The following is a 288358-nucleotide window of genomic DNA, read 5'->3' as shown; positions in this document are numbered from 1 at the left end:
ATCATGAGTCTAACTGATGGTAGTTTCAAGCTACTAAGTTTAGCAGTGGTGTGTTGCACAGCATTATAGCTGATACAAGCCTTTTTGAGTTTTGTTTCCTAAAGTGTCAGGTAAATGTAAAATCATAATATTCTTATCACGCTTCCAAATTCACTATTATTGACCATATTAGATGTACTCAAAAGGAAAATCAGTTCTATTCATAATAACAAGTAAAAGTTATTGCCACCTATTTTCATTCTCTGAAGACTTTATTTTAATACCTTATCTTAAAGGTTGCAAGTGTTGAATCTATAATTTTATTCTGAAATGACTTATGAAAAGTACTTAGCATAATGACAGGAACATGTGAGGCTCTCAGGCAACATGTTTTAAGATATGGATATATGATACAAATATATGAATAAGGACAGTAAAATTTGGAAAATTCAAAAATTGGCCATCAAATCTACCTCTAAGGAACGACTTTCAAATGTAAAATTTCATACTAAAGAAAACATTTCACAATCTTTCTATCTCTCAATTATATGCAGTCCATGAGGAATAAACTTAAGAAATGATTTTTAAAAATCTAAGAGAAAAAGTCTGAGGAAGGAATGGTTTAACACCACACCTTCAACTTACTCTGTACCTAGCAGGTGAATGAATGACTTGAATCAGATCTCCTTGTAAACATGAAAATGGTATTTATTAAAGACTTTAAAAGTAAGCAAACCTGGAATTTGTATATTTACAAACTATGGTTTCCTAGAGATGAGGGATAATTAAATTAACTATGTAATTAATGGGATAAAAAGTGTTCCAAACCCAGCTAGTTTCTTTTCATGGGCAGTGTTTCCACATACATTTCTCAACACATATCTGTTAATCCAGAATCAAAACGTGGCTAATGAGGGAGGAAAGGACATGTTCAGAGGCTACAATTGATTGCTTTGGTATCTTCCAGGCACAGAAGTTTTCATCTGTGTCTGACACTTACTTGCACCTTGTGAATTATTCAGTTTGGTGCTGGATAATAATGATTTTATAGTTTGCATTATAATGAGCACATTTTTACATTTTTGAAAGATTTCCTCATACACTGATTAATAATTGTTATTGTGACTATAGGTAATTAGCGTGTTGCATTCTTAAAATTCCTATGATTTTAAATATTCTCACCAGAAAAATGTTAAATATGTGAGTTTATATGTTATTTAGCTTAATTTAGCCATTTCATAATGTATCCATATTTCAAAACTTCATGTTATACACAATAAATTATCTTTCTGTCAATCGAAACAATTAAAAATAAATATTTGCATTGACCAAACAACCCTTTCAAATATCCAGCAAGGTCTACTCCAGTTTTTATATTCCTATATCAGTCCTAGCACAGATCTATCATGTTCCTATAGTGATGATTTACATTCCCCATAAAAATCAATTTCTCAAGACTAGGAACTTTAATCATTTCACTACCCCCCTCAAGATACCTGGTATCTAGTAGGTATTTAATAAATGTCTGTTGGATTCAATTAACTAACAGAAAACCCCTCTTCATGTTGAAACTTTAGCAGAAGTAAGTTGAAACTGACCACAAACATTTTTAAACATATTTTACAGTAGTCACATGTGCACTTTTATATGACATTAAGGATTAGGAAAGAACACTTATCAGAATGAGCCTCCAAAGTAGAAATCAGAGAAAAATATTCAGATAGGATTACCTAAAAATTTAGAATGCTTGATAAAAATACAAAGTAAAGCTAAAGAGCAAATAATGAGCTGGAGAAAATACATGAAGTGTACAAAAGAGACCATGGAAAATTATTTTCACAAATATAACTCCTTCAGATTAATTTTTTAAATGAACACTTCAGTAGAATGAACATAGAAACTAAACAATACTTAATAAAAGAAATATAAAATGAGCCTAAAATATATGGGAGAAAAGGTTCGAAAACACTGCAATAAAACAGGGAAATACGGAGAAACTTTTGTCCAACAAGATTAGCAAAAATAACAGAAAGATAAATGTTAAGAGAAATCCAGTTAACGAAGTTGATGTGATACAATGATAGAGGAGATATGAAAATATCAGAAACCCAAAAACAGGAAAAGACAACCTTGCTTCACTATTCTTCACTTAAGTTGTTTAAGTATAATTCCTGTCCATTTAGGAAAGTTAGATTTGGACAAGGTGCTTTTTCAAAGGTGGAAAAGAGGCAGCACACTTTCCTTTCATAAAATTGTAGTATATCTATAGGGTGAAAGACAAACATGATTCCCAGCTCACATTTGCCAGCTTTTGGCCCAAAAGACTAACATTGGTCCTGATGGAACCTCAAAGTGGCATCAGCTTCTCCCGAAGATCACCAGTAGCCCCCTTATCTATGTTGCCATTCATGGCTTCCTGGATTTCACCGTATATTTCCTTTTTTAAAGAAATTATTTATTTATCTATTTGAAAGGCATAGGGGAAGGAGAGTGGAGGGGGGAAAGAGGAAGGGAAGGAGGGAGGGAAGGAGGGAGGGAGAGATCTTCTGTCTGCTGTTTCACTCCACAAACGGTTTTAACAGCCAGGGCTGAGCCAGGCCACATTCAGGAACCAGGGACTCCATCGGGAACTCCATCGGGTCTCCCATGTGGGTGGCAGGGGCCTGAGTGCTTGGGCCATCCTCCACTGCTTTTCCAGACACATTAGCAGAGAGCTGGATTAAAAGTGGAGCAGCAGGGTTTTGAACCAGTGCCCATATGGGATGCTGGTGCTGCAGGAATCAGCTTTACCCACTACACTACAGCAAGGCCCCCCATCACAAATTTCAAGATTTCCATGACTGCACTTCAGGCTGTCATTGTTATGGAATTTCTCTAGTCCTCTGATTTTCCTCTCACAGAGCTTCACTTCCTCCAGTTCCTCCCAATGTTTATAAGTTATATTTATTTTGGTTAAATCCTCAATCTCTCTTTCTCTCTCTCCCTCTCTCTAAAAACACATACACACACATGCATGTACATACAGACATAAATACTGAATGGATAGATTTAACTGCAGGATAAGGGAGAATTATGAACTATAAGATCAGGAAAATAAAGCCATTGAACACTCACATACAAGCATATAAACACACTCTGGAAAACTGTGTTTGTAGTTTATTACAAATGTGAATGTGAACCTACCTTATGACTCTGCAATTCCACATCTAGCTATGTACCTAAGAGAATGAATGCATATGTTCACAAAAATATATGTATAAGAATGCTCATAAAACCTTACTGTAACAGCCTCAAACTAGAAACAATATAAATGTCATCAAAACATACAAGGGTAATTAGATATTTATATAATGGAATCTTACCTAGCAATGTAAAGGAATGAATTATCAATTCACACAACAACACATGAATTTCAAAAATACTGCTTTGACCAAAAAAAGCCGGAAACCAAAGAATATATGTTACATAATTTCATTTATAGGAAGTTCAAAATCAAGCAAAACTAACCCAAGGGGACAGGAATCAAAAGAATAGTTGCTTCAGGGGAAGAGAAATTAGGGAGAAAGGGTAAGGAATACTTAGTAGAATGATAAAAAAAAGTGCTACCAATTAATTGAGGTAATGGCTAGAGAGCCATGCATACTTGTCAAGGCTAACTAAATTCTATACTTACAATATGTACATATGGGGCATGTGTTTGGTACAGAAGTGAAGATGGTGCTTGGGATGCCTGCATTGGATATCAGAGGGTGTGGATTCAAGTCCTGGCTTCACTCTTGATGCCAAAATCCTGCTAATGCACACCCTGAGAGGTTCAATACTTGGATCCCTGCCACTCACATGGAAGACTGAATTCCCAGCTCCCAGCTTCATCTTGGCCCAACTGGCTGTTGCGGGAATTTAAGGAATAAGCCAGTGGATGGAAGATTTGTCTGTCTGTCTCTTTCACTCTCTCTCTGGCATAGCAGGTAAGGCTGCTGCCTGCAGTGCCAGCATCTCATGTGGGCGGCAATGAGAGACCCAGATGCTCCACTTCCCATCCAGCTCTCTGCTATGGCCTGGGATAGCGGTGGAGGATGGCCCAAGAGCTTGTGCCCCTGAACCTGCATGGGAGACCTGGATGAAGCTCCTGGCTCCTGGCTTTGGATTGGCACAGCTTTGGCCATTGTGACCATCTGGGTGAACCAGCGGACGGAAGACCCCCCCACCCGTTTCTCTCTGTGTGTGACTGAGACTTTCAATTAAAATAAATAAATCTTAAAAAAAGAAAAACTGAGAGGCATACAGTTAGATTAATACTTTCATTATCAAATAGGAAGACACTAGAAAATAATTTTACATGATTTTTGTTCCTTAAAAACCAAAAAAATGCTAAAGATTAGTGTCTGCTAATACTGATAGAATTAAAAAGGAGAGAACAATCCAACATGGGAAGCGGGGTACACAGTAGACTCAGAATGGCAGATGTCCTAAACAGCACTCTGGCCTTAGAATCAGACCTTAAGGCATTCGGATATGGCTGAAGAGCCCATGAGAGTATTTTAGGCATGGAAAGCCAAGATGCTCTGGCAAAAAAAAAAAAAAAAAAAAAAAAAAAGCCTAAATGAAAGATCTCTGCAAGTGAGATGTGAGTGAGATCCCAGTGGAAAGAACGGGCCATCAAAGAAGGAGGTACCTTTCTCTGAAGGGAGGAGAGAACTTCCACTTTGACTATGATCTTGTCTAGTAAGATCGGAGTTGGTGAACTCAAGAGGCTTCCATAGCCTTGCCAACTCATGACAAGATCCTCGGGTGATTACTGACGCCATAAACAAGAGTGTCAATTGTTAAATCAACAACAGGAGTCACTGTGCACTTACTCCCCATGTAGGATCTCTGTCCTTAATGTATTGTACTATATGAATTAACGGTATAAGTAGTACTCAAACAGTTCTTTATACTTTGTGTTTCTGTGTGGGTGCAAACTGTTGAAAGCTTTACTTAGTATATATTAAATTGATCTTCCATATATAAAGATAATTGAAAATGAATCTTGATGTGAATGGGATGGGAGAGGGAGCAGGAGATGGGAGGGTTGCAAGTGGGAGGGAGGTTTATGAGGGGAAAAAGCCACTGTAATCCAAAAACTGTACTTTGAAAATTTATATTTATTAAATAAAAGTTTAAAAAAAGAGAAATAGCTACTAGAAAATATAAAATGACATATGGCTCACATTTGTGGCTGTATTATGTTTTACAGGACTGAGCAGCCTAGACCGACAAGAATACCATTTTTAAAAACTTATCTTTGGAGGCCGGCATTGTGCTGTAGTAGGCTAAGTCTCTGCTTGTGGTGCTGCATCCCATATGGGTGCCAGTTCACAGCCTGGCTGCTCCACTCCCCATCCAGCTCCCTGCTAATTCACCTGGGCAAGAAGTGGAAGATGGCCCAAGTACTTGGGCCCCTCCATCCACATGGGAGATCCAGAAGAAGCTCTTGGCTTCAGATCAGCCCAATTCCAGCCAATGTGGCCATTTGGGGAGTGAACCAGCAGATGAAGACTTTTCTGTCTCTCCGTCTGTCTGTAACTCTACCTCTCAAACAAAATAAATTTAAAAAAAAAATCTTTTATCTTTATTACATGAAAGGAAAAATGAACAATATAAAATGTTATAAATAATTATAAATGGATCATCTGTAATTAACACCTAGGTCAAGAAATAAAATATTTCAGGGCCCTTGCTGTGGTGTAGTGATAAAGCTGCCTCTTGCAGTGCCTGCATACCATATGGGCGCCGGTTTGAGTTCCGGAAGCTCCAGTTCCAATCCAGCTCTCTGCTGTGGCCTGGTAAAGCAGTAGAAGATGGCCCAAGTCCTTTGGCCCCTGCACCCACATGGGAGACCAGAAGAAACTCCTGGCTCCTGGCTTCGGACCTGTCCAGCTCCAGCTGTTGCAGCCATTTGGGAAATGAACCAGCGAATGGAAGACCTCTCTCTTTCTACCTCTGCCTCTCGGTAACTCTGTCTGCCTTTCAAATAAATAAATATATCTTTAAAAAAAGAAATAAAATATTTCTAGGATTATAGAAATCTACCATGCGTTCCTTATTCAAAATATTTTTTTCCTTTTCCTGTAAAGGTAGTAACCTTTTATTGAAGCCATAGTGTCATTTTTATTTATAGTTTTATCATCTATATATGTAACCCTACACCATATGGTTTAGTTTTGTCTATTTTATATCTTTATGTAATTTAAACTGTATACAATCCTTTTGGTCTTACTTCTCTTAAATATGTTTTTAAGATTGATTCAAAATATTCCATGCATCTCTAAATTTCTGTGGTGACATAGTATGCTACTATACCACATATTCCATACTCATTTTCCTGTTGTTAGACATGAGTTCCTTCCAGGAATATTATTATTCTTAAACTTTGCCATTACAAATAATGCCATGATGAATATTTTTGTATATATACCCTGAAGAATATTTGCATGTATTTCTAAGTATACACATGAGCGAATTTACTGACTCATAGTCTATGCATATCTTCAGTTAAATACAAAATTTTCCAAGGCAGTTACATGCAAACTATATTACCACCAGCAAAATATGAGTGTTCCCATTGTTCGTCTTTCTCAACAGTGCTGTTTTACCTTCTCCATTTTATGAGTGTACACTAGTATCTCTGTGGTTTTGTTTTTGCTTATCACCAATAAAGTGTAACTGGTTATATGTTTACTGTTTAAATTTTCTTTTTCTCAAGTATCTGCTCAACATTTTGCTCACTTTTATCAACTATTGGCATCTATTTTGATACTCTTTCACGAGTATCAAAACTGAACTCAATTTCACATTTTTACTTTGACTACTACTTTCAATACAAAAGCATACTGATGTTCAAGTTTTCACTTTCTTTCATCTTATCCTGGTTGATTCCTCATTATCTGGTTACTTCTTCAATGTTTTTAAGAAGTTTCCTTTTTCATTTATCATTATTATTTATATTATTATTTATATTTGTCCTTAGAAAAAAGGCCCAATTTACTAACCCATGATTCTAAAAATCAGAAATTCAAGCAATTTCATGGTTTAGTTGCACTGATTTATTATATACAACTTATTTGTTTGGGGTTTTAAGGTGTATACTGATCTTCCATTTAAAACTCACTAAATGTATTTCTTTCTGCCTATGAAGTTATGACTGCTGTGAGAATTACCCTTTCACCATGAAAATTAGAAAAACACATGGAATAACTGCTTTAAGATATGAGAAAGGCAGTATAACACACTGGTCACTGACACAAGGATAACAGATGTGATGACTTCTGTATCGGACTCAGCTCTCTGCCAGGAGGAAATTTCTGACCATGGCAAAGGAAGAGAGAACCAAACAGTGCTTGGCAGTTTCAGTTAATTGAGGAACAAAAGTGAAATTCAAGGAAGCCAGATGGCTAGAATTTTGGAGACAGGCTACCACAGAATAGAGAGCTACCCAGAAAATCTCCTCCTGAAGTTATTTTTGTCTGTCCTCTTGAATATTTGTCTGAATACCAATTTGAATATACACAGGATGAAACTCTTTAAGGCCAGGCAAAAAACAATTACTAAGGAGCCCACACAGGCAGACAATCATACAATCACACATCAGCTTGTGAAACAAAACTTTATTTCAGTACATGAAGTATTTGGTCTAAACCCCAAAGGAGTGTGCCTCACTAGCACTAGTCTGTCTAAATCAGTCCAAGATGAAAGAGTACTATAGGTCTGCCCAAGGAAAATATGTAAAAGGAAAATTTCTCTGGAGAGTATTAACAGGAAATTAGAAACTGTAGAATGAAAGAGCAGTAAAAATACAGATACCAGGCAAGAGAAACTATATAAAATCAAGTACAAAATGAAAAAAAAAAAAACCTGAAAAATAAGCCTAGCCTATGCTAGTGCTCTGGGAAATGACGTCAAGCATAGAATGACATCAGTAATTATGCCTTAGAAAGAATGAGAGGGGAATAGAAACAATATCCAAGGTAACATCTGTCAACAATTTTCCAATTGATGAAAGCTACAAACACACAGGCTCAGGAAGCTTAACAAACCTAATGAAAAACACTAGGAAAATTACACTGGGGCATTTCATAAACTGGTGGAAACATTAATGAGGACATAAAAAGAGCTAGAGAATAAAGACACATTACATACAAAGGTACAAATATAAAACAATCATATTTTGCATATGAAATTATGCAAGGCTGAAGAAAATGGAACTTCATTTTTAAATACTGCAAGACAGAACATCTAACTTTAATTCCAGATGCTATGAAAATACCCTTCAAAATTGAAGATGAAATAATCATTTTTTTTTTTTTTTGCCAAGCAAATGTTGAAAGTCTTTAGCATTGAAAGAGCTGTATAATAGGAAATGTTACAGCAAAATCTCCAGGCAGAAGGAAATTATTTGCAAATGAACCTGGACCTGCACAAAGGAGTGAAAACTACTGGAAATGGTAAATATATAAATAAAAAGTAATTTACTCATTTTTTTTGAATGAGAAAATGAGTATTTAGAGAAACAATGATGTATATATATAAATAATGTATATAATGTATAAATATATATAAATAATGTATTTATTGGCTGGCGCCGCGGCTCACTAGGCTAATCCTCCGCCTTGCGGCACCAGCACACCAGGTTCTAGTCCCGGTCGGGGCGCCAGATTCTGTCCTGGTTGCCCCTCTTCCAGGCCAGCTCTCTGCTGTGGCCAGGGGGTGCAGTGGAGGATGGCCCAAGTACTTGGGCCCTGCACCCCACGGGAGACCAGGATAAGTACCTGGCTGCTGCCATTGGATCAGCGCGATGCGCCGGCCGCAGCGCGCCAGCCGCTGCAGCCATTGGAGGGTGAACCAACAGCAAAAGGAAGACCTTTCTCTCTGTCTCTCTCTCACTGTCCACTCGGCCTGTCAAAAAAAAAAAAAGTAGATTGTGGTAAATTGATAAATTAAAATGTATACTATATACCCTAGGTCAGCCTCAGAGAAAATGAACTGAAAAGTTATAGCTAATAACTCATCATAGGAAATAAAAACAAAAACACACTCATTACATAATAATATACACTTCTTTCTTAATTTTATGGTACTTGTCATTAATCCCATGTTATGTGATATTAATATCACCATTTCTAAGAAAAATAGAAGGTATGGGTATGTATAAAATATTTACATATGAAGGGAATACAGAAAAATGTTAAAATTGTTAAACCTAGGCCGGTGCCATGGCTCACTAGGCTAATGCTCCGCCTTGCGGCGCCGGCACACCGGGTTCTAGTCCCAGTTGGAGCGCCGGATTCTGTCCCGGTTGCTCCTCTTCCAGGCCAGCTCTCTGCTGTGGCCCGGGAGTGCAGTGGAGGATGGCCCAGGTCCTTGGGCCCTGTACCCCATGGGAGACCAGGAGAAGCACCTGGCTCCTGCCTTCGGATCAGCACAGTGCACTGGCACAGTGCGCCGGCTGCAGCGACCATTGAGGGGTGAGCTAACGGAAAACGAAGAGCTTTCTCTCTGTCTCTCTCTCTCTCACTGTCCACTGTGCCTGCCAAAAAAAATTGTTAAACCTAAAAAATAAATATTAAAAAACATGCTCAATTTATCTAAAGGAAAATGTGAAAAATGATCAAAACATGGAAAAAGAACAGATGGGACAAATAAAAATAAATACAAATAGTAACATGATGGATTAAAACCCAGAAAACCTGTGACTAAATTTCTAAAAATGATTGGAGTATTCCTATTAAAAGACATGGATTGTTTGACTTGTATTTAAAAATACAAGCTCTAACTATGTAGTATTTATAAAGAACCTACTTCAAAGATAATTTCAAAGGATTAAAAATGATTTTAAGCATAACTAGGGATTTACCCAAGAGAAATGTAAACATAAATCTACCCAAAGATTGTAAACCAAATGTTAAAATAAGCTTTATAATGATCAAAACTGGAGAGAATTCTAATTTCTATCAGCAATTAAATGTATAAGTAGTTTGTAGCTGATATATAGTATAACATTCTCTTCCATAATAAAAATAATGGAATGCTGATACAACATGAATGCAATTCATTATACTGAGCAAACCAAGCCACATAAGGAAGAGTACATACCACACCATATGATGACATTTATATGAAATTCAAGAAAAAGTAAAAACATATGTACATATATACATACATACATAGACAGACAGATGATGGATATTCAGGGGCCAGGCTTGGGGTGTCAGTATGGATTGCAAAGATGACCAAGGGAACTTTTTTGAATAATAGAAAATATTCTACATCTTGATTGTTACAACTGTTACACACTCACCATACTCTACTTTTAGAATTGAAGCATTTTATCTTTTGTTATTTTTCATCCAAAAATCTATTTTTTTAATTGAAAAACTTTCTAAGTTGTGAAAACTTACAAACAAAGCATAAAGCTTCATCTCCCTATTCGTCTTCATTCACTCTTGACCCCACCATCCTGAGCTCCTGGTAATGCCAAAAAGATCACAGCTCTTTCATTTCCTTGAGTGTTGACCTGGAATGTCCTTCATTCTTTGTGTACTTGGGAAACTCTTATTTATCTTTCATGACATTGCTCAAATGAAACAGCATCATTTCATAGAAACAGATCTGTAGAAAATGAATTCTGCCATTTTTGTTCTATACTATTGAAAAAGTCAGTTGATCATCTTCAAGCTAAAACTGCCATCTGTGGCCATAGGATATAAATTCCTTCTTCACAATTCTTTTTGTGAGGTTTAAATAAAATAAGATACATAAGAAGTGCTTGGAACAAGGCAGACATATGATGAAGGCTCATTTTTATTCCTCTATCTGAACTTTATCACACTGATATAACTCTCTACCAGCTATCAGACTATTTGACAAATAACAAACACTATATTTGTTAATAATGTTAACATGAATGAACATGGGTAAACAAAGATCCATGGTGGCTAGATTTGAATGCTAATTCTTACTATTTTTATCTCTTTTCTTATTATTATGGAACCTTTAGCTCCTTTATTCCTTTTTTTGCCCTCAGCACATTTTCCATGCAGAAGATTTGGCAAAATTTATACACTACAGATGACCTAAACAGATAGAAAATTATTATCTTCCTAGATGTATCTCTATTGCATGAGATTTTCATAAAATTCTATGACTTTACCATGAGTATATTACTATAGCACAATAAAAATTAGTAAAAAAAGGTTATTTTAATTGATTTATTCAAAAAAGAGATTGGTTTTGATATTTGTCACCTTCCCTTTAGGACTAAAATGAGTGACATATTGTAGGTATAAGGCACTAATGCTTAAAAATATTAGATCTCTTAATCTTTGCACAATAGAAAATGTTCATGTTTTTCTATCATCTGAAGAATGGCTGAAGCCAGTAGATAGATATTTCTAGCACCTCTATACTACTGTCAACAACCTTGTCATTTCATTCCTTCATTTTCCCTAAAATCAGCCTATTTTGGTTTTGATAAAACCCAAGATTTCTGTATTCAAGGCTGACACCATAAAACGGGGGCTAAAACATCTGGTGGGTGTGGAATGCAGTAGTCATTTCGTGCAGGGCGAAGGCAGTTGTAAGAGAGAAGCAAAACGACAGCTGTGAGGAGGTTCTGAGCTGTTCCTATTTTCAGGATGTGCTGAACTCATAATTCAGGCCTAATGAATGTGTCTTTGAGATGTAACAGCCTGTTTAGATTCCTGCTTCCGCCACCACAGAAGCACTGAATACAAAAATGGTAATGATTTCATGTAAAATTCATAAATAAAATGCAAAGACAAGGGGAATGGTGTGCCCCGGTGCTATACAATGGATGGTCACACGATACGAAGGCTAAGTCAATGGAGCTGTTTTTAAAGCCTTCACTTCAGTTTATTTCAGTCGGAATATATGTAGAGCCAAAATATTTATAAAGGTCCCTGACACCATGCTGAAAAATAAACAGATATGTTCTGTTCTTTGTACAAAGCTGCTTGACTGATGTCGTCATCAGCATAAGAACCTGGTTAAGCTATGGGGGCATAGGCCAGGGATCACTTTGCGATTGACAGCTGGATAGAGAATACACTATATAAGTCTTTATTTATGCATTTTTACTTATGGGTTCAGTCCAACATCAAATATATATAAATGATATTTTCTATGTTATCTCTAAAAGGTTTCCAAGAAAATAGTACTCTGGAATATTGGTTGATAAGTGCTAGCAAACAATGAAAAGGAAGCATAGTGAAAATCTCATCAAATTCTTAGTAATTTAACTAATTAGATATAGGTAAAAGCAGACATAATGTAGATACTAATAAAGACAATCTAATACTAGAAAAGCTTACCATATACATTTCTGTTTATTCTAATATTCTTCACAAACAATAAAAAACTAAGAAAAAGTCACATAGGCAAAGAATTAACCAATTATGGATTGTGACTGGGTTCACAGAACAAGACAAAGTTTCTCATCTGAATTTTAATTCACAGAATGCAGTAATCTTTGACCTCTTTCATTTCTTGAAAATAAGAAAGTAGACAGATTGAGGCAATATACAGCACCTGCCTGAATACTGTCACAAGATTGCTAAGTTATATAGTGTCTTCTGCATTGCAGCTGGCATCATCATTGAGTGAAAGGTCATTTTCAAATGCAAATAACAGAATAAACACCGTTATGCAAAGTGGAGTATAACTATATTCAAGGTAATGAAATAGAGATGTCTAGCTAGTTGCATACAAAAATTGTTACTTTATAGTCTTCACATTCACACTGTTGTCTAGCCTAATAAAAATTTTTATAATCACAGCAGATTTAGTCCTGGAACATGGCTTTTTCTCCCAATTTCCAGTGAGCAAATATGACAGGAAAGAAAGTGTGACACCATTGAAAGGGAAATTGGTGACTTGACATAAACAAAATTTTGATACATTGTTAAAAGCTCTCCTCCTTATATTGCTAACAATAGTTCAGCCCTACTGCAGGTTTGCTGTGTTTATATCATAGTGAATTACTGCCTAAAAGAATTCCTTGAGTGAATTTGTTATTGCAGAATACTCCCACCCTTTCCTACTATAAACTGACTAGTAAATTGTTACAGGAATTCAAGATAGCCATTTTAGGACTTGGGACTGATAAACTACTACCCCTGAACCAGTTTTTTTAATTGAGTCTTAACAATAGATTATGAGGTGATTATAATCATAAGTTTTCTTCGAAGGTTTTGTGGTGCTTTAGGATTAGAAGTTTACAAACAACACAACATTCAAAATCATGTACTCATATGTTGCCATTGTTTCTAAAATATGACCTCTAAATTCTATCCTGCATTAAAAGACTCCAAGGATTCCTTGGAAAAATAGTTGAATGCAGGATCAGGACAGGAAATGGACAAAATGAACATAGACCATTACTGTGCCAGAAAGCAAGAAAACTATTAAAGACTAATAGATTATTGTCTAGGGAAAGGAACTTCCCACAGACTAAGACAATGTGATTATCAAAAAGAATAATGACTTCAGTTGATCTAAACATATCAAGTATACACAAATCCATAAGTTCATAATGATGCTTGAAATAATCATTTGTCAAAATAAGAAGTTGCCAGCGTACTAACTTATTGCCCTAAAAATTGATCAATAAAGGTAAGAATCAAATATCTGTCCTGTGTTCAATATGTTAAATATATTTCAGGATAACCAAAGATTACTGAAGCAAAGTCTGTATATAAACCTTCTGGTTAATCAATATAAAATAAATTCTAGAATCAAAATGGCATCACTGTACAGCTCTTAAGAAAATAATGAACAAACAGAAAGCACATCAGTGCCATTAGAGAAAACATTGATGAGGAACTTTAATGGGTGGATAAAGCTGAAAACTCCTGAATGCACTGATGAAACATAGTGCTTTGTAAACTAGACCAACCAAACATTAAGCTCCTTGATGTAATGTTTAGAAAGTAGCCTGCAGGCTGGCGCCGTGGCTCACTAGGCTAATCCTCCACCTAGTGGCGCCGGCACACCGGGTTCTAGTCCCGGTCGGGGCGCTGGATCCTGTCCCGGTTGCCCCTCTTCCAGGCCAGCTCTCTGCTGTGGCCCGGGAGTACAGTGGAGGATGGCCCAAGTGTTGGGCCCTGCACCCCATGGGAGACCAGGTTAAGCACCTGGCTCCTGCCATCAGATCAGCACGGTGCGCTGGCCGCAGCGGCCATTGGAGGGTGAACCAACGGCAAAAGGAAGACCTTTCTCTCTGTCTCTCTCTCTCTCAGTGTCCACTCTGCCTGTAGGAAAAAAAAAAAAAAAAAGAAGCCTGAAAAGTTGCAGTGTGAAACACTACTGGACAAATGGCCTGGTTTAATACGCCATGAAAACAGGTGGGAGGATGTCTTATAGAAATCTTAAGAGACAAAGATCCAGATTCAGCATACCCAACTTTTTGTCTGTCCAAACAGGACAGAGATAATTTTCAACAATTTGGAAAATTTTGATAAAGAATGGATAGTAAATTTCACCTACAGAACATCAAAATTTGACCTCTACCTCTTATGTTAAAATCAATAGAAAATGGATCAAAGATCTAAATATAAGACTTGAAACTATGATACTGCTAGAAGAAAACACAGGGCAAATACATAAAGAAAATGGCATAAGGCACTGATTTTTCTGGATATGACCCCAACAGCACAGGAAATAAAAGCAAAAATAGACATATGGGATACTTTCAAACTGAGTATCTTCTGCACAGCGAAGGAAGCAATCAACAGAGAGAACAACCAACCAACAGAATGGAAGAAAATATTGGTAAACAATTCATCTAACAAAGGATTAATATCCAGAATATGAAAGGAACTCAAAAAAAAAATAATAAAATAAAAGGGCAAGCAATCCAGTTTAAAAATAGGCAAAGGACATAAATAGAAATTTCTCAGAAGGAAAAATGTAAATGACCAACAAATACATGAAAAAAATACTCAATATCACTAGCCATCAGGCAAATGTAAATCAAAACTACAATCAGATATCTTACTCCAGTCAGAAAAAATATTATAAAAAAGATGTTAATAAGAAATGTTGACAGGGATGTGGAGAAAATGGAACCTTTGTTGTGAAAATCCAAATTAGTAAACCTTTATTGAGAACAGTGTGGAGATTCTTTTATAAATTTAAAACAGATCTCCTGTATGACCCAGCTACCCCACTTCTGGATATATATCTAATGGAAATTAAATCAGCTTAAGAAAGAAATACCTGCACTCCCATATTCTTTCTTAAAGACATGTATCTTAAAGATAAATCAGTGATTTCCAGGATTTAGGAGTGACCAGAGGGTTTGATATCAAATGGGTAGCACAAGGGAATTTTTGGTGATGAGATAAATATTCTACATACTTCCAGTGGTGACTTAGAGAATGCCATGCATTTAACAGAACAGATAGAAATATACACACAAATATATCCTGAGGAGCCTGGAAACAAGATTCCAGGACTTTATCTGCATAGCAGCTATTCAAATGGCCAAAGGATATGTGAAGATGTGTTCACTATCACAATTCATCAGGGAAATGGAGATAAAAAACACAATGAGTTACCACTTCACACTTCTTAATGATTTTTCTTACAAGTCATCAGGTGCTGGAGAGAATTTAGAGGCCCTTGTACAGTGTTGGCAAGAATTTAAAATGATGCAGCCATTCTAGAAAACAGCACAGATTCCTCAAGAAATTAAAAAGAACTAACATATAATCAACAATTCTGGGTATATACCCAAAGGATATGAAATCAGTTTCTCAAAGAAATATATGCATTCCTATTTTCATTGCAGCATTATTCATAACAATCAAGATGCAGAAACAATCTGTGCCCATCAACAGATGAATGGATAAAGAAAATGTGATTTTATATATATATATATAAAATCTACTATTGTTCAAACTTAAAAAAAGAAAGAAACCTTGTCATTTCTGACAACACTGAGGGACTTGGAGAACATTATGCTAAATGAAATAAGCCAGGCACAGAAAGACAAATACTTCATGATTTCAGTTTTGTGTAGAATCTAAAAGAGTCAAATTCATAGGAACAGAGAATATAATGGTGACTTTCATGGGCTAGGGAAAAGGAAAATGAGAAGATGATGGTTAAAGGGTACAAAGTTTTAGTTATGGAAGATAAATAAATTCTGAAGATCTAGTATACAGTATAGTCCCTATGTCTAGCAATATTGTATTATATAGCACTCTGGCCTCAGAATCAGCCCTAAAGGCATTCCGATCTGGCTGAAAAGCCCATGAGAGTATTTCAGGCATGGAAAGCCAAGACACTCTGGCAAAAGATCTCTGTGAGTGAGATCCCAGTGGAAAGAACAGGTCATCAAAGAAGGAGGTACCTTTCTCTGAAGGGAGGAGAGAACCTCCACTTTGACTATGACCTTGTCTAAACAAGATAAGAGTCGGAGAACTCAGAGGGCTTCCATAGCCTTGGAAACTCATGACTGGAGCATAGGGAGATTACTGATGCCATAGACAGGAGTGTCAATTTGTAAAATCAACAACAGGAGTCACTGTGCACTTACTCCTCATGTAGGATCTCTGTCCTTAATGTGCTGTACATTGAGATTTAATGCTATAACGAGTACTCAAACAATATATTTCACTTTGTGTTTCTATGGGGGTGCAAACTGTTGAAATCCTTACTTAATGCATACTAAATTGATCTGTAAAAAAAAAAAAAAAGAAATTATCAATTCCCAACTTGACTCTCACTGGGATTAAACATGACAATAGGTCTGCTCTGATTTCATCATCATTTAAAAAAATCATCTATTATTTTTCACTTTATGTTTCTGTGTGGGAGCAAACTGTTGAAATCCATACTTAATGTATACTAAGCTGATCTTCTGTATATTAAGATAATCGAAAATGAATCTTGATGTGAATGGAAGGGGAGAGGGAGTGGGAAAGGGGAGGGTTGTGGGTGGGAGGGACGGTATGGGGGGGAAGCCATTGTAATCCATATGTCGTACTTTGGAAATTTATATTCATTAAATAAAAGTTTAAAAAGAAAAAGAAAAGAAAATACATATTTTGAAAAAAATATAAAAAAAAGTTGAATTACTTTGGTGTAAAAATATTGAAGACATTTTGTATGCATGAATTTCAATTTTTTTGCTCTAGAATAAATTAACTTTTAATTCAATTTTTATGAATGATTAAAAGTTCCTTAATATAGAAAAAAAATATTGTATTATAGACTCAAAATATGCTAAGAGCATACAGCGTTCTCACAAACACAAAAATTAGTAGCAAGACAGGAAGTAGAAGGAAACTTTGAGAGGTAATGGCCTTTAGTTTTGTGATAGTTTCAGACCTGCATATTATTCACAAACTGATCGAATTATATACATTAAATATGTACAGCTTTTTACATGTCAAGCATACCTCAATAATGTAGTTTCAACATAAACTTATTTTTAAAGTAGAAGATAAAATAGAAGTATACAAACACAAAATTATTATATATAAATATAAATAAATATCAATTTTGGAGGAAATACTGCTAAATTTGTTAACTCTATTAGTAGCATGGTGATATTAAAAACTCAAATAAGAGATGTGCTTGTAAAAATGGCAACTGCAATTACTCTGGTCATATGCTTCTCTCTGTGTAATGGGACTTTGCCTTTCTTCTTACATACTGTTAGTCTATTTCCCTCCCCTTGGATCTGGGTTGGTCTGTGACTTGCTGCAAGTAATAGAATATAGCAAGAAGTGGTACTGCGTGATTTCCAAGGCCTCTTTTCTCTCTCTAGATCCATGATATCAACTGGTTGCAAAAGAGCTAGGTGCAGTTTATTGGAGAATGAGAGGGCATGTGGAGAAAAAACAAAGTCTCCAGTCTACAGCCAACAATAAACGCCAGGCCCCACCCTCTCAGCATATCACAGGCTCCAAGGCTCAAACTGCCAAGGTGGAGCACCCACAGGCAGCTGGCTCTGGGAAAGTCTTTGCTCTCTCTGTGGAAGGAACAAGCTAGTGGGGTGGAGTGGATCCTCTGCACCCCATGAATATGTGAGCCTTGCATGCTGTGACTATGAGAACTCTTTGATTGGATGATAGGGCACAGGATATAGAAAGATCTCTGGGGACTCACTATGCCCTGTGCCAGAGGCTCAGAGGTCCCCAGTTACCAGGGGTGGATCATTGCAGAGGGGTCCATGAACACACTGAGGACTGCACAGATCCTTGGTGCGGTTTATGCGGCAGCATGGGTACATTGTGTACCCACTGTGGGCTAACCGTGGGCATTATCACCTTGGAGGAGAGGAGGTGAGGGTTGGTGATCATACCCTCCACTCTGGTACCAATAGAGGAGATCTACCATGCCCAATTTGGGTGTCACCCTGGATACTGGCACCACCCTGGGGCACTGATCAGAACTCCTTGACCACACCCAGAACATGCCTTTGAGAGATGACTAAAAGAACAGACACTCCATTAAGCCACAGAAGCACAGTTCAAAGATAAAAACCCTAAGAGGAGAAAATCAACAAGTATTTTCAAAAAGCCTAATAATAAATGCAGAAATTATTCAAGAAACAAAAATAAGGTTTCCTCCGAAGGAAACCAACAATACTTCAACATTAGAATGTGAAGATGAGAGATTTATGTAATATCTGAGAAGGAATTCAAAAGAATGATCATAGGATTACTTAGATGCAATGAGAAGCCAATTCATACTTAAATAAATCTATACATTGCATGGATGAATATTTTTCTCATGAGAATGAGATTTTTAAGAGAAATCAAACTGAAGTATTAGAAAAAAATAATTCAATGTCAAATAAAAATAGAACAGAAAGCCATAACAACAAACTTGGTGAGTCATAAGTAAGAATATCCAAGTTAGAAGACAAATCTTTGGAAAATCTTAACCTGAATAAAAGAAGAAATCAGAAAACTTAAAAGGAATGTTCAAGATTTATGGGATTCTCTCAAATGACCCAACATACAAGTCTTAGGAGTTCCTGAAGGTATGGAAATAGAGAATGGATTAGAAGGCCTAGTGAGTGAAATAATTACAGAAAAACTTCCTTAATACGGAGAAAGAAAGGGATGCACAAGTACACAAGTCACATACGTCTCCTAATAGACATGACCACAAAGGATTTTCACCACAACACACTGCAAACTTTTAACAGTAAAACATTAAAGAAGATTCTAAAATGTGTACAACAGAGATATCAGATTACTTTCAGAGGATCTCCAATTAGTCAAAGCTAATTTCTCATCAGAAACACTACAGGCTAGGAAAGAATGGACTTCAAAAAAAAAAAAAAAAAAAAAAACTAGGTCTTTAAAGAAAAAAAAAGTCAACCCAGAATAATGAATGAAGGTGAATTAAAGACCTTCCTTAACAGAAATTCAAAGAATTTGTCACCACCTGTCCATCCTTAAAAGTGATGCTTAAAGATACCCTACACATGGAAACACATAGAAAGATAGCCATCATAATGAAAGAATGTAAAGGAGGAAAATCTTGTATAAGTACAGAGAAAATCCAAAGCAAAAAACAGAAATATTTATGGAAAAATTGCTGGGCCATGTCATTACTTACCAAAAGTAACCTTGAATGCAAATGGCCTAAATTCTCCTATTAAAAGATATAGACTGGGAGAGCGGCAAGATGGCAGAATAGGAAGGGAGCACATTGATAGTCCGGGGAGAGACAGTTTAATAAAAGTGGAGATACTGCAGGTTCAAGGAAGAGTAGGGGAAGAAACAGCAGAAGAAACTCTTCTGGAACTAGTGATTCACAGTGGACCTGCGTGGAGAGCGTGGGAGCCCACAGTTCGGGACACCAGCGGCAGACTCAACACACCAGCGCTGGAACGCGAGGTGAGCCGAACCTCAATAGCCCGAGACACCAGCAGGCAAGCGGAGAGAGGAGACTAGAGGGAACAACCCCTGGGGGGGGGGGGAAGTTCACCAGGCTAACTGGAAGAGAGAGAGAGAGAGAAAAAAAAAGGTGACTGGTACGGACACGGGTTTCTCTCTCTCCGCTCACCTCTCAAAGGCAAGCAAGACAAAGAGCAGGCACCATCTTGGACATACGTCATAAGCAGAGCGACCTCAGGTCTGCAACGGCCCTCAGCCTAGCAGAAAAACCTGACTCTGGGCGGGGTGAATTAACAGGAGATTAGGACCTAGTGAATATGTGGTGCTACTGAACTGAGACAGTGAAAAAAGAGATGGTGGGGGAGAGAACTCACAGAATTCACTTGAGTACTCTCCAGAGACACTACAATTCCATAACTTTGGCAACCCAATGGGAGACTGAAGGAGAATTTGAGCTCACACTGAGGGCAGAACAGATTCCCTGTGTGGTCCTTGGGAAAGAGCATCCAATCTCTGGCTCCTGTGGGTATATTATTTGCCTGCTAACTACCTCCAACTTCGTTCAGCTGTGCGGAATTACTTCCCTTTTGAATCAAAAAAAGAAAGAGAGAGAGATCTACCACGCCTAACCTAGGAGTGTCACCTTCGGCACACCAAACAGAGCTCTCAGGCCACACCCAACTCAAGCCTCTAAGGCTCCATCAAAAACAGACAGTCCACTTAATCTAGAGTCATAGCATAACAAGAAAAAGCACCACAGTGAAGAAACCAAATATCTCCAATATGCCAAACAGCAAACACAAATACCGAGGTAATAAGAACAAGGAAGTCACTGTGATGCCCTCAAATGAAAAAGACACCCCAATTCAAGATTATGAAGATGATGACATAGAAGAAATGCAAGAAGCAGATCTCAAAAAATGGATAAGAACATTAAGAAGTTCTCAAAAATTCTTGAACTACAGAAATCCTTAATGGACAAGATAGAAAATCTCTCTCTTGAAAATGAAATATTAAGGAGGAATCAAATGGAATGAAACAACTAGTAGAACAGGAAACTGTGATAGTGACGAGAAATCATAATGTAGTGAAGAATTCAATAGATCAAATGAAAAACACAATAGAGAGCCTTACAAACAGAATGGGTGAAGCAGAAGAGAGAATATTGGACTTAGAAGACAGAGAACAGGAAAGGATACAGTCAGACCAAAGAAAAGAAGAGGAAATTAGAAATCTAAAACATATTGTCGGGAATCTTCAGGATACTATTAAAAAAAACGACATTTGGGTTCTAGGAGTTCCTGAAGGCATGGAGAGGGAGAAAGGATTAGAAGGCCTTTTTAGTGAGATATTAGCAGAAAATTTCCCAGGTTTGGAGAAGGACAGAGAAATCCTAGTACAGGAAGCTCACAGAACCCCTAATAAACACGACCAAAAGAGATCCTCACCAAGACACGTTGTAATTAAACTCACCACAGTGAAACATAAAGATCCTAAAATGTGAAGAGAGAAATGTCAGATTACTCTCAGAGGATCTCCAATCAGACTCACAGCTGACTTCTCATCAGAAACTCTACAAGCTAGGAGAGAATGGCGAGATATAGCCCAGGTACTAAGAGAGAACAACTGCCAGCCCAGAATATTATATCCTGCAAAGCTATCATTTGTGAATGAAGGTGAAATAAAGACCTTTCACAGCAAACAGAAATTGAAAGAATTTGTCACCACTTGTCCAGCCCTGCAAAAGATGATTAAAGATGTGTTGCACACAGAAACACAGAAACATGGTCATCAATATGAAAGAAGGTAAAGGAAGGAAAGCTCACAGCAAAAGATCACAGGGAATTCAAAGCATATATTAGAACTTATCTTTGGCAAATGGCAGGGCAAAGTTACCACTTATCATTGGTCACATTGAACGTTAATGGCCTGAACTGTCCAGTTAAAAGACACCGATTGGCTGATTGGGTTAAGGAACAAAACCCATCTATTTGCTGCTTACAAGAAACGCATCTTTCCAACAAAGATCCATACAGACTGAAAGTGAAAAGCTGGAAAAAGATATACCATGCCAACAGAAATGAAAAAAAGAGCGGGCGTAGCCATCTTAATATCGGACAACATAAACTTTACCACAAAAACTGTTAAGAGAGACAAAGAGGGACATTATATAATGATTAAGGGATCAATTCAACAGGAAGATATAACAATTATCAATGTATATGCACCTAACTACAGGGCACCGGATTATATCTGTAATTAATAAACAGTTACTCTTAAGTGTTGAAATTTAACTGAAATGTGATCCCTGTTAAACATAAGAGTAGGAATAAGAGAGGGAAGAGATGTACAATTTGAGACATGCTCAAGCTGACTTGCCCCAAATGGTAGAGTTAGAAACATACTAGGGGACTCCAATTTAATCCCATCAAGGTGGCATGTACCAATGCCATCTCACCAGTCCAAGTGATCAATTTCAGTTCACAATTGATCATAATGAAAGGACTAAGAGTCAAAGGGAGCACATAAACAAGTCTAGTACCTGCTAATACTAACCGATAGAATAAATAAAGGGGAGAGTGATCCAACATGGGAAGCGAGATACTCAGCAGACTCATAGAATGGCGGATGTCCTAAACAGCACTCTGGCCTCAGAATCAGCCCTAAAGGCATTCTGATCTGGCTGAAAAGCCCATGAGAGTATTTCAGGCATGGAAAGCCAAGACACTCTAGCAAAAAAAAAAAAAAAAAAAAAAAACCCTAAATGAAAGATCTCTGTGAGTGAGATCCCTGCGGAAAGAACAGGTCTTCAAAAAGGAGGTACCTTTCTCTGAAGGGAGGAGAGAACCTCCACTTTGAATATGACCTTGTCTAAACAAGATAAGAGTCGGTGAACTCAAAATGCTTCCACAGCCTTGGAAACTCATGACTGGTGCATAGGGAGATTACTGATGCCATAAACAGGAGTGTCAATTTGTAAAGTCAACAACAGGAGTCACTGTGCACTTACTCCTCATGTAGGATCTCTGTCATTAATGTGCTGTACATTGAGACTTAATGCTATAATGAGTACTCAAACAGTATATTTCGCTTTGTGTTTCTATGGGGGTGCAAACTGTTGAAATCTTTACTTAATGTATACTAAACTGATCTTCTGTTAAAAAAAGAAGAAATTATTAATTCCCAACTTGACTCTCACTGGGATTAAACATCACAATAGGTCTGCTCTGATTTCATCATCATTTAAAAAATCATCTATTATTTTTCACTTTATGTTTGTGTGGGAGCTAACTGTTGAAATCTTTACTTAATGTATGCTAAACTGATCTTCTGTACATAAAGAGAATCGAAAATGAATCCTCATGTGAATGGAAGGGGAGAGGGAGTGGGAAAGGGGAGGGATGCGGGTGGGAGACATGTTATGGGGGGGAAGCCATTGTAATCCATAAATCGTACTTTGGAAATTTATATTCATTAAATAAAAGTTAAAAATGTAAAAAAAAAAAAAGAATTGTTAAGGTACTTAAAGGGAGACTTAGACCGCAATACAATTGTACTGGGGGACTTCAATACTCCACTCTCAGAAATAGACAGATCAACAGGACAGAAGATCAACAAGGAGACAGATTTAAATGACATTATAGCCCAAATGGATCTAACAGATATCTACAGAACTTTCAACCATACAGCTAAAGATTTTACATTCTCAGCAGTACATGGAACCTTCTCTAGGATTGACCACATACTAGGCCATAAAGCAAGTCTCAGCAAATTCAAAAGAAATAGAATCATACCATGCAGCTTCTCAGACCATAAAGGAATGAAGTTGGAAATTAGCAACTCAGGAATCCCTAGAGCATACGCAAACACATGGAGATTGAACAACATGCTCCTGAATGAAAAAGGGTTAATAGAAGAAATTAAAAGAGAAATCAAAAATTTTATGGAAGTAAATGAGGATAACAGCACAACATACCAAAACTTATGGGATGTCGCTCCCCCATTCGCAGAGGAACGACACTGGACCCTGCGTTGTTCTTTCGTCTGCTCAGCCCTTCCCGGGTTAGCTGCTGGTCCTTCCTGGGTTGGCTGCCGACCCCTCCACCTCCGTGGAGGGGCGGTACCCCCTGCCACTTTCCCCACTTCCATGGAGGAGCGGCACACCGCCGGCCGGCTCTCTTGGGGGCTGCTCAGGTGTTCCTTCAGATGTTCCCTGGTGCATGTTGTCTCTCTCCTCCTTTATAGTCCTCTTCCACCAATCCCAACTCTGCTGCCCACACACCGAGCATGCTGCTCTCCTCCAATCAGGAGCAGGATCAGCTCCTGCAGCTCATCAGTCAAATTGGCGAGAGGCAGCTGCGTAGAAGTTTACTCCTCCCGAGCGCCATATTGTGGGAGAGCAGATGCATAGAATAAGTCTTAATTCCAGTAACTTAGTCTAGTCTCAGTTTTTCCCCACAATGGGACGCAGCAAAAGCAGTGTTAAGAGGAAAGTTTATATCAATAGGTGCCTATATCAAGAAATTGGAAAGGCACCAAATAGATGAGCTTTCAATTCACCTCAAGGCTCTAGAAAACCTACAGCAAACCAGACCCAAATCTAGTAGGAGAAGAGAAATAATTAAAATCAGAGAAGAAATTAACAGGATTGAATGCAAAAAAAAAAAAAATTACAAAAAATCAGCCTAACGAGGAGCTGGTTTTTTGAAAAAATAAACAAAATTGACACCCCATTGGCCCAATTAACTAAAAAAAGAAGAGAAAAACACCCAAATCAATAAAATCAGAGATGAAAAAGGAAACGTAACAACAGACACCACAGAAATAAAAAGAATCATCAGAAATTACTACAAGGACTTGTATGCCAGCAAACAAGGAAACCTATCAGAAATGGATAGATTCCTGGACACATGCAATCTACCTAAATTGAACCAGGAAGACATCGAAAACCTAAACAGACCCATAACTGAGACAGAAATTGAAACAGTAATAAAGGCCCTCCCAACAAAGAAAAGCCCAGGACCACATGGATTCACTGCTGAATTCTACCAGACATTTAAAGAAGAACTGACTCCAATTCTTCTCAAACTATTCAGAGCAATCGAAAAAGAGGGAGTCCTCCCAAATTCTTTCTATGAAGCCAGCATCACCTTAATCCCTAAGCCAGAAAAAGATGCAGCACTGAAAGAGAATTACAGACCAATATCCCTGATGAACATAGATGCAAAAATCCTCAATAAAATACTGGCCAATAGAATGCAACAACACATCAGAAAGATCAGCCACCCAGACCAAGTGGGATTTATCCCTGGTATGCAGGGATGGTTCAATGTTCGCATAACAATCAATGTGTTACACCACATTAACAGACTGCAGAAGAAAAACAATATGATTATCTCAATAGATGCAGAAAAGGCATTTGATAAAATACAACACCCTTTCATGATGAAAACCCTAAGCAAACTGGGTATGGAAGGAACATTCCTCAATACAATCAAAGCAATCTATGAAAAACCCACAGCCAACATCCTATTGAATGGGGGAAAGTTGGAAGCATTTCCACTGAGATCTGGTACCAGACAGGGATGCCCACTCTCACCACTGCTATTCAATATAGTTCTGGAAGTTAGAGCCACAGCTATTAGGTAAGAAAAAGAAATTAAAGGGATACAAATTGGGAAGGAAGAACTCAAACTATCCCTCTTTGCAGATGATAGGATTCTTTACTTAGGGGACCCAAAGAACTCTACTAAGAGACTACTGGAACTCATAGAAGAGTTTGGCAAAGTAGCAGGATATAAAATCAATGCACAAAAATCAACAGCCTTTGTATACACAGGCAATGCCACGGCTGAGGAACAAATTCTAAGATCAATCCCACTCACAATAGCTACAAAAACAATCAAATAACTTGGAATAAACTTAACCAAGGACGTTAAGGATCTCTACGATGAAAATTACAAAACCTTAAAGAAAGAAATAGAAGAGAATACCAAGAAATGCAAAAATCTTCCATGCTCATGGATTGGAAGAATCCATATCATCAAAATGTCCATTCTCCCAAAAGCAATTTACAGATTCAATGCAATACCAATCAAGATACTGAAGACCTTCTTCTCAGATCAAGAAAAAATGATGTTGAAATTCATATGGAGATACAGGAGACCTCGAAGAGCTAAAGCAATCTTGTACAACATAAACAAAGCTGGAGGCATCACAATACCAGATTTCAGGACATACTGCAGGGCAGCTGTAATCAAAACAGCATGGTACTGGTACAGAAACAGATGGATAGACCAATGGAACAGAATAGAAACACCAGAAATCAACCCAAACATCTACAACAAACTTATATTTGATCAAGGATCCAAAAATGATCCCTGGAGTAAGGACAGTGTATTCAATAAATGCTGCTGGGAAAATCGGATTTCCACCTGCAGAATCATGAAGCAAGACCCCTATCTTTCACCTTACACAAAAATTCACTGGACATGGATTAAAGACTTAAATCTACGACCTGACACCATCAAATTATTAGAGAGCATTGGAGAAACTCTGCAAGACATAGGTACCGGCAAAGACTTTGTGGAAAACACCCCGGAAGCACAGGCAGTCAAAGCCCAAATTGACATTTGGGATTGCATCAAATTGAGAAGTTTCTGTACTGCAAAAGAAACAGTCAGGAAAGTGAAGAGGCAACTGACAGAATGGGAAAATATATTTGCAAACTATGCAACAGATAAAGGGTTAATAACCAGAATCTACAAAGAAATCAAGAAACTCCACAACATCAAAACAAACAACCCACGTAAGAGATGGGACAAGGACCTCAATAGACATTTTGGCTGGCGCCGCGGCTCACTAGGCTAATCCTCCGTCTAGCGGCACCGGCACACCGGGTTCTAGTCCCGGTTGGGGCGCCGGATTCTGTCACGGTTGCCCCTCTTCCAGGCCAGACCTCTGCTGTGGCCAGGGAGTGCAGTGGAGGATGGCCCAAGTGCTTGGGCCCTGCACCCCATGGGAGACCAGGAAAAGCACCTGGCTCCTGGCTCCTGCCATCGGATCAGCGCAGTGCGCCGACCACAGCGCGGCTGCCGCGGCGGCCATTGGAGGGTGAACAAACGGCAAAGGAAAACCTTTCTCTCTGTCTCTCTCTCTCACTGTCCACTCTGCCTGTCAAAAAAAATAAAAATAATAAAAATAAATAGACATTTTTCAAAACAGGAAATCCAAATGGCCAACAGGCATATGAAAAAATGTTCAAGGTCACTAGCAATTAGGGAAATGCAAATCAAAACCATAACGAGGTTTCACCTCACCCCAGTTAGAATGGCTCACATTCAGAAATCTACCAATAATAGATGCTGGAGAGGATGGGGGGGGAAAAGGGACACTAACCCACTGTTGGTGGGAATGCAAACTGGTTAAGCCACTATGGAAGTCAGTCTGGAGATTCCTCAGAAACCTGACGATAACCCTACCATTCAACCCAGCCATCCCACGCCTTGGAATTTACCCAAAGGAAATTAAACTGGCAAACAAAAAAGCTGATTCACATTAATGTTTATTGCAGCTCAATTCACAATAGCTAAGACCTGGAACCAACCCACATGTCCATCAACAGTAGACTGGATAAAGAAATTATGGGACATGTACTCTATAGAATACTAGACAGCAGTCAAAAGCAACGAAACCCGGTCATTTGCAACAAGATGGGGGAATTTGGAAAACATCATGTTGAGTGAATTAAGCCAGTCCCAAAGGGACAAATATCATATGTTCTCCCTGATTGGCGACAACTAACTGAGCACCAAAGGGGAAACTTGTTGAAGTGAAATGGACACCATGAGAAACGGTGACTTGATCAGCTCTTGTCCTGACTGTTGATGTACAATGTAATACTTTATCCATTTTAGTATTTTTTTGGTTCTAGTACCATTGGTTGAACCCTGTAATTAACACAAATTATTCTTAGGTGTTTAAATTTTAATTGAAAAGTGATCCCTGTTAGGAATTTGGAAAACATTATGCTGAGTGAATTAAGCCAATCCCAAAGGGACAAATACCACTTTTTCTCCCTGATAGGTGACAACTAACTGAGCACCAAAAAGGAAACCTCTTAAAGTGAAATGAACACTATGAGAAATAGTGACTTGATGAGCCCTCACCCTGACTGTTGATGAGCAACTTAATATGTTATCCCTCTTAGTATTTTTTGTTTGTTCTACTTAATACTTTTGGTTGAATACTGTAATCAATACACAATTCTTCTTAAGTGCTGAAACTTAACTGAAAAGTGATCGCTTTAAAATATAAGAGTGGGAATAAGAGAGGGAAGAGATGTGCAATTCGGGACATGCTCAAGCTGACTTACCCCAAACAGTAGAGTTAGAAACATACCAGGGGATTCCAATTCAAGCCCATCAAGCTGGCATGTACCAATGCCATCTCACTAGTCCCAGTGATCAATTTCTGTTCACAATTGATCATAAGGATAGGACTAAGAACCAAAGGGAGCACATAAACAAGACTAGTGTCTGCAAATACTAGCTGATAGAATCAAAAAGGGAGAGAATGATCCAACATGGGAAGTGAGATACACAGCAGACCCATAGAATGGCAGATGTCCTAAACAGCACTCTGGCCTCAGAATCAGCCCTTAAGGCATTTGGATCTGGCTGAAGAGCCCATGAGAGTATTTCAGGCATGGAAAGGCAAAAAACTCTGGAAAAAAAAGCCTAAATGAAAAATCTCCACGAGTGAGATCCCAGTGGAAAGAACGGGTCATCAAAGAAGGAGGTACCTTTCTCTGAATAGAGGAGAGAACTTCCACTTTGACTATGACCTTGTCTAAATACGATCAGAGTTGGTGAACTCAGGGGGCTTCCATAGCCTTGGAAACTCATGACAAGAGCCTATGGTGATTACTGACGCCATAAGCAAGGGTGTCAATTTGTTAAGTCAACAACAGGAGTCACTGTGCACTTACTCCTCATGTAGGATCTCTGTCCTTAATGTGCTGTACATTGTGATTTAATGCTATAACTAGTACTCAAACAGTATTTTTCACTTTGTGTTTCTATGTGGGTGCAAACTGTTGAAATCTTTACTTAATATATGCTAAACTGATCTTCTGTATATAAAGAGAATTGAAAATGAATCTTGATGTGAATGGAAGCGGGGAGGGAGAGGGAAAGGGGAGGGTTGCGGGTGGGAGGGAAGTTATGTGGGAGAAGCCATTGCAATCCATAAGTTTTACTTTGGAAATTTATATTCATTAAATAATAGTTAAAAAAAATCCACCACCCATTGCTCTTCCAGAAAAAAAAAAGATATAGACTGGCTGAATGTATTCAAAAAAAGACTCATCTATTTGCTGCCTATAAGAAACACACCGCAGCAACAAAGATACACACAGAATGAAAGTGAAAGTCCGGAAAAAAATGTTCCATGCTAATGGAAAGTAATAATGAGAAGATATAGTCATCAAACTATCAGACAAAATAGTCTTTAACACAAAAATTATTAAAAAGAGACAAAGAAGGGCATTATATCATGATTAAGGGATCAATCCAACAGGAAGATGTGACTATAATAAATGCATACGCATCAAATGTCAGGGCACTTGGTTATATAAAAGAAATGTGAATGGATCTAAACGGAGACATACACTACGATACACTAATGGGGGACTTCAACACTCCATTTTCATCAATGGACAGATGAACAAGACAGAAAATCAAAAGAGAAACTAAAGAGCTAATCTACACTATGGACCAAATGTACCTAACTGATATCCACAGAACCTTTCATTCCCACAGGTGCATAAAACACATCACTACATGGAAATTTCTCTGGGATATACCATATGCTTGGCCATAAGCAAGTCTCAGCAAATCCAAAAAACTTGTAATCATACAACACATTCTTTCTGACCACAATGGACTGAAGAAGGAAATTAACACCCTAAAATCTCTAGAAAATATGCAAACACAGGAGACTTAAAAACATATTACTGAATGAACAGTGTGGGTCATAGGGGAAATCAAAAAAATCTCTGGAAACGAATGAAGATGACAATGCACCATAACAAAAAATGGGATAAAGCCAAATCAGTGTTAAGAGATAAATTTGGCCGGCACCACGGCTCACTAGGCTAATCCTCCGCCTAAGGTGCCAGCACACCGGGTTCTAGTCCCGGTTGGGGCGCTGGATTCTGTCCCGGTTGCCCCTCTTCCAGGCCAGCTCTCTGCTGTGGCCCGGGAGTGCAGTGGAGGATGGCCCAAGTGCTTGGGCCCTGCACCCCATGGGAGACCAGGAGAAGCACCTGGCTCCTGCCCTCAGATCAGCGTGGTGCGCCGCCTGCAGCCTGCCAGCCGCGGCGGCCATTGAAGGGTGAACCAACAGCAAAGGAAGACCTTTCTCTCTGTCTCTCTCTCTCTCACTGTCCACTCTGCCTGTCAAAAAATAAAAAAAGAGAGATAAATTTATGGGGCTGGCAATGTTTTGTGCAGATAAAGCTGGCACCTGTGGCATGGGTTCAATTCCCAGCTACTCCACTTCTGATCCAGCTTCTTTCCAATGTGCCTGGGAAAGCAATGGAGGATGGCCCAAATCCATGGGCTCCAACATCCACATGGGTGATCCAGAAGAAGCTCCTTTCTTCTGGCTTTGGACCAGCACAGCTCTAGCCATTAGGGCCATTTAGGGGCTGCAACAGCGGATGGAAGATCAATCAAATGATCTCTCTCCCTCCCTCCTCCTCATCTCTCTATCTCTCTCTCTCTCTCTCCCCCTATAACTCTGCATTTCAAACAAATAAATCTTTAAAAAGAGAGAATGTAAGAGCAATTTCTGCCTTCATCAAGCTATTGGAAAGGTATCAAATAAATGAGCTATAAATGTATATCAAGGACCTAGAAAAATAACAAATAAAATTACTAGAAGGAAAGAAATAATTAAAATTTAAAAATAAACAAAATTGAAACAAGAAAATACAAAAGTCAATTAAATGAAAAGCTATTTTTTGAAACAACAAAACTGATACACCATTGGCCAAATTCATCAAATAGACAGAAAGAAAACCCAAGCTTAAAAAAACAGATGAAAAATGAGATGTAACAACAGATACCACAGATATAAAAAAAATCATCAGGAATTACTACAAATAGTGGTATGGCAAAAAACTGGAAAATGTAGAAGGAATGGCCAGATTCCTGGACACATAAAACTTACCAAAACTAAGTCATGAAGATATAGAAAATTTGAACAGACCAGGAACTATGATAGAAATTGAATCAGTAATAAAGACCCTCCTTTACAAATAAAAGCCCCAGACCAGATGGCTTCACTCCAAAATTCTACCAGACTTTTAAAGAACTAATTCTAATTTTTCTCAAATTATTCAAAAACATTAAAAGGGAGGGAACCCTGCCAAACTCCTTCTGTGAAGCCAGCATCACCTTAATTCCAAAACAAGAAAGAAGCTCAACGAAGAAAGAGAACTATAGATGAATATCACTGATGAACAGAGATGCAAAAATCCTCAACAAAATACTAATCAAATGCAACAACACATCAGAAAGATCATTCACCTGGACCAAGTGGGATTTATCTCTAGTATGCAGGGATGATTTAACACATGAAAATCAGTAAATGTCATCTATCACATTAATAAATTGAAGAATGAAAACCATACGACAATCTCAATAGATTCAGAGAAAGTATTTAATGAAACACAACATTCTTTTATGATGAAAACCTTAAGCAAATTGGTTATAGAAGGAACATTCCTCAACAGGATCAAGGCACTATAGAAGGAACATTCCTAAACACAATCAAGGCAATTTATGACAAAGCCACAGCCAGTATCTCATTGAATGGGAGAAAAGTTGGAAGCATTCCCATTTATATCTGGAACCAGACAGACTATTGATGTTCAATATAGTCTGGAAGTTTTAACCAGAGCCATTAGGCAAGAAAAAGAAATCAAAGTGATACAAATTGGAAATGAAATGAAATTATTCCCATCTGCAGATGACATACTTTTATATACAGGGGAACCAAAAGACTCCACTGAGAGACTATTGGAACTCATAGAACACTATGTATAGTGGCATGATATAAAATTAACACACAAAAAGCAATAGCCTTTGTATACCCAGACAATGCCATGGCAGAGTAAGAACTTCTAAGACCATTCTCAATCACAATAGCTACAAATAATTTAAATAAATTGGAACAAATTTAACCAAAGAGGTGAAAGACCTCTATGATGAAAATTACAAAACATTAAAGAAAGAAATGAAAGATGACACACACACACACACAAAAAAAAAAAAAAACTGGAAAAACCTTTATGTTTGCAGATTGGAAGAAATGATATAATCAAAATGTCCATGCTACCAAAAGCAATTACAGATTCAATGTAATCCCAGTCAAAATATCAATGACATTCTTCTCAGATCCAGAAAAAACATTGCTAAAATTCATATGGAGAGGCCGGCACCGTCGCCTAGTGGGTAAAGCTGCCACCTGCAGTGCCAGTATTCCATACAGGTGCTGGTTCAAATCCTAGCTGCTCCACTTCTGATCCAGCTGTCTGCTGTGGCCTGGGAAAGCAGAAGATGGCCCAAGTACTTGGGTCCCTGCACCTGCATGGGAGACCCGGAAGAAGCTTCTGGCTCCTGGCTTTACAATGACCCAGCTCTGGCTATTGTGGCCATTTGGGGAGTGAAACAGTGGATGGAAAACCTCTCTCTGCCTCTGCTTCTCTGTAACTCTGCCTTTCAAGTGAATAAATCCATTTAAAAAAAATTTTTTTTCATATGGAAACACAAGAAACCCGAATAGCTGAAGAAATGTTAAACAACAAAAACAAAGCCAGAAGTACCACAATACTAGCTTCCAAAACATACTACAAGGCATTTACAATCAACAAAGCCTGGTACTCGCACGAAAATAGACATATAGACCAATGGAACAGAACAGAAACTCCAGAAACCAATCTACACATCTATAACCAACTAATCTTTCACAAAGAAGCTAAAATTGATCCCCGTATAAAGGACAATCTCTTCAACAAATGGTGCTGGGAAAATCAGATCTCTGCATGCAGAAAAATGAAACAAGATGCATACTTTACAACTTATACAAAAATCCACTCAAAATGGATCAATCTATGACCTGATACCATTAACTACTAGTAGAGATCAAGGGGGGAACTGTGCAAGATATGCCATAGGCAAACATTTTTTGAAAAAAAAAAACAAAAACAAAAACAGAAGTATAAGCAATGAAAGCCAAAATATACAAATGGAATTATAATCAAGATAAAGTAGCTTCTGTGCTACAAAGGAAACACTCAACAAAGAGACAACTGACAGAATGTGAGAAAATAATTGCAAGTTATGCAACTGATAAAAGATGAGTATCTAGAATCTACAAAGACTTCAAGAAATTGCAACAAAATGGAGGAACCTGGAACACATCATGCTGAGTGAAATAAGCCAGTCCCAAAGGGACAAATACCATATGTTCGCCCTGATAGGTGACAACTGACTGAACACCAAAAAGGAAACCTGTTAAAGTGAAATGGACACTATGAGAAATGGTGACTTGATCAGCATAGCCCTGACTGTTAATGAACAACTTAATACATATCCCTCTTAGTAGTTTTTTTTTGTCTGTTCTGCTTAATATGACTGGTTTAATTCTGAAATTAATACACAGTTATTCTTAAGTGTTGAAATTTAACTGAAATGTGATCCCTGTTAAACATAAGAGTGGGGATAAGAGAGGGAAGAGATGTACAATTTGGGACATGCTCAAGCTGACTTGCCCCAAATGGTAGAGTTAGACATACCAGGGGACTCCAATTCAATCCCATCAAGGTAGCATGTACCAATGCCATCTCACCAGTCCAAGTGATCAATTTCAGTTCACAATTGATCATAATGAAAGGACTAAGAGTCAAAGGGAGCACATAAACAAGTCTAGTACCTGCTAATACTAACCGATAGAATAAATAAAGGGGAGAGTGATCCAACATGGGAAGCGAGATACTCAGCAGACTCATGGAATGGCGGATGTCCTAAACAGCACTCTGGCCTCAGAATCAGCCCTAAAGGCATTCCGATCTGGCTGAAAAGCCCATGAGAGTATTTCAGGCATGGAAAGCCAAGACACTCTGGCAAAAAAAAAAAAAAAAACCTAAATAAAAGATCTCTGTGAGTGAGATCCCAGTGGAAAGAACAGGTCTTCAAAGAAGGAGGTACCTTTCTCTGAAAGGAGGAGAGAACCTCCACTTTGAATATGACCTTGTCTAAACAAGATAAGAGTCGGAGAACTCAAGGGGCTTCCATAGCCTTGGCAACTCATGACTAGAGCCTAGGGAGATTACTGATGCCATAAACAGGAGTGTCAATTTGAAAAGTCAACAACAGGAGTCACTGTGCACTTACTCCTCATGTAGGATCTCTGTCCTTAATGTGCTGTACATTGAGGCTTAATGCTATAACGAGTACTCAAACAGTATATTTCACTTTGTGTTTCTGTGGGGGTGCAAACTGTTGAAATCTTTACTTAATGTATACTAAACTGATCTTCTGTTAAAAAAAAAAAAAGAAGAAATTAGCAATTCCCAACTTGACTCTCACTGGGATTAAACATCACAATAGGTCTGCTCTGATTTCATCATCATTTAAAAAATCATCTATTATTTTTCACTTTATGTTTCTGTGTGGGAGCAAACTGTTGAAATCTTTACTTAATGTATGCTAAACTGATCTTCTGTATATAAAGAGAATCGAAAATGAATCTTGATGTGAATGGAAGGGGAGATGGAGTGGGAGAGGGGAAGGTTGCGGGTGGGAGGGACATTATGGGGGGGAAGTCATTGTACTCCATAAGCCGTACTTTGGAAATTTATATTTATTAAATAAAAGTTAAAAAAAATTTACAGGAAATGGAAAAAAAAATTCAACAGCAAAATAAACAATCCAGTTAAGAAATGGCCAAAGGACTTCAACAGGCACGTTTCAAAAAAAGAAATTCAAATAGCCAAAAGACACATGAAAAAAAAGCTCAGGATCACTAGCCATCAGGGAAATGCCAATCAAAACCATAATAAGGTTTCTCCTCATCCCTGTCAAACTGGCTCTCACACAGATATCAGCAAACAATAAATGCTGGTGAGGATGTGGGGGGGAAAGTTACCCTAATCTCCTCTTGGTGGAACGTAAGCTAGTACAGCCATTGTGGAAGACAGTCTGGAAATATCTCAGAAGTCTGAAAACACATCTACCATATAACCTCGCAATCCTGCTACTTGAAATTTACCCAAATGAAATGAAATCAGCATATGAAAGAGTTATCTGTACCCCTATGTTTGTTGCAGTTCAATTCACAATAGCTAAGCTATTGAGTAAAACTAGATGTCTATCAACTGATGAGCAGATAAAGAAATTGTGGTATATATACATTATAGAATACTACCCTTTAAAAAGAATGAAATCTTTCCTTTTGCAACAAAATGGATGAAACTGGAAACCATTATGCTTAGTGAAATAAGCTAGTCCCAAAAAGACAAAAAAAATCATGTTTTCTCTCATCTATGGTAGTTAACAGAGTATCTAAAATGTAATGTGTAGGCGTGAAATTGCCATTTTGAGTTTTAATGATTGTTTATATCCCTTGTCTCTACTGTTGAGGAAAAATTTTTTTCCTTACTATTTGTTGAACCCTGTACTTAGTATAGAGTTAATCTTATGAGTATAAAGTAAGCTGAAAGTAGATCATTGTAAAAATTAGAGAGGGAATAAGAGAGGAAGGAGGAAGAACATTGGCATCATGGGCAGGAGGGAGGGTAGGATGGGATACAGAATCACTATGTTCCTAATATGTGTATATGAAAAACATGAAATTTGTTCACCTTAAAAAATGGGGAAAAAATTTCATTTTATTTGAAAAGTTGGTTTTTTGAGAGGGGAAAGAGATTTTTCATCCACTGTTTCACTCTGCAAATGGTTGCAACAGCTAGGGCTGGGCCAGGCTGAACCCAGGACTCTAGAACGCCATCTGGTTTCCCATGTCAGTGGCAAGGGCCCAATTACTTGAACCATTTTCCACTGCTTTCTCAGGTACATAACCATGGAGCTGGATCAGAAGAGGAATAGCTAGGACTCGAGCCAGCTGTCTGATACAGGATGTGGGTGTCACAGGCAGTGGCTTAACGTACTGTAACACAAAGCCAGCCCCTAGGTCCATAGATTTCTAAATATGTTTGCTTCTCATAGCTCACATTATCTTCAGAAGCAGAGAAGGATGACAAAGTGAGTTCTTCATCGGCTCTGGGCAGTAACAACTATGAGACATGAACACATAATTACACAATAGCAGCACAGAGAGGTGATGGCAAAATCATCTTTTTATTGTTAGTTCCACCCCCATTGCTATGCAGATAGTAGAGAAATAGAAACACACACACACACACACACGAGAGAAGAAAGTATTTTAAAAACCTAGAATAATGCACAAAATCATAATGAAAATCATTCAAGGAATTTTCAAAGTACAGGTAAGAATGGCCACAGACATCTATAGTTTTTAAGAGCTCAAAATCTGACTGTGATTTGTGCCAGAGTTCACAATCATTGTAAAAGAAAACAAGTTAAAAAGGAAATGGGAAAAAATTTAATTTACATGAAAGAAACCTTTCTAGTCAAAATTACAACTTTAATTAAAAAAAATCATGTCATGTTTAAGGTAATTATTTATTACTTAAGATGTGCCAGTCCTGATCTAGCCACTTTCCCAAAATATCTCCTTTATGTAGAATTCAAAATAGGTAAATGACCTGAATTTGAGAAAATAGAAAAATAAGGATTAGAGAAGGTAGAAAATGAATCTCAAATCAAACTTATCCACTGTACTTATTGTTCCCAACATGCTGTATTAATTTTTGTGCTCAACTCAGAGAAATTAGTATCACGTTAAGATTTCTCAGTTGAAATGAAATCATATTAGCAATGTCATGTATTCCTATGTCTATTATATGCAAGAGTCTCCTTCAACTAATATGAGAGGGCTTTCAAAAAAGTTCATGAAAAATGTTATAAAGGCCTGCACTGCGGCTCACTAAGCTAATCCTCCACCTGTGGCACCAGCACCCCGGGTTCTAGTCCCGGTTGGGCGCCGGATTCTGTCCCAGTTGCCCCTCTTCCAGGCCAGCTCTCTGCTGTGGCCCGGGAGTGTAGTGGAGGATGGCCCAAGCGCTTGGGCCCTGCACCACATGGGAGACCAGGATGAGTACCTGGCTCCTGGCTTCAGATTGGCACAGCGTTCTGGCTGTAGCGGCCATTGGGGGATGAACCAACGGAAGGAAGACTTTTCTCTGTTTCTCTCTCTCTCACTGTCTAACTATGCCTGTCCAAAAAAAAAAAAAAAAAGAAAAGAAAAGAAAGAAAGAAAAATGTTAAAAAAAATATGGAAGTGTTTGCACAAAAATAAACCTCTTTCATCTTTTTCACAACCATTTGCAAGTACCCTTGTACATATAATTTTGGGCTGACTTACTTGTAAGAAAGAGCAGAAACAGGCTGAAGAGCCCAAAAGTACCATTATAATATTGGGAAATTTTGTCTTTGATTTTTTTTCTAAATTTTATTTAAGGTATGCAAATTTAATGCATTTCATGTATGCGAATTTAGGAACATAGTGATTTTTCCCATCCTACCCTCCCTCCTGCACTCCTAACCTTCCTCCTCTCTCCCCTTTTCCCACTTTTAAATTTTTATTTAAAAATAACATATTTTATATGGGACTTGTATCTAGAATATATAAAGACTTCTCACAATTCAAAAATAAAAGACAGATGCTTAATCATTAAAATCAGCAAAGAAAATATTATTAAACACATGAGAAGATCCTCTGTATGATTGGTCACCAGAGAAATGCAAACTACAAGCAAAATGTGGTATCACTTCACACTCAATAGTTACGGATACAACTGAAAAAACAGATGAAAGTCAGTGTTGCTGATTATGTGATTAGAATCCTCAGTGGTTGCTCCCTATTGTTGCATGCAAAGCATCTCAAGTCTTAATGGCTTAAAAGAAGAAATACTTATTATCTAACAGTTTCTGGGGTAAAGGATTCAGGAACAGCTGAGCTGGATGGTTCTGACACAGGCTCTCTCCTATCGTGGTGACAAAAAACTGTTGGCAGGGTACAGCTATCCGAAGGCCTGCCTGGGTCTGGGGGATGATATTTCAAGAAGGCTCCCTCACAGGACCCTTGGCAGGAGGCCTCAGGTCCCCACCATTTGGGCCTTCCTTAGGTGGCTTGACTATCCTTAGGATGTGACAGCTAAGTTCCACTCCAGCAAGCTATCCAAGAGAGATGCATGATGAAGTCACAATGTCCTTCATGACCTGGACTCCTAATTCACACATGGTTACTTCCATTTTACTCTGTTAACTGCAAATCCACTTTTAATTTTTACAAAGATCTATTTTCAGTTGCTTTTATGCTCATAAGATTTCTTTCAAAAGCTACTCCAACAATATTATATATTTTAAATTCTGTATTTTAAATTGTACATATTCTGCTGTTCTCTGCCCAGTGAATTCTTTGTACTCAGTGCATCATTCGCCTGAGGTATGTCACATGCCCTGGACTCCATCTGACTCTCTCATCATCATCAAAATCCAAAGTCTGTTCTCTAGCCCTCTGTCTAATAAATGGCTCAAGGGGCCATCACTGTGCATATCAAGTAAAGCTGCTACCTGTAGCACCGACATCCCATATGGGTGCTGGTTTGAGTCCCAGCTGCTCCACTTTCAACCAAGCTCCCTGCTAATGTGCCTGGGAAAGCAGAAGAAGTTTTCCCCAATCCTTGGGCCACCCACATGGGAGACACAGAAGAAGCTCCTGGCTCCTGGTTTCAGCCTGGCCCAGCCTTGGTTTCTGTGGCCATTTTGAAAGTAAACCAGCATATGTAAGATCTCTCTCTCTCTCTAACTCTACTTTTCAAAAAAAAAAACTTTAAAAAATTAAATGATTGAAATAATCAAGTTATTTCCTAACCTAAAGAAGAAAGTGGGAATTCTTTGAAACTATGAGAAAGACAACAGAGCATGATCAATGGGGAAAATATACTGGTTTCCAATAGATGCAGAGAAAGCATTTGATAAAATACAACACCCTTTCATGATGAAAACCCTAAGCAAACTGGGTATGGAAGGAACATTCCTCAGTACAATCGAAGCAATTTATGAAAAACCCACGTCCAACATCCTATTGAATGGGGGAAAGTTGGAAGCATTTCCACTGAGATCTGGTACCAGACAGGGATGCCCACTCTCACCACTGCTATTCAATATAGTTCTGGAGGTTCTAGCCAAAGCTATTAGGCAAGAAAAAGAAATTAAAGGGATACAAATTGGGAAGGAAGAACTCAAACTATCCCTCTTTGCAGATGATAGGATTCTTTACTTAGGGGACCCAAAGAACTCTACTAAGCGACTATTGGAACTCATAGAAGAGTTTGGCAAAGTAGCAGGGTATAAAATCAATGCACAAAAATCAACAGCCTTTGTATACACAGACAATGCCATGGCTGAGGAAGAACTTCTAAGATCAATCCCATTCACAATAGCTACAAAAACAATCAAATACCCTGGAATAAATTCAACCAAGGACGTTAAAGATCTCTACGATGATAATTATAAAATCTTAATGAAGGAAATAGAAGAGGATACCAAAAAATGGAAAAATTTTCCATGCTCATGGATTGGAAGAATCAATATCATCAAAATGTCCATTCTCCCAAAAGCAATTTACAGATTCAATGCAATACCAATCAAGATACCAAAGACATTCTTCTCAGATGTGGAAAAAATGATACTGAAATTCATATGGAAATACAGGAGACCTCGAAGAGCTAAAGCAATCTTGTACAACAAAAATGAAGCTGGAGGCATCACAATACCAGATTTCAGGACATACTGCAGGGCAGCTGTAATCAAAACAGCATGGTACTGGTACAGAAACAGATGGATAGACCAATGGAACAGAATAGAAACACCAGAAATCAATCCGAACATCTACAACAAACTTATATTTGATCAAGGATCCAAAACCAATCCCTGGAGTAAGGACAGTCTATTCAATAAATGGTGCTGGGAAAATCGGATTTCCACCTGCAGAATCATGAAGCAAGACCCCTACCTTTCACCTTACACAAAAATTCACTCAAAATGGATTAAAGATCTAAATCTATGACCCGACACCACCAAATTATTAGAGAACATTGGAGAAACCCTGCAAGATATAGGTACCAGCAAAGACTTCTTGGAAAAGACTCCAGAAGCACAGATGGTCAAAGCCAAAATTAACAATTGGGATTGCATCAAATTGAGAAGTTTCTGTACTGCAAAAGAAACAGTCAGGAAGGAGAAGAGGCAACCAACAGAATGGGAAAAAAATATTTGCAAACTATGCAACAGATAAAGGGTTAATAACCAGAATCTACAGAGATCAAGAAACTCCATATCAAAACAAACAACCCACTTAAGAGATGGGCCAAGGACCTCAACAGACATTTTTCAAAAGAGGAAATCCAAATGGCCAACAGACACATGAAAAAATGTTCAAGATCACTAGCAATCAAGGAAATGCCAATCAAAACCACAATGAGGTTTCACCTCACCCTGGTGAGAATGGCTCACATTCAGAAATCTACCACCAACAGATGCTGGTGAGGATGTGGGGGAAAAGGTACACTAACCCACTGTTGGTGGGAATGCAAACTGGTTAAGCCACTATGGAAGTCAGTCTGGAGATTCCTCAGAAACCTGACTATAACCCTACCATTCAACCCAGCCATCCCACACCTTGGAATTTACCCAAAGGAAATTAAACTGGCAAATAAAAGAGCTGTCTGCACCTCAATGTTTATTGCAGCTCAATTCACAATAGTTAAGACCTGGAATCAACCTAAATGCCCATCACCAGTAGACTGGATAAAGAAATTACGGGACATGTACTCTATAGAATACTAATCAGCAGTAAAAAAACAATGAAATCCGGGCATTTGCAACAAAATGGAGGAATCTGGAAAACATCATGCTGAGTGAAATAAACCAATCTCAGAGGGACAAATATCATATGTTCTCCCTGGCCGGTGACAACTAACCAAGCACAAAAAAGGAAACCTGTTGAAGTGAAAGGTACACTCTGAGAAACAGTGACTTGATCAGCCCTTGTCCTGACTGTTGATGTACAATGTAATACTTTATACCTTTTAGTATTTTTTGTTCTACTTAATACTATTGGTTGAGCTATGTAATTAACACACAATATTCTTAGGTGTTTAAATTTAACTGAAAAGTGATCTCCGTTAAATATAAGAGTGGGAATAAGAGAGGGAGGAGATGTACAATTTGGGACATGCTCAAGCTGACTTGCCCCAAGTGGTGGAGTTAGAAATGTTCCAGAGGATTCCAATATAATCCCATCAAGGTTGCATGTACCAATGGCATCTCACTAGTCCAAGTGATCAATTTCAGGTCACAATAGATCATAATGATATGTCTAAGAGTCAAAGGGATCACAAAAACAAGACTAGTATCTGCTAATACTAACTGATAGAATCAAAAAGGGAGAGAACGATCCAACATGAGAAGCTGGATACACAGCTGACTCATAGAATGGCAGATGTCCTAAACAGCATTCTGGCCTCAGAATCAGCCCTTAAGGCATTCAGATCTGGCTGAAGAGCCCATGAGAGTATTTTAGGCATGGAAAGCCAAGACACTCTGTCAAAAAAAAAAAAAAAAAACCCTAAATGAAAGATCTCTGTGAGTTAGATCCCAGTGGAAAGAACGGGCCATCAAAGAAGGAGGTACCTTTCTCTGAAGGGAAGAGAACACTTCCACTTTGACTATGGCCTTGTCGAAATAAGATCAAAGTCGGTGAACTCAAAAGGCTTCCATGGCCTTGGCAACTCATGACTAGAGCCTGGGGAGATTGCTGATGCCATAAACAAGAGTTTCAAATTGTTAAGTCAACAACAGGAGTCATTGTGCACTTACTTCTCACGTAGGATCTCTATCCTTAATGTGTAGTTCAATGTGAATTAATGGTATGACTAGTGCTAAAACAGTATTTTGCACTTTGTGTTCTCTGTGGGGGCAAACTGATGAAATCTTTACTTAATATATACTAAATCGATCTTCTGTATATAATGATAATTGAAAATAAATCTTGATGTGAATGGAATGGGAGAGAGAGCGGGAGATGTGAGGGTTTGGGTGGGAGGGAAGTTATGGGGGGAAAAAGCCATTGTAATCCATAAACTGTACTTTGGAAATTTATATCTACTAAATAAAAGTTAAAAAAATAAAATAAATAGAAAAAAAATACTGGTTTCATGTGTAATAAGAAATATTATGGCTCTTATTACAGTATGCCAATCCTATATATCAGAAAATGAAAGAATCTGAGATAAATGAACAGCTTTCCACAATTCTATGTATCTTTATATAAGATTGAATAACAAATATAGAATTGCAACTCAATTTCATTTACAAAACATAGTTTGATGGGAAAAATTCACGTTTTGTGGCAGATAGTGGAAGGCTTATAGTAGATCATGCTGTAGAGCTAAAAGGACTCCCAATACTCCATTATCATGAGGAAATTGAGGTTCAAACAAGCTAAATAAATGGCCCCTGTACACACAGCTAGAAAATGTTGGATTATGTAACCTGTTACAAAGTTTGTAAAATGGGAAACATTTTCCAACAAATAACCTGCCAATCCTGAATAAGAAAAGGAGAAAACACAGAAAGAAAACTGAATCCATATAAAGTATCCAACTCAGACCTCAGTCATATTGGTAAATAAAGCAGTTATTGTATCATTCAACATGTTTTATATGGAATATAACTATGTGCTACACACTGCCATTGGAAAGCTGCAAATCCCTACAAAGACAGACAAAATACTATTAAACAAATCATAACTCTATATTTAATAGAATCCACTCAAACAGTAATCATTAAAATTTAACAGGGCTGTATAAAATAATTTTAAATATCATTTAACAAATTAAATACAGCTTAGTTAGTTTGTAAGACAAAAATAAAAGAAATGTTATGATGAACTGAATTACCTGAAGAAATGACTACAAAACCAATTTAGTAGTCTCAAACTTGGGGTTCATGTATGTTCCTTTGTGTATCTATGTACATTTTCATGCAAACAGGAACATTTTAAATTTTACTGTGTATAATTAAGGTATCCAACATGATGCTATGAAATATATGTAGTAAAATGATTGCAATAATCAAACAAATGAACATCCTTTCAATTAGTTACCCATTTTTTATGTATGACAAAATCAGCTAAAATCTACTCATTTAGCAGAAATTTCAAATACAGTACACTTTTTTTTTTACTTTAGACCTCATCTTCTACACTAGATCTCTATACTGGTGCATCTTACACTCCTACGTTGTACCCTCTGACTTAACCTATCCCCATATCCTCCCCAACCCTCTCATTTGTTAACCACTGTTACACTTTATCTTCTACTTATTTGTATGGAAAAAAATGTGCACTTTTACACTCTTTGTGGAAATATATATTAGTACAGCCACTGCGGGAAACAGTATAGAGTTTCCCAAAGAAATTAAAACTATAGAAGATTAGACAAAGAAACTTTATGTGTGTAGAGTATTACACAGCCTTGAATAGGAAGACACTCTTGCCAGTTTCCATACCATGGTTGAACCAGGACATTATGCAAACAGGAATATTTCTGGTAGTAAAAAGGAGTAGTAATAATAGTCAACAATCACAAGCAAGGATATATGGTCAGTCCAATGTTCATATTTAGAATACCAAACAAATTTTTGTTACTGTCATTGTGTTGGTTTTTCTTTTTTCATTTCATTTGCTTTTGTTTCAACTGTTTTTTTTTTCTTATTGAAGGCACAATAATTTGAGCCATAGGATCACATAAAAATCAACCTTATATAGTGATTGGTTTATGTAATTTTGGGAAAACAATTTCCATGAGGCTGTGGCTTTCTTCTAAAAGCCCTTCCTAACCAATTTTACTTTCTCATCAAGAAAAGAGTTCAATCTATGAAATCTAGTTGCACATAAGAACCAAGATTCTTAGGGGACCCAATATGACAGATCAGCTAATCTTTCTCATAAATCCTATAAACCTCTCTATAGTAGGAACCCTTAGAGAATCATGCTGTGTTTTTAACTATCCCTATCTCTAAAATAGGATATCTCAAGGCTAATACAATGCCCCTATAAAACAAAAAAAATCAATTAAGTAGAGCATATTTAAGTTTTCTTTACTATTTGTTGTTAAATATTTTATTAAACCCAGAGACTAATGACATGGTTCCAATTAGACTCCATGCTTTGTCCTTAATTTCTGAGGCCTTTGATTTCTTCAGCACGTAGACTACTGGCATGAAGTTTCTGTCTACCAACAAGATCCAGTGGCAAAGACATTCTCATTGACACCCATTAGTTTTCCTTTATTATTAGCTCATTAACAAATGACTTCATTTGTAAATATTACAATGGTTAATGTATTGTTCTCAGTAAAATCAAAGCTCTACTAGAGAGAGCTATAGGATTCTGGGTTTAGCTATGTATTCTCACTAATATTGTTTTCTATATGTACTTTTGGCACTACTGTTTTTAGCAAATAATCTCATAAAAGTCTGGCATTTAAAAAGAAAATGTTAGCATTTGGGGCTTGGAAAGAAATGAAGGACATCTTTAAAATCTTCAAAATTCCCAAAATCAGATGCAATAGTTGGAAATAAGTTAATATAAACACAACCAGAGTTTATAAACTCAACAATGTTCTGGCAGAAATAACTATGTAGCTTACAAAGATTCTATTTGTGATCACTCTACTCTCACACAAGCTAAATATATGCAGAGGTCAATTGCCCCAAAGTAATCTAAATGTTCCAAACTCAATCTTTTGCTTTCCTTTATCTATCAAGTAAGTTATTCGGATAGTATTTATCTAAACTAACTCTGGAAGAACCTTCCTACAATTATGTTTAAAGAGGAATTCTAAGAGAAAAATACCATTTGTTGAGTCGATGATGTAGTTAATAATAATTTTCAAAACAAGTTTAAGGTAATAAAAAGTAGATGGGATTGGTACCATAAAATCTGTCATATAAATGCAAAGAGGACATAACCCTCCCCCCGCCACAAAAAAAAAAGAAAGAAAAAAAAAGAAATGACTTTCACATAAATTCTTGCCAACAGCTAAAATATAGCTTTGGGGTTAAAAGAGAGAGAGAGCAAGGAGTCCTATCTCCAGCAATATCTGTAAATAATTTACTGCTAGCTTGTAAACAATAGAGCAGCACAGTTTGGATGCCAAAGAGGGTCTTTATATGTCATAAAGCCACTCGTAAGTACACTTGCTGCAGCAAGTCTGACTGTGAGCTTTGATATGCTGGGAAAAAAAATGGCTAAACTGAGGTCATCAGTTAGTAGAAAACAATTTCCCTCATAGAGAGAAGCAGACTTACTGCTGTGCATCTAACACAGATAGATTAGAATTTAAAAACATAATGTGAGTTAGCTAGGAAAATGAACCTTAGATTGTCCTTCTGAATGACTAGAGCTAAAACAAAAGGTGTGGCATTTCCTCTGAAGCAGTTTTTTTTTTTTTTTTCAATCTATTAACATTTTGAGTTCAGGCAGTTTTTGGTAGGGGTCTGTTTTGTGCATTTCAGGACATTTAGTAGTCTCTACCTATCAGGTGCTAGTAGCACCTACAACCATGCACTCCAGTTGGGGTCAATCAAAATTTACTTCAGACATTGTAAATAACCCTTGGGAAAGAAAATTCCACCATTATTGAGAACTAATAATCTAATGGAAAGTAAAACTTTATTGTGATTTGAAGTGGTGGCTGTTATTTACATTTATATTTTGATTCTGATATAATTTTTTTCCTAAATCCGCAAATGCATTGAACAAAATTCTATTTATTAACTGTCACATCCTTCCCCCACAAACCTCCACCCCCAATCAAAACAAATGAAACAGGTCTATTTTCCATCTCACGTTATATAAAGTATTGAAAATCAAGGCATAAATATAACATGATAAAAAGGAATTACAGAGAAGTGCCTAAACTCTCTTATGATTTTTTATTTTAATATCTTGACAAATGCTATATGCAAAGCAATGTTCTGGGATGCAAAGAGAAAAATCTAATAAAGCACAACTCTTCATTAATATTGAATGCATGCAACTATTCAAATCACCAAGCCCTGCTGAGAAGAATGTATATTCACGATCATAAACAATGCATAAAGGAGGAGGATTCAGGAGACACAAGATTGAGAATTCTGATTTAAAAGTGCTAGGAGCAAACAAAAAGGCACAAAAATATAACTGAATGCAAATGCCTTAATTCTGTCAGGTCTCTTAAACTGTATTTCTTGACAATCCCACTGTTTTAAAATGCTGGTCTGTGAATCCTTATCCATTTGGGGGTTTATAGTACTTGATGTCAAATGCCCTGCCACAATGTATTTGAATTCAAATTGATTTCTAAAACTTTGCTTAACATCTGCTTCAACCTTCTACTCACCCAAGGCCAGAACCTCCAAGTCAAATGAATGACAGAACTAATGTACCTAACAAGATATTGCCTTGCATTGCTTCATAAAGCTTTTCATCTAATAAGTCATTAATGTCTGAATATAAATTTATTGACTTCCATGGGGATTAACAGCAGGTTGATCATATTGGCTGAATCTAAATGAGTCAATTGGATAATGTTGGTCAATAAATGTTGATCTAAATTATAAAGAGCAGCCAGGATGGAATGTAATGAAGCTTACCATAAATCATACAGTATGTCTTTTGTTAAGGAAAATTTCCACTAAGAAGCACCATAATAATCTTGACATCCAACCCCAAGGTAAATCGTTGAATACATATTCAGGTGCAGTCAGGTATATGCCAATGTAGCATTTAGTGATAATATTATAGTCTTAATAGAATGCTATTCACTCTCAAAATAATGAAATTACCTGGGTACTATGGATGTCAACATCTAATCAATATGGAGGACACTGCCAACAGTGAAGTTATTTTTTTATTTATTTATGTGAGTTACAGAGAGAGAGAGAGAATGAATGAGAATCTTCCATCTGCAGATTCATTCCTCAAATGGCTGCAGTGGCCAGGCCAAAGCCAGGAGTGAGGAGTTTCATCCAGGTCCTACATGGGTGCAGGGGCCCAAACACATGGACCATCACCCACCACTTTCCCACGCACATTAGCAGGGAGCTGGATCAGAACTGGATCAGCTGGGGACACGAGCCAGTGCTCATATGAGATGCTGGCATAGCAGGCAGGCAGCATCTTAACCTGCTACACCACAACACTGGCCCCTATAGTTAAATTATTTAACTTCCAAGTTGGAAAACAAAAGAGAATAACTCACAGAGATATAAACATTACTGGAATATTTAAATTATACAATGTGTGATATAGTGAACACATAACTAAAACATAACTATAATGACTAATAATTATGTGCCACATGCTATGGATTGGGTCATCTAATTCTCACAACTCTAGTGGTAGGATTACTAACTCTATTTTAGAGATGGCAAAACTGAGGCCTAGACAGGCTACATCATCCTATTAGTGGTGGAGGTGAGCTTTGAACCCACAATTGATGGTTTCAAATCATATAATACTTAAAAAACTCCATGGAAAAAATGGAGTTAAAAGCTTTTGATGTAAAGAATTTATAAAATTCATGCATAGTTTTTCATAATACATTTTCCATTAACTTATATTTAAAGACTTATTTATTTACTTGAAAGGCAGAGTTAGAGAGGCAGAGAGCAAGAGAGCGAGAGAGACATCGATTTCCCATCCACTGTTTCACTCTCCAAATGGCCGCAATGGCTGGAGCTCGGTCAATCCAAAGCCAGGAGCCAGGAGCTTCTTCCAGGGGTCCCACATGGGTCCAGGTCTCAAGCACTTGGGCCATCTTCTGCTGCTTTCCAAGGTGCATTAGCAGGGAGCTAGATCAGAAGTAGAGCAGCTGAGACTCAAACTGGCTCCCATGTGGGATGCCAGTCTTGCAGGTGGCAGCTTTACCTGTGAAGCCACAATGCCAGCCCCTCCACTGACTTCTTGAAGACCCCTGTATAGCCTCAATCACTATACTGCACTGTGATTTACAAGAAAGAATTGGACATTTGAAGATTTGAGAGAAGATGGCTGAAGGTAGATGAAGTGGGCAAAGAGAGAAGAAACTTAACATGTTTGAGAAACAAAAATCAAGCCATGTTGCCAGGAGGTAGGGAGTACTGTGAGGAATGACATTAGAAATGACAGATATTATAACCTATTTTTTATTTCATTTTTGAGAATGAATTAATGTATCCAGTCTTTTTTCTTCCTTTATTCTTTTTATTCCCCATACTCTTACTTTAAATTTGCTTTGAAAGCTCTTGGCATTTTTATGTTCACATTTTAAACATTTTCTCTTTGATTACGTGGATTTTTTTCTGAATATTTAGGGAGGAAAGTATTAATAGTTTCTCTATATGCCACTTCCTGGGGGAAAAAACTAAATAATCTGGACAAATCCCTGTGTAATTTGGTAGTTGCTAACCAAGCTTGGAATCCTTTTCACAGAATTCACCTGGTCTGTACTGGTTGCTTACAGCAAACAAATCTGGAATTTATAAACTCATGGGGCAATGGCCTTATAGAAAAATATCAAAGGCAAGTTGAGCGACTATCAGAAAATAAAATGGAGACAGCTTGTAATGAAAAAATTCCCTTACGTAATGAGTATTATTTATTGATTTGAATAGGTGTTTTCATAGGTATTCAAATGTTCAGTCTTCAAAATAGAAACTTGAATTCTCAAATTAACAGAAAATATTTGCAAAATTTTATTGTATCACCAAAAACTCAGCAAAGCATTATAAAAGTAGGTACTAGGCCTCATTCTCTTATAATAAGCAGTAAAAAAAAAATCTCCAAATGTGTCTATCTGGAAATTTAAAACATTCACCTAAATAACTCTTGGTTAAAAAAAAAGAATAAATTAAATTTTCTCTGGTTAGGAAGACTACTAAGATCAAAACACACTGTACACTATGGAAGGCTAATTCATAGGAAAATACACAGATTAGTACATAAAAAAAGATTAAAACTAAAGGACAAAATAGTCCATTCAAAGCAGCCAGCACTATGGCTGTAGGTTAAGCCTCTACCTGCAGCACCTGCAGCACCTGCATCCCAAGTGGGCACCAGTTCACGTCCCGGCTGCTGTACTTCTGATCCAGCTCTCTGCTATGGCCTGAGAAAGCAGTGGAAGATGACCCAAGTGCTTGGGTCCCTGCACCTGCATGGGAAACCCAGAACAAGCAGTTGGCTCCTGGTTTTGGACTCGCCCAGCTCCGGCTATCATGGCCATTTGGGAAATGAATCAACAGATGGAAGACCTTTCTCTCTATCTATCCCTCTCTGTTTTTAACTCTTCCTCTCAAATAAATAAATAAAATCTTCAAAAAAAGTCCATTCAAAAATCAAGCAATAGGGACAGGTGTTTGTCCTAGTGGTTAAGATGCCTGTACCCTATACAAGAGTACCTGGGTTTGATTGTGGTTCCAGTTCAAGTCCCAAGTCTACCTTCCCACCACTAAATAACCTGGGAGAAGGCAGGTGACAGCTCAGGTAATTGGGTCCCTGTCATCCATGTGGGACACCGGGACTGAGTTCTCAGCTCCTGGCTCTGGACACGTCTAGCTCCAGCGATTGTGGGCATTTGGGGCAGTGGGATACAGGGTGTTGTGAACCAGTGGATAGGACTGGTTTTTCTCTCTCTCTCTGCCTCAAAAGAAAAAGAAACAATAAATAGAACACAAAATGACCATTGAAATAAGAAAGGATTACATAATAGTAGCTGAAAATTAATCAGTGAAACATAAAAAAATTATTTAAACAAAAATTAAGTCATTTAAAAATTTAAATAGGTAGAAATATCAAAGAATTATTTCAAAAAGCTAGCTTGGTATCAGATGATTTTACAGTATCACAAGGGGCAAAAAATTCCTGTCTTATCAACTACATCCAATCAGAGAAAAGGAAGCAAAATTTTTCAATTCATTTTGTGAATCAAACACATTTCTGATTCCAAAATTTTACAGAAGTTCATCACATGTATACACACACACACACACACAAACACACTAACAAATCAAATTAACATAGTCAATGAAAATTCCCCGACCAGCTTTGTGGCTTAGTAGGCTAAGCCTCTGCCTGTGGCACCAGAATCCCATATAGGTACCAGTATGTGTCCCGTCTTTTCCTCTTCTGATCCAGCTCCCTGCTAATGTCGCTGGGAAAGCAGGGAAATATGGCCCAAGTGCTTGTGTCCTTGTACCTGTGGGGGAGACCCAGATGAAGCTCCTGGCTTCATATTGGCCAAACTCTGGCCACTGCTGCCATTTTGGGACTGAATCAGCAGATGGAAGACCTTTCTCTCTGTCTCTCCCTCTGTCTGAATGTCTATCTCTCAAATAAATTCCCAGGAAATTATTAACGAATCTAATATAAAGTATGCTCTTGTTTAAAACAGATGTTTTCAAAGGAACATTCTCCAAAACAAAGTTTTATTTCAGGAATTCAATAATTGTTTATTATAAGAAAAATCTCTACTCTACGAAAAAATATATTCACCTAAGTACCAAGCCAATGTTAAGTGTTAACATTTTTATAAAGTAAAAACCAAAATAATTTGGGTTAATTTATAATTACTTACAAATTGTATTCCAAGAAATTTATCATTACTTAAAAAACTGTCTTCCCAGAAAGTGCATGACAACTATTAAAAAATAAAGGAGTTTAATAAACTGGCATTTATATTCTATACATATGAAAAATTAGTACTTTCCCTGCATACAAGCAGAAAGCTTTAAAATATAATGAGCAAAAATTTCATTTACAGTAATCAAAAAATAAATATAATCATAAATGTGTGGATATACATATATGAAGATTCTTCAATAAGTTTAAAAAATATAATTAAAAGATAAATTTAGGGGCCAGGGCTGTGGCATAGTGGGTAAAGCCACTGTCTGCAGTGCCAGCATCTCATGTTCATGTTCTGACTGCCCCTCTTCCGATCCAGCTCTCTGCTATGGCCTGGGAAAGCATTGGAAGATGGCCCAAGTGCTTGGGCCCCTGCACCTGTGTGGGAGACCTGGAAGAAGTCCTGGCTCCTGGCTTTGGATCAGTGCAGCTCCGGCTGTTGAGGCCATCTGGGGAGTGAACCAGCACATGGAAGACCTCTCTCCATCTCTGTAACTCTGCCCATGGTCAGCCCATCCCACTTGTCCATGACAATATGCCCCTTCCCTTCAAACCTATCCCAAGTCCCATGCCAGGACCACCTCCACATGGTATCTCCTCACAGCTTATTGCATTCTGCTTACTTCCAGTTTTGGTAACAGGATTCTTCTTCACAGCACCTGAGACCTCCTTGAGCCCACTTGGTAGTCTCCTATGTAGGATATACGCTTGAAGCAGTAACTAATGTGCTTGTGAACATCTATATGGACTCTCATCCCATCCTGTACTTCCTTTTAACCACATGACCCCATGTCATTAGCACATGAGATTAAAACTGAACACATGGTAAGGTAACCATTACCTTGCAAGAGTAACTGCCATGGCAGAGCCAGTCTCTGTGAGGTGTGAAGAAAAGAAAAGGTTCTGACAGCTGAGAAGGGAAGGGAACCAGTCCACAGAGGTTCCTAGAGATCCCTGAGCCACCACCGCATAAACAGAAATGGACCAGAGTTGACCTTTCAGTCTTGCACTTGCTCCCTGCCACCACTACACATCCTGCAGAGAAATCAATTATCTTCTCACTTGGCATTAATGAGACCCAGAATGCCAGAGGGGACACAGATGCCATGCTTGATGCCAATGAGGACAGATAGAAAATTCCAACCCAGTAGACACCAGTGTAGGGCACATGACCACAGCTGAGGCCTGGTGCCACCTCTGTAACCGCTACCAGCCCTGGGGCACCCTGCAATGACCAGTTAAATCGGTAAGTCTATGTAAACCCTGGAACTTGGCTGCTATCTTAAGAAGAATCTAGAAAGAGGTCAAGGAATTCTTAATTAAGTACACTTAAACCTTGCATAACTTTGTGTCCAGAGCTCACTCATATAAGTTTTTTGCCACTAGAAATATTGAGAAGCTTAAAAGAGAACTATGATGGAGGCCAGTGCTGTGGTATAAGAGGTAAAGACACTGCCTGCAATACCAGCATCCCATATGGGCTCTGGTTCCAGTCCCAGCTGTTCCATTTCTATTCCGGCTCCCTGCCAATGTACCTGGGAAGGTAACAGAGGATGGCCCAAGTCCTTGGGTGCCTTCTCCCACATTGGAGACTTAAAGAAGCTCCTGGTTGCTGGTGGGGCCAGCTCCGGCCATTACGGCCACCTGGAGAGTAAACCAATGGATGAAAGATTTCTGTTTCTCCCTAACTCTGACTTTCAAATAAATAAATAAATAAATCTTTTTTAAAAAGAAAGATAAATATGATGAACTACAGAAAGTCACAATTTTATACACATAAAGTAGCTCTTGGAAATACTGTATCCATTGCACCAGAGAATACAAAGAAAAATCTCAATCAATGTAGGGGACACCCATTTAATAGCTCAAAATTGCCTCAAAATAATGTACTTTGGTACAGATTCTACTTCCCTTTCTCTCTCTCTCTCTCTCTCTCTCTCTCTCTCTCACACACACACACACACACGTACAAACCAGACATTTCTCCACAAGAAACACCAGGGAAGAGGACTTAATTTTCTGTTTCATAAGGATAAGGAAAAGGGTGGGAGTGACCCCCTTTGTGATCTACCATAGTGTCCAGTGTGATCAAATGCAATTAAAAAATCAGGACATTTCAAGTTTGCTGATCCCAGATTACCTACATTTACAGACAAAGGAGATGTGAGAAGGTAGCGGTTGTAAATCAACAGAAGGATTAATAAAAAAATATATATATTATGCAGATGCCTGGCAATCAAGACATTCTGCTTAAGATAATGTCAGATCCCTGCCAGATAATGAAGCAGTTCTAAAGTCTTCTTTCCAGTATGTTTCATTTCCTTTGATTTCTTTTTGGATATTAAATTTCCACTACCTCATATAAAACTTGGTTTCTTAAAGCCACTTATCAATCCGGGCACTCAATTACAAACTCCCTCAAATTATTTCTTTGATGAAACATATTTTTAAGTAGTGAGTCCTGATATATTTCTTTACAGTCATGCTCAAATGATTTTATTACAGCCACTTCTTTTTAACAAAAATAAATGTAACTCACGAAATCCAACAGTAACACCTTAACAACTAAATAAGAAGATGACCACTTCACCTGTTTACAGAGTTATGAGAGGAGGCTAGACGAAGTAATTAAATTAAATTAAATGTGAGTATTTTGTTGGCCAGTGTTCTACTTCTGTGGATTATGCCTGCAGAAGGCAGGTGGTTTATTACAACTTGGAGAGGATTCCTGGAAAGCTAACTATTTCTCTGGGAATTTTAACCCAGAGATAAAAATTTTGGACAACTTTTCCTATTTATTCAAAACACACATTGCCAGGTAAATTGGAAGCTTCACAGCTAGCTGAATGTGGAAGTCAAACAGCTGTTATACTTGCTTCATTCCCCAAATTGATTCAGTTCCAGTTGAACTTGGTAGGGTCCAGCCAGACGTAGGCTATCCCAGACAACCATTTCCATTAGCATAAAGGTTGAATGATCCAAACTAGTGCCTGAAGTGCTTACATTTCAAGCCATCCCCCAAATAAACCTAACAGCTTCAAGCAAGCTGAAGCACCACTCTTCAACAGAACTGTTATGCCACCAGAAGAGTTAGTGACTAATGGGTTTTCTGCTATTCCTAAAATGACCCAGAAGGTTCAGTAGAAGCAGAAGTATAGACATTTGCTAGTCTCCCTTCCTCTAGCATTGCAAGGTCATCCAGTGTGAAACATGGCAGTAAGAGGACATCAATATTTAGGGCCAGGCTTAGTCCTAGTAAAATCACAGGTTTTTTTTTTTTTATATAAGAAAGGATTAGACTCCGAAATTCTGAGCATACACAACAAAATAACAACAAAAGTCATCCTTTCAGTTCTTAGATTCCTCTAAGTTAACAAGGTTAAACCATGTGGGACAATTCTGAAATTTTGCTTATAAATTCAATGCCCCAATGAGGCTTTATCTTGTTATCTCTACATTTACAGGAAAATATGCACATCCCCCCCAAAAAAAAGATGGTGCCTATCTTTCCCAACCTAATTGTGTGACAATAAATGATACCCATAAAAGAGCAATTCCTGATACCTGTGCTAACCGATGAATCCATTGTTAGAATTATAGATCATCTCATCCATTACTATCATTAACAAAACATATACACGTTGTGTTTCGTGCTATTTATTTATAAAACATAATCCATAAGATAAAGCAGTATAAAATATTTGGTAATAGAGTAACAATACATAGTTCTACAGAAACGCAATGGATTTTTTAACTGGATAGACCATAAAATGAGGAAACTTCAAATTTGGAAGGGACTTTGTAACTCTTCAAGCCACCCCCAAGAATTAGTATAAACATAGGTTTGCAGTCCAATTCTAACCAGTTGCATTGGGAATCTGGGCCTCTATTCCATTTGTATTTTATTTGTTCCAAATGGTTTATATTTCTTTTCATAGGTATGACCTCAAATTTGTAATAAACCCTTTGAAATGCCTTAAAAAATACCAAGACCCTTGTGTTTGTTCTGAGCTCTGGGATAACACAAGGAATACATAGGAGGAATATTGTAAAATGTCTCATGAAGACAGATAGGCAAGGACCCATTCTGCCACAACTGAAGTGAATGCAGAAGCAGTTACAAGGTGCAGAGAGTGGTTGAAATCAGCTTTCGTCCTGGTGGTCTCACCCAACCCACAGCAGTGTCCAGGTAAACCACTTGAATCACCACCTTAAAGCATCCTCTCTCACAACGCACAGATGAATTAGTCTCCTTTGTGATTCTACCTTGTGCTTTTATGCACAGGCTGCCAGTCCATTAAGAGTGTGTACTGACACATCTCAGGCACTTGCTCCTGCTTGACCAATTACTTCTCCAGGTGTCTTTTATTTGCCACAACAAGAACAATGCCACACCTTAAAGAAAAAAATGCCCAAGCTTCAGCTGACTGCTAAAGCATAGAAAATTTACTACTCACTAGGACTGCTATAGCAAAGTATCCCAAACTGAGTGGCTTAAACAATGTACTTTTATTGTCTCACTGTTCTGGAGGCCAGAAATCAAAGATCAGTGTGTTGATAGGACCATGCTTCCTCTGAAGGCATTAGGGAACAATCTGTTCCAAGCCTTTCTTCTAGCTTCTGGCAAATCCACAGCTTGTGGCAGCACAACTTGAGTCTTCACATGGTATTCTTTCTGTGTGTATGTCTGTCTCTAAGTATAAACTACTTCTTGTAAGCACATGGTCATATTGGATTAGAACCAACCCTAACCAGCTCATCTTAACTTAATCATCTGCAAAAATCTAATGCCCAAATAAGGTCATATTCATGGGTATTGGGGGTTAGGTCTTCAGCATATTATGGAAGAACACAATTCAACCCATAATAGCAAGGAGCATGTGCATATATTCTCTATCTGTATGCATGTATTCTCTGAACTTGCCACTCTTCATTGGTTAATAATTATTAAGCATGATCATTGATGGGTGGCTTTGTGGCACAATGTATTAAGGTACTCCTTTGGGACACTTAGCTTGGAATTCAGTCCTGCCTCTGCTTCTGATCCAGCTTCCTACTAAAACACACCCTCGGAGGCAGCAGAAGATAGCTCAAGTACTTGGGTCCCTGTCATCCATGAGGGAGACCTGGATTGAATTCCTTCAGCCTGGTCAAGCCCCACCCATTGCATGCATCTGGAGAGTGAAGCAGTGAATGAAAGATTCTCTCAATCAATAAATAAATCAGGGCCGGCGCCGGCTCACTAGGCTAATCCTCCACCTAGCGGCGCCGGCACACCGGGTTCTAGTCCCGGTCGGGGCGCCAGATTCTGTCCTGGTTGCCCCTCTTCCAGGCCAGCTCTCTGCTGTGGCCAGGGAGTGCAGTGAAGGATGGCCCAGGTGCTTGGGCCCTGCACCCCATGGGAGACCAGGAAAAGCACCTGGCTCCTGCCATCGGATCAGCGCGGTGCGCCGGCCGCAGCGCGCCGGCCGTGGCGGCCATTGGAGGGTGAACCAACGGCAAAAGGAAGACCTTTTTCTCTGTCTCTCTCTCTCACTGTCCACTCTGCCTGTCAAAAAAATAAATAAATAAATAAATGAATCTCTCCCCCCCCTCCTTCTATTTCTGTTGCTCTACCTTTCAAATAAATAAAAATATTTTTTAAGATCGATTATTGAGGATAAGGCCAAAGCTTTTTTTTTTTGAAAATTGAAAAGCTATTAGTGGGAAAATTGTAAAAATTCAAACAAGGTCACAGATTAGTACAGCCTCATAGTACTATTAATCTTCCAGTTTGACTATACTATGATGATAAGATATTAGCATTAGGGAAGCTATAAGAACTCTACTATATATGCAACTTTTCTGTAACTCTGTAATTGTTTAAAAGTGATAGAAAATATAAAAGGTTGTGGAAACTCAAACCCAGGAATTTGGCAGTTATTCAAGCTGGATTACTCCATGACTTTGAGGAATAAGCTAATTTAGATGCATATATTTTAATTAGAGTATAATCCCTTAAGTCATATATTCCTTTGTGAAGAGAGAGCTTTTTTTAGAAAATAATGCTCAGGTAAAAATTTTCCCATTGTTTATTTTAATTTCAATGCAAATTATCTTGGTAACAATTTAGAGAAAACTAGCAAATAAGCTTTGAATAAGCTTCAGTTATACAGCTATATAGAGATGTATCTATGTCCAACCAACCTTCCTTTGCTGATCAGCTCTGTTCCCTAGACTATTAAAGTTAAATATGTAACTGATCTTGTATGGTGTATATTAAATCATATATATATATATAACTGTTCAAATATGTATTTTTTCTCTTTAATGCTGTAAAACCTTGTTTTCCAAAGTCATAAGAGCACTGGGAAGGGACTGGCAGGGGCTTGGATTGACAATCAAAATGTCTTTGGTTCCTGAGTTCCTCCAAAATAATGTTACTTGGACTACAAATTCTCAAGATACTCTCCATGATAGTTCTCACATTACTCATCAACAGTCCTTTGTGGCTACTGAAGTCTTTTTAACTATTATTAACTATTATCCTGATGTCTCTTGGCTTTTGAGTCAGCCTAAATTTCAACACCTGCTCTACCACAAATAATTCGACTCTGAGCAAGCCATTTACCCTGTCTGGACCTCAGTTTCTGCATTTCCAGTAATACTTCTTTTCTCCTCTCAATGTGTGATTTAATTAGATGTTTATGGTACACAGCAACCACTCAGTACAGATGGAAACTATAGATTCTGTAATCATATAATCCTTATTATAATCCTGAGTAGTTGCACCTGACCTTGACACAGTATTGCCCCTAGGTTTTTTCCTTATATGTAAATTGTAGATAATTATGGTACCTCTTTCACAGGGTGTGTGTGTGGATTAAGATGAAATACCCATGGGAAGTACTTCGCACAATGTCTGCCCAGCTAGTCCCATATAAACATAAATTGTTGTTGTTGTTGCTGTTAACAAGCCCATGAGGGAGCCCAATGCTGCCACTGCAGGGGTTGCTGGCAACTTTATCATTATTTCCATGCTCTTTCAGCAGTCATGTGGGTTCAAGACATGGAAGAATAGTTTCTCCTTACCCAGGAAATACAACCACGACTTAATAATACAAACACTAGCTGGTTCTTTCAGCATCTATAGATGCCTCCCTAGGTAGTTGGAAAATACTCCCTAGATCTTTGCTGCTTACAGTAGGTCCAAGGACCAACAGTATCAACATCATTTGGGAGCCAATTAGAAATGGATCCCCTGAAGTTTCATCTCAGACCTAGTGAATCAAGATCTACTTCTTAACCAGATCCCTAGGTGACTCATATGTATAAGAAAGTTGGATACACCACTAGTCTGAAGCTTGCTCAGGGTCCTTTAAGAGATATAAGCCATTGGTGGGTTCCAAGATACCTTTCCCAACTTTGCAAATATATCTAATACCAGCTTCTTTAGATGTCAGAGTGGAGTTAGATGTAGGTGAGCTCTTGGCACCTAGACATACCCCACTCTGCTTTCCAGATTATTTCAGCATCTGTTCCTGATTCCAGGATCTAGACGATTATTCTGTTTAGTATAAGTTCATAAGATTTCTAATACAAAACTCAACTTTATGTTCTCCACCCACTCCCTGAGCATTTCAATGTTTTCAGTGAAGCTTGAGAACAATTCCATTGTTTCATCTAAACAATACGCCCAAAGCCCTGAAACTAATAAACTGTTAAAAGACACATATTTTTTTACTCTGAAAAATGTCTTTAATGTACTTTCAGATATTACAATCTACCCAGTCACACTTTATTAATACCTGCATTGTTAATATAGGAATAAACACTTTGTGTTATAGCTCTCCAAAACAACCTTCCACAATGGAAATTACTTAAATATCTATTAAGTCTAAATTGATTTCCACTTTTGAAATGTGTTTAGCTGTACATCTTCATAATGGTTTTCAGTGCATATGTATCTAATAATGTAGCTGGATTGGAAAGTTATAGATAATAGTTTAATATCTAAGCCATCTTTATACAAGGGAGCTTCCTAATAAAGATTCATTTTCACATATATTCATCAGAGAGCAAATAAGGTTATTTCCCCTACTCTTCCACCTCTTTCAAATATAGTCATCTGTAAAAAGGCCAAGGCATTAGAAGAGATTATTTATATTCATTTTAGTAAACTCAAATAACTAAAGACACAAAACCCATTATGTTTCACTGGCAGCAGAATCTCATCCTGAAAGGTTACCCAAAGCTCAATGACAATTTCAAGGACATCAGGCTATGAAGGCATGGAAATCTCAAGCCTGTAGGGTTGCTGAGATCACCCTGTGCATTTATTTACCTGTGTTTAGGTATGTGCATTACAATCATATTGACCTCCCACATAGAGTTAGAAGAGAAAACATAATGAAAAAAAAAACCTATGATCCACACTCCAATGTAAAGTGGACTATACTGAAATACCAGTATCAAACCAACAATTTTAAAAACAAGTTTATGGAGAAAAATATATACCTTCCATTCTGACTCGTAACTGCAGAGATGAAGACCAAGGATAAAGATGAATAAAGAATAGGATGGACAAAACCCTTTTGTGCTCTTAGAGCATCAATGAAGCCAGGCAGTAAGGGTTGGAGGAGTGGGAAGGGATGGGAGTAGACAAGGAATGCTTCATTTTTTTGAGTGATTTTTTTGAGGAGAAAGCACACACATCTATAAATTTTAAGTGACCCTTTATTTATTTTTAGCTAGATTCCACAGACAAGGAGTAGAAAATCTACTTTACAAACTAAAATATTCAGAGTCAGTGTGATGATGAGAATAGAAGGGAAAGGTCAAAGTTCTAAGGTCTCAGGTGCGATAAACATAAAGCAGTCTTATTCTGAATGCTCATAGAAATGTAATCCAATCGCCAGGGTCACATAAGTGAAGGTAATTTACTTCTGGGTCTGGTACTTAAAATGGGCAACTGACTTTATTCTTCAGAAAACATACAAGTGAGAAAGTGTTTCATTTTATCCCACCCTCATTATCTCAGCCTGAGTAAACTACATATTTCTGACTACATTATAACAATTTCTGTATATTTCATCAAAAACTACATTCACTATATCTAGATTTTAATCCCTTTCAGGGTTGGGAAATGTCTGGCCAGCAGGCCATATAAAGCTGACAAAATCACTTGGCCCGGCCCTGCAAAGGCAACTACAGGCAGGGCTCAAATTCAATAAATTTATAGCAGGCTAATTTTTAGGCTGATACTTCTATGTGGCCCATGAACGATTTTATAAATATCCAAATAGCCCTTTGTACAAAAAAAATGTTGCCCACCTTTGTGAAATCATTCAAAATAATAAGTATTCCTAAAATGCTTTTACAACCCTAGATTTATTGCACAAGAAAAATATATTTCTGAAATACAGTTCCTTCATCTAATGTATTATTTACACAGTGATTCTAAACCCAATAGCCTATCCAAAATAAGACTATGTTTTTATTGACACTCCACCAACTCAACTTAATTCAAGAAATCTATCTTCAAATATGCACTTGGCTAATCAATTTGTGTATGACATGTCTACATCTCAATGACTATGGTCTATAGTCTTCTCTGATTAAAAAAATTCATCATGACAGAAAAATTAATTAGACACAAAACTTTTAAACTAACATGTTTATAAACCAAGGAAATTTTAAGAAGCCTGAGGGAAAATAACCAATGCATATAATAACCCTAATAGCTATCAAACTTCTTTGTTTCACTTCTGGTTAGATTTCAAACACTTGAAAATAGCAGTCAAATGCAATGTTCTATTCCTATACCCCCACAGAATTTGGTACAATGTTTGTCACATAAGTATTTGACAAATACAGGTTGAGGCTCCCTAATCCAAAAAAAATTTTTTTTTTTTTTTTTGAGATTTAAAATCAAGAGTCGGAGACCTCCAGCCAAGAGCAACATGGACTGGGCCTTCCAAGAGAGGAAAAAAACGCAAAGAGGCTGGTGGTAGCAGGGTTTTTAAGCACAATTTGGGGGAAGAAAAGAACTTATCAGCTTGACATTCAGTGACAAGGCAGGGACAAAAACAAACAAACAAAACAAAAAACAAAAAACACATCAAAAGTCCTGATGTTGAGTTGAAGATATATTTCTTGAATTAAGTTGAGTTGCAATAATTTATCCTGTCTGGCTTGCTCTCCATAAAACAAAGCCATCAGAAGGGTGGGATAGGGAACTTGCTTTCACCATAAACTATGGGCTCAGGAGGATGGAAATGCTACTCCCTTAATATTCTTTAAAACTGGAAGCTTCCAAGGTGGCAAAAGTTTTTAAATGATCCAAAATTCAAAAGTTTTTGATTGCTAACATGATGCTCAAGACTTTTTAGATTTTGAAGCACTCCACATTTTGGATTTTCATGTTAGGATGCTCAACTGGTAAAGTCTATGTAAATATTCCAGAATCTAAAAAACTCCAAAAATCTCAAATACTTCTGATCCCAAGCATTTCTGATAAGAGATACTCAACCTGTGATTCTAAATTGAGAATTGTCAGGGAACTTTATAGGTTCCAGCACAAGGGAAGAGGAGTACTGAGAAGCTTATTCTGATAGAAAATAAAAGCATTCTTTTAACCCTACAGAAGCAAACAGCAAACATGGCAGGCAGGAGGAAAGTCTGGCCAAATAGGAAGGCATGTGGCCAGGGGAAGAATTTCAAGATGTTGCAAATGTCTGAATCAACAGAATCAGTTGGTTGCCATTTTGCTGAGAATAATTTAAGTTTATCATAAAATCTATTTGACTACACATCTCCTTTTTTACTCTTTACATTATTAGTTAATTTATACTATCTTTCATTTGCTCAAATTAATGTGAAATTAGTAAAGGAAAAAAGAAAAAGGCATCAGGAGTCAATTAGGAAAAATATGGTCTATTCCCTGAAGGATAAAAGAAATCAAATGGATGTTCTTCCTTTCAAGAGAAAATGTCTCCTCTTCTACTCAACCCTGATTTAGACTTTACCAGATTATTTGTGAGATGAATATTTCAGACCCAAACTCACCATTTGCAATATTTTCAGTTTGTAATATATACTGTGAATCAATCTCCAACATGGCAACAGCAACTTAGTGCCACTAAGACAGAATTTTAATACATATGACCTGAAGACTAGAATAAAAATCTCTTTTTGCTGTAGAATAAAGTGGCAGCAGAGAGATGAAAGGCAGAACTACCTGCATTCGTCTGGATACTTTTCCTATTGATGTAGGCAGGAATAGAGGATAAAATTGAATAGGTTTGTGAGCTGGAAGACCACGCCTGCACCACACCCATGTGTGACCTCATGCCTTACCTGACCCCACCTGTATGGCCTCCTGTCAATCAGGCTACATAACCACTCCCCTTTGGAAGTGGATAAAAGGCCTGGAACATGGTGGGCCCCTTCCCTTATTTCCCTTATTGACCTTTTGTTGGCCTTGTTGCCCTGTGCCATCAGGGCACATTGCCACTCCATTCTCTGCTTTCCTGCCTGCATCTTGCTCCAGGTGGCTCCTGGCCTGCTCTCTGCCTGGTATGGACTCAACTCAACTTCTAGACTTAAATGAAACCCTCACTCTCCTGTGTATTTCTCACTGAATAAAAAGCTTAAAAACTTACCATGTTATCTGGTCTATTTGAGCCAGTATTCAGAATTTTTTTTCTGAATGTGTGGCAAGAGCCCACAAGTATATTAACATTGGAAATTATTAATAAGCAGGACGGTATCACTATGACAGATGCAGAGGGACTTTCTGGTGATGATGCTACTTCTTGTGCTTTCAAGTAAATGCTGCTTTTCAAAATATTAGGAGATAATTAGGAAAAATATGGTCTATTCCCTGAAGGAAATTTCTTTTAAGAAATCAAATGGATGTTCTTCTTCCTTTCAAGAGAAAATGTCTCCTCTCCTACTCAACCCTGATTTAGACTTCACCAGATTATTTTTATAAATTATTTGTGATATTTTTAAAACTTAACTTGTGATATGTATAAAGGTCATCTTGCGAATACCCAGCTCTCCCTTTCCTAGCTCTTATTACCAATTCTTACTTATTTGGCAGAATTAAGCCCAGTCCAAAGTTCCATTTCCCCTTGATGCTATCTCTAACTTCCAAAGGCAATGCTATAGACAGATATTACTTTCCATAAAACTGATCTGTAACTTCTATAGATCATTGATCATCTAAACCTGATCTGCCACATTTGTTTGTAGATAAAGTTTTATTGGATGGCAAGACTGTATTGTATATGGCTGCTTTCATACTACAATGATAGAGTATTGGATCAGAGACTATATGAACTTCAAAGCTGGAAATATTTACTATCTGAATCTTTAGAGAAAAAATTTGGTGAACTTACTTATAATAAAAGTAGCAAACACTGCTCTGCCTTACTCTGTGCAAGCTACCTTAGAAAGAGACTAGTACAACATCATGGAAGAAGATATACAAATGGCCAATAGGCATACAGAAAGATCCATATCATTACTTACAGGAGAAATGCAAACTAAAACCTCAATGAAACACTACCTCACACACATTAGCATGTTTGAAATTAAGGCAACTGACCATACCAAGTGTGGGCAAGGATGTAGAAGAGTTAGTACTCTCAAACACTGTGGAAATATAAAATGGCAAGAACACTTAAGGAATTAATTTGGTATTTTCTTATAAAGCTGAACATACCCTTCTCTATGATTCAGAAGTTCTACTTCTAGATATTTACCCAAGAGAAACATATGTTCACAAAAAATATTTGGCCATGAATGCTCAAAGCAGCTTTATTCATAACAGCCAGAAGTCAGAAAAAATTTTCAATGACCATCAACTGGATAAACAAATTGTACTATATACACTCAATGGAATACTACTCAATAAAAAGGAATAAACTAATAATAGAAAGAACAATACGTGCAAATTTCAAAAACATAAGGCTAGATAAATGAAGACAGACCTAAGTGAGATTTGACAAGGATGGTACACACAGGAGCTTTTGGGGTACAGATGTGGAAATCTTAATTCCAGTGCTGTTTATATGAGGGACCTTCAAAAAGTTAATGGAAAATGCATATTATAAAAATGCTTGGATTTCAAAATTTTTATCACAGTAAAGTCAATTTCTAATTCCATTTTCCACAAGCCTTTTTACTTTTTTATTTATTTGATAAGCAGTTGGATAAAGAGATACAGAGATACAGACAAAGACATAAGAACTCCCATCTGCTGGCTCAGTCCCCAAATGCCCACAATGGCCAGGACTGGGCCAGACGGAAGCCAGGAGCCAGAAACTCAATTCAGGTCTCCCATATGGGTGGCAGGAACCCAGCTACCTGAGCCATCATCTCTGTGATCCATTGATAGGAAGCTGGAATTGAGAGCAGTGCCAGGACTCAAACCCAGGCACTGTAATACGGGATGTAGGCATGCTAACTAGCACCTTAACAGCTTCAACACCTGTCTCCCACAAACATTTTGAAGTATCCTTGTAGAAATTAATAAAACATGAAAACTCACCAAAATGTAAATTTAAAGTATTTTATTGTGTATAAACTATATAAGCTAAGAAATGCATAATTGTTCTGTAATCTTTAACTGAGCCTGATCATCTATCCTGAAGTCTCAAATTTACTTTGATTCTTCGTTCACATATGCGGTGACTGTTCCTCGCCACCGCCGGAGAATTAGGCAGGCTGCCCGCAGCTTGCCTTGACCGAGGAGGGGAAAGTGCGCCACCCGCCACTCAGCCTTCCCCAAACCCGGGGGACAATCAGGCGCAGTGTGGAGCCCAGTCGAAGCAGTGTCTCACTTTACTGTAAAAGGGAGGTGTATATACAGCTGAGGTACAGAGCAGATGGTACAGAGCAGAGGGGTAGGGTGTTGTGATGCAAAAGGGTCTTAGCCACTGCTATTATACCACCTTAATGATCCTTAGGCAGAAGCGCCCTGGGGCTGGGGTGTTTGCTACCAGGGATTTGAAACTTAAAGTCAGGTTTTCAAATTCAAGGCAGGCTCAGAAAGTTCCTCTAGGCCTCTCCGGATTCAGCGTCCCCTACACATATAGTAGTTCTCTATTATGATCCAACCTTTGAATGCCTCATATTCTAGTACTCACACAGTACTATATATCTTCTAATTATATTACTTGTTTTATATTCCTGTTATGAATCTGATATTAACTATTACTATCCCCTTAAAGGTCATCATATCCCACTATCTTTCTTACCTTAAACATTCTCCTAATGCAGAAAAGTTCATATGTCCCAAGTTATTCATTCTATTTTCATCATCATACAGAATATGCCTATCTCTAATTCCAGCTGTTTCTAATTCTGCTTTTTGTAACTATAATCAAAAATTTCACTCTTCCACATAATAGTCATGGAAATATTTGATACAGATAATTTAAATAGATCATCTCTCCCTAAATCCTTGCATTCCCAACCATTTCTTGAGAAAAAAAAAAAAACCTCCAACGCTCAAATGCAGACTTCTAGTTGAATTCTTGATATCCTGCTCTACTAAAGTTTGTGTTCACACCACTGATTAAGCAACCAAGTGAAATTATTCTTACAGTCCAGAAGGTAAAACTATAAACAGCAGGCAAAATGTTTAGGATAAACTATATTTGCTTCATAGGAGAGCTATTTTCCTAACAATCTAAACAGTCCCAAAATGTAATGTTCAAGCAAAGAGTACATTAGTTAGATATTGAAAAGAAATGAGTATTTCATAGAAGTTGAACTGAAAAAAATCTTTAAAATATTCTTCACTACTCCAATTCTGTAACTCTTAAAGGCCTCCAAGCTTATGAGATGGAACTGGTGAGTTGGTAAAGACAACAAAAATTTGGGCCGGCGCCGCAGCTCACTGGGCTAATCCTCCGCCTAGCGGCGCCGGCACACCGGGTTCTAGTCCCGGTCGGGGCGCCAGATTCTGTCCCGGTTGCCCCTCTTCCAGGCCAGCTCTCTGCTGTGGCCAAGGAGTGCAGTGGAGGATGGCCCAGGTGCTTGGGCCCTGCACCCCATGGGAGACCAGGAAAAGCACCTGGCTCTTGGCTCCTGCCATCAGATCAGCGCGGTGCGCCGGCTGCAGCACGGCGGCCATTGGAGGGTGAACCAACGGCAAAAGGAAGACCTTTCTCTCTGTCTCTCTCTCTCACTGTCCACTCTGCCTGTCAAAAAATAAAAAAAAAATAAAAAAAAAGATTCATTTAAAAAAAAAGACAACAAAAATTTAAAAAATCAGAATGTGATTAAATGGTCCATTGGGCCTATACTAAGTTCTTGAATAAGATTAAACAATTATGGAGTTGAACAGGATAAAGAATGGGTTTCACATTTAACCTAGAAAATAATTTTTCATATTCTCATGATTTCTCACATTTTCACATTTTTCCTAAGGTCATCAGACACTGGACTATATGCTTTGTTCTACCCTGCTGGTTAAACAATACCCAAAGTACCACATGAAATAGAGAGAAAAACGATGCCCCAGGCTGATTTGGCCAGTAGGTCACTAATAAATGATTCATAATAAATAACATGTCCTGGAAAACAAACAAAAGGGAAAGTAGTCAAAACAGTTTTCAGTCCTATACTAAGCCATTCCATAAAAAGGACTAAAAGAATGCAATCAGTGCATTTGCAGAGTTTAAAATTGTTACCCACAGAACAGGGACTCAGAATTCCAATCTGCTTTGTGTTTTCCTCCCTCTCTCATATAAATGAACTTACCCTAGGATCTCACCAGGTTGTGGCTTTTAGAATTCTGCTTTTGCTTGCAATTGATATGATTTTTTCCCCTTTTTTAGAGGAAAAATGCATTAAAGATTCCGTTCTTTATAGTTTTCCAAACAACATGAGCTCAGCACACAGATTTGGTTTTAAAAGCAACTTATCAACATTGACAGCATTCTCTTAAGAACAGCTGTTGCCTCATAGACTACAGTGTGAACATACCCCTGAATTTAGAAACAATTCTGCTTAGAAGGAATATTGCACATTTAGCACCCTCCCCTTAATTACTGAAGACATTTCCATGAAAGCCCAGTCTTTGGCAACTTCACCTTAAATTTTAAGAACCTAAGAAAAACAATAAGTCCTGAAAGGTGTCATTCTGTAATAATGAGTTTAGGGGCTGGCACTGTGGTGTAGCAGGTGAGGTCACCTCCTGCTGCACTGGCATCCCAAATGAGTACCGGTTCGAGACCTGGCTGCTCCACTTCTGATCCAGCTCCCTGCTATGGCGCGGGAAAACAGTGGAAGATGGCCCAAGTTCTTGAGCCCCTGCACCCAAAGGAGGCTCCTGGCTTCGGATCAGCACAGCTCTGGCTGTTAGAGCCTTCTGGGGAGTGAACCAGCAAATAGAAGATTCATTCTCATTCTCTCCCTCTCTCTCTCTCTCTCTCTGCCTCTGCTTCTCTTGTAGCTCTGCCTTTCAAACAAATCAAATAAATCTTTTAAAAAAAAATGAGAGTTCAACTTGCGAAGGAAGAGCCATCTCCTCTTCACATGCCTCAGTCTAGCAGTCTATTTTTGACTTTTAGAATTCCTCTTTTGTTTCTTTTATGGAGCTGTCAAAACTAGTTCCTATGCAATCCTAACTGTGAGTTGCAAGGTCATGTTAGTCTTGACTCTGACAGTACAAAATGAATTTATAAAGATACTATTATTCATTCTTTTTATGTTTGAGATGCTTTAGGCAAATTTGCATAATTCACGTTTGGCAAATTTTGTAAAAAGCCATGCCAAACATTTACAACTGATGTAAGTCTTAAGGGTACCACGTGCATAAGTTTATAAGTGGAGACAGGTGAGTGAAGGAGTTAGAGAAAAATAAAATAAAATAAAATATTGAAGCAACAAACATTAAAATTGTCTCACTTTTCTTTCAGAGTGATTGTTGATGATGTAGAATGGTTTCTGTTAATGAATTGCCTCTTATATATATCTCAAAATAAATTCCTACTGACCTTCTAGAGTTCACTGTTCAACTGGGTTGTTAACATTCACAAATGATTAAAGCCTTACAAAGCCTAATATTTCCTATATTAACATACTGTATTGTGCTCACAAGAAAAAATATGGAAGTAACATTTTTAACCTTTCCTTCTATTAGGAAATCTTTTAGGAATTGGGTACTATTCAAGGAAAATAGAAATAATTAAGTACATAAATTAAGACAGGCTTGAGAGTTTTTTGAACATAGCATTTAATGTACATATCCAATCTTTAAGACAACATGATAGTTTTTTTTAATGGAAAGTTTTAAGCAGACAAGGGTAATGATAGAAAAAAAGGTTTATAGGAAGACAAAAAAAGACAAAAAAAAAAGCTTAGGTGCAAACCAACCACTTATTCCTTTTGTTAATCTTAGAATCAACCCTAAACTGTGGTATTTCTGAAGATGTATCACTATCAATAAGGAACCAGAATACCAGAATTAAAGCAATAAGGTTGTCTACCTACAACTTTGTTCATTTTTATCATCTCTTAAAAATCAAAATTTGGGCCTGGCACTGTGGTGTAGTGAGTAAAGCCGCTGCCTGCAGTGCCGGCATCCCATATGGGCACCGGTTTGAGTCCCGGGTGCTCCTCTTCCAATCCAGCTTTCTGCTATGGCCTGGGATAGCAGTAGAAGATGGTCCAAGTCCTAGGGCCCCCGCACCCATATAGGAGACCCAGAAGAAGCTCCTGGCTCCTGGCCTCGGATCAGCTCAGCTCTGGCCATTGTGGTCATTTGGGGAGTGACCTGGTAGAATGGAAGACCTCTCTGTCTCACTCTGGCACTACTTCTCTAATACCGTCTTTCAAACAAATAAAACAAATTTTTTTAAAAAATCAAAATTTCCAGTATTAAAAAATAAAGTTGGCACAGCTTGTGTAAAAAGACAACTGCATGAAAACCTCATTACATACCTTAAGGTATGGTGTCACAAGTGCTTTTCCATACCTTCTTCTTATCTGTGGCTTTCAAAAATTTTTAAATTAAATTCCATTACTCAAGATGGACTACATTATGTTGCTTTAATGAATAACTCCCCAAATCTCTGTAGTTCAGCACAATTAAAGATTATTTCTTGCTCATGTTACGTGTTCAATGTGTACCACTTAGAAATTTGTTTAATAGAGGCAAAATTTGAGCAAGTGCTCCCACAAACATAGCAACAATGAGAACAAAATCGAAGATTATCTCATAAAGTACCACTTGGAAGTGAAACATATAAAAGAATACTTCAAAAATTTCATAATAAATTGGAATTCAAACATAAAAACATAAACTTTATTTTTTAACAGAAGCTCCATCAAGTTCAAGATATTTTTCTAAGTAATAATACATGCCATTTAGATAATCCCTGAAGAAATAAGCATCCTAAGAATTTAACTAAGTCCATGTAGTCTTTTTTTTATTATTAACTGAAGGACAATAGATGTTTTTTAAAGATATTTTAAGATTGGGAAACAAGAATAAGTCAAAAGAGCTAACCCGGACTATAAAGTGGATGCCTAATGATTTCCAAGTAAAAATCTCACAGAACAAACATTGTCAAAGGTGAAAAAGGACTCCCCAATGAAGCTTTTATGGGTATTTGTCAGGGGAATCTTTGGCTAATTTTCTCAAAACACTCTCCTTTTAGACAGATGCTACTGTTCATCCCTCCAGAAAGCCAATAAACACGCTTTGAGTATCTCACAAAAACTGTTGCTATGAACATTTCTCTTGACCACTTCTGCTTTTACTGGCCCACTTCCATTTCTTGGTAGCCACTGCTTTCATTGTGCTATGTCCACCACCCATGACAATTCTTCAGAGAAATTTTTCAGGATCTCATTCCCAATTATTTAAGAATTTCATTGTAATCTCTGCTCTCATCTGCAACTGATCTGGTAGCAAGACTTTTGGCATACAATTAGCAGAGAGTTTGTCCCACTTTAATTTTTCAGATGTTTCTGTTGGTGGCAACTGCTTCTACTGCTAATTGTCATTCCTCTTCAGTTAATTCTCAAACAAGATGACTTTTTTTCCTCCAAATTGATATGGACTGCCATCTTCATTTTCAACATTTATTTTCTCTCCTTAAAACAAATCATCCATTTGTAAACTGTTGATTTCTTTTAGGTATTGTCTCCATAAACTTTTCATAAAGCTTTAATGGTTTCAAAAACTTTTCTTCCACCTAAGCTTCACCATCAATTTGATGTTTATTCTTTAATTTTAGCAGAATTCAGAATTTAGCTGCTTTTACCAGGGCTCTTTTCAAACTGATAAATTTTACAGTGCTTCAAAGCAGATTCTGTTCAGACATGTTATAACAAGTTGGTATGGGTCTGTTTTGCCATAAACATTTGAAATTCACACTTTTCATAATCCATATTTCCATGAACATTTTCAAGAATCCTCGTACATTCTACCCACATATCATCTGCGAAAACAAGTCAAATGGCCACACTTAGTGTCACAACCAATGGTGAAATACAACCCTACCCTATACCCAGAGAGCAGAGAGCTGAAAATCTGAAGGATCTTCAGGAAGTTCACGGAAAATGCATATTATGATTTCAAAACGTATTGAATCAAAAGAAACTAATCTTTTCTTTCCTTTATTCTATGAAAACTTTCACGAACTCTGTAGTTTAAAAAAGCATTAATAAATGTTTAAAACAATTTTACCAATTAATTATATTTTGGTAAATATTCTTTCATGTTTATGAAAATTTAAGTAATATTATACTATTTTTTCTCTCTTTCCCTTAGGATATAGTAAATATTTTCATTCTAAGACACATTATTAAATACTATAAACATCATAGAGTTTATTTAAACAATCTTCTACTACTAGAATGTAATGTAATGTGATGAGTGGAAGTGTGCAAGCTTAGAGATATTAGGTTGAACCAACCTGCATTTCTCTGTGTATGAGATATGTGCCAGATATCTGGGGATGTATCCCTTGAAAGAATTACAAAAGCTGAAAAGCAAACAAATGAAGAAATTAGCTACAGAAATAAGAGAGGCAACAATGTTCTAGGCAAAGGCAATATCAAACATAAAATCCTCTGAATGAATAAAAGGACAATGTGCCTAGATCTCTGAGATCATGGATGAAAAGGGAGACTAGAAAGATATAAAGAAACCACACTATACACAGGGTTTACAGCTCAAGATGAAAAAAAAAAAACCAACAACAAGAAAATTTGTTTTTCTTCTAAAAGAGTCAATAAATTATTGAAGATTTTTGGGCAGAAAGCTTACATATCACTTTGGATATTTGAAAGAAAAAATGCATCATTTCAATGTGAAGAACAATTAGGAGAGCGAATTGCTGTCTGAGGAAAAATGGACAAACTTAGAAGACACTGGAAAAGTAAAATCAATATGACATGCTGAAGCAGTTGGGGCTAAAGAATCGCTATTTTCAGCATGTTCCTTTTGTTGTTCTAATTACACTAAGTTTTGACGTTTTTATTTTAAAATTCTTCTCATTTTTAAAATATCAGTATCAAAAATGCAATGAAAATAATATTGAAATAATCCATTAATAGACAAAGGTGATATGATCCAAAATGCTACCCGGTAACCTGAGCCATCATTCAGTAGTCTGAAATGTTTGTTCATCAATTTATGTATGAAAGTTTGAATTTCATTACCAACACATGGTGAGGTGGTCAATATCTCATGTATAAAATTGTAACAGGTTATAAATACAAGTGTTGGATTTGAGGTTTACTTGTATCCTGTGCATAAAATTTAAATTCACTGAAATGCCTTCTAGGAGGGACTTAAAAAAAAGGCAATGTAACTATTTTCAATTCCAACTATAATGCAAAATTTTTTTGTCACGCACCTTGGAAAACTTCCTTCTTTCCTCTACCACACTCATGATCAAGAGCCCTTTTATTCAACATGGGGAAATAATATTCAATGTGTGGATACGGCTTCGCATGCAAAGTTAGTCATGCACAGGCATTATAAGGTGGATTTTGAAAGTGCTTTCCCACCTCTAATACATAGAAAAAACACAAATGTAGGCACAAAGACACTTTTGCAATTCAAAATACAAATTTATTAGTCAAAACGTAACAGAAAGTCTCTGCAGGAAGAACCTTATTCGGACCTCCTCCGAGCCCTCTGCCCAGCTAGGACTCACCTTGGGCTTCCACCTCAGTCCTCTGGAGTCTGATTTTACAAAGAACCTTGCTAACTCAGCCTACAACTCATGTTTGATCATTCTCAGTATCTGATCAAATTCTGCTTTGCCCATCTGTGGTATCTTTTCACCAGGGCCTGCTTTCAGCAAGAATCCTCTTAGGTCAATTTAGCAAAGAATTATCCTACCCTCTTTTAGTAGTTTTCCACATATTGATCACCCACATTCCATTCCGCCCTTCACCTATAAATCCCCTTTTTCTTGTTGAACTCAGAATTGAGCCCAGTTCTACACTGAGAACTCCCTTCTCTATTTCAATAATTCCTGGTTACAATCTGGTTTTATTTTTCAACTAATGCTAGGCTCAGTTATTTCCTTTGATGAATTTATAAGTTTGATTAGTATTAGGGGAAATAAGTGAGGATAAATTAATATTCATATTGCACATTAATTAAGAAGTGATATGGTATACCTGAAATTATTGATGGGTCTGACAATACAGTGCAATGGCTTAAGCTGCTACTTGTGATGCTGACATCTTAAAAGAAACTGTGTTTGAGTCCCAGCTGCTCTATTTACGATGCAGCTACCCGCTAATGCACCTAGAAAAGCAGCAGAAGTTGGCCCAAGTGCTTGGACCCCTGCCATCTATGTGGAAGACTGGGATGGGGTTCCAGGCTTCTGGCTTGAACCTGGCCCAGCCCCAGCTGGTATAGCCCTTTGGGGAGGGCACCAGCAGATGAAAGATCTCTTTCTCTGTCTCTCCCTCTTTGTCACTCTGCCTTTCAAATAAATAAATATTTCTTTTAAAAAAGAAATTATGATGGTTGATTTACAACGTAATACTTTATCCATTTTAGTATTTTCTTTTTGTTCTAGTACCATTGGTTGAACTCTGTAATTAACACACAATTATTCTTAGGGGTTTAAATTTTAACTGAAAAGTGATCCCTGTTAGGAATTTGGAAAACATTATGTTGAGTGAAATAAGCCAATCCCAAAGGGACAAATAGCACTTGTTCTCCCTGATAGGTGACAACTAACTGAACACCAAAAAGGAAACCTGTTAAAGTGAAATGAACACTATGAGAAATGGTGACTTGATCAGCTCTCACCCTGACTGTTGATGAGCAACTTAATATGTTATCCCTCTTAGTATTTTTTTTGTTTGTTCTACTTAATACTTTTGGTTGAATACTGTAATCAATACACAATTATTCTTAAGTGCTGAAACTTAACTGAAAAGTGATTGCTGTTAAATATAAGAGTGGGAATAAGAGAGGGAAGAGATGGGCAACTTGGGACATGCTCAAGCTGACTTGCCCCAAATGGTAGAGTTAGAAACATACCAGGGGATTCCAATTCAATCCCATCAAGGTGGCATGTACCAATGCCATCTCACTAGTCCCAGTGATCAATTTCTGTTCACAATTGATCACAATGATAGGACTAAGAACCAAAGGGATCACATAAACAAGACTAGTGTCTGCAAATACTAGCTGATAGAATCAAAAAGGGAGAGAATGATCCAACATGTGAAGTGAGATGCACAGCAGACCCATAGAATGGCAGATGTCCTAAACAGCACTCTGGCCTCAGAATCAGCCCTTAAGGCATGTGGATCCAGCTAAAAAGCCCATGAGAGTATTTCAGGCATGGAAGCCAAGACACTCTGGCAAAAAAAAAAAAAAAAAAAAGAAAGAAAGAAAGATCTCCACGAGTGAGATCCCAGTGGAAAGAATGGGTCATCAAAGAAGGAGGTACCTTTCTCTGAAGGGAGGAGAGAACTTCCACTTTGACCATGGCCTTGTCTAAATATGATCAGAGTCGGTGAACTCAGGGGGTTTCCATAGCCTTGGCAGCTCATGACAAGAGCCTAGGGTGATTACTGATGCCATAAACAAGAGTGTCAATTTGTTAAGTCAACAACAGGAGTCACTGTGCACTTACTCCTCATGTAGGATCTTTGTCCTTAGTGTGCTGTACATTGAGATTTAATGCTATAACTAGTACTCAAACAGTATTTTTCACTTCATGTTTCTGTGTGGGAGCAAACTGTTGAAATATTTACTTAATGTCTGCTAAACTGATCTTCTGTACATAAAGAGAATCGAAAATGAATGTTGATGTGAATGGAAGGGGAGAGGGAGTGGGAAAGGGGATGGTTGCGGGTGGGAGGGACGTTATGGGGGGGGGAAGCCATTGTACTCCATAAGCTGTACTTTGGAAATTTATATTCATTAAATAAAAGTTTAAAAAAAAGAAGTTATAGATAACTAAAGAAAAGAAGGGTTAATTACTTACTCTGGTATAACTGACCAACAGTTAAGGAAAAAGTTTCAATTAGATCTTAACTTCTGCCTTATATAAGCTGAACAATCAAATATTTTAAATAATAAATGATGAAACTTTAAAACATAAAAATATCATCTACATGTAAACTGTAAATGTAAAAATGAAGACTTTAAAATCAAATAACAAAGTGAGTATTTTTATATTGCTGTAGAAAAGACTTAGTAAGCATCATGATGAGCCATAACCTATTTTGAAAATGATAAATTTAACCAGCTTAATATTTAATAATTCTTTATATCTAAACAGCCCACTATGGTCAAAGTTCAACTATTATATGAAAAATAAATATTCACACAGTATCTGACAGACTAAAAATAAATGTGATATAATGGGGAGAACTCACACATCAGTGAGAAAAATATCTTTACCCAGCATAAAAATTAATAAACTAAATAAATAATTCACAAAGTACATGGTCAAGAAGAGAACAAAATGATGTTCAAACTTATTTTCAGGCCGGCGCCGCGGCTCACTAGGCTAATCCTCCGCCTAGCGGTGCCGGCACACCGGGTTCTAGTCCCGGTTGGGGCGCCGGATTCTGTCCCGGTTGCCCCTCTTCCAGGCCAGCTCTCTGCTGTGGCCAGGGAGTGCAGTGGAGGATGGCCCAGGTGCTTGGGTCCTGCACCCCAGGGGAGACCAGGAAAAGCACCTGGCTCCTGGTTCCTGCCATCGGATCAGTGCAGTGCGCCGGCCGCAGCGCGCCGGCCGCGGCGGCCATTGGAGGGTGAACCAACGTCAAAGGAAGACCTTTCTCTGTCTCTCTCTCTCACTGTCCACTCTGCCAGTCAAATAAATAAATAAATAAATAAATAAAAACTTATTTTCAATGGAATATAAACTGCTTATCATAGTGCCAAATACTAACGATTTTATAATGCTCAGCATCATCAAGCTTGTTATGAGGGAAATACTCTATCAGTGAGTCCCTCTTTTCTGAATGGCAATTTTGTATTCGTAAAAGGCCCCTACGGAGAGTGATCCAACATGGGAAGTGAGATACTCAGCAGACTCATAGAATGGCGGATGTCCTAAATAGCACTCTGGCCTCAGAATCAGCCCTAAAGGCACTCGGATCTGGCTGAAAAGCCCATGAGAGTATTTCAGGCATGGAAAGCCAAGACACTCTGGCAAAAAGATCTCTGTGAGTGAGATCCCAGTGGAAAGAACAGGTCTTCAAAGAGGGAGGTGCCTTTCTCTGAAGGGAGGAGAGAACCTCCACTTTGACTATGACCGTGTCTAAACAAGATAAGAGTCGGAGAACTCAAGGGGCTTCCATAGCCTTGGAAACTCATGACTGGTGCATAGGGAGATTACTGATGCCATAAACAGGAGTGTCAATTTGTAAAGTCAACAACAGGAGTCACGGTGCACTTACTCCTCATGTAGGATCTCTGTCCTTAATGTGCTGTACATTGAGGCTTAATGCTATAACGAGTACTCAAACAATATATTTCACTTTGTGTTTCTATGGGGGTGCAAACGATTGAAATCTTTACTTAATGTACACTAAACTGATCCTCTGTAAAAAAAAAAAAAAAAAAAAAAGAAATTATCAATTCCCAACTTGACTCTCACTGGGATTAAACATGGCAATAGGTCTGATCTGATTTCATCATCATTTAAAAAAAATCATCTATTATTTTTCATTTTATGTTTCTGTGTGGGAGCAAACTGTTGAAATCCTTACTTAAGGTATACTAAGCTGATCTTCTGTATATTAAGATAATCGAAAATGAATCTTGATGTGAATGGAAGGGGAGAGGGAGTGGGAAAGGGGAGGGTTGTGGGTGGGAGGGACAGTATGGGGGGGGAGCCATTGTAACCCATTGTAACTTTGGAAATTTATATTCATTAAATAAAAGATAAAAAAAAGCCCCTACATGTGCATAGCATGCCAGAAATGTCTGCCTGAAAAAGCATGTATGAAAATATGGGATGGATAAGCACACAAAGATAAATGAACAAGGATGATTACCAATGGTTGCTTATAATTCTTTAAGGCAAGTGGAGAAGGGGAGAATACAGTGTATCAAAGGCACTGAATAAGAAATCATGATACATAATTTATCTGTCATTATGTATCTGCCTTTACTGTCACTGAAGCAGTATCAGAATGTACTGTCTAGAGAAAAAGGAAATTTCAAAGAGCGTATATCATAGGACTTCATTTTTGACAATGTCTGCATGCTCACATGTACATGTGTTTTTATGGGGAAAGTGTAGCAAAACGAGCAATATGATTTCACCAGTAATTGTGTTGAGGTAGTGACTTTATGGATGATTTTCACTTTTTCCTACAAGCATTCCTTATAGAGTGAATATTTTATGAGTTTACTTTTTTCACAGAAAAGAATAAATAAAACTCCATTTTGGGAAAAATAGCAAACAAGTTCTTTGGTCTCTTCTCAAAAATGCATGAAGAAACTACATAGTTTCCTCTGTAAAATATGACCCTACCTTCTGTTTCCATCTATGGTTCTGAGAAACGAAGCTCCTAGTGATCTGCTCTCTACCAAAGACTCCATAAAGAATGACTTATCTAAAACCATACCATGGTCATTGAAGTGGACTTTACTGTTATATATAAGAAATTGTCCCAATATATAAAGTCCAGAAATAAGAAACATGTGTTATCTCACATCTTATTGGCATCAGGAACCCAAGAGCAGCTTAGCTGGGTGTTTTAAATTTCAGATTCTCTTGCAAAAGGTGCAGCCAGAGCTACAGTTATTCCAACACTCAAGTAGTAAAGAATTTACTTCTGAGCTCACTTATGTGGCGATTGCCAAGGCCTCAGGAGATGATCTTCCAATCTTGCTCATGTGGGCCTCTTTCCCTAGAGATGCTTCATGACATGAGAGCTAGCTTTCCCCAGAATTAGCAAACCAAGAGTGAGTAAGTGGCAGCACTCAATCTAAGATGTTGTATCCCTCACTTGTATTATATTCCATTCATTAGAATTGAGCCAATCAATTCAGCAGAAACTAGAAGGCATAAATACTAAAACATGGAAATTTTGGGGTGCCATCTTAGAGGATGCCTGGCAAAAACCAAAAATGAAAATGAACAAAACTTAAACTAAAGGTTGTACAGCAATTCTCGTAGTAGCTTTATATTAACAGCCAAAACCTAGGAACAACCCAAACAGAAATAGGAGGAAGGATATACAAATTATTATATATCCAGATGGAATACTACTCAGCAATTAAAAAACAGTGAACCAGTGATTTAGGCAACAACATGATGATTCTCACAGATGTGACACTGAGCAAAGTAAGTTGGACTCAAAAGATTGCACAGTATAATTTCTTTACATAAAATCCTAAATTTATAATATATTAATAACAAAAATTAATATCAGAAACGTGGCTGCTTGTTAGGATGAAGATTAACTGGAAAGACCCATGAGCAACCTTCCTTGGATAATGGAAATGTTCTGTATGCTGATTAGCAGTATAAATTACACAGCTGCATACATTTGTCAAAACTCATCAAATTATCCACTTAGGATCTGCATTATCTCCTTGCACATAAAAGTTACCTTAAATGTAAATAAATACTAAAATCAGAAAGAAAGAAAACCAAAAGCTGCTCCAATATTGGGATGAATTTAAAAGGAAAAGCACATGATCACTTCCTTTGAAGTCTTCCAAAACTAAACGAAAATTCTTATCTGTATAAAGACAAAATGACACAAATATATATTGAGAAACAGCTGGATGAAAAGCAGTTTTTCAATACTGGGAATTGAATTTGGTTCAAGTTAAGAACAAAGTAAAGGATCAAGGGATTTCTCAATGCCCAGTGCCATCCTGAAAACAAGTGAAAAGAAACTCTGGCAGAGGAGATAGAAGAAAGAGATCTTGAAAAGAGGTAAGAAGGTCACCAAGTTAGTTTAGAGACTGAACTCAAAAGATAAATGAAATTTGTCCTAAGTTATTTAACAAATCACACATTGAGTCAGGGGGTCCCATTGCTCTGGATATTTGCTTATCTTACATACAGACACTGCTGTAATTAAAGCATCGTTTTCATTGGCAATCTACAAAAGAAATTTGGATTTTTATCTTTTATTTCCACCCACTGAATCTAAACTCTTAATGATATTACTCCTTCTGGTTTCAAAAGTTTCATCCTCAAGCCAACTTTAATAAAGAAGAAAAAGATTTGTCTCAAAAGCTAGGGGGAAAGTTTTAATTGAAACCACTCTCCAGAGTCATTGTAGATTTGAAGTAATCAAGATCAGCCTTTTTTTTTCCTCCTGTAGAGAAATCTGCAGCAACACTGCAGCCTACCTGTTCTAGGTTGCACTGCCTACGCATTGAATATCCATTAAAAGAAAGCCATTTATTTTTGCTTTTCAAAATTGTACTATTTTTATTACAATGATTTTATTGTGTTTTCCCCAGTAAACAAGTGATATCCTGAGTATGATTCAACCTCACTAGAAATGTTCCTAATGAAGTCACCAAAAACTTCAAAACCATAAAACATATAACCGTAGTGCCAGCACTGTGGCATAGTGGGTAAAGGGGCTGCTTGCAGTGTCGGCATCCCATATGGGCACCGATTTGGGTCCCAGCTGCTTCACTTATGCTCCAACTGTATTGTATGGCCTAGAAAAGTAGTGGAGGATGGCCCAGGTACTTGGGCCCCTGTACCCACATTGAAGACCCAGAGGAAGCTCCTGGCTTTGGATCAGCCCCGATAGCTCGTTCACTTGCTCTCTCTGGCTCTGCCTTTCAAATAAATAACTTTACAAATAAATAACTTTCAAATAAATAACTTTATATCCCTATATTATGGGCTCTCAGAGAAGAGAAGAGTACAACCTTCTTGAAAAACAGCAGCAATAATTTGAAAACCAGCTTCTTACCAGATTTCAGAACCTTATTTTCCATGTCAAAAAGCAAAGCAGGGTCACAAAGAATGCAGACGTGCTATAAGCACACATACACACACATATACAATCATTCTCTGTATTTTATCTGGAAGACCCAAAGAACTAGTATTAAATTATACTATTAAATTTAATGATAGTATATCTTATGGAGGATTTCTTCACTTCTAGTGTATCAAACAGTTACCAGAAAGGATTACTACAAACATAATCTGTAAAATGATGCTATTAGTCTTATCATCTCTGTTGTTTCTTGCAGTTTGTAATTGACGCATTTGGCCCATAAACCATAGTCTGCCTTAAAATGTCTCCAAATTCAAAACAACTCTATCAACCGTCTGCTTGCTCCACACAGCTTTTTCTCTATTATTTTGCCATCCTAGCATCCTTTCTATTTCTTCTGAATATTTTAATTAAGCAAATCCAGGTGTAACTTAACAATAAAGATCAATACGTTTTACAGAGAGGGTACTAACAAAATGTTCACCAGTAAACCACAACTGGAACACAATTAACTGGCAATGAAAGCATTACTCATTCTGCCATTTTACCTCTCCTCTGCAATTTGTCTCACTTTATTTTATCTACTAGCTTTGAAAATAGACAAACATTACTTAGTGACCAAAAGTACAATCAGAATAACATCAAAAAATTGTGCACACACACACACACATCATTGTTTATAAAAAGAGAAAAATATTCTGTTAAGTCTATCTCCTGTTAATTGGCCTTAGAATTATTATATGAAAAAATAAGCAAGAAGACTGAGTTCTCATGCACAATCAAGAGTGCAATAATGAATATTTCAACAGGCATACATTTTGAAGTTTTAATTAAAATCAGTAGCGCTATTGATATTGTAATGTCTTAGAGTAATACCCAGGCAAGTAATCACCTGCCTCCCAAGTGAATGGCAATACACATGCAATTAATTATAAAAGACTTTGCAGCTGGAACTACCTCAGAATCGCCAAGATTTAGAGCAAGTATTCACATATTTAACTGCAGAAGGCGACTCCACTGGTGTAGCAAGATGAGTTTTTCACTTAGCTCAGATGCACCATCTCTCCTGATTTGGCCTGGTGCCAGAACACTTGCCATAAACTTTGCTCATCTTGTGCAGTATCATAAACTATCTTCCCATTGCCTGTGGCAAAGGCTTACTTTTCTCATGCAGAGATAGACCAACAGAGGATGGTAAAGCCATTTCTATAAACCAAGGATTTCATTAGGATTACAGTTTTGCCATTTCTTCCATGATGTACCACACTTCAGTCGTCACTCTGGATTTCCTTTGAAGACTCCTTTCTCTCCCTAAGAAAAATGGACTCTATGGAAATAAGATGGACTATGGGAGGCAACCAAACTAAAGCAGAGTGCTTAAAAATACATTCAGCTGTCATAGTTTTATTCCACATCCTATGGATACCAAGAAACCAAACCAGAGATACCTAAGAATAAAGCTGTGAGAGAGTTGCAACTTATTTAATGACCTTTAAAAATGATTTTAAGGAAAAGTAATTATACTTCATATAATAAAAGCCCAAAGACAGAGGTCCTTGCCTAAGTTTTTACAGAAAACTTCTTTAATTTGAAGGAACAGAGGGAGAAGGAAAGAAAATGGGGTGGGGAGAGAATTAAGAAATTGCAAAGTTTTCTGGCTATCTGAAAAACATGAAGATTCTTCTTCAAAGTTGGAGAAGTCCAGGATAAATTTCTTCATGAACATCCAGAAACACAAGCACAAGGATTTCCAGCCTCTAGCTGTAAAGATTTATCTTTGGAGTATCTTAATGGCCACCACTGTTAAGGGATGACCATAACTCCAGGTGCTTAGACTCTTGCTAACCTGAGTTCCCTAAGCTATTCACAGAAATATATCACAATATTGAGGCAATGACAAATTTTAAGATGTTAATATGGTATTGCCCTACATACCCACACCTCCACATGCAAACCAGAGTCCCTGTGGTGTTTCCAATGCCAGATGCTCCCTATAACCTTCAACTGTCAAAAAAAGTAAATGATGCCCCCCATTTCTCCTCCAGAGGTTCCAAGTCTTTAATCCTATAAATGGGCCTTGTCCTGCCCTGCAATCAACCCATTGCAGTCACAAGCAATTCCATATCTCTTAAGTAGATTAATTTCTCCTTGTCCCCAGTCATCTGAGAAATGAAAAGATGTCTTACTATATAAGGTTTGTTAACATTATTGTTAAGCTTGCCTGAAGCATGCTCTGAGTTTGTGAGAATTTTTAGCACAGGGACTAAAACAAAGGCCACATCTGAAGGGGCAAATGATATGTGCAGCGTACAGCATAGTGGGAACAGCCTAACCAGGATGATATCATCTCACCAAAGAAATTCTGCAGGGCACAAGGCATAGGCAAGCTATACACACCTTGACAACTGAAGGCAAAGAATGCACCAAACCAAAAGGAAATACATGAGATTCTATCTCAATGATCTCAGCTGAAAGACTAGGGCTTAAGGAAATGCAAAGAGGAAAAAAATTTTGTGTGGATATTGTGTGCTCAGCATACAACATTGACATAGCCTCATAAAATAACCCTATATCAGCAACCCTACAAAATAGGCATATTATCTTTATTATACATGTGAGGAAACTGAAATATAGGTAAGTCTAATAATAAAAGTAACCCACTAGTTAACCATAAAGCTGGGGTGAAAACCCAAATTATATTCTTCTAAAGCCTGGGCACTTTCTTTTATCAGAAGCTGAGGCATCATGGAATAATAGCTGAAATAGCATGCCTGTCTTTGGAAGCAGCCATTAATTGTAGGTTAGATAGTACAGAGGAGGCTGGATCAAGTATAGCTATACTTGTTAATATTTCAGTGTGCAAGTGTAATACCACAGGAAAGAGTGTGTTGTCCATTTGATTCACTGTCACAGTTGGGATAGTTCTACCTCACTGATTTTATAGGCTGATCGGGTCTTCCGCATGTTCATATGAGGTCATTTCTCTTCTATTCATTTTTACAGTGTCATTAGAATGCTATTTTCCTGAATATCATCTCTAATTATTAACTAAATGTGATGCAGTAATATCCCATAACCCTCCAGTATATACAACAAGGTCAGGGGCACTTTCATGCTAAATAAACATTAGTGAATTTTTCATCAGTACAAAAAGTATATACTCACTTGAACTGAATAAAGCAATATTATGTTCTAACTAACTCAAAATAAACTTTACAGATAACTTACAATGGCTACATGGTATTTGTATGAATATTCTCCATAAGATAGCATTTGGATAAGGAGATTAAGCCTCAGATTGGGAAAATGAGTAATTTAAAGCCCTTGGGATGCCTGGCAGGACATCATAGCAACTGGCATGGCCTCAAAAACTCAAAATTAGCAAAATTGCACTTCTGCCCAAGTGTCTTAAAGGACTGAATATCTAGAATAAGTGATGTCAGCCAAAAAACTCCCTCAATTGCAGAGATAATACAGCAGTCAAGCAGCATAAAATGTCACAGATTCTGTGCTTTAAACCTTTGATCATAATCAGACCTTGTTATTGAAACTATAGCAATTCAAAGTCCATTCAGCTCAGCAAGCTGATGAGAAAACTGAATAATTACTGTACTCCTTTATAACCACTTTACAGTTAAATGGCTGAGGCTATATCACCCATAGCAAGCAAAAGAGACTTCTAGGGAATAATGCAGCAAAGTCTGCAGTAAAGTCCCATGTATATTAAGTGGGAAAACTGGCAGAGTATGTAGAAAGAATAGCAACTAAATATGAGTGAAGGGTGACCAGTCAGGCTATAAAATCAGGAAGTGTCAGTCCATTTAAAAAAATTTAAGTAGAAACAATACCTCAGGAAAAAACAAAAATAAAGATTAGCATTAATTTATGCTTTTAAGGTGTATTTAATCGCAGAAGGTGACCATTACTAGACATCTTTCTCCTCTAGGAAAAATGTTGCCTTGCCCATCAGGGACCACTATTATTTGCTATTGAGATGCCAAGTTCTTATGAAAGCCCTTATTAAAAATCATAGAATTTTACTGTTCAAAGAGAAGTCATTGATCTAGAATTTTCTGTTTAATAGCTTATTAAAGATCAATTACAGAATAATTAGCATGATAATTCAGAAAGGCAGATTGATTTTGACTATCTTTGGGCCATATTCTCTTTCTTTAGTGGATAGGCAGTATAGAACATTTGTGGGTTCAAATTCATGTCCAGGAATCTCTGGACTGTAAAACCCATAATAGATATTGCCAAAATAGAACATAAATTTGCATAGAGGTTAATACATCACAGTAGCTTTTAATAAGTCTGTTATGGTTGTTTCTAAAAGTGATATGAGAATATGGAGTGCTGTAACTTCAAAAGGAAAAAAAATCATCATAAATAATCCCCTAAGAGCAGCAGGTATTTTACCTGAAAGGCTCTTTATTTACTGGTTGGCCATGTGAGCTTTTGGAAGTATAAGCTTGGGTAGAATTGTTCTCCATGATGAAAGGCAAATATAATTTAGATCCAAGAAGAGACAATGGGAGAGTAGAAGCAAGAGGTAAACCTCAGCAGAATAGTAAAGGAGCCAGATTGACTAGGCATTGCATAGGAAAAGGGCAGAAAGAAACATCAGTTGGCTGTAGGGGCTGGAAAAGTCTGAAAGAAGAGAAAAGGACAGCAAGGAGTATTTTTCAAAGTAAATGTTTGCTCGGCACATTGTAACCCTACTTCATGACCTGCAAATCTCCATGATATGTTGGTATGATTGGCTTTATTGCAGAAGTCAGTGAAGGGACAGAGTTCTGTGTCAATGCTGGTCCGAAATCAAACAATATCAGCTCTTTGAACAAAGGGACAAAATGTACAGGCAGGTTATATTTGAAGGCTCAGCCAGGATTTCTGAACTAAGGCCAGTACCCAGCTGCATCTTTGATTAAATCATCAACCTGGAGTCGAGACTTCAGCCAAAAGTATATCCTGCCCATGATTGCTTCAGTACTGAGCAGAAAGAAAGTTCCAGAGAACAGAGGCTTAGCTAAGTTAAGTAGTGACGATGATGGTATTAGGAATATCATTCCAAAGTCAGATTAACAAAGAGACTTATAAGAGCAAGAATCCTCCAAGCAAGGGATGGAAAATGGAAAACTGAAGATTGAAGTGAAGCAAAGGAGAAAGCTAAGTGTTATACCATTCTCAAATACATCAATGATGACTTGAGTTTATAGTGATCTTGAAGCTCTCATTGTCACAATAATATGCCTATCATTATGTAGATGAACAAAATAGATTAACAGATCAAGAGATGACTATTTGTTTTCCCTAAATTCTCAATTTATTATTGTATCACATGATCACTTTTACTATGCAGGAAAAATTAACATGAAAGCCATTCTACAGTATTCCAAATACAGTACTTAGATTTTCTTCACAAGACTGTGGAACCCCTGACTTTGGTCTTCAAGTAAAAAGAATAAAAACCAGGGTAATGTTAAACTATTCCCACTAAAAAGTATCCAACACAACAATACCCCCCAAAGCTAAAATAATAGATGAGAACGATTCTGAAGAAGAACAAAAAACTTGCTCTAGCTTAAGTAAGCTTTGCTTCTTTTTCAAGTAGCAGTACTTCTTCATTTATAAGAAGTGTATGTCCTATTTGTTCAATCTCTCATCCATTTAACTGAATTAAATGTAAAATTGATTTCTCAATATTCTCATTATTTCTATATGCATAATATTCAGAATCAATATCTATTCAGGAACAATATTTCATTCGGCTTTAGATCACATAAACTTTTAAATGCAGTATTTTAGATCCTCTTGCAGATTGTTTTCATGAAATTGACAAGAGTAATACACACCTGAGTGTTATAAATCTTTCAAATAATAGTTTGGATTACTTTACAGGGCTACATAACAAATTACCACAAAGTAGTGCAAAACAATGGACATTTTTTCTCTCACAGTTCTGGATCTTAGAAATCCAAAAAGTAAGTTCAGCAGTGTTGATTCCTTCCATAAAATCTCAAGAAAAAGTTCTCAGGCCTCTCTGAACTTCTGATGATTTCCAGAAATTGTTGGTTCTAGATACATCTTTCAGTCTTGACACTGTCTCCACATGGCATCCTCCTCTCTCTGTTTCTGTGAATCTGTGTGGTTTTTTTCTTATAAGAGTCCATCCTAATACTTATGACTTAACCTTAACCTATCTAAAAGCATCCTATTATAAAAAAGGTCACATTCTGAGATTCTAGATAGACATAAACAGATTTGAAGACCAATAGACAGAATAGAAACTCCAGAAATCAATTCATCCATCTATAGCCAACTTATCTTTGACAAAGGAACTAAAATCAATCTCTGGAACAAGAACAATCTCTTCAACAAATGGTGCTGGTAAAATTGGATCTCCACATGCAAAATTGTAAAATAAGACAGTATACTTTACACAAAAATCTACTCAAAATGCATCGAAGACCTAAATCTATAACCCGATACCATCAAATTACTAGAGAACATTGGAGAAATTCTGAAAGACATCTACATAAGCAAAGTCTTCTTGGAAAAAAACCCAAAAGCATAGACAATCCAAGCCAAAATTTATAAATGGGATTACATCAAGTGAGAAGCTTCTGCGAAGCAAAAGAAACACTCAGCAAAGTTAAGAGGCAACTGACAAAATGGGAGAAAATATTTGCAAACTATGCAACTGATAAAGGGTTAACATCTAGAATCTATAAAGAACTCAAGAAATTCAACAACAACAAAAAAAGCACTCCAGTTTAAAAACAGGCAAAGGACTTGAACAGGCATTTTTCAAGAGAGGAAATTCTAATGGCTAACAGACACTTGAAAAAATACTCAGGATCACTCGCCATCAGGATAATGCAAATCAAAACTACAGTGAAGTTTCACCTCACACCAGTTAGAATGGCTCTGCTTTAGAAATCAACAAATGACAAATGCTGGTGAGGATGTGGGGAGAAAAGTACCCTAATCCACTGTTGGTGGGAATGTAAACTGTTGCAGCAACTGTGGAAGACAGTATGGAGGTACCTCAGAAATCTGAATATAGATTCAGCCATCCTACCCCTGGGAATTTACCAAAACCAAATAAAATCAGTATATTAAACCATTATCTGTACCCCCATGTTCATTGCAGCACAATTCACAATAGCCAAGATGTCAATCAACTGTTGATTAAATTATATATATATATATGTATATATATACATGCACACACACACATACACACACACACACTATGGAGTACTACTCATCTGTAAAAAATAAAATCCTGTCTTTTTCAATAAGATGGATGCAACTGGAAACTATTACACTTAGTGAAATAAGCCATTCCCAAAAAGGCAGATATCATGTAAGGTATCAGGTAAGTAATAGAGTACCTGAAATGTAATGTACTGGAGTGAAATGGACATTTTGAGATTCGATGATAGTTTATAGCCCTTGTCTCTTCCATTGAAAAACTTTTTTTTTCTTCATACTGTTTGTTGAACTCTTTTACTTAGCGTAGGGTTAACTACATGATCATTAAGTAAATTGAAAATAGATATTTGTAAGAATTAAGAGTGGGAATGTGAGAGGGAGGATGAGGAAGTTTGGAGCATGGGTGAGAGGGAGGTGAAGGGACGTGCCACTGTGTTCCTAAATCTATATATATGAAATACATGAAACTGAGATAACTTAAATAAAATTTTAAAAAGCTTTTAGAGGTACTCTATTCAACCCAATACAGAGTCTATATCTTGCACTTTAAGAATTTCGAGGACAGCTTCCATGGAATTCAAATTTTTACTCTCTAAACCTGTATCTTGTATGGAATTAACACTGAATAAGAAATAAGACAGACTAAAGATGTAAATACACTAAAAATATATTAACTAAAGCAGCTTGTCACACAACTTTCAAGTTGCAGACCACTTTAATGACACACCTGATGGCCAGCTCACTAAGCTAATCCTCCACCTGTGGTGCCAGCACCCCGGGTTCTAGTCCCGGTTGGGGTTCCGGATTCTGTCCAGGTTGCTTATCTTCCAGTCCAGCTCTCTGCTGTGGCCTGGGAGTGCAGTGGAGGATGGTCCAGGTCCTTGGGCCCTGCACCCGCATGGGAGACCAGGAGGAGGCACCTGCCTCCTGGCTTTGGATTGGTGCAGCGCGCCGGCCATGGTGGCCACTTGGGGGGTGAACCAACAGAAAAAGGAAGACCTTTCTCTCTGTCTCTCTAACTCTGTCAAAAAAAATTAAAAAATTAAAAAAAATAAATAAAAGCAATATACCTGTAACTCAATGGGGGCTCATAGGATCATTCGTGAATTCCCTTCTACTTTCAACAGACCCCAAATATTCTCCTAAGCCCTATATCCACAACAGTTTCATAATAATTATGCTTACAATGCTATTAGTAAAATATTACCACCATGCTATCCTTATACATCAATCTGAAGCACTGCTTTCTTCCGTGGAAATTGTGGATGCTGTAAAAAAAGCAAAGCAAGTTGTCCATAAGCCTGCCTCAGAACATGGTCTTGACCTATCTTCCTGATTCCCAAAGCCGAGTGACCAGTTAGGCCCAGATATCACCAAAAGTCATTGGGTCTAGCCACTAAAAATTTTACCCTGCAAATCTCTGCTCTACTGTACTATTTTCATTTGATAAGAAAAAATATATTGAGATGTTCCAAATTTAATTCCAAGGACCAGGGGATATAGGGAAGGAGAGATAAAGGAAGTTAATTGGCTAACAGCTTTGGGCCAAACCAGCAAGACTGTTGCACATTTACTAATGTATGCTGAAACCCTGATATAAATCACACCATGGCTGACAACCAGGTACCAATGCATCCAGTTTCATGTAAACTTTCTGGATTATTAACATCACCAATCTGGAAGCAAAAGGTACTTTTCCTTATAGATTATCCTCTTAGACAAAAACTTTGCTTTCTTCAAGTTATCCTGCTCCCCTTGTCTACAGCGAATATGGATTTAATATAAATATTGCTTTTCCTCTGCAAATTTTCATTATAAAATTCTACTGGCCCTGAGGTCCAATGCACAAATTTCTAACTGCTATCTAGCCATACTAGCTTGCAGGAACTTTTCCCAGGATCTGGTCCCTTTTTTGTCTAGCGTCCGTAACAGTTCCATAAATCCTTTTATTAAGAGATACCTCATTCCCAAGAGTGTAACACATTCATATTCCCCATCTTGGCTTTCATAATCTCTTTCTGTCCATAAAATCATGCTAGACCTCATTTATACTCTTTTACATTGTCCCTTACTCGAGAGAATCTAGTTTCTGTGTCTGAATATTGTAAACAAAAAAACACCATGTGTAAACATGGAAAGTTATCATTCAATATATAAAAGAGCAGTACATTTGCTCATCCGGCAACCTAAAGGTCCATCACAGCCTATATGACTAAATTAAACACCCTTGGTCTTAATTTGAAAGTAAAGTTGATGTTATTAAAAAATGCACGATGAAAAGTTTAGGAATAAATTTTTATTTCAACTGTAAGTTATTCTCAAATGGTTCAGTAAAAAAGATGGATATATGGAAACAGGCAAATTAATACGACAAAATAAAAATTATTGAATCTAGATGTATGGGATATACAGATGCTTACTAGTCATTCAAGTTCTGTGCATTTTTGAAAATAAAGAAAATTTGAGAGACATTAAGCTATAATAAATGAAACGTTTTTAAAATTTTTGTTTCTATAAAGCTAACAATTTTATATATTTAATATATACAGATTTAAGAGCATAGTGATATGTCGCTCCCCCTCTTCGTGGAGGAACGACACAGGACCCTGCGCTGTTCTTTCGTCTGCTCGGCCCTCCCCGGGTTTGCTGCTGGTTCTTCCCGGGTTGGCTACTATCCCTTCCACCTCCGTGGAAGGGCAGTTCCCCCTAGCCACATTCCCCACTTCCGCAGGGGAGCGGCACACCGCCGGCCGACTCTCTTCGGGGGCTGCACAGGTGTTCCTTCAGCTAGATGTTCCCCATAGATGTTCCTGGTGCATGCCGTCTCTCTCCTCCTTTATAGTCCTCCTCTGCCAATCCCAACTCAGCTGCCCACACGCCGAGTACGCTGCTCTCCTCCAATCAGTAGCAAGTCCCACAGTTTATTGGTTGAACTGGAGGCAGCTGTGCGGAAGCTGTTTACTTCTCTCCCAGCGCCATATTGTGGGAGAGCAGATGCATAGAATAAGTCTTAATTCCAGTAACTCAGTCCAGTCCGGATTGCTCCCCACAGATCCCCCTTTCTTTTTATTTTTTGGCGTTGATACGCGCCTGTCTTCGGTGTCCCGCGGCACACACTCTGCTCTACTTGCTAGAGTTGCCACAGGCTCTTACAAGTCCTATCAATCAGGAAAACCGAATCCGGGTCCTCTCTTCGCCATTGTGAGGAGGTTTTTAGGCGCTGATGCGTGCCTGTGTTCGGTGCCCTGCAGCGCACGCTCTGCTCTGCTAGAACTGCCTGCAGGTGCTTACAAAACCTATCAGGCAAACCGAATCCAAGCCTTCTCATTGCCGTATTGTGGGGGAGACTTATTAGTGTTGGTTCGTGCCTATCTTCGGTGACCTGCAGCTCATACTCTGGTCGAGCTGCTTGCTGGCGCTTACCGCCTTAATCAGGCAGACCGAATCCAAGCCTCCTAATTGTTGCATTGTGGGGAAGCCTTACTGATGTTAATTCGTGCCTGTCTTCGGTGACCTGCGGCGCATAAGCTGCTAGCCGCCCAGGTGCTCATCGCCTCACTTAATCAGGCAGACCGAATCCAAGCTTTCTCATTGCCATGATGAGGGGAGGCCTTTCTATTTCTCTATTTCTCTATCTCCGGGCATTCCTATTTCTCCCATTTTACTTCTATCTTCCAGCATTCCTATTTCTCTCACTTTACTTCTAAACTTCTGTTTCTCTTATCCCCGCAGCTTCCCGGCGCCTCGCCCCGCCCCGAGGCTGCTTCTCGGCGCCTCGCCGGCTCTGAGCCGCTTCAGCCTCTCTCATCTGCGCGGCTCGGCTTTGCGCGGCTTGGCTTCGCGCGCTCCGCGGTCTCCACGCCCTTCGCGTCTGCACCACGGCCTCGCGCCAGCCCCGTTCCCTATCTATTCACGCCCCGTGCTCTCTCTGCACGCGGCGGCTTCCGCGAGTAACACAGCGTAGCTTACGTGTCCGCCACTAGCATTCAATCTAAGTTCCCCGGGCTAGCCTGGCGAATTCAACCCAGCTTACGTCTCCGCCCCACGGTTTGGCTTCCCGTCCTTTGCTCCCCGGGCTAATCAGACGGATCCCAACCAGGCTCACGTTTCAGCTTCTGGTTTCAACTTTTCGCCCCCTATTCCCGGGCTAACTTGAGAATCCCAAAGTGGCTTTCGTGTCCGCCTCGGCCTGCCCCCCGCGGCTTCAATTTCCCTAACATTTTTTCTCTACCCGGTATGTTTCCCCAAGCTTTCCTCCAACAATACTCCTCCCTCATTTCTCCTGGCCTCTCCCCACAGTCCGCATCCGAGTCTGTTTGTTCTAGCTTTCACTTTCGCTTTCGACCTTAGAGATTTCTCCCAGCTTCCCTCCGTAGTCCGTATCCGAGTCTATGCCTAGGCTTTCAATAGCTTCTTCCGGCACCCTTTTCGTCCGGCTTTTCCCTAGGCTGTTTGCTAGTCTCTCCCTCCGGTATTTTCCCAGTTCTTCCCGTTTCTTCCCTCCTAAGTTTGCTATCCGTCCTGGGTTTCCTATCCGAGTCACGGCACCAGTATGTCGCTCCCCCTTTTCGTGGAGGAACGACACTAAGCCCTGCCTAGGCTTCATATCCGAGTCACGGCACCATTATGTCGCTCCCCCTCTTCGTGGAGGAACGACACAGGACCCTGCGCTGTTCTTTCGTCTGCTCGGCCTTCCCCGGGTTTGCTGCTGGTTCTTCCCGGGTTGGCTAATATCCCTTCCACCTCCGTGGAAGGGCAGTTCCCCCTGGCCACATTCCCCACTTCCGCAGGGGAGCGGCACACCGCCGGCTGGCTTTCTCGGGGGCTGCACGGGTTCCCTTAGATGTTCCCCATAGATGTTCCTGGTGCATGCCGTCTCTCTCCTCCTTTATAGTCCTCCTCCGCCAATCCTAACTCGGCTGCCCACATGCCGAGTACGCTGCTCTCCAATCAGGAGCAAGTCCTACAGTTTATTGGTTGAACTGGAGGCAGCTGTGCGGAAGCTGTTTACTTCTCTCCCAGCGCCACACTGTGGGAGAGCAGATGCACAGAATAAGTCTTAATTCCAGTAACTTAGTCTAGTCCGAGCTGCTCCCCACAGAGGAGAGCAGATGCATAGAATAAGTCTTAATTCCAGTAACTTAGTCTAGTCCGAGCTGCTCCCCACAGTGATATTTCCCACCCTACCCTCCCTCCTCCTTCCTTATTTTTTATTTTAATTTTTACAATGACAACTAAGTTTATTTTATAACCATATACTTAATCCTCCACTAAGTAAAGAATTAAACAAATAATAAGAAAAAAACTGTTCCAAATTCCATGACTGCCTAGCCCTAAACTAAAATACTCCCAAATACCTTCGATCTGGAATTCTCCATCTGTACAAATGTCACTTCATTATCTGACAACTCAAGATTGGCATGCTGGGGGTATCCCTCATTCTTCTCTTCCCTTCTGGCCTCATATTCACTAGTCCCAAACCTAGTCATTGTTCCTTTCCAATATGTTCTATGTTTCACTAACTTTATATTTTACTGATATTATGTTAAGTTTATCCCTGTTCTATTTCAGTGCCCTACTTCCTAACAATTTTTGTGTCTGTTGTGGTTAAATCAATTTTATCATATAACTTCTTTTATCACAAGTCCTCAGTGGTAACCTTACCTACTTCTCAAGTGTTGTTCCATATTACTTCCATACATAAGCCCCAGAATCCAGGTAAACAAGCTATTCCTCTTTGCATTGCATTTCTCTATTTGTGCTTTTCTTAACACAACCCTGTCTGAAATAATTCTCTTCCACCCCCCACTCTGTAACTATTCAAACTCTTTCAGTTTGCACTTAACATATACTAAATTATGACTGTTGTTCATGTTCTCTTTATAAACACCCTCTGATCTCAATCTGTAACACTGGCCCTCATGCCCATACATTGCCTAAGAATTTAACCTCCAAGAGAACAGAAGTCTTGGCTTGTTCACTGATTTCTCTCCAACACATGATACAGGATACTACTTGAGGAATAAATTAATAGCATGTTCCTGGAAATTCTTACTTACTAATTCTTTTTGCATTATATGTTGTGATGTTTCCCCCATATGTATGCAATATTTTCCCTTAAAAAGGAAAACCAAAATAACTTTAGAGCATGTCCACAACCGTCAGAAAAGAGCAAATAGAGTAAATATATGAAATATGAGAGATACTATAGATCATCCCTTGATAAAAAGCAGTATCTTGAGGAACCCAGCCAAAATATTGATATAGATATATAAACAGAAGGTGAATCAAAGCATATGGGAAAAGTCCAACTGTTAGGAATTCATATGACTATGACAGTGTATTCTATTCCCCATACCTTAACCTCTTATATCTAACTTTTACTACTGAGCTTTTCAAGAGCCATCTGTGTCAATTCAACCATACCTCAACTCTGGGATCAATCCCACCACTGGTAATGGGGCACATGAGAGTTCCTACTTGAGGACCTCACTGAGTCAAAATCAAGATGTTCTCATATGGGGCCCACTCTTACTCTTTATCTCAATTCCTAGAAACTTTGTTCCTGTTTGCTTTCTCATTTCTTCTTATGTCTTGATTTTAGAATCACCCATAAAAGGTTCAATGTAATACAAGAAAACCAGGACTAAGATGTGGAAAACAGTTTTTAAAATTTATTTTTACTTCTCTGAAAGGCAAAGAGCCACAGAGGAAAAAGATGCAGAGACAGAGGTTTCCCACCCACTGGTTTGTTCTCCAAATACCCAAAAACTGCCAGGGTTGGGCCAAGCTAAAGCCAGGAACCTAAAACTCAATCTGGGTCTCCCACATGAGTGTCAGGGATCTAGCTACTTGAGCCATCACGTGCTACCTCCCAAGGTACACATTAGCAGAAAGCTGGAATTGAGATGGGAGCCAAGGCTTGAACCCAGGTACTCAAACATGGGATGTGGTGTCCCAAGCTATTTTAATCACTACGCCAAAGGTCTGCCCCTGGAAAGCCCTGGCCCTCTATATCAAAATCCCTTATTAAACAATGGTGTTTTATGTGTAGCTGTTTTTTAGCTGCTTTTTCTACTCTTCATTATTAGTTATACATAAAAATACACGTGTATACACAGGTTCTTGCAAGCATACATACAAAACTTTCAGACATTATATTCTGACCTAGCCTTAGGATTATTTCATTCAATAGCTTAGTCCTGATCCATATTTAATTACCCATTACTAATCAAAATCTGATAACTTCTTGGCAATACTAAACTACAAATACTAATTATACTCATTAAATTCTCTTCCAACCCCTCCCAAAATGCTTACATTGATGGTTCTGCCTTCTACCTTATAGGGGAGGAAATATGGAAAATCACTTTATCAAACAGTTTTTGCATCAGTCCTATAAAAATCATAATTCAATCTATTAGTTCCAGGTTGACTTAATCATAATAAGTTTCAGCATGCTCCTGAGTACCAGGAGAGTCAATTTGCCAATGGAAATATTTCATCTCTACCAACTTATATGTAGGTAGAGGACTGTCAGGAAGAAACATTATCAAATACATTGTTTCCTTTGGAACCTTCAATTTGAGAAACTTCAGAAACACATTTTCCCCTACACTATAATCTACTCATGAATATTTACCTCTCCTGATTTCTTCAGTTAGATTCTGATTTAACCTTCTGTGTCCTACCATTCATGGTGTTCTAATTTGTAAACTGCATCAAGTAGATGGAGTGTAAATATTAAATTCAGGATGCCACGTTAGCCTCTCAAATTAACAAACTGAAAGGTTATTCTAATTACAGATTTATCATTGCAGCTAGATTAAGAAACAGAGGTGAAGCTAAATATGCACACGCAACATCAGAATTGCCTATTGCAAAAGAATATATAGACCACAAAGAATGAGTGTGTTTCATGTCAGAGTAAAATTCGCCTGGAAAAAATTATTGGTGAGTAATTCAGAACAAATGCAGACAGAAATGTCTTTAAAATATTTCCATAAAATGTAAGTCATATTTCAATCATAGTACCTTCCATAAACCACTGGGTGCTCTTGAAAAAGTCACTTATACCAGCATGAGACAGATATTTCAATAGCATAATTTAAAATAAGGAGTTTGTATTAGATTCATTTTAAATTCAGCTAGAAAAGACATGGAAAATAAGTTCACAGACATCTTGAAAATTTTAAAGAAAAAAATTCGGGCCACATTTTAGTGCTATCCATGACAAATTTCAGCAGTCAATGATACTAGTGATATTTGTATTGTGTTTTCAATCCAAACCCTAAGAAATGTTACGATCATTAGAATCTAGCTTGCTAATTTTACAATGAGTACACTTGTAGCTACTTGAAAGGCAAGACTCATACACTGCTTCATGTAAAATATAATTCATTGATGGCAAAATGATTTCTACCAACATAGCCACTTAAATTTCTGCATTCCATTCCAACTTTCTCAAAATATTTACCACGCAGTAGGCCTCCCCATTTCCTTTTTAGTGTTTATTTTAAAACATTTCAGTGTTCTAAAGTAGGTGATCTTTTTAAAGGGTAAAAGGAAGACTAGATACTAATAGCAAGTTGTCTAAGATAGCCCTTGAATCATGTGAATACAAAACCAGAACAAAGATTCACGAGTTAAGAGCTGCTGCATTTTATCTGAGGTATCCCCAGAGACAATTCAGTAGGAAGCAGGTTATCTGCTAAGCCTTTCAGGGCACACATCTCAGAAGTGACAATGACATGGGTAAAAATGAGCTTGTTTAGTCAGAAGAGGTCTCATGCCACGTTGAACTATCAAATAAAAATCCTTTATTTCCATATTAACATGACATATAGCAAGAGTTCAACCTTTCTTTACCTTTGTTATATTGTTCTTTGTATTTATTTGTTACATTGACTTTACATTCTTTGAGATGTCTCAGCACATTTTAAAAGAATTCAACAGTTCTACAAGCCATATTACATAAAAATAGCAGTCCTTTCCTCCCACTACATTTTGCAGGCCATAGAGGAAAGCATTTTCATCAATTATAGCTGTTCTTTTAATTAACTCCGTAAGCCCAAATAATATGTTTACTTTGCAGCACCTGGATTTTGGTGTCATTTTAACATTATTTACTGATATCTCACAATGAAAGCTAAGGTTTTGCATCAATTGCTCCCTACCTCCTGCAAGATTCAATTACAGTAACACTTCCACAACATAATTTTGGTCGTATCAATCATTAGTGTGTATATCATTTTGACTTATGATATTGATTGCTGAACAACAGACTACATTATGGTTACATTGCCTTTCTTATACAATTTTTGTTCCTCCTTGGAATTACCAATTGTATTGCTTTTTTGCTTAGTTTTCTATCTAATGCTCATTAATTTATCCTCAAACTCTCCCTTTGTTATGTAAAATCCTTCTCAATATATTCAGTCACTTCAAGTATTTACAACGTTTCTTTTACGTGGAGCCAGCTCTCTGAAAGCTTCTAATCTGCCCCAATAGGAATTTATTGCTATCCAGGCACACTCATGGCCATGACCCCACAGATTCCCATTAAAATCTCTCATGCTGAATTCTATTTCCTGAATCACATTATTCCTACTTTAAAAATTTGTTTTTCTCTTCTATTCTGAAATTTTTCAATACAAACAAGAATAAAAAGAGTTCCCCTGCTTTCTATGTTTATTCCTTTTTAAGTCTTGTCTACTAACTTTTTGATAAAGAGTGCACAATTAACAGATTGACATAATATACAATTTTAGGCTTCGTATATTGGTTTCCTCTGAGACTTTACAGGCATGACTTTCAGCTTCCAGTACTGCTGCTGAAAAGTCTGAGAACATTACAATTATTGATACTGTATAGATAATGTGATTGTTTCGCTTTGAGTAATTGAAAAAAAATTTTGTCTCTGCTGTTCTGAAAGCCCCTAATGATGTTCTGTGATGTGAATCTAATTTCATCCACTGACCTAGGTACTAAGAGAGCTGTTTCAAACTGGCAATCTCCGCTCTAGGACATTTTCTTGGGTCCCTGAAATGATGTGTATTCTCCCTTCTGTTTTCCATTTTCTCCTTCTGTAACTTCTATTGTATGGATTTGGTCTGACTTTTTCTTATCTCCTAATCTTCCCATTACCTTCAATGAATCTATTAGCCCTACTTCCCCTAACTTGATCTTGTAATGCTTCTACTTATTATGTATTTACAGTTGCTGAGCAATTTCTATGTATCAGGCATTGTTTTGAGTGATGGAAAATAAGTAATGAACAAAGCAGATGCACAACTCCCTGTCCTTGTGAAGCTGACATTCTACTGGGCAAACAAAAGGATAAGCACAGTGAAATGTCTAGGATGATAGAGAATAAACAAAGTAAAGGAGATTTTATTATGCTCCTTTTTTGCATGTAAGGAAATTATTACAGAGAGGTTAAAGTGAATGCCAAACTGAAGAATAAAGCAATAAGAAACAAAAAGGTAAGATTGAGAAAAGTTGCAATTATATATCTGTTGGTCAGGAAAGGTTTCCCTGAAGAGATGACACTTGATTAAACCTCTTATGGAGAAAAGAGAATAATCCTTCTAGGAGAAAGTAAGATATCCAGGCAGAGAGGAAAGACACAACGTAAATGACATAAGGAGGGAATGGTCTCCAGGATTGAAGAAAAGTAAGTCCAGTGTGACTGTAATGAAATGAACCTGGGACAGAATAGGCGATGAGAACAGAGAGGAAATTCTGTAGGGAGTAAGGGGTTCATGCAGGTGGAATTGATAGACCATGTAGGATCTTGTAGCTCATTCTAAAAACTTTGGCTCTTACTCCTCATTATATGGGAAGTCATTCTGTAAGGACGAGTCTAGACACTCTGCTGAGAATAAACAATTTCTCTTCTAGATAATAGTTGGACTAGAAAATTTCATCAAGCCCTCCTAGCAAGAAAATGGAGACCCTCTGCTGCACCTGTCATGAGAATAGAAATCTAGAGTTGCATCAAGGTAGAAAAAGGGAATGCGGGAATCTAACTGCTCCTCTAACAGAACAGCATTGAATTCTTCTTTTGCAGGTACAGAGATGTAAATCTGTTTGCTTCTCACCTTTCCTTCTGTCGAGTAATGATTTAGTTCTCTCCCTTAACTTTTATAATTTGAAAAATATGTATTTATGGGATATAATGTGTTATTTTTATATGAGGGGATCTTCAAAAAGTTTGTGGAAATGCATTTTTTAAAAAAAAGCTAAGTATTTTAATCATTTTGGGAGAAAAATAAACTTATCTTTAATTACATTTCCCAAGAGCTTTTTCATGTACCTTCTTATCAATAAATGTTGTTGAATTATTAAATCAGGCTGATTAACATAATAATCAGTTACCAATCATTCTGCTTTCTAACTGCCAACATTTTCTTGTGTACTATTTTCCTTGTCATGTGGTTTAATCTTATTTTAAATCTCTGTATTCTCATTTATAGGAAGTTCAAGGAGACAAAAAATAAATGCATGTTCACCTTTCCATTTTAAATAGAATTTGAAATACAGCATGAATGTAAGTTAGCAGTAAAGTATGGAGTCTCTGGAGCCAGGACTGCTAGTTTTAAAAAAAGTCTTGGAGAAATTATTTTACCTTGCTATGCCTCAGTTTCTTTATTTGTAAAGTAAGAAAAATAACAAACCTGCCTTAGACATATTGTGACTTTAATACAAATTAGCTCATACAAATGAGTTTAGCTGCCACACAGTAAGTACTCCAAAAAAAACTTGTTATTATGATCGCACTAAAACTGTGTACAATGCTCTTGTAACACCATGGAAAATATGGAAACACTGAATATTTTTATAGAAAGCTTTTTCAAAAACATTTTTTTACACTTTTAAAATTCCCTAAAATATATACAATATATTCTGAATTGTTCTTCTCAATCTTTCTATTTGATTTTTTTTTGACAGGCAGAGTGGACAGTGAGAGAGAGAGACAGAGAGAAAGGTCTTCCTTTGCCGTTGGTTCACCCTCCAATGGCCGCTGTGGCCGGCGCACCGCACTGACCCAAAGCCAGGAGCCAGGTGCTTCTCCTGGTCTCCCATGGGGTGCAGGGCCCAAGGACCTGGGCTATCCTCCACTGCACTCCTGGGCCACAGCAGAGAGCTGGCCTGGAAGAGGGGCAACCGGGACAGAATCCGGCGCCCCAACGAGGGCTAGAACCCGGTGTGCCGGTGCCGCAGGTGGAGGATTAGCTTAGTGAGCCGCCGCAGTGCTGGCCTATTTATTTGATCTGCGTTTTGTCTTTTATCTGTTCCCACTGCTGCAGGGACAGAAACTAGTCTCAAGTTCAATCAGAACCTTCTTGGTTCATGCAGCTTTCACATTACATTATTTTTTATACCTCTCTCTGCAGGACAAACCATTGCGTACTAGATTTCATTTTTTAACTTAAAACAAAACAGATTTTTAACTATTCATTTATATGTTGATGTATGTATGAACTGTGTGTGTGTGTGTGTGTGTGTGTGGTATGTTTGATTTCATTATATGTGTGTTATTTTTAAAGGACTGGTGGATCATTATGTTCTTAGACTTGTATCTACAATGCACACTGAATCCATTATAAAAACTAATTAAAAATTTTAAAATACTTTAAAACAACAAATAAAAGAGTGGGTGGAAAAGAATACATACAAATGTCTTAAAATGTTGCTGTTTTATAACCATTATACACCTCAAATGAGCTCTTGCCCTGGGTATTCCATGACTAACCAGTTTAGAAGCCTCCCCATCCCTTCATTTTGTTTACTATTGCACGATGTGTGTCCTTATACGGTTTTTCCAATTGTAGGTTTGGGCTTGTTTCAGCAGCTCCTAAATTGGATGCCACAGAAAATAACTTCCATCAAAAACTTCGAAACCTCTTTTTCACAGGTCAGAAGTTGAATCCTACTTAGATCAGAGGGACTTGCAAGAACGACAGGTCAGAGACTCATTGGTTTTGCCCTAAGCAGACCTTGTTCTTTTGCTTTTGAGGTAAAAGGAACTAGGGTTACTATAAATTCTCTGGAGGAGAGGAAAACAAAATTGAGTGGGAATTTTTTATTCTTTTTCTCTGTATTATTTTAGTGAAATCTATAACCCTTTAAGATAGGGGAAGACGATATAAAAATGAAGTGTCTTGGTATCATTCAATTTTAGACTGCTTTACTGCAAATTTTGAAGTTTAAATGAAATCATCTACATGAAATAATTTTGTGAACTTGACAAAGCCACATTTATACAAGGGGTCTTTAATAACTTCATACAAGATGCATATTACAAAAAACATGCATGAATTTAGAAAATTTTATACCAAAATAAGCTTATATTTTAATTTCATTTTTCATGAAGTTTTTGATTTATGCTTATTATCTTCTCATATATTACTTGAGATGTTAACACCTGGTGTTTTTCTCAACCAACTTGTAGTTCAACCGATAATGTTCATTAGAGAAGTAAAATAAAAGCAATAATATCTCCAAATTCACTGGATTTGGAAAAAAGTAAACTGCTCATTATATAAACTGAATGCTTGAAGTATCTCTGTTATTGAGAAGTTGTCTTCTAAGCTGAGTGATGGATGTTAGAAATTGAGGAGGCCTTCTTTCTCACTAAGTATCTAGCACCACTGTATCTATTTTGTGCATGAAACTCGTCCCTCTAGTTTTCCCTTCAAACACATTTTACAAACTTTCAGCATTATGTTTGTGACATAGAGTACCCCTAAAATATAACATGGGATGTATGTCAAAAAGCTTTTGAAGTTAGTTAATCAAACAGAAAGAACAATTAACTGTCACATGTTAAATTTTAGTTATAAGAGTTGTCAAACTACAGCCCATGGGTTAAATACAACCTGCCAATCGTGTTAGTAAATAATGTTTTATTGGTACATAGCCATGCTCATTTGTTCATATACTGTCTATGGCTGCCACTGTACTGTAATAGTAAGTTTGAGTAGTTACAACAGAAAGTATACAGTTCATGTCCCAGGATCAAGGACCATCCCTGTGAACACAGACTCCAGGCCTGCTCCAGCTCCAATCTGCCTCCACACATCCAGGCTCCAAGCTGACCCTGATGAAACAAGGTTCTAGGCATGCCCAGTGGCAAGCCAACCTCCATGGCACCAGGTTTCTGCAAAGAAGGGTCCAGCCCCATTCCATTCAACACCAGCACTGGGATGGCCCTTGTATACTCAGACTCCAGGACTGCATGCAATCAGTCCCAAGGCAGCTCATATAGACCCAGGGGACAGGCCAATTAGCACAGTAACTAGGCCAACCCACATGAGGACTCCAGCAGTAAGCCTACCTTCAGATGCTACCAGTTGGTTCCTCAAAAATCTTTGGATGAACTCACTGGTGAAAGTTGTTTTTTTTTCTTTTTTTTCTTTTTTTTTTTTAACCAATAAAGCCATTCATTAGAGACTGAAAGACATCCTTACTTCAAATATACAGGAATCAATGCAAGGCCACAAGGATCATGAATAATCAGGGAACAAAAACACAATCAAAACAAAAGTAACATACCAGTAACTAAAATATAACAAATAAACATCTACAAACTGTCTGACAAAAAATTCAAAATTATTATCTTTAAAAAGCTCATTATGGTGGCTATGTGGTCTGACAGTTAAGACATCCATCAGCATCCCCACACCTCACATTGGAGTACCTTGGATTTGATTCCCAGGTCCTGCTTCTAATTCATGCTTCTTGTTAATTTGGATCCTAGGAGGCAGTGGTGATGGCTCAAGTATTGGGGTTCCTGACAACCACTTCCGGCTACATTCCCAACTTCAAGCTTGAGTCCTGCCCAGCCCTACCTATTGTGGGCATTTGAGGATGAGAATGCTTGCTTAGCCTTGCTCCCCTCAAATAAATAAATACTTTTTAAAAATTCAGTAAGCCACAAGTGAACACAGACAGCTAAATTACAATCAGGACAATAACAAATGAATAAAATGTGAAAATCAACAGAATAGAAACCATTAAAAAAGAACCAAATAAATTGTGGAGCTAAAGAACACAATTCCTGAATTCAGAAAAGTCCATATAGAGTTTCAACAGCAGGCTTGATTAAGCAGAAGAACAAACCAGTAAGGTTTTTGAAATTACCCAGTTAGGGAAAAATAATGAAAAATTAAAACAGACGTCTATATAACTTATGGGGCACCATCAGGTGAGACAATATATGAGAGTACTTCAAAAAGTTTATGGAAAATTAAATAAACAAGTTAATTTTGGTGAAAAAAAATTGGAAATCCCTATAGTTTTCTCTATTAGTTACCACATATCAGGGAAAACATATGGTTTTATCTTTTTGGGACTGGCTTATTTCACTAAGTATAATGGTTTCTACTTGCATCCATTTTGCTGCAAAAGACAGAATTTCTGTTTGTTTGTTTGTTTTTACCACTGAGTACTATTCCATAGTGTATATATGCCATGATTTCTTTATCCAGGCAGTTTTCTCATAATACACATTTTTCATGGTTCTTTTGAAGAACCCTCATATGCAAATTTTCTTTACATTACTATCAACATATATATATATATATATTTTTAAACTTTTATTTAATGAATATAAATTTCCAAAGTACAGAATATGGATTACAATGGCTTCCCCCCCATAACGTCCCTCCCACCCGCAACCCTCCCCTTTCCCACTCCCTCTCCCCTTCCATTCATATCAAGATTCATTTTCAATTCTCTTTATATACAGAAGATCAGTTTAGCATACATTAAGTAAAGATTTCAACAGTTTGCTCCCACACAGAAACATAAAGTGAACAATACTGTTTGAGTACTAGTTATAGCATTAAATCTCAATGTACAGCACACTAAGGACAAAGATCCTACATGAGGAGTAAGTGCACAGTGACTCCTGTTGTTGACTTAACAAATTGACACTCTTGTTTATGGCATCAGTAATCACCCTAGGCTCTTGTCATGAGTTGCCAAGGCTATGGAAGCCCCCTGAGTTCACTGACTCTGATCATTTTTAGACAAGGCCATGGTCAACGTGGAAGTTCTCTCCTCCCTTCAGAGAAAGGTACCTCCTTCTTTGATGACCCATTCTTTCCACTGGGATCTCACTCGTGGAGATCTTTCTTTTTTTTTTTTTTTTTTTTGCCAGAGTGTCTCTGCTTTCCATGCCTGAAATACTCTCATGGGCTTTTTAGCTGGATCCACATGCCTTAAGGGCTGATTCTGAGGCCAGAGTGCTGTTTAGGACATTTGCCATTCTATGGGTCTGCTGTGTATCTCACTTCCCATGTTGGATCATTCTCTCCCTTTTTGATTCTATCAGCTAGTATTTGCAGACACTAGTCTTGTTTATGTGATCCCTTTGGTTCTTAGTCCTATCATTATGCTCAATTGTGAACAGAAATTGATCACTGGGACTAGTGAGATGGCATTGGTACATGCCACCTTGATGGGATTGAATTGGAATCCCCTGGTATGTTTCTAACTCTACTGTTTGTGGTAAGTCAGCTTGAGCATGTCCCGAATTGCACATCTCTTCCCTCTCTTATTCCCACTCTTATATTTAACAGCAATCACTTTTCAGTTAGGTTTCAGCACTTAAGAAGAATTGTGTATTGATTACAGTATTCAACCAAAAGTATTAAGTAGAACAAACAAAAAAAAATACTAAGAGGGATAACATATTAAGCTGCTCATCAACAGTCAGGGTGAGGGCTGATCAAGTCACCGTTTCTCATAGTGTTCATTTCACTTTAACAGGTTTCCTTTTTGGTGTTCAGTTAGTTGTCACCTATCAGGGAGAACAAGTGCTATTTGTCCCTTTGGGATTGGCTTATTTCACTCAACATAATGTTTTCCAAATTCCTAACAGGGATCACTTTTCAGTTAAAATTTAAACCCCTAAGAATAATTGTGTGTTAATTACAGAGTTCAACCAATGTTACTAGAACAAAAAAAAATACTAAAATGGATAAAGTATTACATTGTACATCGACCGTCAGGACAAGAGCTGATCAAGTCGTTGAAGTGAAATGGACACTATGAGAAACAGTGACTTGATCAGCTCTTGTTCTGACTATCAACATATATTTTAATTCCATTTTTCACTAGTTTTCAAAGTAGAGTAGTAGGCATTAGCGTAATCCCAAAAGGAGTACAGAAAGAGATAGTGATAAAATCCTTATTTAAGAAATAATACCTGAAAACTTCCCAAACCTGGAGAGTAAAATTAACATCCAGAATTATGAAAAGAAAAGAAAAACTGAAAAAGAAACCTGTCAAGTGAAAATTCTATATCTGGCAAACTGTCCTTTAAAAATTAGGGAGAAATTAAGACATTGCTAGATAATATTAATCTAGACCTGACTCCCAAGAAATGTCCAAGTGGGTGTAGGCATTTGGCACTGTGGTTAACAAGTTACTTGAGACACTTGTATCCCATTATTAGAGGGCCTGAGTTTCAGTCCCACTTCTGCTTCTGATTACAGCTTCCTGGAACACAGCAGGTGCTGCCTCAAATACTTGAGTCTCTGCCACCTACCTAAGAGACCAGGACTGAGTTCTGGGTTACCAGTGAACAGAATATTTCTCCTCATTTCCCATCGCTCCCCCTCTCCCCCTTCCTCCCTCCTTTCAAATAAATTAACCAAATCATTAACACATTTTTTAGATAGCATGGTGCTGGCATTAAAAACAGATATGTAGACCAATGGAACAGGATAGAAACCAGAATGTGCATTTATGGTCAACTCATCTTTGACCTAAGTGTTACAGACAAATAATGGTGAAAGTACAGTCTCTTCAACAAATATTAAGAAAGCTGCACATAAACATATTGAAGAATAAAACTGGATGTTTTTCTCACCCTATATACAAAATCAACTCAAGTGGATTAAATACTTAAACATCAGGCTTGAGACTATAAAACCATCAGATGAAAACTTATGGAAAATCATCTTAACACTGGATGATTTTTGGATATGACACAAAAGCACTGGTAACACAATCAAAAATAGACAAATGAAATGGCAGCAAACTAAAAAGTTTCTGCATAGAAAAAGAAACAATCAACAAAGTGAAGGGATAATCCACAGAATAGGAAATAATAACTGCAAGGCATGCATTTGGTAAAGTGTTAATATCCAAAATATATAAGGAACTCTAACTAGCAGAAAACAATCCAATTTTAAAAAGTCAAGGGTGGACATTTGGTGTAGTAGTTAAGATACCACTTGAGAGACTCACATCACATATAGCATGGTCTAATTTTAGTCCTGGCTCTGCTCCTGATTCCATCTCCCTTCTAATGTGCACCCTAGTTCACGACTCAAATTCTTAGATCCCATGCCATCCACATGGGAGACCTGGATTGAATTCCTGACTCCTGGTTTTGGCATGGCCCAGCCCCTACTATTGCAGTCATTTTGCGGAGTGAATTAGCGGATAGCAGATGGGAACTATCTGTCTCTCTACTTTTCAAATAAACTAATTCTGTTTAAAAAATAGGCAAAAAGCTAAATAGAGATAAAATAGAGATCTCTCCAAAGAAGACATTTATATAGCCTGAAGATAAATATACACAACATCTCTAATCATCAGGGAAAATGCAAATCAAAACCACAGTGAGAGACAGCAGTGATCATTCAAGTGACTGAGTTCTGGTCATCCATAAGGGAGATCTGGAAAGACTCTCCAGTTCTCAACTTTGGCTCAGGCTGGTCCCAATTATAGTGGGAATTTGGAGAACAAATCAGAGATAGCATCTGTGTGTGTGTGTGTGTGTGTGTGTGTCTGTCTGTCTGTCTCTCAATAAAATAAAACACGATGAGATACCACCTCAACCATGTTAGAATGGCTATTATTAAATGTTCGTAAGGATGCAAAGAAAAAGAAAACTTTTGTATATCACTGGCAGTAATGTAAATTCGTACAGCCATTATAGGACATAGTATGGAAATTCCTCAAGAGATTAAAAAACAAAACTACCATATTATTTAGCAATCCCACTTCTGGGTATATATCCAAATGACATGAAATCAGTCTGTCAAAGAGTTACCTGTACTCCTATGTTCACTGAAGCACTATTCATAATAGCCAAGATATGGAATGAACCCATGTGTCTACCAGTAAATGAAGGGATAAAGAAAATGTGGTACATATACTTAGAGTGGAATATTACTTATCCTTAAAAATAAAATGCTGTCATTCACAACAATAAGCGACGAAGCTTGAGAACATAATCCTAAGTAAAATAAGGCAAGCATAGAAAAACAAATACTTGATAATCTCAGTGATATATAGAACCTAAAAAGTCCAACTAATAGAAGAGAGAAGAACAGTGGTCACCAGTCTTAGGCCTAAAAGAAATATTTGTCAAAGTGCATTCAGTAATAAAGGAAGGATAAGTTTAATTTATGTAGGAAGATTAAGGTCTGGAATCTAATGTTCAGTATGATGACTATAGCTGATAATGCTGTATTGTATACTTGGAATTTATCAAAAAAGTAGATCTTGAAGGTTCTTACCACAAAAAATTATAACTGTGTGAGATAATTAATATGCTACCCTAACTGTGGAAATCATTTCACAATATCTGTGTGTATCAGATCATGTTGTATACCATAAATACATACAATTTTTATTTGTCGATTATACCTCAATAAAGTAGGGGAGAAAAAAGAAAATCAGTGGCCTGTAAGGCCAGAAATATTATGCAGCCATTTACAAAAATGCTTGCTGTTGGCCCTTCATAATCCATTATCTAAGCATACCAACTAAAATCCTAATCTTGCAGAGCTATAAGTAAATCTATAACATGGACTTTTCACCAAGATTGTAAAGGTTGAGGTTGTTAATAACTTAATTTATAAAGATACACTTTAATATGGATTACTATTTCCTTACTGATTATTGCAAAATCCATAAGGCACTGAAAACAAAAATGTTTAGAACAAAATTGGCAGCCAAATTTTACCCAATCTGAATCCATCTGTCCACAAAGCCTGGTCTAAACTGATCAGAGGCTAACTGAAGTCTCCATTTCCACTTAGCATAAACATTTCTACATTTTTTTTGCATTAAGGGCATTTGATTAAGTAGTGCATTCACAGTCCCTCCTGGGATTCTGCTTAATATAAAATATATGAACCATATTATTGTTCGAAAATCTGAGAAATTATGAAGTACCCAAGATATCTAGCCCTAATGGTTTAGGATAAAGATTAACCTAATAGAAAGAAATACTAAACTGTTTTGCTTTACCATTGAATTTAAGAGAACTCTTTTGATTACAGAGGTCATGCACAATGTGTTATAATTCTGGCAATGACGCATCAACACAGGAAGTGCTTGTCTTCATCCATTTTCTGTTACTGTAACAAAATATCTTTGAGTGGATAATTTATAAAGAATAGAAGTTTACATGGATCATGGTTCTAGAGAATGAGAAGTCCAAGAGCATGGTACTAACAACTGTTTGGCATCAGGCTGGGACCTTCTTGCTGCACCATAACACAATGGAGGGCATCACATGGCAAGACAGAGCAAATATGTTTATTCAGATCTCTCTTTTGCTTCTTATAAAGCCACTAACGCCATCATAGGGGACCCACCCTTATAACTCCATGTAGAATTATCTACCTTCCAAAGGTTCTACCATATGAATTGGGGGTATTATGTTTCCAATACATGACATTTTGAGGAACATATATATACCATAACAGTGCCTAAGAAGTAAGAATTAATCTTTTAACTAGAGGTCAAAAAAAAAAAAAACTGCAGTCAGGTCTTAATAACCAACACCCTACCAATGCCCCATCTTTCTTCCTATCACCATTGTCAATAGTACTCATTTTCTTTGTTTCTGCTACTCTCTCTCCTCTTTTTTTTAAACTTTTATTTAATGAATATAAATTTCCAAAGTACAGCTTATAGACTACAATGGCTTCCCCCCATAACATCCCTCCCACCCACAACCCTCCCCTTTCCCACTCCCTCTCCCCTTCCATTCACATCAACATTCATTTTCAATTCTCTTTATGTACAGAAGATCAGTTTAGCATGCATTAAGTAAAGATTTCAACAGTTTGCTCCCACACAGAAACATAAAGTGAAAAATACTGTTTGAGTACTAGTTATAGCATTAAATCTCAATGCACAGCACACTAAGGACAGAGATTCTACATGAGAAGTAAGTGCGCAGTGACACCTGTTGTTGACTTAACAAATTGACACTCTTGTTTATGGCATCAGTAATCACCCTAGGCTCTTGTCATGAGCTGCCAAGGCTATGGAAGCCCCCTGAGTTCACTGACTCTGATCATTTTTAGACAAGGCCATGGTCAACGTGGAAGTTCTCTCCTCCCTTCAGAGAAAGGTACCTCCTTCTTTGATGACCCATTCTTTCCACTGGATCTCACTCGCAGAGATCTTTCATTTAGGTTTGTTTTTTTTTTCCCCAGAGTGTCTTGGCTTTCCATGCCTGAAATACTCTCATGGGCTTTTCGGCCAGATCCAAATGCCTTAAGGGCACATTCTGAGGCCAGAGTGCTGTTTAGGACATCTGCCATTCTATGGGTCTGCTGTGTATCTCACTTCCCATGTTGGATTGTTCTCTCCCTTTTTTATTCTATCAGCTAGTATTTGCAGACACTAGTCTTGTTTATGTGATCTCTTTGGTTCTTAGTCCTATCATTATGCTCAATTGTGAACAGAAATTGATCACTGGGACTAGTGAGATGGCATTGGTTCATGCCAGCTTGATGGGATTGAATTGGAATCCCCTGGTATGTTTCAAATCTACCGTTTGAGGTAAGTCAGCTTGAGCATGTCCCGAATTGCACATCTCTTCCCTCTCTTATAACCCTACCATTCAACCCAGCCATCCCACTACTTGGAATTTACCCAAAGGAAATTAAATTGGCAAACAAACAAGCTGTCTGCACCTTAATGTTTATTGCAGCTCAAATCACAATAGCTAAGACCTGGAACCAACCCAAATGCCCATCAACAGTAGACTGGATAAGGGGATTCCAATTCAATCCCATCAAGGTGGCATGTACCAATGCCATCTCACTATTCCGAGTGATCAATTTCAGTTCACAATTGATCATAATGAAAGGACTAAGAGTCAAAGGGAGCACATAAACAAGTCTAGTACCTGCTAACACTAACCGATAGAATAAATAAAGGGGAGAGTGATCCAACATGGGAAGTGAGATACTCAGCAGACTCATAGAATAGCAGATGTCCTAAATAGCACTCTGGCCTCAGAATCAGCCCTAAAGGCATTCTGATCTGGCTGAAAAGCCCATGAGAGTATTTCAGGCATGGAAAGCCAAGACACTCTGGCAAAATGATCTCTGTGAGTGAGATCCCAGTGGAAAGAACAGGTCTTAAAAGAAGGAGGTACCTTTCTCTGAAGGGAGGAGAGAACCTCCACTTTGACTATGACCTTGTCTAAACAAGATAAGAGTCGGAGAACTCAGAGGGCTTCCATAGCCTTGGAAACTCATGACTGGAGCATAGGGAGATTACTGATGCCATAGACAGGAGTGTCAATTGGTAAAGTCAACAACAGGAGTCACTGTGCACTCATGTAGGATCTCTGTCCTTAATGTGCTGTACATTGAGATTTAATGCTATAACGAGTACTCAAACAATATATTTCACTTTGTGTTTCTATGGGGGTGCAAACTGTTGAAATTTTTACTTAATGCATACTAAACTGATCTTCTGTAAAAAAAAAAAAAGAAATGATCAATTCCCAACTTGACTCTCACTGGGATTAAACATGACAATAGGTCTGATCTGATTTCACCATCATTTAAAAAATCATCTATTATTTTTCACTTTATGTTTCTGTGTGGGAGCAAACCGTTGAAATCCTTACTTAATGTATACTAAGCTGATCTTCTGTATATTAAGATAATCGAAAATGAATCTTGATGTGAATGGAAGGGGAGAGGGAGTGGGAAAGGGGAGGGTTGTGGGTGGGAGGGACGGTATGGGGGGGAAGCCATTGTAATCCATAAATCGTACTTTGGAAATTTACATTCATTAAATAAAAGTTAAAAAAAAAACAGTGGACTGGATAAAGAAATTATGGGACATGTACTCTATAGAATACTAGACAGCAGTCAAAAACAACGAAACCTGGTCATTTGCAACAAGATGGAGGAATTTGGAAAACATCATCTGAGTGAATTAAGCCAGTCCCAAAGGGACAAATATCATATATTCTCCCTGATTGGTGACAACTATCCGAGCACCAAAGGGGAAACTTGTTGAAATGAAATGGACACTATGAGAAACAGTGACTTGATCAGCTCTTGTCCTGACGGTCGATGTACAATGTAATACTTTATCCATTTTAGTATTTTTGTTTTGTTTTGTTCTAGTACTATTGGTTGAACTCTGTAATTAACACACAATTATTCTTAGGTGTTTAAATTTTAACTGAAAAGTGATCCCTGTTAGGAATTTGGAAAACATTATGTTGAGTGAAATAAGCCAATCCCAAAGGGACAAATAGCACTTGTTCTCCCTGATAGGTGACAACTAACTGAGCACCAAAAAGGAAACCTGTTAAAGTGAAATGAACACTATGAGAAATGGTGACTTGATCAGCCCTCGCCCTGACTGTTGATGAGCAACTTGATATGTTATCCCTCTTAGTATTTTTTTTCGTTTGTTCTACTTAATACTTTTGGTTGAATACTGTAATCAATACACAATTCTTCTTAAGTGCTGAAACTTAACTGAAAAGTGATCACTCTCTCTCCTCTTACACAATGTTGTTCTACTAAGTTCATCTGATATTCTCTCCTTGATATTTCCAAAATAATTAGCTTCCCAAAAATGTGTCAACAAAACATAACCTTATCTGTATCTGTCAACAGCTGGCATATGTTTAACGTCCAGATCAGAGTCCACTGTTGAACTACCCCATGTTCCTCTGGTCCACCTATAACTTTCTCCAGGGCTGCAATGACCAATTCACATGCAGACTGACTACTTCTCACTTAAACCACCCAAATTCCTCTATTTCTATGCCTGAGAAATTATCAGTGATGGGATATGGGCAGCCTGGACTTGCCAAGAATGTAACATCTTCCATGAAAGAGGAATGGAAGTTAGTGGATAAACACTCTAGCTTCCCCCAAAGCTTAGTACAACAATCTCAGTGGCTTAAAACATCAAAGGTTTATTTCCCACTTAATCCAGTTCTGCTGTAAGTCAAGGCAGCTGCCTAGGTAGCTGTCCCCCTCGAGGTGATTCAGCATCACATTTCCACATAACACATGCTTCAGTGTGTTTCCGCAGTTACAAGTGTAGGGGGAGAAGAAGAAAGTCCTGTACCAACAAGCACCATTTAATTCTTCCATTAAGCGGTTGGCATCACTGTTGCTTACCTTTTATTACCTACAGTATATCATGTGGGCATACCTAAACTCACATGAACAGCATTATAAAATCCTCTCATGTTCCCACCATAGGAAAAAGGAACTAAACATAAGAGCACAGGACCAAGGAAAGATACATATACTGTGTACCTCCCTTTGTACTTTTGTCTCAATATGATCTTCAGTTTCGTACATGTAAATGCATATAGGGTTAGTAGATTCATTCTCCTGATTGCCAAGTATTGCACTGTATAATTATATATTTATTTTCCTACTGATCACATGACTATTTCCCATTTTTGTTCTAGCTAACAATATTACTGTGAATATTTTGCATACATAATAAGAATTCCTCTAGCCTGTTGTTCTAGGCTCATTTAAATACTATTTTATGAGGAAGCACATGACAAGATACAGCTAGGGGTTCAAGAGAATGTGTGACCCACTTGGTGCTCAACCTATCATATAAAGCCCATAAACATATAGAAATCACAGCAACACCACAAATACTGTCTATTCTTGTTTGCTCTATAGGAATAAAGTGATAGATTTTCAGAATGCTTTCTTACTTCACTGAACAGAACAGAACAAAAAGCCAAGGTTGTTGACAATGCATCATTCAGTTAACAAATGACAAAATCAAATATTCTGGTGATTTTCTACATCCTATTCAAACTCTATTGGAAATTATGAGTCCAATTGCAATTTAATATTAGTAATAGAAGACACACCTTTGAAGTCTTCTGCAAATGTCAAGATGAGTGAAGTGTTTGACAAGACAAAGAAGATGAATCAACTACAATGCTTTCTACTTTAGAGTGGGAAAAAACCCAGCAATAATGCCATAAAACATTTCCTTGGAACAAAATGTGCTCGAGAAAAAATTGATGCGATGGAAGGAGAGTAAAAAATTCCTCCTGCTAAAAGTCGAGGACAGGGACAAAATAATAATAAAAATTCAATCGAGTGAAACTAACTTTGGAACAACTACTGAACAGGAAGGTCAGCAACATAATTGCTTATGTATAGCTAGACCTAATGTCAAAACTGGGAGATCTTTCAAAGTAATTTCCATGTAAGGTGAGCAGAGAGCTTTGTCTCTAAGCTGTCTTTACTAAATGGAACCTCCTGCTTTGTGTTTTGCTTTCTCTTTATGTTTGTCTGAGCTACTATTTTTACATCTTTTTAAATACCATGCCTAAGGTTACTTTCACACATTGCTAAAAACTCACTCTTTACACATGCAAAAAATACCAGTTACATCAAACTGGCTGCCATGGACTGGATGTTTGTGTCCCCTCCATAACTGAAGCCCTAATCCCTAGTTTGATGATATTTGCAGGAAGCACCTTTGGGAGGTAATTAGGATGAGATTAAGCCATGAGAATGGGGCCCCATAATGGTGTTAGTTCCCTTATAAAAAGAGAAAAAGACACAAGACACCCTTCCCATCTCTCTCACTCTCCTTCCTGTCCTCTTTCTTTGCAATGTGAGGAAAGCAACAAGGCAGCCGGCTGTGAATCAGAATAGGAGAGTCAACAGAAATGACTTTGTGGGCACCTTAATCTTGGATTTCCCTGTCTCCAGGATAGTGATAAAGAAGTGCCTAGTGTTTAAGTCATCCAGTCTCTGTTATTTTGTAGCCCGAAATGAGGAAGACATCATCTAAACCTCCAAAATAGTTTCACCATTTGCTTTTCTCAATCACTATTCATTAATGATCAGATTTTCACTGGAAGCCATGCAATTCATTATTTTCATAAGCTATGCTGAAGTGTAGATAAAAGCTATTTATCTAAACAGAGACTTTAAAGACACCTAGGCTACTCACACATCTCACTGAAGAAAAGTCTGCCTGACAATTCAATCCTACTACTTTCAAGGAGTAGTGTGTTTATGACTATAATTTAATAAAAATAAAAGCACAGGCAGAGAAAAGAAAGAAATACAGACTTTCTGGGTTATTGCTCATAGATTCTTCCCTAATATTCACAATACTGGAGCAAGAGTACTCATATTATATACAGACTGACACATCACATAACTTTGTCAGAACCTGGATAGTCAGTTGTTAATCTAAAATTCTGAGTCTTCCTGATGTCCTTAGTGACAACATGATCACAAAGGCAAAGACTGGACTGTGATCTGCTCCATTCTCTTCGTTCCATGTTGGAAATTTGCACACATATGTGTATATACTGTCACTTTCACATCTAAAATCTCCAGAGTCACCATTTGGCTACCCCTTGGGCCTATGGCATCCACATTAATGTCATCATTTCTTGAGATGACAGACTTGCAGAAGGGACCACACAGGCCCTTAATGCCCTCAATGTAGACATGGGTTCTTTAAACAGGTACCCTGGGGTTCTAAGTATTGAGAACATGGTTTTCAAGATGAAATGCAGATTCTAAGTTGGCAAAATCCGATGGCTTAAAGATCCATGTCAGGCTACAGCCGAGGGAGGACCAGAGTGAAGTCCTCTAAATGTTGTGGCCCAAGGCAGAAGCCCCTGTGAGGTCTAAAGTCAGGATTTATTAGTAAAATGTCTTAATTAAGACATTTTTAAAAACTATCAAAAAATAATGCACACTTAAAATCATCTCCATCAGAGCTTCACACTGGATGATAGACAAAGCCCATATGGGGTTGGAAAATTAGAGCAGGTGAAAGAAACTTTACAGGTTACAAGGGTGCCTGAATAGACATAGGTGGATTTTACAAAATTTCCAAAAAGATGAGGTCAGAAAAGAATGCTCTCCTACCGAAAGAAACAGAATGAAGGTGTGAGTACTCCTTTTTGTATCGTACTACTCGTTGTTATGCTGTTTCTATCATTCATTCATTTCATTAATAATGAAGTCTTGAAAGAGTTGCTGTGCTATAACACACAGACAATGACAAGAAGTAGACAAAGAACATCAGTATAAGACTTTCCAACTTCAGCTATTTTGGAACCTTCTTGAGAAAATGAGACACTTAAATGCAACAGCAATAGAACAGAATGAGGTGGTTTGTGCTCAAGCACTGAAACAGAGAGTGCATGAGTTTAGTAAAGGAAGACAGAGCCAGTGTGAAGTGGTCAGAAACAGGCTCTTGAACTCCAGCGATTCTTGTTGGAATTAATAAGACTGAATGATTTTTTTGGGAAAACACCTTTGTTTCTTAAGAGCAATTTCTCAACATTTATTATCTAATTTAACTCCAATTCATTTTTATTAAACTGAAAATAAATTAGGCCATCTAACCAGGCAAAGATAAAAACTGAGTGTCAGAAACTCACAGTCTACTTCCAACTGTGCTTAACTGACTCAAATGATTACTCACAGACAGAGTGATATAATAGCAGGATACACAATCAACCTCCCCTATAGGTTTCCATTTTAAAAATCAGGAATATTAGTATTGACATCTACTGGCTAAGATGCCCTTGAATAATTAAAAATCACAGTGTAGCAGATATATGGTAAGAATTTACATTAGATAAAGGCTGACTGCTACTCATTGCAGAATGCAAAAGGCTATTTCTCTGGTTGTAAGATTCATTAAGATATTCACTATTGTTTAGACAAGGTCATAGTCAAAGTGGAGGTTCTCTCCTCCCTTCAGAGAAAGGTACCTCCTTCTTTGATGACCTGTTCTTTCCACTGGGATCTCACTCGCAGAGATCTTTTGCCAGAGTTTCTTGGCTTTCCATGCCTGAAATACTCTCATGAGCTTTTCAGCCAGCTCCGAATGCCTTTAGGGCTGATTCTGAGGCCAGAGTGCTGTTTAGGACATCTGCCATTCTATGAGTCTGCTGAGTATCTCACTTCCCATGTTGGATCACTCTCCCCTTTATTTACTCCATCGGTTAGCGTTAGCAGGTACTAGACTTGTCTATGTGCTCCCTTTGACTCCCAGTCCCTCCACCATGACCAACTGTGAACTGAAATTGATCACCTGGAACAGTGAGATGGCATTGGTACATGCCACCTTGATGGGATTGAATTGGAATCCCCTGGTATGCTTCCAACTCCACCACTTGGGGCAAGTCAGCCTGAGCATGTCCCAAATTATACATCTCTTCCCTCTCCCATTCCCACTTTCATGTTCAACAGGGATCACATTTGACTATGACCTTGTCTAAACAAGATAAGAATCGGAGAACTCAGAGGGCTTCCATAGCCTTGGAAACTCATGACTGGAGCATAGGGAGATTACTGATGCCATAGACAGGAGTGTCAATTGGTAAAGTCAACAACAGGAGTCACTGTGCACTTACTCCTCATGTAGGATCTCTATCCTTAATGTGCTGTACATTGAGATTTAATGCTATAACGAGTACTCAAACAATATATTTCACTTTGTGTTTCTATGGGGGTGCAAACTGTTGAAATCCTTACTTAATGCATACTAAACTGATCCTCTGTAAAAAAAAAAAAAAAAAAGAAATGATCAATTCCCAACTTGACTCTCACTGGGATTAAACATGACAATAGGTCTGCTCTGATTTCATCATCATTTAAAAAAAATCATCCATTATTTTTCACTTTATGTTTCTGTGTGGGAGCAAACTGTTGAAATCCATACTTAATGTATACTAAGCTGATCTTCTGTATATTAAGATAATCGAAAATGAATCTTGATGTGAATGGAAGGGGAGAGGGTGTGGGAAAGGGGAAGGTTGTGGGTGGGAAGGACGGTATGGGGGGGAAGCCATTGTAATCCATAAGTCGTACTTTGGAAATTTATATTCATTAAATAAAAGTTTAAAAAAAAGATATTCACTATTACAAAGGCTCTGTATTAAACATGAAATTTCAAGAGGTATTTGAGAATTAGAGGGACTAGAAAAATCACACTGATCAGACTGAATCCAAATCCCATGTGTCATGGAAGTAAGATGGTACTCTATATAGTAAAATCAAATACTTTAGGGTTCATAATAGGGGTTAGGGAGTAATGGATTCAGCAAGAATAGGGTACAGAGAGAAAATGACGCAAGTTTTTTTTAAAAGATTTATTTATTTATTTGAAAGTCAGAGTTACACAGAGAGAGAAGAGGCAGAGAGAGAGAGAGAGGGAGGGAGGGAGGGAGGGGGAGGTCTTCCACCCGATGGTTCACTCCCCAACTAGCCACAATGGCCAGGTCTGCGCCGATCCAAGGCCAGGAGCCAGGAGATTCTTCTGGGTCTCCCATATGGGTGCAGGGGCCCAAGGACTTGGGCCATCTTCTACTACTATCCCAGGCCATAGTAGAGAGCTGGATTGGAAGTGGAGCAGCTGGGTCTCAAACCAGCACCCATATGGGATGTTGGCACTTCAGGCCAGGGCATTAACCTACTGTGCCGCAGCACCCGCCCCATGGCACAAGTTTTATCTTAAAACAACATAACACAGAGACTAGAAATGATGTGTAAATAAGGACAAATGGGAAAGATATACTGGAGCAGCATTTTGGGGGGACAACTCAGAGAAGTGATCAGTAACAGATTTACAGGTCCCTCCTTACTTACCCATCCTAGGACAGTTCATAGAGATCTAACAGGGCTGGATGTCAGATTCTGGGCCTGATTAGGGAAGCATCAGTCTCTGATTCAGTGTAATCGGAGGCCACAGTATGACAGTAATACTTGAACAATCTTGGCTCCAACTCTATCCTGTCATCTCAGCACAATGATTGGTAGACGCACCAAGATCTTCTTCACTGATTCGATTAGAGAGATGGGATACTTCTGTGGGACTCTGTGTTAGAAATGAAAATATGGGGGGCAGTATTGTAGCATAGCAGGTTAAGCTGCCACTATCCAATATGGGTGCTGGTTCAAGACCCAGCTGCTCCACCTCCAATCTGGCTCCCTACTGATGTGCCTAGAAAAGCAGTAGAAGATGGCCCAAGTGCTTTAGTTCTTGCACCCCTGTGAAAGACCCAGAAGAAGCTCCTGGTTCCTGACTTCAGCCTGCTCCAAACCTAAACATTGTGACCATTTGGGGGAGTGAACCAGAGGCTGGGAGACTTTCTCTGACTTTTAAATAAAAAATTTTATTAAAAAAAAAAAGAAATGGAAACTGTGAAAGAAAGGGGGAAGAGTTGATGCTTTCACCAAAAAGCATATAATTTACCTGTACCATTAAGGTTTATGAGTATTCAGGAATAAAATAGATGAGGGGGTAAGTGGTTCTAGATCAATTAACAATTTAGAAAAAGAAAAGGCAATCTTATGCTATGGTCATTAGATGGAAAAGTTCCATGGGGGAAATTACATATATTATGCTTAAAATAAGGAGTACAATTTTGATTCCCAGAGTGTAGAGCAACAAGTTTTTCCTGTCAAATAATGACAAAAATAAAAACAGGAGGGGCTGGCACTGTCGTGTAGTAGGTTAGGCTTCTGATCTACAGATATAATAGAATCCCATCAAAATACAGAATTAGAGAATATAATCCAAAAATATATCTGGAACCAGAAAAGATCCAGAATACTCAAAATGATGGGGGGGGTGGTGAAGATAGGGGTATCACAATATCTGACTTAAGAGCACACTACAGTAATTAAAAGAGCATGGTGCTGGCATAAAAATTGACATAATGCTCAATGGAACCTATCACGAAACCCACAAACTAATTCACATGCATACAGTCATCTGATTTCTGACAAAACTGACAACAGCATACATCAAAGGAAGGAGAGTTATTTTAATAAATGGTTATGGTAAAATTGGATATTCAAACGAAATTGGGTCCTTACCTGTTACCATACACAAAAAATCAACTCAAGCTAGATTAAACACATAAAACAAAGACCTGAAAATATGAAATTGATAGAATATAGGGAAAATACTGGTATAGGTGACAATTTATGAATAAGATCCCAAAAGCAAAACTAGACAAATGGAATTATATCAAATTCAGAAACTTCTGCAGAGCAAAGGAAACAATCAATAGAATGAATAGACAACCAACACAATGGTAGAAAATATTCCCAAGCTCTTTATCCAACAGAAGATTAATTTCCAGAATGTATAAGGGACTAAAAAAATCTCAACTGAGTAGGCAGTATGGCACAGCAGGATAAGCCACAGCTCCGGAATTCCATATCCCATATGGGAGTGCCAGACTGAACCCTGGCTACTCTGCTTCTGATCAAGCTCCCAGCTAATGCACCTGGGAAGTAGCAGATGACAGCTCAAGTATCTGAGTTCCTGCCACCCAAGAGGGAGACATAGTTGGAATTCCTGGATCCTGGCTTCGTCCCAGGCCCATTTGAGTAGTGGATGCAACATCTCTCTTGCTCTCCCTCTCTCACAAATGTGCTGTCTCTCAAATAGGTAAAAATGTTAAAAATACCAACAACAACAACAACAACAAACAAACAAATAGTCCCATTAACAGGTGAGTAAAGCATCTGAATGGAAATTTCTCAAAGGAAAAAATAAAATGGCCAACAAATATATAAAAAAATACTCAATATCACTCACCACAGGGGAAATGCAAAGCCAAGCCACAATGAGATACCACTTCACCTTTCAGTTTGAATGGCTATTATAATAAAGACAAAAACTAACAAATGCTGGCAAGAATATGCAAAAGTAATAACTCTTAAACATCATGAGAATGTAAATTAGTACAGTCACTATGAAAAATGGTATGGAGATTACATTAAAAATAAGGAATAGAACTTCCATATTATCCAGCAATCCCATCACTGGATATATATCCAAAAGAAATGAAATTATTATATCAAAAGAACACCTGTACCACCATGTTTATTCCAACACAATTCACAGTAGCCAACATATGCAATCAACCCAGCTATGCAACAATGGATGAAAAGATAACAAAAATGTGATATACATACACACATACTAGAATATTGTCACACACACACACACTCTGGAATATTCTATTTGTAGCAAAACAGATAGAACTGGAGCACATTATATTAACTGAAATAAGACAGATACAGAAAGACAAATATCATATGTCTTCCCTACGTGGATGCTAAAAAACTAACTCTGTACACAGAACAGTAATTATTAAAGGTTGGAAGGGATAGAAGGTCTAACTTCCTAGTGTTAGCACATACGGGTAACTCTAGTCCACAGTAACCTAGTATATGTTTTCTGAGCACGTTAATAGATGGAAGGGGAGGCCAGTGCTGTGGTGTAGTGGTCTAAGCCTCTACCTGCAGCACTGGCATCCCATATGGGTCTCAGTTCATATCCCCACTGCTCTTCCAATCCAGCTCTCTGCTATGGCCTGGGAAAGCAGTAGAAGATGGCCCAAGTCCTTGGATCTCTGCATCCTCCTGGAAGACCCAGAAGAAGCTCCTGGCTCCTGGCTTTACATGGGCACAGTTCCAGCTACTACAGCCATTTGGGGAGTGAACCAGCAGATGGAGGACCTTTCTCTCTGTCTCTCCCTTTCTCTGTCTGTACTCTACCTTTCAAATAAATAATAAATACATCTTTTAAAAATAGATGAAAGGAATCTCAAAGCTCCAATCAGACAAGATCGGGCGCGTTCAGGGTGGTATGGCCATAGACTCATAAAATAATGACAAAATAGGGAAACATTACTTGACTTGATCAGTACACATTGTATACATGCATTGAAATGTCACACTGGACCCCAGAAATATGTACAGTTGTAAGGCAAAAAAGTTGATGTTCTAAAACTAAATGTTTACTGTTTAAAATTTATCAAAATTCTTATACCAAAATTCTGAGAGCTCTTCAGCTAATGAACAAACATTAATTTTATTCCAATTATACCTATAAAAATAAATGCCCTTTGTATGACTTATGGCTTATTATTTTAGACATCCAGAATTTCTTTATATTATAAAATACTTAGTGTCTCCATAAAACAGAAGTTAGAATTAAGAATATTTTAAGAGACCAGCATTGTGGCACACTGGATTAAGTTGCTGCCTGCAACACTGTCATCTCATATTGCAGTGCCAGTTCAAGTCCCAGCTGCTCTTCTTCCCATCCAGCACCCTGCTAATGCCCCCAGTGAATGACAAAAGTATTTGCACCTCTGCTGTCCACATGGGAGACTTGGATGGAGTTTTTGCCCCTTGGATTCATCCTGGCCCAACGTCAGCTACTGCAGTGATTTGGGGAATGAACCAGTGGAGAGAAGATAATCTCTCTCTCTCTCTCTCTCTCTCTCTCTCTCTGGCTCTGTCTCCCTCATCCACCTCTCTCTCTGTAACCCTGCCTCTCAAATTAAAAAAATGTGCCAAGGGATTTCAATTCAATCCCATCAGGTGGAATGTACCAATGCCATCTCACTAGTCAAAGTGATCAGTTTCAGTTCATAATTGATCATAATGATAGGAATAAGAGTCAAAGGATCACATAAACAAGACTAGTGTCTGCTAATACTAACTGATAGTATTAAAAAGGAGAAAATGGTCCAACATGGGAAGCGAGATACACAGCAGACTCATAGAATGGCAGATGTCCTAAACAGCACTCTGGCCTCAGAATCAGCCCTTAAGGCATTTGGATCTGGCTGAAGAGCCCATGAGAGTATTTTAGGCATGGAAAGCCAAGACATTCTGGCAAAAAAAAAATCCTAAATGAAAGATCTCTGTGAGTGAGATCCCAGTAGAAAGAACAGGGCCATCAAAGAAGGAGGTACCTTTCTCTGAAGGGAGGAGAGAACTTCCACTTTGACTATGGCCTTGTTTAAATAAGATCAGGGTCGGTGAACTCAAAAGGCTTTCATAGCCTTGGGAACTCATGACAAGAGTGATTACTGATGCCATAAACAAGAGTGTCAATTTGTTTTGTCAACAACAGGAGTCACTGTGCACTTACTCCCCATGTAGGATCTCTGCCCTTAATGTGTTGTACAGTGTGAATTAATGCTATAACTAGTACTCAAACAGTACTTCATACTTTGTGTTTCTGTGTGGGTGCAAACTGTTCAAATCTTTACTTAATATATACTAAATTGATCTGTATATAAAGATAATTGAAAATGAATATTGATGTGAATGAAATGGGAGAGGGAGCAGTAGATGGGAGGGTTGCAGGTGGAAGGGAAGTTATGGGGGGGGGGCACTGTAATCCATAAGCTGTACTTTAGAAATTTATATTTGTTAAATAAAAGTTAAAAAATAATAAAAAAATCTTTTAAAAAGCATATATAAATAATATTTCAAAGAGGACAATTGACACATTGAAAGACACATTCCTTTCTCAAGATCACCTAGTGTCAAACTTCAATCTTCTTTTTAAGATTTATTCATTTATTTGAAAGGCAGAGTCACTGAGAGACAGAGGCAGAGGGGCTGCAACAGCCAGAGCTGGGCAGATCTGAAGCCAAGAGCCAGGAGAATCCTCCAGGTCTCTCACATGTGTTCAAGGGTACAAGTACTTGGACTATCTTCCTCTGCTTTCCCAGGCCATAGCAGAGAGCTGGATCAGAAATGGAGCTGCCAGGTCTCGAACTGGCACCCATATGGGATACCAGCATTGCAAACGGCAGCTTTACTCACTATGCCACAGTGCCAGCCTCAAGTTTTAATCTGAACACTCACCTGTGTCTTACCTTTTATTTCAGAAAAGCAATATTTAACATATTTCCTACCTTTAAGAAGTACAATCACATAAATGAACAGAGTTAACCAACTACCAAGAATCATGAATGGAATTTCCAATAAAGTTGACCTTCATACCAATAGTAGACTTCATTGGTCAACCAGATATTCTCTTTGAACAGTTAAAAAAAATCATAATAAACTAAAATCTAAAATATTACAGTTATAGCTGTCAGCCAGCACCTTTTCCTTTCTCATTTTCTGATGCACAAAACATCTAAGATCGGGGCCGGTGCCGTGGCTTACATGGCTAATCCTCCCCCTGCGGCGCTGGCATCCCATATGGGCACTGGCTTCTAGTCCCGGCTGCTCCTCTTCCAGTCCAGCTCTCTGCTGTGGCCCTGGAAGGCAGTGGAGGGTGGCCCAAGTGCTGGGGCCCCTGCACTGGCATGGGAGACCAGGGGGAAGCACCCGGCTCCTGGCTTCAGATCGGTGCAGCGCCGGCCGTGGTGGCCATTTGGGGAGTGAACCAATGGAAGGAAGACCTTTCTCTCTGTCTCTTTCTCTCACTTTCTGTAACTCTGTCTAATAAATAAAAAAATCTAAGATTCAATATTTAGACTCCCAAACACTTCTATTCTGAGTATACAATTCACAGAAAGACAATGGCTCTAATGTAAATATTCAGTTGGTCATAAAGCAGATTTCCCAGGCTGTTCTTGTGGCTGTGTGGTAGGGAGAGGCAGACAGTGTGCAAATTGGACAGAATTGTACACAATGAAATCCTGGCTCTTTTTAAACAAAACATCTTCTCCCTGTGTGAAAATCCCATCCCGGCAGAAGACAGAGCTCCATGTCACAAACTTCTGAAAAGTAAAGCTTTTTGAGCTAATATTGCTTCAAGGTCCATCACTCTGCCAGAGGGGGCAGTACCTTAATTTGTCACTGTCAAGCAGGCAAATTTCATTCAGGTTTGATTATTGTTGTTCTATTCTGCTGCCTCTGGACACAGCAGCTTCCTAATATAGCAAGCATGCTGGAGATCAACTTCAGGGACATCAGAAAGACCTCATTACTCTGAAATGCCTGCTATGTTAACTGTCCTAGCAAGAGTGATGTGACTCAGGTAACGGTATTTGATAGAGCACAGACTGTCCAATTGTTTCTGTGGTTTTTGCTTTGATTTCTTTGGGAGAAGATGCTGATAAGCAAGTATTTGTTTCTCTGTCAATGAACATTGAATGTGAAACACTAATTCATAATATTTGAAATACCTCATCCTTCATCCTATTTTATGTCCCAAATCAATCTCTCAGTTCCCATAGAGTTGAAGGATGAGCACAGAGGATTTCTTTCTGGAAGTATCCAAAGCAATTTCCTTCGTGGTTGGGTCAAAGAACTCCTACAGAATTTCCCAATCCATGTTTTCAGGGTCCTTCACCTGCATCTAATTCAAAGGAGTCTGGATTAGCCAAGAGACAAGTGTAGCAAAAAGCATTACACTCAAGTCTCTCCTGTTCACGCATATTTTCCCCTATTCAGTTCTTTAGCTACTGTTTCATTTTCAGTTTTACCCTGAAGAATACAATCAGAAAAAAAAATTTTGTGTAGTTTCCCAAAATACTATGAGGAAAATAATACTTAACTCTGACACAGGATATAGCAATGTGCAGTTGAAGGTGACAGAAGCCAATATTCACAATGTTATTTAGAAATGATGGGATGGTTTATTATAAAATCTTCCAAACCCTTTATAATAACTCTCTTCCAAGAGCCCTCACTATGGGATCAACTTACAGTTGGAAACTGTCTTACAACAAAGACATTTAGTGTTTGGAAATGGCATCAAATCAAGCAAACAGAATCTTCCTTGCAGTAACTCAAAGATGAAAGATCTATTTTGAGACTCTCTACAGGGGAAAAACTGTACTTCAAGAATAAGGGTCTGAAGAATAAAATTTTTTAAAAAAGAATAAGGGTCTGACAACTAAACATTCTCAGGATATTTGAATTCCAATGCATTATTTTTTCATTTTTATGGGAATAAAAGTAAATGAATTTTGGTACTTTACAGTCACATACTGATTAAGGTCACTCAATTTTGATGGACCTGCTGTTTTCTTTTATTTTCAATGTCAGTGTAATCTGTTTCTATCTTCTACGTTTCTATTCACATCACCTGTAAGAGTGGACTTCTTGCTTCATTTTGATTCTGACTGCCACCTAGATGACTTCTGTTGAAACCTCTGTTGAAACTTCCCTTGAATGCCCATCTCTCTAGGTTTTCTTAAGGTGACCACTTTCTGTGGTTCTTCCTGCCTGTCCAAGATTACCTTGCCTCCTCTGCAGAAAAAGGGTCATATATTGCCCATCTCCACATCCAATAGATCAGTGGGTCAACCCTACATGCAACCACAATCACATGGTGAGATGTTAAATTCCTGATGGCTTGCTGGATCCCTAGGCCAGCTGCATCAGCATCTCTGAGTCACATCCAAGGCATTGAAATTTTTTCCTTAATTATTATTTTCATATAATTAAATGCAAAAATCTTTGATATCAGTTAGTGAATGAATACAGCTGCATATCCCATTCCTTTATCATAAAATGGAACATTTTTGTCACTTATGAAAGTTCAGTTTTCTTTTAGAATCAATCCTCACCTCACCCCCGCCTCCCATAGGAAACCACTGCTCTTATCTTTATCGCCAGTGAATATTTTTGCCTTTTCTAAAACTTCATATGAATGAAATCATACAGCACATATCTCTTTTGTCTTGCTTCCTTCACTTAACATAATGTCCACCTATGTTTTAACACATATAAGCAGTTTTTTAATTGCTATGTAGTTCACAATTGCATGAATACGCCTTGCTTTTTAAAGATTTTTTAAAAGATTTTGTTTGAAAGGTAGAGTGAGAGAGTGAGAGAGAAAGAGATCTATTTTCCATCAACTGGTTCACTCTCCAAATGCCCTTAGCAGCCACGGCTGGGCCAGGTCGAAACCAAGAGCCAGGAGCTTCTTCTGGCTCACCCCTAAGATGTTTTTAGTTTGAAAAGCCAAGTGTCATGGGGTGGGGGGTGGGGGAGGGAGAAAGAGTGACAGAGACAGAGATCTCCCATCCACTGGTTCACTCCCCAAATGTCCACAACAGCCAGAGCTAGACCAGGCCAAAGCCAGGGTCCAGGAACTCCATCTGGGTCTCCCTCATGTGTGGCAGGAAAGAAATGCTTCTCAGGCACATTAGTGGAAAGCTGTATTTGAAGTGCAGAACAGCTGGAAAGCAAACTCAGCACTGCAATATGGAATGCAGGCATATCAAGTGGCAGCCCACCCTGCTGCACCACAACACCTACCCCTAGACCTTGATTTTTGAAATTTATTCTTCTGCTGATGATTATCTGTGTTGTTCTTAGGGTTCTGAATAAGGTTGGTGTGAACATTATTGGACAATACTTGAACAAATACTTTCAGTTCTCTTGGATAAATACCTAGGAGTTGTATCTCCAGAGCATAGGTTAAGTATTTTTACTGTTCGCTAGTCTAGTGGGTATACAGTACAAGCATCAATATTTTTTAAAGCTCCCAGGTGTTTCCAATTTGAAGGCAAGTTGAGAATGATTTTTCTATATATTTATCCCTAGAGAACATGTCTAGATCTAAAGTAAATCAGAAATGTCCAAAAAGAATGGGTTACCTTACGAGCTAATAAGCTCTCCTTCACAATAAGCACGGAAACAGTGAGTGCAAACAGGAATGGTATATAGGCAGCACTTCTTCATCTTTTTTTTTTTTTTTTTTTTTGACAGGCAGAGTGGACAGTGAGAGAGAGAGACAGAGAGAAAGGTCTTCCTTTTGCCGTTGGTTCACCCTCCAATGGCCGCCGCGGCCAGCGCGCTGCGGCCGGCGCACCGCGCTGATCCGATGGCAGGAGCCAGGAGCCAGGTGCTTTTCCTGGTCTCCCATGGGGTGCAGGGCCCAAGCACCTGGGCCATCCTCCACTGCACTCCCTGGCCACAGCAGAGGGCTGGCCTGGAAGAGGGGCAACCGGGACAGAATCCGGCGCCCCGACCGGGACTAGAACCCGGTGTGCCGGCGCCGCTAGGCGGAGGATTAGCCTAGTGAGCCGCGGCGCCGGCCCAGCACTTCTTCATCTTAATACTCACACTGATCCTCTGAGAATTTTGTTAAAATGCAGATTCTAATTCAGTAGTTCCAAAGTAGGGCTTAATATTTCATTTCTTAAAGGCTCCCACATGATGTCAATGTGAGGGTCTGGAAATTACACTCTGAGTAACAAAGGAATAGTCAGTCCCTATTTTAGACAAGAGACTGGAGTACAATCCAGAGTCCTTCCAATGCTATGATTCCATATTCCTGTGACATTCAAAGCCTTCCTCCTAACACCTGGTGTGGGCTAAAGTCTCTGTACAGCCCTATTTGGATGTCTGGACATTATGTCAAAGTCCCACCTATAAGTAACATTATTATACTGCCAACTGTATGTCTGCCTAAACCTCCTTATTCAGATTTAACATCAACACTAAACTTAAGACCCTCCTTGTCAGGGCTTTCAGTCTCCTTGTCACTTTGTCCTTTCTCTCTCATGACCTGTTATCACCAAACTTTTCAAATCTGCTTTCATTCAGTTCAGCCCACATTTACTACATATCCACCTTTGGTGGAAGGTACAATAGGAGATACTGTGGAATACAGAGGAATAGGCCCCACATTCTAATGGGGTGAGAAGATGTAAACAACCATACACGAGAAGACAGAGGCACCAGAAAGCCTTCCTGTAAGGCTGGTCTAGTTCGTACTCCACCTGTTCACAGTGCAAGCCAATCTGGTGTGTCCACTGCTGTAACAGCCTATTACAGGAGGTAACAGTTTCACATTTTCTACTCATGACTTGGCTTTCTCTTCTCCAAGAAGAACTTTCAGCATGTTATTCCTCTTTTCTAAAGTCTAGTACTAGTCATTTCCAGTCTAAATTTTTCTACATGAATTTGAGGCTTTTTCATAATCTATTTCCAGACTGCAGGGAATATAGAACTTCTTGCTCCAAAATAAATCTCACCTATGCATTGAGGACTTCCTTAACCAGTAACAACCTACCGCGATCTCTCCCTCTACTACAATACCTAAGTACAAATATGTAAACATAAAAATTTAACATTTCATTGTTCAATGACTTCCTTATTTGCCTTAATTACCATATACTACTATAAGTTCTTTAATTAAAGTTTCATGAAGATAGAGTTCGTGTCCTGTTTATCATATCCCACAGAGCACCTTGTTGCTTTTTATTGGAGGAAGAGGGGAGGGAAGACAGAAGAGAAAGACAATTATATTCAGGTATCACCCTAGAAATAGTTGATTAGAAATTCTGGAAGGGGAGCTAAGACATCTGTGCTTTAACAAGTGTTGCCGTTGATTCTGATATATACTAAATTTTGCAAACACTCAAATAGAGTTTGAGTAAATTGACCAAAGCCAAATACTCTGTTAGAAACAAAACTGGTTAGCCTGAATCCAAAACTCATTCTCTTAATACTACATCACAGTACTTCTCAACTAGCAGGCCCTTCTGATTGATGTCTAAAAGGATAAGCCTCGATGGGTCCCATCTATTTTCCATATTAACAATCTAAAGTAAAACTTTAATTAAAAAGTAAGTTTTAAAAACTAAAGTTGTAATTCCGCAAAGTCAAAATTACATTTGGGATTACATCAAATTGAGAAGTTTCTGTACTTCAAAAGAAACAGTCAGGAAAGTGAAGAGGCAACCAACAGAATGAGAAAAAATATTTGCAAACTATGCAACAGATAAAGGGTTAATAACCAGAATCTACAAAGAAATCAAGAAACTCCACAACATCAAAACAACCCACTTAAGAGATGGGCCAAGGACCTCAATAGACATTTTTCACCAAAAGAGGAAATCCAAACGGCCAACAGACACATGAAAAAATGTTCAGAATCACTAGCAATCAGGGAAATGCAAATCAAAACCACAATGAGGTTTCCCCTCACCCCAGTTACAATGGGTCACATTCAGAAATCTACCAACAACAGATGCTGGAGAGGATGTGGGGAAAAAGGGACACTAACCCACTGTTGGTGGGAATGCAAACTGGTCAAGCCACTATGGAAGTCAGTCTGGAGATTCCTCAGAAACCTGAATATAACCCTACCACTCAACCCAGCCATCCCACTCCTTGGAATTTACCCAAAGGAAATTAAATTGGAAAATAAAAGAGCTGTCTGCACCTTAATGTTTATTGCAGCTCAATTCACAATAGTTAAGACCTGGAATCAACCCAAATGCCCATCAACAGTAGACTGGATAAAGAAATTACGGGACATGTACTCTATAGAATACTATACAGCAGTCAAAAACAATGAAATCCGGTCATTTGCAACAAAATGGAGGAATCTGGAAAACATCATGCTGAGTGAATTAAGCCAGTCCCAAAGGGACAGATATCATGTGTTCTCCCTGATCGGTGACAACTAACCGAGCACAAAAAAGGAAACCTGTTGAAGTGAAGGGGACACTCTGAGAAACAGTGACTTGATCAGCCCTTGCCCTGACTGTTGAGGAACAACTTAATACTTTATCCCTTTTAGTATTTTTTTTGTTCTACTTAATATTATTGGTTGAACTCTGTAATTAACACACAATTATTCTTAGGTGTTGAAATTTAACTTAATAGTGATCCCTGTTAAATATAAGAGTGGGAATAAGAGAGGGAGGAGATGTACAATTTGGGATATGCTCAATAGGACTTCCCCCAAATGGTGGAGTTAGAAATGTGCCAGGGGATTCCAATACAATCCCGTCAAGGTGGCATGTACCAATGCCATGTACTATGCCAGTTTCAGTTCACAACTGATCACACTGATAGGTCTAAGAATCACTTTGACTATGACCTTGTCTAAATATGATCAGAGTCGGTGAACTCAAAAGGCTTACATAGCCTTGGCAACTCATGACAAGAGCCTAGGGAGATTACTGACTCCATAAACAAGAGTGTCAAATTGTTAAGTCAACAACAGGAGTCACTGTGCACTTACCCCTCATGTAGGATTTCTGTCCTTAATGTGTTGTCCAATGTGAATTAATGCTATAATTAGTACTCAAAAAATACTTTACACTTTATGTTCTGTGTGGGTGCAAACTGATGAAATCTTTACTTAATATATACTAAATTGATGTTCTAAACTGAACATGAATCTTGCTGTGAATGGAATGGGAGAGGGAGCAGGAGATGGGAGGGGTGCGGGTGGGAGGGAAGTTATGGGGGGGAGCCATTGTAATCCATAAACTGTACTTTGGAAATTTTTTTTAACTTTTATTTAATGAATATAAATTTCCAAAGTACGACTTATGGATTACAATGGCTTCCCCCCCATACCGTCCCTCCCACCCACAACCCTCCCCTTTCCCACTCCCTCTCCCCTTCCATTCACATCAAGATTCATTTTCGATTATCTTAATATACAGAAGATCAGCTTAGTATACATTAAGTAAGGATTTCAACAGTTTGCTCCCACACAGAAACATAAAGTGAAAAATAATAGATGATTTTTTTAAATGATGATGAAATCAGAGAAGACCTATTGTCATGTTTAATCCCAGTGAGAGTCAAGTTGGGAGTTGATAATTTCTTTTTTTTTTTTTACAGAAGATCAGTTTAGTATGCATTAAGTAAAGATTTCAACAGTTTGCACCCCCATAGAAACACAAAGTGAAATATACTGTTTGAGTACTCGTTATAGCATTAAATCTCAATGCACAGCACATTAAGGACAGAGGTCCTACATGAGGAGTAAGTGCACAGTGACTCCTGTTGTTGACTTTACCAATTGACACTCCTGTCTATGGCATCAGTAATCTCCCTATGCTCCAGTCATGAGTTTCCAAGGCTATGGAAGCCCTCTGAGTTCTCCGACTCTTATCTTGTTTAGACAAGGTCATAGTCAAAGTGGAAGTTCTCTCCTCCCTTCAGAGAAAGGTACCTCCTTCTTTGAAGACCTGTTCTTACTTTGGAAATTTATATTTAATAAATAAAAGTTTAATAAAAAATTAAAGTTGTAGACTACAAAATCAATTCTCAGAAATAAATAACAATTTTTAAAAAGATTTATTTATTTGTTAAGCAGTGTTACAGAGAGGGAGAGAGGGAGAGAGACTTCCAACAGCCAGAGTTGGTCTGATCCCAAGGCTAGGAGCCAGGAGCTTTTTCTGGGTCTCCCACGTGGGTGCATGGGCCCAAGGACTTGGGCCATCTTCTATTGCTTTCCCAGGCCACAGCAGAGAGCTGGATCTGAAGTGGAACAGCCAGAACTAAAACAGGCACCCATATGGGATGCAGCACTGCAGGCAGAGGCTTTACGCACTATGCTGCAGTGCCAGCCCAAGCATTTGTATTTTTTTCAAATCTTATTTTACAGGCAGAAAGAGAGAGGAAGAGGGGGAGGGGGTATAAAATTATTAATGTTGCTTCACTGAAATATATCATGTATATGACAACAGATTCTTCCATTCTAGTATCATGGTCCTTTTCATTAATTCCTCATTTTGCAATATTAATATCCCTGTTTTCAACAAAAAAAGTATATATGTAAAAAACTAAACTAAAATAAAAAGCTTAGTCATGAAAGAAAATTTAAAAGCATTTAGATGACCATACAGGAAGCTAGCTTCATCACATCAAGATAAGGCAAATTTTTATAAATAAATCTCTAAATTGCAAAAATTACTAAACAAAGATTGACTAAATTGAGCTGCAGTAAAACTAAGAACTACTCATTAAAAGGGAAAAGTAATCTTCAAGTCTTATGACCAAAACAGGACCAGAATATAAAAACAACACTTTCATGAATCATTAAAAAAATAAAGAAACCTAGTAGCAAAAGATATAAATAAATACATAGGTGCTTTTCCATCCAAAAATTCAAATGGCAAATAAACATAAGATGCTCAACTTTATTATTAATTCAGAAAATGTAAATTGAAACAGCAAGCCATTAAATATTCAGCAAATGAACCAAAAAAAATCAGGAATCTAACAGTACCAACAACTGATAACAGACAAGAACAACATAATTCTTATTTACTTTTACAGTACAACCATGTCGAAAAGTGGTTCATCATTACCTAACAACACTGAAAACACGCCTTGTATGTATGCCATCCATAAGTACACTCTACTCCTTCTCACTCTTTATTCTGGACTGGAATTATGATGTACTTTATTAAAATGAGGTAGATATGGTGGTGTGAAAACACAGAACCTAGACCTCAAGGGGCCTTGATGCTTCTACTCTTATCCTTGGCTCCCATGAAACTGCTAAGTGAAGAAACCAAGTTGGTTCTTGAGGAGGAGAAAGCACAGGGAGAAGGAGGTCTGATCAACAGCTAGCACCACATACCAGACATATAAATAAGCAACTTTTGACCTTCTCCTCAAGTGAGGCTGCTAGATAATGGTAGCCACATGAATGAGCCCCAAGAAAGACCAGAAAAAGAGCTGCTTAACTGAAACCACCCAGATCGCTGACCTGCAAGATTATATATATATAAGGTTATATATATATATATATTTATATATATAAAAGGGTGGTTGTTCTAAGTTACTGTGGTTATGATTTTTTACACACAGAAAAAGATAATTGATTCATTGTTCATATCCTTTGACTCAGAGTCCATTCCTTGCTTTGTATCTTAGACAAAGTCTCAAGAGAAACACAATTTTTCTACAAGTCGTATTTTAAAATGTTCATAGAAGCATTGTTCATAACAGTTCAAAACTAAAAAAATTTGAATATTCATCCAAACAACAGGTGAATAAATCATGCTATACTGATAATATAGAATGCTTTTTTACATATATGTGAATATCCTACTGTTGGTGTGATATATTTTATAATTTTAGGGATAAAAATCGTCATATTTGTATGTAGTGAAATAGGTGCAAGATATAGGTACCGGCAAACACTTCTTGGAAAAGACCCCAGAAGCACAGGCGGTCAAAGCCAAAATTAGCATTTGGGAATGCATCAAATTGAGAAGTTTCTGTACTGCAAAAGAAACAGTCAGGAAGGTGAAGAGGCAACCAACAGAATGGGAAAAAAGATTTGCAAACTATGCAACGGATAAAGGGTTAATAACCAGAATCTACAAAGAAATCAAGAAACTCCACAAAAACAAAACAAACAACCCACTTAAGAGATGGGCCAAGGACCTCAATAGACATTTTTCAAAAGAGGAAATCCAAATGGCCAACAGACACAGGAAAAAATGTTCAAGATCACTAGCAATCAGGGAAATGCAAATCAAAACCACAATGAGGTTTCACCTCACCCCGGTTAGAATGGCTCACATTCAGAAATTTACCAACAATAGATGCTGGCGAGGATGTGGGGAAAAAGGGACACTAACCCACTGTTGGTGGGAATGCAAACTGGTTAAGCCACTATGGAAGTCAGTCTGGAGATTCCTCAGAAACCTGACTATAACCCTACCATTCAACCCAGCCATCCCACTACTTGGAATTTACCCAAAGGAAATTAAATTGGAAAATAAAAGAGCTGTCTGCACCTTAATGTTTATTGCAGCTCAATTCACCATAGCTAAAACCTGGAATCAACCCAAATGCCCATCAACAGTAGACTGGTTAAAGAAATTATGGGACACGTACTCTATAGAATACTACACAGCATTAAAAACAACGAAATCCGGTCATTTGCAACAAGATGGAAGAATTTGGAAAACATCATGCGGAGTGAATTAAGCCAGTCCCAAAGGGACAAATATATGTTCTCCCTGATCGGCGACAACTAACCGAGCACCAAAAAGGAAACCTGTTAAAGTGAAATGGACACTATGAGCAACGGTAACTTGATCAGCCCTTGCCCTGACTGTTGATGAACAACTTAATACGTTATCCTTCTTAGTATTTTTTCTGTTTGTTCTATTTAATACTTTTGGTTGAATACCGTAATCATACACAGTTATTCTTAAGTGTTGAAACTTAACTGAAAAGTGATTGCTGTTAAATATAAGAGTGGGAATAAGAGAGGGAAGAGATGTGCAATTTGGGACATGCTCAAGCTGACTTAGCCCAAACGGTAGAGTTAGAAACATACCAGGGGATTCCAATTCAATCCCATCAAGGTGGCATGTACCAATGCCATCTCACTAGTCCCAGTGATCAATTTCTGTTCACAATTGAGCATAATGATAGGACTAAGAACCAAAGGGATCACATAAACAAGACTAGTGTCTGCAAATACTAGCTGATAGAATAAAAAAGGGAGAGAACAATCCAACATGGGAAGTGAGATACACAGCAGACCCATAGAATGGCAGATGTCCTAAACAGCACTCTGGCCTCAGAATCAGCCCTTAAGGCATGCGGATCTGGCTGAAAAGCCCATGAGAGTATTTCAGGCATGGAAGCCAAGACACTCTGGCAAAAAAAAAAAAAAAAAAAAAAAAAAAAAAAAAAAAAAAAAAACCCTACATGAAAGATCTCCGCGAATGAGATCCCAGTGAAAAGAACAGGTCATCAAAAAGGAGGTACCTTTCTCTGAAGGGAGGAGAGAACTTCCACTTTGACCATGGCCTTGTCTAAATATGATCAGAGTCGGTGAACTCAAAAGGCTTCCATAGCCTTGGCAACTCATGACAAGAGCCTAGGGTGATTACTGATGCCATAAACAAGAGTGTCAATTTGTTAAGTCAACAACAGGAGTCACTGTGCACTTACTCCTCATGTAGGATCTCTGTCCTTAATGTGCTGTACATTGTGATTTATGCTATAACTAGTACTCAAACAGTATTTTTCACTTTGTGTTTCTATGTGGGTGCAAACTGTTGCAATCTTTACTTAAAATATGCTAAACTGATCTTCTATATATAAAGAGAATTGAAAATGAATCTTGATGTGAATGGAAGGGGGGAGGGAGAGGGAAAGGGGAGGGTTGCAGGTGGGAAGGAAGTTATGGGGGGGGAAGCCATTGTAATCCATAAGCTGTACTTTAGAAATTTATATTCATTAAATAAATGTTAAAAAAAAAAAAAAAAGGAAAGGCCGGCACTGAGGGTCAATAGGCTAATCCTCTGCCTGCGGCACTGGCACCCTGGGTTCTAGTCCCAGTCAGGGCACCGAATTCTATCCCAGTTGCTCCTCTTCCAGTCCAGCTCTCTGCTGTGGCCCCGGAGAGCAGTGGAGAATGGCCCAAGTTCTTGGGCCCTGCACCCGCATGGGAGATGAGGAGAAGCACCTGGCTCCTGGCTTCAGATCAGTGCGGTGCGCCAGCCCCTGAACACTGGCTGAAGCACACCGGCTGCAGTGGCCATTGGGGGGTGAACCAATGGAAAAGGAAAACCTTTCTCTCCGCCTCTCTCTCTCACTGTTCACTCTGCCTGTCAAAAAAAATAAAAATAAAAAAATAAAAAGGAGAGAACCTTCCAACATGGGAAGCGGGATACACAGCAGACTTAAAATGGCAGATGTCCTAAACAGCACTCTGGCCTCAGATCTGGCTGAAGAGCCCATGAGAATATTTTAGGCATGGAAAGCCAAGACACTGTGGCAAGAAAAATGACCTAAATGAAACATCTTTGTGAGTGAGATCCCTGCTGAAAAAATGGGCCATCAAAGAAGGAGGCACCTTTCTCCGAAGGGAGGAGAGAACTTCCACTTTGACAATGACCTTGTCTAAATAAGATCAGAGTTGGCAAACTCAAAAGGCTTCTATTGCCTTGGCAACTCATGACAAGAGTCTCGGGTGATTACTGACTTCATAAACAAGAGTGTCAATTGTTAAATCAACAACGGGAGTCATGTGCACCTACTCCCCATGTAGGATCTATGCCCTTAATGTGTTGTACTATGTGAATTAATGATAGAACTACTACTCAAACAGCACTCTATACTTTGTGTTTCTGTGTGGGTGCAATCTGTTGAAATCTTTACTTAGTAAAAGTTGATCTTCTGTATATAAAGAGAATTGAAAATGAATCTTGATGAAGAATGGGATGGGAGAGGGAGTGGGAGATGGGATGGTTGTGGGTGGGAGGGAGGTTATGGAGGGAAAAGCCACTATAATCCAAAAGCTGTACTTTGGACATTTATATTTATTAAATAAAAGTTGAAAAAAATAATTAAAAAAAGAAATAGGTGAGCAGTTTAATTTTCAGAAGCATCCCGTATAGCTGAAACACACATGCCCAAATGTCATCAAGGCCTTGGGATGGCCTGTAAATGAACTTTAACAAAGACAGATAAGGCTGATTTACCAGAAAGGAAAAAGGTACTGATTTAATAGAATTTTTCACCTACCTTGACATCAGGGCAAGTAAGGAATCTCACAAGTTTTTGACCTCTTGCACATTCTTTACAGCATTAATATACTTGGTGGCAGGGACAAGTCAGTTTGGTTCACAGAGAAAATACTCAAAGGCACAGCAGAAGAGTCAATCATGCACCCTCCCTGCAGGTGAGAACAGAAAGCAAAAAGGAAATGCCATGTCCCTTTACCACCTCCAAGAGTCTAAAGAAACTAGTCCTCTGAGAATTAAACTGTGAAATCAACACATAATAGATTATTGTACACATCTTCAAAGTCAGTGTGGTAGATTGGATCATCATTCCCAAGTCTTCACTCTTCCCTTTCTTTCCTTAGAAAGTTCATATCTATGATCTTTTCAGTTTAACTTCCCCTTTGAGAAGAATATACTTGCCCCTGTCAATGTTGGGTTTGATCCTGTGACTTTATTCAGACAACTAATATAGGAGAAGTGACAGTTCCACTCTGGACCTTTAAGAAACATCATTTATTTCTGCTTGCCTTCTTTTGCTCCTGTTATCTGCCATTAGAAGAATATTACCCAGGGAGCCATGGCTCCTCCAGCTTTGGCCCCAGAAGATAAGAGGGAAAGACCTGAACTTGACCAGAAGCCTGGTGTCCAAGCTGACCCAGCCAAGATCAGCTGAATTATGGCTGAACTACAGATCTAAGAGCTTGAAAATAAATGTTTGATGTAGGAATCACAAAGATTTTTGTTTGCTTCATAATAAAAACTGACTCAAAGAAAAAATGTCTCGCAGGCCAATGTCTGTCGGGGGTAAGGTGGGGTGTGAGACACAGAACACAGAAAAGAGTCTGAAAGGCAAATGCTGTACCTATCCAAGATCCACCCAACAACTGTGTAGATCAGACTCAGGACCATAACCTATTGATTATATATGTACAGACATATGTTTAATAGGGAAGTTGTAACAAATATCAAACATTCATATTATATTTTTTTACTTTGGAAATTTATATTTATTAAATAAAAGTTAAAAATATAGAAAATATAATGTAGAAAAATCATTATTTCTAGCTGCAAGTAAGTAAAAATTGTTTTAGGGACTGCAAAGAATTCCTAAATTTGAATTTAGTAATCAGTAGTTGGCTGTAGTAAATCATTGAATCTTGGGATGAGTGGCAAAACAATAACTCTTCAAAAATTCCACTTTACTTGGAATATACAGGTATTGTTCTACATTTGACTATATGCCCTAGTTATGTTTTATTTGCATATCAAAAATAGTTACACCAAATTACTTGAAACTTCACCACTGCCTTCTGGGGTCTACATTAGTGGAAAGCTGGAATCAAGAGAAGAAAATTGAACCACCCAAACCCTCAGATGTGGGATGTGGGTGCTAAACACAAACTTACAATATTTTTTCCATGAACACATAAAAATACTTCCAAGTATGTGTAACCACACATTATAATGAGAACTACCGAAATATTCAGAGATCTGAACTTAAACCCACCATTTCCTGACTTCCTGATAAGATGCTGTCTCCTAATTGAGTTAAATTCTTTCATTAGGCATGAGACTCCATTCTCAAAGAATCTATTCTGGCTGAAAACCTTTTCCTAGAACTCACACTTAATCGTTGTCACAATTAATGAGATGCTTTAGAAAAATCATGAAGAGGGGGTCGGTACTGTGGTGCAGCAGGTTAAGCCACAGCCTGCAATACCAGCATTCCATACTGGAGCTACAGTTATAGTCCCAGCTGCTCTTCTTTCCATCCAGCTTCCTCCTAACATTCCTGGGAAAACAAGGGAAGGTGGCCCACATACCAGGGCACCTGCTACCCACATGGGATACCCAGAGGAAGTTCAAGGCTCTTGGCTATACCCTGGGCCAGCCCCAGATTCAGTGGCCATTTCAGGAACAAACCAGCTAATTGAAGATCTATCCATCTCTCCCTCTTTCACTCTTTCAAATATTTATTTACTTAAAAGCCATAAAGAGAAAGTGCAAGAGTATAATAACTTTGTGATCTTTTGGTTCCTGGGTGAAGATTGTAAGATGATAAAGTATCAAATTTGAGTTTAAAGCCCTAGCTTTGTTGTGTACAATTAGTAATTTTTATTTTTATTAACCTATTGCATTTCTCAATATTATTCAAATCTGGGTGAGATAAAACACTTCCATTTTCCTGTGCACAGAAACCACAACCAAGGACATATAAATGAATCTGTTCTCTGAATTTCTATGATTTCATAGGTACAATCCAAAACTCAGACACCCTAACACAACTAAGTAATTCCCTTGTACTCGTTGAAGTTTTGTTGCTTGGGTATACTATCCTGCAGGAATATTGGTGAGTAACAATTGCTAAAGTTAAAGTTCTTACTACACATGCACTTTATACATCACTGAAGCTTACTGTAATGCCAAGTGGTATATCAGTAAGCTCCTGGGAATGCACAGCAATGGACACATTGGAGTCATTAACCAGGAGGTTGGCTCCGTTACATCAAAGATAAACCTTGAGACAGAAGAAGACACACATACAACATGGAATGAAAAGGTACTGCCTTGTTCTGGTCAGGAATTTTTTAATCAAAAACAATATTTTTAAAATATTTTATTTATTTATTGACAGGTAGAGTTATAGACAGTAAGAGAGAGACAAAGAGAAAGGTCTTCCTTCCATTGGTTCACTCCCCAAATGGCCGCTATCACTGGCGCTGCACCAATCCAAAGCCAGGAGCCAAGTGCTTACCCCTAGTCTCCCATGCCGGTGCAGGGGCCTAAGCACTTGGGCCATCCTCCATTGCCCTCCCGGGCCACAGCAGAGAGCTGGATTGGAAGAGGAGCAACTGGGGCTAGAACTGGTGTCCATATGGGATGCCGGCACTGCAGGCGGAGGATTAACCTAGTGTGCCACAGTGCTGGTCCCCCCAAAAAAATGTATTTATTGGAGGCAGAGAGAAAGAGAGAGAAGAGAGGAGATGAGAACAGAGGAGAGGGACCACCTCCACTTAACTGATTCACTTCAAAAATACCTGCAACGACTAGGATTGGGCCAGGCCAAAACCAGGTCTCCCACATGGGTTGCAGGGACCCAATCACTTGAGCCATCACTGCTATGCACAAGCATTCTTCAAGGAACAGATACTTCAGTTGTTTATACTAAGCTATCCTAGTCCCAAGAATCTCTGAGAAGCCATCCAGCCTGTGCTTGTGCTTCCCATTGAGAACCCAATGAGAACATTCCCGATAGACTAAGAATAGCCGATGTTTTCTCAAGTTAGCTGCCTTTAGGGCTCCCTATGCACGACAAACACCCCTGCTAATTCATTCAACATATAATAATCAAATGTTCAGGGAAAGGAAAAGAATACAAACTTTATTAAGCATCTACCAGATACCATGGTACAGAGTATCTCTACTTCACAGAGAAGGAAAAATGACTTAAAGAGATTAAATTTCCCAGGAGCACATTATTAATAACTGGCCCAAAGAGCTTTGATCTCAATCTTGCCGGATTCCAAAGCTTTTTCTTTTATTATATGTTCAGAATTAAGTATTACTTATTAATAGATATGTCATTTTAGAAGTTTAAAAATTGGCCGGCGCCGCGGCTCAAAAGGCTAATCCTCCACCTAGCGGCGCCGGCACACCGGGTTCTAGTCCCGGTCGGGGCGCCGGATTCTGTCCCGGTTGCCCCTCTTCCAGGCCAGCCCTCTGCTGTGGCCAGGGAGTGCAGTGGAGGATGGCCCAGGTGCTTGGGCCCTGCACCCCATGGGAGACCAGGAAAAGCACCTGGCTCCTGGCTCCTGCCATCGGATCAGCGCGGTGCGCCGGCCGCAGCGCGCCGGCCACGGCGGCCATTGGAGGGTGAACCAACGGCAAAGGAAGACCTTTCTCTCTGTCTCTCTCTCTCTCACTGTCCACTCTGCCTGTCAAAAAAAAAAAAAAAAAAAAAGTTTAAAAATTGCCTTTCTCTTATATTACTTATCTGAAATCATTCTTGATGGTAAATAAATTATTTTGGGGAATGGGATAATATTATAGTAGTTATTAGTATATTTGCTAACTGTGATTACTCTTCCTTTTCTTTCCAAATTAAAGGACTCAATTTTATATACAAAGTTAACATCTCTGTTGATTATTTCCTATCTGGGAAAGTTCATGTCTCTTAGAATGCCACCTTTGATCACCTGGAAAATTCCGGGTCATTCTCAAAGGGTCCTGGTAACAATCAATGCATTTTTTAAAGTAGTAACTTTCTTAAAGTTTGAGGTATGCCTGAGTGGCTCTGTTTGTAATCATAAGACAGACACTATTTGTCATTATTTTGCTATTCAGAATTTTGCCTGCTCTTTCTTTTCTTCACTGGCATGTCACATAACACTTTCAGGGACAGAAAGCAAGGTGGCAGTTTTGGAACCTTTTCCTTCAGTTTTCCAATAAACCTATACCCTTTTGGCAATGAAATAGTTGAGATTCATAACGCTCCCTTAAGAGCAGCCAGCAAACAAGGGCAATTGCTGCTACAATGCTTAAAGATGTATAGACAACAGAAGTCACAGAGCCCATCTCCTTTAGAGTTGTACATAGATTACATCTGTCTACAGCCCCCATGCATTGGGGCATCTGCCTGTGTCCAAGCGGGAAAGACATAGCCATCAACCCCCAGTATCATGCATATATCATTTTCACCAACATCAAATGTGGGATTCTTCCTTGCTTTTCATATTCTAACTGCTAAGTCCTTCTGCCTCTTGACAAATTAAAAAAAAAACAGCTACTGCATTTCTCTGTAGACATGGAGCGTTAGCTAAGAAGCCCAGGTGAAAATCATTGTGCTCTCTGAGTCAGTATTACAATAAGCAATTTTAGAAACAGAGGGTTTGGAAAGAGGACATGAGCTCCCTAATAAGGATGGTGTATGTGGATAGAAAGCAGAAAGAGAGGGAGGGAGAGGGAAGAGGGGGAGAGGAAGGGAGGTGAAGGAGGAGGAGGAAGGGATGGAGAAAGGAATAAATGAAAGAAGAAGACATCCAATGTGACTAATTTAATTGATGATAGATATGCAGGTGGAATTTAGGATAAAAGGCAAGTTATTTTCCTAGAATCACAGTTTTAATGTATGTATTGGTCCTTGGAAAGAACACTAACTATACAGCTCTGCAGGAAGACTAACACGGTATAATCTTAGTTGTTTTTTGACATTTTTTTTTTTGGACAGGCAGAGTTAGACAGTGAGAGAGAGAGACAGAGACAAAGGTCTTCCTTCCATTGGTTCACCCCCCAAATGGCCGCCACGGCTGGAGCTACGTTGATCCGAAGCCAGGAGCCAGGTGCTTCCTCTGGTCTCCCATGCGGGTGCAGGGCCCAAGCACTTGGGCCATCCTCCACTGCCTTCCCGGGCCACAGCAGAGAGCTGGACTGGAAGAGGAGCAACCGAGACAGAATCCGGCACCCCAACTGGGACTACAACCCAGGGTGCCGGCGCCACAGGTGGAGGATTAGCCTATTGAGCAGCGGCACTGGTCCTGTTTTTTGATTTTTAAAAGTTTTACTTACTTGAGAATAAGTGAGAGAGAGGGCACAGGTATGTGCACTCTCATGTACAAATTCACTCTACAATGCCCACAATTGTTGCAGCTTGGCCAGACAAAAGCTGTGAACTGGGAGCTTGAGAACTCAATCCAGATCTCCCACGTGGGTGTCAAAAACTCATCTTCTGCAGTCATCACCACTGCCTCCCAGGATCCACAATTAGCACGATGCTGAAATCAAGATCTGGAGCTGGGAGTTGAACTCCAGCATTCCGATGTGGGTCATGGGCATCCTAACCTCAAATACTCCCCATATAATCAGTTCCTAAAAACCTTCTCACGTGACCAGAATAAAAGAAATGAAATGGATGGGAATCTGTCTCTTTCCTTCCACATTTATTTCTACTCTTATCCCTCAATTTATGCATTTTGACTTGTTTCCTGTTTCAAGGCCCATCAACATGATTTTACCCAGAAAAATATCAGATATGAAAAAAGAATGAACAGAGTCCAGAATATTATTCAACCAAACTCTCTTTAAGGATGCCCCAAAATATGCAAATAAATAGACAATGTAGAGGAAGAACAAACAAAACCTTAAAAACATATAGAATAAGGGTATCACTTTAAAAATGCAATTGTTGGTTTAATTTCTCCGCTTATATATGTTACTTTTCCAAAATTTTTTAAGATTATTGTGTCCTTTTAGGTGCAAATACTGTGACTTTATAGTCCATAAAAATTTAATACCATCATCCTTTTGAGCAGTTTGTTAGGCTGGGAGGATTTCATATCCTATGACAGATTTCCCCATTAGATTCAACTTCTTTTAAGCTAAGACACAAGGGAACCTGTACCTCTTCCAGAGTCAGAGGAAGACAGTAAACAGGTTTAAGTGGTAAGAATCCAAGCTGAACTTATTTTCTGCCTTACAAGGGAAAGGCATATCCTTCAGATACATATTCAGCAGGTCTCTTCAAGAAGAAATTAAAGGAACTAAATACATAGAGAAAAGGAAGAAAGGAATCCAAATAAGGCGATATTCTGGACTCAGTTCTCTGGCTGTCTTACAAGATGTATTGTGAACTATTGCTTGAGTTATCACTTTCAGATTTCACTTCACAATGGAAGAAAGTCTGGCTTTAAACAAGTCTGGGATCGAAATTTAAGAGTCAACGGGGCCTGGAATTTAGGAGCAGGCTCATATGTGCATGCTGCAAGGTTAGCAAAGATTTTTCTTTAATATAGAATAATGACCTACTTTGTCAAACATATGTTTTTATTGATACCTTTTTAGATGTATAATTCCAAAAGCTTATTTTAATGGCCCTGACTGCCAAGGAAAACAACTTTGAACACTTAATATATAAAATGTGTTATAATGTACTATTTAATTCTTACTACAACTCAAAAAGGTACTATTAACCCAGCAAGGTTCACATTATTTTCCTAAAGTGGATTTGTTAGGTTAGTACAGTTGTCCACTTAAAAAGGTAAGTCAACTAACATTAATAACTGGAAACAATAACCTAGTGATCAGAGGCCAATTTAAGTAGTAGCATTGGAGACTGAATGAAATTTCTATTCTGTCATATTCAGTTTCATAGAATCTGTGTCAGAGGGGCGAGCCTGGGTCGCACTCACTATAGTTACTTGCTGACAATGAACATGAAGAAGGTTTTCATTCCAGAAAAGCCTGGTTTGAGTCTAGGTCTAAATTTCTACCTTTTATTATTGTGATTTCTGACTCACGACATATCTCTCTTGTTGAGACAAGGAATCTCTTCAGGTTATTATCCTCTAACAATGTCTTTCAGAAGAGTGTTTAAATTATTATCTGTGAAAGAAATGAACAAATAGTTCTGAACTATTCATTCAAGTGTATACTGCAGTCTTAACATGTGATTCACATTAGACTTGCCTGGGTATACAAGCAAGGCAAATTCAGTTCTGCCTTCCCATATTAATATTCTGGTAGGGATACATACTTTTAAACAAATAGAATTAATAAGAACTGGCTGTGACGGAGGTGTCTCCAGCAAGCCAGCAAGCGTTAACAGAAGCCCAGAAGATGCTGCCCCTTGGTTTGCCTACGAATGAAGAGCAGCCAAAAAGGTTGAAGAAAAAAAAAAAGGAGCAACACCGTCATGGGTCTGTCCAGCCAATGTTGAACAGCTCACATAATTGTAGCGGAAATGTGAACTCTTGGTGGGTTCCTGGGAGAACAAGGTAATTCAGTAAATAGTAGAAGGTAATAGAGGTATAGAATTTAATAATGAAAAGAGCAGTGATCTCTAAGTCCAAAGACCTAATTCTAGTTCCAACTCTGCTACTGAATTGCAGAATAAACTAAGGCATGTTTCTTAAGCTTTCTAAAGCTGTTAAGTGTGGCTAGTAAACATGTCTCACAGTGAGCATTAATTGTCCAGGTTGAATTAGTGACCTTATATTGCATTCTCTGTTAAATACAATACTGTATCTCCTTGGAAAATGCTCCATTTTCCATTCTAGTAGTGTGATTGAATGGAAGTTTCTAACTCTTTACAAAAGGGCCCTTTTGGACACTCTTTACTAGTTTCATATTGCCCAGTAATCTACAACATGGACTCTGGGGTCAGACTTCCTGAGTTTGAGTTTTCGTATTATTGTCATTTGCTAATTGTATGACTTGGATTAAACAGCTGACCTCTGTGAGTCTCAGTCTTGTTACATTTGAAGTGCACATAATAATATAGGATCTATGCAAATTATCTGTAAAACATCCACTATAATTTAAACATAATAAATATTCAATGTTATAATTATTATTATATAATCATTATCATCAACATTTGAACCAAGGAGATTTGGGTAGTTATGTTCCTGGCTGTGTAAGAAAAACCAGCAGAAAAGCACAGACCACAGACGGGAAGGGCCCTTGATTATAATCATCCCTGAATCCCAAATTGACCTCCAGCTTCCCTCACTTTGGGAACACAAACTGAAAAATATCTCCTTTTTACTTAATAGGTTTGAGTCAGATGTTTGTTTCTTGCAATCAGAAGTCTTAACACAATGAATATGGAAAGCTTGGAAAATTCAAAGTTTTGTGCAAATCAAGATGTAATTACTTTAAAAACTTTAATGTGTTTGGGGCATTATTTACAAACCATGCATTTCTCTTCTAAGCACTGTTTAATTTCTTTGCCTCAGTGCCATAGGAATGACTGTGAATAACTAAAAGAACCAAATAACAAGTATATACCCACAAACACGGTGTAAAGGCTGAATCAATGCTGTGACCTCCATATTTTCACCTTCTAAAATACTGACACTTGAAAAGTTCAAGCTGCAGGGGAAAATGGTTTAGTGTTAAAAAAAATTCTTTTTAAAATTATTTCTCAATACTAACTTTAAAAGTTCTTTATGCTTCAAGAGCAAAATGGAGTTAAAAATAACAGCTATCTCTACAGAAAACAAATGAGAGTCTTCAAAAAATTCAAGAGAACATGTATACTTTGGAAAAAGCTATGCATGGAATTCAAAAAAACTTTTTATCAAAATAAACTTATCTTTTAATTCTATTTTCCATGAACTTTGAAATCCCCTCTTATTATATTGGTAGTTCTCCAATTTTAGGATGTATCAGACTCCCACAGATGGCTTCTTAAAACACAAGTTGCGGGGCTGGCGCCGTGGCACAGCGGGTTAACGCCTTAGCCTGAAGCACAGGCATCCCATATGGGCACTGGTTCTAGTCCCGGCTGCTCCTCTTCTGATCCAGCTCTCTGCTATGGCCTGAGAAAGCAGTAGAAGATGGCCCAAGTCCTTGGGCCCCTGCACTCATGTGGGAGATCCGGAAGAAGCTCCTGGCTCCTGGCTCGGGATCAGCGCAGCTCCAGCCGTTGTGGCCATCCGGAGAGTGAACCTGCGGATGGAACACCTCTCTCTCTTTCTCTACCTCTCTCTGTAACTCTATCTTTAAAATAAATAAAATAAATCTAAAAAAAAAAAAAAAAACAACAATCACCGTTGTTTAAAAAAAAAAAAAAAGGTTGCTGAGTTCCAATCCTCAGATTTTCTGATCAATAGATCTGAGACAGAGACCCAAAATTTGCTTTTCTAAAAAGTTTCCAAATTAAGACAATATTCTGGTCCAGGGATCACACTTTGAGAAGCACTGTCTAAAGTAATTAATTCATTGAGTAGACTTAGCCTAAGGAAAACCAAGCTAAGTATGTCAGCTTTATATAAAGGCTATATTTCTTGTTTAAAGAGTCAAAGTACAGTTTAATAAAGACAAGGTTTAAACTCCCTCTGTCCATAATTTATTTTGCCACTGTCTCCAAAATATATGCCTTTGTTTTCCCCATGATTTCATTGGCATGCTTAGAAATCAGTATTTACTGGTTAAACAGGTATACTCATTTATTGCTGATAGTAGCATAAATTGCCTTTGAAGAGCAATAAAGCAACACATAAAGATGCCCTTATCTTTTAAAATAATAATTCCACTATTAGGAAACTTAAACAGAAGGAAAAAAGCATATACACACAAAGATGCTAAGGTTTTATCTATACTAGCCATACTTAAGAAACTATATAAATGTCCACCTTTAGGAGAACAATTTAATAAATTATGGTTCTGAAAAAATAATGTACAATTATGTAAGCATTAACAAAATAATTATGAATATAGTGTGGAAACATGAAAAATAATTATGATTTAATATCAAATACAGAATGCTCAAACCATATAAAGATGAACTCACATATGAAAGTTAAGCTGCAAAAATTAAAACAGATGTTTTATGGTGGCTGGTAGGATTTCTTTTAAGTTTATGCATTGGTTATTAAGACATTATGTCTCAGCATCAGACAAGCCAGTCTACACTGCTCTGTCATGTTGGAGCTGGGGCTCTGTGAATCCCATTGCTGCTCCACCAGACGATCCCTTTTTGGATCTACCAAGAGGGAGATCATAAAGTCGATGGAGGAAAAAAGGACTTAACTTCTTCATGTTTGTGTTTTGTTCTTCAGAGTCATACTGGCAATCAATCTTTACCCCAGAATTGGCATTTAATTCTAATTTTGAGCCTTGTTCACAGACCCAGAACCAGACTCCCGGCACTCCTGCAGAAGCTAGCACCAAATGGCTGGCACCCTATCTTCAATAGGTCTAACCCCAGTTCTCTGAGGAACATCCCCCGAGTTCTATTTTTGACCATTCCAACCTCTTTCCTTTGTCCCCACAGTCCTGGGAATGGGCCCAGTTTTCACTGGTACACTTCCATGTACTCACTTTGCCTTTCTGGTTCTCTAATATCTAATTAGCAATTATTTTTATGAATTTGTATCAATTTAAAGACTTGGTGTATGTCTTTCTCCAAAGTGGACTTTGATAAACTTTACTATTATACTATGTTGCCAATTAAATTTTTAAAAAATTTTATGCTGTTATCTCACTGATAACAGCATAAACTGATGAATGAAAAACAATGGGAATAAACTATATTTAACTGAAATGCTTTTATTTTATATAAAAAATCAACAAATCAAACACTCTGATATTTACATGTCTTCGCCTTATACCAGATAAAATCATAAGGTACTTTTCATCTTCCACAAGTTGATTTTAGTGTTTACATTCATTTTCAGAGTAACCCATAGACCTGTTCTTGAATTACAAGTCATCAAATGACAACTAAATGCATTCATCTGCAGCTCTGTCCATTCAACAACTACACAGCATCTTCTATGGACTAAACTACATGCTATATAATGGAATACAAAGCTCTAACCTAAAGAAAACCAGTAGTTAAAAGACTATGTGATGAGTGCAGTGATAGAAATAGACCCAGGTTGCCATGGAAACATGAAGAATCTTTTGTTTGTTCAGATCACTTTCTCCGGTACCTATTGCTTCAACAATAGTGAGAAGATTTTAGCAGGAGGGAGAAGGGACAAAAAAGCATTCTGCAAAAGGGATCCCACTGGTAAAGGGCATGGACTGTGAAAAAGTATAGTGTACTTGAAGAGCTGCAAATAGTTCATGGCAGTAACAAGGTTCACAAGCAGCAAAGAGATGGGCCTTGTTCAGCTGGTAAAGGAATTTCAAGTCATTGATGGGTTTTTAAACAATAGCCTTGATACCTTAGGATACTTCCTGCCTAGCATGGGTTTTGACAACTGACACATTGAGAGGATTCCATGGCCTGCTATCAGGGTAAGTGGGGTTTGTCCCTGACTGGTTCTTCAACTGTCTTTCATCTATCCACTCCTCAGTCCAGCTTTGTCTGCTCTATATTGATTGTTGATTGATGTTTCCAAATCCTTGTTTACTCTGGCTTTAATACTTCGATGTCTCTATCGATTATACTTTCTCTGCCCCAAAACTAACCCTTTCCCTTCATGACTTATCTCCTATTCTATGGTGCTGTACCTGTTCTAGGCCTGACTGCTCCCATTTGACTACTCAATATGGTCATACTGGATGCTTTAGACATTCCCTGGTATCTGATCTTGATTTCAGAGACCCTGCCCTTCAGGAAACCTATGGCAGATGGTTAGATCTGGAAATAATATAGAAGGACCTAATTTACATAATCAAACAGATTTGAGTTCACTCATCTGCTCCCAGGAGTTACTACTTTGGCAGAGACAGTGTTTAACAAATATCCTATTTGAAATCCCACATTTTCAGCCTGACTTGTGCTCAGACTGCTGTCACATGACTAGTTTTAAACAACGTATAAGCAGTTAAGAATAATGTGCCTCTTCCATCACTTCTACCTTTGCTTTCATGGAAACCAGTCTCAGACGATGCAGATACAAGGTGAGAGAACCTTCATCTTGGGTCCTTGGTGACTTCATGGAGCAGAGCTCCCCACCAGCCTACACTGGATATGTGATAGGAGTGAGAATAAATACGGTAAGCACACCATCTTTATCATGCTAAACCACTCAAATTTCAGAGCCGAGTCTTCCTACATAACAGCCTATCCTAGCTTGACAAATACATTAATTATATGACTTTAGACAAGATAATTAACTTCTTTAATCCTCACTTTTCTTATAAGAAAACTAACAAGACCTCAACGAGATGGATAAAGATTAACAAGGTAATAGATAAATTATCTACTGGTCTAGCACTTGTTTCTGTACCATGAATTAGTTCATATGCAATTAGTAAAATAGGGAATGATGTATATCACAGAAGTCAGGAATATTGTCCACTGAGTACTAAGAGTTAAACACCAAGTACATTACCCAAAAGATAAATGCTACAGCTATAACTAAGTATGGGCAAAGTTCTTCCTCAATTGTACACTGACCTACCAATAGCTCCGTATTTCTGACTTATGCCAGTTTTTTTCTTCATTCTTTCAAAATCTTTTTCCACTTCTTTGCATTTTATAATGAAATGGTCTATCTTTCTCAGGATTCTGGTTTGTCCTTGGTCTCTACCTGGCCTGTCACATTTTGGCACAGGGTTTATTTGAGGGTATTTCCCTAGTGACCACATTCTTGTGACCTTGAACTATTGCCAGGTAACTAAATTATATTCCTAATATAGCATGTTTTTTAAAGATTCGCTTGTTTATTTGAAAGGCAGAGTGATCGGGTGGGAAACAGAGACACAGAAATAAACAGAGACAGATGTTCCATCGTCTGGTTCTCTTCCCAAATGGCCGCAACAGTCAGGGCTGGGCCAGGCTGAAGCCAGGAGCCACAAACTCCATCCAGGTCTCTCAAATAGGTGGTCTCTCAAATAGTCCCAATATTTGGGCCATCTTCTATTACTTTCTCAGGTGATTTAGCAGAGAGCTGGGACTCCAACTGGTACTCCAATATGGAATGCCAACATCAAGCAGCAGCTATAACCTGCTGTGCCACAAGGCTGACCTACGTAATATATTTGATAAGAAATATGAGAGGAATAGGCACAGTACAATTCTAAGTGCAGACAGCTGGCTGTGGAAGAGGCTTAGGAAAAAAATGGAGGGAGGGTGGCTAGAAATATAACCAACATTTGGGGAATATAAGCTTATGGGAACCATGCATGAGAAAGAACCTCTCTTTCTTGTAATACAGTCAATTCTCAAGACCTAGAGATTTAAACACAAAACAAAGAGAGGCACAAATATTTAAGGGACAGTGGAATAAATATAAAGCCAATTGCATTTGATGGAATCCATTAAGAAAAACATTTAGGAAACATTCACCATTTCAAGTACTATACCCATATTAGAATAAAGCACATAACCTACTCTATTACTTTATAATCCATAAATTTAGGCCAGCATAGGCCTATTAATGAGAAACGTGTAATATATAAGAGGTCTTCAAAAAGGTCTATGGAAAATGAATATTATGAAAAAAACTATTCACAGATTTCAACATTCTGCACCAAAATAAATTTATCTTTTAATTCCATTTTCCATGAACTTTGTGAAGCACCCCTGTATCAGGAGATATAAAACAAGAAAATCTCAGAATGTTCTCCATGTAGGCTGATTCATAGCCAACTGATCCGGGATTCAAATTGAAAACCAAGATAATAGAACATTATTTGACAGTTTCACCATCAACTGATTTTCTGCTAAGAAACAAACCTGCAACCCCAAAGATGCATCCTCAGACCTTTCTAGCATCTTCAGGTTTCTTTGATAACAAAAACCTCCCATCATTTATTTTCTTACAGAATTCTCAAGGACAAACTAGCTACAAAACCTTGGCACCACTGCGTTTCGTGTTTAAAACTCTGAAATAAAGGCATGCCAGAACACTTGCAATTCATAATTACAGAAAATGAATATTATAACTATTAGAAGGCATAAAGAAGCTAGTTTGACATTAAACTATGAAAAAATACTAGAAGTGATTGTTAAAAATGAATGTAAACATTTAGCTCTCCAGCTATCAACTTCTTTAACAATGTTTTCCAAGCAAAACTCATTGCTTTTGTTAGGAAACCAAAGTAGCAACTCATTGGATTGACATGGACATTACACCTCATGTTCAAATAAACATCCCATTTTAGAATGACCAATTGTTTTGATTTTCTCAGGACTAAGGAAGGGGAGTGGGGGTGGTTCTCAGACATAGGATCTTCTGTTTTAAAACCAGGGAAGACCCAGACAGTCAAAATAAATTAGTCACCCCACTATGATAGTCTTGTGGGCAAAATGCTTACCCATAACACAGAATAATACTCTTGTTGGGGAAACATAGGTATTCTGGCACAGTGGGTTAAGCTGCCATTTGGAATGTCTGCATACCATACAACAGAGCCTGGGTTCAAGTTCAACTTCCACTTCTGATACAGCTTTCTGCTAATGTATACTGGGAGGCCACAGATGACAGTTCAAGTACTTGGGTCCCTGACATCCACAGGGGAGCCAAGGATGGGATTCCAGGCTGCTGGTTTGAGCCTGGCCTAGCCTTGGATGTTGTGACGATTTGTGAAATTAAATAGTGGATAGAAGGTGTCTCTCACACATTCTACCTTCCAAATCAATAAAACAAACTAAAAATGAATAATGAAGTCCTATAAATACTGATCACGTGTTCTCATTCAGTGGGTAAGACTGTCCGTAAATGGTATGCCTTTGAGCTCTTTCTGAATCAGAGAAGGGAATTTTAGCAAAATCGCAGATTATATAAACATGGGATATTTCCTAAATATAGATTTATTCATATAACAAATATTTATTGAGCACCTATTATGTGCTATTCTCTTTTTATAGGTCCTAGATACAACAGAGAATCAGACAAAATTTCTACCTTTGTGGTGTACAAAGAAAAACAAAGGATCAGAAAGTGAGAAGATCTCTGAAAAATTCATTTGCTTTATTTGTGACAAAGATACTAATACAACCTGTTAACAAGAGAAGTGGGGCAAAGACTATATGGGAACTCTTTGTATTACTACATTAAAACGTTTGCTTTAGACATTTAAAACTATTAGAAAATAAAATTTTTTAAAAATGGCCAGAGATTTACAGGATAATTAATATTTCTGTAGAAATGACTTTTCTGTCTCATTTTATTTTAAAGGCACAGAAAAGAGATTTTCTATCCACTGTTTCACTCTCCAAATGCCTGTAACAGCCAAGGCTGGGCCAAGCTGAAACCAGGAACCAGGAAGTCTATCCTGGTCTTCTACATGGGTGGTAGGGATCCAACTATTTGGGCCACATCTGCTGCTTCCTAGGATGCACATTAGCAGGGAGCTGGATTGGAAGTGGAGTAGCCAAGACTCAAAGCAGTCACTTCATTAAGGGATGCAGGTGCCTAAAGCTGCATTTCAACCACTGCACCAAAAGCCCATCCCATAGATTACATTGAAATACATCTATGTAGTGCAGAAACTGTGTGAAAACTGGAAAATAAATAAGTTCAAAAATTCTGAAATAGGAATGAAATTTTCCTCATATGTTAACATAACTTATCTCAAAATAAACAATGTTTACGAAGCTTTATATAGTATTTTTTTTACCATCTTTCTATATGAAATAGGAGATAATCAGGACTTTTATCTCACAAATCTAAAATAAACACATAATTTTATAGCAATGCAAGAGACTCGTGAAGAAAAATAATATTTGTCAGTTTAATTCTTATACATTGTCGTTTTGATGTATTCTATGCTAATTAACATATATCAGAGAAAACATGATATTTGTCTTTTGGGGACTGGCTTATTTCACTAAGCACAATGATTTGATTATTGTTTACAGACCTTGTCTATATTCCTGTGGAACGGTGGTCCTTTTATTTTTCACTTGTTGAACACTGTGGCTTGTGGTATATTAAGTCTGTGATTATAAAGCAGACTGAATTTGTTATTGTAAAAATTAGAGAAAAAAGAAAAGAATAAAGGAAGGAAATGGGGACTGAGTGGGACAAAGGGAGGGAATTATGATTTTTTTTCTTAAGATTGTATCTATGAGGGCGAGCGCCATGGCTCACTTGGTTAATCCTCCGCCTGCGGCGCCGGCATCCCATATGGGCTCTGTGTTCTAGTCCCAGTTGCTCTTTTTCCAGTCCAGCTCTCTGCTGTGGCCCCAGGAGGGCAGGGGAGGATGGCCCAAGTGCTTGGGCCCTGCACCCCATGGGAGACCAGGAGAAGCACCTGGCTCCTGGCTTCGGATTGGCGTAGCTCTGGTCATAGCGGCCATTTTAGGGGTGAAGCAATGGAAGGAAGACCTTTCTCCTTGTCTCTCTCACTGTCTAACTCTGTCAAATAAATAAAAAAAAGATTGTATCTATGAAATACATGAAATCTGTTCTCTTTATATTAATAAAAATTTTAAAAAGAAAAGTGATCACTATAAATCATGGTTTTAGTTACAAAGAATTTTCCCTAAACTCCTTTGCCTGGTGAGAGGAAGTAGCATCCCAGGTTGTGATTTGTCCTGGAAACCAGAATTGAGTGGGGAGTTGATCCACTGTGAAGCTAAGTGTGATTGTGTCTAACGTCTGAGAGAAGACTAAAAGCCAATAAGAAAAGGGTATTTATTTTGCTGAAATGTCAGGTTGGAAATCAGGGAATAACTGAATCATTAAATTTGTGAAAGAGGTTAAAAACAATGAAAAACTGGGATTTAAACAGAGTACAGGCAGTTTTGAAAAGTTCCCCATAAGCAGCATTTGGTAGAGTTTCTTGGCCTTTTTTTTTTAAGAGTTATTTATTTTACCTGAAAGGCAGAGTTCCAGAGGCAGAGGTGGAGAGAGATAAAGAGAGAGGTCTTCCACTCACTGGTTCACTCCCCAGATGGCCACAACGGCCCGAACCAGCACCCATATGGGATGCTGGCACTGTAGGTTGTGACTTTACAGGCTATGCCACAGTGCCAGTCCCTCCTTGGCCTTTAATACTGCCAAGTCCAAGGTGGGGAGAACCTATTAAAGGCTTTGAGCTACGAAGTCTCTAATCTGCCAAAGAATTTCAAAAGGCCTAGATCACTCAAAGTTACTCTTAGAAAGTTGTGTGGAGGGCAAGCCTCCTGGTAAACCTACAGAGGAGAATCTATCCTGTTTTTATCCCCTTCTTCCTATCCTCATCCTACAGCCTTGACAAAAAAGAGCTTCAAATCTGGTGAGATATCAGCAGACTAATTAGCTCACCATGGTTAGATGTTTGCATCAGCTATCTATTTGCTTAAAAAAAAATACTGCACTATGTACTGTATTAGATGCCACTCAACATTCTCTGCATCGGCAATTTGGTCTGGACCCAGCTGGGCCTCTCTTCTGGTGGCCTTGCTGTTCAGTGGGGCCTGGATGGTCCTTGAGGGACTTACACATCTGGCTGCTCATACTGACTGTGGACTGGACTCTCCCTCCTCCACAGGGAAGGTTTCAAGATGTCGGGAGCTGAAGTTACATGGTGTTTGAGGCCATGTCTCCAGAGCTTGTACTACACACTTCTGCTGCATTGTATCAGCCACAAAGCTAGCTCAAGTTCAAGTGATGGAGGAATAAACTCTTACCACATGATGCAATGAGTGGCAAAGTCATTTTGTACAGGGAGGAATTACTGTGAACAACTTTGCAAACAATACACTGCAGGATAAGAGGCAACTTATCTAAATTAAATCTTTTTCTACTTCCTTTTTCTGAGAGGCTAAGTAAGATCTGATCTGAGACTACCTCTTCTATCCTATCTGTCTCTGGCACTCTCCTGAGGGAAACAGTACAGACTATCTTGTTCATTCCATCACCTCCTCCTGCCAGGCAACTATTAGAAGAAGCTGAGCTCTCTCTTCCTCCCATAAGAGAATTCAAGCAATGAAGAGATCCTATGCTTTGGGCCTTCTTGAAGATCTGGGGAATAAGAGAGAAATGAGAGGCATGTGCACCTGCATACTTCCAGAAGCTAGCTTTTGGGTAGCAAACACTTATCCAGTGAATAAAATAGTACTCCTTTCATATTCCTTGTGATATCTTCTCATGAGTATAGTTTTTCTTAGGATCTTACAGAGGAGAGAATTAGCCAATTATGAGTGAAGGCAGAATTCTAGTTTTCCTGGTCTTCTTGGCTACAATGCCATCTAATGGAAGCAAGGCCTCACCCTCACTCTCCACAAATAAAAAAAGAGGCCTCTTTTGGAACATTCTCCTGACCATTCAGATGGCCCAATTTAGTCAAAGTCAAAGAAATCAATAGGAGAAGAAGAGAACATGGCTAAAAACGAAGGCTGGAGCTGTTTTGCAGAGTATGTTGAATGTCATGCCCTGAGGTCCAAAATTTATCTTAAAAGCCAATGAAGATCCTATAAGTATTTTTGAACAGGGGCATTTTCAAAGGAATGTGTTATAAAGATTGGTTTGGCAAATCTGCAGGGATCTATTAAAAAAGCAAACATGAAAGTAAGAAAAATAGATCATTCACATGAACGTTTCATTCCAGGTGCATGTCAGACCCAATCATATCAAACTCATTCTGCTTTATGTATGTTTTCATACACTGAGTTCACATGAAATACACAGCAGCATACATGGACCCTTCAAATCATTTAGCACAGTGCTTTGCACCTTGTAAGTAGTCAGCGGTGTATGAATCATGAATAAAACTTTCGTACAGTCTCTCTACTTCCCTGCAAACAGAATACTACTCTTCCCATACAAGTTTGCTCATACAGTTGATAGAACACATTTCACATCTTAGCATTCTACTACCAATTATACTTCCTCCTCTGCCTCCTCCATACATGCAGCTCTTTAGGACAGTCAGGGCCAGCCACACAATTTATGAGACCCAAAGCAAAATGAAAATGTTGTGCCTCTTGTTTCAAAATTAGTAAGAAGCTAAAGACAGTGATTGGTCGCAGAAGGATTTCCAAGCAGATGGCGCTGTGTTCACAGATCGTAACTCAGGAAGCTGGCCTTGAGGGCAGTAATTCTTTTATATTGTCTGAGCCATGCTTCCTGCCATGGCAATCTTTGGTAAAATATTGATTAAATGTACTGAGTGAACAACCAAACTCGGAAGAGATGGAAAAGGAAGGTTTTCTTGAGAGAAGTTTAACATACGTGGAGCCCACCCTATAGTTAAGACGGCCTGTTTAAGACAGTCAGGAGTGCCATCTGCTGTCATTGTCCCCCTCTCCTGCCTGGGCTGCTTACCCTGAGGGTCTGTACTGCAGAAGTTACACATATCCGCCCTTACATGGCCCCAAAAGCCCTGTTCATCTTATGATAACGCACACTCCAGGGGCCTGTGGCTGTGGTTTGGGTTCTTTACCAGATTTCCCTTATGTAATGGCAGTTGCAGTGATTGAATGTGTAAGAAGCAAACAGCTGAAGGGATTTTCTAGGCAGAAACAATGTATTGACTAGTAACATAAGATGGCAAGGGTTAGCACTCACAAAATAAACATGGCTGAGTGTTATTTTTAAAAGAAAAAAGTTGCAGACAAATGCTAGTTAATTTTTTTTTTGAAGAATTCAGAAAGGCAGAAAACTGCATCTTGATCACCTGCTCAGAGGGATGGCACAAACCTCAGAGATGAGCTACAAACCATGAAGAATTGTTGCACCTGTAAGACAATTTACTAGATCTGCTCTTACCCCAGGTGAGCACCCTATCCACCAAACACAAATAGTTGTCTGTATCTGAACAATGCCTCCTTGAAACACCAAGGAAAAGAAGCTGCTTGCAAGACACTGGTCCTTCCCCCAGCTTCCTTCTCATTTTGGCCAAGCTGCAGTTGCTGCTGGAAAACTGCAAGCAAAGCTTAGCCATCGTAATGGTGACCCCCAGTGGCAACTGTTTGCAAATGAAACTTGCTGTGTTTCTCTGCCAAGGATGTCAATTTCATTTAAATGCTCCCTTTAAGAAGGATATTGGCAATTTTGTTCAACTGTAATAAAAACCAACTTCCATTGGCTCCAAAAAAATCAATATCCTCTCCTCCACTTCATTGTCACTAGCTAAACACATGGACTTCCCTTTCAAAAGAGACTCTTTAAGTAAGAAGCACAGTCTTTGGAAGACCCACTTAACACAAGCGTAATCGATCCTTTTCTCCAAGTGAGTGGTGAAAATGAAGTCTAACACCAAACCTGGGTTCATATACGCATATGAGTGTCCACTGGGTTCTGAGAATCAGCCTCAAAGGGAATTTAATAGGCAGCTACCTACATAAGTTCAATTGAACTCTGAAAGATATACGTGTGTGTTAAATGGTTAACAAATTAGATTGCACTGCCCTAGAGAAACTCACATGCAACATACCATCAAAGAAGTAAGAACCACGATAGCAAAAACTCAGTGACAGAGATTTGAACAGTAAGTAACTCAAAATAATGAACTATAGGATTCTGTATTATATTCAACTTTGGCTGTTTTGACCCTTTCTTCCGAAATACATCTGAGGGAAAGGAAGCAAAAATAAACAAAACATCTTCAAATGTTATTCAAATCTTCAATAATGCATATTATGCATATTATGAAAAAACTGTACATGGATTTTCATTTTTGCACCAAGAAAAACTTGTATTTTAATTCCATTTCCCATTAACTTGTCGAAGTACCCTCATACTATCAATTTATTAAGTCAGAGTTGGATCTTTCAGATAAAATTAAGATGCAGATGCCATCAAAAACATTCTTAATATGGCCAGCGCCGTGGCTCACTAGGCTAATCCTCTGCCTTGCGGTGCTGGCACTCCAGGTTCTAGTCCCGGTCGCCCCTCTTCCAGGCCAGCTCTCTGCTGTGGCCAGGGAGTGCAGTGGAGAATGGCCCAGGTGCTTGGGCCCTGCACCCCAAGGGAGACCAGGAGTAGCACCTGGCTCCTGCCATTGGATCAGCGCGGTGCGCCAGCCACAGCACGCAGGCCGCGGCGGCCATTGGAGGGTGAACCAACGGCAAAGGAAGACCTTTCTCTCTCTCTCTCACTGTCCACTCTGCCTGTCAAAAAAAATAAATAAATAAAATAAATAAATAAATAAAACATTCTTAATATGACTTACAGTACTGAAATTGACTCAACAAATATGTGTTCTGGATGGCAGGCTAAACTGTGATTCTCAAACTTGACTACATGTCAGCATCATTGGGGAAGTTTTTGGGAGTCCTGAAACCTAGGCTACACCCAAGACTAATTACATCATAATTCTTTAAACTAGGGCCTAGGCAGTGGTATCTTTTTTGAGAGCTAGAGAAACAGATTGGTAAGGGTACGGGATAGAGAGACAAACACAGAGAGTGCTAACCTACTGATTCACTCGACCAAGTGTCTGCTATGGCCAGGGCTGGGTCCAGGTCAAAGTCAAGAGCTTGGTACACAATCCAGTTCTCCTATATATATGGCAGGAAAAAAATTACTTGACCAATCATCACTGCCTTCCAGTGTTTGTATTAAAAGTTGGAATCAATAGCCAGAGTCAGGTGTCAAATCTACTTACTCTAATATAGGATGTATGTTTCAAAACACCTTTTTTTATTTTATTTTTTTGACAGGCAGAGTGGACAGTGAGAGAGAGAGACAGAGAGAAAGGTCTTCCTTTTGCTGTTGGTTCACCCCGCAATGGCCGCTGCAGCCGGCGTGTTGTGGCCAGTGCACTGCGCTGATCCGAAGCCAGGAGCCAGGTGCTTCTCCTGGTCTCCCATGGGGTGCAGGGCCCAAGCACTTGGGCCATCCTCCACTGCACTCCCGGGCCACAGCAGAGAGCTGGCCTGGAAGAGGGGCAACCGGGACAGAATCCAGTGCCCTGGCCGGGACTGGAACCCGGTGTGCCGGCATCGCTAGGTGGAGGATTAGCCTATTGAGCCGCGGCGCCGGCCTTCAAAACATCTTAATAGTTAGGGTAAATGCCTGCTGTAAAACAATTATTTTTAAAGACTTATTTATTCATTTGAAAGTCAGAGTTACAGAGAGGGAGATATACACACAGAGAAAGACAGAGACAAAGTCTTCTTCCATCTACTGGTTCACTCCCTTGATGACTGAAACCACCGAGGCTGGACCAGGCTGAAGCCAGGAGCTAGGAACTTCTAGTCTCCCTTCATGGGTGGCATAGGCCCAAACACTTGGGCCATCTTCCACTGCTTTTCCCAAGCCATCATGAGGGAGCTGGATCAGAAATGAAGCAGCCAGGACACAAACAAGCACACATATGGGATGCTGGCATTGCAGGTGGCAATTTATCTGTTACACCACAACACCAACCCCCATAATTATTCTTTTTAAAAGATTTATTTATTTACTTGAAAGTCAGAATTATACACAAAGAGAAGGAGAGGCAGAGAGAGAGGGGGGGGGGTCCTCCATCTGCTCGTTCACTTACCAATTGGCTGCAATGGCTGGAGCTGCACCAATCTGAAGCCAGGAGCCAGGAGCCTCCTCCTTGTCCCCCACACGGGTGCAGGGGCCCAAGAACTTGAGCCATCTTCTACTGCTTTCCCAGGCCATAGGAGAGAGTGGGATCAGAAGCGGAACAGCCGGGACTCCAATTGGTGCCCATCTGGCACTGCAGGTGGCAGCCCTACCGCTATGCCACAGTGTCGGCCTTTCACAATTATTTTTTAAAGCTCCTCAATTCCAAGAAATTCCAAGAGCCAAGAGTGACTTGTTTCCTTAGTTTGAACATGGAATAGCTTATCATTTAACTACCACATAGTTACCCATATTTATAAAACCCTTACAGGAGTTATCTGTTAAGATTCTATTATATATTACCTGGTGGAGTCTTTTTTTTTTTAATTCTAATGTACAGGAGAGGAAAAGATTAATTTTTCTGATTTGGTCAGTATATGTTATACACACCTAATGAAATATCATATTGTGCCACATAAATATGTACAATTAAAATAACAATAAATAAATAATTGCTGATGTTTTCATTGTACCTTTATCAGAATTTCTAAGGATGGGATCCTGCCATGGTATCTATAGTTTTGAAAATGCCTAAAGTCCTGTCAAGATTGAAAAACCTGCACATTCAAATATTGAAAAAGAGCAATAAAAAAACTCTCTAAGTTGACATAACTAAATCAGTTTAAAATACAGCATTTGTTTATTACTGACTCTTATTTCAGGTTACAAAAAATATCACAAGAACTTAGAAATACAAAAGCTGACAGTCTTCTGAAAATAAACATATGAAAGTATTACATAGGGATCAGCGTTGTGGTGTAGTGGGTGCAGCCACTGTCTGCAATACTGGCATCCCATATGGGTGCCAGCTCGAGTTCTGGGAGCTCCACTTCTGATCCAGCTCCCCGCCAAGGCCTGGGAAGGCAGCAGAGGATGGCTCAAGTGCTTGCGCCCCTGTGGGAGAGCTGGAGTAAACTCCTGGCTCCTGGCTTCAGCCTGGCCTAACCCTAGCCATTGAGGCCATTTGGGGAGTGAACAGATGGAAGATCTTTCTACCTCTCCCTTTCTCTCTGTAACTGTGCCTTTCAAATAAATACATCTTTTTACAAAGTATTACATAGAGATGTAACTTAGTCAACCCTGAAGGAACAAAAGGATTTTAAAGGATAGATGAAGAGCCTTCTCCAAGACTCTAACCCAATGTCTCTAACCACGGCTACATGTTAGAAACATGGGGATTTTCTGAAACTTGCCAATGTCTACACCCCAGTTTCAGGCCTTTTGAAGTTATGAAACTGATGTATTTAAAAGCTCCCAGGTGATTTTAAAGTGTACTCAGCATTGAAAACCATTGCCCCAGGCAAATGAGAAATATTTCAGTGTGACAAAACTGCAACACAAACAACAGTCCTGAGAGATACAAAGATAAAGTATTTACAGAACATCACAATGAAGCACAAATAAAAGTGATTAATAGATAGGAAATTCAAGCATTAGTTACACAACTCTGTCATAGAAAGTGTTTTTCAAAGGACTTCAGATACTGGGGCCAGCGCTGTGGCATAGCACGTAAGCCCTCCGACTGCAGTGCGGGCAGTTCAAGTCCCGGCTACTCCACTTCCAATCCAGCTCTCTGCTATGGCCTGGGAAAGCAGTGAAAGATGGCTCTCACGGTTATTTCCCACGAGATCTATATCCACTGGCATTCAAGTGCTTGTCTCCATACTGTGTGCAGTTACCCAAAAACTCTTCTCAGCATGGTCATGGCCATCCCCACACAACTTTCCCTCCTGGACATTTTGCCTACAAATTTTTTGGGACAATAGTAAGTAGGAACCTGTCTTGCGCTTAATTTTTTTCTCCAGTGTGTTTTCCACATTCTTACGCACTTTTATAAATTCACAAATTGTCATTCTGTTGAATACATTAATTGTTTTCCTACTAGTAATATAATTCTTTACTAGAAAGGAGGATCGGGGCTGATGCTGTGGCATAGCGGGCAAAGCCTCCACCTACAGTGCCAGCATCCCATATAGGCACCAGTTTGAGTCCCGGCTGCTCCACTTCCAATCCAGCTCTCTGCTGTGTCCTGGGAAAGCAATATGTCCCAAGTCCTTGGGCCCTTGCGCCTGTGTGGGAGACTGGAGGAGACTCCTGGCTCCTGGCTTCAGATAGGCTCAGCTCTACCATTGCAGCCACTTGGGGAGTGAACCAGCAGATGGAAGAACTCTCTTTCTCCCTAACTCTGCCTCTCAAATAAATAAATCTAAAAAAAATTAAGGACAGCACCTTTTTCTCTCATGTTGAACTGGAATTTCCCTTGCTAATCACTGGAAACAATGTAAGTCCCTGTTTCCACTCCCTTGTCTCTACTGTCTAGGAGCTCATAACCAACTCTGGGAACAACCTTAAGAATCTTAGTCTTGCTGAGGGGTTAATAGGATAAAAGGGAGTAAACCAATTAGATACAAATAACACTTTCATGAGGTCTGGCAATGAATGGGAGGAAAGAGACAGCTTAATGACTGAAAGAGAACAGATGGGCCTTGGAGATTTTGTTCAGTTTATATAATGATACACAGAGAGTAGGAACAAATTATAAAATGTGATTCCCAAGAAATTAGCAGTCACTGGGATCCTGAGTAGGAGTGAAAGGCTTAGATTTAGCTACAACAAAGTACACCTTCCTTTGAGAGTCGCCAAAAGTGTTCATGCAACTAGATGTAGCTGAAGAAGTTAAATACATTGATTTCTACTTTCTCTTATGAGTTGCACACCAGCAGGCAACATTGCATACAAAGTGAGTAAGAGTTGGCAGAGTGATAAATTTGAAAAGACTGTGGAACTGGTGTTGTGGCACAGGTGAAGATGCTGCCTCTAATGCTGGCATATGTATCAGAGCTCTGGTTCTAGTCCCAGATTCTCTGCTTCCATCCAACTCCCTGAGAAAGCAGAGGAGGATGGCCCAGGTCTGGAGGACTCCTGACATAAATATGAGAGACCTAGATGGAGTTCTGGGCACATGGGTCAAGCCTGGCCCAGCCTCAGCTGCTGTGACCATTCGGGGAGTGAACTAGTAGATGGAAGATCTCTTTGTCCCTCTCTTCCTATCACTCTTTCAAATAAAGAAATCATTTAAAAAAATGAACAGAGTGGAGATTCACACAGATCCTGAAACGAATGGGAAACAATCAATGTTGACAGCCACTTGAGGATGGGAATCATAAATTTATAGTGATACCACGCTAAGGGACTAGAACTCTCCCTAGAGGTACACAGTGGTCCATATTTAAAGTTCCAATGACATACAAAGAAGGCAACACCAGACTTATTTAATTTATTCACCTCTTCTTGGTGCATACAATAGAACAACACCGGAGGCAGCTCAGTGACATGAGCTCCAGAGGAACAGGCACAAGAGTCCACAAGAGCACAACAGTGATGACCAGAATGTTCACTGAGGAAGCCAATCCCAGCACCTAACCCAGAATGAGTAAGTACAGAAGATGTAATGCATCCACTGGGAAAGCCTGCAAGAAAAGCACCACCTTTCGAGGAGCTAGTTAGGGCAGGATGGTAGAAGGACTGTTCTAGGAGGAGACTGAGAACACCAGAAATGGGTGCTTGGATGGCCAAGAGAAAAGGTTCAGATTGAACAAAAGTGACAAGAGTCAAGGGAAAAGAGAACAATGTGGAAATTAGTATAGAGGAAAGAAAACACAACAGAGCAAAGGAGAATGTATTTGGAGCATTATTAAGTTTTCCCAACAATCATTCCAAGCAATCTCCTACAGAAAAGGGATCAAATACCTATGTGGATAGTCAACTGTAGCCTTGGTTACATTTCTGAGGCAGTTTAATCTGCCAGAAATTTAATTATAATTATTATTAAAGCCTTATTTTTGTCCTGGTTTTAAAGGCAAGTTCTTTTCAAGTTCTTTTTGGAAGTATGATATGTTTTCTTAGAAAAACACTTTACAAAGTAAAACTTTAAATAGCTTAAAATTGGTTTGTCTTATGACTCAGTATTAATAACAATAATAAGTGCTGGAATTTATTGTCACACATTGGGCTAATGGCTTTATGAGTATTAATAACTTCATTTACAAGTATAGGAATAGGGGCTGGTGCTGCGGCATAGCAGGTAAAGCTGCCACCTGCAGTACCAACATCCCATATGGGCACCAGTTAGAGTCCCAGCTGTTCCCCTTCTGACCCAGCTCTCTGCTATGGCCTGAGAAAGCAGTAGAAGACGGCCCAAGTGCTTGGGCCCCTGCATCCACATGGGAGACCTGGAGGAAGCTCCTGGTTCATAGTTTCGGATCAGCACAACTCTGGCCATTGAGGCCATCTGGGGAGTGAACCAGTGGATGGGAGACCTCTCTCTCTCTCTCTGTCTCTGCCTCTCTATAACTCTCAGCCTTTCAAATAAATAAATAAATCTTTAAAAAAAAAACAAGTGTAGGAGACAATATTTTTATTCCCAAGTTTTAGAAAAGGAAACTAGGGGTCATCATTGTAGCACAGCACGAAAAGCCACTGCCTAAGATGTCAGCACACCATATCAGTACCAGTTCAAGTCCCCACTGCCCCACTTCTGATCCAGCTCCCTACTAATGTGCCTTGGAAAGCAGCAGTAGATGGCCAAAGTGCCTGGGCCCCTGCCATCCACGTGGGAGACCCCGATGGAATTTCAGGTCCCTGAGTTTGGCCTGGCCCTGCCCCACCCATTGTGGCCATTTGAGAAATGAACCAACTGATGGAATATCTCAGTCTGTTTTCTCATTCTGTAATTCTGCATTTCAAACAAATAAACCTTTTAAAAACAGAGAAACTGCTTATGATAATTAGTACCTATTGTTTAGTTTTTATCTATAAAGCTGAAATCCACTCAAAGTGGATGGAATAATTTAGAGAACACAGAAGGCAATGACAGCAAATTAAGTAACCAGTTAAGAAATTTGTCATACCCTTGGAATGATAATCATGGAAACTATGAAACCAACTATGAAAAGTTAAGTTTTATGTGCCTTCCACAAAGTTCAAAGCCCTAGAAGAGGAATCTTTTCTTTCTTTGAAGTCCATACTAGATAGCTATATACTTTTCGGATGATTGTTATGTGAGTGGTGGTATATCTCTTTGCTTATCAGTAATAAATGTGAAACATGGAGATGAATATTATTTTATATTATAAAAACATTTACTATAAACACATTAATATAAATGGTTAAAAGAAGTAATTTATAGCATTTCATCCATTTTTTAAAAATTTATTTGAAAGTCAGAGTTACACAGAGAAAGAGAAGGGGGGAGAGAGACAGAGAAAGAGAAAGAGAAAGAGAGAAAGAGAGAGTCCACTGGTTCACTCCCCAGATGGCTGCAACAGCCGTAGCTGCACCAATCTGAAGCCAGGAACCAGGAGCTTCTTCCAAGTCTCCCACGTGGGTGCAGGGGCCCAAGGACTTGGGCCATCTTCTACTGCTTTCCCAGGCCATAGCAGAAAGCTAGATTGGAAGCTGAACAGCCAGGACTCGAACCGGCGCTCATTTGGGATGCAGGCACCGCAGGCAGTGGCTTTACCTGCTACACCACAGCACCAGACCCCATTTCATCCATTTTTATACAGCAAAAAATTTGGTGTTCTGAATGAATACAGTATCTGGGTAAAATATTTGGATCAATGGACAAAGTAATAGGCAACACTTGTATTGCTGACTTATTTACATGGTCTACCTCAAAAGTCCTCTGTATTTGCTTGCCTAAGAATATCCCCTTACTTACATCTCAGCTATTTCAAGGAACAACAAAAATGGAGACCAAAACATGTTATCAAGTAGGTGGTATAAAAATAGGAATAGTAATTGCAGCAATGTGTACTCCCTTCATATTCCCCTATTGTTAACAGACATACCCTCTATAGGATCTCATTTGGGAGTTTCTAAGAAATCATAAAAAGAATGATTTTCAAAGACAAAGATATCTGGGTTTGAATCACAGTTGTGAAACCTTCTAGATCTTTGATCTCAGGCAATTTATCTAAACTTTCTTGAGTTTCTTTATCTGTAAAATATGAGACAAATACTTTAGATGTTCTTAAATGACAAAATGAACTAGTTTTATAAAGCTTCTGAAATGGGAGGCTTTCAGAAATGTTACATCCTCTGACAACTCACTCCTTCCCTTCTCAGTAAGGTAGTATCTTTCCCCTACTTTCTCAACTCAGTTCAGAATAAGTAATATTGTTCCAAGTTGATTCAAATAAATATTTGCTTGTGGTTTGTGTTATAGTAGTGGTTTTACCTGCCTCCCAGTCTCAAACACATATAATCAGGGCAGGTATTTGGCACAGTGGTTAAAATGCTGCTTGGCATGCCCACATCAGAATGCCTATGTGTTCAAGTCCAGACATTTCTTCCAAATCCAGCTTCCTGCTACTGTGGGGACTTGAACAAGTGCTCATAGGGTATGCTAAGTGGAAAGCAGTAGATGATAGCTCAAATACTTTGGTCCCTGGCAACCACATGAGAGACCAGATTGCATTCTGGCCTCCTAGCATCAGCCTAGGCCAATCCTGGATGTTTCAAGTGTTTGAAAAGTAAAGCAGTAGATGGAAGGTATTTCCTTCTCTCCCTCCCTCACTCCCTCATTTTCTCTCTCCCTCTGCCCCCTTCCTTTCAAATAAACAAACATAAATGATTTAATAATAACATCATTCAAAGTAAACAGACTAAATTCTCCAACTTAAAGATACAGACCTGAGGCAGGAATTCAGATTGGCAGTTAAGAGACTACTTGGGAGGCTTAGATCTCATATCAGAGTGCCTGGGTCCACATCTTGCCCCTGCTCTCAGTTCCCACTTTCTGCTAATGTGTATTTTGAGAGGCAGAAGGTGCTAATTCAAGTAGTTGGATTCCTGTCACCCAATTGTGAGACCCAGATTGAGTGTTTGGCGCCCAGCTTTGGCCTCATCTCAGCCTCAGCTGCTGTGGGCATTTGGGTAATCAACCAGAGAATAAGAGATAGATATTGATTTCTCCTCTGCCTTTCAAATAAATTTTTAAAATTCTTAACAAGTTACATACATACATGTCTATGTATATTGTGACTGACTGCTCAAGAAATTTCAAACATGTAGTTTCGGTCTTTGCCTAACTCCTTCAGAAAACTTTTGCCATGAATCATTCCCAGTATATATTATCATTAAATGATTGTTGACCATGTAACGCTATAGACATTCGTCAGGCCATCAATCTCTTCTTATTGCTGAATAATCTTTGCTCCAAAGAGTAAGCTGTGTTTTGAAGTTGAGGTGTCAAATAGGCCAGGCTTGTGACCTAAGGAGCAAAGCTGACAGATTCTCCAACAAAACTAACACATACAATATCAAGGCTTGAGCTGGACACTGTGGTTCTGGATCTGAAGTCTTAGGATTTTCAGTTTAATTAAGTGCTGTTTTTCTTTCTAAGAGTACTCTATCACTCAGTTTTGAAAGAGCAAAAACTATAAATTCTCTGTCTCCCAAATTCCAAATTATCAAATGTGCTCATTTCTAAACAAAGTCCTTTTATTGAGTTAAGAAGCTTCTGCACTGCAAAGGAAACATTCAACCAAGTTTAGAGGCAACCAACAGGATAGGAGACAATATTTTCAAGCTATGCAATTGATATGGGATTAATATCCAGGCTCTATGGAGAGCTCAAGAAACAACAACAACAAAACAATCAGTTAAGAAATGGAAAGACATGAAAAGCCATTTTCCAAAGGAGAAATTCAAATAACAGACACATGAAAAATGCTGAGGATCACTATCCATCAGGCAAATGTAAATAAAAACCACAATATGGTTTCACCTCATCCCAGTTAGAATGGCTACCATCCAAAAATTAAAAAAAAAAAAACAATAAATGCTGGTAGGAATATGGTAGAAAAGGTACCCTACTACATTGTTGGTGGGAATGTAAACGAGTTAGAAGCATTATGGAAGATAGTATGGAGATTCCTCAAAAAGGTGAAAATAGATATACCATATAAGTCAGTCATCACACTCCTAGGAATTTGCCCAAATGAAATGAAATCATCATTTGAAAGAAATATCTATATTCCCATATTTATCGCAGCTCAATTCACAATAGCTAAAATATGAAATCGACCCAGATGTCCATTATCTAGGAATGGATAAAGAAAATGCTATATATACATACTATGGGATACTACTCAGCCATAAAAAAAGAATTAAAGCCTGTCTTTCGTAACAAAATTGAGGTAACTGCAAACAACTATGCTTAGTGAAAAAAGTCAGTCCCAAAAAGGCAAATACATTTTCTCTGATTTATGATAACTAATATACATAGTACAAAAATGTGAAGTATATGAGCAAAATTGACATTTCACAACCTGATTATTATTACAGCCTTTGTCTATTCTCTTGAGGAACAGTGGTTTTCCTACTTACTACTTACTGAACTATTTATTTAGTAGATGGTTAAGCTTGTGATTATAAAATAAACTGAAAGTCTGTCATTGTAAAACTCAAAAAAAATTAGCAAAGAATAAGGAAGGAGGGTGGGAGCACAGGCAGACGGGAGGGTAGGGTGGGAAGTATCATGCTCTTAAATGTGTACATATGAAATACATGAAATCTGTTCATCTTATACAAAAGAAAATATTTTTAGAACTTGTGCTCCCCTGGGGCCAGCGCTCTGGCTCAGTGAGTTAACCTTCTACCTGCAGCACTGATTCTAGTCCCCGCTGCTCCTCTTCCGATCCAGCTCTCTGCTATGGCCTGGGATAGCAGTAGAAGATGGACCAGTCCTTGGGCCCCTGCACCCCGTGGGAGACCCAGAGGAGGCTCCTGGCTCAGATTGGTGCAGCTCCAGTTGTTGCAGCCATTTGGAGAGTGAACTAGTGGATAGAAGACCTCTCTCTCTGTCTCCTCTCCCTCCTACTCTCTGTAACTCTATCTCTCAAATAAAAATAAACAAAGCCTTTTTAACAAAAAGAAGTTGTACTCCCCTTATATAAATAAAAACAAAAAGACAAATCTGTGTGCTACTTTCATTTTATTTGTTATTGTTGTATTAGTAAACCTCAAAAATCAGGAAGAACATAAGATATAGAGATTTATCACCCAAGGCCCATTCTTCCTTTCCACTCTACAAGGGTCCAGAGGGAACCCAGTACTCCCATCTTTCTAGAAATTTCCTGCCATCCCTCCTCCTACCTTATCTCCTAGCTGCTCCAGTATCCATTATCTCAGGATCATTACATCTAATCCCACTGTGCCTTCACTTCTTTGTCAGTCATGATCCCAGTTCTCTCGGTTTGTCTTCAATGCTCTGAACCTTCATATCTACAGGACTCTGCATATCTCTTTCCTAATGCCATCTCTGACTCACAAGTTCTGAACCCTGTCATTTATGACCTCTAGAAATAATTCTCCAACATTTCTATCAGAAAAATTCTGTAGTATCTTTAAAAATATGAAGGACCTCTCAAAGAACTGTAGTCTATATTTCTTACATTTACCAATACTTGTAGTATTATAAAATAAAAATATACTTAAAAATTAATAAATATTACATGTTAGCATAAATGACATTTTTATGAAAAATCTAACTTTTAGAACAAAAATAATAGAGTGATAAAAGGATACTATTTTACACATTTATAAGTCTCTTTTTTGCCTGGCTTAATAGAAGACAGCTGGACTCTTATAACTGCTTCTGCATTCACTCTGTTGTGATATGCTATTTTAGTTGAAGCCTATGAAGAAAATTTGGCCTTACCCAGTTATGTGGCTAAAGAAGGGGAGTATTTTAGGAATCTTTTCAGATATTTGGGGATATCCTTTTTTTACACTATAACAAAACCTAACTAACGGTGATTTCTTAATTAGTTGCAATGTGAAATCTTAAGGCATAACAAACTAATTTTATTCTGTTACATTAAAATGTGTTATTCCAGCTTACATTTTGAATGAGTATTCTACCTATATACACTTTTATAGTATCATACATCTCTCATCTGAATAATGTTGCTTCATTGAGCCATGCAGATGTTCCAAATGCTGACACATTTTATTACACAATATCTTTTTTTTCTCTTTTTTTCTTTTTTTCTTTCTTTTTTTTTTTTGACAGGCAGAGTGGACAGTGAGAGAGAGAGACAGAGAGAAAGGTCTTCCTTTTGCCGTTGGTTCACCCTCCAATGGCCGCCGCGGCCGGCGCACTGCAGCCGGCGCACCGCGCTGATCCGATGGCAGGAGCCAGGAGCCAGGTGCTTTTCCTGGTCTCCCATGGGGTGCAGGGCCCAAGCACCTGGGCCATCCTCCACTGCACTCCCTGGCCACAGCAGAGGGCTGGCCTGGAAGAGGGGCAACCGGGACAGAATCCGGAGCCCCGACTGGGACTAGAACCCGGTGTGCCGGCGCCGCTAGGCGGAGGATTAGCCTAGTGAGCCGCGGCGCCGGCCCTGTTACACAATATCTTAAAAACTCCATTTGTTAATGCCACCATTAATATTACCAAAAGAGTCCTCAAGTATTGGGCAGCTGTTGCCTTGGCAGATAGAAGTTTTCCCAAAATCAACATTTTACTTGAAAGCTCAGTCTATCAATGGCAACAAATATTGTCAGTCATTTTCATTGAAGTAATTGCTAGGTACACTTTGTTCACTTTTCAGAAACTGCCTGCCAAATATTCAAGTCTGGCTATCCATAATTTTTATTGTCAGTCCTTCTTCAATGGGAAAAAAGTGGTTAGTTCAGCTGGCAGCTCAGCCATTTGCAGATGTGCTCTTCTTGAAGCCAACCATTGCACCACAATAGGTAGAACAGGTGTTTTAGAAATACTTCCTATTTAATCACACAATATTGAGTAGACATGAAATGAAGGATCAAGATAAACTGTTATTCTACAACTAATGATCAATCATTAACAAAACCCTCTGAGAGTTAGTTAAATTCTAAGTGGGGCCTCAGTGTTTTACAAAGGGAGTTGGAGTTGTTACAACATATTCAAGTCACCCTATAATCTCTTCATAAACCTTTTTGTAAACCTTAAGGAATAAGTTTTGTTAGTTTTTCCTAACACTTTATCCTTGTAACAACTAGGATGTCTTTGACTGCAGATAACAATAAACCTTACTGAAAATTGTCTAGATAATCAGGAAAAGTTCTCATCTCTCAAAAGGAGACATCCCATGGTAGGACATCTTTAAGATTGGTCAATACAGGGCTCATAGTACCAAGATTGATTACACATTTCCAAGTGATGCATGAGTAATATGTGACCTTTTCTTGTGGACCTTTTCCTAAGAATTCAGAGACCCTTCCCAGAGGTTATCCTACAGATTTCCCATCACATCTCATGCCAATTTGCACTGCATATACACAACGGAGCTATATGGAAAAAGAGTCTCCAAGACTGGGTAGGATTAACTGAGATTTACTCTTCAGCTTCAGGTAGGGTCACCTACCTAAATATCTTAAATCAGATTTCATTGAAGAAAGAATAGAGTTGGGGGTGGGTGTTTGGGGTCAATGCTGTCCGTGCCCTGCCCACAGCTCCCTTGCTCTTCCCTGTGAACATTAAAGGATACTGACCGCAAACTACTATGACTACTGCACTGAGGATTTTTGCTGGACATGGAGCTATAAACTGTGCACAGGCAAGGTCAGAAGTGCCATGAATTAGCATTCCTAGAAGCAGCTCTCAACCAGTGGTAGACAGGGACTTGGTGGAGAGACATCCAAGCATCCTGGGTCCTCATGCAAGACGACTCTGAGGCACATCCTACATTTCCTGGAGTTCAACCACTATGGTAATCACCTAGTAATGCATTCCTTATTGGCTGTCTCCACCTCCCTGTTTCATTTCTTCACTTCCCTTATCCCTGTGTCTTGTTGTCATCTCAAAACAAAACATTTGTGTGTTGTCTCAGACTCCGTTGCTAGAGGAAACCAAATAATGAAAATGGCTCACACCCTATTCCACCCCAAATTCACTGCAATCAGAAACTCAGAAACCCTTTTTAGATTCTTTGTTCTCAGAGAATATTAATCAGCAATCTTCTCCCATAAGAACTCCTGTTCTCTGCCAAAGACTGCAAAAATAAGTACAGAGAAACGAATTTATCCTGTTTAAGCACGTGCACTAAATATTTGTATTGAGTACACAAAATTCATCATGTTGCCGCCATAATCAGGGATCCTCTCTCTACCTCTGCCAAGAAACAGCCATACGTGGTCAAGGGTACCCAGCTCTTTTGCTGGCAATACCTGCATAGTATGAAAAGATGAACAAAGTCAATGAATTTCATCTCTCTATAATTTAAATTAGGACATATCAATATCAAGGGAATGAGAAATTATGCTGTGTGAGGATAAGCTGGACTTATGAACAGCTTATCCAGGGGGCCAGGAAGCAGTAAAGCAAAAATTACTCTGAACCAGAAACTATGAAAAAACCAAAATTATGATATACTAAGAAATGACATATGAAAGACAGAAAAATAATAAGCAGAGACTATCAGTTTGAAAGGCAGCAGGCAGACTAGGAACACCTGAGTCTTATTAATAGGGTTGTTATGGACTGCAGACAGTGAACTGAGGTTTCAAAAGCTGATTCTGTTCTACTTTCCTTTCAACAGTATCTCCACAGGGCTTTGCACTGTTAGAGCTAGTAAATTTGAATTTTCCTGAGATTCTATCTCCTTATTTGGACATGTCTATCCCAACAGCAGTTCCTCTTGTATGAAGCAGCTTAAGTAAGTTTCTAACAACCAGCATTCTAAACAAAATTCTTTTAAAAACCTTGATGACAGAAAAAGCTGGATTTCTTCAACATACATGAGACATTTAATATAGGACCTAGGTTTTACAAACATGAACATACATACTTTTAAGTATACGCAACTGTATACTTAAAAGTGTTCGCACTTGGCTAATCCTACGCCTGCAGTGCCGGCACACCGGGTTCTAGTCCTGGTCGGGGCGCCGGATTCTGTCCCGGTTGCCCCTCTTCCAGGTCAGCTCTCTGCTGTGGCCAGGGAGTGCAGTGGAAGATGGCCCAAGTCCTTGGGCCCTGCACCCCATGGGAGACCAGGAGAAGCACCTGGCTCCTGGGTTCGAATCAGCACGATGTGCTGGCCACAGCACGCCGGCCGCAGTGGCCATTGTGGAGTGAACCAACGGAAAAAGGAAGACCTTTCTCTCTTTCTCTCACTGTCCACTCTGCCTGTCCAAAAAAAAAAAAAAAAAAGTATTTGAAGGTAAATCTTACGCGTGTTTTACAATAATTATGCATATATATATATATATGAATTGCATATGTACAGATTCTAATTTGTATTTTTCTACATGAGAGAAATTAAGGAATAAGACATGGTACAAAGTTCTAACAGTTTTGAATAAAGCATCCCTGTCTTGTAATACACTTGTATTTTCCAGAATAATGGAATTTTACTTGTCAGTTAAGAATCAAGAAAAAAAATTATTTTTAATCCTACACTCAAATCGGGGATACAAATGGATTGAAAGTAGTTGGATTTCTGAAGAGAAGCTTTGGAGAGAGAAATTTATTTTCTAGACCACTTTCCTCAAATTTAGAGAAAAGATTATGTTAGAACTGGTGGTCCACCAGATGACTAGGAGCTAAGGAACAAGTTCAAAATCGTCCAAGGGCAGTTGGAGATACATTCGCCCCTACCTAAGGACCTTAAAGTGAGAGTTAGAGATCCTCAGCTTCCAAAAGACTCAGCTTTCAACACACCTGCGGATCTGGAGGGCATCGATCATAGGTCACCAGACAATGCCAGGGAAGCAAAAATATCCTTGTCTTCCACCCTTTTGCCTCCATTAGCTCTAAATCTAAAGTGGTCAGAAATTGCCTTGGGAGAGGGGGAATTAACGTTCAAGGCAGAAAAAAAGCAAACCAACCAGAATAGCCACCCATCCACTGAATCCACCCACCCACAAGCAAGGAGCCTGCAATCAGATTAGAAGAGGGAAGATTTGTCTTCAAACGAATTTAATATCTTGATGGGACAAATTAATTACTGACTAAAGGGTGTTTCATTACATAAAAGTGACCATCAAAACCACCAGACTTTCCTTAAACTTGATCAAAGAACAATAAAAGAACCAGCCCCCTAGAATAAATTTAAGGAGATACTGAGAACACAAAAATAAATTTGCTTTATAATTATAACCCATGAACCAGCATATTCAAAGGAAGGGCTACACATATTTAGAGAACAATTACACTGTATAAAAGTTAAAAAAAATAAAAAAGCTCAATGTGGTCATACAAACTTTACATTTTAAAAGTAACCAAAGAGGAGCTGGCTTTTGATTTCTCCAACACGTACAGTGAAGCAGACATAGGTGTAAAGCCTAACAATGACAATAATATTATTATTAATAATAAAATATTAATAATAATAATAAATAATTTTCTGAGCACTTACTCTGTGACATACTTGTGCTGTAAGACCTACATCATCTGATTTGACTTTCAAAGTAAGTAGGTGGTTGCTATGATTATCTCCAATTGCAGATGGAGACCCCAAGGCAAAGAAAAGTGGCCTAACTTGCCCAGGATCATGGAAATAACAACTTTCTAAGATGAACCCAGGATCCCCATGGCTTTAGTGTCTTTCATTTTGCTGAGAGGGTTCCAAACAGAACAGTGAGAGATTTATTTATTCATCAATCAGAAGGCTGTGTATTCTGACCTTGGGAAGGGTCCCTGGCTTCTTTAACACCTATGTCACTTGGATAGTTGCAGTGGTATGTTGTCTGCTGACAGATAAAACCCCACTTTTGCATGGGCCTGTTAGTGTTGACACTTGAGGTAACTAATCCTCCCGGCCCCCAACTATCAACAGTCCCTTTAATGCATCCTAAAATGAATATAATAAATCCTCTTCATAATTCCCACCAGCATCAAAGTTATTCACAACTAAAAATGATTTCCATATGCTCCTGACAAAACACTAGAATCTATTAAAATTACTTCCGGCCATCTAGCAAAAAAAAATACGCTTTCTGTAACTCCTTCTTAATAGCACTGGACCAGTTTACTGAGCAACATAATCTGCAAACAACTGCGTAGTTATTGCCAGTGACAGCATGCTGCCACTTGCCATCCCACTACCAACAAAAAGGAGAGAAGAAGAATGAAGCAAACCAAAAAGAGGCATCACCCTCATTAGAACCTTGATGCTCTTTACATTGCTAGATTCTAATATTCTGTATGCAAATTATCCCTCATGCCTGTGGAAATTGTGAGGCAGGTGCCACTCCTATAAATAAATAATATATTCTTCTCTACAGCAAAGAAATAACATACGGAAGCCTTATAATCATTCATATGCATATATTCTCCTCAGAAGCACATTTGCACTTCAGCTGAGATCTTGTTAGAAAATACCACTGGGGGAGGAGGCAAGATGGCAGAATAGGAAGGGAGCACACTGATAGTCCGGGGAGAGATAGTTTAATAAAAGTGGAGATACTGCAGGTTCAAGGAAGAGTATGGGAGGAAACAGCAGAAGAAACTCTTCTGGAACGCGTGATTCACAGCGGACCTGCGTGGAGAGCGTGGGAGCCCACAGTTCGGGACACCAGCGGAAGACTCAACACGCCAGCGCTGGAACACAAGGTGAGCCGAACCTCAATAGCCCAAGACACCGGCAGGCAAGCAGAGAGAGGAGACTAGAGGGAACGACCCCCGGGGGGGAAAGTTCACCAGGCTGACTGGAAGAGAGCGAGAGAAAAAAAAGGTGACTGGTATGGACACGGGTTTCTCTCTCTCTGCTCACCTCTCAAGGGCGAGCAAGACAAAGAGCAGGCGCCATCTTGGACATACGTCATAAGCAGAGCGACCTCAGGTCTGCACTGGCCCTGAGCCTAGCAGAAAAACCTGACTCTGGACACGGCGAATTAACAGGAGATTAGGACCTAGTGAATTTGTGGTGCTACTGAACTGAGACTGTGAAAACAGAGACGGTGGGGGAGAGAACTCACGGAATTCACGTGAGCACTCTCCAGAGACTCTACAATTCCGTAACTTTGGCAACCCAGTGGGAGACTGAAGGAGAATTTGAGCCCACACTGAGGGCCGAACAGATTCCCTGTGTGGTCCTTGGGAAAGAGCTTCCAATCTCTGACTCCTGTGGGTATATCATTTGCCTGCTAACTACCTCCAACTTCATTCAGCTGTGCAGAATAACTTCCCTTTTGAATCAAAAAAAAAAAAAAAAGAAAGAAAGAGAGAGAGAGAGATTTACCACCCCTAACCTGGGAGTGTCACCTTTGGCACACCAAACAGAGCTCTCAGGTCACACCCATCTCAAGCCCTAAGGCTCCATCAAAAATAGATAGTCCACTTAATCTAGAGTCATAGTATAACAAGAAAAAGCACCACAGTGAAGAAACCAAATATCTCCAATATGCCAAATAACAAACGCAAAAACCGAGGTAATAAAAACACCATGACGACCACAAATGAAAAAGACACCCCAATTCAAGATTATGAAGATGATGACATAGAAGAAATGCAAGAAGCAGATCTCAAAAAATTGATAAGAACATTAAGAAGTTCTCAAAAACAAATTCTTGAACTACAGAAATCCTTAATGGACAAGATAGAAAATCTCTCTCATGAAAATGAAATATTAAGGAGGAATCAAAATCAAACGAAACAACTAGTACAACAGGAAACTGTGATAGTGACTGAAGTGAAGAATTCAATAGATCAAATGAAAAACACAATAGAGAGCCTTACAAACAGAATGGGTGAAGTAGAAGAGAGAATATCGGACTTAGAAGACAGAGACCAGGAAAGGATACAGTCAGACCAAAGAAAAGAAGAGGAAATTAGAAATCTAAAACATATTGTCAGGAATCTTCAGGATACTATTAAAAAACCCAACATTCGGGTTCTAGGAGTTCCTGAAGGCATGGAGAGGGAGAAAGGATTAGAAGGCCTTTTTAGTGAGATACTAGCAGAAAATTTCCCAGGTTTGGAGAAGGACAGAGAAATCCTAGTACAGGAAGCTCACAGAACCCCTAATAAACACGACCAAAAGAGATCCTCACCACGACACGTTGTAATTAAACTCTCCACAGTGAAACATAAAGAAAAGATCCTAAAATGTGCAAGAGAGAAACGTCAGATTACTCTCAGAGGATCTCCAATCAGACTCACAGCTGACTTCTCATCAGAAACTCTACAAGCTAGGAGGGAATGGCGAGCTATAGCCCAGGTACTAAGAGAGAACAACTGCCAGCCCAGAATATTATATCCTGCAAAGCTATCATTTGTGAATGAAGGTGAAATAAAGACTTTTCATAGCAAACAGAAATTGAAAGAATTTGTTGCCACGCGTCCAGCCCTGCAAAAGATGCTTAAAGATGTGTTACACACAGAAACACAGAAACACGGTCATCAATATGAAAGAAGATAAAGGAAGGAAACCTCACAGCAAAAGATCACAGGGAATTCAAAGCATATATTAGAACTTATCTTTGGCAAATGGCAGGGCAAAGTTACCACTTATCATTAGTCACATTGAACGTGAATGGCCCGAAATGTCCAGTTAAAAGACACCGATTGGTTGATTGGGTTAAGGAACAAAACCCATCTATTTGCTGCTTACAAGAAACACATCTTTCCAACAAAGATCCATACAGACTGAAAGTGAAAGGCTGGAAAAAGATATACCATGCCAACAGAAATGAAAAAAGAGTGGGCATAGCCATCTTAATATCAGATAACATAAACTTTACCACAAAAACTGTTAAGAGAGACAAAGAGGGACACTATATAATGATTAAGGGATCAATACAACAAGAAGATATAACAATTATCAATGAATTATCAATGTATATGCACCTAACTACAGGGCACCAGTTTATCTAAAAGATTTGTTAACGGACTTAAAGGGAGACTTAGACCCCAATACAATAGTACTGGGGGACTTCAATACTCCACTCTCAGAAATAGACAGATCAACAGGACAGAAGATCAACAGGGATACAGTAGATTTAAATGACACTATAGCCCAAATGGATCTAACAGATATATACAGAACTTTCAACCATACAGCTAAAGATTTTACATTCTTCTCAGCAGTACATGGAGCCTTCTCTAGGATTGACCACATACTAGGCCATAAAGCAAGTCTCAGCAAATTCAAAAGAATTAGAATCATACCATGCAGCTTCTCAGACCATAAAGGAATGAAGCTGGAAATTAGCAACTCAGGAATCCCTAGAGCATATGCAAACACATGGAGATTGAACAACATGCTCCTGAATGAACAATGGGTCATAGAAGAAATCAAAAGAGAAATCAAAAACTTTCTGGAAGTAAATGAGGATAACAGCACAACATACCAAAACTTATGGGACGCAGCAAAAGCAGTGTTAAGAGGAAAGTTTATATCAATAGGTGCCTACATCAAGAAATTGGAAAGGCACCAAATAGATGAGCTTTCAATTCACCTCAAGGATCTAGAAAACCTACAGCAAACCAGACCCAAATCTAGTAGGAGAAGAGAAATAATTAAAATCAGAGAAGAAATCAACAGGATTGAATAAAAATAAAAACATTACAAAAAATCAGCCAAACGAGGAGCTGGTTTTTTGAAAAAATAAACAAAATTGACACCCCATTGGCCCAACTAACTAAAAAAAGAAAAGACCCAAATCAATAAAATCAGAGATGAAAAAGGAAATGTAACAACAGACACCACAGAAATAAAAAGAATCATCAGAAATTACTACAAGGACTTGTATGCCAGCAAACAAGGAAACCTATCAGAAATGGATAGATTCCTGGACACATGCAACCTACCTAAATTGAACCAGGAAGACATCGAAAACCTAAACAGACCCATAACTGAGACAGAAATTGAAACAGTAATAAAGGCCCTCCCAACAAAGAAAAGCCCAGGACCAGATGGATTCACTGCTGAATTCTACCAGACATTTAAAGAAGAACTAACTCCAATTCTTCTCAAACTATTCAGAACTATCGAAGAAGAGGGAATCCTCCCAAATTCTTTCTATGAAGCCAGCATCACCTTAATTCCTAAGCCAGAAAAAGATGCAGCACTGAAAGAGAATTACAGACATATATCCCTGATGAACATAGATGCAAAAATCCTCAATAAAATTCTCGCCAATAGAATGCAACAACACATCAGAATGATCATCCACCCAGACCAAGTGGGATTTATCCCTGGTATGCAGGGATGGTTTAATGTGCACAAGACAATCAATGTGATACACCACATCAACAGACTGCAGAAGAAAAACAATATGATTATCTGAATAGATGGCGAGAAAGCATTTGATAAAATACAACACCCGTTCATGATGAAAACTCTAAGCAAACTGGGTTTGGAAGGAACATTCCTCAACACAATCAAAGCAATCTATGAAAAACCCACAGCCAACATCCTATTGAATGGGGAAAAGCTGGAAGCATTTCCACTGAGATCTAGGACCAGACAGGGATGTCCACTCTCACCACTGCTATTCAATATAGTTCTGGAGGTTCTAGCCAGAGCTATTAGGCAAGAAAAAGAAATTAAATGGATACAAATTGGGAAGGAAGAACTCAAACTATCCCTCTTTGCAGATGACATGATTCTTTATTTAGGGGACCCAAAGAACTCTACTAAGAGACTATTGGAACTCATAGAAGAGTTTGGCAAAGTAGCAGGATATAAAATCAATGCACAAAAATCAACAGCCTTTGTATACACAGACAATGCCATGGCTGAGGAAGAACTTCTAAGATCAATCCCATTCACAATAGCTACAAAAACAATCAAATACCTTGGAATAAACTTAACCAAGGACGTTAAAGATCTCTACGATGAAAATGACAAAACCTTAAAGAAAGAAACAGAAGAGGATACCAAGAAATGGAAAAATCTTCCATGCTCATGGATTGGAAGAATCAATATCATCAAAATGTCCATTCTCCCAAAAGCAATTTACAGATTCAATGCAATACCAATCAAGATACCGAAGACCTTCTTCTCAGATCTGGAAAAAATGGTGCTGAAATTTATATGGAGGCACAAGAGACCTCGAATAGCTAAAGCAATCTTGTACAACAAAAACAAAGCCAGAGGCATCACAATACCAGATTTCAGGACATACTACAGGGCAGTTGTAATCAAAACAGCATGGTACTGGTACAGAAACAGATGGATAGACCAATGGAACAGAATTGAAACACCAGAAATCAACCCAAACATCTACAGCCAACTTATATTTGATCAAGGATCTAAAACTAATTCCTGGAGCAAGGACAGTGTATTCAATAAATGCTGCTGGGAAAATTGGATTTCCACGTGCAGAATCATGAAGCAAGACCCCTACCTTACACCTTACACAAAAATCCACTCAACATGGATTAAAGACCTAAATCTACGTCCTAACACCATTAAGTTATTAGAGAACATTGGAGAAACCCTTCAAGATATTGGCACAGGCAAAGAGTTTCTGGAAAAGACCCGGGAGGCACAGGCAGTCAAAGCCAAAATCAACTATTGGGATTGCATCAAATTGAGAAGTTTCTGTACTGCAAAAGAAACAGTCAGGAGAGTGAAGAGACAACCGACAGAATGGGAAAAAATATTTGCAAACTATGCAACAGATAAAGGGTTAATAACCAGAATCTACAAAGAGATCAAGAAACTCCACAAAAACAAAACCAACAATCCACTTAAGAGATAGGCCAAGGACCTCAATAGACATTTTTCGAAAGAGGAAATCCAAATGGCCAACAGGCACATGAAAAAATGTTCAAGGTCACTACCAATCAGGGAAATGCAAATCAAAACCACAATGAGGTTTCACCTCACCCGGTTAGAATGGCTCACATGCAGAAATCTACCAACAACAGATGCTGGCGAGGATGTGGGGAAAAAGGGACACTAACCCACTGTTGGTGGGAATGCAAACTGGTCAAGCCACTATGGAAGTCAGTCTGGAGATTCCTCAGAAACCTGAAGATAACCCTACCATTCAACCCAGCCATGCCACTCCTTGGAATTTACCCAAAGGAATTTAAATTGGCAAACAAAAAAAGCGGTCTGCACCCTAATGTTTATTGCAGCTCAATTCACAATAGCTAAGACCTGGAACCAACCTAAATGCCCATCAACGGTAGACTGGATAAAGAAATTATGGGATATGTACTCTTTAGAATACTATACCACAGTAAGAAACAACGAAATCCAGTCCTTTGCAACAAAATGGAGGAATCTGGAAAACATCATGCTGAGTGAAATAAGCCAGTCCCAAAGGGACAAATACCATATGTTCTCCCTGATTGGTGACAACTGACTGAACACCAAAAAGGAAACCTCCTGAAGTGAAATGGACACTATGGGAAACGGTGACTTGATCAGCATAGCCCTGACTGTTAATGAACAACTTAATACATTATCCCTCTTTGTAGTTTTTTTGTCTGTTCTACTTATTATGACTTGTTTAATTCTGTAATTAATACACAGTTATTCTTAAGTGTTGAAAATTAACTGAAACGTGATCCCTGTTAAACATAAGAGTGGGAATAAGAGAGGGAAGAGATGTATAATTCGGGACATGCTCAAGCTGACTTGCCCCAAATGGTAGAGTTAGAAACATACCAGGGGATTCCAATTCAATCCCATCAAGGTGGCATGTACCAATGCCATCTCACTATTCCAAGTGATCAATTTCAGTTCACAATTGATCATAATGAAAGGACTAAGCGTCAAAGGGAGCACATAAACAAGTCTAGTACCTGCTAACACTAACCGATAGAATAAATAAAGGGGAGAGTGATCCAACATGGGAAGTGAGATACTCAGGAGACTCATAGAATGGCAGATGTCCTGGCCTCAGAATCAGCCCTAAAGGCATTCGGATCTGGCTGAAAAGCCCATGAGAGTATTTCAGGCATGGAAAGCTAAGACCTCTGGCAAAAGATCTCTGTGAGTGAGATCCCAGTGGAAAGAACAGGTCTTCAAAGAAGGAGGTACCTTTCTCTGAAGGGAGGAGAGAACCTCCACTTTGACTATGACCTTGTCTAAACAAGATAAGAATCGGAGAACTCAGAGGGCTTCCATAGCCTTGGAAACTCATGACTGGAGCATAGGGAGATTACTGATGCCATAGACAGGAGTGTCAATTGGTAAAGTCAACAACAGCAGTCACTGTGCACTTACTCCTCATGTAGGATCTCTGTCCTTAATGTGCTGTGCATTGAGATTTAATGCTATAACGTGTACTCAAACAATATATTTCACTTTGTGTTTCTATGGGGGTGCAAACTGTTGAAATCTTTACTTAATGCATACTAAACTGATCTTCTGTAAAAAAAAAAAAAGAAATTATCAATTCCCAACTTGACTCTCACTGGGATTAAACATGACAATAGGTCTGATCTGATTTCATCATCATTTTAAAAAAATCATCTATTATTTTTCACTTTATGTTTCTGTGTGGGAGCAAACTGTTGAAATCCTTACTTAAGGTATACTAAGCTGATCTTCTGTATATTAATATAATCGAAAATGAATCTTGATGTGAATGGAAAGGGAGAGGGAGTGGGAAAGGGGAGGGTTGTGGGTGGGAGGGACGGTATGGGGGGGAAGCCATTGTAATCCATAAGTCGTACTTTGGAAATTTATATTCATTAAATAAAAGTTAAAAAAAAAGAAAAGAAAATACCACTGGTCAGGCCGGCGCCGCGGCTCAACAGGCTAATCCTCTGCCTAGCGGCGCCGGCACACCGGGTTCTAGTCCCGGTTGGGGCGCCGGATTCTGTTCCAGTTGCCCCTCTTCCAGGCCAGCTCTCTGTTGTGGCCCAGGAAGGCAGTGGAGGATGGCCCAAGTGCTTGGGCCCTGACCCCATGGGAGACCATGAGAAGCACCTGGCTCCTGCTTTCAGATAGGTGCGGTGCGCCAGCTGTGGCGGCCATTGGAGGGTGAACCAACGGCAAAAGGAAGACCTTTCTCTCTCTCTCTCTCTGTCCACTCTGCCTGTAAAAAAAAAAAAATACGACTGATCAATGTGACCAGCTGCATTTGAATGCACACCAAGGGTCACGGGTCAAGTCTGCACGCCCCCCCATCTCTTCTGCAGCTGGTGTGGCCCTGATGGGTCACCGCCTGGCCCCTGCCCCCATGGTTCTCACTCCTGGACTTGTTTCCTTATCATTATCCTTCCCTGCTTCTTTTCATTTCCGTGCCTTCATTAATTTCATCGTCTTCATCAGAGGACTAGCACTGATCACAGAGAGGTGATTGGTAAATGCATTGTATTAGCAATCACATTACCAGAGGCAGACCCTGGATCTTAGTATGTGTGAATTGGGGAATTAGCAGATTTAAGGGACAGGAGAGGAGAGATGGAATGGGAGGTAGCGCAGATAGTAGGAGGGAGAGAGATCAGGGAAGTACAAAGGCAGAAGAAAAGTTAGGAAGGATTTTTTCAAAAAGTTCATGGAAAAAATTTTAAGATGTTTATTCTGATGGAAGTTATTTTGAAATGCATTCATATAAATATGTAGTCATATCTACACACATATATAACGCCTTAGACAAAAGCCTTAAGAGTCTGAACAGGAGAATCTGGAGTTTCTCCTTGATTCCTTTACTTACAATCTTTTCCTCCAAAATAATTCCAATTCACAAAGTTTGGAAGAGGTGCATAGTACAGGGTAGAAAAAAATATTTATATGGCCTCTGTTCATTGTGGCATAGATTTGAAATCTAGGCCATCTGCCGAATGACGCTGGATTACCTACTACATGTGTGGAAATATCTAAAACATTCTGTATGGATTCCTGAGGCACTTCTGACTTGCCAACCATATGTTGAAACACAAATATTTACATTGATGTGATTCTTCAAAAAACAGACTTGAACAAAAAACAGGCTTGAAACAGATTTTTCTCAATCGATAAAGCAGTCTAAAGATCTTCACACCACATTGGTGAAATGTGTTATGGGCTGAATTTTGCACCCTCCCTTCACATATTAAAGTCCTAACCCCCAGTACCTTGTAGTTCAACTTCACTTGGATTTAAGGTCTTTAAACAGATAATTAAGGTAAAATTAAATGTTATGGGTGAATCCTAAACCAATATAACAGTTGTCTCTGTGACACATGCAAGTCAGGATCAGAGGCCTCAGAAGTCAATCTCGTTAACCTTCTTAACACTTTGATCTCAAACTTCTAGCCTCCAGAATTATGAGAGAACAAATTTCTGCTGTTTAAGCCACCCAGGCTGTGGTACTTTGTCATAGCAGCCCTAACAAAGACAGTGTGCCATTTGGATTGTATACCTCATAGAGCTACCCAAAGACCGTGTGTCAGACATTGCGGTTGGCTAATCATGGATATAGCAAACATACAAAATGAATTCCAAAATTATAATTGGTAGAGGGAAAAATTGGGAAATTTATTGTAAAAATATGTTTTATTATGTCTTATCAACTGTAAGAATCAGATGTGAGTTACAGATTTAGGCCAATAATACAATGAAAACTAGAAGCTTTAAAAAAGAGAAAGGACAGTCCCTTTGTCATTTTCACCTAATTTCCCAGGACACGAGCTCTGGGATTCATTTGGGACATTGGGGATGGGAGGGATAAAATACAGAGATGTGTATACACAAATAAAACTATCTACTTTTCAGTCATAATGTTCCTTTTTCACTCTGAATAGATGCCTTCATAAAGAGCAAACATGTTTCCTGATATTCAAGTGACAACTGAGAGGAAATTAAGAACCAAAATGTCATCAAAACATCTGCATTTCTGGCAAAGGAGGCATGGTGTATTATCTCCCAAATTATATGAGGATGTTTAGATAATAATAGTTACAAAATTTCCATGTGGATATAGGAAGCAGTATACTTAAGACTCAGCATTATTCATAATAACCATCTTCATCGTTTACTACTCATATTAACACTTTACACAGAATAAGTTACACTCCTAATTTGACAGTGTGCTGTATTATGTAAGTCAAGGGCGTGTTTATGTGTCTCTGTGTGTGTGTGTGTGTGTGTGTACGTGTACATATGTGACTGCGCCTGTTCAAAGAGGAAAAGAAAAACAGGAGCTGAGATACTGTGCATAATAAAAAAAATGATCTACTTGGAGGAATTTCTAAATGTCTGTGAGTGAAATTTTAGGAACTTTCAGCAGGAAACAAAGACAAAATTGCCAACCTAAACACTATTAGTGGTTTCTTGGTGCTCTTTTTCTTTTCACTGTTTTTTTTTTTCTCCATGCTGCTTATCTATTTTTAGCTCTTGGCATCCAGTGAGCTTCACAGATTCTTAACCTCCTGTATCTCCACATTATTTTCTAGAGGCAGATTTGTCTATATGCCTCATTTCTATGATTCTACTGTTATTACCCTAATAAGTATGCTCCCTCACGTTCACAGCAAAGTGGCATTCTAACAGCACAAACAAATAAATGAATAAATAAAGTGACTTCATTTGCTATACACATGATTTATACTTAAAAATAAGCTGCAGTTTTTATTTTCTATGCTCATAAGAAATTTGCAAATCCATTAGGTCAAAATAACCAGCAGATGCAAAATGCCTATCACTTACCACCAATTTTATTTTTTAAGAGACATCTGAATAGTTGGAAGAATTGTCAACCTGTACATTCTCCTTTGATTACAGAGGAGATAACCTGTCATTATACCAGAAATAGTTAATATTACAGCAGTAGGCAGCCCAGAAACATACGACTCCTTGTACTTTCAGATTTGTGCATATTTGGAAAAAGTCTAGGTAATCTAGTTTATGCCAAATTCTTTAAGATATATGCTGATAGCCTACCTTTTATGTAAATCCTGGATTCACTTAAGATTTTATTTCTCTCCAGGAAATGCTGCTTATATGACTTTTGTAAATACACGAGGGAACTTCAAAAAGTGTGTGGAAAAAGGAACTTAAAGTTATTTTGGTGCAAAAAATGTTGATTTTTAATAACATGCATTTTCCATGAGCTTTCTGCAAACCCTTTGTATACACTCAACACTGTTGGAGGATATGCAGAAACATACAAAAACCTAAGAAATAGTTGCCATCAGTAATTGCTTATAATTTAGCTAATGAGAAAATATTATAGAACACAAATGACACAAGACCAAAACCAATTAAATCTTCAGATAAAATTCTTCCTAGATGTGTTCTAAAGAGAGAAACTTCAATGAGAATGGAAATCAACAAAGAAAAGCCAAGAGAAGAGGCTACTGTGATCTTTGGAGAGAGGGATTGACTTACTGACTCTATTCTTCACCCACAGGCTACATCTGCATCCACAGGCTTTGTCATACGACTTTGCAGTTCCTGCACTAGAGACTGACTCTATTCCCCTGCATCTTAACTTTGGGAATGACTTTGTGCCTTGATATGAACAAGGGTATGTTAGCAAGTAATGTTTCCAAATGTGCTCTCACAGCAGGAGATGTCCTTTTACCCTTCTAACACCCCTTTGAGAAGAGCCCCCCACCCTGTCCTTTCCTGCTGCCTCCTCAGCCTGGGTCTCATGATGAACACACATGCACTAGACTCAAACCCAACTTTCTGCAAGAACCAAACTTGGTTACACTCACAGTTTGAAGTAGAGCTATCCAGCCAAGCCTCGCCTAGATTAGGCACCTGATAGACATGTGAAAAAAGGTTATCTTAGCCACTGAGTTTGATTACGTAACAGCAGCTGCTGAGTACCCTTAGAGATAGGTTATAGCTTAAATAGGTTAAAGGTAAAACAGTGAGGCACTTGTTTCTAGTATCACACGCTTTGTCATCTCCCAATATGAATGTTTAAAACTTCTTTTATTTGTCCAGTCACCCATTACTCCACTACTTCATATTAGCAGTAACTGTGAGGTCTCATTAAAAACCAATGCATAAATAAAAACCTTGTTTGTACAAGAACTGTGGTTACTGTCTTGGTCCAAATCAGGCCAAAAGAGACCAAAAATTTTCTAAACCAGGAGGCGTCCCAGGTTTCCAGCTTCCTTTGCCCCTATCTGTATATGTGGTATTGCTCTGAAAACTCATCCCACAGAAATGGCTCTCCTTCCTCACTGCTGCAGTGACAGCCAGGCTAGTTCACATGCTGGTACATACCTGGAACCCTCTAGGTAACAGCCTTTACATAAACGTCTTTTTTACAAGTTCACCTTTGCCCCCAAAGCAGATTCTGAGCCAAAGCTGCTGGGTTCAGAGGACCCCAAAGCCTCAACTGCAAGCTGTATGGGAACCAGGCCTGCTCCAGTACCTTCCAGAGCCTGGTGGGAAAGGAATACTCTTTTGTGGTAAGCATCTCTCCTGATCATTCAGAGAGGGGTTACTTCATTCTCACCAAAAACACTGTATAATGTATCACTGTCTTCACTCTTACGGGCATCCTCGGCTTTACGCAAATATGTTTTCCTTCTCACCAGGAAACAACTATACATACCAAGGAGCATCATGAGAGAGAACACTTAGGAGCCAATAAAAAATTACTTAGAGGTTCAACAAAGAGTCAGAGAACTTCTCGTCCCAGACTCTGCTTTAGTTCTCCTAGGAAAAGCAATTTTCAGTTTCTTTTGCTTAAATTATTTTTCAGATTCTCTTAACAAGCATCCCACCACAAACACAAAAATTTCAAAGACAGGTATAAACTTTTCTTGCCTACAAGAATTATTTATCGAGTGAAAAATGGATCCATGCGTACCACTGGATTCTAGGAAATCTTAAGATATATTGTCCCAGATCTCCAAGGAGCTCTCTATCTAATGGACAAGACAAAAAGCACTTATTATTAATTAAAATATAAAAGGACATTGGGTTTAATATTTAAGAATTAAAAAAAATGTTCAGGGGTCGATGCTATGGCATAGTGGATAAAACCACCACCTGCCATGCCAGTATATACCCATATGGGTGCTGATTCATGTCCCAGCTGTTCCACTTCTGATCCAACTCCCTGCTCACAGCTTAGAAAAGCAATGGAAGAAGATGATCCAAGTGCTTGGCCTCCCTGCACCCATGTGGGAGACCCAGAAGAAGCTCATGGTTCCTGGCTTCAGATTGGCCCAGCTCTGGCCATTGACTGGGGAGTGAACCAGTAGATGGAAGACCTCTGTCTCTCCCTTTTCTCTCTGTAACTCTGCTTTTCAACTAAATAATTAAATATTTAAAAATTTATTTTATATATAAAGAAAGAATGTTCAGCAGCAGGATGTTAGTTAACTAAAAAACAACTGACTGTACTGTCCCTAAGAAAATGAAGCTACAGAATATTTATGACATGAAATGACTGTATATATTATTTTTAAAGGTAGTTACAGGCAATAATGCAGCATTAAAAGATACCTGTTTTAAGTAAATAGTACACACACACATAAACGCATATCTGACCAAAATGTAGTATACTAAAATCTTATATTTTTAAGATTTATTTTATTTATTTGAAATACAGAGTTACAGAGAGGTAGAGAAAGAGAGAGAGGTCTTCCATCCACTGGCTCACTCCACAGGTGGCTGCAACGGCTGGGGCTGCACCGATCCGAAGCCAGGAGCTTCTTCCAGGTCTCCCACACAGGTGCAGGGGCCCAAGGACTTGGGCCATCTTTTACTGCTTTCCCAGGCCATAGCAGAGAGCTGGATCGGAAGAGGAGCAGCCAGGACTAGAACCTGCCCCCATATGGGATGCCAGCGCTTCAGGCCAGGGCTTTAACCCACTGCACCACAACACTGGCCCCTAAAATTTTAATTATGATTACCTTTGGGTGGTGGGATAATGAACATTTTTCCTTTTTGCTTATTTGTATTTTCTAAAGTATCATCTACAAGGAACATCTAATAAAGAAAAATAAACATTGGGGCCAGCGCTGTGGCGCAGCGGGTTAAAGCCCTGGCCTGAAGCACAGGCATCCCATATGGGCGCCAGTTCTAGTCCCAGCTGCTCCACTTCAAATCCGGCTCTCTGTTGTGGCTTGGGAAAGCAGTAAAGGATGGCCCATGTCCTTGGGGCCCTGTACCCATGTGGGAGACCCGGAAAAAGCTCCTGCCTCCTGGCTGTGCATCAGCGCAGCTCTGGCCGTTGTGGCCATCTGGAGAGTGAACCACCTGATGGAAGACCTCTTTGTCTCTACCTTTCTCTCTAACTCTGTCTTTCGAATAAATAAAATAAAACTAAAAAAAATTTTAAAGTAAAAAATAAAGGTTAACACATATTAAGACCAACCCTGCAAAGGATGATTGTTTACAGTCAGGCAAATTAGAAATGAATTAGAATTAGAAATTAAAGCAGAGTAAAATCCTCTTTACCGTAAGACTCTCGTATTATGTTCTCATGATATTTGGGTCCATATGTGGATCTAAATGAGACCAATCTCTCTCTATATGAAACTCCCTCTTAAAGAAGTTTTTGCAAGTAATTTTAAATGAGATGGCTTAAAATTCAAATTTTTATGTAAAATCTCTTTCCAAATCATCAAGATTAAGAATTCATTTCCTTGAGAGTATGACTTATTTTCAATGTTATTTGCATAAGGACTTAAGCACAAGATTGGTAGCTGTTTATATTAAAATGATGTATGTGATGCCAAACTGCTTCTCATCCTTGTATCAAGAAGAAAAGTCGATATTCCTGGACCTATTATGAAAATCTGCTAACATTTTGCTTTCCCTCAGAGGACATTCTAATTCACATTTTCTAAATTATATTACTCTTTTATTTCAATTCATCCAATTTTTGTCCTGAAATATCTAGCAATGCTTTCACTATTAACATCACCTTGGAAATAGTAAGGACAAAATAAATGCAGTGAGCATATACTATGTAGCAGGTATTGTGCAGAGTCTTTCATGTAGATTTTCCAATTTAACCCTCTAAACAACTCATTGAGTATTATTATGTGCCATCTCACTCTACAATGAAAAAACTTGACATTTACATAGGTATAAGTGTTCAGTAAAAGGAAACAAGGCTCCTGGGAGAAATGGCTGATCCAGGGCTGGGGAAGATAAAATACAGGTGAATTTGGAATGTTTTTTGAGGCAAAAAAGAAAACACTCAGAAATTCAAATGAATACAGGATGCAGCTTAAATACGCTCCCACTGTAAAAAAAAAAAAAATTGGTATAAGTTGGTCATCTAAATGATGGATTGGTATATAAGACAACTGAATTTTTTAAGAAAAGATATAAAAGTTTATATTGAGACATATAATGGTTACACAAATAGATGGGCATGGATGGATGGTGATGGAACAAAGACATAAGCCTCAGCCATTCTCACTCATTGCTCAAAATACAGAATTTATTCTTTGTCCCTGAATCTCAATTTTGTCTCACACACTATCATCTTTACACGCCACCCCAGCATTCTTCCCCAGGTTCAGAGGCCCAGTGCCACGTGAAAGACCAGCATGGAGGAATTCACCTCCCCTGGCTGACCCCTACCCACAACCTCCACACCTAGCCCACCTAAGATATGAAAGGGCCTTCTGCCACATGTCCAGTCTATGCACACTGGCAGTTGGTCACCCACCTCTGCAGATTTATTTTCTCTGAATAAATTCTGTCTAGCTGTAGATTTGTACACTGCCTCCTCTCTGTTCTGTGCTTTCCCTAACATTTTGGTGCCCCCATTTGAGGCAGCACCAATCTGCACTCTTGCCCTAACAGATGAGTCGGTGGGTGGGTGGGTGGCTGGCTGGCTGGATAGGTAGATAGTTAAATGAGTAAAGGGAAAGTTCTTCTTTATAAGGGATTGTCAAATAATAGCTATGAGTAGTTATAAAGTTAGAACATCATTTTTCACAGTATAGAAACAACTTATTCAGATGAGAATTATAAATGGGTGGAAAATATTTAGATAAAAATTTATTGATACAAAAGGATGTTTAGATAGTGTTTATCAATAGATGCCTTGTTAATAACAAAAGAAAACATCACCAAGAATGAGGCAAACTGATCAAATGCTTCATATACAATGTACTGAGCAAGATACAACATGAGTTATGTAGTATTTTTGCAAAAATTATATAACCTAAATCAAGTACTTAAGACTTTAATGCAATTTAATCATATTCTACAAAACAAATAGCCCAGACTTCTCAAAAATACTGATGGCATGAAAGATCAAAGAGAAAAAAAGGTGAAAGATTTATACGGTCTGAAGAGAAACCAGAGTAAAGACCTAAATCTATGACCTGACACCATCAAGTTACTAGAGAACATTGGAGAAACCCTTCAAGATATTGGCACAGGCAAAGAGTTTCTGGAAAAGACCCGGGAGGCACAGGCAGTCAAAGCCAAAATCAACTATTGGGATTGCATCAAATTGAGAAGTTTCTGTACTGCAAAAGAAACAGTCAGGAGAGTGAAGAGACAACCGACAGAATGGGAAAAAATATTTGCAAACTATGCAACAGATAAAGGGTTAATAACCAGAATCTACAAAGAGATCAAGAAACTCCACAAAAACAAAACCAACAATCCACTTAAGAGATGGGCCAAGGACCTCAATAGACATTTTTCAAAAGAGGAAATCCAAATGGCCAACAAGCACATGAAAAAATGTTCAAGGTCATTAGCAATCAGGGAAATGCAAATCAAAACCACAATGAGGTTTCACCTCACCCCGGTTAGAATGGCTCACATGCAGAAATCTACCAACAACAGATGCTGGCGAGGATGTGGGGAAAAAGGGACACTAACCCACTGTTGGTGGGAATGCAAACTGGTCAAGCCACTATGGAAGTCAGTCTGGAGATTCCTCAGAAACCTGAAGATAACCCTACCGTTCGACCCAGCCATGCCACTCCTTGGAATTTACCCAAAGGAATTTAAATTGGCAAACAAAAAAAGCAGTCTGCACCCTAATGTTTATTGCAGCTCAATTCACAATAGCTAAGACCTGGAACCAACCTAAATGCCCATCAACGGTAGACTGGATAAAGAAATTATGGGATATGTACTCTATAGAATACTATACCGCAGTAAGAAACAACGAAATCCTTGGGCCGGCGCCGCGGCTCACTAGGCTAATCCTCCGCCTTGCGGCGCTGGCACACCGGGTTCTGGTCCCGGTCGGGGCGCCGGATTCTGTCCCGGTTGCCCCTCTTCCAGGCCAGCTCTCTGCTGTGGCCAGGGAGTGCAGTGGAGGATGGCCCAAGTGCTTGGGCCCTGCACCCCATGGGAGACCAGGAGAAGCACCTGGCTCCTGCCTTAGGATCAGCGCAGTGCGCCAGCCGCAGCGCACTGGCCGCAGCGGCCATTGGAGGGTGAACCAACGGCAAAAGAGGACCTTTCTCTCTGTCTCTCTCTCTCACTGTCCACTCTGCCTATCAGAAAAAAAAAAAAAAGAAACAATGAAATCCAGTCATTTGCAACAAAATGGAGGAATCTGGAACACATCATGCTGAGTGAAGTAAGCCAGTCCCAAAGGGACAAATACCATATGTTCTCCCTGATTGGTGACAACTGACTGAACACCAAAAAGGAAACCTCCTGAAGTGAAATGGACACTATGGGAAACGGTGACTTGATCAGCATAGCCCTGACTGTTAATGAACAACTACATTATCCCTCTTAGTAGTTTTTTTGTCTGTTCCACTTAATATGACTTGTTTAATTCTGTAATTAATACACAGTTATTCTTAAGTGTTGAAAATTAACTGAAATGTGATCCCTGTTAAACATAAGAGTGGGAATAAGAGAGGGAAGAGATGTATAATTTGGGACATGCTCAAGCTGACTTGCCCCAAATGGTAGAGTTAGAAACATACCAGGGGATTCCAATTCAATCCCATCAAGGTGGCATGTACCAATGCCATCTCACTATTCCAAGTGATCAATTTCAGTTCACAATTGATCATAATGAAAGGACTAAGAGTCAAAGGTTAGCACATATACATGTCTAGTACCTGCTAACACTAACCGATAGAATAAATAAAGGGGAGAGTGATCCAACATGGGAAGTGAGATACTCAGGAGACTCATAGAATGGCAGATGTCCTAAATAGCACTCTGGCCTCAGAATCAGCCCTAAAGGCATTCGGATCTGGCTGAAAAGCCCATGAGAGTATTTCAGGCATGGAAAGCCAAGACCTCTGGCAAAAGATCTCTGTGAGTGAGATCCCAGTGGAAAGAACAGGTCTTCAAAGAAGGAGGTACCTTTCTCTGAAGGGAGGAGAGAACCTCCACTTTGACTATGACCTTGTCTAAACAAGATAAGAATCGGAGAACTCAGAGGGCTTCCATAGCCTTGGAAACTCATGACTGGAGCATAGGGAGATTACTGATGCCATAGACAGGAGTGTCAATTGGTAAAGTCAACAACAGGAGTCACTGTGCACTTACTCCTCATGTAGGATCTCTGTCCTTAATGTGCTGTGCATTGAGATTTAATGCTATAACGAGTACTCAAACAATATATTTCACTTTGTGTTTCTATGGGGGTGCAAACTGTTGAAATCTTTACTTAATGCATACTAAACTGATCCTCTGTAAAAAAAAAAAAAAAGAAATTATCAACTCCCAACTTGACTCTCACTGGGATTAAACATGACAATAGGTCTGATCTGATTTCATCATCATTTAAAAAAAGTCATCTATTATTTTTCACTTCATGTTTCTGTGTGGGAGCAAACTGTTGAAATCCTTACTTAAGGTATACTCAGCTGATCTTCTGTATATTAAGATAATCAAAAATGAATCTTGATGTGAATGGAAGGGGAGAGGGAGTGGGAAAGGGGAGGGTTGTGGGTGGGAGGGACGGTATGGGGGGGAAGCCATTGTAATCCATAAATCGTACTTTGGAAATTTATATTCATTAAATAAAAGTTAAAAAAAAAAAAGAGAAAAAAAGGCTAAGGAACTTTCTTAGGTCAAGATACTAAGTGATGTGAAAATTAAATAATACAGTAACTTGCACTGGATTTTGCATCAGAAAAAATAAAATTGTTTTAAAAGACATTTGGGGCCGGCGCCGCAGCTCACGAGGCTAATCCTCCGCCTTGCGGCGCTGGCACACCGGGTTCTAGTCCCTGTCGGGTTGCCGGATTCTGTCCCGGTTGCCCCTTTTCCAGGCCAGCTCTCTGCTGTGGCCAGGGAGTGCAGTGGAGGATGGCCCAAGTACTTGGGCCCTGCACCCCATGGGAGACCAGGAAAAGCACCTGGCTCCTGCCATCGGATCAGCGCGGTGCGTCGGCCGCAGCATGCCGGCCGTGGCGGCCATTGGAGGGTGAACCAACGGCAAAGGAAGACCTTTCTCTCTGTCTCTCTCTCTCACTGTCCACTCTGCCTGTCAAAAAAAAAAAAAAAGACATTTGGAGGGAAATTTGTTATATTTACATAAGAGGCTTTTATTAAATGATTGCATGCATACAAAATGTTCTGAATTTGATAACTGATGGTATGTAAGGGATCACTCTTAGTATTAGAATGTACATGATGAAATATTTAGGGGGGCCAGCATTGTGATGCAGCCTGTTAACCTGCCACCTGCAACACCAGCATCCCATATGAGCACCAGTTATATTCCCAGCTGCTCCATTTCCAACCCAGCTCCCTGAAAATGTACCTGGGAAAACTTTGGAAGATAGCGCCAGTGCTTGGGCCCCTGCCACCCGCCTGGGAGACCTAGATGGAGTTTCAGACTCCTGGTTTCTTCCTAGCCTAGCCCTGAACATTGCAGCCATTTAGGGAGTGAACCAGTAGATGTAAGATCTCTCTCTCTCTGTCTCTCCCCCTCTTGCTGTCTCTCCTCCTCTCTGTAACTCTGCCTTTCAATAAATACATAATTCTTCTTTTATAAAAAGAAGTATTTAGGGATAAAGACTCTTTATGTAAAAAATATACCCATGAATGGCTATTATAACAATATGAATAGAAATAATATGTACTTATAGAATGAGATGAAAAAATATAGCAAAATATTATCAATTGGTTAATCTAGGTGAAGGATTATAAGGTAAGTACTACATTTTCTTTTACCTGTCTTGTAGATTTAACTTTTTTCAAAACAAAAAATAACAAGAAAAAGAGGTCTGAACAACTAGCCAAAGACACAGTGTGAGTGGTAGTACTAGAAATGAAAGCTAGACCTTCTGTCTGCAAAGCCTGCCTGAGCCTTTGACCACACTTTCTTATCGCAGCAGCCAGGTCGATCACTGAAAAAAAAAAAGTCAATCTCCTCAAAATCTTCCCGAGCTTTCCCAGCTCGCTCAGGACAAGAGCTAACACCTTTATTTACAACAGTTTGTATAGGCCAGCACCACTGACATCAGGGTGTGGTCTGTGGGGCTGGGAGGTATTAGAAATGTGGAAGCCCAGACCCACCGAATCTGAATATGCACTTCAACAAGTTCCCCAAGAGGTTTCACAGCCACAGTGAAGCTGGAGGAGGGCTGTGCCTCCTTCTCGACACTGATTTCATCTCTCACCAGTTCCCCTTTCTCACTCAACTGCAGTCATTGATCACACTCCACATGCAATACCACCTCAGGGCCTCTGCACTATGTATTCCGCCTACCATGTACTCACCAGATATCATCTACCTGGCTTAGTTACTCCAATTCACAAACATCAAGGAAGAGGACACAAAATCTCAACACGTCTACATTCCTACAAGAATTTCTACTGTTTTTACTGTTTCTTTTGTCTCCAAAGTCTAGCATATTAAGCCTTTATTTGTTGGCTTATTAATTGTTTCCCACACACCTGTAAATTCTATGAGTTAGAAACTTTGTTTTCTTCTTTTCTTGACCCTAGTGCCTAGAACATTATCTGACCCATGGTAGTTACTCAACATAGATTGAATGAATTCATAACCTAATTGTCTGCAATTCTCATACCTTATAATCATCCAGATTTTAGAGAAACAGGTTCAGTCAAGTCAAGAAAACTGCCCAAGGTCACCCATATAGTAAGAGGTGAAGCCATAGTTAACTGTGATATCTGTGTGTGAATTCTATACTCTCTGCGACTGCTTTATCATTTACATTAGCCTGAGAAAGAGCTTAATGAACATAGTGACTGTGCTACACTGAGAAGGAAGATGACTTATTATTACACAGCACTTTACAGATAAAAAGAACTTTTGCATATGGATTATCTATTTATTCTAAAGTGTACAAAGCAATCAGTACCATATTTTCTGATTCAAACATCTCAGCACCCATTGAAGCAGGTTAGTACAACCTGAGAAGCCTTGTGTATTAGTCGGCGGTTCATTACTATAGTGAAATACATGAGGCTAGCTAACTTTACAAAGAAAAGGGGTTTATATTGGCTGATGGTTCTGGAGGTTTATAGTCCAAAATCAGGCATTCTCCATTAAATTTAGCCTCTGGTAATAAATAGTGTTCTTTCCAGAAAAGTCTAGATTTGGCACAGGGTACAACATGGCAAGAGAGAGGTAACTCACATATCTGTTTATACATCTCTATCTCTCTCAGAATACAGCCACCAGGATTTGATCACTGGGGACTCGCAGCAATGACCTGATTCAATCTAATCAATTCTCAAAGGGCCACCTCTAAACATCATAATTAGATTAAGTTTCCTCACTCACAGTGCCAGTAACATATGACTTTCAAGTTTAAACTCCTACATGAGTTCAGGGGCCAAATCAGTATCAAGCCATGGAACTTCGTTATCCAGATGGGGATCATCCTCTCAGTCAAGGGATAGGGAGCTGAATGCTCATGTCATTTGACACCGGACGTGAAGTCACTGATCCTTTTTAATTGCATCTCTGCAGCTGTGAGCCAGGGACTTACGTTCTTTGGATATCTGTACTGCATCAGAGATGGTACCTACAACTGTGTGCATTGCCCTGGTTCTCTTCACGTCCTCATGTTCTATCACTCAGAAATGTATTTCATTTTGATTTTAAACTTAATGACCCAGACTCTGGAAATGCATTTGGTTAATGACTTCATTTAATGCATCTGACAGAAATGCACATGCACAAATTAAAGCATCCATCCTTACACTGCTGGTCATGAGAGGTCACGGATTTCAAAACTCACTAAACTCTAGAAACACTGGAGCTTTACAAGAATATGCTGTTTTCCTGGATCCCAATACATGTATCTTTACCTAAATTGCTTAGGCTGAGTCTCAAGCATCTGTATTTTGTAAATGACCCCGATCAATTGCAAGATTTATCCATGTTTGAGAACTACCCTAAGACCTTGAGAAAATACATATGTGTGAATGGGTATGTACATAGAGACACAAAACACACAGTAATATCTCAGAAAGTCTGCAGCGGCTATGGCCTGAATACAGATATAAACCAAGCAGGTAATAAAATGATGAAAAAGTTATTAAACTGACCCTCAACAAACAGCATGGATCTGACTCATTGACCAGTGAAAGTCAATGAGGTGCTAAGAGTCCATTTACACCACTGATTTGACTGCTCACTGAGCTGCACTTTATTTGCTTGTGTTTCTTTTTTGGTATCAAGCAGGTCCCATTCAGAGGCAGCTAGCAAATTTGGCCACATCAACAACCTTGAATCAGCTTCAAGGAACACTCAGAATACAGTATAAACTATGGCTGTGATACATGGGACCTAGCACTCCATGTCAACAGCTTCACTACAGAAGAAACTAGGAAAATATCAACAACTGAGTCTATCATGTCCCTCTTACTCACCAATAGGAAATTAAGTCACTTTTGTTTCTTTTGTTTGCAACAGTTAAGCATCATCAAAATAAAAAATTAACATCTTGAGGACTGGAATTTTCTTTATGTGCTGAGGGTCTATCTAGTAGGATAGGAAGCCTTGTTCTACAGAAAGAGATCATTCCTGTAAAGAAAAAAAAAGCCTCATACTATTTCCTAATGCTTTAGGTATATAGTTTGATCATGCCAAACACAAAGTCAACTCTTCTAAACTTTATTCAACTTCATGATAGGAATAAGAATAAAGACAAGAAGGTGTCTTTGATATTGTCATCGCTCCCCATCACTCCTGCTCATTACCGCAAACCCTACCTGTCTCTAGCCACTTCTTACTTTCTGCCAGTTCAATTTCTATTTCCTTGAAGATGCCATCCTGAACAATATGATCCACAAGTAACCTTTCTTTCTTTTTTATCACTTCATGGTCCATTTTTACTTAGATGATAGTCCAATCATTATCTTTTTATGGGATTATATCTTTGTTCCAGGAACTAAGTTCTGCTGATCATGAGGGTAAAATTCATCTTTAGTACTACTTCACATTTTTCTCACAAAGCTTGTTCAAAAAAACATACAACACCCAGTTTGTGATTAATATACATAAATTGTGTGATTTGTTACTAAAAAGAATTACCTAAATTGTGAAAATCATGCTTTCTCTATAATAATTTGAAATATTTTAAAACAATAACACATTTCCAAAGTCCTAATCAGATCAAAATTTTTGCTAATGAACTCCTGATTTCCAAAGTCTCTTGGAACATTTAATAACATAAATTTAAACCAATATTAAGTTGTTTTTTTTTTTTTTTGACAGGCAGAGTGGACAGTGAGAGAGAGAGACAGAGAGAAAGGTCTTCCTTTGCTGTTGGTTCACCCTCCAATGGCTGCCGCGGCCGGCGCGCTGCGGCCAGCGCACCGCGCTGATCCGATGGCAGGAGCCAGGAGCCAGGTGCTTTTCCTGGTCTCCCATGGGGTGCAGGGCCCAAGCACCTGGGCCATCCTCCACTGCACTCCCTGGCCACAGCAGAGGGCTGGCCTGGAAGAGGGGCAACCGGGACAGAATGCGGCGCCCCGACTGGGACTAGAACCTGGTGTGCCGGCGCCGCTAGGCGGAGGATTAGCCTAGTGAGCCGCGGCGCCGGCCCCAATATTAAGTTTGTTTTTTTTTTTTTTTTTTTTGACAGGCAGAGTGGACAGTGAGAGAGAGAGACAGAGAGAGAAAGGTCTTCCTTTTGCCGTTGGTTCACCCTCCAATGGCCGCCGCTGCAGCCGGCGCACCGCGCTGATCCTGGCAGGAGCCAGGAGCCAGGTGCTTTTTCCTGGTCTCCCATGGGGTGCAGGGCCCAAGCACCTGGGCCATCCTCCACTGCACTCCCTGGCCATAGCAGAGAGCTGGCCTGGAAGAGGGGCAACCGGGACAGAATCCGGCGCCCCAACCGGGACTAGAACCCGGTGTGCCGGCGCCGCAAGGTGGAGGATTAGCCTATTGAGCCACGGCGCCGGCTCAAGTTTTAAATGTCAAATAAAATACTACTTTAGAACTCTCTCAAAGCATTCAGCTACTCTCTCCTCAATGTGAACATATCAAGTGTATGTCCACTTCAGGCTTTTTGTACTTGCTTTTGCATTTGGCGAGAACATTCTTTCCTTCCATCTGATTCTTACTTTTCAGTAAGGTCTCAGCTTAAATCTTCTCCATTCAGAAGAGCCCTCCAAGACTACTCCATTTAAAATACTCTACAGGGGCTGGCCTTGTGGTTTAGTAGGTTAAGCTTTCATCGACAATGCCAGCATCCCATATGGGCACCAGTTCAATTCCTGGTCATTCCACTTCCAATTCAGCTCCCTGCTGATGGTCTGGGAAAGCAGAGGAGGATTACCCAAGTGCTTGAGCCCCTGTGCCCATGTGGGACATGCTGAAGAAACTCCTGGCTCCTGGCTCCTGGCTTCAGCTCAGCCCAGCCCTGGTTGTTGCAGTCATCTGGGGAGTGAACCAGTGGATGGAAGATACTTCTCTCTCTCTCTCTCTCCTCTCTCTCCTGTCTCCTCTCTCTCAAATAAATATTTTTTGAAAAATACTCCACAAAGATAGACACCTCTCTATCACGTAATCCTACAGTTTTATTCATTATATTTAAATGTCACTGCACATTTTCTTTCATTACACTCAAAATATCTGATTCTTCACTATTTCTTATCCATTTCCTGACATTCTAACATATACTAATTGGAAGTGGGGACCTTTTCTAGATTGTCCAAACCTCTATCCTCAGTCCTCATTCACAGCTGCAGGAACTTGTTTTGAAAGGCTAAAAGTTGAGAGATAAATACTCTTTTATTAAGACATGAGGTGGACATATAGAATTCAAAAACAAATCTCATGTACCAGCCTACTTAATTTGAGGGCCCTAACTACTTAGAAAAGACCTGAAATAAACTTACAAGGGCGTTATGGAGAACATAACTTCAATGATAAAATTAAGAATGGTACTCCATGAGAAAATAAAGGAAGCTGTTAAGAAAAACTTGCCCTCTTCCTTTTCTAGGCATTAACAGGATACATGGAGGTAACATCAAAATAGTCATTACTTGCCAGTATCAAATCAATAAACATTTAAATTGGTATACCTTGGCTATTTTCAGCTCTCCTTCTGCCATCTTGGTATAATTCTCTCATGTTTGACAACTTCCTGCCAAGCAATATCAAGTTCATATATTAAATTGACTAATCAAAAGGATAATGTGTGTGTTTATGAGTAAATACAGTTTACAGTGCAGCACTCAGTTTTCAATTTAATACCTTCAGCAACATTGGGATTTTTAAAAATTTGATTGACATAATTGCACCTATTTATGAAGATGCTCTTTGATGAGTGACTGCAGCAGTTACACACCATGCTTGGTGTTTATAGCCCTGCCATTTTTGTTCTACATACTGTCAGTACTGCAATGTGCAAGGGACTTGAGGGACACAAACAACTCTAATCAATGGTGTGATGCTTGTGTTCATGGCCATTTGTTGTCAATGATTATTACCTATCCAGATCTATTCTTCATCATTTTGCACACTGCTCGATGCTCTGAAAGATGATCAACAAGAATCACATCTATGGGTTCACTAGCCCTTTGGCTTCCCACTGAGTTTGTCCAGTAATGAGCCCCATCAAGAGGTAAAACGGTGACAGAAAAGTGATTTGAGTATTTATTCCCTATAGGGTCACTAAAAGCTGCCTTGGTCATAGCTCCTATCATATGCTTTCTCTGTCTCAGGGTTTCAAAACTTATTCCATTCAGTCACCCTCGCAGGTCTACAGGACATAATGTTGTTACTAATGAGTATGTTGTATCAATGATTTTCTTCTACCTTTTCCACACCTCTGTTAACAGTCCTTTATTAACTCTTAAAATTACCCATCTTGAGTTTCCATACGATTCCTCATGAGATCGTCAATGTTCAAATGCCTGTCTTAGGCAAAGCATACTATGTTAAGGGAATGATTTAATCAGAAATGACATAAGAAAATGACAAAAATCCAATATTAAACTATAAAGTCTTCACAAATGTTTCTGGGATTAAGGCAAATGAAAGAATACTTAGGAGCTGAAGTTGGACTGGAATGACATGCAATAATAGATGGAATCTCCAATGTGATCCCAATCAAAATATCAAAGATGTTCTTCTAAGATTGAGAAAAAAAAAACTAAAATTCATATGGAAACACAAGAGACCCAGATAACTAAAGAAATTTAAACTATAAAAGTAAAGCTGGAAGCATCACAATACCAGATTTCAAGACATATTATAGGGAAGCTATAATCAAAACAGCCCGGTACTAGCACAAGAATAGAAATGTTGATCAATGGAACAGATGAGAGTTCTCCAAAATTAATCCATGATCATCGACAATGAGCTAAAATCACTCCAAAGAGAAACTACAGTCTCTTCAACAAATGGTATTGGTAAAATTGGATCTCTTAATGCAGAAGTATGAAACAAGACCCCTTCTTTACACCTTATACAAAAATCAACCCTGAATGGATCACAGATATAAATCTAGTATCTGAAACCATCAAATTACTAAAGAAAACATAGAAGAAATATTTCCAGACATTGGAATAGGCAAGGACTTCTTAGATAAGACTATAGATGCACATGCAATAAAGGCAAAAATGGACAAATGGGATCACGTCAAGCTAAAATGCTTCTGTACTGCAAAGGAAACACTCAACAAAGTAAAGAATCAACCCACAGCATGGGAGAAAATATTTGCAAATGATGCAACTGATAATGGATTAATATCTAGAATCTATAAACAACTCAAGAAACTCAGCAACAAAACAAACAATCCAGTTAACAAATGGGAAAAGGACATGAACATGCATTTTTCAAAGGCTGAAATACAAATGGTCAACAGATACATTAAAAGATGCTCAGGATCACTAGGTGCCAAAGAAATGCAAATAAAAACCACCTTGAGGTTTCACTTCTCCACAGTTAGAATGTGTATCATCCTAAAATCAAAAAGTAACAAATGTCAGGAAGGATGTGGGGGGAAAAGGTACTCTAATGCACTGTTGTTGAGAATGTAAACTAGCACAACCATTATGGAAGACATTATGCAGATTCCTCAGAAATCTGCAAATACATCTACCATGTGACCCAGCCACTCCATTCCTGGGAATTTACCCAAAGGAAATGAAGCCAGCATATGAACGAGTTATCTGTACCCTCATGTTTACAACAGCTCAACTCACAATAGCTAAGATATGGAATCAACACATACGTCCATCAACTGATGAGCAGATAAAGAAATTGTGCTATATATACATGATGGAATACTACTCAGTCATAAAAAATTAAATGCTTTTTCAACAAAAAGGATACAACTGGAGACCATTATACTTAGTGAAATAAGCCAGTTCCAAAAAGTATCATGTTTTCCCTGACTTGTGATAATATACAAAAATATATATGAATAAAAATGCTAATTTGATATGTGATTATTGTGTACAGCCCTTGTCTATACTCCTGAGGAACAGTGGTTTTTCTACTTACTATTTGTAGATTATTTATTTATTGGCGAGTTAAGTTTGTGATTATACAGTGAATTGGAAGTATGTCATTGCAAAAATTAGAAGAAAAATAACAAAGGAAGGAAGGAGAGAGTGGGAGTTGGGGAGGGAGGGAGGGAAAGGTTGGGAGAAGTATCATTATGTTCTTAAAACCGTATATATGAAATGCATGAAATTTGTTTCCTCTAAATTTAAAAATTAAAAGTTGGATGGAATTTCAAATGAAATGATAAGTTAGGAAAAACCTGGACAGTAGAAAAGAGGAGATGAAAAATTTCCTATGGGAAAGTAACTTTGGGAAAGGCACAAAAGCAGAAGTAAGAATGCACTGCAGAAACACAGTTAACTATTTCATTTACTTTTTGAAACCTCCTTTGGAAAGATAAATTCATGATTTAAATACTGGCATAAACTATCCTATGTGGGTCATAAAAGAGGTGAGTGAATTCCACCCACAGAAGTCAAGACACCCCAGTAGGATGACAAGAACACTTGCAGCTTCTGACACAATAGCATTCAGGAGTGGGTTGGCTTTAGAAAAAAATAATAGCCTTAATTATAAAGGCAGAAAAAAAACAAGTTCTGGCAAAGATGTGAAGAAAATAGAACTTGGCACACTGTTGATGGGAATGTAAATTAGTAAAACCATTGTGGAAAACATTATGGAAGGTCTTAAAAAATTGAAAAATAGAATTACCATATAAGGCAGTAATCCCACTTCTGAGTATATATATATCCATGGGAAATGAAATCATTCCACCAAAGAGACATCTGCATTCCCATGCTTATTGTAGCAGTATTCACAGTAGCCACAGAATGCAAACAATCTATGTGTCCAGTCACTGATGAATAAAGAAAATGCATAACATACACAATAGAATACTACTCAGCCATTAAAAAAGACAAAATCTTGTCATTTACCACAACACAGGTGGAACTGGAGGTCATTATATTAAGTGAAATAAACCAAGCACACAAAGACAACTATCACACAAAATTGTAGTCACCAGAGGCTGAGGATAGGAGGAGTGATGGAGAAATGAGGAAAGGTTGACTAAGGGATATTAACTTACAGCTATATAGGAGTAAGAAGATCTGTTGTTCTATTGCACCTTAGGGTAGCTAGCTATAGGTAACAATAATATGTGGTATATTTTTAAAAGGCTAGAAGAAGGCATTTTGAATGCTTTTTAAAGATTAATTTGAAAGTGGGTTACAGAATAAGAGAATGAATGATGAATGAATGAATGAATGAATGAATATATTTTCCATTTGCTGGTTCACTCCCCAAATGGCCGCAATTCCTGGAGCTGGGCAAGGCCAAAGCCAAAATCAGGAGCTTCTTCCCAGTCTCCCAAATGGGTTTCAGGGGCCCAAGCACTTCAACCATCCTCTACTGCGTTTACCAGGTACATTAGCAAGGAGATGGATGAGAAGAGGAGCAGCTGGGACTCAAATCAACACTCCAATATGGGATGCCCACATTGTAGGCAGCAGCTTAACCCACAACACCACAATGCTACCCTCTTGGATGTTTTCACCATAATAAAATAATAAATATTTGAGATGGATATGTGAATCCTGATGTAAATATTAACTGGTTATCTACTATCCTTAAAGAAATATCAACCACAATTAATGATGTCCTCTTTACGTTACAGAAATTATTAACAGAATGGCTTTCTCATGAAAATGTTTCACTTGTGAATGAAGGTAGTGCCCATGACATTTTTAACTATGATGGTGTATATTCTGCAAGGAGAAATTAGAAGGTATTTTCTCTGTAGAAGATACATTTATGGCAATTTTTCAAGCCAACACTTAAGTTATGGCTTCTTCAGTTACAGCTTCTACAGCAGAAGCTCTTTCATTCCAGAGTTCTGGCTGTACATTTTATTGCAGTAATAAAGTAATAGGAGTCCAAACTCTTTTGAGAGGGTAAACAGAAAGGCTGAGTACAACCGTTGGCACAGGATAGAGTTTTCAACCTTTTCCAATGAAGTACAAAGTAGATTACAATCTGATTTTTTACTAACTTGTCTTTATTCCAGCATGTTTTGGGTTTTATGCAGAGATCTCTAATACTCATTAATATTTCAGGCTAATACTAGATAGCTAATACAATGTCTGATTCAATTTCACAAGATGCTTATAGCAATATTGAATTTTCAGGATGGACTTCTAGTCTCTTCAGAATTTTTCAGGTAGATTCTCACTAGGGGATAGAACTTCTGGCATTCCACAGATCCTAGATAATTGTTTTGATCAATGAGAACACATAAAATGAATGAAGAGAAATTTTTGGAGGTCTCAGAAGACCTCTGTGTTTCAGTGGGGTGGAAAACACATGTAGGGAACTCATGTACAGTGGCTCTCCTGGCTCTACACTGTCCCATCCAGACCATATTTCCACCTACCAATTGACTACTAGGTTATTTAATTATTGTGTCATTTTCTTCATTTCTGTGACATTTTAATCAATAAACTGTTGGAACATTGACAATTTTTGAAACTGAAACATTTTCATCTTTAACAAAATCCCAGCTCTGATGCTGGAGGTTAAAGTTGTGTAATAGTTACAAGTGGATTTCAGAACTAATTTCAAACCATCTTTGTCACTTAACAGCAGTATCACCTTGGAGAAGCCAGCTAAAACTCCCCAAACTTTTTTTGATTATCTACAAATTGATAGGCATAACAACTGGTTTGTTTTTGCAAATGTCCACATAAAATGTACAATGTAACGATGCAGTTGAAGGGTATGGCACCTTCTCTAGGTTGCACCAGGAGAACCACCAATAGTTTGGCAGAACTTGAGGCCCTTTCCAAGGCCACTGTTCTTGGGCCATGCAGATGTCTACCCATGCATTTCCCTGTGCTTATGGACTGCTTTGGTGATTCAGTAGGTGTCAGGATTTCTTCTGATAGCTTTGCAAAACGGATCAATGAGGATAACCTCAAAGAATTTGTATGTGGAGTTTTCACCAACCCAGTAAGAATTCAGGACTCTCAGAGCTCCACAGTAGCATCCAGCTCATTCCTCAGCAACAGACAAAAGGCTTCATGTAAATGTGAGCTGGTTAACCTGATAGACAGGTTTGCCATATACTGCACCCTTAGGAACCGGGCGCTTGCAGCCACCACTGCACACACGAATCCTACATATGACATAACCAAGCTTGCTTGGCCTTGTATCCCAGTCTGAGAGCATTATCAGGTCAAGTTGGATGAAGCATCTTGTGCATTGTGGAGAGCTGGTGGCACTGTCAGCAGGGGACCCTCAGGACAAAGAGCATCACAAATGTCTACTTCTTTCACCACAGCTCCTGGAATTACTTGTATACACCCACCCTGGCTTACCTGATGGTGCCAGCAGCCCTACATGTATTATTTCTAAACAAAATTCTAAGTTGAAAGAAGTGAAACAAGGAAGAAAGAGAAAACACCAATGGGTTCTTCTGCAAAGTGTCTCATGAACAAAGATAAAAAGAATTCTAGAATTTAGTTAGAATTTATTCTAAAAAAAAAAGAGTGCAGAGGGTCTATCTTAGTTCATGTGGAAAAATGCCTAGTTTTGATTTTTGATGGGGAAAATGTAATGCAATAAGAGTATATTCATTTAAAACATAATAGAAAACATGTATCAAACTTGAAGAATTCTGGTTTTTATTTGTATTTTCCATATAGCTGCTGGCCACTAGTATGAGTCAATTGAGGAAATGTCTATTCAAGTTTTTAGCGCATTTTAAAATCAGGTTATTAGTGTTTATACTACTGACTTGTAGGTGTTTCTTACATGTTTTAGAGATTAATTCCTTATCAGAGCTATGGTTCATAAATATTTTCTCCCATTCTCTTTGCTACCTTATCACTGTGATGATTATTTTCAATGTTGCACAGAAACATTTTAGTTTGATGCAATTCCACTGGTTTTTGCTTTGCTGCCTGTGCTTTTGGCATCACCTGCATTAAATCAATGCCAAAACCAAAGTCATGAAAGAGAATTTTCTCCTATTTTCTTCCAGGAGTTTCATGTCATACCTTTAAGTCTTTAATCCATTTGAGCTAATTTTTGTGTTTTCATTGTACCCTTCATACTGTTGACCAGAATGCAAAATGGTGAAGCCACTGTGGAAAACAGTATGGAGGTTCCTCAAAAAACATTTGAAAGAATTACCATGTGAATAAGTAAGCCCATTTCTGGGTATTCGTACATAAGAATTGAAATCAAGTTATCAAAAAGATGTTAGCACTCCTGTGCTCATTATAGCAATATTGAATATAGCCAAGATGTAGAAACAACCTAAATGTCAATTGATGAACTGATAAAAAAAAGTGATCCATACATACAATGGAAAATTATTCTACCTTATGAAGAAGGAAATTCTACAATACAGTATAACATGACTAAACCTTGTGGATATTATTCTAGGGGAAATAAGATACAGAAAGATAAATAGTGTTGATTCCAACTATATAAAAAATAGTAAAGGTTGATTCCAAGATGGCAGAATAGGGAACGACATACTGCACTAGGATAGGGATAAATAGTTTGTTTTTTTTTTTTTAAGTGTGAGAAATGCACTCTCAGGAGAGAATTAGAAAACTGCAGTGGAAATTCTACAGAAGGAAGAGGAATGCTATGGCCCTGTGTGTAAAGTGATGATGTGCAATATGAACACGAACATAATACAATAAGCAGTCAAGAGCTGGAGCAGGCAGCAGTTTGGAGATGGAGCTGAGACCGAATTGCAATAGCCTGTGGTGATACAGCCAGATGGAAAACATAGTATGAGTCTGGCCTGCAGCCCTAGGGGCATAAAAATCCATTCAAAATGGATCAAAGTCCTAAATCTATGACCTGATACCATCAAATTACCAGAGAACATTGGGGAAACTCTACAAAACACTGGCATAGGCAAATCATCAAGCTGAGATGTCTTAGTCAAATAAGCTAGTCCCCAAAAGACAGAAATCATGTTTTTCCTGATCTTGGGTAACTAATCGAGTACCCAAAATGTAATGTATTAGAGTGAAATGGACATTTTGAGATTCGATGATTGTTTAAAGCCCCTGTCTCTTCTGCTGAAGAACAGTGGCTTTTTTTCTTCATACTATTTGTTGAACTCTTTTACTTATTATATGATTAATCTTACGATCAATAAGTAAACTGAAAGTAGATCTCTGTAAAGATTAAGAGTGGGAATGGGAGAGGGAGGAGGAAGAAGGGCTGGAGCATGGGTGCGAGGAAATATCACTATATTCTTAAATTTGTATATATGATATTTCAAATATAAAATAAATAAAATTTTAAATAGAAAAGAAGAATAGTACAATTCATAAATTCAAAGAGGAGATTTGGAGTTACTAGAGGGAAACATAAACTCACAAATCCATGTATACAAAGCTTCAGTCAAGGAAGATGAATGAACTCTGGAGATCTGCTACTCAGAATTGCGTACTTAAAAACAACAGGTGAGTAGTCCTCATCTTAAGTGCTCTTATGAAAATATGAAATAAAGAAAAGTGATCTAGTGAGATGGCATTGGTACATGCCACCCTGATGGGATTCAATTGGAATCCCCTGGCACGTTTCTAAAACGAGGCAGGGGTGTGCGCAACTCTTTGCTCTGTGAAGGGAGGTCACACTCCCTCCCCCTCCTCTTCCCACCCAAGTGCCAAACTGAATTTGCCAGGGTAGAAATGGAGCTAAATCCTGTCCTGATTCAGGGCACAGTGGGGAGTTCCACTACTGCAGGAGGCCACTAATACCAGGGGATGGGGCAGCTTGCAGGACACAGACAGGACACCCTGCATCATGTGACTATAGGAGTTCTGGGCGTAGGCCACAAAGCTGTGTTCTTGTGCACCTGCCCAGTTTGACTGCTGAGACTCAGAGCTCCCTGCACAGTGTGGACAGATCTCGCAGAGGAGTTAAGGGACACACTGCAGAGTGGGTCAGTGCTCTGGATGGTGCCCACACCAACACGAGTGAGGTACACTGGCACTGTGAGCTTACTCTAGGCTGTGAATCAGTTTGTTTACCCCAGCATGCAGAAGACCTGGGATTGTAAACACACCAGCCAGCTCCAACATCCCCTCCCCACAACTGACTATGGACAGAGGTGCACCATCATGCCCATCTTGGGTGATACTCAGGAATCTTGCCTCTTCTACAAACTGTGGCCAGAGGTCCCTAGTCCCACCTAGCACACACTGCAGGAACTCCAAATATTAGCTTTAGGCATTGCACCAAGTACCAGAGGAATATATCCAAGAATAAAATACACACACATACACACACACACACACACCTACCAGAATATAGAAACAAAAGATCCTCCAGATGCAGAAAAAATCAATATAGAAACAAAAGAAACATGAACAAGGAAGAAAATAAGATATCTCAAAAGGAATAAAATAACAGACTAATATTGTACTGTGAAGGGGAGATCAACAAAATAAAAAAAAACAATTTCTAAGATTGATTATAAGATTACTTAAAAACAGTGAAATAGATGAAAGAAGGAAAGCAGTGCATGAAATAGATGGGGAACTGTGCAGAAAGGGAGAGATTGAAGCAACACTAAACAGAAATACTAGAAATTAGGGATTCTATAAGACAAATAAAAATACGGTGGAAGGTGTTAACAACAGACCTGGTAAGGCAAAAGAATGAATACACAGTTTTGAAGACAAATATTTTGAAATATTTCATTCTGACAAAAAAGAGAAAGAGAAACTGCCAACATAGACTCCTTTACTCTGCAAAGCTCTTATTCATAAGTGAAGGTGAAAAAAACCACCTTTCAAAAGAATAAAAAATTGAAAGAATTTGTCACTACCTGGCTAGCTTTACAAATGATACTTAAGGATGTACTACAAACACAAACAGAGAAAGACAATCAGCATCATGAAAGAAATTTAAAGGCAGAATATTTCCTAGTAGAACAAAAAAAGCAGATTTAAAAGAAACAATAGTAATATTTATGAAAAACTGACAGGACCAAGTAATGAATTATCAATAACAACATTGAATGTAAATGGACTAAATTCTCCAATTAAAAGATAGAGACTAGCTTAATGGCTAAAAAGAAGACCCATCTATATGCTGGTTACAAGAAACATATTTCACCAAAAATGGTACACAAAAAGGATGGAAAAACAATCTTCAAATTTTAATTATAGGCTTATAACTTCTGTATCTTACCTTTTAAAATAGTGTTATTATTTATTTATTCACTTAATGGTGAATTATATTTTAATAAGTATTTTTCAACACAAGTCATTGTCTTTGCCAATTTGTGATGAAAGAATATACAACAGCAATTAAGAAGCTCATTATGGGCTCACATATTCACATTAATTTTTAGACAGATATAATTGTATTTATATAATTATAATAATCAAATACAATTACTTATAACAGGTTTATTCAATGTACAATGAGGGTCACAGAAGGGGAAATAAGCTCTTCCTTGGAGAGTGGGATAAAAGTATGAGATAAATTTAAATTGAGGTTTGGCATAGGATTTTTTTTACATGTATAGGTTTTACATGTAAGTGGTAGTATATAAATAGGCAAAGAGATAAGGAAGACCATTGCATAGCCAGCAAATTTTTGTCATAATATGTGGCTAGAATGTAGAATGTAAAATTAGTAGCAATAGATGACATTAGTGAGACAGAAGAGGAAAAACTGAAAAAAGAGGCTGATAATGTCTTTAATTGAATTTTATACAATCAATGGATTAAATATCAAGTGGAAGGTAAAGGTCACACTCATCTCTGCTAAATGTAGCATTGTTCCCAGGGGAAATACAATTTGTTTTCCAAAGATGGATTATATAAAATTATTTCGAGGAAAATGCTATGGGGAAAAATAAAAGAGCTGACAAATAGCAATAAGTTTGATGTAAACAGAGACTTGAAAAAGCAGTCATGCATTGCTCTTTCCACTTTTAGACCTCCTCCCTCCACTATGAGAATATTCCTGGGTGAAACTGTTTGAAGAAAGCAAGACAAGCACGAAGAAAAGCCTTAATGTCTCATTCAAGGCTATCCTACACTAGACATCCACAGAACAAGTCTAGGGTAAATGTGGCTAGGGCCTGGACACGGAAAATTTTGAAAACCTAGGGAATATAATGTAACCAATCTTCCAAATTGAGTAAATAAGAAAAAAACCTGAATCTTAATGTTTTACAATGAAAGTTGTGGATTTAACACAGAAACACAATCAATTCACTTTAAATCCAATTTGAACTCTCACTTTTAGGAGAAAGTATTCAGCACCCACCTCTCTGTTTGACTAGAAGAATATTATTGCTGTTTCTTAGTTCACTATCAATCTTCTTTCTCAGGGATTTTTATTATCATTTTTATTAAATTACTGGCTTCTCTTTTTCTTCATCATTCCTACACCATTCATGTTTTAGTATGGTATATGGCAGTACAACTTACTTTCATTTATGTATAAACAATAAAATCCATTGCACATCATCTGCATCATTATAGTATCTTGCCCAATGTGACGTTCACAATGGATCAATTTTACAGAAGAAAAGAACTATGTCTTAGTACAATCAAATAGCTTGCCCAAGTAGTTTACAAAACACAAAGAGAAATGCAAATTAAACCACAGTGAGGTTTCATCTCACCCTGGTTAGAAAGGCTCACATTCAGAAATCTACCAACAATAGATGCTGGAGAGGATGTGGGGAAAAAGGGACACTAACCCACTGTTGGTGGGAATGCAAACTGGTCAAGCCACTATGGAAGTCAGTCTGGAGATTCCTCAGTGTCGCTCCCCCTCTTCGTGGAGGAACGACACTAGACCCTGCGCTGTTCTTTTGTCTGCTCGGCCCTCCCCGGGTTTGCTGCTGGTTCTTCACGGGTTGGCTACCGTCCCTTCCACCTCCGTGGAAGGGCGGTTCCCTCTGCCACTTTCCCCACTTCCGCGGGGGAGCGGCACACCGCCGGCCAGCTCTCTCGGGGGCTGCTCAGGTGTTCCTCAGGTGTTCCTGGTGCATGTTGTCTCTCTCCTCCTTTATAGTCCTCTTCCACCAATCCCAACTCTGCTACCCACACACCGAGTACGCTGCTCTCCTCCAATCAGGAGCAGGTCCTGCTGTTTATTGGTTGAACTGGAGGCAGCTGTGTAGAAGCTGTTACTCCCTTCTCAGCGCCATATTGTGGGAAAGCAGATGCATAGAATAAGTCTTAATTCCAGTAACAGTCTAGTCTGAGTTGCTCCCCACACCTCAGAAACCTGAATATAACCCTTCCATACAACCCAGCCACCCCACTCCTTGGAATTTACCCAAAGGAAATGAAATTGGAAACAAAAAAGCTGTCTGCACCTTAATGTTTATTGCAGCTCAATTCACAATAGCTAAGACCTGGAATCAACCCAAATGCCCATCAACAGTAGACTGGATAAAGAAATTACGGGACATGTACTCTATAGAATACTATACGGCAGTCAAAAACAATGAAATCCAGTCATTTGCAACAAAATGGAGGAATCTGGAAAACATCATGCTGAGTGAAATAAGCCAGTCACAAAGGGACAAATATTATATGTTCTCCCTGATCGGTGACAACCGAGCACCAAAAAGGAAACCTGTTGAAGTGAAATGGACACTATGAGAAACAGTGACTTGATCAGCCCTTGTCCTGAATATTGATGAACAATTTAATACTTTATCCCTTTTAGTATTTTTTGTTCTACTTAATACTATTGGTTGAACTCTGTAATTAACACACAATTATTCTTAGGTGTTTAAATTTAACTGAGAAGTGATCCCTGTTAAATATAAGAGTGGGAATAAGAGAGGGAGGAGATGTACAATTTGGGACACGCTCAATCGGACTTCCGCAAACGGTAGAGTTAGAAACGTGCCGGGAGATTCCATTTCAATCCCATCAAGGTGGCATGTACCAATACTATCTCACTAGTCCAAGTGATCAATTTCAGTTCACAATTGATCATAGTGATAGGACTAAGAGTCAAAGGGACCACATAAACAAGACTATTGTCTGCTAATACTAATAGAATTAAAAAGGAGAGAATAATCCAACATGGGAAGCAGGATACACAGCAGACTCATAGAATGGCAGATGTCCTAAACAGCACTCTGGCCTCAGAATCAGCCCTTAAGGCATGCGGATCTGGCTGAAGAACCCATGAGAGTATGTTAGGCATGGAAAGCCAAGACACCTTGGAAAAAAAAAAAAGAAGACCTAAATGAAAGATCTCTGCGAGTGAGATTCCAGTGCAAAGAACGGGCCACCAAAGAAGGAGGTGCTTTTCTCTGAAGGGAGGAGAGAGCTTCCACTTTGACTATGACCTTGTCTAAATAAGATAGGAGTCAGCAAACTGAAAAGGCTTCCATAGCCTTGGCAACTCATGACAAGAGCCTAGGGTGATTACTGATGCCATAAACAAGAGTGTCAATTGTTGAGTCAACAACAGGAATCACTGTGCACTTACTCCCCATGCAGGATCTTGTCCTTAATGTGTTGTCCAATGTGCATTAATGTTATAACTAGTACTCAAACAGTACTTTACACTTTGTGTTTCTGTGTGGGTGCAAACTGTTGAAATCTTTACTTAGTATATACTAAATCGATCTTCTATATATAAAGATAATTGAAAATGAATCTTGATGTGAATGGAATGGGAGAGGGAACGGGAGATGGGAGGGTTGCGGGTGGGAGGGAAGTTATGGGGGAGAAAAAGCCATTGTAATCCATAAACTGTACTTTGGAAATTTATATTTATTAAATAAAAGTAAAAAAATACATAAATTCTTAACAAAGAATATTTGATATAAATTATAATATAACAAAAAGGATAAATTTGGGAAAACAATTTCATTGTTTTCAAATAATAATTCAAATATTTTGCAAAAAAATAAAAACACAAAGTGACAGAGCTTTAACTTGAATTCAGGTCTTAGCATCTCAATAAAACCATGACTTTTCTGGCAGTTAATTGTGCTGTTTATACATCCACTCCATAAAATCTGTGGGCATGCATATTCAGTGCTCTACAACCCTATTTTGTCATTTCTTCTCTCCAAAATGCCCGCTGCATGTTGACAGTCCAACTCTCTTGATCCTTATTAAGTAAAAAACCAAATCAGCAGGTCTATAATGTACAGCATTTAATTTTCAGAATGCAATGGCAACAAACTGTATCTGAAAATTTCTAAGATTAGTTGAAAAATATCTACAAATACTGTTGCCTGCAAAACGAAAATGTGCTAAACACTTATGAAGACCTGAGTGACCAAACTAAATCACTCTACCAAATAAAGAAGTTTTATAACTGAGAATTATAAAATTAAGTCATGACATTCTCAAAATTTGACATCTTAAAAAGAGGGAAAAAATAATTTCATCAATATTCAAAACTTTGTATGTTTTCCTTTTTGGTGAATATATGAATTACAGAATACTTTAAATTTTATATCTATATATGTCAATAAGTAAACTTGATTGTCTTGAGGTTTGACATTTAACATGATTAGGTCATATTGCTTCTGTATCCAAATAGAACTCCCTATTGCTTTGTTATCTCTCCCCACTTTGAGCTTAAGGAGCTGCCCTGATTTTTTTCAGTTGGCAGCAACCTTATCTAAAAGGACTCAGTGCCCTTCAATCAAAGCACTGTATGAACTATCTGTTTTCTTGAGTCATCTTTGATTAGGAATTAATTTGAATTTTCTATGACCTCTATCAAGAGGACAATTCTCTCTCTCTCTCTCTCTCTCTCTCTCTCTCAGTGATGTTATCATTCTCAAATGAAATGCTCTGAACTTAAAGACAGAATATTTCAGTTCACAATTCTAGTGTTTGGTACATAAATGTGTAGATCTTAATTCTTAGGGACTGTGTGATACCTACATAAAGGAAAATGAAAATTGGAAGATAATATAGGTGGCCAACAAATAAATAAGAAAATTAAAGGAAAACACCATGTTTTTTCTTCCCTACTCTCTGTCATCATTAATTTAATATTGCTATTGTCTCCCAGGTAATCTGCATGGTTCAGTATTTGTGGCAAAGTTGCTGTCAGATTGCACAGTGAGTTTAGATAGATTGGGTATTAAGTAACATAAAGTTCTTCGAAAAACAGAGCATGATCTTTGTACTCTTGGGAGAACACAAGCAGAACCTTATAATCGCTTGCTAATTACACCAAGTAAAGTAATTTGTTTTATCTGTCTGCCATTTGGTTTCCTGCAAAGTACAAAAAAAAAACCCATTATGGGATTTTGCTCAAACTAATTACTACTATTTTATCATGAAGACTGTTCAAGCGTAATCCTCTTTCCTTGGCTTGCTTTCTCCTTGAATTTAAAGTCTTATGATAAGCCAAGAAGGAGTTTAAACATCCTAGACTGTAATAGATACTCCTGATTTTAAGCCTCCCACTATGATAAAGTACAATGATACCTCAATACTTTGTCAACAGCTGCTAACAAGCATCTTATATGGATTTTCCTGGTAAAAGGTTATAGAATGGGTAGTAGGTCGATATCACAATTAATCTTGGTAGAATTTTATAATGACAGAACATTAATAAATGTCATAGTTACACAGTGCCTTACAACTGGCAAAGAACTCTCAGATACCTAATTTTATAGAATCTTCTCTATCATCAATCATCACGTGAGGTTAGATATACATAGATGAGACTATCGTTCAGGAAGTATTCACTCATTATCCTATCCCAAGTAACAGAAGGAGCATTCCCTCAACCCATTCATACTGAACTTGAAAACTGCTTTGACCAATGGGGCATTAGCCCACAGGATGAAAGCAAATGGCTTAAAATGTGTTTGTGCAGTTGGGTCTTTGTCATCATTATGGAAAGAACACATTCCAGAAAGTTAGTCTTGGAAGAACCAGGGACACGTGGTATAGGCCTCGGCCCAACCTGGAGCCTGGAAGTCAGCTGTGCTGAGGACAGCCTAGATCAGCCTCATCCCACCTGATTTGCTGACAGAGAAAACAAAATAAATGCATATTCTTCTAAGCCTTGGAAACACTGTGGCTATTGCACAACAAAAGCTGCCTGGTACTCCTGATATCATCATTCCTCTGTAAAGAATCAGAGTAAGAGGGACAGAGAGAAGTATGGTTATCTGCTTTGGATTGTTGTCTATGAAATACAGAAAATCAATTCTCTTTATATTAATAAAAATTTAAAAGAAAAAGGAACTAGATTTAAAGTAGTAAAATAACATGCTCAGCATTTCCCATAAATTAAATAATGAAGCTATAGTTGCTTTATATAGAAATAATGCAAAAAAGGCCAATGATATCTATCAGGTCATATGCAGCATATGTTTGATCTTATAGAAGATGAATCTACATATTATTAAATGAAAGATAATATATAAAGCCTGTTTTCCCTTTTGTCTTATCTATTCAAGATAAGTTCTAAACACTGATGGCTTTGAGAATGGATACTGACAGTCTCAGTCACAATATTAATGAGATATATTGGCTAATAGAAACCTTGAAGTTTTATTTTCTTTGTTGAACCCATTAAGATGAAATCCAGCTCCAGCAGTATTCTCTCATTTGAATGGCTGGTGTGGTTTCCTTGATTGAAATGACTGCTCTGTTGAGTTGAATGAATGGCACTGCTTGAAAGTACTCTGTCAAATATTGATAGCTAATTAGATGGATTTTATCATAATAGTCAACTGCACTCACAAAAAAGAAGAGCTATTAAAGATCTTGACAAGAAAATAAACTAAGCCCCAGAACCTCACTGTTTATTCAAAGCTCATTTCTAAGTTTAGCACTCAGAGTAGGAAGGTTTATTTCTATAAAACCAGTGAATGATAAATCCAAAGAATTATGTACATAGTTTAAGAAAAATCTGTACTAAGGTTAAGTCTATTATACAATTTCTGTAGCTCTTGATCTGGAGTCTCCTAATTGATCAGGGTGTTAAAATTTTTCAGGAATTCCTTGAGGAAGTTTTTCTCATAAAGAAATAGTACATGGAAATGAAGAAAAAAATAAAAGAGATACCAACACTTGAGAGTAAATAGGAAGTTGTGGATAATCTTTTAGCACTGACAAAGATGTTCTGTTGGATAAGTTTGTGGTACTAATGCAAATATAAAGGGTAAAACTAAGCACAAATTTCAAAAAATTGTAATTAATTTGAACATGAGAGGGAGAAAACAGAAGACTACACAACTAACGATTTCAGTAAGAAATTCACCAAGATGTATCAACTAGAAGACTAACCCAGAATCAAATTTATCAAGCATCAGAGGAAGGAATGAAGTTATCTCAAGAGCTGGTCTTAAGATGGCTCAGGTAGATACTGTTCCTTGTTCAGATTCCTGAATTGCCCTTGGCAAACGCTCACAGGTTATTTAGCTAATTTTAATATTCCTTTCAACATTCCTTTATTTACTTTGTTTCCATTTATACAGTAGACTTTACTACAAACTAACACCTCCTCTATAAATTAAACACAGGAGTGGAAAAATTCAATTTAACAAAAAGTGAATAATTGCTTAGACCAGGTGGTGATAACAACATTAGCTACTGTATGCAGAATATTGTATGCTTTATGAAAATCATTTTATAATTAAAGAGCAAAATATACTACTTACCCTCAAAGAGATTATATTCTAAGAGGTATGCTCTAATGGTAATTTATTACATAATTACCATCCATTGATCAGGACTCTATGTGCTTTACTTGTGTGTAGTAGTGCAAGCCACCTTCATTTAAAAAAATCCCAATGGGATGGGAGATATTATTACCATCATGTGGGAGCTGAATGAAATGAAACTCATGGAGACGTAAGTAACTTGCAGAATGTTATACAACCAGTAAGTAACAGAGTCTGGCTTCACAATCCAAGCTCATATCTCTATACCACAATGCTCTTTACAATATCATAAATAGCTATGATGCAAAACTTAATGCCTAGAATGAAGGCATACTCACTCAGAAGACTCAGAATATTATAGAAACACTAGCATATGAGATGAATATAAAAAAATGTTAAGTTTAACTCAATCCACTTACTTTATTAGCTACTAATGTCCAAAAGAGAGATGACTGCCACAATCCATATATGTATCCAAACATCATGTTCTGCACAGTAAATATAAACATTATCAATTAAAAATAATTTTTTAGAAAAATTAAGCGTGGCTAAAATAATATTTGGACACTTTTTCAAGCTCATATATCACTGGCACTTGCACTTTCAAGGTGCTCAATAATATAGATAAATATTTGAGTTATTGAAAAAAATACATAGGGTAGTTTTCTCAGGCCTTTAAAAGTTATATAATTTCAATCTTTCAGAGCATAGTAACTACATATACTTTTCATCTACCTCAATATACTTCACCCAATAATATTTAAATTTATAATATACTCTGCATGATGGGTTAAACCAGGGTCAGCAAATTACAGTCCATGAGCCAAATCTATTCCACAGTCTACTTTTGTAAATTATGTTTTATTGAAACATGGCATACTCATTCTTTTACATATTGTCTCTAGCTGGTTTTGCAATACAATGGCAAAACTGAGTTTTGAGGCCTACAAACCTCAAAATATTTACTATACATCCCTTTACAGAAAAAGGTTTCTGGCCCTTAGATTATAAGAAGACTTTAGAATTATCTCCCAATAGCATGACTATCTTATCTTTCCCTTATCAAAAATGTTCCAATGGCTCCCTTAAAACAATGCCCAAGGGCCAGCACTGTGGCACAGTAGCTAAATCCTATGCCTGTGGCACCTGCATCCCATATGGGCACCAGTTCTAGTCCTGGCTGCTCCTCTTTCAGTCCAGCTCTCTACTATGTCCTGGGAAAGCAGCAGAGGATGGCCCAAGTGCTTGGGCCCCTGTACCCACATTGGAGACCTGGTAGAAGCTCCTGGCTCCTGGCTCCAGATCAGTCCAGTTCAATGATTTGGGGATGACCCAGCGTATGGGTATACCTCTCTCTCTGTCTCTCCCTCTCTCTATCTCTCTCTACCTGTCAAATAAATAAAATCTTTTAAAAAATGATGCCCTGAACATCAACAATACCTTTTTTCCAAATAAACTAGAACCCAATCAACCCAGATTCAGAGCCACTAAGTCTTTTATAAACATCCTTTGTATTTTTTCAAAATTATCCTAAGTTAGCAAAGCCAAAGAATTATTCCCCATTTTCAAGTAATAAGTGTATACAGGTAGAAATACTCTTGTGGGAGCTATAAAATTCACCTTTTTATGAAATTTTATAAAATTCACATGAGACCATTCTCTAAAACTTCATACTTTGGCTTGAACAGTATAGGTGGAAACAGTACAAAATCATCAAAACAGATGCTTCAGAAATCTACCCAGCAGGTAGTTTTCATAATATTATCTTCACAGTCCCTTTGGGGAATGAGTTCCAGGTGAGATGCTGTAGTAAACATATTCACAGTAATGTACCTGAAACAAAGCCTGAAAATTGGACTGACTCCTCTGACCTTCCAAAGTAAGGATTCAGTGTTACCTTTGATAATCTTTTTCCCAAAATCCCCCTTCAGAATTTCCCTCCCATCCTTATCTCCTCATTGCTACCAACCTAGCCAGAATTCTCCCAGGTTCTCCTCTTTGCAAATCAAATGTTCTGGACTCAATGTTGGGATTTGCACAGATTTCATATATTGAAGACCTAGCCCCAGTATATATATCACTGTATTTGGACAATGGGAAGAGAAGGGCCGGGGGAAGGATGAATCACCACGTTTCTAAATCTGTATACACAAAAATACATGAAACTTGTGTAACTTAGATAAAATTTTTTAAAAAAGGCTAAATGACCTTGAACATTTTTTCATGTGCCTGTTGGCCATTTGGATTTCCTCTTTTGAAAAATGTCTATTGAGGTCCTTGGCCCATCTCTTAAGTGGGTTGTTGGTTTTGTTTTTGTGGAGTTTCTTGATCTCTTTGTAGATTCTGGTTATTAACCCTTTATCTGTTGCATAGTTTGCAAATATTTTTTCCCATTCTGTCGGTTGTCTCTTCACTCTCCTGACTGTTTCTTTTGCAGTACAGAAACTTCTCAATTTGATGCAATCCCAATAGTTGATTTTGGCTTTGACTGCCTGTGCCTCCCGGGTCTTTTCCAGAAATTCTTTGCCTGTGCCAATATCTTGAAGGGTTTCTCCAATGTTCTCTAGTAACTTGATGGTGTCAGGTCGTAGATTTAGGTCTTTAATCCATGTTGAGTGGATTTTTGTGTAAGGTGTAAGGTAGGGGTCTTGCTTCATGATTCTGCACGTGGAAATCCAATTTTCCCAGCACCATTTATTGAATAGACTGTCCTTGCTCCAGGAATTAGTTTTAGATCCTTGATCAAATATAAGTTGGCTGTAGATGTTTGGGTTGATTTCTGGTGTTTCAATTCTGTTCCATTGGTCTATCCATCTGTTTCTGTACCAGTACCATGCTGTTTTAATTACAACTGCCCTGTAGTATGTCCTGAAATCTGGTATTGTGATGCCTCCGGCTTTGTTTTTGTTGTACAAGATTGCTTTAGCTATTCGAGGTCTCTTGTGCCTCCATATAAATTTCAGCACCATTTTTTCCAGATCTGAGAAGAAGGTCTTCGGTATCTTGATTGGTATTGCATTGAATCTGTAAATTGCATTCAGGGAAATGCAAATCAAAACCACAATGAGGTTTCACCTCACCCCGGTTAGAATGGCTCACATGCAGAAATCTACCAACAACAGATGCTGGCGAGGATGTGGGGAAAAAGGGACACTAACCCACTGTTGGTGGGAATGCAAACTGGTCAAGCCACTATGGAAGTCAGTCTGGAGATTCCTCAGAAACCTGAAGATAACCCTACCGTTCGACCCAGCCATCCCACTCCTTGGAATTTACCCAAAGGAATTTAAATTGGCAAACAAAAAAGAGGTCTGCACCCTAATGTTTATTGCAGCTCAATTCACAATAGCTAAGACCTGGAACCAACCTAAATGCCCATCAAGATAGACTGGATAAAGAAATTATGGGATATGTACTCTTTAGAATACTATACCGCAGTAAGAAACAACGAAATCCAGTCCTTTGCAACAAAATGGAAGAATCTGGAACACATCATGCTGAGTGAAATAAGCCAGTCCCAAAGGGACAAATACCATATGTTCTCCCTGATCAGTGACGACTGACTGAACACCAAGAGGGAAACCTGTTGGAGTGAGGTGGACACTATGGGAAATGGTGGCTTGATCAGCATAGCCCTGACTGTTAATGAACAACTTAATACATTATCCCTCTTAGTAGTTTTTTTCTCTGTTCTACTTAATATGACTGGTTTAGATCTGTAATTGATGCACAGTTATTCTTAAGTGTTGAAAATTAACTGAAATGTGATCCCTGTTGAACATGGTGGTGGGAATGGGAGAGGGAAGAGATGTATAATTTGGGACATGCTCAGGCTGACTTGCCCCAAGTGGTGGAGTTGGAAGCATACCAGGGGATTCCAATTCAATCCCATCGAGGTGGCATGTACCAATGCCATCTCACTGTTCCTGGTGATCAGTTTCAGTTCACAGTTGGTCATGGTGGAGGGACTGGGAGTCAAAGGGAGCACATAGACAAGTCTAGTACCTGCTAACGCTAACCGATGGAGTAAACAAAGGGGAGAGTGATCCAACATGGGAAGTGAGATACTCAGCAGACTCATAGAATGGCAGATGTCCTAAATAGCACTCTGGCCTCAGAATCAGCCCTAAAGGCATTCGGAGCTGGCTGAAAAGCTCATGAGAGTATTTCAGGCATGGAAAGCCAAGACACTCTGGCAAAAGATCTCTGCGAGTGAGATCCCAGTGGAAAGAACAGGTCATCAAAGAAGGAGGTACCTTTCTCTGAAGGGAGGAGAGAACCTCCACTTTGACTATGACCTTGTCTAAACAAGATAAGAGTCGGAGAACTCAGAGGGCTTCCATAGCCTTGGAAACTCATGACTGGAGCATAGGGAGATTACTGATGCCATAGACAGGAGTGTCAATTGGTAAAGTCAACAACAGGAGTCACTGTGCACTTACTCCTCATGCAGGATCTCTATCCTTAATGTGCTGTACATTGAGATTTAATGCTATAACGTGTACTCAAACAATATATTTCACTTTGTGTTTCTATGGGGGTGCAAACTGTTGAAATCTTTACTTAATGCATACTAAACTGATCCTCTGTAAAAAAAAAAAAAAAAATTATCAATTCCCAACTTGACTCTCACTGGGATTAAACATGACAATAGGTCTGCTCTGATTTCATCATCATTTAAAAAAAAATCATCTATTATTTTTCACTTTATGTTTCTGTGTGGGAGCAAACTGTTGAAATCCATACTTGATGTATACTAAGCTGATCTTCTGTATATTAAGATAATCAAAAATGAATCTTGATGTGAATGGAAGGGGAGAGGGAGTGGGAAAGGGGAGGGTTGTGGGTGGGAAGGACGGTATTGGGGGGAAGCCATTGTAATCCATAAGTCGTACTTTGGAAATTTATATGCATTAAATAAAAGTTAAAAAAAAAAGAAAAAAAATAGGGTTAACTGTGTTAGAGTAAATTACATTATTGTATACGCTGCACTGAATGGAATCTTTGTATTATAGTTATCATAGAGAAACAGAATTTGTAACATAGTAATTTATTATTAATGAAAATATTTTTTGGAATATATGGAATATCTGTAAACAAACCACCAGAACATGATTATAAAACAGTAAAAATGTTTTTTGTTTAAAAAAAAAAAAGGCTAAATGAAGCCATGAGAGTGGGATCCTAACCTTACAAGATTGGTGTCCTTATCAGAAGAGAAACAGGGGGCTGGAGCTGTGGCGCAGCAGGTAAAGCCGCTGCCTGCAGTGCCAGCCTCCCATATGGGTGCTGGTTTGAGTCCCATCTGCTCTACTTTCCATCCAGCTCTCTGCTATGGCCTGGGAAAGCAGTAGAAGATGGCCCAAGTCCTTGGGCCCCTGCACCCACGTGGGAGACCTGGAGGAGGCTGCTGGCTCCTGGCTTTGGATGGGCTGAGTTCCAGCTGTTGTGGTCATTTGGGGAGTGAACCAGTGGATGAAGACCTCCTTCTCTCTGCCTCTGCCTCTCTGTAGCTCTTTCAAATGAATAAATAAATCTAAAAAAGAATAAGAGGAGAAACAGACACCTGGGTGTTATCATTTGTGTTCTTCCCCCCCCCCCCCACCAATATCTCTCGCGCTCTCTCTCTCTCTCTCTACACACACACACACACACACACACACAACACAGAGGAAAGGCCAAGTGAGCCTATAGCAAGAAGGCAGCTACCTGCAAACCAGGAAAAGAACACTCATCAGGAGATCAGAAGCCATGCAGTATCTGGTAATTTGTTATGACAGCTTAAGCCAACTAATATATTACCAAACCTAAACAACAACTAGAGATCATATTTCAAAAATGGCATTTTTAATATATCACTTCCTTCTCAAGAGCATATGTTTGCTGATGTTATTGTCTGTTCCTGTATGACTATATTCTGTTTGAATTATTCTAGCCCTTATGTAGCTTCCAAATTTTCCAGAATCTCGGCATTTTCTTACCTTAACTATGTTCATACAGTATGTTCTTCTCTACACTTCTGTTGGCTCTGAATTGTCAGGAACATTCCCATCATTCTGGTCATTTTAAAATTATTTCTCTTGCCTATAACTGTCAACCATGGAAGCCTACACGGACTTGTTCCTTTGAATCCAACCTACTACTTACATCATTTACTTTATACTAAGTATATACATATTGAAATAAACCAAGTATGCCTTAAAATCTTTTTTACTTCACCAGCAACATTTAATTCCAACACAAAATAGAAAAGAAATAGTGCTTAATATTACTGTAGCAAACAACAAAAATCTCACTTGCCTAGAACTAACCTCACTTAAAATACATGTGATATGTAAGAAAAATTAGTAGAAAACACTGTAATGTAACATATTTAATAGGAAGATTAAATCAATGAATGTATAATAATATAATAACCACTTCCTAATTGATATATAGTAATAAAATACCAGAATCCCAACATGGTTATTTTAATCTCATCTAAATTAGCCCAAAAATTATCAAACATAAAATGTTGGGTAAAATGTCTGCATTAAATATAAGACAAACAAGTTATAGTAATTAACATAGTGTTGTACTGATGTGGGATAGACAATCATATAAACACAAAAATAACTTAAAAGTTATTCTAGCCTATAAAGGACATTAATTTGGAGAAGCACTGCAAATCAACAGAAAAATATTGACACAACTGACCATGTTTTAAAGGATACTGACTATTTGGGAATTAACTACATATGAGCTACAGAGTTAACAATAAAACTGAAACCTTAAAAAGTGGGATGAAAATAAGTACATACATGCACTCATGTGAAAATCATTTCCAAGCATAAAAGCCTTGAAATAAATAAAATGAGCTTGAATGTACAACCATCTATATTTAAAACATTAGAAACAAAATTTAAAGGCAAAAATTCAAATCAAACAAAAGGAAAATATTTAGTATGAAAAAAAATACACTGAAATGTTAACAGGGCTTCACTACTGGATGTCTTTTCCAGCCTTTTCTAACATGTAAACAAAATGGTTCTCATCATTACCAAAAAAAAAGGTACTTAGGACAAAGGAGAAGGAAAATCTAAGTGAGAACAAATTTCCAAGATGGGTGTGGTAAGCAGACACAGGTTGTTTTTGTTTAAATATTCACTAAGGATTTTAACAATGGAAGAGAACTGATAGGAGAATAAATGTTTAAGTGACAGCAGAGGGCTCTCCCCTGGAATGGGAGTTGCTTAGTGTCTGATTCTGGAAGTGGCTTTGGTCAAAAGGACAAAGCCAAAGAAACAGAACTTTGTAACAATACTAAAAGCAAAAGCAATTTCATAAAGTATAATATCCTGCTCAATCAATTACATACTCTGAGACTGAACAAAATACTGTAATCCAATTGAAAGCTCTCTACTTCCATCTCATGGCTTATGAATAGTCACAAAAGTCTACAATTAAATTACTGCATCAGTATTCACTTTTGGATAATAGATTGATAATGTTAATACATATAAAATCAAGAGAATGTAAGAGGGAGAAAATCATGTTTTCAATATGAATCATGTATCAGCAGACAATCAGAAGTTAGAATCAAGAACCTATTGTTTGTATCTTGCATAAAATAACCTGTGTTGAAAATTAGAGTGCCACTGGATTTGAGATTTGAATAGAGTAAAATTTAAATCATCACTCTTAACAGTTATTTATAAATAGACTACTATGTGCCTCTGTCATACGGAGGAGTTGTTACAATGAACAAAATAAGTATTTCTTCATCTTGATGAGCTTTTAGCCCATTGAGGCTTGCAGTGAAGTAAACAGGCAATTATGACATAGTGTGACAAGTGTTGGGATAGATATTTGTAGAGAGCTTTGACAGCACATCAGAAGCATTTATCTCAGATATGAGTAGTCAGAAAAAACTTTGAGACAATCTACTTTTAAGTTGAAACCTGAAAAAGGGTAAAAGTCAGCCAAATTAGTATGGAGAAGAGTTCAAAGCAGAGGGAAAAGGCAAGTCCTCAGAGGCACAGAAAGCACAGCTTGTTGCTATTCCATGAATGTGGAGAGCGATGAGAAAAGCAATTGGAAGAGTTTAAACAGGTTAAGAAGTTTGACCTTTTCCTTAAGGTAATAAAAAAAACTATTTGAACATGAACAGGAAAGGTACTAAATCATATTGCCAAAGTTTAAAATGAGGAGGGGCAAATAGAGCCGGTGAATTCAGCTAGAAGGTTCAAACAATGAGAGAAGATGATAGTCTAATCTAGAATATGATGCCAGAGGATAAAGAGCAGCCAACAAGTTTCAAAGATATTTAAGAGGCAGAATCACAAGAAATAGTGATTGAATTGGACAAAATAGAGCCTTTAAATGGCTGAAGAATCTCAGTCATCTAATTTATTGTCATAGAGTTTTCATAAGATGCCCTTAATAACCTTTCAATCTCTGCCAGAGTCTTCAGTCACATCACTTCTTGCTCCTAATACTGGTAATTCGTGTTTACAATCAGCCTTCAGCATTCGCAGGTTCTACATCCTCAAATTCAATCAGCTGTAAATCTAAACTGATTGCCAATAATTATATCTGTACTGAACATGTACATACTTTTTCCTTGTCATTACTCCCTAAACGACATAGTATAGTAATTATTTTGTAGCATTTACATTATATGAAGTATTATAAGCAAACTAGAGATGATTTAAAGTATATGGGAGGGTTGTGCAGGTTATATATAAATACTCTATCATTTTTTAAGAGACTTGAGTGTCTACAGATTCTGGTACCTGAAGAAGTCCTGGAACCAATCCCCAACAGATAAAAAGGGACAACTGTACTATTTTTTTTCCTGGTAAGTCTAGCTAGAAGTTCAACAGTTTTATTGATCTCAAAGAACTAAATCTTCATGTCACTAATTTCTCTCCACTTTGTTTCCTATGTCATTAGTGCCCACTCTGATCATTGTTTATTCTACCTTTTGTTTCACCTGTTATTCTTTTTCTACTTTCTTTATTGTGTTGTCTATTTCAGACTTGGTTTTGAGCATTATGCATTGAGACCACAGCATTATTTAGTCTGGGATTATTTCTTCTCCATTTCTTTATTTTTATTTTTTTTTTTTTACTAAGAGGGATAATGTATTAAGTTGTTCATTAACAGTCAGGGTTATTTTCATTCTTATTTGAAAGGAAAAGTTACCATGAGAGAGGGGTGTGTGCATACATGCACACACACACACACACACACAAGTTGTGGGGGAGAGAAGGAGAGAGAATGAGTATGTTAGTTCTAACCACTGGTTCACTCCCCAAATGGCTCCAACAACCATGGCTGGACCAAGCCAAAGCCAGGAGCTGAGAACTCCATCTGGATGTCCCACGTGGGTGGCAGGAGTCCAAGAATTTGGGCCATCTTCCATTGCTTTCCCAGGCATATTGGCAGGGAGCTGGATCAGAAGTGGATCAGTGGGGACTCAAACTAGTGCTCTTATGAGATGCTAGCATCACAGGCAGAGGCTTAACCTGCTACATCACGATGCTGACCTCTCTTCTCCACTTCTGTGTACTCTACCTAACGTCTCATGAATTGTTAAGTTTTATCACTCCGGCTAGTGGGAATGGTAAATATTCCTGGCTGTGGGTGAGTATTGGGGACTGTGTCATAGAATCCTTTTGAGTGACTGTTTCTACAGTCTCTTGTAATTCTGTCACAAGCACGCAATGATCAACAGTCAGCTGAACGCTTAAGACCATTTTCACATCCCTGGAGTTCCCCCACAAATGCAACTCTGTCTTCTCCCTTACTCTTCCCTGCATCTTCTGGCCACTTTGAGGTGGGTAATGGGCATTCATAGCTGAAAGACCACCTCTTAATCACTCCTGTGATGATATGCCCCCTCACTTAAGAATATGTAGATACACAACATTCCTGTCACTCTAAATTCCAGACGAAATCCAGAAAAAGTTTCATTTTCCTCCTTAGTCACCTAACTTCTATGACCAAGAGTGTTCATTATTGGCATGATGCAAAATGGGAAGCTGAGCACCAGTTTCTGAGGAGACAATTTGGCAAGAGGTTGAACAAGGCAAAATACAAAGTGCCTTCCAATTCTATTTTTCTATGATTCTTTGAACAGTGCTAAGGGGGAAATTACTGGAATGCAAAAGGAGAAGAGAGTCTTTTAACAGACACAAAGGAAAAATCTTATTTCATCATACTCAAAAGAGCACTTAAATAACATAGAAATGAAAGAAGATGGTGATTGTTTCATTAGCCACATAAGGGATTGGCACTGCATCACTGGAGTACTATAATGTTTTCACCTTTAAGGAGTGTAAAGCTATATAGAATTGTAATCAGATTTTATTGTATCTGGTCAAATTTTTTACAAATCTAGTAAATCAAAGGCAAATTACAATATAAAACTCAGAGTAAACTACAAGGATAAAGAAGAGGAAGAAAAATTACCAGTACTCACCAAACTTGGTTCTTTTCTTCCTCTGAACCTGACCCTGTTCAAGTTAGGCAAGACTGTGTGATCAGTTCTGCAAATGGACTGTGAGTGGAGGGGAATCAAAGAGACATGTTTCACTTTCACACCGAAGCTTCACACATGGTGAAGTTTCACTATCTTTCTTATGTCTGTCTTCAGCAAACACAGACAACATGTTTTTCGTGAAGGTGGAATCACAAGATGGTACCTGACTGGATACACGATTCACTCACTACTTGGAAAGGAGCTTCCTTGGAGAATCTCCAAAACTGTAGCAGACTTTACATAAGAAATAAGCCACTGAAATGTAGAGGAATACTATGCTGGTGGTTGTTACTGCAGCAATGAAATTCTAATGAGGTCATCTATGTCCTCAGTGTAAAGAGGTGATTACATAACATTAATAATTACACCAACAGATAACTGAGTTCATTTGATAGCACATTTAAAATAGACAAGAAGGTCTTCAAAAATTCATGGAGAATGAATATTTTGAGAAAACTGTATTAGGATTTTTAAGTTTTTACACCAAAATAAATTCCATTTTCTATGAGGTTTTTGAAGTCCCCATATATACGTCTAAATTTTGATACTCCTAAATCCAAAATCAGTCTATAAAAATTCTGAAATTTATTGACCTGGTTGGACATTTACTTTAAGGACCTATCAGTTAGAATTATTACCCTAAGGAATTTCTGGCATCAGATATCAAATCATTGTGTAATATTTTACCTAAAACTAATAAAGGAAAAATCTAAGGTACTCCAGTCTATCAGGCTTATATTTTCCTGCCATTGGGTCACAAATAAGCCTTGCCGATTCACACCCATGTACACACACAGAACACTAGGAACACAGAATTGAATAAGATACAATCACTAACCTCCAGGAAAAAGTAGGAATAAAATCACAATTATGAAAGAATTTAAGATTAGTGATATGGGCTATAGTGAGAGTTCAATAAAAAGGGAAACTAATTCTAACCCGAGGAAACTAAAGAAGTCCTCCCAGAAGTGACATAGCTGAGTAATGAAGAGATAAGAATTTTCCAGGTAGACAAGCAGAAATGTATTTCAGGAAAAGGCACAGCACTTGCAAACAGATTGACTCACAAAAGAACTTCCTAAGTATTTTAAGAGAAGACAAAATACAATTTGCTTAAAGGATAATTGTGGGACGCAATTTAGAAGATGAAGCCAGAATAGTATCAAAAGCCAAGTTCCAGGCCGGCGCCATGGCTCACTTGGCTAATCCTCCGCTTGCAGCACCAGCACCCCAGGTTCTAGTCCCAGTTGGGTCGCCAGATTCTGTCCTGGTCGTTCCTCTTCCAGGCCAGCTCTCTGCTGTGGCCCAGGAAGGCAGTGGAGGATGGCCCAAGTGCTTGGGCCCTGCACCCACATGGGAGACCAGGAGAAGCACCTGGCTTCAAATCAGCGCGGTGTGCCGGCCATAGTGGCCATTTGGGGGGTGAACCAATGGAAAAAGGAAGACCTTTCTCTCTGTCTCTCACTGTCTAACTTTGTCAAAAAAAAAAAAAAGCCAAGTTCCTTCAGTGAGGTATTGTTACATAATGAACCACTATAAAACTTTGTCTTAACTACAATTCAGCATGATCTGTCTCGTTTCTTCAGGCTGGCTGGGTCCAGCTCTGTGGTACTTTGTTGAGGTCTATAATGAAGTCATATCTTGGCCAGGGCTTCAGTCCTTGGGAAAGCTCAATCAATCAGCCTGAAGATTTATGACAGATCAATCACATGACTGGCAATTGATGATGAAAGCATATGCTAGCCACCTCACATGGCTTGGGCTTCTCAGAGCATGGTGACTGAATTACATGATGGAGTGTCCCAAGAGTAAGTTGCCCAAGAACCAGAAAATACAACCAACTGATGTTAATCTCTGGGCCTAGAAACAGCAACAGTCCTATTTTATTTCAGTCCTATTTTATTTTAGTCTAAGTAATCATGGAGCCCAACTATACTCAGTGGAAATAAACACAGACCAAATTTTCAGTGGGAGGAGTATCAAAGAATATGCTGCCATCTAAAGATGCTGCCACACAAGGCAATTACTTTAACTTAATCCTGACAACACTGAACGGGAAGTGAACACAGGCTTTTAAATGGAAAACTGATAGTACATATTTACAATTGAGAGAGATGACTCTGATGGTAGAGAAAGGATGGATTGGATGGCAGAGAAGGTAACAGTAGAATCCGGAAGCTCAGTTAACAAGAAGTGAGTTTACATGGGAGACTGTCATAATTTGAAATCCCCATAGCCTCTCTAAGGCTGCAAGAGAATTAAGAAAATGTTAGGCACATAAATGACAGGACAGGGTGTCTCCTTTGATATAAGGACAAATGAAGGAAAGACCAGATAAAACTCTCTCCAAGGATCTAGGTTAATACCTAAGTGAATGGTTATCCCATTACATATTTTTACAAAGATCAGAAAAAGAATGGTGAAGAAAGAATACAAAAGGAATTATGAATGCAATTTTATTTTTAAATCATAAATTTCTTCTCATGGACACAAAAAGTTTGTTTTTAAGGAAATAAGCATTGAAAATTGCACTTCTCCAGGGATCAGGGATCTCTGGTAGAGTCAAAAAAGTGAGTGGGTATTGTGAAAGAAATAAATATTATTCCTTTCTCTTTTAATTTTATATATATTTCCTTGGAAAAAATTGTCAACATTATATAAGTTGGCAGAAATTAAATTTAATAAATATGCCAAAAGAGTATTAGAAAATATGGGAAATTTTATAAACTTTGTCATCAGGATTAAAAACATTCATCTTCTATACAACAGTTCCTCATTATCTTCCATTGCTCAGAGCCATCTTACAGCATATAATTACCTGATATTTTAATATATGTTATTCATTTTTATTTCAAAGGCAGAGAAGACAGAGACAGAGATCTTCCACGAGCTGGCTAACCCCCAGCCCCTTCCCTAAATGCCTGCAACAGCCAAGACTGGGCAAGACTGATGCCAAAAGCCTGGTACTCAATCCAAGGGGAATGGCAGGGCTCCAACTACTTGAGCCATCATTGCTACTTCCCAGGGTGTGAATTAACAAGAAACTTGAATCAGAAATGGAGCCAGGATTCAATCCAGGCATTATGATATGGAATCCAGGCATTCCAAGCAGCATCCTAACTGCTGTTACAAATGTTCACCACAAGCTTTTTGATCATCTGCAAGCTATTGAATTTCACTTTTTCAGGTAAGTCCCCTATTTAATTCTCTGGTAGCACTGAACTGAGACCATAATCTCAATAAACATCTACTCAGAGGACCCAGCAAACTCTACTCAATGGAAATCAAATGCTATCTACAAGAATGGAGAGGCCAGAAATAAATGGGCGCATTTACAGTCAACTGATTTCAATGAAAATATCAAGCGTACACAATAAGGAAAGACAGTCTCTTCAGTAACTACTGCTGGGAAAAGTGGATATCTACATGTTAAAGAATTAAATCAGACCTTGATCTCAGAGCATATTTTTACAAATCAACTAAAATATATTAAAGACTTAAATTTAAAATCTGAAACCATAAAACTTTCCAAAGAAACATATGGCTGTTTGATCTATGTCAAAACCATAGATCAGGGGCTGACACTGTGGCATAGCAGGTAAAGCTGCTGCCTGTGATGTTGGCATTCTATATGGGTACCGATTTGAATCCCAGCTGCTCCGCTTCCAATCCAACTCTCTGCTATGGCCTGGGAGAGCAGTGGAGGATAGTCTGAGTCCTTCAGTCCCTGCACCTTCCTCAGAGACCCAGAAGAGGCTCCAGGCTCCTGGCTTCAGATTGGCCCAGCTCTGGCTGTTGGGGCCATTTGGAGAGTGAACAAGCAGATAGGAGACCTCTTTACCTCTGCCTCTGCCTCTTCAACTCTGCCTTTCAAATAAATAAATAAATCTTTATAAAAAAAGTAAAATTATCACTGTCACAGATGACATGATCTTAGATATTCAAGACATATATTCTATTGTGTAATTCTGAGTTCTTTGAATTTCTCAGTTAATATAGTTCTGAATGAGAAATGTGTGTTTTACTCTACAGTTTCTCTTTATTTCCCTTCAGTGATTCCTGGCTACTTTAACCTCTGTTTAAAAATAATAATAAAAAAACACTAAGGAAAGAGATCACAAGTAAGGTAGCAAAGTACAGAGATATATTACTGTCTGCCCATGACCATAACATAGTTAACTACCATCTATTTAAAATACTGATAAATTACTTGATATTTTCATAAATGACAGTAATTCTATAATTCATATGAAAATTAATCACTTTGGGAGATATCTGTCTAGACTTCCTGTCCAGGCTGATCGCTATGAGACTGGGCTTACCATCCACACTCCCAAGTATATGTGAACTAACATCATGGCTTTTATTCTGCTTCTGTCTTAAAATTCTCCCACTTTCTCTTTCCAGTGAACCTCTCCTACTCATCCTTCATGGGCAGGCTCTAATTCTTGCATTCTTCTCTAAAGGTTCTTTGCCTCTGAGTAATAATATCTATCTAATACTTGTCTTCAGTGTCTTGTAATTAATCACCATCACCATTAGCCTCTCCCCATGAGATTAGAACTCTCAAAGGAAAGGAATAACGAGGATAATCTATGGCATAAAACCGGCCTTCAACAAAAATAGTTGGTGTAATTAATGAATTACTTAATATGTAATATTCCTTTAACACTTAATATCCACCTGGTAATTGGAGAGCTTTTTCCGTATTACCTGATTTGAATCTTGAAAAATAAAATCCTGAGAGCAGATAATTATGCCAATTCTATAGACAGGGAAACTGAATTTCATAATAGCTAAGTAATTTGTCCAATATTTTGAAAATCTATAGGGCACAAATTGGATACAAGTTCTCCATTATTCCCAAATCTACCAATTTAATTATTGCTCAAATATACATCCATTTGTTTATACACACACACACACACACACACACACATATTGCCAATTGCAGAGCTGAGAAGTTCTAACAGAAGCCACACGGCCCATATAGTCTATCATATTTAATGTCTTGCCCCTTGGGACCCATTCTATGGTATAGAAGGTAAAGCCTCTGCCATCCCATAAAGGCACCAGTTTGGGTCCCAGCTGCTACACTACTGATCCAGCTAGCTAATTGCACCTGGGGGGGGTGGCAGCAGAGGATGGCCCAAGTGCTTGGGCCCCTGCTCCCATATGGGAGACCTGGGAGAAGCTCCTGGCTCCTGGCTTTGGCCTGGTGCAACCCTGACCATTGTGGTCATTTGGTGAGTGAACCAGTGGATGGAAGATGTCTCTCTTTCTTTTCTTCTCTTTCTGTATCTCTTTCAAATAAATAAATAAATCTTTTAAAAAAAATCTTGCCCCTTGCAAAAGAAAAGTTTGCCAAACCCTTATCTAGAATGAAAAGCCAACAGAGCCAGAAATAATAACTAGGGTGCTACAAAGCAAGAATGTCTTAGGGTCCACGTGAAGACTGAGTGGCTGACAACAAGAATAGAAACTAACCAAAGAGATAATTGTACATAAAATGTAGTGAAATTAAGTCAGAGAGGAACAAAGTAAAGCATTTGCATATTGACAAATGGTAAAATTACTGGTTAACACAAAATATACAAGAAAATTTATTCTGGTGAGAATTTGAGTCTGAGGTGGTTGCAAGAAATAGAAGTAAAAATTAGAACAGAGGGCAAGCATCATGCTGTCAGTTAGTCATCCATGTAGATGATCAAGAAAAATTATACAAGATGATAAACTCTGCAGGAGAAGAAATGGAGAAATAGAGATATGTAATAGGATATGACTATGAGAGCAACAAAGATCTGCATTTAAAAATACATGTGACTCTCAGTCACTCATCAAATGACAGATATGGAGGTTTATCCCCTAATTTCCTGATATTGTAAACACATTTATGCTCTTTTAAAACCTTACTAAACACCTCAAAGAGGCAAAGCATTGTGTCAGGTGGTAGAGAGGAACAGGAAAGAACCTTGTTGCTGTGCCCAAAAGAGTTTCTAACTTCTTGGGGAAGGGCATCAAAGATAACGATGAAACTGAATGATACACTGGGGAAGAACGAAGATAGACTAGATCTATGATGTAACTGACCTCAAGGTTACATATTGAAATACAAAAGTTACATATATAACATAACGTATATTTTAAAATCTCATTTTATTGCTCAATTGTAGCTGTAGAGATGGCTCCTCAGCCCAGAGTGATCAAAGTGACAGTCCTTAAATCTCACTCATCTATTGTCTAAGTGAACACTGTAGGCATGAAGTATTGCCAATAAAGGTAGCACGGTAACATCAACTTACTTGCCTTGACTTCTGATTACCACACTCACTCTCCAACTTCCCCTTTGAGGCTTTTTTTAGTGCTGCTCTACTTGACAAAATCACCTGCCTGTAGTAATACTTATACATGGAGAAAAAGGAGTTTAGCAATCCTGCTCCATGGACTCCTTCTAATCTATGGAAAAATCAGGGCCTTAAAGATCAAAGTTCACTCCACCTGTTCTCTTCTTGCGCAAGGTAATGGCAGAACTGCAAAAGTATTTTTTTCTAGAATTGGCTTTTAATCCCATCATTTTATAATGTAAATAATGAAAGTGGCCTGCACTGACTCTAAGGCCTTGGAACCCTCCTGGGGACTCTGAACTTTTCCTGGCTGACATCTAAGAATAGCCAAGGGTAAGAAAGGTGCTGAGGCAACATCCACACTGCTTAGAGAGTATGTAAAGGGATATTAAAAAACATGCAAGCACCTCTGTTTTTAGACAAATCTTCAGATCAAAAAATAAAAATGATAGATCAGTTAACAAAAATTTTTGCTTCTCAAGAGACCAATCTCTGGGAAAGCTTTCACAGATGAAAAAGTTCGCAGTCATAGTGATTGAAAAGGGATATTATACGTTAAAATGCTATTCTGTTAGGACAGATGTGGTTACAAGGGGAAAAAAGATTATACTGCATATATCTAGAAATACTAAAATATAAATAAGAGTGTCTACTTTAGCACATTTTTCTAAGAGTTAGTACATTTACCCATTTTCAGTTAGGCAGGAAAAGAAGGTTTAAGTTGAAAATACCCTCCCTGTCAACAGGTTAAAAAGTGATCAACAGATGAACTATCATAAGCTGATGGCATTTTATTCCATTCAATTATTTACTGCTCAAAGTCCTTTTGTCCCATCCAACAGGAAATTGCCTTGCTTAGAAATGAAAAACATCCATCAATCCTGCAATACAAGTTTTATTATACACATATAAATCTATATTTTACCCCAGCCAATGTTTCATGGAGTCGTACCACCCTGTCTGAACAGTAGTAGAGTTTAAGAATTAAGAAGGTCCTAGAAGAGTATTTGTGTGGTTAAAATCTTCATTTTTTTTTCAATTCACCAGCTATACAACAAATGAGAGTTACTTATAGAATCCAGGTACAAGTATGGCCTGATTTTCGATTTCTTTTAAGGAAGACTAAACAACTGTTTGGGGTTTTTATTTATATAGGTGAACAAATTTCATATATTTCATATATACAGATTTAGGAGCTTCTCAGAGTTGAACAAGCGTTTATTAATTGAAAAAAATAGGTTTGGGGCAAACATAGAGGAAAGTGTTTTCTTTGAGTTTATACATTTCAGTTTCAATAAAAAAATTTTTTAAAAAGCCCAGTGCTATCAAGCAAAAAACTGACTAGAAAACCAGACTTTCAGGCAAAGAGACTATTACATTTCAAACTTTGCAAATGCAATGCTCTTTTCTTGAAGAACGGAGCATTTGCGGGTGCATGAGTAGTTGAACAAGTCTTTCATTTATACACAAAGCATATATAGCACAAAAATCATATAAATTCTAGCCCACATAACTAATGTGACTTAATCTCTAAAGCAGCCAGCTGGATTTGAGAGCAATTTGCCTGCCACAGAAACCATTCTACAGATCACGAGGGTTGATTTGGCAAATTTGCTGGTTTGCAGGTGTTTCCTTTTTCTTCCATATGTATTTCCTTTGAAGCTCTGTTACTAATCAAAAAGTTTAACTGTCCTTGGGAGTGGGGATGTAGCCTAGCATTTAAGATGTCCATGTCCCATATCTGACTACCCGGTTTCAAGTCCCATCTCTGGCTCCTGACTCCAGCTTCCTCTTACTGCACATCCTAGGAGGCAGTGGCAGTGGCTCAAGTAAGTGGATCACTGCCACCCATGTGGGAGACCTAGACTGTGTCCTGGCACCTGGTTCTGGCCCCAGCCATTGCAGGAATTTGGGCAGTAAACCAGCGGATGGGTGCACTCTTGTTTGTGTTCTCTTCCCTCCCCCCCCCCCCCGACACACATAAAAAATCTTTCTCACATAATTTTTTTTTAATTTTTTTTGACAGGCAGAGTGGACAGTGAGAGAGAGAGACAGAGAGAAAGGTCTTCCTTTTGCCGTTGGTTCACCCTCCAATGGCCGCCGCGGCCGGCGCGCTGCGGCAGGCGCACCGCGCTGATCCGATGGCAGGAGCCAGGAGCCAGGTGCTTTTCCTGGTCTCCCATGGGGTGCAGGGCCCAAGCACCTGGGCCATCCTCCACTGCACTCCCTGGCCACAGCAGAGAGCTGGCCTGGAAGAAGGGCAACCGGGACAGAATCCGGCACCCCAACCGAGACTAGAACCCGGTGTGCCGGCGCCGCTGGGCGGAGGATTAGCCTAGTGAGCCACAGCGCCGGCCCTCTCACATAATTTTTTAAAAAAATTAAGTGTAATGTCTTTGAAAGCAGAGAGACATTTTTCAGCCAACGGTACACATGTAATCAAAAATCAGGACCATACTTTTTCCATTGTGCTTCCCAGTACTCTTTGCAATCTACCAATGTCCCTTCTTTCAAAATTCACCAGCAGAAAAATTACTGTCACTGTCTTGACACTATTAACTAAAAGTATTAAAGTTGAATTTTATTGGCAACTACTTTGAGTTGATTATTTTTATAATTTCATATCATGCTATTCATGCTACTTTTAAAACTACAACCACCATTGGTAGCACTGTGTAAATATTTTAACAGTATTCACCTACTGTGGACATTTCCATCATAATGGATTTTTATGGTAAATGCTGACTGTATTTTTAATCACTATTTATTAATAGTCTGCCAAATTCATTTTTGAAGCCCAAGGTTTACATTGAAACTAAGCTATTATATATAATTTTAGATGATAAATACTAAATACTAAAGTAAGTATTTCTTATATTTGTATGAGTAGGAAATTTGTTTCTTCAATTTTAAACCCCAAGTTATTAGCCTTGTTAAATAATGAGGCAATTTATTGTTCTAAAATCCTGACATCAATACATACGATGGAATATTACGCATCCATCAAGGAGAATGAAATCCTCATATCTGCAACAAAAAGGATGAAACTGTAAATCATCATGCTAAGTGAAGTAAGTCAGATCCAGAAAGATAAATATCATGTTTTCTCTTATTTGGGAAAATTAATATATAGACAGTGTAAAAATCATGTGGCTATTGTATTATTTGGTATATAGTTATAAAAATGCTTCACTGAATCATATCTTGCATATAACATCCTACCCTTCTTTCCTTGACATTATGATCAAAATCATGAATCCCTCATGTGGTGATATTAATATCTATTTTCAAGAAAATATATGTGTATATGTATATAATGCCTACATATGAAATTAATGTGGCAAAATGTTTAAAAAACCTTTTAAACTTTAAAGCCAAAAATTTAAATTATAAAAAATAAAATCGTAATACAGGGGCTAGTGCCGTGACACAGTAGGTTCATCCTCCACCTGTGGTACCAGCATCCCACATGGGTGGCAGTTCGAGACCGGGCTGCTCCTCTTCTGATCCAGCTCTCTGCTGTGGCCCGGGAAAGCAGTAGAAGATGGCCCAAGTCTCCCGCATGGGAGACTGGAAAGAAACACATGGCTCCTGGCTTCAGATCAGCACAGCTCTGGCCATTGCGGCCATCTGGGGAGTGAACCAACAGAAGGAAGACCTTTCTCTGTCTCTCCCTCTCCCTGTCTGTAACTCTACCTCTCAAATAAAATCTTTAAAAAATAAAAATAAAAGCATAATACAAACTGAACAGCTCAACTTTTTCACCTTAAAGGCTATCCTACCCTTTAATTCAACTAGACCACACACATTCTAAGTTTTCCTTGTCAGACATGTTGCCTTGAAAAGCCAAATATTTCTATTGTTTGGGGAGGAGCAAAAGGTTTACTTGGAACTTAACCTAAAACCAAATCTTGTGAACGAAGCATGTCTTTTAGTCAAAGACTGGACTATACCTTTTTTTTTTTTTTTAAAGATTTACTTATTTATTTTAAAGACAGAGTTACAGAGAGAGGCAGAGAGAGAGAGAGAGGTCTTCCATCTGCTGGTTCTCTCCCCAGATGGCTGCAACGGCCGGAGCTGCGCCAATCCGAAGGCAGCAGCTTTTTCCAGGTCTCCCACATGGGTGCAAGGTCCCAAGGACTTGGGCCATCTTCCACTGCTTTCCCAGACCATAGCAGAGAGCTGGGTCAGAAGAGGAGCAGCCGGAACTAGAACCAGCACCCATATGGGATGCAGGCACTTCAGGCAAGGGCTTTAACCCACTGCGCCACAGTGCCGGCCCCTGGACTATACCTTGAAAGTCCATAATTGTCATTATATACTTTGAAAGTCTGGAGCACAGTTGCCACAAGGGTGATAACTGAGTTTCACTTTATTGCTACAGAAACAAAACATGTTAGAGAAACAGGAAAACAACATTTAATAATCCATCCAAGACAACATCATATTTAATTTGACACATCCTAAGGGTCAAGCAGGCAGTAAGGCAACCTTGATTAAATTCTCTCAGCAAAGAACAGCCTAAGAGATGTCAACACAGTTGCCACAAAATTCTGAAATGTCACTAAGATCTGGGTTTCCACATTGCAGTGAATGAATCTTGGATATATCTATTGCACCACTGAGATTGTTACATTTCTTCTGTAAAGGAATTTGTAGAAAGCCTTTGTGATTGCATTATGTTATATATTTGGAAAAATTAATGATCAATCACTTGCATGAGTAACCAAAAAGTACAATTCAAGTTGTGTTTGGAATTGGTTTGCTTTACTGAGCCAAACCGAAAGGAGACAAACTGCAGGGAAAACCATTTGAATAAATATTCTATATTATTCTAAGGTATGGGAAGACAACCCGAATAAAAAACATTCATTATCCTGCCTCAATGCCCGAATTTCTATCAATATGAAATCATTTCTTGCCATTCTTTCCAGATGTCTTTTTTAAATGCAAATATTCTTGGGTAAGGGCATGTATTCAGGGTTGCAGCTCCTGCTGTCTTTTTGTGAATTAGGAAATGGTCCTATGAGATAGTTATTGCTCCACTGCAACAAGGCTACAGCTCTGGGTTCAATTTCAGCCATCAATAGTCTCCAGAGCCTGCAGTGTTTGTGTACAGCAATGCCACATTTCTTGCGGAGGCTCCCTGGAAGCTCCACATTGTTGTTGATGCTGTTGAAAAGTAATCTCCTCCTTACCGGAGGCAAAACCTTCCTGGGAGACCTGAAATGGAATATCCCCAGTATTCTAGGAGGGATGCAGTGGGAACAGGGGGGCTCAGGTTTCAGGCTGAAGCCTACCTGGTACCACAAGGACACTTAATCCAATCAAATCTTATCCCTTACATCCTGATGGCTACCTCCAAAAGGAAATCTAATTCACCTAACCTTCTTCAGTTTCATACTCCAATCGACCCAGTTCTACACAACTATTTCTTCTACCGAAAAACTTTATTCCAAAAATTTCATTTCTAGAGCTCTGATTCAACAGTGTCCCGGAGCAAGCTTACATGAGATTGCAGTATCCTCCCATTTCCACATTCAGTAATGCCACTTTGGTAGCTTGAAGTCAACTAGCATGGGCATACTTATATCATGGATATCAGGAAACACTACAAAGAAGAGTTTTTAAATGAAGAGTCAGGTTTGTTTTGTTTTGTTTTGACAGGCAGAGTTAGACAGCAAGAGACAGAGACAGAAAGGTCTTCCTTCAATTGGTTCACCCCCCTAATGGCCGCTGCACCTGGCACACTGCGCTGATTTGAAGCCAGGAGCCAGGTGCTTCCCCCTGGTCTCCCATGCGGGTGCAGGGCACAAGCACCTGGGCCATCCGCCACTGCCTTCCCGGGCCACAGTAAAGAGCTGGACTGGAAGAAGAACAACCAGGACAGAATCCAGCGCCCCAACTGGGACTAGAACCTGGGGTGCCAGCGCCACAGGCAGAGGATTAGCCAAGTGAGCCGTGGCGCTGGCTGAAGAGCCAGCTTTTAAACACTTGCCAGCACACCACTGCTCTGATTCAAAAAATAAAGTTGTCATTTGGCACAGAGGTTAAGCCAGTCACAATGTTCACATCTCTTATCAGAGTGCTGGGTTCAAGGCCTGGTTCCATTCCCAATTCCAGATTCCTGCCAATGAACACCCTGGAAGGCAGCAGGTCTCTACCACCCACTTGGGAGACCCAGATTGAATTTGCAGCTCCTGGCTTCAGCCTGGCCCAGCCCTAGCCATTTTAGGCATTTGGGGGGTGAGCCAGTGGATAGGAGCACACTCGTGCACTCTTTCCTGCTCACCCTCTCTAATACATTATTTTTTTTTTTTAATTTTCTTTTTTTTTTTTTTTTTTGACAGGCAGAGTGGACAGTGAGAGAGAGACAGAGAGAGAAAGGTCTTCCTTTGCCGTTGGTTCACTCTCCAATGGCCGCCGCTGCAGCCGGCGCACCGCGCTGATCCGATGGTAGGAGCCAGGATCCAGGTGCTTTTCCTGGTCTCCCATGGGGTGCAGGGCCCAAGCACCTGGGCCATCCTCCACTGCACTCCTTGGCCATAGCAGAGAGCTGGCCTGGAAGAGGGGCAACCGGGACAGAATCCGGCGCCCCAACCGGGACTAGAACCCTGTGTGCCGGCGCCGCAAGGTGGAGGATTAGCCTATTGAGCCACAGCGCCGGCTCTAATACATTATTAAAAGTTCTCCTACCCTGTCGCTCCCCCTCTCGCAGAGGAACGACATCAGACCCTGCGCTGTTCTTTCTGCCTGGCCCTTCCCGGGTTAGCTGCCAGTCCCTCACGCGAGGAGGAACGACGCCGTCCTGGGTTAGCTGCCGGCCCCTCCACCTCCGTGGAGGGGCGGCACCCCCCGCCGCTTTCCCGGCTTCCGCGGAGGAGCAGCACACCGCCGGCCGGCTCTCTCAGGGGCTGCTCAGATGTTCCTCAGGTGTTCCTTCAGATGTTCTCTCTCTCCTCCTTTATAGTCCTCTTCCACCAATCCATGCTCTGCTGCCCACACGCCGAGCACGCTGCTCTCCTCCAATCAGGAGCAGGATCAGCTCCTGCAGCTTATCAGTCAAATTGGCGAGAGGCAGCTGCGTGGAAGTTGTTTGGTCTCTCTCTCAGCGCCATATTGTGGGAGAGCAGATGCATAGAATAAGTCTTAATTCCAGTAACTTAGTCTAGTCTCAGTTACTCCCCACACTACCCTCTCATAAAAGTAGTTTTTTATCTTTTTTACTATTTTTAATCAGTCAAAATCTGGTTCTCCTAAGATACCACCATTTATCTTGTAGCTCTAAATAGAAGTAGACCATTTTACCATATTTCTGAAAAATTTATTTCATATAGCCTGTGAAAGCATTATATTGAAGTAAAACATTTCCTTTATACCAATTTAACAAATTATATAGTTCTATCATCTGCCACATCACATTATATTATGCAGTTGTGCTCTACTTGAGAACAAGAGTCACATTAGACTGACATTTGTATATCTTAGCAGATTCTCTTTGCTTCCTACTGCTGTTCAAAGCCATTGCTCTGAGGTGGGCATTTAGCCCAGTGATTATGTCTACTACATCCCATATCAGAGTACCTGCCAAAGAAGGCCTGGGAGGCAACGGTGATAACTCACGTAGTTGAGTTCCTGACACTCATATGGGAGACCTGGATTGAGTTCCCAACACCTAACCAGTCTACCCCATCCCCAGCTGGTGCAGGCATTTGGGGTGTGAACCAGTAGATGGGGGGATCTCTCTCTCCCCTCCCTCAAATAAATATTTAAATTTCTCTACTCAGCTTCCTATACAAATATTTCTGCTTTCAAGATTATATCATCTGAATTTACTTCCTCTGAAGTTTGTCCTTGATCTCACATCTATGTCTTGAGTAGCTCCCTCACATTCAATGAGAAGAACTTACAGACCTTTAAACTCTGCACTCTCTTCTCATGCCGTTTGCAGCCACAACGATCCACTGTTTTTCAGTCTTGTACTTCAGCTACTATCTCCTAAGATCATATCTCCAACCTGCATGTCTCCAACAAAGTTTTCATTTGAAATATGCAAAATTCTAAATTCCCACTGGGTGAAACAGTATCTTTCCTCCCACTGTAACACCTGTTGAACTTTGCCATACTACCAACAATAAATCCTTCACATTCCATTTTTCACCAGGTCATCCTATCACTTCAGATTCACATATTTCCCTATCAAGATTAAACTCCACGATGAACCATTTTTCTTGCCAACACTTTCTTCCCAGAACTTCCAACTCATTCAATGTATTATCCCTCCATGACATTGATTCTGACATCACCCCCTCTCAACAAGAGGCAGCTTCTCTTCTACCTGCCTTGCTGAAAGAAAGAAACACAAGACAACTGCACTGAAAATTTTCATAACAGAGTCATGGTCTCCAACTGCAGTTGGTCTCCAAGAAGCTCATAGTTATCTTTCTATAAATGCCTAGTTTGTTCATTTTTAAAAATTGGGTAAAAATACATAATAGTTATCATTTTAATCATCTGTAAATGTCTTTTTTACAGAAGCTTTTCTTAATATTTACCACTGTCCTTGAACCTCTTAGACTATTCTTATCCTTTTTAGGGTACAAGCTTTTCTCCTAATTCATGGGTAAAAACAAGGCTCTAATGAAAGCCCACTCCCAGCATTTGCAGAGCCCGGGGCCAGAGTCTAAATGAAGGCCTTCAGCTATAGCCCATCTCATGTCCCATTTCCTCTGCCAGGGTCCTTCCTCCCCACACCATGAGGGGTTTCCATAACAGAACTATGGACACTTCAACCTGTGTGTCTAAATTTTGTCCACATCCCCCCAAACAGTTGCCTGTTGGCCAGATCTGAGGGTACAATCACCAGTGCCACAGTGTGTCCCTCAGGTAGACAGTTCTTAGAAAACTGTACAAGTCCTGAAACTAGGCTGAGGTTGTTTGTGAAGAAAATCCTTAAGTCACAAGTACCTGGAACATAGCTTAGAAATGGAACTTCAAACTCTAAAGCTGGGTGGGGGGAGGCAATGTGTCTCACTAGGTTAAGTCATTGCTTATGATGCCCGCATCCCATATCAGAGTTCTGGTATCCAGCTTCCTGCTAACGTACACCCTGGGAGGCAGCAGATGATGGCTGACATTATTGGGTCCCTGTCACCCATGTGGGAACACAAGATGGAGTTCCAGGTACAGTCTGGCCCATGCCTGGTTGCTGTAAGCCTTTAAAGACTAAACCAGTAGATGGAAAATCTCTTGCTCACTCACTCTTCTAGGTAGATGAAAATAAACATTTTTTTAAGTTTTTTTTTAACTTATTTAATAAATATAAACTTCCAAAGTACAGTTTATGGATTACAATGGCTTCCCCCCCATAACTTCCCTCCCACCTGCAACCCTCCCATCTCCTGCTCCCTCTCCCATTCCATTCACATCAAGATTCATTTTCAATTCTCTTTATATACAGAAGATCGATTCAGTATATATTAAGTAAAGATTTCATCAGTTTGCACCCACACAGAAATGCAAAGTGTACAATACTGTTTGAGTACTAGTGATAGCATTAAATCTCAATGTACAGCACACTAAGGACAAAGATCCTACATGAGGAGTAAGTGCACAGTGACTCCTGTTGTTGACTTAACAAATTGACACTCTTGTTTATGGCGTCAGTAATCACCCGAGGCTCTTGTCATGAGCTGCCAAGGCTATGGAAGCCGCCTGAGCTCGCCAATTCCGATCTTTTTTAGACAGGGTCATAGTCAAAGTGGAAGTTCTCTCCTCCCTTCAGAGAAAGGTACCTCCTTCTTTGATGGCCCGTTCTTTCCACTGGTATCTCACTCGCAGAGATCTTTCATTTAGGTGTTTTTGTTTTTGTTTTTGTTTTTGTTTTTTTGCCAGAGTGTCTTGGCTTTCCATGCCTAACTCTATGTGGGCATACCTTATTAACTTTGTGGACTTTCCACCTCATTAAGAGGGCATGGCCATAATGGGATGAGAAAGGGGTACTCTAAGCACATGGTCCATGGCAAAGGTTCCATTTCCCAAAGTTTTCCTCTCTCCTTTTTACTGCCCCATAAACATCCTTTACTCCATTCTAAAAACAGTATTTCCAAAATAGGCCATTGTCTTAAACTTCTGTGCCGTTGAGCATTTCCTTCTCCCTGTCTCGACATCCTTTCCTCCATTCCCTAGTCTATTAAGCTAACTCTTCTTAGACTCATCGTATCATTAGTTTACCCATCAGACTTATTTGGAAAATTCACTTAACTAGACCTTCCCTGTGCCCCTGATGACACCTTATTCATTTCCCTATTACTATACATGTCACATAGAGTGGCATGTTTACATGTCTGTCTCTACAGCTGTGCCATAAGTGCCTCAAGAGACTGGAATATGTGCTATCCATTCTTTCCTTAATTCGTTCACTGAGTCTATCATCTTTCAAGTTATAGGATGGACACTGGGAATAAAAACTCAAATAACAAATCAGTAAAGAATAAACTCTGGTTGAATAATTAATGTTTGCTTTTTTATATATCAATAATATCCTATATTAAAAGCAGTTTCCTTTCTATTTCTTAAAATTAACAAAGAAGTTTTTATATTAATTATTTTAAAGAAAAACATTCTAATAATAAATCAAAGAGTTTCTTCTTTATATAATAGGACTCCTATATCAGTTTGAACAGAAGTCACACAAAAGGACAATGTAAAATTTGGTGTCCTCTCAAATGTAGATCCTGATCTGGACAAGGAATTGAGACAAGTAGTTGATTTTTGAGATTATCCCAAAAAATCATAGAAAAGAAGTCACAATGAAACAGCAAAAAGGGGAAAGTTAATAAGTGGTTCCTGCTATGGATATATGTATCAACAGTGTCTGCTACATTACTTCTACGTATTTTTAAAGAGAAAGAAGAAAATAAGCAGATTTTGAGGGAAAATTAACTAGCAAACAATCCCAAAGATGTTCTAGTCTTATGCTCTTTCACATTTGTTTACTTCTGGAATTTCAGATTATTCTATTTTATGACATAGTCTTTAAAGTTCTCAACATTCTCCACATTTTTGTACATTTACATCATATTATTGATATTAATAAAGAATATTGGGTAATGAAATGTTTACAGCTAAGTAAGGTAAATTTTCGATTCATCATTCTAGAGTTAAAGGTATGGTAAATATGGAATACAGTATTCACAGAATTTAAGTCCTAAACCCTTAATTCTCAAATAGCACCTCAGAACACTACCTCTTCTCCCTTCCATAAGATACATACACAATGAGTAAGAAATAGAATTGCACCGAGAACAAAGTGCTAGCCCTATGTGCTAGATAAGTAAACGAAATCCAATTTCATGATGTAGCAAAATTCAACTTCAGGGGCACATGTGAGGAAAGCTGGAAATGTAAATGCTAAAACCGCTATTTTCATGTGTATCAGTCAGCTTTTTCTAACAGATCACTTGGAAACTCACTGAGATGTAAGGATAGTCATTTATTCCTTGTTTATATATTGGTGAGTGAGCTGGAATTCAAGCGATTTAGACTTGGTTCCGGCTTAACTCTAAGCTCAGCTTGGGTTCAGATATAGTTCACACTGTAGTTCTCCTGGGGCCGGAGGACTAGTTGAAGCGTGTGTATTTAATGCAAGAGGGAAGGACTCAAGAGGGCAAACCCAGCTGCACGCATTTATTTCCAGCCTCTGCTCATGTCACATTTTCCAGCATCCCATGGTCCAAAGTCAGCCACACGGTCAAGCCCAACATAAGTGGGATGCGGATAAAGCAAGTCACATGGCCATATCCAACATTAATGGAATAGGCTAGTATACGATCTTCTCAGAAGGGAAGCGTAAGTATTTGTTGAACAATAATCTATTCTAGCACATAAAGTCTCAAGTAGTCTCATGTCAAGTTCCCTCTAGGAAGACAAACATCAAACAAGCTCCCTAAGAACCCAGCGCAACACACTACAGAAACTTCTCACTTATGATGGGATTTTGTCCCAATAAACCCTATAAATTGAAAATCATTTAATACAACTAACCTATCAACCATCATTGCTTACCTAACCTAATTTAAATATACTCAGAATACTTACAATAGTTTACAGTTGGGTAAAATCATCTAAATACAAAGTATATTTTATACTAAATATTTGACTCTCATATAATTTACTGAATAATGAGCTGAAAGTGAAAAATAATAAGCATGCATTCATATCAGCTTAAAGTCAAAAAATCAAAAGTCAAACCATCCTACTGCAGGAAACATCTGTATATTCAAGTTAGGAGTTCAAGTTGGATTTTTTTTTTTCTAGTCTGGTCCATGAATATTTTGTAAACAACACCTAATGCATCTTCACATTTCTGTGTTTTATAAACAGTTCAACAAATTAGATGTCAAAGAATCCTAAGGGCGGAAGTTTCCTGATAAGAGGAATCTCATAAAGAAATTACGGTATATTTAGAAACCAGAATGACATTTCCATCCTTTATTTGTTTACCACTTGAACTTTAGCAACTATACGGCAATGTATTAAAAGTCACGTTAGTCATTTTCTTGGTGATTTTCCAACCTCCTGAAAAATTATAGACCCAACAATAGTTCAAGGGCTTCATAATTCACCAAAGTGTCTAAACTTCTGGGAAAGCTCTTTTTTCTGAAATACTCAGGACTTATAGCCTATGAAGCTATAGCTGACCTGCCTTTAGCTTGAGGTCTTTTCCAATCTGTAGAATTTATGAATAAATGCATTTGTTATGATATCTGTTTATGGTAAAGAGATAAAAAGTGATTCTCATGTTTGAGATGCCAGTAATAACAGCAGTACTAGCAAGCAACAGCTATTCCAATTACAGTCCTGACCAGTGGCTATAAAAGTACCACTTTATACATAGGCCTCATGAAAGTGCCCCAGCATGGTAGCATGATTCAAGGAGTTGTTTTTCTCTTTACTGATGTGTGTCCTTACATTTTGGGGAGTTATTTATGGTTTTCTTCCCCTGATGCTCTTTAGATTTCTGGTCAGTGATATTTTATCAAAGATAGGGAAAAAACAATACTTAATTAGGTATTTAAAAGGTTTGACTTTAGCTCTAACCATAGTGATTTTATCACAGCATGGGCAGAGAGAGGAGAGAAGCCAACACAAAGTAGTGAAAAGGAAGTCTCAGCAGGCAAGATGGCAAAGTTTTTTAGTGAGAAAATTAGGTTGGACAGGATACACACAAAGTACACTCTAGCTAGCAATCAATAAATGTAAAATTTGGTATTTAGAGGGCATCTTTTATCCTAAGAATCCAAAGGACTTTTCAGACACAAAGTACACACTTTTGACAACATTCATATGAGTCAAGAAGTGCATATTTCTGGGTCAGACTTGCAAAGGAGGAAGAAAGAAAGCTGACTTATCTTGTCGAATAGAAACATTATAAACCAGGATATTTTAATGTAAATCTAGTCACCTATAGAAACAAAATGACATCAATCTGATTTAATCAGATAGTCTAGAATCCTAAACTATGGCACAGAGAGAAACATGAGTACATCAAGTGGTGATGGATTTGAGCCCCAGAAGCTATGGTTTTGACTCATGTAGAAATCATATATAACATGATATTTTCCTAGGGTATTGGTTTGATACTTGTGGATATCAAAAGCCAAGGCAAAAGAGGACATCATTTTGATACTGTTTCTGATAGAAATTCCCAACACACATGCACACGGACTCACCTAAATGTGTTACCTTTATAATAACTACTAATCAAAATTTAACACAAAAATGCAGAAAAATATACAAGAATTCTAGAATAAATAAGTATAGTCTATTATTAATACTAGTTTTATTTGCTGCATTATTTAGTCTTATACGAACTTGATCATAAATGACCAAAAAAGTAAATGATAAGCAGCTTTTTATTTTAAATTCTAGTTCCCATTCTGATCTTATTACTCTAATTTTAAAATACATTTTAACATTTAAGTGAGAAAATGACCACTCCCAACTCTCCTTCTCCAAAAGAATAAAATTTCATTTAATCATGAATTGTGGAAAATCTATGAATTCCAAAAAATAACTCCCTTTAAGAAAACAATCAGCTCCTCACCTCTGGAAAATAAAGTGCAAATTCTACCACTTTGCTTATGATATAATTATTTCACCAATTTGTTCCCATAATGATTAAAGATTTTCAGCTCTGTTGAGGTATGGTTAATAACTTAAAATGTCTGTATTTGGAGTATAATACACACACACACACACACACACACACAGTGAAATGATTACCACAATCAGGCTAATTCACATATTCATCAGATAACCATTCTTAATGTGGCAAGAATACTTGAGATCTACCCTCTTGATAAATTTCCAGTATATGATTTAGTAACTATAGTGATCATGCTGAACATTATGTCTCTGGTAGTTATTTTATAACTGAAGGTCCCTACCCTTGGACCAACATCTCTCCCTTTCCCCTACTCCCAACCCCAGGGAACCATTATTCTACTCTCTGCTTCTGTAAGATTTATTTAAGATTTATTCTACATGTAAGTAAAATAATGCAGCATTTGTTTCCACAAGTTCCATAATGTTGTTTCAAATTATAGGATTTCCTTTTTTTATAAGGCTGAATAGTATTCCATTCCATGTGTAACACATTTTCTACATCCATTCATCCATCAGTAGACACTTAGGTTGTTCCCATTTCTTTGGCCAAGTGATTACCTTTCTTTTGGATCTATATCCAGTGGGGGAATTGGTGTAACATTTAGTAATTCTATAAGGACTATTCAAATAGAGTATAAAATTGTAATATATATGAGTTAAATTGACATTTTGAGACTTGATTATTGTTTACAGCCCCTGTTTCTACTGTTGAGGAACAGTGGTTTTTTCCTCTTACTATTTGTTAAATTCTTCACTTAGTTGAAGGTTAAGCTTATGATTATAAAATAAACTTAAAGTCTATCATTGTAAAAATTAAAAGAAAAAATAATAAAGGAATGAGGAGGGAGGGTTGAAGGATGGGCAGGAAGGTGGGCAGGTTGGGGTGGGAAGTATCGCTATGCTTTTAAATCTGCATATGTGAAACATGAAATTTTTTCACCTTACATAAACAAAGAATGTGTATTATGAAAACTATATATCTCAAAGGTTTTGTACCAGACTAACTCATCTTTTAATTCCTTTGAACATTTAAAGTATATTACTAATATTTAAAGAAACTACACTGTTTTGCATAATGACTAATTTACAATGCTATCAATAAATGTACCCTTTTCTCCACATCCTCAACAACACTAGTTATCTCTTACATTTTTATAATAACCCCCCTAACAGGTGTGAGGTGATATCTCAGTATGTTTATTTGTATTTCCATGATAATTAGTGATGCTGAGCATCTTTTCATATACCTGTTGGCCATTTGTTTGTCTACTTTGGAAAAATGTCTGTTCAGGTCCTTTGTCTATTTTTAAATCAAGTTTATTTTTTAATGACTAAATTGTGTATAACTTATATGTTTTTGATAAGAATGCACTTTAAAGACTATTATTTCATGTTTTCATTAAATTCCTTCAGAAATCTTTCCTAACAGAGAAATAATATTGTTTAAAGGAAGGTGCCACTTACAATGTTAACATTATATCACTAAATGCTGGGAGCTCAAATGAAAAAAACAGCAATAAAAAATTATCAATATCTTTGTTTAGCATTCTAAGGGAAAATACCTGTAATCTTAGCAATCCAATGACTTATCCTCTCACTATTTATAGAAAACTGAATAAAATGAAACCCAGAAAAAGAATAGGAATTCCAATGTTGTAGCTACTGTTAATGTTTTATCTGCTAGAATGTGTGTGTACTCATACATACAGTTTAGGAAAGAACTTGTAATACTTGTATAAAGTACACAGAAGTAAATTAACAAAATAAATCCCAATAGTAATGCGTTAATCTAACACTCTAACACTTTACAGCTTTTTGTCATTACACATATTTCTACTGTACTAATTCAGACTTCAACTTGACAATGATCACAAAAAAGGATATATGTATTTTAAAAACCATCTGTTGCATAAGCTAGCCAACAGGGGTTATCAATAGCAAAAGATGACTCTAAGGTAACATTCCTTTAATGGGAAAAAAGTGAAGAGTTTGGTAGTCCAGTTCCTGACTCAATTATATTTGCTAAAATACATCTGACACTTCCCCACTGCAAAATATTTGCCCAAAACCAGAGTGATACAATACATACACCCTTACATGGAGTAACCCAGTTATGATTTATATATATTAAAATAAGTTTTCAACTTGATTTGACAATCAATACAAGGTTGTATAAACAGACTTTTGGTTTGCTTGTTTTCTGTCAGTAAAATTATGAACCAATAGAGAACAAGGATATTTCCAATGTAGCATGGGTAGAAAGAAGAGTTTAATGTTCTGCAAACACTAAAAATGTATAGAAAAATCAAGTACCATGTTTTAAAACAAACTTTAGAAATGCTAACCTTCCCAGAAAACTCTTACTCATCCTTTCTAACCAAATTCTTCAACCCCAAAACCCAGATGAAGCATAGAACCTTCAGAGTGCTCGTCAAGATACATGAATAAAGTCACAGATACAGTAAAATTATATAAGAATCATGCACTTCAGGTTGTCCATCTCTGGATGGGCATTGTTCGTGAAGATTCAGAATCATTTAATGCATTGTTTTGACAGTCTTCAACTTCTTAAATTTAAAAAAAAAACCTCTTAATAAGAAAATAGAAATGAAGACAAAAATACAGCTAAGCAACAGAGTATAATGGAACATATGTGATGATGTTTTGACATTTTCCCCCAAACAAAAGTTTTTGTAAATTTGTAAACTAGAGCAAATATATTCATAAAGTGAAGAGAGAAACAATACAAATATTTTCAAATATAAATAAATTGCTTTAAAGCAATTTCACCTTATTTCCAAGTAAGGCCTACATGTAACTAAAAACAAAACAATGAAAGGAAACAAAAAAATGTTAATATCAAGGGGTTTACCCTTACTGTAATAGCCATGTGTTCATAAAAGGCCCATGTAAATAATTAAAGTAGCCGTAAATCATGTCTCACTCAGTTTCCAGTCCTTAATTTACTGACAAAGTAATGGATATTGGGTAATTAACATAACTTAAAAACATTCCAGGATAAGAAACCCTAGGAATAGTTTACCTATGTTATTGCCTATAGTTATATACTCAGTTCATAAATGCTCCAGGACATTCCAAAATTAAAAGTGCCTGTCATGAAATGAGTTTCCAGATAAAAAGTCCTAAGTTTTGTTTGGAATATATGGTATGTTGTAAGATGTAGACAGTGCTTGATGGTACTTCAACTATATTAGGTGCTATACTAATGAAAATATCAAGTAAAAAGATAAAATGCAAAAATATGTAACTCATGGGCTAATAGTTCTTTATCCTTAAATTAATTATGATGTGTGTGTTTTGGTTTTGTTTTGGCATGAATATAGCATTAACCATTTTCTGTAAAATGATGTTCAAAGAAATGCAAGGATGTTGAAAATCAACTGCAGATGTTTCCTTTTTATAACATTAAGCCAAGTTCAAGAGCAAAGGGGTAGGTATTTATTACTACTTAATTAGCAATAATAAAGTTTATAGGAATTTTGATAAAATATGGTTTAGTTTTCGGAAAATTTTAGATTCACTATCTACATGCATAATCTACGAAGTTATGCAGAAGTCCAAAGGATATTTGAAGCATTTTTATGTAGCACTGAAAACATAATAAACTGAACTACAACAAAAAGAATTTTATAAATTTTTAAAGTTAAAGCAGGTTTTCTTGTAAACTTGTAAATCTCAGAAATACTTGTAAAATTAAATAGATTTCAGAGCCAGGATGAGAAATGAGGAAGCACCAAGTGGTTTACAATGAATTCAGAAAAGCATGCAAGAAACTAGAAGCATCTGTATACCTGGTAGGACACAGCTGAAATTGAGAGTTTTGATGGGCTTGTGATTCTTGACAAGTAGAAGTATAAATGTTTCAGGGATAAAAATACCTGAGAAACAAGGTGTTGTATTGTTGCTGGTTTGGTTTTGTTTGTAGTTTTATGTTTGGAACAAGTTTCACGTGTGGCATACTTTAAAGCCAAACATATGTTCGTGCTATGAAAATCTAATGATTTACATTATCCTTTAAAACCTAGGTGGAAATTACAGAATACAGAAACAAGGATACCAGACATGTAATGTTTGCTATTCCTGAGCAAAATTCCTAGTGAGCATCCCCGCGTCTTCAGCAGAGGGCACTCTGCCATGCAAAGAGCCTGGAAGCTGAGGATGCTATCTTTCCACTGTACTATTCAAGAATTCAGTTACAGTGTCAGAAGCAAGACTGCCTTCCCACCGTAACTCATCTAATCTATGGGAAACTAATGGTCATGCTATGTTGGTAAGATATAGAGGCGAATATAGCCACATTCATAGTTCACCTCCATCCCACTGCTACCCATACAACTCAAGTTGCCTTCTTGGTTTGTTATCAGCATCTATGTGTAGCAAAATAATCAATCCTATGAAATTTGAGAAATACTACAAGTTGCTGAAAAACCAATGTTCAGGTATGAAATCCCTTTACTAAAAAACAGATGGTTTCAGATGGAAAACACTATAGAATGAAACCTTTCTTTCTGCTCCAAAGTAATCCTGAGAGTAAGATACCCATTCCTTCTACTCTGCAAGCCCCATTGCATGATTATGGCTATCATGGTCCAGAAGCCTCAGCTGCCTGAACAAGTGATAGCATAGAGAGTGATATGTAAGACAAAATGGCAGCATTGCTTAGTATTTAACAGTACAGACTGTGGAGTCTGGGGCCCAGCTTCTGCCACTTAGTTAGCTCTGTAATCTTGGGCAAGTTAATTAACCTTGCAATGCCTTGGCTCCTTATCTTTAAATCAGTATTTACAGGTATGAGAAGCTAAGTAACATATGTCAGGCATTCCATTTTGGGCATAGCAAACACTCTGGACATTTCGGTTTTTAGCATCATTAATAATCTTTGTCAATGGGAACTGCTTCTTATTTTATTTCTATCTATTCTTAAAACATACCCACTTTGCCAATTATACCTCAAAAAGCCGACAAGGGAGAATGTATTCATGTCTTTTGACATTTTTAGAATAATCAAAGTAATATAGTTATATAAGCAAAGTGGATGCAAATTTATTCTTGTAAAAGTGGTTGGGAGGTATGTAAGTTGATAAAATATGGTTGTATGCCAATTGGGCAACATAGATAAAAAATATCTGAAAAGGCTATGATCTGTTAAATAATTACATTGTTAAGAGTTTCTTCCATGGATATTTGTGTACATATATAAAGTTTTATGTTAAAAATGTTATTTGCAGTATTATTGGTAATACAAATACAGAAATAACCTGAATATTTATCATCAATGGGACACAGATAGACAAACTGTAACCTAGCCAGGGAATGAAATACTATATACCTATTTCAAGAGAATAACACTATGTATATGGTTGTGAAAGATGTCTGAGATAAGTTTAAGTAAAAATAACAGGTTGTTGAAAAAAGCTATATGTTATGGCTATATATGTATACCCGTATTATCAATATAAATGTTTATGTACTGCTATTCGGGTAATATAAGCTATATCCCTTATTAAAGTGCAAAGTCATACAAGAGCAAGAATAATAGCTTTCCTGTATCAGGTCTCCTTTTCACATAGACACACACACTGACTGATAGGCTGTTGAGCCCACAGGATGTCTCTAAATTTGCTGGTTTCACAAGTGCTGAACAGAAACACTGGAGAAAGGAGATGTGAGCGGATTCTGTAGGATACCTATCAAAACTCTACACTCAGTAAAACCTTTGTTATCATTTTCTCATCTCTTACACATAATCATAGGAGTATTACTCACCAACAGTTTCAGAAAACTATTGTCACAAAAGATATGGTGTATAAATAAACCTCTTTTTCAAACTCTGCACTCAGCATACATTTTTATATCACTGTAGTGCACTAAGTCTTCAGGTGGTGGCACCTTAGTGGCTTCAGAAGTCTTACCAAGACTAAATTACTCCCCAAAATTTTGGATGGGGAAATTACTATCAATTAATGCAATTAGGATCAATCTGAAAGCTAGCATGAGGTAGCATTTGAATAGTTCAAACCCCAGTAATTCAGATTTGGCAAAAAGTTAAATGGAGCACCAAAAATAGGCCAGAGAATTGCATGCGGGTATTATAGAACATTTCAGCAATATTGGGTATAGCACAGTACTGTTCTACCAATTACATGAGGTGGCAGCTAATGCTATATGGAGTTACTGTATTTGGTGACAAGTTGCAGCTCTTAAAATGCCAGCTATTAATTTTGTTGTCTATTATTTATTTTAAATATTAGTCACAGAGTGTCAACTGGACTTCAGGCTATTAGAAGTCCTCTAGATAGTATAATTTCTGTAAAGGAAAATGTACCTATCAGTTTATCATTTAATGACATTTGTCATTTCTGAGTGATGGTAAGGAGTGAGACATTTTGACTCTTATAAGGGGCACATATTTGTGTTCTCTTATTTCCTTCAGGTTCAAAATTCTGCAAGGCATTCTTTGATGCATTTTCATATACAACCAATGACATTTAATGCACATTACCACCAAGAAATGAAAATTAACATTTTGAGCATCTAATATGTCTCTCATACCACCCCAGGCTCTGTATTTATATCATGTCACTTAACCCTTACCATAAATTTGCCAAATATGTGTTATCATACATATGTTATGCACAGGACTCAGAGAATTTGAGTAAGTTGCTCAGGGATTCAAAGCTAGTTAGCAGCCCCCAAAACTTATTATCTTCCTCCTATACTGCTGCTTCTTCTGCAGCTATCAAAACTTCAAGAAAAATCTTCTTAGATAAGAGCCTAAGCAAAAAGAGACAGCATTTTAATCTCTGGGAATTTTTAGCATTGAAATGAGCCAGCTCTTCCAATCAAGAAGGGATGATAAGGAATGATGAATGCAATTGTCCGATTTACAAACAGGCAGAGGAACACTGAACATCATCAGTTGATTCTGGGTTGCTTATACTAACACAACAGAGCAGGCATGTAGACAATCTGATAATTCAGACCTTTTAAAACTTGTATTTGACCTTGATTGCATTACTTACACATTTGAATTATTATAAGGGTTTAGTTCTCAGATATTAGCTACAAAAATATTTTAATGGGAATTTATTCAATCTTGGACAGACCTAATTCAGAGACAGTGGACATCATCTACTGCATTTCTCATTTCAGCCTCTGCTTGATTTATTCTAAAATCAGTCCATACACTCAGGTTGACACAGAAGAACAATGAGAGCAAAATTCCCACATTTCAAAGCCAATCTGATTTAAGAAACATAAAGAACAGTCAAGCTGCACTGCTAGCAAAAGTTTAACTAGATAAAGAAGAGAAAATATCAATCAATAGAAAAAAACAGAAGGATCCTCTTGCAGCTTGGATGAGATAATGAACAGAACATATTTATTAGATGATGAAAGTTAATATATTTTTAAGTTAATGGTAAAGAGAGGAAGGAGTCCACAGGCCAAACTTTACTCAAAACTATCAAGCAGATAATTGAGGGTTTGACTATACAACTTCAAAAATACACGTTGGCCGGGCTTTGGGCGGGCTTGTCTGGGAGCAAAGATGTCTATGGCTAGTGATTTCTACCTGCGCTATTATGTAGGGCACAAAGGCAAGTTTGGACACGAGTTTCTGGAGTTCGAGTTTCGGCCGGATGGAAAGCTTAGATATGCCAAAATAGTAATTACAAAAATGATGTCATGATCAGAAAAGAGGCTTACGTGCACAAGAGTGTAATGGAAGAACTGAAGAGGATTATTGATGACAGTGAAATTACAAAAGAAGATGATGCCTTATGGCCTCCCTCTGACAGGGTTGGCCGACAGGAGCTTGAAATTGTTATTGGCGATGAACACATTTCTTCTACAACATCAAAAATAGGTTCTCTTATTGATGTAAATCAGTCAAAGGATCCTGAAGGCCTTCGTGCGTTTTACTATTTGGTACAGGATCTGAAATGTTTAGTTTTCAGTCTCATTGGATTACACTTCAAGAGTAAACCAATTTAATTGTGTATTTTTGAAGCTGTTTATATATTTAATAGAGGGTGGATAAGGGAGGGTTTGTCATTACAATATTGGGATTTTTATGAATATGAAAAACATTTTTTGTATGTGCATTGAAAATAAGAAAACACATAAACAGGCTCAGTAGTCATCTTCACTTGGGTCCAAGTGGGCTGGAAGTCCCTCACACATTAAATTCTGTAAATAAAAGCCATGTTTTGTTGAAATTTTTCTCCAATAAAACATATTAAAGCCTGAAAAAAAAAACTTCAAAAATACAAAGATTTCATAGTCTGGGGCATTATATTCAATTCTCTGATCCATGCACCTTAAAGGGAACACAAATTTCACTCATGTTCCCAGGATACTGGAATTATTTTATCCAAAGACAAATACTTCTATTTAAGTTCTATACTGTTTCTCAATTGCCAATTTTAAGTATAGATGCAAACTTTAGTGCCAATGTAAGTTAACAGTATTTTCTTCATTCATTGCTAATCTGTTCCCTTACAAATAGAATGATTTTATTAACTTGGGTGCTATTAGTTTCATAATTAAAATGAAACATATAATTTCGTGTGAAAAAAGTATTCAGTAGTTATCATGAACATGGACTTCTACCAAGTGCTTTATATTCACAATGTTCTTCAATATTTAAGACAACCCTATAAGAAAAGCATTATTATCCCTCATTTTAGGAATGGGGATGCTGTTCCTGAAAGAAGTACCACTTTCAAAGATATAGTCAGAAAATGGCCACCTGGGCTCTTTGTAGTATGCTACATGGCTTCTTTCTTCTTCCAAAGTTCAGGAGAACTGAGAGGCAATAGCTGGAAGTAAGAGACACAGTCTACCATTTCATAGTTGCGTAACTTTTAGGAAAATGATTATTTGCCATTTCCTCTCCTGTAACATGGGAATAATAACAGAACTAATTCTTAGGGTAGACTCAAAAGTTAAATTAGTAAATACTTAATATTTGCCAATCATTGATTTCCAAAAAGTTTATATGCTACTTACATACTTTTGTACAGCATAAATATGAATATCAATTAAATGAATTGGGACAGAGTCCACATTATGGAGGAATAAACAGCAACAAGAGTCAATACAACTGTGTTGAGACCATAAGCCTTCTAGAGGGTGTCACAAAGTATTATAACATTCTTTCTCAACCAATAGAACATACATCAATTTCTCACTAAAGATGAAGGATTTTCAGGGTGGAAGAACTCAAACCAGGAATTTTACAGAGGAAATTTTGTCATGTAGTGGTGTCTGTAAAGTCAGCTTCAAAGAAAAGCACAGCAGAGGACTGAAATAATGTCTCAGGTGTGTTCATTCTGTATCATTGAACACACTGATTTTCAAAGGGCAGTCTCCAGCATGACCATCACATGAAAATCTGCTAAAAATGCAAACTCTGGGGTCCTTCCTAAGACCCATGTAGTCAAACTTTGGAGGTCAACCCTGGAATCAATGTTTTAACAAACTCTCCAAGTAAGTCAGACGTGTACTCATGGATGAGAGGTGCTCTTCTTACCTGACTCAAGTGCAAACAGGACCTGGAAATCCCAGGAAAGAGATAGCAGTGGCAGACTGACTTGTCAGAGCCTATTATTGTGGCCATCTCCTACAGACACAGAAAGCTGCCGTAAAGGAGGGTCCTACCAGAAAATATGTGGCCACTCAACTTTCCTACCAAGAGGTAAGCTACTAAATATACATCTCTGAGTTTATTGGTTAAATGAGCCTGCTGAACGCAATTATGATGTGAACCTCCTGAATATTAGAATGTTTAGATGCCAACAATGATTTTATTACAGTTAAAATTACAAATGTGAGCTACAGACAGTGACTTCATTCCAAAGATAAGTGATGGGAAACGAGCAGGGGCAGGGAAGACTCACTTTACCATGGAAAAATCAAAAAAGCATTAACTCAGCCACGTGACCAAGATCAACACCACAGTGTAAGTCGATTATAGGTACTTTTGGTATGCTGTGATGAAACTGCCACTTTATCTCTGCAGACTTCTTCCCAAGAATGCATAATTGTACCTATTAGGAAAATCCCAAATGAGGGACATTTGACAGAACACCTGACCAGTACGCATTAAACTATCAAGCTAATCGAAAACAAGGTAAGTCTGAGAAACCGCCACAATCTAGAGGACCCTAACAAGACATGGTGACTAAACATAATGCAGTATCCTGGGTAGAATCCTGGAACAGAAAGAGGACATTGGATTTAAAAAATAACAAAGGATAACTGAATAAAGGATGGACTTCAGTTAATACTACTATGTCGCTCCCCGTCTTCGTGGAGGAACGACACAGGACCCTGCGCTGTTCTTTTGTCTGCTCGGCCCTCCCCGGGTTTGCTGCTGGTTCTTCCCGGGTTGGCTACCGTCCCTTCCACCTCCGTGGAAGGGCGGTTCCCCCTAGCCACTTTCCCCACTTCCGCGGGGGAGTGGCACACCGCCGGCCGGCTCTCTCTCGGGGGCTGCACAGGTGTTCCTTCAGATAGATGTTCCTCTTAGATGTTCCTCGTGCATGTTGTCTCTCTCCTCCTTTATAGTCCTCTTCCACCAATCCCAACTCTGCTACCCACACGCCGAGTACGCTGCTCTCCTCCAATCAGGAGCAGGTCCTGCTGTTTATTGGTTGAACTGGAGGCAGCTGTGTAGAAGCTGTTTTCTCCTCTCCCAGCGCCATATTGTGGGAGAGCAGATGCATAGAATAAGTCTTAATTCCAGTAACTTAGTCTAGTCCGGGTTGCTCCCCACACTACTACATCAAGGTTAGTTCAGCAGTTGTGAAAAATGTACCATATTAATGTAAGATATTAATGATTAGGGAGAATAGTTGTGAATTATCTCTGTACTATTTTTGTAACTTTCTTGTTAGCCAAAAACTATTCTAAAATTAAAACTTCAGACTAAAAACTTATTCTTGCTTTTTTTATAGAAAGGAGATAACAACCCATTTCTAAGCCAAGTCTTCTCCTTATTAAATAAACCAGATCTAGGGAAAGTACATGTTTTAGCAAAACACACACACATACACACACACAAAACATGGCTATTTGTACAAACTCTGAAACCTTCTGATTAACAGCTTCTATACTTCATACTTTTCATTATTCTGGTCCCTGAAAATATTACATGAGGTGACTATGAAATTTTCATATATTCTTTTTTTCTTTTCTCTATCTTGACAGGAATTTTTATTTTTTCCCTATTTGAAATGACTTACTGCTTATTTTCCCATATCTGCTGAAGTGCACTGTATTATAAGTTCCGCAGTTAATTGTACCTTAAATCTGAATATTCAATTTCCTTATCCTAACCCTTTTAGTTAATAAACCTAAATGATTCTATTAAACATGAAGCACTCAGCTTCCTTTTAATTATCTTGAGAACTCTGAGGGAGAAAGTCATCCTCCAGCTGTTTGTAGAAGCAGCTATAAAAGGAAACAGAACAATCAAGAATTTCACAGTGGTTTGGCAAAGACAATGTGGGTGGTGAATTCTATAAAGTTTATTAAATAAGAAACAAAAATAAAAGCCATTTCTACAGTACTTGGCTCCAAATAAAGGTTCTTAGAAGAAGCATGTTATGGTTATGATAAGAAGCACATTTAAGGCAGGGAAATAGCAGTCTAATATAAATCAGAGAGATTTTTATTCGAGCAAAACTAGTAAAAACAGGACCAGCTTGAGGTGCTTATCACACAAGACAAAACAAGGTAAGTTAAAATAAACCAATTGTTTCCTCTCATCCAGGAAAGGATACTACTAAGATTCCGTAGTTCATGTCTTTTTCTGTTGCTTATTTATTGATTTGCATTTACTTGAAAGGCAGAGCAAGGCAGTTGGCAGCAAGGGTGGCATGTGTAAATTCCATCCACTGGTTCACTTGCCCAGTGCCTGCAGCAGCCAGGGCTAGGATAGGCCAAACCTATCAGACGTGGATTAGCCCAATATGGGATGTGCGTGTTCCATGTGGTGGTTTAACTCATAGCACCCAACCCCCAGAAGTTCATGTATTATGAAGAGTAAGTTAACTTCACAGTTCCAGTAAGTTCTCCAGCTATCAACTAGGCAAATGAGCAAGATTTATATGTTATACTGCCTAAGAGTGCCGGTTTGAGTCCCAACTGCTTTGCTTCCAATCCGGCTCCCTGCAAGTATACCTGGGAAGACAGCAGATGATGGTCCAACTAATTGGGCCCCTGTCACCCACATAGGAGACTGAGATGGAGTTCCTGGCTCCTGGCTGTTGGTCAATTGGGGTCATTTGGGTTGAGACCAAAGCACTTGAACTCACTCTCTCTCCATTTTGAATTTAACTAAATCAATCTAAAGAAATATTCCACTCCTATGGAAAGGTTATCAGCCTGACTGAGGAGACTGGCTGTTACCATCACTTAACTGATTAATTAGTGAATTTAGGCTAGTCTCCTAGTGTATGGAAGCTTCTTTTTCACTTAGAAAAATAGTCCTCATGTATCTAAACAGCAGCCCATGGTTTCCAATATATTTGCTGCATACTTGTCTCATTTGATCCTTACAATAATGTGATATAATTAACACGGCAAGAATTACCTTCCTTTCACAGATAAGCGAATGAAGTTTAAAGAATTTATGTAATTTGAGTTGGGTCACACAGCTAGAAAATGGAAAGCAGGAACCTGACCTTACTCAGGTTCTCTGAGTGCATGCAGTTCTGTGCTCTTGACACATCACCACAAAGCTATCTGGAGATGCCTTTAGGCTCTAAAATTCCATTACACTTTGACTAACAAATGGCTTTGAAATTTCAAATTCATAATCTTCCCTCTCCAACTAAATAAATATGAATGTTCCCACATTTCCACTGAAAGAAGTCAATATGTTTTTCCACTGCAAAAGGAGAAAAAAAGCGGTGATCTTAAAAGCATATGAATCAATCATAATTTTAGCATCTCTCATAGATTTAAAATGCTTTACCTGTTTAGCAAAAACTGTGGGGCAATTACTCAAAAGAACATAAGGGCCTTTTAATAAAGCTGAAATCCAATCTCACACCAGTATATTACCATGAGACAATATGAGTCAGTGAGTGCACAATGTTGCTTTGGTCCTCACCCTTAATTGTGGTAGGTGATAAATTACAAGTGTTTATGAAAATTTAAGGTAATGAAGAACAAGTAGAGGTTTTCCCCATAAATCACTGTTTTGGCATTTAAAAGGTAAAATGAGGATCTAAATAATGATAATTAGATTATAAAAAGTGAAAGGAAGCCATCTTGGCAAAATTCTGAAACTATCACTGTCTAATATTGATTTCACAATTAGCAATTGCAATTTATGCATAGAGGGAATCTCAAGAATTTTAAGTATTGCAAAAAATTGCAAATAGAGACAGCATGGCCTTAAAAATACTGTATTTCTCTTAAAGTAGCTACAAACTTTTTAAAAAACCAAAATTATTCTAACAGAAAACACACACACCTACACACACATACAGACACACACACACACATGTCAGCCCTCAAATCCTATTTAAAATCCAAGAAGAAATGTAGCAATACAAATAAATCTGGGTTAGTGCTGTGAAACTGAGAAAAGTATCAACAGAACCAAAACAGGGAGGAAACCCTGAATGACCTAAAGCAACTCAAATGGACAAAAAAAAAAAAAAAAACCCACAACATTGTTGAGGAATTCATAAAACTGTCAAGACAAAGGGGAGAAGTGAGTATTTCCAGAAGAAGAAGTCTGAAACAATCCCAAACCAGGAGCCATGGGGGCTGAATCAACAAACAAGGAGATATGATTAATTTAAGACATGCAAAAGAGCTGCAATAATCCCTCTACCACTGTAAGATGCCTGTGATATCTGCTACGTAGATTAAAGCATTCAAAACAACTCTACACACAATACTGGGAATTCTAAGTACCCTCAGAGGGTTCCTTGGGGTGGAAGACATAGAACAGTGCCTGGAGTCTTGTAAGGCCATTGTGAAGGAAAGGAAGGGAAAGCCCCACACTCAGAAACAAGCTGCCCATACAAATGGAAGGCCACCCAGCCATTCAGACTCTAGCTCCAACACATAAATGCTGGATTTAGCGTCCCCATCATGAAAATATTTACTCAATGCCAAGGAAACAAGTATTCTATCATAGGATATAGGTGTTATGCTTCAGTTAACTAATTCTGGTCAATCTAGGCCAGCAATTGTAAATCTAAACAAACAAGAACCCTCAAATATTTGAGCAAAGAAAATTGCTAAACACAACAAACAGAAAAAATAAAACAAGAACTAGTGCCAGGCAGTACAGAAAATAAATGAAGAAAATTGTAAAAAATTCCTCAACATTTTGGTGAGGTATATCCATTTAGAAACAATAGAATTCTCTGAAAAAGCAATAGGGCTCTTGAAAATTTAAATTCTCATGGCCACTTTTATAAAGCTCAATGGATGGGCTGAGTTCATGGTTGAAAACAAGAAAAGCAAATCAAGTGAGTATATCAGAGTACAATGCAGAAGGAAAAAGAGGATGAGACAAAAATGCAAAGGCATGCAGACAGGATTCAGTGGCTCCAATCTAGATGCACTGGGGTTTCAGAGAAAGAAAACTGAGAATGGATTTCATAAAATTACCAAAGAAATAAAAGAAAAAAGTGTTTACTGAGCTTAGAAAAAATGACTCTTTGGGTTGTATAATTGGCCAAGTGTCAAGCGATAACAATTTAAGGATATATATATATAGACAAACACTGGCAAATATCCCCAAACAACAATAAATGCTTCTTGAAAGGTAAAACAAATTACTTATCAAGAAATAGGAATTGGACATGAAAAATTCTTGTCCATAACATGGGATGCTAAATGACAATTTTCTTAAGTCTGTAAATTCTATGCATAGATTTCTTGTGGAAGTGTAAATTGATCCAAATTTATAGCAAGCAATTTGGCAATAACTATCAAAATTAAACTTAAGAATACACATAGCCTTTTACCATACAGTTCCACCTCTGGGAATTTATCCAACAGGTAAATTTACCCAAGTAAAAGCTAATGTACATAAAAGTATGCTAATTGTGCTGAGTAGACCCCAACAAACCTCAACAAGTTTTCTTTCCCTAATAAACATGGATTCCTCTACCCCTTTTCCCTCATTTCCTCAGAGGCTCACCAAGCTGATTGAACACTCATATACCTCTTCCCCTCCTACCCATCAAGACTCAGACTCTTATTTCCCTAAACAATTTGATATTTGTTTGCAAACATAATAAGGCATTTTCATATTGGGGGATTATTTTCATATATGCAAAAATATTCTTTATTCTACACTACTGAAGCATGCCAAAGTGGAAGATTCCAGAAGCTGTTTTTCTCATATTGAAGATATTTTCTCATATTGAAGATTTCCTCTGTAAATTTATGATTTTCTTAAAGAATTTTACAAAGAAGTTCTGTTACAAGTAGCCCTACGAGTGTAAGATAAAGCTAGAAGTAGTCAGTTCAACAGGAGAAAAGAGCAGAAGTGTAAGATGAGAAAAAAGACAAAGACGACTCTGAAAATTAAGTCTACAAACCACAGGTTGCCTGGAAAGAGTGGGAGGGTCTCCTCCATGAGCTCAGCGTGGTTCTGTTTTAAGCTAATTCAAAACCCTTCCAAATGAGCTTATTAGACTCTAATTTGGTGGCTCAGAACCTAATAAGAATTCAGATCAAACTGTTCTTCTTTCTCAAAGAGACAGCATTGTCAAAGAGCCAAAACTGGAGTGGGTGTTTGGGGGATTGAGTTATACAGCTTTCACATTATGATTCACCTCTCTACCAGCAAACCCTTCCGCCATCTCAATAGCATCTGTCATATGTTTTTATTCAAATTTCTCACTAGCAAGGGCAATCAGAAGCTGAAGAGATGCTCCTACAGAAGTGACCTCAACAAAAATAGAAGTCAATAACATGGCCAGCTGACACAGAGGATGTCAGGAAGTGCAAAACGACGAGGACAAAGAAAAAAGGCAAAATTGTGAAAGGCAGTAGAAAAGGAAACAATCACAGGCCAGGATGAAAAATTAGGGCAATTATCTGGATAATTCAGCCTCAAACCTTGCTCCCTGATGATTGACATAAATGCGTTTTCTTCTCTGGGCTCCATTTTCACAATAGAACTACGATAATCGCTTTCTATTCCACATCCATTGCTATTTACAAGAAATGTAAAGGAAATATACCTTCTTCACTCCTACTTTAAACTTTGAATCTGGTATGAGGGAATGTTTTATAAATATGCAGCTACATCAAAGTCTTGGTATGAAGGTAATTAATTCTTGCTTGGGTTGTTTCTTGCCCATTATTATCCAAATATTGGTCACAATTCCTCACTTAAGTAGACTTCTAGAACTGAGCTAATAGGAGTTATTATATTGGGTCCAACTCAAAGATTATAATTAGTGGGCTAGAACCTGCACCTAATTGCTATTTTATCTCTATTTTCAGTTCACACACACATTAACTGTGGACACACATACACACATACACACACTCCATCATTTAATTACAGAAATGCTAAACTTTAGAAAACAGTATTCATATTTAACAATCTTTGGAATTCTCAAGACATCCATGATATTAGTAAATTTTAATCATACTTAAGAATAAGGAGAAAGGAATCACTATTTGTTGAGTGCCTAATTTATACTATATTCAATGTTGCACATTACTTTATTCATTAAGTGTTTTTTTATCCTTGTGAGAAAGGACTTGTGAAATGGGAAAGCTAAGGAAGGTTACAAAGGTCCAGTAATTTTGCCAACACATGGCAGGGATAAAAAAGCGACCAGATTTGTCTGAAACCATACTTACTAGCATTTACGGAAAGTAAAGGACACAGACACATAAAGGTCTCCAGGGCACATACAGTAAAGAAGAAAAAATAAATTGCCCAAACAGAAGATGAGAAAACTTTGTTTGAGCCAAGTAACACCCTGGCATCTACAGTGATGATATAACTATGGAAAGAAATATCCTTTCTTCTCTTTTAGGCACTCAAAATGTAGGAATTCAAGCAAACCACTGCCATTTTCATAGTTTAAATTAATAGTTTCAACTCTTCCTGAGACACTAAATATCAATGACAAGTGATAATTCATAGTTGCTCTGAAGCACAAATCTGAACTGAAAGCCAGGAGGTTGCTATACAAGAGTGAGTGAGTGAGTGAGTGAGATAAACTAGCCTCCTGTCCAGTATTATGCTCGGGATTAGTCAACTTTCCACTACTATAACAAAATACCTGTAGCAACTAACATTACAAAGAGAAAGGTTTTACACTTGCAGAAAGATGTGGCAGCCCCATTGGCTGAACCTCTGGTGATGGCATTTGAGCCTCAAGTCAGTGCAGAGTAATTCGTGTCTATGTCTATGTGGGCCTATTATAAAGCCACCAAGATTCAATCATGGGGGCTCCACCCTAGTGACCTCATTCAATCCAAACACCTCCAAAATGCCCTGCATCCTAACTCTTATCCCAACATAATTAGATTAAATATCCACCCTCAGTATCATTAACATAAGGCATTGGAGACAAAATCCCTGAGTATGAAGGATCAATATTTAAACCATAGCATCCCCTAACTTGTGGATGTTGCAAATTTTCCTTATTGCAATTGCAATATTCACTTTTTCTTGAGGACAATCTGGTGATATGTTGGTTATCCATGAAAGTCAAGGGCATTATAAGTAAGGAAAATGAAGGAGCACACTGAAATGACGGGCTCACTACCTATATCGGATCTGTAAAGAGAAGCTTGGTTAGCTACAGAGAGAGAAGTTCAAACATTTTTCTAGATCTTAGCACTTACAGGACTCAGTCACTAAAATGGAATCTCGCACAAACATCACCCCAATCAACTTTACTGTGTTGGCTACATGGTGAATCAACATGACATTTCAGTTCTGAGCGTTATTGCAATGAATGAAATGGAATCAAACCAAGTTATTATGCTACACTAGTTGAGCCTTGCTCATTTCATGTTTACTACCATCCTATCATACTGATAATCTATGGATTGATGACCCCTATCATGACTACTGCTGTGCTAGGAAACCTTAAAAGTTGTCTTTGTCCATTTTCTGTTGCTGAAATAGCACACCTGACAATACGTAATTTATAAAGGAGAGAGATTTATTTTTGACTCACAGTTCTTGAGACTGGAAAGTCTGAGGGCATGATTCCAGCATCTACTCAGCTTCTGGTGAGGGCTTTGTGCTGCTTCAATCTATGGCAAAAGGCAGAAGAGCAAGTAAGTGCATATGGAAGAGAGAAAAGAGAGATAACCTCCCATGATAGCTAACCCATCCTTGCAAGAAAAGCATTAATGCATTCATGAGGGCTATGCCCTAGGCCCAAGTACCTCCACCAGGCCCCACTTTCCAACACTGCCACATTGAGGAATTAAGTCTCAACATGAATTTTGGTGGAAACAAACAATTTTCAACCATAGAACTAGTCTCTGCTGCCACACAACAAATATTTTCTCCCTTTAGCTGCCAAAACAGGTGAGCACTTTGAGATTCACTGTGGTGAATTAAACATTATTATGTTGTGCATCCTAAATATTTGGGGTGGGCTTAGCATCCCAGGATAACATATGTTAAGTACAGTGACATGAAGAGGTAAGATAAAAAGATATTCATTTTTATTCTAACATCAACTGCATTACTTCAGAATGACTATCAATGGAAATTTAAATCTGAAATTTAATTTCAACAGATAATTCAAGATAAATTTCTGAACAATTATTTAAATCTGCAGATTCTTCAAGAGCTGCCCTCATAGATACTGATAAAATCGCTTTCTTGAAGCAACAGAAGACAACATGTCAGAAATATAAAAATCATATGACAGTTTTTGAGTCTCTAGAACTCATCATAACCTCAATAAAAACAGGTTGTATAGGGGCCAGTGCTGTGGCATAGCAGGTAAAGCTGTCACCTGCAGTGGCGGTATTCCAAATGGGTGCCGGTTCGAGACCCATCTGCTCCACTTCCAATCCAGCTCTCTGCTGTGGCCTGGGAAAGCAGTACAAGGTGGCCCAAGTCCTTGGGCCCCTGCACCCATGTGGGAGACCTGGAGGAAGCTTGACTCCTGGCTTCGGATCAGCGGAGCTCTGGCCATCGCAGCCATCTAGGAAGTGAACCAGTGGATGGAAGACCTCTCTCTCTCTCTCTCTCTCTCTGTCTCTGGCTCTACCTCTCTAACTCTTTCAAACAAATAAAAATAAATCTTAAAAAAAATAAGGTGACATAGCAAGGGGGTCAGAAAGGAAGCACTACCTCTCTCTCTACTCTGTCCTTTCACTTTACTTACCTTCTTTTCTTTCTGTTCAGCCCCCATAAAGGGCCCATAGAGATACTTACCACTACAGGGCAAAAGACATTAACATAAATGGAGATCTTACAAATTACTTTGGCTAAAGTCCTCTTAAATCCTTGCCTAACTTCACTCAGCGAGTATGTGGTTTGACTGTAGCCCAAATGCTAATCTCCTCATTTCTAGCTAAGGGTCATCAACATACAGAAACACAGAAAATATCAAATGACACTAAGTCAAAATGAGACATAATTAAAATGATGATACACCAACATAATTCAGATACACCATTCATGATTTACTTTTTAACTACTAAATAATTCAGAGAAAAACTAATAATACTGCAATTATATAGACAAATTTCATTACAACTATGGAAATTAAACTCAAAATATTGATCTGCAATAAAAAAAGAAAATTTATTAAACATGGCCATATGTTGCTCTTACATGTGGTAACAAAAATGGCAAATTGATGTAAATTTTTCCCACTAATTTTTATCAATAGGTGATACCTCTGTCCTGAATTCAGCTGACTCCAATTCTATGTAACTTGATCACAAAATCATATTTAAATTAGTGAAAGGAAACGGTTTGCCCTACTCTTAGCCCTTATGATTAACTATCTTCACAAACACGTGGGGAATTGTCTTTTTGTCAAATACTGTATAAGCTCTGTTAGCTGTAATTCATAAAACAATGCATCATCAAGATTGGCATTAAGGTACATTAAATGCAGAATCAGATTGGTACTCCTCTTTTCATTGTCAAGTAAGAAATTGTTCAGATAAACGAGCCCTGAGGAATTTTAAGATGTGAAATGTGATGGCAGCTGGTGTATGGAAGAAATGAATTCAATCCGGCTACCTGATGTTTCCTGCTGCTGCCCGGAGCAGGGCAGTCTGCAAGGTTGTAAGAGGACCCGATTTGTCCTTGTCTCTCTCATGGCATAAATGCCAGGAAAAAAAAGTCTCTTTAACTCTGTTAAAAAGAAGAAAAAACATCATAAAGTAAAGGTGACTTTACAGCATCACTAATATATTAGATTTTGGAAATGAAAGGGAATTTTGACAACTGAGCTAACAATTACAGTTTAAGAGACAAGAAGGCTGATAGTGTATAAAGGATAGTTTCTAAAAGATGCTTTTTAAAAAGCTTGTTTTGTGTTTTTAAGCCTCTTGTTTTTGCTTGATAAAAGGCCTTGTTTCAACAAAATGAAAAATACAAATTTCAGATGTTTAAATGAACTACTGTGCTGTTGTAGTAAGCATTTTCGTTCACTTGACATCTTTATTTTTAGTATCTCCAATATACTTTTCTGTGAGAAGCATGTATTAACTATCTACCCTGTAGTGAGTACTGTGCCAAAGGCTTCAGGTAGACAGTTAAATGAGATATACATTTTTTTCCTTTAGAGACCTGAAATTTCCAGACAAAAAGGTGTTAAAAACCAAGCCATGAATATTAGTCTGCTCTTTTACAAAATTATGTGGTGATAACAGAAAACACCTAATGTGATTTCAAGAATGGTGTGAAGTAGAAGCACTGTTTAATGGAACATGGGAACCAGTAGGATCTTACAGCGCAGAAAGACAATGTCAGAATGGGTTATGATTAAAAGCTGTAAAACTGGGGAAAATATGTGTAATTTAAATTTAATCATAATCATCCTGCAAATCTAGCCATCTGCTTTTCTCTGCTAGGATTTCTCCTTCAGAGACCGGTCTACTCCCATGACTTCAACCATCATCTCCCTCTCAAGGGATTCTGAATGAACCTTACTGTCAGAATCTCTTTTCTATTGCTGTAAACCAATACCTGAGACAGGGTGACTTACAAAACAAACAGGTTTATCTTTGGCTCACAGTTCTAGGGGCTAGGAATTCCTAGATGGGGAAAGGGGTACATTTGGTGAGGGCTTCCAAACAACATAGCATCATAGAAAAATGGAAGAGCAAGTGAGCATTTGTGGAAAAGATAATATATAGGGGCAGCCTTGCTTTGTAACAACCTGCTTCGACAGTAACTAATCCAGTTCCAAGAGAGCAAGCACTCCCTCATTCCCAAGAGAATTAAGCCCAGCCCATGAAAAAGGCATTAGTTCCCCTTAATGACCTTTAAAAGACCTTCCAAGACCAACACAATGGCAATCACATTTCAACACAACTTTGAGAGGGGAAAAATTATATTCAAAAATTGCAGTTATTCTCTGCCCTATGTTGAATAGTTTAGGAATCAAAATAACAAATGTTATTATGATAAATAAATACATGTAAATTAACTTTCCTAAACAATCAACTTTCATCACTCCAATTTTTCTACTTCAGACCACCTTTCACAATTTACTTCCCAACTTCATAGGAATAAAATTACTCTTTAATAAAACATTGAAATCTCTCTTTTAAGAGGATCTCTCTTAAAAGCATATTTTCCAAATTTTTTCTCTTGAAGTTCCCTGCACATGGACCTGCAGTGAAATTGTTTCCTTCACCAGTAGCCACCCCCCATAGGGATCACATTCCAGAGTCTTCCTGAATTGTTGGCATCTTTGAAGATGCAAGAATTCTCATTATAAGTTTATAATATACTCCTTTTTATTGTTGGCAATCTTGATAATGCCATTTTCTAAATTCCAGTGTAATCTGTTAGGTTGAACCATATGAAATTGTCAATATTTGACATAAATTTAACAAAAAATAGGAAAATAGAAATTGGTTCAATACAGTACTGTATATTTTTGCTCCAGAATTCCTAAAATATATTGCACATAGGATATTCAACTCTACTGGAGCCAATCATCTTTGCTATCCTTATTTGTAAACTAGGCAAGGAAGTGAGTAGACTATAGTTCATTAGTACAGAGACAGCTGTTTCTCTCCAACTTGGTATCCCCTCATGACTTACTACAACTTAGAGTTTGTAGTCACATTAGTACTTCCACACTGCAAAGACTACTTCCTGTATCACGTAGGATAGGGTGGCCCATTTGCTTATAATTCTTTTGTTATAGACTTCTGATATAATTAATAAGCTCTGTACTAGTTTACTAGGGCCATTATAATAAAATATCACAAAGTACCTTAAACAAAAGAAATATATTACTTTATAGTTCTGGAGCTATAAGTCTGAAATCCAAGTGTCAGTGGGGCCAGTCTCCCCCTAAGATTCTGCATAGAACCTTTCCTTGTTTCTTCTTAGCTTCTGATAGAGGTTATCAACACTTGCTTATCCCTGACTTTGCACTTCAGATCTTCAATCTTGTCCTCCATTATTGTTAGTAAAATGGTGGAGTCTTATCTGTGGCACCATCTATGCCCTGGACACCATCTTAGGCTCTGACCCCTGGAGGCCACCTTGCACAGTAAGCTTTGGTCCTAAGTCCCATGGCCCAACCACTGTTGTCAGCTTCACCCTACCCTATTGGGATTCACTACTCCTACTTCCTTGCCCATTCTCCCCAAAGGTGTAATAGGACCTGCTTCCAGCCCACATGCTCTCTCTCTTACTCCTCTCTTATTCTCTAGCCCTCTCCCTACTGGCCCCTCAGGCTCCCCCTACACACACCCGACAATAAACCTTTCCCTTAACTCTGGTGCTGGTGTGTTTTGTGGCAGCTTTACAATTGTTACATAGCATTCTCTACCCATGTGCCTATCTGAGTCTCTTCTTTGTATAAAGCCACCAGTCATACTTGATTAAGGACCCATCTTACTCTAGTATGGTCTCATCATAACTGAGTAAATCTACCTTGACCTCATTCCAAAATAAGGTCACACTGTGTGGTACCGAGAGTTAGAACTTTAATATATCTTTTTTGATGGACAGAATTTAATCCATGGCAAGTCATCCCTGAAAGTGGTACTTTATCTACAATGAAGAGTACAATTTATGAATATAACTTTAAATAAATGAATGTAAAGTATATTATTTGGATTTATGAGCAGACATGCAGGTATTATTCTGTGAATTTTTGAGTTATGATTAGCTTATGTCAGCCTATAATCTTATACATACATGGAGTTAAAATGTCCTCTTGTAACTTACATAGTATGATGTTGAAGCCATCTTTGAGTATACACAGGCTCCAGACATTGTTACTGCCTAGGATGACAGTCGCTGCAGTCCCTCTCTAAAGTCAGTCATTCTTCCTCCCCTGTAAGTGTTATTACTTGCTCTCTGAAAATAAGTGGAGAAAAAACATCATTTAGCCTTTAACCTTTCTTGTTCACTTGTGTTTCTACCTAATCCCCCTGGCATTTCTGAGCACATTCTAACTGACCTTTCCACTGTTTATTTTCCCAGATCTAACTATGAGATCGTCACTGCTTTACACCTGTCATTCATCTATCATACTCTGCTTTATTTCATTACTCAACCTACAACGTTGTTTCTACAATCTCTTTATACTAGGTATTGAAAATGTTGTTATCCAATGGAGATAAAATTTGTGATATTCACAATAAGATTATATTGTCCTATTAACTCGATCCAGAGAGTTAGTAGTGAAGTTATGCACTAGGATAGAAAATATATAGGCTTAAAAATATTAACTATGGCATTGGATATCATGATCAACCTGATAAATAGTAAAAAAAAAATCCCACAATAGTGAAATATCATTAATAATCAGGGAAATTAAGATAAAGCCAACCATGAGATATCTCACCCCAGTCAGAATGGTTATTATCAAAAAGCTAAAGGTAACAAGCTCTGGTAAGGAGGCAGGGGAAAAAAAGGAGCTTTTATATACTGTTAGTGCGAGTGTTAATTAGCACAGGCATTATGTAAAACAATATGGAGTTCTCTCAAAAACAAAGAGCTGCCATATGATCCAGAAAATCCACTAGTTAGTCTGTCAAAGCAACGTCTGCATTCCCATGTCTATCACAGCACTATTTACAGTACACAACAAATGGAATCAACTAAGGTGTCCATTAGTAGATGGATGCATAAACAAAGTTCGGTGTATACATAGTAGAATATTATTCAGTCACCAAAAAAATGAAATTCTGCCATATGGAACAATATGGATTCACCTGGACATTATATTCAGTGAAATAAGTCAGGCACAGAAAGAAAACTCCTGTGTATTCTCACCTACATCTGAAAGCAAAAAGTTGATCTCATAGCAGTCGAGAATACAATAGTAGTTACCAAAGTGTGGGAAGGGTATGGAGTATGGGGATGCAGAGAGGATGGTTAGTAAGTACAGGGGTGCCGCTGGATAGGGGAATAATTTCTAACATTCTATAGCATGATAAGAGACAATGATTGAAAGCAATTAATTTTCAAAAGGTTAGTAAAGAGGAGTTTGAATGCTCACAAACTACAAGGGTTTGAGGTGATGGATATACAATCACCTTGATCTGATACATTGTAGACAAGTATTGAAATGCCACAGTGAACAATAGAGCAAAAAAGATGATCTTATCACACTTTTATGCATCTAAAATCACTTCAAGATATTTAGAGAAAAACAAAAAGGATACAGTATGAGTCACAATTCTTAGAGGAACACTAACTACTTTTCTTATATATTTGCAGAACAGTCAGAAGAATGAGGAGCTGACTAACAGTGGAAACTGCATATACTAAATATATTAGATTAATGTTGATGTCAACAGAAAATATACCATCTTTTAAAATTTCCATACAATTGTTTACAAAAATGTGTTAAATCATATGGAAATTCTCAATGTTTTTAAAAAAACCTGAGTACCAAATTTTAAAATATCTTTCTATGAATTTTAACAAAGGTACAAATTTTGTCCAATGAAAAAGTCAATTTTGCTGTATGCTGGTTTATTAAAAGTTATATTCTAAAGTATTTTTCTTGTGGTAAGGTGCATTTTAGAACAAAATTTTTAAATCCTCTAGAAATGACTGATAATCAGGGCACTAGGTATCAAATATCATGTTGTAGGCCAACTAATACCCAGAAGAAAACTCACTGCATTAAAACAATTTATTAAGGTATCAAAAACTGTGAAAATAACATCACTCCAAGATAAGAAAGTTACCAAAAATCTGAGGAAATAAGTATAACAATAAATGTTAAATATCCATTTATAGGAAATGAGAAAGTCATCCAGATCCAGATGACTTGAACAATACTGCCAACCCACTTGATTTGACAGGCATGTATAGAACATTCTTCTCAAATGCACATGTAGTATGAACCAAGATGGAATATCTTCTGGACCACAAAACAATCCTTAACAAAATAAAAATGACTGAAATTACACAAGTTATTTAAAAATAATAGAAATGAAGCATTTGTGGAAGACAGAGCACATACTTCCTACTTATTTCTTCCAGAAACTTCATTGAAATGACAGAAATGGTACAATTTTCCTAATGGTCATAGATTTCCAAGAACAAAGAGAACAGGAAAAGAGCAAACACAATTGTGGAAGGCAAAAAGAAAAAAGGACAAATGGTTACTGATATATCAGAATTAAGAAATCTGAGGTCATCCCTAGAAACTGCGGTGGACAGAAGTGAAGGCCCTAGAGCTGATGACGGCACCCCAGGGATGGTGTGGATGCCCACTGTGCTAGCTGAGGCATCACAGTGGCCCTCGACCTTGAAATGATGCCACTGGCCCACAGATAAGCAGATCAGGACTGAGCCCTTCCTGGAGGCAGTGTCCCATCTGCGCCCTTCTTCTACTGCCTTGGGTCGCCCTCTGAGGATTCTGTAAGATGACGTTTGGGGTATTTTAAGGACTATGAAGAGTTTGAATGGAAATTATGCAGGGTGCCTGTTGTGAGATTAAAAAAAAAAAAAAAACAGCCAACTGCTATGTGCTATGTGTTAAGTGGTTTGCATAGCCCAATCCCACAACACTGTCATTATGAACTCTGCTTTCTCTGACTGTCCTTTGCCAATTTTGAGGGGGCTTGTTTTGTTTTTTAGCTGACACCAGACAGCAAAGCTTTGACAACCAGGAGTGTTTCTTTTGCCTCTATCAGACACAGACGGCTGACCTTAGATGACTATTTGTATTCTTCTGTGTAACTAGTATCTTCAGGAGTGCACTTCCACATAAGAAACTAGCAATCACACAAACTGTCTCTTAAAGCAACCTCAAAAGAATTGATTTGTGTTAATACAAAAAAATCCAATGAGGAACAATTTGGTGACTTTTATGCAGAAACTAAATAATCTTTAAGAAATAAATGTCCATTTTGGGATCACAAAAAAAGAAGCAAGCAGAATGCCATGCCAGCAGAGGAGGAACTTGATTCACACTGCAGATTCCTCAAAATGCTTTAGAATTTTTGTTTTCCAGCTACCTCTGCAGTGAAGTGATGACATAAGTGAAGCCAGAAGATAATGTCAAATCAAATGAGGGAAAAAGATGTCCCTTTCAACTCCATGAAGTTACATGAACTCCTTCCCTACACTAGAAGAGTGGAGTACATGCTCTAGAGAGAATAAAACAGGTTCTGTGGACTTTAAGATTTCAGCCATTGTTGAGAGCAAGGTACGATGCTGAAAAATATGATTAAGTGAAAGTTTATATACTGATGTTAAGACTTCCAACTTGCTTTCACCTTTTGACTCTGAAAATATGGCGGCCAGGTGTATACCCTCCAGGCAGAAAACTAGAATTTTTTTCTAGGAACTCTAATCATCCTAAAAGAAATATTCTAAAAACATAAACATTGTGGGGCTTCCTTTAAAACACATCCAATTTACATGACAATATACCTTTCTTTTCCCATTTTATGATCATTATCATGAGTCTCTCACTTTGTGATATTAAAATGTTTAAGAAAAAATAGTATATGTTTTTAATATCTATACATGTATTAAATGTGACAAAAAGTAGAAAATTGTTAAGTTTTAAAGCTAAAAAGTGTTGTGTTTTAAAGGGTCCAGCCAAAAGTTACAACCTAGTCCAGTTATCTGCAAAGAAATCCTTATGAGCTATTTAGTGCTCAACTGTTAAACATGAGTGAGAAGTCAAAAATGCCCAGAAATTAGATAGCCTCTCCTATGAAACACACACATAGATACATACATGGGTATGGGGGAGGATTTTAAAAAGCACACTGGAAGAAACAGATTATACAATGGAAAGAAAACTTTAAGAAAAACTATCATTATCTTCTTCAATATTTTTTTGCATGAAAGAAAACAAGAATGCTATAAAACAAAGGAATATTCAGGGACTTAAAAGAGGCCATGAAAATAAAAAACAAATGATAGATGTTTTCAAAATACTAAAAGGAGGATTGGAAATGTGGTTGAGGATATATCCTAAGAAGCATAGTAAAAAGAAAGCAAAGGGGAGAGAAAAGAAAATTGTAGGAATACAAAGAGGTCTAATGACCTAATAAAAAGAGTTCTAGAAAGATAGAAGAGAAAGTGGACAGGAAGAAATCATCACAAAACTTCATTCAAAAATGTTCCCCACAACTGACAGACATGAGTTTCTAGATAGAAAAGAATCCTCAACTTATAAGAGTAGTCCTTCCCAAGCTGTATCATCATGAAATCTCACAGCACTGATAAAAGAGAATATATTAAAAACTTTCACAGGGGAAAAAGATATTTTTAAAAAGAGAATGACATCAGACTTCTCAGTGACATCTCTGAAAATTAGAAGATAGTGAAGTGAAGCACTGCCTTTAAATCCTGAAGACAAATTATTTCCAAACAACATTGCTATAGCCAACTAAACTATAATTATAAAGCTAATTTCTAAAAAAATCACCTTCTATGATTTCCTCTCTATGAAAGTTATTGAAAGAGGTACTGTACCATTATCAGTTAGTAAACCAAGAAAGAGAGGAAGACAGGTTCCAGGAAACAAAGACCCAAGCAGAAGAGTAGAAAGAATGATAGTGGAGTAAGATTCTGAGATGACTATCTTGGGCAAGCTAGAGAGCAACTAAATATGGCAAAAACTGGTCAAATAGCTCTATGAGCAATTCCTTCAAGAAGATGAAACTGAGTACTTAATGCAGATGAATATACTGAGATGAGATTGGGGTTGGATTAGGCATAAGGACATAGATAATTAAGCAAATATAAACAATTTAATTATCGGCTCCAGAGAAAATGAAAAGTTTTTCTAGAAGGGAAAGCAAACAAACTAATCAGCTGTGATTAACACTTCGGTGATTCTCAATCTTGTCCAAACAATAGGCTCAACTAAGGAGCTTTTTAAAATACAGATGCCCAAGTCACATCTGGATCATTAAATCAGAAATAAGCATTAGTATTGTAAGCCCCCAGAGTAGTTTAAATGGAAAGCTACTATGAAAACCACTGTCTTAATCACAGCAATGTAAACCCTGAATATCAATGTAAGCAAAATTACACCAACTGGCTGTTTGGAAAGCATGGACAGAAGGTACGGGTTGGTTAGGAAATAGAGTAGTTGGAAAGAACCCTAATTCTTACCTTATCTGATGGGAAGTCAGCTGATAATGTCTAAAACTAAGCCATCAAGAAGTAACCACATAAGCATGTTATGCTGAGATATGGAGATAAATACTAAATTAATCATATAAAACACTGGACACTGACTGTCCATGTAGAGTGCCAAAAAAGAGAGGGCTGTTCAATGTTTTTTTTTTATATTTTTTTATGTTTTATTTTTTGACAGGCAGAGTGGACAGTGAGAGAGAGAGAGAGACAGAGAGAAAGGTCTTCCTTTGCTGTTGGTTCACCCTCCAATGGCCGCCGCGGCCGGTGCGCTGCAGCCGGCTCACCGCGCTGATCCGATGGCAGGAGCCAGGTACTTATCCTGGTCTCCCATGGGGTGCAGGGCCCAAGCACTTGGGCCATCCTCCACTGCACTCCCTGGCCACAGCAGAGAGCTGGCCTGGAAGAGGAGCAACCGGGACAGAATCCGGTGCCCCGACCGGGACTAGAACCTGGGATGCCAGTGCTGCAAGGCGGAGGATTAGCCTAGTGAGCGTGGTGCCAGCTTTTTTTTTCTTCAATGTTTCTTATAGGATGTTTTCTGATCTACTTGTTTCTATGTTAATGTATGATCTAGAGAAAAATGAAAAATTTATTTTAAAATATAAATCAAAGCTAAAATAATAATGAAGAAAATAAGCACAAAAATAAAAAATCAAATACAGTTGCTCGGAAAAGCTGATTAACAATAACTTCAGCTAAGAAAAAGAGAACACATAAACACATATAAACAAACATACAGGGACAAACATTCAGCATAGTGGTTAAAACACCATTTGGGATGCCTACATCCCATATCAGAGTGCCTGGGTTTGAGCCCTAGCTCTGCTCACGATTCCAGTTTCCTACTAATGCACACCTTGCACCCTGGAAGGCAGCAGGTGATGTCCTAAGTACTTGGGTCCCTGTCATGTTCATAGGATATCTGTAAACCTGCAGTTAAGAAAACATCAATGTTTGTAAAAGACACATGCATGCTCACCCTGAAATGACACATAAAAAGTGGCATATATAATATGAACTAAAATTTTAACAAAATAAAGTACATGCTACTTTATACTTAATAAATCTAAAAGCCAGATGACCTGAATAATTTTATAATGTATATAATAAATTATTTACCAAACTTGACTTAAGAGTTAAAAAAAACTGAATAGACTGAAAACTATGAAAGGATTTTAAAAAATCTACTAAGACATAAATCCCTAGGCAGAGGTAGTTTCACAGAGGAAATAATCCTGTATTATGTAGAAGTGGTTCCTGATTATAGGAAAATAACAAGATCTTCTCAAGTTATGTTATGATCTTCATTTACCTCTATTGCCAAATCAGGCTTCCAAAAAACAAACCAACCCTATGGTTTACAACTATAGAAGGAACACTCTAAATAAATATTAGCAAATTGAGTCTAGCTATGATGAAAATAATATACTATGATACAGCAATTAAAATTTTTCATTTTACTCATAAAATTAGCAAAATATTAAAATATTAATGATATTCCATGTTGACAGTGGTATTAAGAATGGTAGTTCCTTACACTACTACTCTTTGGAGAATAAACTTCAGAGCTTTTAAAAACAAATTGAAATTTGTATTTAAATTCTACTAAACCTGAGATATCCTTCACCCCAGCAACTTCACTGAAAGGTGCCTGCAAATTTGGACAAAAATGTATGCCCAAGATGCTTATTTCAATATTATTCAAAAACAGACAGATGTGACTGTATCAACAGAGTCAAGAGATACCTGAAAGAATTGGGGAAAAAAAATGTGCCGGGGCCGGCGCCATGGCTCACTTGGTTAATCCTCCACTTGCGGTTCCGGCATCCCATATGGGCACCGGGTTCTAGTCCTGGTTGCTCCTCTTCCAGTCCAGCTCTCTGCTGTGGCCCGGGAGGGCAGTGGAGGATGGCCCAAGTGGCCTTCGTGGCCATTTGGAGAGTGAACCAACGGAACAAAGACCTTTCTCTCTGTCTCTCTCCTTCACTGTATAACTCTGTCAAATAAATTTTAAAGAATTGAAAAAAAAAATTTTGCCAACTACACATCTGATAAAGGATTAATATCCAGAATATATAATGAACAAGAACAACAACAAAAAAAACTCAACAACAAGAAACAATCAATCCAGTTAAGAAACAAGCAAAGAATCTGATTCAACATTTTTGGAAGAAGAAAACCAAATGACTAATACATGAAAAAATTTTCAGTATTACTAGTCATCAGGGAAATGCAAGTCAAAAACACAATGAAGTATCACCTTACCCCAATTAGAATGCTGGTTCAAGTCCCAGCTCCTCTGCTTCCATTACAGCTTCCTGTTAATGAGGACCCTGAAGGGAATGGCCCAAGTACTTGGGTTCCTGCCACTGGTTTGTTAGACCTGAACAGAGTTCTGGGCCTGGCTGAACCTAGCTCTTGCATGCATTTGGGGAGTGAACTAGCACATAGAAGATGTCTCTCTTTCCCCCTCTTCTTCTGCCACTCCATCTTTCAAAGACATAAATAAAACTTCTAAATGTCAGATCTTGTTTAAAAAATAAAAAAAATAAAGAAATAAAAACATTACTATTAAGAGCCGAAAGTGAGAAACAATCTAAAAGTTCTCTAACAGGAATGGCTAACCATATGTGCCATCTACACTTTTAAAAGATTTATTTATTTATTTGAAAGATACACAGAGAGAGAAGGAGAGGCAGAGAGGGAGGGAGGGAGGGAGAAAGGTCTTCCATCCACTGGTTCACTCTCCAATTTGCCACAACGACAGGAGCTGCACCGATCCAAAGCCAGGAGCCAGGAGCTTCTTCCCAGTCTCCCATGCAGGTGCAGGGGCCCAAGGAGTCGGGCCACCCTCCACTGCCTTCCCAGGCCATAGCAGAGAGCTGGATCGGAAGTGGAGCAGCCAAGTCTCAAACCAGCACCCATATGGGATGCTGGCATAGCAGGTGGCAGCTTTACCCGCCTATACATCATCTATACGTATTTTAAAACACTATTCAGGAGTTTTTTAAATGAGGTAGATTTTAGCGGAAAAATCTGTCAGGAACAAACTGTTTAGTAACAAAAATTTTTGCCCAAGTTGTACAGTTTTACATTTTTTTGTATATTACATTACATTTAAATAATGAAATGGATACATATTAAGGCTCTAATAATGGTCAATGAAGGCCTAATGAGGATCATAAGGTTTCAGGAGACAAGGCTAAGCAAAAAGTGACTTTCCTTTTTTACACTTCTGAGTTGGAATTTTTACAACGAAAATGTATCTATGTCTAATGTAGACCGCAGGAGGCAGATAAGGCAGTTCAAATGACTGGATACCTGATAAACACATGGGAGACCTGGATTAAGTTCCAGACTCCCACACAGCTTCAACATGACGCAACCCTACTGTTACTGGCATTTAGGGAGCAAACCAGCAGATATGAGAATTCTCTTTTTCTCTGTGCTCCTGCCTCTCTCCACTCCCAATCCCCGTGTCTCTGTCTCCCAAATAAATACCTTTAAAAAAAAAGAGTAATCTACAGGCTGCCTTTTAAGTGTAAGGGATAAAGCCACCGCCTGGGGCACTGGTTATTGGCTCTGACCTGGCTCAACATTGGCTGTTATGGCCATTTGTGGAGTGAACCAGCAGATCGAAGATTCTCTAACTCTGAACTTCAAAATAAGTAAATCTTTTAAAATCAAATAAAAAAAAAGAATAATCAGCTTTATGAAATCAATCCTGTCTTGTCCATCCCAAGAAATCCAACTTTCACATAGTAACTCCGTATCCAGTGGAGAGAGGCAGGAGCTTCAAAGCATCCTGATCTTAGCCTGCAGGATTTTAAGGTGCCATAGAGCATCACCGTGATTCAAAATCAAGTCACCCCACACCTCCGGCTTTGACTGACAACATGCCTAAGCATATGTGTGAGTTTCCGACATTTTCAGTAGATCAAATTTCTATCAGTTTCCTTTATGGTACAGAACCATCTGTTTTTATCATTTCCAAATTTGTGTTGATATTCACCTTCATTGTCCTACTTCCCTTAGAAACAAAAGGTGTCAACTATGATTTATTTTCATTAAATTCAGAGAACAGATATATACCTCTATATGCCCCTAACTTAAGGATGCCTGCTCTTCACTATAAATATTACCTGGTCACTGCATGATAACAAATTAGACAGTGAAAGCACTTAGAGATGTGTATTAATGCTTCGCACTCTGCAGACTCCAGGGGACCATTTAAAGCACTGCGTTAGTGAGAGCTCATGGGAATGAATTATGAGGTTACTCCCCTTCAGCCCCTCTCCTGCCTCTCAGATTCACCCAGTCCCAGGCTTGAAGACAAATTCTGACCTTAGAGACCTAAGGTGTTAGAGTTTCACCAGACACAGTATTAAGTCACCCTACAGCTCTGGCTTTGCCTGGTAAGTGTGCCTAAGCATAATATATGGATTTTGACCTTTTTTTTTTTTTGACAGGCAGAGTGGACAGTGAGAGAGAGACAGAGACAGAGAGAAAGGTCTTCCTTTGCCGTTGGTTCACCCACCAATTGCCACTGCGGCCAGCGCACCACGCTGATCCGAAGGCAGGAGCCAGGTACTTCTCCTGGTCTCCCATGGGGTGCAGGGCCCAAGCACTTGGGCCATTCTCCACTGCACTCCCGGGCCACAGCAGAAAGCTGGCCTAGAAGAGGGTGTCTCTGCGCCGCAGGTGGAGGATTAGCCTAGTGAGCCGCAGCGCCGGCCATTTTGACCATTTTCAAGAGACTGACTTGCTACCAGTATGCTTGCTCTAGCAGCCAAGTGCCTCAACTACAAGACAGACTGGTTTGGATCTCAGCTGCACTGTTTACTAGCTCTATTACTCTGGGCAAGTTTCCTAGCTCCTCCAAATCTCAATCTTCAAATCTTTAAGGTGCAGAATAGTAATGCCTACCATATAGAAAACATAGCACATAGTAGATGCTGTGTAAATATCAGTTCACAGTGCCTGTGTTCTTTTTTTTTTTTAACTTTTATTTAATGAATATAAATTTCCAAATTACAGCTTATGGATTACAATGGCTCCCCACCCCCGCCATAACTTCCCTCCCACCCGCAACCCTCCCCTTTCCCGCTCCCTCCCCCCTTCCATTCACATCAAGATTCATTTTCAATTCTCTTTATATACAGAAGATCAGTTTAGTATAAATTAATTAAAGATTTCAACAGTTTGCACCCACACAGAAACACAGAGTGTAAAATACTGTTTCAGTACTAGTTATAGCATTATTTCACATTGGACAACACACTAAGGACAGAGATCCTACATGAGGAGTAAGTGCACAGTGACTCCTGTTGTTGACTTAACAAATTGACACTCTTGTTTATGGCCTCAGTAATCACCCTAGGCTCTTGTCATGAGTTGCCAAGGCTATGGAAGCCTTTTGAGTTCACCAACTCTGATCATATTTAGACAAGGTCATAGTCAAAGTGGAAGTTCTCTCCTCCCTTCGGAGAAAGGTACCTCCTTCTTTGATGACCTGTTCTTTTCACTGTGCCCATGTTCTTACTGATTTTTATTCAATAATGTGAGCAGTGTATGAGAACCTCAAAAACTGGGAATCTGCCTTGCTCTTCCTTAGCTGCACGCTAATGTAAACCCCTGCTCTTGCTGAAATAAATCAGCAACATCTCGTGCCTGTTCAAATATATGACTTCACCCAATATTGACATCCAGGGGACTCTTCCTCCTGATGAGACCCATGACATACTTTCTTCCCTCCTGAAGTATTCTCAGGACACTATGCTCCATCTTGGTACAACAGCTCCATAGCATATAAACTTGCATTTGCACTCCTGTTCTTGCACCAACACATTGGATAATTCTACTGAGAACTGTGTCTAAAATCCAGCTAAGAAATCTTAATGGGTCTACCCATGGATTCCTGCTGATACGTACATATCACAAATGTTCACATATCAAAACCAGAAAAAGTGAAAACTAAAATAGTTTGGGAGCACAGTGGATTTTAGTGCAGAGAAATTACTCTGTATGATACTACAATGATGAAAACATGTCATTATGTGTTTGTCCAAACCCATAGAATGCATGATACCAACAGAAAGGACTTCAGGTGATTTGTCATCAGTTATAAAACAGCATGTAGCTGAGAAAGTTATGCCTGAGAGGGAACAAGGAGGCCAATGGGAAATCTCTTGTACCTTCCACTCAATGTTGCTATGAACCTAAAACTCCTCTTAAAAATAAAGCCTATACTAAAAGCAACAGTGGGCTGACATACCCTTAGATCTCTTCACTTGCTGTGACCCAGAGACACAAATCTGGAGATGGAATTCCCACTATAGAACTAGTAGAACGAACAACTGAATTGTTGCTCTGCTCTTATTATGTACCAGTATTATTTCAGGACTCCATATTGGTTATTACAAATGCCCACAACAGTGGAAGCATTGGCTACACTCAAAAGATGAGAAAACTTAGCCTCTATCATGTAAAAACTTTGTTTTCAAGGTCATATACCAGCAAGGGATAGAGCTGCAATGTGAACTCAACTGTCTGACTTCTAAGTCTATAATATTTCTCCAAAAATAATGGATTTCTTTCTCACTGTGCCCTACTTTCCCCACTATAGTATTAAGGAAATATTAATGTACTACTTCAAAATGTTTTTGAACACTGAAATTATAAATATACTTAAGCTCATCAATAAAAATCAGCCCCTGAATCTGTACATATATTTCTTTAATCTGAATGAAAGCAAGAGCTAGCATTTATTCAGTGTTTGTTATATATTTGGCACAGTTCTATTTGTATGTATTAACTAATTAATTCTGATGATGTACGTTATATTAATGTCCCTATTTTATAGTTGAAACAACCAAGCACAGAGAGGTTAAGTTAACTGCTCAGGATCACAGTGGCAGAGCTGTTATCAGAATCCAAGCACGCTAGCTTCAGAGCCCAAGCTCCTAATACCATGTTTTACTGCCTCTCAACAATCAGAATAATTGTGTCAAATTCTCCACTTAACTTTGCATGTATAAATAACTTAAGGATCTAATCAATTCCTTTGATATCTGCAGCTACCAAAAACCATTTATTGAAAAATAAGGAGTAGCGTGTTGCTTGCAGATCAGACTCTCTGATTAATCATACTGGTTCTTTTTCTCCACAAAGATTGAAAATAAAAATTCTGCATTTTATTGTGAAAGTCACACTTATCTGGAAACGGCATATTTTAGGATAAAGTAGACTCTTTTCCTACAAAAATAATTTCCCCTACACTAATATTACTTCTCCTCTATGCGGGTGACACTTTAGATTCTGGCAGGAACATGATACACCAAAATCCGAGTTTACCATCTAAAACTTGTAAAAAGTTATATCACTTTCATGTGTTCTTATTTATCCACTACTCAAAAAACCCACATATACGTTTTTGTTGTGAACAATAATAACCAATAAAGCATTTAATTTCTCAGAATCAGGCTTGTTTTGTTCTATTGTATGAGTCAATGTCTGGCACATGTAAAATAAAATGAGGAAAATGAGCTTAAAAATCACAGTAATCTCCCTGATAATCACTACCCATTTAGTGAAGGGACAATATGCTCACTACATGAGGCATTCTTGTAAAAGACATCAACCTGCAATTAACGATCTATAGATCTCATTTGCTCTGAATTAGTATGTGCTCTGATTCTAATAAATTTTCGATACCTAAGGACCTTATTCTGATTATTTTTAACGTATGGTCCTCACCCACAGAGAAAGGAAAAGGAAATGATTTCTCCACCAAATGCCAACTGAATATGCTCTTTCCTACCTATTTCTCACTATCAACCCAAAAAAGTATTCCAACCAAAACAATCTCATTATGTATTTCACTTTTTACAAAGGTTTCAATATTCCTTCAAATCTCTTAACTAAAACAGATAATACAAAATATGATTACAGTAACACCGTAATGTGACATGTAAAATATCCTTGGCTAGTGAAAAGTATCCCAAAGTACCTTCAGAACCAAAAGAGAAATGTTTCATTGACTTTATTCTGAAACATTTCCATTATGCTCTAAAATGTACATTCTGATCCTTCAAATAAAATTATTACCTGCATGTTTCATAACTCTACATAAACAAGACTGTAATTACTCAACATATCCCCATAGCATGGCCAAAACAGATAATCTAATAGTTGGTGTTTATTCACTTCTTTTCTCGTAACAAAATAAATATTAGTTCACTATTTCTGGCAGGCATCATGATTACTAAACACAAAGTGGAAAAATCACTGAGGGATTCAAACTGAGATACAAAAGAATGAATCTGAAATAGATTCAGAATCCAAACAGTCATTAATTAAATCCAAAGAGAACCCTTAATTCATTGTTATTGAGTTTTGTCTGCATCAAGGACCCAGAAATGATACACTCAGATTAGAATAACTCAAATAGGGTTTAAGAGCTGGATTAAGAGTTTAACATTACAATGATTTGAACAGGATGGAATTCCCATCCTGGGAGTACCTCTCCTTCCCTTGAGTACAGCTAAGAGTATCTCATGGATGCGATAAGGCATAGGCCACCCTAATCATGTACTTAGAGCCAATGTCTTTAAACAGGGAACAAAACCAGGACTTGGTTGGAATAAAAGGACTCTGTCATCTCAAGTAAGCCCTCAGAGTAGAGATGTCACTTTGGAAAGTGACCCCTTTGCTCAATGATGGAGTCTTTAGTTATGCAGATGATGGCAGCCTGATGAGAGTTTCTAATCTAGCACACTGGAGCACAGAGTTAAAGATGCCGAGGAAAGCAGAAAGTAACTCAGTCTCATCCAAATGAACGTCTGTCAAAGTCAAGAAGCAAGGAGAGGGACACAAGCAAGTACTTGACCCATGCCCATAGCCAGGAAACTCATGGTACACCAACATGCACACCCCACCAGCAGAACAGATGAGAATACTATACCTCAAACATCAGACATACTGCTATGAAAGATCTCCCTCCAGGATCCGTGATCTTAGCACACATTATTTTTCTACATATGCATTCATTTACTTGAAAGGTAGAGTTAGAGAGAGGGAAAGAGAAATCTTTGATCTACTGGTTCATTCTCCAAATGGCCACAGTGGGCCAGAGCTAGACTGATCTAAAGCCAGGAGCTTCTTCCGGGTCTGACACATAGGTACAGGGACCCAAGCACTTTGGGTCACCCTCTGCTGCTTTCCCAGCCCATAGCAGAGAGCTGGATGGGAAGTAGAGCAGCTGGGACTCAAAGTGGTTCCCATATGGGATGCTGGCACCACAGGGGCCAGGCCCTTAGAACACATTCTTTTTGAAGCCTAAAAGCAAACAGATCACTGTAGGTATTTCTGTCACTATAATCAACCAACTGAATTAGAAATGCATCTGCCAAGCAGATCCAGAGAACATGTTTTTCATAGTTTTATCAAGGTGTGAACTCCCACCAAAGAAAAAGAAATTAAAGCCTTTTGGCTATTTTAATCCCAAACTAAAAGATAATTTCCCCCTCCCCCCCTGCAGTCTCAAGAAAAACATTAGAAAAATGTTTGCTCTCACCCTATGCAGTAACTCATGTGATGTGCAGAGAAATCAATGGTCACTTCGCACTGTTACCATTTTCCCTGTCTCAACCAGCTTTCCATTCACTTTCTAGTAGGCTTTTCTTTTGCCATCCTCAGAGAAAAACACATAAATACACTTGTTCAAAACTGCGTATCTGGGGCCTGAGCTGTGGTGCAACAGGTTAAGCTGCCGTCTGTAATATCAGCATCCCATATGAATTATGGTTTGAGTCCCAGCTGCTCCACTTATTTTATTTTTTTTATTTTTTATTTTTTTTTTTGACAGGCAGAGTTAGACAGAGAGAGAGAGACCGAAAGAAAGGTCTTCCTTTTTCCATTGGTTCACCCAAGTGGCCACTACGGCCGGCGCCTTGCACCAATCCAAAGCCAGGAGCCAGGTGCTTCTCCTGGTCTCCCATGCAGGTGCAGGGCCAAAGGACCTGGGCCATCCTCCACTGCCCTCCTGGGCCACAGCAGAGAGCTGGACTGGAAGAGGAGCAACCAGGACAGAATCTGGCGCCCCGACCGGGACTAGAACCCAGGGTGCCAACACCGTAGGCAGAGAATTAGCCTAGTGAGCCATGGCGCTGGCCGAGCTGCCCACTTATGATCCAGCTCACTGCTAATGTGCCTGGGAAAGCAGAGGAGGATGGCCAATGATCTGGGTCCCTGCCACTCACATCAGAGATCCAGATGAAGCTCATGGCCTTGGCCTGGCCCAGCCCTGGTTATTGTCGTCATATTAGAAGTGAACCATGGCCAGCGCTGCGGCTCACTTGTGGAGGATGGCCCAAGTGCTTGGGCCCTGCACCCGCATGGGAGACCAGGAGAAGCACCTGGCTCCTGGCTTCGGATCAGCGCAGTGCGCCAGCTGCAGCAGCCATTGGGGGGTGAACCGATGGGAAAAGGAAGACGTTTCTTTCTCTCTCTCACTGTCAAGTCTGCCTGCCAAAAAACAAACAAACAAAAAAAGAAGTGAACCACTGGATGGAGTATCTCTTTTCCTTTCACTGAAACTCTGATTTTCAAACAATAAATTTTTTTTTTTTTAGACTTTTATTTAATGCATATAAATTTCCAAAGTACGACTTATGGATTACAATGGCTTCCCCCCCATACCGTCCCTCCCACCCACAACCCTCCCCTTTCCCACTCCCTCTCCCCTTCCATTCACATCAAGATTCATTTTCGATTATCTTAATATACAGAAGATCAGCTTAGTATACATTAAGTATGGATTTCAACAGTTTGCTCCCACACAGAAACATAAAGTGAAAAATAATAGATGATTTTTTTAAATGATGATGAAATCAGAGCAGACCTATTGTCATGTTTAATCCCAGTGAGAGTCAAGTTGGGAATTGATAATTTCTTTTTCTTTTTTTTTTTTTTTTACAGAGGATCAGTTTAGTATGCATTAAGTAAGGATTTCAACAGTTTGCACCCCCATAGAAACACAAAGTGAAATATATTGTTTGAGTACTCGTTATAGCATTAAATCTCAATGTACAGCACATTAAGGATAGAGATCCTACATGAGGAGTAAGTGCACAGTGACTCCTGTTGTTAACTTTACCAATTGACACTCCTGTCTATGGCATCAGTAATCTCCCTATGCTCCAGTCATGAGTTTCCAAGGCTATGGAAGCCCTCTGAGTTCTCCGACTCTTATCTTGTTTAGACAAGGTCATAGTCAAAGTGGAGGTTCTCTCCTCCCTTCAGAGAAAGGTACCTCCTTCTTTGATGACCTGTTCTTTCCACTGGGATCTCACTCGCAGAGATCTTTTGCCAGAGTGTCTTGGCTTTCCATGCCTGAAATACTCTCATGAGCTTTTCAGCCAGCTCCGAATGCCTTTAGGGCTGAGTCAAAGGGAGCACATAGACAAGTCTAGTACCTGCTAACGCTAACTGATGGAGTAAATAAAGGGGAGAGTGATCCAACATGGGAAGTGAGATACTCAGCAGACTCATAGAATGGCAGATGTCCTAAATAGCACTCTGGCCTCAGAATCAGCCCTAAAGGCATTCGGAGCTGGCTGAAAAGCTCAAACAATAAATTTTTAACAACTGCATATTTAAATTCATAAATATCTGAATAAATGTTAAGTGCTCATTTTGTACCATTCCACTGGTTTTGCTTGTTTTCTTATTTCAAGGTTTTTTAATTGACAGATAACATGTACATGTTTTATCATGCATAACATGATGTTTTAAAGTATATATACAGAGACTAGTGCTGTGGCATAGTGGGTAAAGCTGTTGCCTGCAGTGCCAGCATGCCATATGGGCTCTGGTTCGAGTCTCGGCTGCTCCACTTCTGATCCAGCTCTCTGTAGCCTACTTAGCCTACTTTGACAGCGTCTACTTAGTTATGTGCTTTTTCCAAATAGCAACACAGCCACCTCTCTCTGCAATGGAGTAAGAGGTTAAGAATCTTCTGCCCAGAGGTCAGTGTTGTTGCACAGCAGGTTAAGCCGCTGTCTACAATGCCAGCATTCCATATAGGCACCAGGTCAAGGGTACGTGTCCCTGCTGCTCCACTTCCGATCCAGGGAAAGCAGACGATGCCCCAAGGGCTTAGGCCCCTGACATCCAAGTGAGAGACACAGAGGAAGCTCCTGGCTCCTGACTTCAGCCTGGCCATTTCAGGAGTCAACCAGTCAATGGAAAAAGAACTTCTCTCCAGGCTTCAATAAATTAAAATAACTGTACCTAACTTCCTGCTTTAATGGCTCTATTAGGGCAAATTTCAGAGGACAAAAGGATATTTATAATTATATTCAGCCTTCATAATTGGGAGATCAAGTTCATTGAATTGACAATTAAAAAAGTGTCAAATGGACATATTGAAATTCGATGATTGTTTAGAGCCCTTCTCTCTTCCATTGAGGAACAGTGGTTTTTTTTTTTTTTCCTTCATACTCTTTGCTGAACTCTTTTACTGAGTGTAGGGTTAACTATAAGATCATTAAGTAAACTGAAAATACATCTTTGTAAAAATTTTTTTTTAATATTTATTTATTTTTTTTAAACTTTTATTTAATGCATATGGCTTCCCCCCCATACCGTCCCTCCCACCCACAACCCTCCCCTTTCCCACTCCCTCTCCCCTTCCATTCACATCAAGATTCATTTTCGATTATCTTAATATACAGAAGATCAGCTTAGTATACATTAAGTATGGATTTCAACAGTTTGCTCCCACACAGAAACATAAAGTGAAAAATAATAGATGATTTTTTTAAATGATGATGAAATCAGAGCAGACCTATTGTCATGTTTAATCCCAGTGAGAGTCAAGTTGGGAATTGATAATTTCTTTTTCTTTTTTTTTTTTTTTTTTACAGAGGATCAGTTTAGTATGCATTAAGTAAGGATTTCAACAGTTTGCACCCCCATAGAAACACAAAGTGAAATATATTGTTTGAGTACTCGTTATAGCATTAAATCTCAATGTACAGCACATTAAGGATAGAGATCCTACATGAGGAGTAAGTGCACAGTGACTCCTGTTGACTTTACCAATTGACACTCCTGTCTATGGCATCAGTAATCTCCCTATGCTCCAGTCATGAGTTTCCAAGGCTATGGAAGCCCTCTGAGTTCTCCGACTCTTATCTTGTTTAGACAAGGTCATAGTCAAAGTGGAGGTTCTCTCCTCCCTTCAGAGAAAGGTACCTCCTTCTTTGAAGACCTGTTCTTTCCACTGGGATCTCACTCGCAGAGATCTTTTGCCAGAGTGTCTTGGCTTTCCATGCCTGAAATACTCTCATGAGCTTTTCAGCCAGCTCCGAATGCCTTTAG

At 38.4% G+C, this 288358-nt stretch overlaps 2 pseudogenes; one reads left to right on the top strand and one right to left on the bottom strand.

Moving 5' to 3' along the window:
* Positions 1-51633: 51633 nt before the first annotated feature.
* LOC100346659 (large ribosomal subunit protein eL15-like) lies at positions 51634-241728 on the bottom strand (annotated as a pseudogene).
* Positions 241729-253679: 11951 nt separating this feature from the next.
* On the top strand, positions 253680-254424 carry LOC100355485 (protein mago nashi homolog 2 pseudogene; annotated as a pseudogene).
* The last annotated feature ends 33934 nt before the right edge of the window (positions 254425-288358 follow it).

Source organism: Oryctolagus cuniculus, chromosome X, assembly GCF_964237555.1.
Source record: "Oryctolagus cuniculus chromosome X, mOryCun1.1, whole genome shotgun sequence".
Classification (NCBI taxonomy): Eukaryota; Metazoa; Chordata; class Mammalia; order Lagomorpha; family Leporidae; genus Oryctolagus; species Oryctolagus cuniculus.
The sequence above is the reverse complement of the archived record's forward strand: the minus strand, read 5'-3'. Positions and strand labels throughout refer to the sequence as shown.